Source organism: Erithacus rubecula, assembly GCF_903797595.1.
Source record: "Erithacus rubecula genome assembly, chromosome: 10".
In the NCBI taxonomy this organism is placed as follows: Eukaryota; Metazoa; Chordata; class Aves; order Passeriformes; family Muscicapidae; genus Erithacus; species Erithacus rubecula.
In genome coordinates, this window is record NC_136662.1 from 9119255 (window position 1) to 9407612 (window position 288358).

At 38.0% G+C, this 288358-nt stretch overlaps 11 protein-coding genes across 30 annotated transcripts in view; 4 read left to right on the plus strand and 7 right to left on the minus strand.

Moving 5' to 3' along the window:
* Positions 1–19082: 19082 nt before the first annotated feature.
* On the minus strand, positions 19083–27359 carry RTCA (RNA 3'-terminal phosphate cyclase). Of its 4 annotated transcripts, none has more exons than XM_079314080.1 (12): positions 27226–27359; positions 26243–26343; positions 25273–25416; positions 24390–24513; positions 23851–23909; positions 23202–23343; positions 21954–22078; positions 21757–21815; positions 21059–21153; positions 20168–20272; positions 19706–19800; positions 19083–19581 (listed from the first exon to the last, which is right to left on the minus strand). In XM_079314080.1, exons 3-12 carry the CDS (start codon positions 25389–25391, stop codon positions 19476–19478), a joined length of 1029 nt encoding a protein of 342 aa, XP_079170206.1. In that variant the 5' UTR covers positions 25392–25416; positions 26243–26343; positions 27226–27359; the 3' UTR covers positions 19083–19475. The 4 variants fall into 4 exon arrangements, with proteins under 4 accessions (XP_079170206.1, XP_079170203.1, XP_079170204.1 ...); XM_079314077.1 differs by lacking the exon at positions 27226–27359 and adding an exon at positions 26450–26663; XM_079314078.1 differs by lacking the exon at positions 27226–27359 and adding an exon at positions 26450–26663 and having other exon boundaries at positions 19083–19586.
* Positions 27251–39252, plus strand: DBT (dihydrolipoamide branched chain transacylase E2). Of its 2 annotated transcripts, none has more exons than XM_079314074.1 (11): positions 27251–27610; positions 31583–31706; positions 31876–31951; positions 32845–33026; positions 33383–33510; positions 34248–34491; positions 35224–35390; positions 35967–36044; positions 37066–37257; positions 37418–37489; positions 38306–39252. In XM_079314074.1, exons 1-11 carry the CDS (start codon positions 27284–27286, stop codon positions 38471–38473), a joined length of 1758 nt encoding a protein of 585 aa, XP_079170200.1. In that variant the 5' UTR covers positions 27251–27283; the 3' UTR covers positions 38474–39252. The 2 variants fall into 2 exon arrangements, with proteins under 2 accessions (XP_079170200.1, XP_079170201.1); XM_079314075.1 differs by lacking the exon at positions 27251–27610 and adding an exon at positions 29756–29858.
* A 1809-nt stretch (positions 39253–41061) lies between these two features.
* LRRC39 (leucine rich repeat containing 39) lies at positions 41062–50936 on the plus strand. Of its 4 annotated transcripts, XM_079314084.1 has the most exons (9): positions 41065–41211; positions 43371–43557; positions 44335–44440; positions 45769–45925; positions 46399–46535; positions 47950–48095; positions 48458–48610; positions 49602–49741; positions 50690–50936. In XM_079314084.1, the coding sequence occupies exons 2-9, from the start codon at positions 43433–43435 to the stop codon at positions 50743–50745; spliced, it is 1020 nt and encodes a 339-aa protein (XP_079170210.1). In that variant the 5' UTR covers positions 41065–41211; positions 43371–43432; the 3' UTR covers positions 50746–50936. The 4 variants fall into 4 exon arrangements, with proteins under 4 accessions (XP_079170208.1, XP_079170210.1, XP_079170209.1 ...); XM_079314082.1 differs by lacking the exon at positions 50690–50936 and having other exon boundaries at positions 41062–41211; positions 43395–43557; positions 49602–50488; XM_079314083.1 differs by lacking the exon at positions 49602–49741.
* A 48-nt stretch (positions 50937–50984) lies between these two features.
* TRMT13 (tRNA methyltransferase 13 homolog) lies at positions 50985–56651 on the minus strand (the record flags this gene model as incomplete). The annotated part of the gene is made up of 11 exons (XM_079314076.1): positions 50985–51245; positions 51557–51971; positions 52780–52854; positions 53553–53625; positions 53938–54105; positions 54402–54508; positions 54933–55002; positions 55124–55186; positions 55947–56013; positions 56092–56138; positions 56436–56651. The coding sequence occupies 11 exons, from the start codon at positions 56649–56651 to the stop codon at positions 51050–51052; spliced, it is 1497 nt and encodes a 498-aa protein (XP_079170202.1). The 3' UTR covers positions 50985–51049.
* SASS6 (SAS-6 centriolar assembly protein) lies at positions 56602–68383 on the plus strand (the record flags this gene model as incomplete). 4 transcript variants are annotated; one of them, XM_079314068.1, is made up of 18 exons in its annotated part: positions 56602–56702; positions 57601–57661; positions 58726–58805; positions 60035–60139; positions 60442–60613; positions 61585–61662; positions 62625–62744; positions 62833–63024; positions 63230–63424; positions 63753–63842; positions 63933–64112; positions 64720–64801; positions 65174–65283; positions 66072–66194; positions 66509–66576; positions 67030–67121; positions 67213–67310; positions 67423–68383. In XM_079314068.1, the coding sequence occupies 17 exons, from the start codon at positions 56602–56604 to the stop codon at positions 67299–67301; spliced, it is 1938 nt and encodes a 645-aa protein (XP_079170194.1). In that variant the 3' UTR covers positions 67302–67310; positions 67423–68383. The 4 variants fall into 4 exon arrangements, with proteins under 4 accessions (XP_079170194.1, XP_079170195.1, XP_079170193.1 ...); XM_079314069.1 differs by having other exon boundaries at positions 67600–68383; XM_079314067.1 differs by having other exon boundaries at positions 67213–68383.
* A 523-nt stretch (positions 68384–68906) lies between these two features.
* MFSD14A (major facilitator superfamily domain containing 14A) lies at positions 68907–82731 on the minus strand. Its single transcript, XM_079314210.1, has 12 exons — positions 82504–82731; positions 77330–77425; positions 76187–76249; positions 75533–75660; positions 74365–74479; positions 73053–73271; positions 72651–72764; positions 72128–72199; positions 71561–71673; positions 71311–71408; positions 70635–70798; positions 68907–70241 (listed from the first exon to the last, which is right to left on the minus strand). Exons 1-12 carry the CDS (start codon positions 82588–82590, stop codon positions 70035–70037), a joined length of 1476 nt encoding a protein of 491 aa, XP_079170336.1. The 5' UTR covers positions 82591–82731; the 3' UTR covers positions 68907–70034.
* A 1960-nt stretch (positions 82732–84691) lies between these two features.
* SLC35A3 (solute carrier family 35 member A3) lies at positions 84692–108100 on the minus strand. 2 transcript variants are annotated; one of them, XM_079313658.1, is made up of 8 exons: positions 107980–108100; positions 97714–97918; positions 96713–96867; positions 96502–96624; positions 95230–95401; positions 93799–93917; positions 93147–93280; positions 84692–90173 (listed from the first exon to the last, which is right to left on the minus strand). In XM_079313658.1, exons 2-8 carry the CDS (start codon positions 97898–97900, stop codon positions 90083–90085), a joined length of 981 nt encoding a protein of 326 aa, XP_079169784.1. In that variant the 5' UTR covers positions 97901–97918; positions 107980–108100; the 3' UTR covers positions 84692–90082. The 2 variants fall into 2 exon arrangements, with proteins under 2 accessions (XP_079169784.1, XP_079169783.1); XM_079313657.1 differs by lacking the exon at positions 107980–108100 and adding an exon at positions 104042–104298.
* A 1227-nt stretch (positions 108101–109327) lies between these two features.
* LOC306805840 (uncharacterized protein) lies at positions 109328–159547 on the minus strand. The gene is made up of 71 exons (XM_079314052.1): positions 159375–159547; positions 156466–156661; positions 154188–154324; positions 153802–153893; positions 152644–152752; positions 152018–152044; positions 151620–151655; positions 150799–150843; positions 150020–150061; positions 149820–149861; positions 149275–149313; positions 148426–148461; positions 147747–147785; positions 147103–147120; positions 146527–146562; positions 145453–145494; positions 144496–144525; positions 144207–144242; positions 143479–143514; positions 143116–143157; positions 142785–142814; positions 141400–141435; positions 141031–141078; positions 140700–140729; positions 140389–140430; positions 139221–139253; positions 137678–137716; positions 137523–137558; positions 137309–137344; positions 137149–137184; positions 136773–136820; positions 136151–136180; positions 134889–134924; positions 134208–134249; positions 133939–133980; positions 133015–133053; positions 132450–132491; positions 130042–130083; positions 129894–129932; positions 129463–129504; positions 129323–129361; positions 128940–128981; positions 128799–128837; positions 128337–128378; positions 128197–128235; positions 125824–125868; positions 125306–125347; positions 124647–124685; positions 123608–123646; positions 122889–122927; positions 122601–122639; positions 122290–122328; positions 121986–122024; positions 121238–121267; positions 119775–119816; positions 119234–119272; positions 118456–118494; positions 118161–118199; positions 117759–117797; positions 117362–117400; positions 116746–116784; positions 116261–116299; positions 115891–115926; positions 115168–115197; positions 114207–114242; positions 113708–113743; positions 112618–112656; positions 112153–112191; positions 110389–110427; positions 110185–110214; positions 109328–109804 (listed from the first exon to the last, which is right to left on the minus strand). Exons 1-71 carry the CDS (start codon positions 159402–159404, stop codon positions 109706–109708), a joined length of 3129 nt encoding a protein of 1042 aa, XP_079170178.1. The 5' UTR covers positions 159405–159547; the 3' UTR covers positions 109328–109705.
* Positions 159548–184794: 25247 nt separating this feature from the next.
* AGL (amylo-alpha-1,6-glucosidase and 4-alpha-glucanotransferase) lies at positions 184795–220001 on the minus strand. 4 transcript variants are annotated; one of them, XM_079314280.1, is made up of 34 exons: positions 219941–220001; positions 218659–218808; positions 215617–215827; positions 214573–214739; positions 213949–214152; positions 210624–210805; positions 210292–210403; positions 209885–210005; positions 209588–209690; positions 209401–209498; positions 208687–208826; positions 206838–207025; positions 205620–205743; positions 204382–204545; positions 203753–203854; positions 203359–203511; positions 203128–203278; positions 201876–202000; positions 201644–201756; positions 201399–201533; positions 200795–200925; positions 200088–200224; positions 198471–198604; positions 197132–197307; positions 195367–195469; positions 193901–194126; positions 193401–193512; positions 192901–193036; positions 191621–191733; positions 190687–190898; positions 190048–190145; positions 189429–189516; positions 189205–189338; positions 184795–187842 (listed from the first exon to the last, which is right to left on the minus strand). In XM_079314280.1, exons 2-34 carry the CDS (start codon positions 218738–218740, stop codon positions 187725–187727), a joined length of 4593 nt encoding a protein of 1530 aa, XP_079170406.1. In that variant the 5' UTR covers positions 218741–218808; positions 219941–220001; the 3' UTR covers positions 184795–187724. The 4 variants fall into 4 exon arrangements, with proteins under 4 accessions (XP_079170406.1, XP_079170407.1, XP_079170404.1 ...); XM_079314281.1 differs by lacking the exons at positions 205620–205743; positions 219941–220001 and adding exons at positions 205132–205255; positions 218905–219100; XM_079314278.1 differs by lacking the exon at positions 219941–220001 and adding an exon at positions 218905–219099.
* Positions 220002–220184: 183 nt separating this feature from the next.
* On the plus strand, positions 220185–244403 carry FRRS1 (ferric chelate reductase 1). Of its 6 annotated transcripts, XM_079314285.1 has the most exons (18): positions 229312–229431; positions 230229–230294; positions 232612–232807; positions 233038–233174; positions 233795–233889; positions 234251–234401; positions 235217–235396; positions 236256–236354; positions 236870–237017; positions 237384–237500; positions 238272–238387; positions 238675–238761; positions 239673–239770; positions 239941–239999; positions 240690–240833; positions 241906–241967; positions 242066–242152; positions 242257–244403. In XM_079314285.1, exons 1-18 carry the CDS (start codon positions 229357–229359, stop codon positions 242260–242262), a joined length of 1923 nt encoding a protein of 640 aa, XP_079170411.1. In that variant the 5' UTR covers positions 229312–229356; the 3' UTR covers positions 242263–244403. The 6 variants fall into 6 exon arrangements, with proteins under 6 accessions (XP_079170414.1, XP_079170415.1, XP_079170416.1 ...); XM_079314288.1 differs by lacking the exons at positions 229312–229431; positions 230229–230294 and adding exons at positions 220185–220302; positions 220407–220493 and having other exon boundaries at positions 242066–244403; XM_079314286.1 differs by having other exon boundaries at positions 229174–229552; positions 230229–230380; positions 242066–244403.
* Positions 244404–246347: 1944 nt separating this feature from the next.
* PALMD (palmdelphin) overlaps positions 246348–288358 on the minus strand; it is a 45103-nt gene continuing 3092 nt past the window's right edge. Inside the window, exons 2-9 of the mRNA XM_079314291.1 lie at positions 270579–270624; positions 265366–265446; positions 259786–259916; positions 254542–254656; positions 253652–253685; positions 253443–253553; positions 251653–252747; positions 246348–247903 (exon numbers count right to left, since the gene is read on the minus strand). Coding sequence (XP_079170417.1) covers positions 247860–247903; positions 251653–252747; positions 253443–253553; positions 253652–253685; positions 254542–254656; positions 259786–259916; positions 265366–265446; positions 270579–270624 — 1657 coding nt within the window. The 3' untranslated portion in view covers positions 246348–247859. The remainder of the gene's footprint in view (positions 247904–251652; positions 252748–253442; positions 253554–253651; positions 253686–254541; positions 254657–259785; positions 259917–265365; positions 265447–270578; positions 270625–288358) is intronic.

A 288358-nucleotide genomic window follows, 5' to 3' on the forward strand; every position in this document is an offset into this window, starting at 1 on the left:
CTGTCCAGTGTTGGCAAAACAGTTGGGAAAATAATGGATGTCCTGTGCAGAAGCAAAGATGGAGGAAAGAGAGGTGGAATTTGATAGTGTTCCTTTTTCCTTCCCTTATCCTGACTAGCAGTGGTGCCTTGATTGTTTTGGGTGATGATGTTCAGCACCAAAGGCAAAGTAGTGGGAGGTGCAGGCTCTGTGGCTGAGCAATAGAAATGCATCCTGATGCACTGTGGCCTGACCCACTGTGCTAAGCTGGGCCTGGCCCCTCCAAACTTGCACACAAGAAGCTCAAGCAGAGATATGGGAAAAGAATATTTCTTTACATGATACACATGGTAGCTGCCAACAGCAATGCAAATCTGGGTGCTAGCTCTGGGATGAGGCTAGCTCTAGGTTGAGGCAGTGGTGCACATCTCCCATATTTTTGCAGTGTTTTCAGCAGTGTTTTGTGCACAGTAAATCAGTTCATGCAGAATGTCTATCTAGATTGGAAAGGGAGGTTTGGGGGTGTAGCAGAAAAATGGGAGATCAGTGTGGACTTGGCTTGGAGGAATGTGAGCATGCAGTAGGAGGGTGAAGAAAAGATTGAAGACAGAGGAGGAGGAGAGCTTTGACAGGCCCATGACATAAATTTCTTGGAGGTGGTGCCAGGCATATTTATTCAGAATAATGTCAGGCCTGTCTCAGTGCTGTCTTGTGAATAAACCAGAAAGCATGATTTTTTTTCTACTGTGCAAAACTTTGGTGCACACACATTTTGCCTTATCAGTGAGGTTCTGGTGTCTGTATTGCAGGAAGAATAGCTAGGAAAGATACAGAGAAGGAGGACTGGAAAACAGGACAAAACAAAATGCCTGGGACTTTCCAGTTTGGAGAAAGAATGCTGAAGGAGGAGGGGTTCTGACTGATGTTTTCCAAATTGTGAAGGCAGTTGATAGCAAGTAACAGATGCAAAACTGTTTGCTAAATCATGCAATTCCAGAGCTACAGCATATGCAAACTAAGGAGAAAGTGGTTGAACAAAAATAATACAACAGTACTTTTTTACAGAGTGAATGTTAATCTACTGGAAGCTGCTGCAGAAGGATCAGGGGGATAACAGTATCAATTGTTTCAAAAGCAGAATGAAAAAAATAATGGGCTAAAGGTCCAAAAAAAAAAAGAAGAAAGGGAGTAGACAGAAATGTACTGTACAACATCCCTAATTCAATGGCCATTGATGCTAAGCAATCCTCAGGGTATATACCAGAGAAAGTGGGCAGGGTATGGTATCCTGAAAGTGTCTTTCACTGCTGGAGACATCCTGGGATGGGTGGGTTACTGGTGAGACCCACCAAGGTGTGTCTTGTCTTCTTACTCCTCCTCTGAGCAGCCTTGGGCCAGACCTTGCAGAAGGGCCATGAAAGTTTCTGTGCTGTTTTATCCTCACCTGTAGACTGAAAAGATGAAAGATGGGTGGGAGAGAAACAGGAGCCATCTTGCAACAGTGCTGTGGTGATTGAGCAGTCTTTACTGAAAATTCCTCCACGAGTTTCTAGCATTCTTTCAGCTGTTAGTTTTGTCAGTATTTCTGATTCAGATACAGATGTTAATGTTCACATGGCTTGTCTGCCTTCTTAGGACCTGAATTAAGGTATTAAGTGACTTAAGTCAATAGGAATTGCCCTTTGATTTCAACAGAGCCAGTTTTTTCCCCTGAAACATTAAGTGAATAGCTAGAACTTCTAGTTCCCATTTTAGGAGAGGCTGCTCTTGTGTGGGCAGTGAGCTTCCTAGCAGTGAAATCACAAAGAAAGGTCTTGCCAGGGGATTTCCTGCCCTACTGTTTGACTCTCGGTATTTTCCAGGGAACTTAAGGATATCAGTAAAAGCTTGTTCTATGAAGATTGAAAGTTCACAGCCAAATAACTTCTCTTTTTATTCAAAATTACAGAAGGAATATTGCTTCTCCTTATACAGTTTCTCACCAAGAAATCTGCAGAGCCTCTGCCTTGGCAAAAAAGTTATGAACAGCAGCTCCAGCTCAGCAAGTGGTTTCTGAGCTGCCTGGAGGTCTAGGTAAGAATCCCTGACACAGGACCTATCTTTATGATCAGGAAAGTGGTCTGTGAAGCAAAGAGCTGTGACAGATCCCCTCAGGTTTTCTCTATAAAGTCATTTCACAAGTTATAAATCTGCATTTTCCCCTGTCTGATCTGTGTTCAATCATAGCTTTGTTGTTTTGTCTTCAGTTTGGCCCAAAAATACCATTGGGCAATACTCATGAGAGTCTGGTGATTGCAAATCTCACTCCCTAAAGTCAGTTCAGGATGCATTCTTTCATGTAAAGCTCAAACAGGAAAACATACATATTTTAAATGTCTACAAGAATGCTTTCAAATAATTTTTTAGGTATACTGACAGGAACAGTTAATATATCCCATGAGAGAGGTGCTGTTATCAGCTGGAGATAACACTGCTGGCCGGGTATTTGAGGGGGCAGGCTCCTCCTCTTTTCAGGGACTTACAGGGTCTGATTAGGATATTTAAGGCCAAATGATGATCAGTTGTCTCTGAATGGGGCAGCCATTCAGCTTCATGGACTTGCTGCTGTGTCAGACCATGTAATTTCTTAGTGTGTTCCCCTGTAAGGGATCTCATCTGAAAATTCCTCACAAACAGAGAATATGCAATTGTCCTTGGTTATTAGTAGTGACCTTCCTGTCATATATACATGGTCTACTCTATAATCCAAATTTTCTGTCCTTTTTCACCATTCTACCCAAATGATAATTGCATGCTGTAATCAAGTCATCTCTTATTTCTTTGATAAACTAAAGACATAAGGCTGTTGGTAGCCTACATTTATCAGGCCTTTTCTACAGCACTAAATAATTCCTGTAGTTTCTTCTAAATACCCTCCCAGCACTACACATACCTTTTAACATGAGGCAAAAAACTTTGTCAAACCAACCAGTCTGAATTTTACTTAGACTATTCAACTGAGTAATCAAAACTTGACAGTTTTTGACACTACAATCAGTTTGAAGGCCACTTCTCATTTAAGAAAGAAGTGGTTATATCAGGGAAACTCCCTCTATTGTTCCACTGTCTTTTATGCAGCTCAACAGTTTTAATCCTCACAGTCTTTTGGGATCCACATGCTACATATCCTGCCACAAAAGTGGTGCAAATTATGTTAGCAGAAATATGGAAATGCTTGTGAAAAGATTGATGTGCTTTACTCTTAGCTACTGAGCATCTTAGTAGTTCTTGTTCCAAGAACCTGGGTACCCAGCAGGTACAAAAGCAGGAAAATCTCCTGTCCATTCTTCTGCCCTTCTCACCTGAGGAGTTCTGGTGCCGTTGAAGTACAAGGAAAGGCCAAATATGTGGCTGTGAGATACAGGGCTGGGAAGTTCCCTTTGTTCTCAAGGTCCTTGGTTCCTCTCAGTGGTTCTGCTATGTTTAAGGTTCATTGCAAATGAAACAAGAGAAACAGTTTTTTGACAGGTTGAAAAATTACCCTTTAAGGGTGCCTTTTACTTTTTGCAATGTGAAGAAATCAGGCCATTTAAATACGAAGGTTTATTTTTTCAAAAGGCAAATATGTATTTTTTAAATAAATGTGATCCGGGGGTCTGGGACTCTGTGACTTGAAGGAGGACAACAATTACTTTCCTTTCCTTTTTCTTTTTTAATTGCAGTAACAACCACTATGTCCATATGTGTTAAAAGAGAGAGAAGCAGATGAGGAAAGTAAGATCATTTGACTTTAATCCTTTTTGCTGTGTGTGATTGTAAAACCGAGAATGTTCTGCCCTAATGCTGCTTGTTTTTTCCCTTAAATATTTTTCCTTTCCTTTTGAATGAGAGGCAGATATGGGACATCTGCTCTCAGCAGCTGAAAGAAATGGTGGCATATGATGTTCCAACACAGATGTCATGTCTTGAACACTCCCACATATTTCCAACTGTTCTATTTCATGTTGTTATTGTTTCATATTTATTGGAGATTTCCAGTGATGGAGACTATCAGTTTTTACAGTGATGTAACTTTGAGATTCTGCTACCAGTTGAGCCACAGAGCCTCTTTGCTAGTCAAACCTGGTAGATTAAAGTAGTTTTTTCATTCCCAGGCACTTGGTGTACTGGGCAGAGAACAGCACTTGACCCTTCAGCACCATTGCTAACATGCAGCTGAATAGAGAACTTCAGGGCATAGGGCTGTGATATTTACTTGACTTTCAACTAATAGGCTCAAACACAAGATATTACCACAAATTGTGCATTCATTTGCTTGTTTCTATATCAGGAATACATACAAAATAGAGTTTAAACACAGCTGCATTCCTTTTTTAAAATGACATTTAAAATACATCTACTATTTTTTCTGTTGATTCCCACTCAACTAAAATTGAATATTTTGTCCCTTCATTTATATCCAAGCATCAAAACAGTTGAGTGAGGTAAGACAGCATGATTCTTCACTGTTGAATAATCATTCAGGCACTTCTTGTATCTGACAACCATGCAGAAATAAATATTTTGGTGAACTAATTTAGGTTTTGTAGATAAGCTCTGGGAAAAAGGAAAGAAAATTTCCTTCTTACAAACAAAATTAAGTTGCAGCACCACATTGTTGTTGAGGCTTTTGTTCTAGTTCATATTCACAAAGGAGTTGGTGCTGATAACAGAGCAGGCATAGAGCAGATAGCAAGATTTTGTTTGTATTGATTAAAAATCATTTCTTTTGAGAAATCATGACAATGTTGGCATAAGTGGTTTTTCCCAAGTAGTCTGAGAGGAAATAAAAAGCAAGAACACGGCAGAGTCAGGCTCTGCTTTCTTTGTCTGACAGCCAAAAAAGTGGTACATCTGTAGAAACAGATAAAGAAATTAATAGAATGCAAGAGAATGTATTTCACATCTAAAGATAAATTCCTAGGCTGAAATTCTATGTTCAAACACAAATGTACTGAAATATCCCATTTATTTTATTGTATGTATAAACTTGTTGTCAGAACTTAATGATTCTCTTGTTATTTGTTTAGTAGTGTCTGTGGTAGCAAGCAGTTGAAGAGCACACTTTGCCTGTAGTCTGTATGTGTGATTGTTCCTGTTTTCCTTCTGTGTCTAGGTCCCTGTTAATTCACTAAAATGAGAAGGTACAAATGTCCAATATTCACTTCTTCAAACATGAAAATCTACATTATAAAAGCTGTTGTGCTTTTTAATTAGCAAAGTCCTCTTGCTGCAAAAATGAGAGACAGGTGAGTGGATGTGAATTATGATCAAGGCACCTGTTTAGCCTTGGGATTGATTTAATAGGGAAGAGCAGTTAAATTCTGTGTGAGATTGCTGCTGAATCACCCACAAGATTTCTGCAGTCTTTTATGGATGCATATGCATGATTTTTGAATGAGACCAAATTAAGAAGGTAACAAGATAATTGTAGAAAGATTCAGTGAAAGGAAAATGATGTTCTTTATGATGTAGAGAATAAGAATGACCACAGCTTTTTAACCAGCAGCAGGTGAAACTGAATCCCTAAAAAAAGCTGTAAAATCAACAAACATGGTAATATACTCTCTAAATGCACTCCCAACCTCCAGTTGCTTTGAAGCTCAGTAGTTTCCTGAGTCAGAGTTTTTTTCACTGCATTTAATAATTTGCAGGGGGCTTGTTTGCTGTTCATCCTGTCACTTGAAATTATGTAAATCCATAGCATGCACAATATCTTTGTTTCCAAGAGAAGAGGCATTGCTTCGCTGAGTTTGAGATCTTATGCTAGTATGTTTAGGAGCTTTTGAAAGTTTTCTGCCTTACACTGTTTTGGTTTGTGTTCTTTTCAAAATGGGAGAAAGCTTGAGCCATCTTTCAACGCTGAGCTATCTAGATTTCTAGATAATGTCTGGGACACAAGAGAATGTAGTGTGAAGAACTCTGCACAGCATTGCCACAAGCTGTCAACAGCAGAAGAGAGGGATTTGGCAGTGATCCCACAACCTAGCTGGAGAGCTGAATGTTCAAGGCTTATTAAGGAGTAATTCTGCATACAATTTATATTGCCAGTTACTGTGTTTAACATGGTACAGGTGAGTAATCAATTACTTTCACATTTGAAGAACTCTCACTTAGATATTTAATATTCAAGTACACCAAAGCTGAAGATGGCTGTGAGAGTCATGTTCAGGACTAGATACCACACCTGCTCTTGTTCTTTGCAAAAAAATTGAAAGCCTTCCTGATCCTTTGCACAAAAACCTGGGGAAAAAAATTGAGGTAGGTTACTTGGATTATGGGAGAATAAATAATGTTTTTGATAAGTAGAAATTTGGACCAGAGAGTATTAATGAATTACTAATGCATTGTTAAATGTCATAATTTTAATAAGAGTAATAATAAAACATGGTAAAGACTATAAAACAGGTAAGAGTGAAATATTTAGAATCTTACAGAATTGGTAGAACAGTTTTTAAAACTTACAGAATTTTGTAAAAGATTGTTTGCATAGGTACTGTTGCCATTGTTAATGACAAAAATTTAATTTCAAGGTAGCATTTTGTATGATTTATCAAAATGAATATGTGAAACAATAGACCAATAGCATGAAGCACAGATGAAACAAGAGCTTCTTTTGTTGGAGCCTCTGAAGAGTGTGTAATCAGAGCTCAAGTCTATGACACTTGAAAAGAAAAACTGTCAGTTCTGAACCACCAGATTAACATCCTTGCCTGTACTTAAAAGATGAATACCTCTTTTCAGTTATCTTCCCTGCAGTTGAACTGTCAAGAACAGACATCTTGAAAGCATATTTTTTGAGTGTCTTAAAAGAGCCATCCTCAGATTGGAAAGAGACAGAAGTCTGCAGTCTAAAGGAATGTAGTGCAGTGCACCTTCTAGGTCACCCTAAGATTATGACCCAAACACAAATTGCACAAAGAAGTACCTTAAATTTCATTTAATATGCTTGGCCAACCTAATTCTTGATAATTTGATTTCCAAACATTCAAGAGGTCACAAATAGACTGAGTTAAAAGCATGACTTTTTCAAAAATACACTGATGGCAGGTTTAAAAAGCAAAGTATGAGAAATTTTGTGGCAAATGCAGGCCTACTTTTCCATGTCATTTAATTTTTTTTGCAATTTGAAGTTTTTAAGATGCAGATATGTGTAAGTACTGATGCTAGGTAGAAGAAGGGAGAAGTGTGTTTCTGGACTGATTGAAGCCTTTTAATATTCCTCCAGTAATCAAAAATTAGAGAGAACACAGAGCCAGTCCCTTCTCAGAGGTGAAAGTAAAAAGACAAGGGGATGTGGCCAGAACATGTGATAAGGGAAGTTCCAGTTGTACGTGAGCAATGAACACATGGTGAGGGTGCCTCAGCACCTGTAGGAGCTCTGCCCTTGGGGTTTTCTACAATCCACCTGGAAAAGACCATGATCAATCTAATCTAACTGTCAGGTTTGCCCTGCTTTCAGTGAAACACTGCATTTGATAATCTCCTGTGATCATCTTGCCTAATTTTTTCTGTAACTATGCATGACAGAGGCTTCCATGAGATACCATAGTTTTTTGATTAGGGACAATGTAATTGCCATAGAAGATCAGATGAAAGATATTCACAGACACTGATTTTTGATTTTTGGCAATAAGCAGCAACCAGAGTTTCACAGGAGGATGTAAGAAGCATCCCTGAAGAGAGATTTAGGGCCACCTGCTTCTACAGGATTAAGGGGGGTTTATTCCATCTGATATATATTGCCTAAATGGAGGCATAAGACTCAGTCTATCTTCCAAATCCGTGGCATAGTCATAAGTGTAAAAGTCCAGTGATTTCATGACTCCTTTTTGAGTGCTGTCCCAATTACTTCCTGTGGAAAAGACTTGCACAGTTTAATAAGACACTTTGTGAAGAGTATTTCCTTTGATCTGATTCAAATACTTCTCCTTTTTGTCCTCTTTGTTTCTGATAATCTGTCACCCTCTAAAACCTCAAGTGCGGTGTCACCTTTTATAAGCACTTATCAGTGTGGTATGTTCTATTCCAAATGAAGCTTCATCATTTACTTACCTTAAAGGAACTATAATGTTTCCTGGATTATTCTGCCTCTTGTTCCTTTCATTGGAATATTTTTGGGATATTGTTGTTTAAGATGACATGGTCTGGCTGATATCCATAGTTTCCAATCCAAATCACCCATAGTATGCTAAAAAGAGGGTCTGCACCTTACAGAAAACTATTTTCTCATCCACCCCTCCCTTTCTTCTTTTCTTCTGGGTTCATTTCTAACTGGATCAGGTCCTGAATTGAAGTTGCTATAGGATCTTGCACTTATTTAGGCTAGTGCAACCAAGGCAGAGGTGGTGACCATCAGGATGAAGACACTCTTGCATCAGTTGAAAGTGTCTGTGACCAGTTACCCCTGCCAGCTGACCATCTTTTAACCACAGAAGCACACTCAGCAGAGGCCTTTATTGCACCTAGAACAGTGATTTTTAATTGCCTACTTATTAATAACTTCATCTAAATGGTCATTGTTCAACATGTCAGCAAAAATTTCCTGTGGAAAGGAAGCGGAAAGTAGTTGGCTGCTCTCTGGAAGTCTTTGATATTTATAAAGCCTGACCTGGATTTTCCAACTGAGTTGACTGAAAAATATTTTCCATTTCCTAGAACAGTTTCAGTGTATTTGATAACCACTTTTAAGACTTCCCAGAAAGAGTTTAAGATTACCTTAACATTCTTTTAAGTGTGAAGACCTGTATTGTAAAGATTAACGAGGCTGTCAGAGATCACACAGGATACAGAATTCAGCCCCTGCACAGGAAGATGTGATGATGGACTCTCCTACAATTGTCCTGCAGTGCTTTGCAGCCATATGCCTTCCCAGTTTGTTGCAAATGGCATTTAGGATCAGCCATCCATAGATCAGTAATGTAATCAAAAAAGCTCATGAAAACATAAACTCCTTGCCATGAAAAATTTTAAGAAGCTTTGCTGTAGAGCAAGGTCAGAATATTCTGGTTTTAATAGAAAAGCATTGAGTAAATGAGAAGTTTTCACTTCTTGTTCAGTATTAGTCACGGAAAACACCCTTTCTGCTCCTTTCCAGTCTGAAAATTCTCACTTGTACATCCCCTCTGGATTAGAGTTGAGTGACCATTTCAGTCACATCCCATGAATTCCAGTGCTTCCCTCTGTTACTGGTATAAACCTCTTCAGTGGCTTCCATCTCAGCAACTGTATTATCCAAGAGCCCAGCTGGGTGGAACCACAGGACACCAACACAACCCCAGGGCTGTGAGCTGCACCACGGTGGCTCCTCAGTGTCCACTGCCCCTGGAGAAATCCTGCAGTCTGGAACCAGGACCTTTTGCTAAGGACCCCAGGGAGCAGAGGCAGTGCTGTAGATGAATGGGTGCTCTGAGTTGCTTTCAGCAATTTTGCTGTACAAGTGATACATATTGGTATGTCAGCATCTTCCCATCATTGTTTTGAAACAGCAAATTGGTTAAGAACACATTTTGTTCCTGTTGTCTTGTAGTATCACTCACTTGCTCAACAACAAAAAATGCCAAAACCCCCAAAACTTTATGTCAAAATCCATGAGTCAAGCATATAAATCTGCAAATAATTGCTATTTGTCTTCCTATTCCCTTCTCACAAAAAAAATTGCTTAGGAAATAACTTTCCACAATGTTCTAGAGTCATCTGCTTTACACACATATCTGTGTAATATCAAAATTCATGTCAACCAAAAGCAGTGCCTTTTTAAAGGAGCATAACTACAGTGTGATCTGCAGCTATTTCATTCCCTGACCTAAATTTGGGTGTTTGTCACTACCACCAACACCACTACTATTTGCTTCTAAGATTAAAGGGGGAAGAAATGTCCCTATCTGCATGCAGTAGTAAAACTATGCCAGAGTAGTTTTTACTCTGTTTGTTACCTCTGCTGAGGCAGAAGGTGCTCTTCCTCACATGGTGGTAATTTTAGTGCAGGGTAGATAAAGCATATGTAGAAGCAAAATGCTGGGAAAGAGATTATTCTAAAATTTGAACACTTTTTAAAAAATCTCTTATTTCTGGACTTTTTGTGGATATTGCCTGTCTTGGTTTCACTGAAGGTCAGTCTCGCATTTACATGAGAAAATTCAGTCTTGTTCTTTTCCTGGATGAAGTTGGGAAACCTCAGGAATCTCATGCAAGTAATTTTGTGAAATTTCCATCCCAACTTCCCAGCAGTTTAGATGCAGTCTTAGTCATACTCTGAAGAATATTCTGCCACCTAAACAAGGAGTACTAAAAAAAACCCCACCCTTCTTTCAAAGATGTGTGTTGTCTTTGGGCCAATAACTTATTTTGCTAAGGACTGAAAGGTAACTGCAAGCCCTCACAAATCTCCATGTATACAATGGGGATTAGTTTTTGCTAGAATGGTATTTGAGTGACTTTACTTTTTAGCTTCCTTGTGCCAGAACTCCCAGATAATTCATGCTGCCTACACATTAAATCTCACTTTGTCTAAGATGGATGAGCCATGAACTTGCCAGGAGGAGTGACTCAGACATGGCTACAGCCTGGTTCCCATGAAAGTCTATCCCTCCAGGCTCTGTGGATGCAGCTGGCTCCAGGAACTTGACCATAAACATAGGCTCAGCTACAGCATTATATGCTCAAACTTAATTTGCCTCAGTTTCATGTGGTTTAAGTAACAAATTATTTGATGCAGAAAACCCCAACCCAGCTCTGTAGGAAGATGTGTCTCCATTTATGCAGAATAAACGTGAATCCCAAAATCCAGTTTTCCTTCTCTTTCATAAGATGTCATGAGGCAGCGTTTGTGCAGCTGTCCCTGCAGGCAGAGCCTGGTGCTGCGTTCAGGGGAACTGAGCCTCTGCTCATTTTCACTGTAGGAGGGGCTTCCAGAGATGTCCTTGAATCTTCTCTGTGTTTCCAATTGTGGTTTTCAGGAAGCAAAGTGGTTTTACAAGGACCAAGGTCAGCTGGAGCCAGGCTGTACTTCTAATTCTGTAGTTTAACCAAACTTTGGTATTGTAATGCTTCTCTAAGTAGATGTGAACGTGAGAGGAAGGGGGGAAAGGGAAATGAGGGAACTGGAAAGCTGGAGAGAAGGTGAGAAATGCACATAAAACAGGAAAGAAATAAACTTGAAAGCAGAACATAGAAAATAAAAATAGAAGCAGAAAAGGAAATTATAAAAACCTAAGAAGTGAAAAATGACAATTAAAAAAAAAAAAGATTTTATTTGTCATAAGTACTTGGCTCTACTGCAACTGAGTCTGCAAGATGGAGACACTGATAGTCTGCAGTGCAGGAAATGGGCATTGCTCACTTCTTCACAGGCTTACATGTTACAATGAATGAAAAAAGAAAGAAAAAAGGAGAAGCTTTGTTAATTAGAGTAATTTAAACCTGCTAAGTGTCAGAAATTTTGTATTATGTCATGAGATCCTATGAAAAATTGTGTACTTTTTCCTGAGGTTTTCTTACTTTCTTCTGCTGAATTTTGTCCTTATTTCTCTTACCCATACTAGACATGCAGGGGAGTAGTGGATCTTGGAAACAGCTTGCTTATGATTTACTGGAAACTTGAATGTCATGCACTCACATGTGGGAGAAGAAGCTTTAAGTCAAAATGGTCAGATTGTGGTGGCTGGCTCTGAGACTCAAACTTCTGGACAGTGGGAGCCTCGTTTTGTGGTCCCAGGCTCACTGTGCAGCCCATGAGTAGCAGAGCAGGGAACCATCCAAACCCTTGGTGTTGCTACTGAGCCTAAGTGGTATGAGGGTAAGTTCAAAACTCAGTTCACCCTGGAGGAATATCATTCCTTCCATTTGTGATCTTGTGTTGTGGGGGACCAACAACCTTTTGATCAGAAAGCTACAGGAGACATTTAACAGTCAGAACAAGAAGTGGGTTTCCTTCTTTTCAAAATATGTGCATTAAAGCATCTCCCAGGGTGTAAAAGATCTACGTGTTAACTTCTTCCTCTGTCAGGATGGATTTAACTATCTTTCCCTCCAAACTGCAATAATCACTAGCTGTCCAATTTGCAGTGGAACAGAGCCTCTCCTTTTTTCCTGCATGATAACCAGGATGACTGGAGTGTTCATATGGAAGAAAGTTTCATTGGTTCTGTTTCAGGATCATTGATAATTGGATTAAACACCTGAATTCTGTCTAAATATGGGCTTGGGCTTGTCTCTTGACTGAATGGCAAAGCATTTGAATTACATTATTTTTGAAAATGTGCTTATTTTACAGGGCACATATTAAATAATAAACAGGATACAGGAATCTGGCTTGCTGTCAGAGGACATAAATCTTGTCCTGGAGGTCACCATCCTACGAGACGGAAGCAAACAAATCTATCTAAAAGCACAGTTTAAAAACTTTTTTTGCTGACCAACCAAACTGTCTTAAAAGGAAGTTAGTTCACCATCACATTGACCTTTTCCTCTGTGAATGTGGCTATCATTGATTCTGTTACCTTAATTTCTCACTGCAAGCACAAAGAGTTAATATAGAAAGCATTTTAGTTTAGTATATGGCTTTTGTACTATCTTAACCCATTTTAAATAGTCTATTTCATTGTTACTAATTAAATGTCTTCAGCTGTGCAGGTTTTACAACTGATGAAAAAAAAAGGCAAGAAAACCTACATATATTCTCAATTTCAGAGGAGCTGAGCACACTGCATCAATTGCAAACTTCAGTGGGAATACAAAGAGCCACTTCTGGAATCAAGACTTCATACAGGTATGTAAAGAGTCTCAACTTCACCTGGCAGTAGGCTCTGTCCTATTGAAAGAGATGAATTTCTAACCCAGTTAACTGTTTGTCTCCAGAAGTTCATCAATTTTCAGAATATTTTCCCGTTGTAATTAATAAGGTGAAATAAATCTGCACATCTGAATGTTTCCATGAAATATCTCCATAGGTCTTTTCCTTTCCCTTCAACAAAATCAGCAGCTCAGACAGATTTTTTTTTGTAGTTGGTTTTCGAAATAACTCCATTTTAGAATTGAAAAAGAGATAAAGTAAAAGATTTAAGAGTTATTTTCAAATGCTTTTGAGAGCAGAGACTTCTACACTTTGGAATGGAAAGAGGAAAAAATCCCTAGCAGTGGTAATATTAAGAATGTTTCAGCTGAGAACTCAACAGTGTGTAGCAAGATCATGGGTAAAACTGAGGAGCTCAAGTTCAAAGGCCAAAGCTATGATGTGGGGAATATGTGGGGATAAAAAGATGAAAGGTTTGTATAGATAGAAGGCCGAAGATTTGCTGGTCTTTATGAAATGTAATTAATTTTTAAGTCCCATTTTGAGTTCATACAGTTTAGCTTAGCTTGCAGAGTCTTTATAGTTTTACATCTGATAATTTGATTATGAAAATGAACTCTCTCACATAGCAGAGAATGCTAGCAATCCCCTTCTGATAAGGGGTATTTATACAGCACCACCAAATCACTTAAACATAAGGGGGCCATGTGCTTATCCTCATTTCTGATGCCAAGCCCACTGTAGCTATCTAAGATTTGTCAGCATGTGTTGATATTCCCTGTTCAGTCAGGGCCAGTGCTTTCCAGTGCTGCTTCAGAGCAATAGCTTTGACTTGGATATTCTGTGAATTTAATTGCTGTGAATTGAGACACATTCTTTGTGCTTGCAGCTTGGAATAGAGGTGCTGATAGAGGACCCAACTTTTAACCTATCCTTGATAGGTTAAAAGGGAGCAGGGGAAGAAAGAAGTAACTTTTATAAAAAGCAATGATAGGTAAATTTTCATGGCTGAAAGGCACATTGAGCAAGCATGAAACATTTGCTGCAAAGTATTTCTTAGCAAGCCATTTCAGCAAAGTAGAATAAAAAATCATAGTTGTCTGTGGAGAATTTGGAGGAGATGATGGTAGAATAAAAGTGATGGAAATTATGTTTAGACTCACTGCTTACTCTACCTTCCTTTCTTTCCAAAGTATGTAATCTAATAATGATTTTAATTTATGTGTATAGCCCAAGTTCCATCTTCAGTTAAACAAATGTAAATCCCCATAGTCATGGTTTCATCATATTAAAAGCAAATGTGTGCTATTATATTAGAATGAAGCCTTGACTGCTGTTTCTAAAACACAATGTAATGGAATTTGTCTTAGTCTGCACAGACTCTTTGTAGAAGACCCATCCTATTAACAAGTAAATGCTTTATTCATCACTTTTTTTAAAAGAATGCAATACCAATATAAGAAAGAAGTAAGAGAAACCTGACTATGTTCTGATGATACAAACATTAATAGCTGAGAAAATACATGAACTACTAAAATATTTCTGGATTGCAACAGTTGGATAAACTTCAAGACAGCAGGCGTATAAACTAGGAAAGTGCAATGCATGTAAAATTCTGTTTATAGAGAGGTTTTCATATTAAAAAAAAATCAAACCCTTTCAAAAAATTGTCTTTTTATATAGGAATCATTTATCTGGTAATGAAAATCTTAAGTAGCTAGAAAAGTATCCCTAGAAGAGGAAAAAAAAATAACATTACATGCTTTCTAAGTTAATATTTGTTCTTTTTATGGATCTTTGAAAACTTGTATGGTGTGATATAAAGTGTCTAAAATTTAATCCTAAAAAAGTTTTACGCAAAGAAAAAGGTTAAGTTATTATTTGAAAGTGTGGTTGTCAAATAAGAGCTCCTTTTTCTAGCAGATGTCCTATCATTATGGGATCCCAAACACATTGGATTTGAAAAGCATTGCACAGAAAGCCTCCTGGGCACAGGAGAGACAGTTGGGTGGGACAGAAATTCAAAGTCACACAGCTTGCAGTGGGACATTCTCCATATGTGTACTCCACAAGAGCTTTTAGCTTTTAAGTACACTTATCTGTAGGCTTCCTGAGCCTTGAACTTAGGTCTTCAAGGCAGTAGAAAATCTGGGATTAAAAGAAAAAAATCTGGTTCAGCCCAAGCTTACAAAGGACTGTGTTCTCACTTGTTTTACCTGTCTTTACTGACCCTTCTGCAGCCAAATATTAGGGAAGCACTTTTCAGCTGACCTATTTTGCCTGATACTGATATTACTTCCTATTCTCTCCAATCACCAACAGATTTTATGTCTGTGTTTGCAGTCACTTCTTATGAATTCAAGATGTAGCGCTAATTCTAAAATTTCTTCATTGTTCCCATTTGAGGAATTTCTGTTGGCAATTTTTTCCTGTATGCACCTTTGTTTAGTGTACTGTTTTATTTAACCCCTGACTGGTTTCAGCATTGTCAGTTACAGATAACCTGTGCTGGAATATTTTAGAGAATTCTTTCACATTATGTTTGGATGATCATTAGTTGCTGGATTGGGACTTCAGGGTCATAGGATGAGGTGGGAAGGGATCACAAGTGGACTCTGGTCAAAACTGCTGCACAATGCAGGGTGAGCCCTGAGCTCAGGCTGGGTCAGGGCTCTGGCCAGGTTGAGCATCTCTCATTTCTGTGTCTCACCCTCTGTCACACACCATGGGTCTGACTCCATCTCCTCCCTCACCTCTGGGCTGGCCATTTGCTGGTAGCTATCCGAGCCCCTTCCCTCCTCACAGAGCCCCAGACCAACTCCACCACTGGTGCTCTCCTGGGATGGAGGGGCCCAAATCTGGATGCAGTGTTCCCAGCATGGGCTAGAAAATATTGAATGTGTCACTAACATTTCAGTGACCAGAACAAAATGCCCAGGCTCAGAAGGGGAACAGTCATCAGTGGATCTAAGGGCATGAAAGGAGAAAAGGTTAAAAAATATCCTTTTTGAGAGGAACAGAGTTCAGTCAGAACTAGGGCAAAGTATTTCCTGGAGAAAGTTTGTAAGTGGCTGCATATAATACCGTCATTATTTGTCTTGCAACTCCAGTCCCCACATACCTGAGTGCAGTGCCTCTGATTGCATTCATCCAAACACAATTCTCTCTCACACAAGTACACCAGAGACACACTGTTGGAGAGGATTTATCCCATTTCCTTGGTACATAGAACTTCTGAGTCATTGCCACTACTTGTTTGAGCAGTACTAAATGTAAGCATCTTAGTTGTATCTGTACACCCACACTGAAGTTTTTATATAAGATTCAAATGTGCCTGATTAACATAAGAAAACCCTGTGCATATTTGTGGAGCAGGTGCAAGCAATGTCTCATCTCTTCCTGAACAAAAGGTTAATACATTCTCACAAGTGACTTAATCCAACCTTATAGTTAAAAATTATGTGATTGTAAATGGATAAAAATGAAAGCTAAAAAGCTTCAATATGAAGTTTAAAAGCCCTGTAAATATCAATTAATATTCAAAAAAGGACAGGATGTTTTAAAAAAGAGAAAAAGTTACACTACTAATTACCAACAACTAATTTGCACGCACTGCATTAATTTTAAGAATTATTTATGCTGTAAAATTTAAGCTTAAGTACATACAGCATGTGCAGTGTAAGAGTGTGATGTAACAAGGACTGCAGCTCATATTTTGACTTGTAGATTTAAAATCAAGAATTGAAAGTAAATGTAAGCCTTTACAGGATTTAAGTTTTATGGTGCAGAGCCCCATTGAAAAGGGAAGGTAGGAACCTGGTAGAATATGAACTATACCAATAGTCCCAAATTAATATTATGAGTTTTATAATCTCAGTTAAAATTTGTTTAAGTACGCATGTAATGAAGAGTAATTATGATATATAGAAAAAGAAGAGGACTTACAATAAACATTTCAAGGTTACCATGATGTGACAGCATGTGAATTGGGCCTTGGTAACAAAGTCTGTGTGTGTGTGTGTGTGTCTGTTTTTATGTGTGCAACAGGGAGTAACAATTATTTGGGGAATTTAATCCATTGTGGAGTAAAACCTGTTGTGGATAACGCCCATCTAAAGATTTTTTAATGCCAAGGAGAAAAAGGCTGCATGCAAATCCTTGTTAAATCAGGTCCAGTTTTCTCTACTGCCTTAAGTTTTGGTTTTTGTATTTTCCAGATTATGTACTGCATTAGTATGTAACTCTGAACTTTGTATCAAGTGTTAGCAAGTTCTCTTCCCGGTCTAGTTAGACAAAACAATCCTTTTCTAGCCTGAGAACCAAGGATACTGTTGCAGCTTTGGGCCAAAAAAATGTAAACAGCGATGTTGAGTTGAAGAGAGCAATCTGGGAGGATGGGACTGCATAACCTGAAGTTGTAATTGGACAATTAACCCCAGAATGTAAACAGACCAGAACTTACAAAAGTGTGAAAACTCATGGCATGCTGTCCATCTTGTGTCCCTCTTGGGTGTAGCCACAGCCAGGCTCTTGTACTGCCCAAGATGACTCCTTTAAAGGCCTTTTTAATCAACACCTACTTTATTCCTTTAACACTGTCTAAGCTCTGTGTCAGGTAGCCTCTCTAGGCATCACCTCCAATGCAGGAAGGCCAGCAGGGATGGCAGCAGGGACAGCCCTCACACTGCCCAGGCAAGCAAGGGAGGGGCAGCCCTGCAGCCTCTCCCCTGCCCACTGCTGGCCCGAGGCCGGGTCACAAGGAGCCAGGGCTGGGTGCTTGAGCAGGCCTGCCAGGAAACCAGCAAGGACTGCACTTAGTAATGCCAGCTGCTCCTTGCAACACACCTGTGCAGCTCAGGGAGCAGCAGCAAGAGGTACCTGGCTGCTGAGCTGTTATTTACTGCACATTTAACAAGAAGAGGTTCATTTCTGGTAACCTAGGTGTGTTAATCTTTGTTAAATGTGCTGGCTGAGCATTTACATGCTTTTCTATGTCTGAAAGCCAAAAATTGCAATTCAGTTTTTCAATGGGATTTTTTTTTTTTTTTTTTGTTCAACTGAATTTTATTTTGTGGGTTTTTTAAAAATATTTTTTTAAACTTTCATTGGTAACAAAGTCTGCATGTTTAAAAATCAAGTAAAGTATATTAACTTTTTCAATACTGAAAACAGGTAAAGATCCATTCTAATGTGGTTTATAAGAGCTTGTTTTCTTAAGCATAGACTGCAAATTCTTTGGGATTTTCTTTCTTTTTTTTAAAAAATACATTCAGAATTCTTCAAAAAAGAAGCACTGAAAATCATTAACAGCACAGCTGAGTAACTCAGAGAGGTGCTCTTCGTCGAGTCTGTATCCCAAAAATACTTCAGTGGGTGTCTATTGCCCCCTTCAGACTATTCCCAGTACTAGAGAAAAATAATTAGTTGGAAATTAATAGAATTCCTTTGCACTAAGGGAAAAGGCTAAGAAGAAAGATATTGTTAAGTAGATAGTTGGTGAACTTTTTTGGATATTGGCAAATGTTTTTCTTGGTATTAGAAATCCACAGCAATGCACAAAGTAATTTCTTAAATTAGTACAGTAAACAATACCTCAAGTTACATCTTTAGCAGTTAGGTTCAATGGTCACAACTGAGGAAAAAAGATCTGAGAGCAATGGGCTGGGAAACTTGAAAATCAATTCAAGCTTCCAAAGTGCATTTATACAGTTTTGGTTAAGTGATTCCAACTCTGTGATTGGAGTTTTCATATGCAAAACACATTGTGCCCTATTTCTCCTTTCACCTTCCTTTTACTTCAGAAAAGGTTTTTGTAGCACTATTAACACCAGGCTGGTAGAAGGTCTTCTTTACTTAATCCCCAGATGGACTTTATATGCCTACACAAATAGTGAGTATTTACAGTGCTCCATGTCCATACACATAGATACTGTGTCTATATGTGTGTTCAACAGCACCCTAATCTCAGCTGCAACTAAGTACTCCCTTCAAAAAGAATATCACCTCAGTGGAAATGTAGCCTCAGTTAGTAGGCTAAGTGAGAAGGACAACTGTGGCTAGAAAATAAAATTGTATCATGGAGTCTGGGCTGTAATGTGGTACATTGATTTAGCTTGCCTGATAAGGCTTTATAAAATAGATGAAAAAAGAAGATTTAAAAGATTATCTTATGCATTGAGTATTCATTCTGTAGGAAGAAAAAGAAAACTATGCTGCTGAAAAGTTTTGTGTCCACCTCTCCCAAGCATAACCTGCTGAAATCACAGCACATATAAATACCAGCCTTTTATGCTTTTATGGGGTGATACTGCTTTATTATTCAGCAAATGGTTAAGGAAGAACAGCAATACAGATTTGATGGTGCATTTCATTCCATGTACTTCATAATATAAAGCTTTCCAGAGAACCAAACTTACATTTTTTTAAAAGGGAAAGAAATACTGAACTAAAAGTTATTTTCTACTTAGGTAAAATTCAAAGCTTCTAACTGAAGCTCTTGCATACATACAGTATATTCTATTTCCTGTCCTGTTGCTACTCATTTTGCTGCTAATAGTAAAAAAAAAAAAAAAAAAAAAAAATTGAGTTTTCATTTTTCACATGACAGATTCTCACCATACCAAGGAAAATCATGTCATCAACCTTCAAGTTAAATCACTCTGATGAGACAGAAGGCTCCTCCTCTTCAGGCAGATTCTACATCCAATGAAGTGTAGTGCAATACATCACTGAGGTATGTTGAGTGCTGCTTTTGGCAGCTTGCTGCCTCTTTTTCTCTTTTCTTTTCTTTTCTTTTCTTTTCTTTTCTTTTCTTTTCTTTTCTTTTCTTTTCTTTTCTTTTCTTTTCTTTTCTTTTCTTTTCTTTTCTTTTCTTTTCTTTTCTTTTCTTTTCTTTTCTTTTCTTTTCTTCACTACAAATTTGGGTTTATCATCCCCATTCCTTGGCACTCAATGATGTAGGTATCATTACCAGGGTTTTCCTCTTCTGATTTTGTCACTGTAAATTTGGCCTAAAAGAGGATTAGAAATACATCACTAATTAAGTTATCAGATACAGAAGTTTAAATATTCAATATGTGATGTCCAATAACTGCATTGCCACGTGTTCATGTACATCACAGCTTTGACAGATTTAATTCAAAAAACTATTTAAATAAAGGTGGCAAAAGTATCAAAACATTCTAAAAGCCTTTAACTCTAGAGTGTGCTCACTTTCTACAGGAAAACTCCCAGGTAAATATTGTAGCAATTATTTTTTCAGTGCTTGTCTTCCATGATCAAGTTCAGCTCACGCTGCCTGATGAACTTTGCCAAGTTACAGTGCCAAGTTACTGGAAGAAAACCGACAGGTAAAACTTCCTGAATGTTTGGACTCACCTTTGTTAGCTGCTCTGCAAAGTGTATAGCTGTTTGAGTATGAAGTGTAATTGGTCCACTTTTCACTCTAGACACTCCCTTTGCCAGTGCCATAAAAATGATAAGCTAAAAGGTAGGGAAAGGTAATTATTAAGTCATTCTTCAGATTCTAGGAATTTATTGTTTAAAAAAAAAAAAAACAACCAAAACATGCAACATGTCTGTAGATATAAAAATTTTGTTTTTCAAGTTTCATAAAAGTTAATGAACCTGAGTCTGAAGGGTGATCCAAGGCTCCAGAAGTTTGGAAATTGCTACTGTAATGCCTGTTATAGAAGGGCTATGTTCCCATCAATTGTACTTGCATGCTTTGAAAAAAGTAGGCTGAGACCAAGACCAAAATGCTTATTATACTACATAATATCCATGTGTGCCCAGGGGGTTACAGCTAAGAGGTAACATCATCCTAGCTAAACCAGCCCACAATTCTTAGCAGGCTAAGATAAGGCAATGGAGGGCCCTCATTCTTAAATGAAAGTAGGGGAGCAAGACAATCAGAAGAATGTCCTAGGTACTCTTTAATACTTTCCCTTAGTATCATTCTATATATGTAAGGAGGGAGCTATTATCACTGCACTATATGGAATCCAAAATAGAAGTGAATTCCTACGTCTTTCTTCCATATTTACTGAGAGTTAAAGAAAGTGAAAATTTGAGGGTGTTGGTGCAAAGCTAAAAGCATTTGTGTTCCTAAAAAACTGTATGTAATTTGCTAATTCTAGTGATGTTGTGAGTACACACCTCTGAGACTACTAACAAACATCTTGTTCCTTCCCTGTGCAGACCTATATTGTTTACAAGTACTGCATACACGTTCTTGCTACTTCAAGAAAACATATATAGGAACCTTACTTGGTCTTGCAGAGAATCATCAACAGTTCCACCATGTTTAAGATTCTGAAGCAGCATCTCAGCTGCTTCAATGCCAACCTTGTCAGCATTCTTTCCTAAGAAAGAAATCAGAAAGCTGAAAATTACTATTTAAAGTTTTAAAAATACAAAAAAAAACCAAACCACCAAACCAAAAAACCAACCCAAGAAATTATCAACTTTTTAAACCTTGTTTTCTTTAAACCTTATGCTCTTGCCTCAAATATTTGCTTAAAAAATATTTTCCCATCTTATGCACATATATAGTTTATACTTCCTAAGCAGTGGAAAGAAAGTACCCTCATTTAGTCAGAAAAACATTTGACTCAAATAATTTAAAACCAAGATCACTTCCATTCATTTTAATCTAGATTCACTCTTGAGCAAAAACTTCATATGTAAAACACAAAGTCTATGTTCTTAAAGTTCAGAAATATTTCCAGTGATTCTCCAGTGATTCTCCATTCTGATACAAGGTATAGTTAACAGTTTTGTAATTTTTGTAAATTTCCTTTTACTATGATTTAAATCCCATAATTTCTGTTGTCCCTTATTTCTGAAAACATACATTTAAAAATTAAATATTCAAAGCATCAGATCTTTAAAACAGATGATACTTCAGATTCCTATTTGTTATTGGTATATTCAGTTAAGTCTCAAAGAATTCACAGAATTCTTACCTCTCTTGCCAAGTGATGACCCAGCTAACAAACAACCTGTTGAAGTCTCTGCAACAATACTAAGCAGAAAAACAAATATAATTAAAATAAAGTACAAAATCACTCATATTATAGTTTTTTATCAGATATGTAATCAAGATCTAGATAATTAACCAACAAGATTAGAGGTAATAATAGAAAGATTGGAATCATCTTACATTATTCCACTTGCAGTCCCAACAGCTTGATCATCAGGTTCTCTGACAGGCTGAATGTTAATATAAAGATCTCTGATTTCTCTTCTGATGCATCTCACTGCTGCTGCTGACATGTCTTTTGCCAGCTAACAAGACAAGACACAAATCCAGTAATTCACTTATGTAATACAGCAATACTTTTTCCTCCTAAATTCAATTATTACAGTTAATCCCCAAATAAAGGGGCTACTTTATTAACTAGAAAAACAAATTATTGTTATATATCCCTACACACAAGAACTGAATGTGATTTTTTCCTGTAAGTTTTTCTACAAAATTAAGGTAACATTAAATGCTGCACAAATGACAGTTATAGAAATGTATGAAGAAACTACAATATCAATAGAAATTCAAGAACTTCATTCACAGAGAAAAAGATTTGATTTTAGGTTTCTCACAAAACATCAGATTCTCAAAATAACCCACCGCAAAACCCAGTGCAAAAACCCCACCCCCACAATTATTATGTACAGAATGTACTCTGTCAGAGGGAATACACAAAATAATTTCACATCACAAGGAAATAGGGACATATAAAGCTTATCCATTCCTGTCATCTAATCATAGTTATATTAGTAGGTTTGGAGAATTTAAGACCAAAACCAGCAGTCCACAGTTTTTCAAACAGTAACTCAGTTTCTTCTCTTCCTTCCTCTACTAATTCCTAGGCTGTATGTGAGAAGGAACCTTAAGGAGATCCCAGCACTCAGGACTGGAAGAATAGAAAGAAGGAGATATAAAGGAGCAAATTTTGCTCCTTTTTATTTTTGGCTAAACCTACACTTAACTTGTTCTAATAACCTTAGCAATGGTTGAAAAACTTGTATTGTGGCCTCCACCCATTACAGTGCTCATAAATTTATGAACAAGGGCCCTAAATTCAGACTTAATCCACATGAATATGAAGAATACATAAATCAGATATAATATATCCCTCAATATATGCTAAAGACTTCTGAATAGTCCTATGAAGGATGAGGATATTGTTCTCACTTCCTGTTTTAGCTTTACATTGCTGTGCAATGAATGAATTTTAGATATGTCAAATATAATATTCTACAGCTTGAATAATTGAAACCATTTAATAAGGTTGCTTAGCTTGTGTAAGACTGCAAAAGACAAGAGAGTAGAGGAATGTTAAGCAGACTGTATGCAATTTTATATTCTTACATAAAGCTGGATACTACCAGAGCCATGACAAGCACTTACTTTGATAGGCAGTGCTCCAGCAACAAATGCCCTTCCATAAATCTTTGTCACTGTGCCACGTTCTGTTAAGTTTATTGGGCTCAGCTCTTTGACTGGAGACATCTGGAGTACAACTTCACCACCTCCCTGAGGATAGTAGCCCCTATTTAGAGACAGTATTGGACATAATTAAATGCAATGATCACAAAGAAACCAAGAAAAGGGCCAGGAGGCTCTTAATATATTTCACTACACATTTGAATGTTCCCTGTTACTGTACATACCAACTTTCTTCATGTGTGCCTTAGAAACCCTTATAATGGAATTGGGTTCTCTAACAGTAATCCTCTGTAATGCACATCTTATTAACTTCCTAACACCAACCTAACTGGCACCTTGGAAAAAGCTCAGTAATGCACTGCCTGTTCAGCATGTGCTCCCCTCAGGGGAGCTAACAGGAATCATTACATAGCAGCTCTAGACTCAGCAAGGGAAAAAAAAGCAAAGAATTATTCATCATATGGTGACAGTATACACATGGGCAGCTAATGCAGATTAGTTCATGTATTATAAATTCACCCCTCAGTTTGATTGAGAGCCCCTTGTGTGTGCCTCTGCTCACTCACAGGTTCAGTAAGGCCCAGCTCTGCTGCACAGCTCCACAACTCACCTCCTTTTTATATCACAATTAAATGTGAAATTGAACTTTTCAACTATTGGCTTGAAAACCTGAAAAACAAACATATAAAAACACAGAGTGAATTTATTTTGCATTGATAATTCCCCATCATTTTATGCAATCTTAAAAGGAAAAAAAAAGCTCAACACAAAAATTTCAGTTGCATTATCTTAAAAAAAGATAATTGCATCCATATATCTTATTTGACATTTCTCATACTTCATTCTCAATGTCATTTTGTGTAAAAGGATTTTCTTATGGAAAAAGTAAGAGTAATTCACAGCACTTCTAGAATAAAGAATACATTTTAAGAGAAATTTTCTGTAGTAATTAAAATCAAAGAGACTGCTGCTTCAGGAAAGTCCACGTAACATTGGTTGCTCTCTACATCGAGTACACTAATAGTGTTATACTCCCATGCCAAATTCCATAATCACAAATAGACTTGCAGTAAGAGCAACAGAGGAACAGCAGTCACATTGCACACATATTCATAGAAGATGCACCAAGGCAAAGGAATTTCTCCCTACCATGACCGTGTAGTCTATCTGAGGAGCCATCTCCGCATTAGTCCCACCTTTTAAATGAAGCTCTGATGGGGAAGCAGCAAACAGCACACAGGGCATTGCTACCTGCATCAGTAGACACACACTCCTAAAAGCAAGTACAAGACACTCAAACTCATACACTTATAATCCATAGAATGCCAGAGAATCATTATATATATCAAGGGCAAATTACTTTCCAGAGCATTTACTTTTTATTTTTTAAATAAACTTATTAGTCTTAAAAGATACTAATTTAAAACTTCGTGTCCTTAACCAGCCTAAATATGATCATTTTAATCTCAAAATAATTGCACCTTTAATTGTTCTATTTGAAATAAAAGTTATGTATCTTCCTAGTGATATAGTATAGTGATGGGACCATGTAGGTTTAGGTGGCAGAAAAGGCTTAGGCAGTGGAAACATTTTAATACATGGATGGAATATGTTCCCAGTTCCAAAAGACTAATATAACATACTGGGGTACTATAAGCATAAGTAAAACATCAAAATTTACCTAATTGCACGCTAATTATTCCAGACCTCATGGATATGAGATACTTATCTAATTTAATGCATTTGGTCTGGTATGTAAAACATTAATGTGAGGAAATTACACCTAAAGTTTTAAAGACATGGGCAGCTACTTTTTTGCATTATATGAACCAAGCATTCAGCTTTTTTAATAATCATACTTTTAAACTTCATGCATATCCTGTCTATAAGACAGATTCTTTGGTCACATAAATTTGGCTCAGGCAGCATATATCCTGGGTCATTACCAAAGCATAAATGTTCTTTTTTCTTTATTGCGATAATCTATTGTGATAATTTTAAAGTTATGAGAAGCTGGTGTTCAAAGACATACCCTGCTGTTTTTGTATCAGCTATATGAGTTCCACCTTTGATCTTCCCGGGAGTGAAGGTTATTTCTGTTGAGCCAATTTCTCCACCATTCAGCTTCCCATCACACAGATCTCGAACCATCTCCAATCCAGACAGATGCTGAGGTCTTAGAGTGACAATACACAGTTAAACACACATAAAAGTAGACTACATGCTCATGTCACATTTAAACAACCACTTCACACCAACTAAAAAATGACAATTGCAAATTACAGATCAGACAAGGATCAGAAATTTACTCTGGTTTGCTACAGTACTTCTGAGTTTACAGAAGCCGAAGGAGCATCAGAGATATGCAGGATTCTGGTGTCTTTTCCACTAGAACAGGTCCAGGCAGATAGACGAGATACAAGAACAGTCATTTGTACTAATGTGATAAATGCTTGGACAGAAATTTAGTGGGATAATGATGGCAATACTGGCTGAGCCAGAACCAGTTGCAGTGCTACAAGAGAATTAACAAGTTTGCTATGTACTTCCCTTGTGTTTGCTTTTATTTGTTAGGGTAATTTAAATAGGAAATACACCAACTGTTCTCAACATTGGTGTAACAACACTAGGATATGCATTAACTGTTAACACTGTACGCTCGGTGAGTATGTTTTGCTCGGGCATTACAGGAGGTGTTCCCCGTTTCAACCCCTGTGTTCCCCTTAGCGCCCGTGGAACCATTTCCGAGGCAGCGGCCGGGCCGCGCCCTCACCTGCGGCCCGGGGCGGGACCCGCGCTGAGGCACCGGCGGCGCAACCGAGCCCCGTTCGTGCACCAGCGATCCCCCTCCCTCCTTGTGAGCCACCGACGGGATTTTCTGGTAAAAAGGCTCTTTCAAACCAATGGAAACACAAATGTTTCAGACAAGAGCAGCCGAGGCCTTGCGCGGCCGGGAGGCCCCACACTCTGTAGGTGCCGGGCTGAGCCCGGGAGGGTCTCACCTGAGGCCGGGCTGGCTCCGCCCGGCGCGGATCCGGCGCACCCGCAGCGGCAGCCCCAGCAGGCAGCTCAGCGCCGTGGACACCCGCAGGATCTGCCCGCCCTGCGCGGAGAAACGGCGATGGTCAGGCGCTACGGCACTTCCCGCCCACCCGGCCAGCTCGTACCGCAGCCCGGGGCCAGGTAAGCCGCGGCCCGCTGGCGCTCACCCCCTCCATGATCCCGCCGTCTATCTCCACCCTGTCCCCGTCCATGGCTGGCGATGAGCGCTGTCTCTCGCAGAGGCCGCGCCGATGGGATCCCGGCGGGGCCCTAAACACGGCAAGCCCTCGGCGAAGCAGCCCCGGGGCCAGGAGTGCTTGGCGGCGGCGGCGCGCCCGGGATGCCGCGGTGCCGGTACCGGGGCGGGCGGCGGTGCCGGGCAGGCGCAGAGCGCAGGCGCCTCCCTGCGCCCGCCGGGGCTGGGCCGGGGCGGCTCCGCCGCGGGGAGGAGCAGCGGGCGGGCCCGGCCCTCAGGCGGGGGCGGGGGCGGGGGCGGGGGTAGCTCCGGTGTCCCCGCGGTACTGACCGCCTCCCGGGGCCCGCTAAAGGCAATGCCTTCCCCCGGTCTCGACAGCCGGAGCGGTAACGACGGAGGTCAGAGCCGTGGGCACAGCGCTGCCAGAGGACAGCGGCGGCCCTCCTCGTTACAAGCTAGTTTTCCTCAGAATCACAGAAAGAATGAGGTTGTAAAAGACCTCTGAGATTATCATGTCCAGTCTATAAGCGAATACTACCATGTCAACTAGACCGTGGCACTAAGTACCACGTCCAGTCTTTTCCTTAAACACCTCCTGTGCTGTATCTCCACCTGGTCAGCCCGTTCCAATGCCTAATCACTCTTTCTGTGGAGAGATTCTTCCGAATGTTCAACGTAAACCTCTCCTGCGCATCTTAATACTCTGCCCTGTCGCTCGTCACCTGGGAGAAGAGTGGCTACAATCACCTTTCACGTAAAGCCACGGACACGGGCGTGTTGGTCTGGGAGGCGCGCTCGGGACTTTATGACACGTGTATTGGGAACGGCCGGGCTCTTGGCGCTGCCCGTCCCGTTCCTGCGGCCCGGGGCAGCCGCCCGCCCTGCGCCATCCCCGGGGCTCCGGTCCGGGAGCTCCCGCCCAGGGGACGCTCTCCGGCCGCTCCCGCGGGCGCGTGCGGGCCCCGAGCGCCGCTCGCCCCGCCCGGGCCGCGGCCCCGCCCGCCGCTGGTTGGCTGTGGCGGCGCGGCCGCCGCCGGTTGGCTGTGCCGGGGGTGTGTGCGGGCCGCCCTGCCGGGGTAAGATGGCGGCCGTGACCGCGCTGAGGAGCAGCTGCCGAGCCGCGGGGCGCCTGGTAAGAGGAGCGGGGACCCCGCGGGCGGCGGCGCCGCCGGCCAGCCGGGGCAGGAGGGATAACGCGCGGCGTGCCCGAGCCCGAGCCCTGCTCCCGCCGTCCGGCGGGCACGCGGCCAGCACCGCGCCTCTGCAAACGCTGCCGGGGCGGGCAGCGCCTCAGCTCCCTCCGCCTGCGCTCCCCGTGCCCCGCGCAGGTGACCGAGCCCCGGGCAGTGCCCTGTGCGCTGCACAGGGACCCCGGAGCTGGCACCCTCCGCCCCGGAGTGCCCTGCGCTTGCCCGTGTTCCCTGTGAAAGGAACGCGTGTGCCTCTCTGCAATAAGCCGGTGACACCCTCCTTTCTGTTATTTCTAAGTCATCCCATTATTGCTTTGCCTATGCGTTGCTCTGCCATCACCGCCTCTCCGCCCACGCATCAGCCCCCTTTGCATACCGCATCCGCACGGAGACGGTGCGGCCACACGTGCCGAGAAGGGAACCGGGTTCCTTTGAATCCCAGGAGCCTTGAAAAGTAGTGGAGATACCTTAGCATAAGAAGTGAATCTACTTGGTTGCCTTTTTGGGATGCTTACAGTTCGTGAACATAGGCTTAGTTCGTGCTTTTTTCTGTCTTCTTGTATTATAGTCTTGCTGTTGTGAAGAGCATCCTATTGCTCTGGTTGGTTGCCTATTATGTCACTTCTATTTTATAGAATGTCAGAGAACAAGTCACTTTTGAAACGTAGAAACAAAATTCAGGATCAGTTCCAGTTTCTAGTATACTTTTTCTCTTAATTCATATTGTAATTTTAAAGCATAGTGATGAAGAATTTTTGAATGGTAGTTTTGTAATCCATTTTTCAGCTAGTAACTTTTAAGTATTTATAAATAATTTTACTACTTAAGGGCACTAAAAGTAGCACTTTCTTTTAAATTGTATTTCTAACCATCTACTCTTAAATCCAGAGAGAGATTCTAATAAGATAAAAATGCTCATCTTCTCTATGTGCATGCTGAACTATAGAATTGGTTGGTTTATAGTGTGTGTTTCCTGCAAGCACATTTTGGATCTGAGCCAGGGAGCCTTTGTGTTAAGTGTAGAAATGGCATTACCTGGGCACTGGGATGTGTGCCACGTATTTAGATGAGGGATGACATCTGATTAAAACATGTTACTGGGGTTGTTGCTTAGTATACAGGTAGCTACATACTTGGAAATATGGAATATGGATGCAAAACACATCCAATGTGAGGAAATGTTCATTAACATGACTCAATGGGACAGAAGTCAAGAGAGCTCAGCACAGCAGTATCCTTTAATGCAAAGTCATTGCCTGTGAGCATGAGCTGTTCAATTTGACTTGGAAATTTTGTGTTACCCTGTCAGGTAGTCAGATCTCTGCAGGCTGCTTACAAACATTTTGGTCTGAGGCCAGCATACATTTTCAGGGTCAGTGATAATTTAGAAAACCGGAGTTGACTTGTTCTTAAGGAAACAACCAAAGCTGAACCCGAGGGGCAGGGCAATTCTCCCCCTGAGTGCATCAGCTCCCTCCTGGCCAAGCCACAGCTCTGTCAGCCAGGCTGGTGTGGCCTCAGTCCCAGCAGGGACTCGAGTGGGCCCTCAGGTCCTTTTTGAGAGTCCCTCCTTGCACAGGAAAGGGGTTACCTTGCTGGCATTATTGCCTTCAATTACTGTTTAGTGTAATAGTAGCCACACTAACAAGCTCAGTACTGGCAGTAGATTGGGGTTTTCTGATAGATTTTTCCAGATAATCAAAATATGTAGATGGGTACACTATGGATATTAGAGCTAGTTTTGTCTTTTTTTTGTGCCATTTTTATTTCCTTGTTTGGCATCACCACTATAATGGTGATTAAATGCTGGAACTGTAAGCACAGTCTGTTTAATGGATTTTAGTTTTTTCCTTGTTACTAAGGAGCACTGCTCTGTGAAGAGAATGTGTCCTGTATTATTACTTTAACATACTAGCACACCAGCTTTTTAATAGAAAATGTGCAAAACTGAAAACCAGAAAGATTTAGTTTTTTAAAAATGCAGTGGTTTTGAATTATTTCTACTGATATAATATGAAACAGCATGGTAACTCTTCAATAACAACACCAGTCTCTTTTTTTGGCAGTGACATTACTAATTCACTACCTGCATTGGTAACCAAAGGTTAAAAACACATGGAAATCATTGTGAAACTTCACATTTAGAAATAGTTCAGAGATTTGATGTGCTCCTTGTGATCATCCTCACAGGTAAATACTGAATGCTTTTCATTTAGGGTCATATAAAGAAAAAAGAGCTTTTGCGAGTTTGTGACAAAAGGTCTAGTTTAACGATTTTTTCAGTAACATTTTATGTAACTTTCAACTGGGAAGAAACCTAGAATTAAAACCAGGAGAAAACAGGATTGTGAAGATGTACATTTTATATGAGAGTTTTGTAATTTACTGAGAGCTTTAAATGTACTCCCAAAACACAATTTTTCATAGCTTGAAATTGCCATGTTACCTGATTGTTGAATATGGAAAGTTGTTTGGAGGACTAATGAAAATATTTTCTATTTGCTTGTTATAGGAATTAGAAAAATATTCATTCTAGATCAGTAGGTACCATCTTAGTAGCAGGCAACTGAAAGGTAAATCAAATGATATAGCTTTGTTGTGTCCATTATGATAGATTGTGTTGTATAAATGTTTGTTTAAAAGAAAGGGGGTATTAAATATAACTTGCAGTGCTAGGTTAAATAATACAGAAAATGAGTGCAGTGTCAGTTCAGAATTGTACAGTCTGCTGAAGAATGTACTTTTTAAAAAGTGAAAAGTGATAGCAAATTGTTGAACAGTTTGGGGTGTGGGGAGGGAAACAAGAAGTTTCATATGCTCTGTTATTACTGAAAGGATTTTTTAAAACAAGAAGTTAAAATGAACTTTCCCATGCAGGTGTGCTGTTTTCTGGCTCCTCTAAGAAGATAATTTCTAAATTTTACAGTTTTGAGGTACATTGTAGCACCTGAATTTTTTTCATATCTCTAAATTAGTTAGAGATAGTATCTACAGAGAAATTATTTCTATAATTTTTACAGCACTCTTAAGACAACATAACACCAGAATTACATTAAATTTAATAAGTTTTACTGGATAACAATGTGTCTGAACTAACTTGTGTTGAGATTAATAAAATACCTGTTTATGTCAATGCAAGCACTACCAGCTTTGCTTTGAATCACAATTATGACTAATTACCAGAGGTTTTAAAGCATAAACTTATGTCTGAAGAATCTTTCAGAAAATTCTGTAGACCCTTTTAAGCTAATTTCTGGATAAATATAATTGCAACCATAAAAGAAAATCATCTCATGAGCAGTTCTTGCAAAATACCATTGAAGCTGATTTGAGATGTTTACTTGGAGATGATTTCCTCCTATATGTAGGAATAAAAATGAAAGGGCAATTCCCTGGGCCCTCTGATGAGAATTCATTTTCTGATTAGTACTTCTGATCAACCTCTGATGGGATTAAGAACTGATGAAGATAAATATGCTGGTTTTCCCTGCAGTCTAGGGAAACCTTCTGGCATGGATAGGAATATTTCAGATATCTGATGTAGTTGATGTTGATAGTATGTGTGCTTTTTGTGTGCCTGATTTTTGTGTCCTGATTAAGCTAATTCCTGAGAGAAACAATAGCAATGAACCACTCATCAAATGCTGTCATGATTTTTGTTAAATGGTTGTCACTGTGGCTTTGATTTCCCCGTGTGTTGTGTTAGTGAAAGAAGTTAAAGGGCTGGCAAAGCTGTTGCTAATGTACAGGTTATTGTATATTCAAGAATGTATTCAGTGTAATTCTGTTTCCATAAGAACTTCTCTTATGTAGACTAGAATGAAGCTGTTTTAGTATGACTGTTACATCAGGAATATTAAATGAGCTCTACATCCTCAGTCCATTGTATTAACCCTTGAGACTTTTCTCCCCAGGTTTGCATTCATCGCGTTAGATCGTGCAGCAGCATTCGCTTTATAAAATCAAAATATGTGTGCGTGTTTGACAAATCTGCCCTCAAGTTTAGTCATCAACAGCGATTATTCAGAACATCTGCTGGTAATCTTTTTCATAATAAAATAATTTATTTTATTTTGCTATTTTATGAGTGCTGTGTTAGAGGTTTGCATATGACTGGTGTGTAGACTGTTTCTGATGCATTCAAATTTTTCTGTTTGATAGCTTGTATTTAGTATTAAACATACTGTATTTTCTTCTCTGTCTCAAGTTTCATGTGGCCAAATTGTCCAGTTTAAGCTTTCTGATATTGGAGAAGGAATTACAGAGGTGACAGTAAAAGAATGGTAAGTTCTGCTTTCCTGGAAATACACTAAGAAATCAGCAGATAGTTTAGCAGCTTTAGCTGCATGATCAATGAGTTGTCTGAGAATATTTTCTGGGCTGCTAGTGAAGATTTTCAGGTTTTATTTTGTACAATTTAAAACCTTGTACAAACTGAACTTTACATTTTGTTCTTTTGTAATCTGATATATTTGTGAGTGGAAAAAGTGGAAGGAATGGGATGCACATGTGTATAGGCTTTTCCTTGAGTGACTAATGTCTTTTGAGTCCAAGAGACCTGTCTTTTATTATATTTACTTAGACTGAGCTTTAGAAACAAATGACTAGTCTAGAGAATCCACATAATTTTATCCTCTACCTCTTCTCTATTGCTTTTAGTAATATATTTGAACTTCTGAATTTTTGGTAAAAAAGCAGTGATGAGTGGATTAAACAAAATACAAGTGTACAGTGAAGGAAGGCAGTATTGGAAGGCCTTGTTCTTTGTACAAATATCTCTTTGCATGGAAGACAGTGTTCCCTACTATCCATTTCATTTCTCAAACTCATAGTATATTGACGTTGAAACGAAGAACTTCCTTGCATTCAGATTAAGCTGGGTTCATTCTTATTTTTAGATGTTTCATAATCTGATAGGAAAACTCTGCTTTATCAAAGTAAATATAATATGTGTGTAATGGTATTCATAATAATTTTGTCTTTTCACCCAACAAAGAATTATGCAGCAGTCAGGCGAAATGCATGTAACAAACATATCCAGTACATAGAATTTGTCTTCTCATCTGGAAGGCACTTCCATATTGTGGGGTGCATGTTACTGAGCTTACCAAAGGAATACACAGAACAGGATTTTACACTGACTGTGTTTCCCAGTAGCCTGTGTCTTTCCTCCCAGGTACGTAAAGGAAGGTGACAGCGTGTCCCAGTTCGACAGCATCTGTGAGGTACAGAGTGATAAAGCCTCTGTCACTATCACCAGTCGTTATGATGGCATCATCAGAAAACTCCATTACAGCATAGATGATATTGCTTTTGTTGGAAAACCACTAGTGGACATTGAAATTGATGCTTCAAAAGGTATTGTAAGCCCTTTTTTCCTCATATATTTTAGGCTTGTTGTCATAAAACAATCAGTGACAGAGAAGCTTACTTTTTCCTATTGAAAATCTTCAATCAATTCAAAGATTTTTTTTTCCCTTCATAAAGGCAAGAAATTTGAGTAGGGAAAGTTGTGATATTTATTAGAGTTTAAAATCTCCTAGACATTTCCTGTTGAATATTTAGCTTAAGTAGTAGCCTTAAGAAAGTTGTGTTCCTATCCACCTTGACTCAAAGTAAATTGTTAAGGCTTCAGCTGTCATGGAATGATTGAGGTTGGAATTTAACAAATGCTTATAATGTAGTAAAGTTAAGTTTTTTCTTTTTGTTTGCAGGTGTTGCCTCAGAAGAAGATGTTGTTGAAACACCTCCTATGTCTCATGAAGAGCACACTCACCAAGAGATAAAAGGTCACAAAACATTAGCTACCCCTGCAGTTCGTCGCCTGGCCATGGAGAACAATGTAGGTTTGCTGAATTAGGTCCTGCTGCATTTTACTCAGCTTTTATATGGCAGTTTGAGTGACTAAAAGAACACTGATCTAGAGGAAACACTTGTTTTCAAATACATTTAAAATATGTGTGAAAACTGTTGTAAAAATGAGGAGGATTATGGTTTCTGATGATTGTGGTGGATAGAAAAAGAATTACTGGGCTTAAAACACAGTTAGGAGGCTTTAAGCTGAAGACAGAAGACGTTTTTAGAATAAAAATAAGAAACTGTCAGAGGAGATTCCTGAGAATCTCTACAGAGAAAATAGGAGGGAAAAATTTAAAAACCACCTTGTTTTCCTTTTCAGATTTGTATTAGAGCAGAGGATATACTAGGTGATGTTTTGCATGCCTTTCTAATGCCTTTTTTTCCCTATGAATATTCCATTGGTTTTGAAAGCTCATGATGCATTTTTAGGAGAGAATTAAGTGACAAATAGCTTTTCTCAAATTAATATTTCACTGTTGATCCTGTGAGGTAGTTAGGCAGTATTCATAGTTCTCCTTGAAGCATGCAGTCAAACAGGGACTAGTGGGACTTCTAGATTACTTGAACTATGCTGAATACCTAATAAGTTATAGAAAGGAAAAGAAAACTGCAAATATGTTGGATCAGAAATAGGAATAATTTTTAACCATAGCTCGCAATATAAACTACTTTTATGTTGCTGTAAAACTGAAGTGTCACAGCTTGTTATGTACTTTCCAGATTAAATTGAGTGAAATTGTTGGGACAGGGAAGGATAACAGAATCCTTAAAGAAGATATACTCAACTACTTGGCCAAACAAACAGGAGCTATTTTGCCCCCATCACCAAAGGCTGAAATTGTCCCACCTCTGCGGAAACCAGAGGCTGTGCCGGCTGCTCCGAAGGACAAAGCACGCAAAATCCCTGTCCCTGTTTCCAGACCCATTGCATTTTCAGGAAAAGATAGAACTGAACCTGTAACAGGTAAATCATGAAATATAAAGTCTTGAGACCGTGGTCACAGTAGACAACCAGTAACTGTTGTTCTGTGAGTAGCTGATTCCTTTTGATGGGAGTGTGTTTCGTGTTATCGTTATGCAAGTGAGCATTTAGGAAAACATTCTCTGTAAGAAGCATATCTGCTGAAATTATTTTATGAAATATTTGTTCATGTTTTGGTTGGATGGAATTGGGCTGCAAATTGTACTTGCTCATTCTTCAAGTGTATGTTGAAACAGGTAGGAATTCTAAACATGGATTTGTCATGGTAGGAATCATTATGCAATTCGTGGCAAAGTGCACTGAATTTAAGGGTTTATCAGTGCTTAATAATGGCATACTGCACTAGTATGTCACACTTGTTCTGGAGAACAGTGCCATAGAAAACACTAAGGTAACAAAAAAATCACATTAAAAGGGGAAGATAAAAGTTTTTTGGAGAGGCTGGAAAGCATAATGCAAATTATCATATTATGATTTCAAATTCATACATAGGAGAGGGATGCAGTAATATAATCTGAAGTATTACAGTCATCAAAACTGAGTTCTATGAACACAGTAAATCAGCAAGTGCTCTTTGTTCTTTTTTGGTTATAGTTTGGCTTTGGTTTGGTTTTTGTAAGTTGTATGATTTGGTTAATAGAAACAGATGAAATTTAACCGTAACTTCACGGAAGCTCCTTTTGCTGATTTAAGAAGACAATGAATATTTTCCAGGTTTTCAGAAGGCCATGGTCAAAACTATGAGTGCAGCCCTGAAGATCCCCCACTTTGGTTACTCTGACGAGGTTGATTTGACTCAACTTGTTCAGCTGCGAGAAGAGCTGAAACCTGTAGCTGAAATGCGTGGAGTCAAGCTTTCCTTTATGCCTTTCTTCATAAAGGTGAGGCACACAGCAGAGCCCTGTATGGAGTACTTACACAGGTTTTGCCAAAATCTGTTCAATAATTGTAAGTTTGGAGCATCTCTCTGTCATCTGAGTTATGGCAGATCACAGGAAAACTTTCAGCTATTTTCTTGTTTATTGAGCCACTTACCAATTTACAGTTGGGGTTGCAGTTGGAGTTGTGTAATTTCATTGAAATGTTTGGAAATATTAATGGGAAAGGATAGAGTGCTTTTAGCATTATTTAATACAGAGTTAAGCATCACCAGGTGTTGGAATTGCACAAAAACAGTTTTTGAAATTCAGTATCTTTTGAGCTCCTTTAAAATGAACCTTATATGAAATGCATCATTGCTGCTGTTGATGTTATTATTACAGTCTTTGTATTGCTAATGAATCCCTTTGGTCACTGACTATTGTCCCTTCTATTGTTGAGAAGAGCAGGCAGCTGCACTCATGTGCAGGGAATGTATAGCTTAGTCTGAAATTTGTGGTAATGCTATTGCACTCAGAGTGCTACCTAAACACTCATTCCATATTGTTTTTAATCTATTTTTTTGCTCTGTTTAACAGGCAGCCTCTCTGGGATTGCTGCAGTATCCCATTCTTAATGCTTCTTTGGATGAGAACTGTCAAAATGTCACATATAAGGTTTGTAAACTATGGAAAAATGTTGTGAGCAGAAAGTGCAAAGTAATGTCTAACAAGGGCTTTTCAAAATGCCCCAGCTGATTATAACAACCAAAATTATGGTGTGCAGGAAAATAATTTATGTGTTCAGGTCCTGAGATCTAGATTTGATTTATTGTTGGTCTTATTTCAGTAGTTTGTTAGATGAGTCACTTTGTTATTCAGACTTGCCTCAAAAATGCATATTAACATATTAGTTTCCTATTTTTCACCAGAGTATGAACCAGCCTTTTAAAAGGAGAACATTTCAAACCTACTACAACAATTTTTGAATTGTGGCATAGTGGTCTGACTGTTCCAATACTTAACCCTTATATATTTAAGTACAATCTTGATAGAAGTTTTTTAGTTTTTATATAAGATGCTTGGTTGATACTTTTGGAAAGCAAGTATCTATTTGCTGAAGTGATGTCTACTTGCTCCTTGCAGCACAAACTTTTTTTGTGTGTGCTGTTTCATAAATATCTCTCAGAATCCTTTTCCTTTCAAAAAAATGAAAAGCAAGTGATCTCAGTGATATGAGGGTTATCTAAGGTCATCTGTAATGTGAATGGAACATGAAGTCTCCCTTTGTTGCAGAGAAACTCCATAGCTCCTGATTGAAAAATTTGTGGTGTTTTTAAATGACTATGCACACACCAAATTTATTTTTCTTTAATTTTAGTATTCTCCTAAAATCTGCTATTTATGTTTTGTTATACATATGATCATCCTAAAGTGCAATGTTTTCAGTGTGAAGTTGATTCCGGGATTTTGTATTCTCTGAAGGTGAAATTGTCAATATCAATTTACAGTTTTGCAGATGTGGGGCTAATTTTTTAAAAACTACCCCCTCAAAGTTGTGTGCCGGAGTTGATTACTAAATACAGCACTTTCCAGATTAAAAGGGTAAATAAGGAAAATGATTGAAGTGGCTTTTTATGTAAAATACATTTTATGTTGACAGCTTATATTAATGTCTGATTCATGACACTTGCTGCAGGCTTCACACAACATTGGAGTTGCAATGGACACAGAGCAAGGTTTAATTGTCCCAAACGTGAAAAATGTTCAGGTGTGCAGCGTGTTTGACATTGCTGTGGAATTAAATCGCCTCCAGTCCTTGGGCTCTGCAGGCCAGCTGGGAACAAGTGACCTCACTGGGGGAACATTCACCCTTTCAAATATTGGCACAGTAAGTACAGGGAAAGTGAGGCCTTCTTCTGAAATCTGCTTCTGAAATGCAAGCTTTACTGAAGTTTAATATGCAAAGAGCAAAATCTGTAGCAATTAATTAAAGAGGCAATCTGCTTAAAAAAGTTGTTAAATAACATTCCCACCTTTTTCTTTTCTAGATTGGTGGCACTTATGCCAAACCAGTGATACTACCTCCTGAAGTAGCTATTGGAGCACTTGGAAAGATCCAGGTATATTATTAACATTATCTCAGTGATGAGAGTGGTAAGGTCATGTGCAATGAAAATGAAACATGGAGTCTGCCTTTGTTACAGAGAGAATGCATAGCTCATGGATGAAAAGTTTGTGGTGGTTTTAGATTACTGTGCACACACCAAATGTTTGATTAGAAGTCTCTTACACCAAAAGTTCATATTTATTTTCCAGAATCCTGTTGTATTTCACTCACATCTATGTAAATACAATGTAAACATGTAATGAAACAATGTAACTACAGTTTTACAAGTTTTGCAACATAGCGATTTTGCTATGGGGGAGGGTGTAGAAATTAAGTATTCTGAAAATGAAGTTTAATTTCATGAGCCAGGTAGCTCATACAGAATTTTAAATGTGAAGGCAGTTTTATATTTTCTGAATCTCAGTCTTTAATTTGAGCTCAATAGTGGAAATGAAATTAGTATTAACTGAAATTACTTCTATGTTCTTCCTCCGAGCATTTTTTTAGAGGTGCTTTAAGGAAACTGCCACTTTGAGAATTCAGTGCAATAAACTATTCAGGAAGAAACTTTTGAGTCAGGAAAAGCTTTTACTACTTCCCTATTTCCATGATGATGGAAACAGGCTATGACTGTATGTAGGCTTGCAATATATTCTAATCCACAGCACAAACAGTATTGGAAAGGTCTTGTTTTTTGGCATGGTGCTGTCTAATTCAGCAAAATGTTTTTATTCAGATCAACAAAATAGCAAGAACAAAAAAATAAAGATTTGCTAATGAAAGTATTTAGCTTAATCACTCTGTTTTTGTCTTTTCTCTGAATTTTTAGGTTCTCCCTAGGTTTAATGGCAAAGGTGAAGTATTTAAAGCACAAATAATGAATGTGAGTTGGTCTGCTGATCATCGCATCATTGATGGAGCTACAATGGCCCGGTTTTCTAACTTGTGGAAATCTTACTTGGAGAACCCTGCTTCAATGCTGCTGGACCTTAAATAAAGGAAACCATGGCTAGAATATGCCTTAAAACTCTATGGATTAGACTGAATAGTTATAAAAGCTGTCTCTGCTAACATGTGCCCTTTGCTACGTGCATTATTATATAATGTTATGTGGTTGAAAGTTCTCAACAGCTGGTATCAGTCTCAATTAACTGTTACTTCTTTCATTTAGTATTGCTATAATTTTGTTCACAGCAGACTGTCAAACTGGATAGGTCACAACTTCTGAATATGGTGGTGGAATGTCTTTATTTTGCCTTTTATAATAACAATGATTGTCAGGCTGGTGTGACTGAGTGCCACTGCTCTACACCTGCAGTATTTACAATCTGAAGGGAAATTTTGGAGGGGAATACTTCATAGTTCTTCCATTTTGGACACATAAATTTATTTTAATAAATAGTACCTGAATTTATAAAAGGGATTATGCAAAAATCATATACAAATAAAATGCCTTTAATGCTTCTGCTGTGAGATGTCCAGAGAGCTTTTTGTTGTTTAACTGAGTAAACATCTTAAGACTTTTGCTAGTTCACTTTTTCTGGCAATTACTTGCACAGTTACTCTTTATCAAACTATAAATGAAGAGGCTATATTTATTCAAATGCTTACTGACAACACTGATTGATAACTATCAAGGCCTTAATATGCTCTAGAATATCTTGTATTTTTAAAGAGTGAGAGTACTTTCAGCCCTTAATGCTTTCCAGTTATTTTTGATTCTTATAGAAAGGATCTGTCTGTTAAAACCAAAAGAGAAAGAAAAACAAAATTAAAAAGATCATTTTTTATTATTTTGTCATTTGGTAAGCCTGACAATAAGATGATCATGATCTAAAAGCTTGCATTCTGTTTTTGTTATTCATATACTAGAATCTGATAGATTAATCAGATTCAACAAAGAATGGATATTAAAAAATACTGTGAGTTAAGGACTTCTTAAACTCAGATACAAGGCACATAATGGATAGGCTCAAGTTAATGCCTTTAGAACAGAAAACTTAATTTGTTTTAAGGTAAAATAAACAGGTCATGAGGATTGCACAGCTGATTTAATGACAGATATAAGAAAATTGTTGGATATAAATACCTTTTAAACATTTAAGTTTCACACTGACATGAGGAAAGACAGCCTTAACAATGAATTTGTAACGCACAAAATGGAAATTTTCTCCTTTTTTTAGATATATCAAAAACAAGAGCATTCGTCAAAATTGTAGACCAAAGTTGTCTATTGCATTTAGCTGTGAAGATGTGAGACAGGCTACCAGAGGTAGAATCCCTGCTATCCATGATGCTGAGACTGAATAAGAGGAAAGCTGGTAATGTACAAAGGGGAGTGTGGTGCATCCATGTAAGGTGCTATTAATATTTCTATTGTGGTATAGGGGTCTTTTATATAAAGGTCATTTCTTGCAAAGTTTGACTAATATATCATGCTTATCACTTACTTCATTTTTATCAGATTTATTTATTCCTAATAAAAAAATATAAAGCCACAAATTATTGGTTTTATTTGTGAATTTTATGCAGGTAATCCTGTATGGGTGACTCAAACTCTTTCTTCTTGCCTTAGACTACATACTGTACTCAAGGCTACCAGAAGAACTCAGCCTAATGTCTACCTTCCTACAAGTATATTGTTGTGGTAAGGGCTTAGTCTAAAGGCTTAAGATATTTTTTAGTCTGATGACTATTGAGGAAATGGAAGTGTATGAAAGAAAGCAATGAAATTACTTCAAAATACTTTAGACAGAATAATTTTGCTTACAAGGAGAAGATTGAAAACTAAAGTACTTAGTGTCTTTTTAAGTAGGTATTTGTGTTGATGTATTTAGTTGGTTGTAGACTGGAGAGGGTTGGGGTTTTTTATAAAGTTTTGTGGTAGAGTTATAACCCAATTAATAATACTAAAATTTCATAGTCCTATTTTATACTCCAGTGCAATTGGTTAGAACTATCCAGTTTTATGGCTTCTGTCTCAAATAGTGACTTGTGATTATTGTTGTCTTTCTCTTCCCATTTGATTGAAGAAAAAGATTCTGACAGTCTTGTTGTAATTTTATCTTCTCCAAGGGCTATTTGAAGAAATAAAATGCTAAATAAGTTTCATGATTGGAACCATGAAAAGGGGTGAGTAATAACCCCTCTGCACATCCTGGTAAAGGTGCCTTTTGCTCATGCTGAAGAATTCTCTTGCTGAAGAATTTTACTGCAAATTATCAAACTCCAGACAGAAAAGTAATGAGTAAAATACTTAGTGATGTAATACCTTTTCTAGTCTGTTTAGTCAATGTTGCTGTTTAATAGCACTTTGAATCTCAGCTACCTTGCAGAGAAACATTGCTAAAAAAAGCAGTCATTTTTAATTCAATACTGGCCTTTTAAATTTCTAATTGTCATTTTTAATTCAAAACAAACTTATTGTGTAGCATAACAGATATTTCTTTGTTCTTCACAGTTTCTATAATGGGAGTGCAGTTTAGGGGGGCCCAGTCATACTTACTAAACTGGGGAGACTTTAACAGTGGTAAATGCTTGGGGGGGTTGCAAAAGTGCCTCATGTGATGCCTTCTATTCTCAGCATAGGTTAAAATTAGAACTAGACTGACATTGCATTGGAGTCTGAGAGTTTTAAATGGCTTTGGTAATGCAGACAAGGTTCATAATTTACCTCTGCTCTTGTCCAGAAAGCAATGAGTCACAGAAAATCCTTGAAAACATCAAATAATTGAGGTAAGTTTTGTCAAACTCTTGCTGATACTTGGAGATAAGTTGTTGGGAGATCTGATTACTTGGAAGTGAATTTGCAGTTGTTTTACAGACGTGCTTGGGAATTCACCTCTGAATTGTTGGCTGTGATAGAATTAGTATGGTTTTTATTTTCTTGATGAATAATAAGATCTAAGAATAAGACCTTTTTGATGGAAGCCTGTTAACCCATATAATGAAATCATCCTGAAAATAGTCATATACTTAGGTTCTTTGATATTTCATGGTTCTAAGGCAGTACTTGATGAATAATATCCAAAAGAAAGTTGCCCAGAGTAAGCTTTACTAGAAATAAGTATTGGTTTGAATGTATAGTATGATACTGGGTTTGGTAGTACAACTATTAACAAATGTCTCTTTTCTGCACAATTTTTATAAAAATATTAAGTTTTCTCCCTAAAAGGGCATATAGTTAAAAAAATATCTCTAAACAAGAAGATGTAATAGATTAGTTAATCACTTGATTTCAACAGAAATTTGATCTTGAAAAAACAGGCAATTTGAATTATAACCACTGACTGGAGTTAAACCTCATGCATTTGTAGCATTATGTTGCATATTGGGGTGGAGATTGGGAAGGATAGTTACTCTGATGGCCACTGAAAAAGAAGCTAATCCTTCAAATTCATAAAAGTGATCACATTTATGTGGGGGAGGGAAAAAGTATACAGTCCTCTCTTTACAGGAAAAAATCCAATCCTTCTGTAGGAACCCAAAGACCAGACTACACTGCCATGCTGGGCTTGCCATTTGTGTCACTAGTCAAATCCTGCCATTGTTCCTTGACAGAGGACACATAAGAATCATAATATATTAGACCAGATTCTTCTTTATTCAAGCTTTATCATTTGATTTTGTGCTGTCTTTAAAATGGCAGACTGTCCTCATGTTTCCATTTTATTTGCCTCCACATTCTAACTTTATTTCAGTATAAGCAGACTTTACAAATAAGTATGTTAGCAAAAGATATAGTAAACATAAAATAGAATGTTTGACAGTTTGAACACAAAAATGGCCACTAAGCAACTGTGACTTATCCAGGCCACACAAAATTATAACAGAAAAGTGTGAAAGAAAAGATTGGTTCTAAAAGAACTGCAACAATTATTGTAGGGAAATATATGTATGAAAAAACATTAAATTCCTCTTTTGTTGTTACCTACCTGCTTCTTTGGAAGAAAGTTATCCTTTTTTTTTTGTTTTTTTTTTGTTTTTTTTTGTTTTTTTTGTTTGAAACATATATAGGATATTTTTCTTACTCGCCACTACAAGTATCAGTAAAAAGTTAGAAAGGGAGCAGCATTCAGATCATCAGTGTTCAGAGTACACTGCTGCTGGCATGAAGGTTCACCCAGCAACCTTATCTTAATATCAGTATTTTGGCTCCAGTAATGGCAATAAGAATGATGTTTTAGAGGGATGCACTGATTAGTGTGAGTGAGTATCCTATTTTGCTGCTCTTCAAAACAATATGTATTAATTATCCCACTAAAGGATAAGTAATTTCAAATTTCTAAACTGAATTTAATTTTAAATGTGAATTTTGACACTCAGGAGGGATACACAAACATTCAAGGAGAAATCAGAAGGATTTAAATGCATTTTCCCAAAGGTAATGTAATGCTAAATATAAAATGCATTGTAATGAATTAAGCTATGAAGAAAATGAATGCACATAAAATATACTAATTAATCTCTGGAAACACTTCAGTTTTTGTGAAGTGCAAAACTGACAAATATAAGTGACCAGTATTTCTATCAGGTAGGTGCCAAAATGCAGCTGTCAGAATTGAAGTGCCTTAGCCTGCAGGTAACAGCTTAATTTCTAACTGGGATGGGAATGAATGCTCTGCATTTAATAGTTATTGTCAATACTTAGCCTACCTTTGGAAGGAACTGAGAGCAGCAGTTGTTAACTGAATAAGAATGCAGAGACTGCAAAAATACCATTTCTTATTATAATAACATTTAAATAGGTGCATTTATCTATTTTTATAAAGAGAAAGCAGTCAATCAAATCCTGTCAGTCCTTTATATTAACTAATTTGATAACTTTATGAAGTGGGTATTGCAGTATTTTAGTTTTCACATCACTCTCCCCCTCTGGTAACCCATACCTGAAGTGGTGGCTTGAGCCTGAAATTCAGTCAGATTCCTGCAAGCAAATCTGAACATGTAAAGGATCATGGCTGAAACTGCAGTTTGCCTGGGAACATTCACTGCTGTGAAGACACTCTGGGAAGTGAGAATACACAAGATAAATGAAGAATTACAGAGAGAAAAGGAATTTAGGCAGAGGTCTGCAGGAAGGTAGGTAAATTGTAGCTTTTGAAGTATGTGAAAAGCTAGAGCATATTTCAGAAGACTGTGATTGGTTTCTTCAAACTCACTCAGACTCTAATTTATCTAGTGTCTGTGATAAAAATATTAGTATATAGACAAATCCCTTGAACTCAGATACTGAAATCCTCTGCTCTGTAAGTGACGATTTGTTATGATTTCTTCTCCACTGAGGTATTTCTTGATCTGGCCAGCAATTTTATGAAATTTTAAGAAATGTAGGATTCTATTTTTGGTACTCCTAATTTATCAGATATGTTTGAAATGAAACAAAAAATTCAAAAGCTACTCATGGAGAATACAAGCAGAAAGAAAGAGAACTACCTTGTCAGAATTCTTGTTTAGGTCCCCTTTGGAAATCAAGCTAAAATAAGCTGCTTGACTTATTTTCTTGCATTTTTATATTGTTGTATGAAAGGCTTTCATTTTAGGTGACTGCTTCAAAATGTGCTTTGGAACTTAATTCCACATGATGTTATATTCTGTGGCCCTGCTGTAACATGTTGAAAGTGAATTATGTCCTCCTTCTGAATATAAATTTGAAGAACTGTAAAATAGAATTCCTATAAATTACCTCAGCTGAATATTAAGGGTTTGTCTTCTCTCCAGCTGATAGTATATTAACATCCAGATATAAGTAATGTTATTTGACAATAAGGGAATTGTCTCTTTCCAGAAAATAGATAAGATAGTAATTGTTGGCTGTATTCATTATGGCACCACTTGCAGATCTTCTTTCCCTTGTAGGCTATTGCTTGTCTGGGAGGAGAGAGCTGCTTTAGCAAAGCTCAAAGAAAAAGTTATTAATGAAGGTGGAAGAGCAATTTTAAGGATAGAGGAAGAAGAATGGAAGGTAGTGTTGATAGGAATAAATGCTGCTTGTGTTGAATGACTGATTAGAAAACTACTACTTACAACTTATAGTGGTACTATTTTTGTTCTGTTAACTACTCACTGTGCTTTGCTATCAGTGAATTGGGACACACTGTTGTGAGTGTAAAAGCAAGCTGGGTGGTTTTTAGTCCTGAATATTTAGCATAATCTGTAAAAACAAAGCCCAAAAGCCTTTTCTGCATTAGAAATTATTTACACTGCAAAGTATGATTTTCATTATGCAAATTCTCATATAACATTCACACACCAGAACTACTGAAATGTATCAAGGTGAAAACCCTCTGTTTGGGTGCATTAAGGTATTTCTTATTGTTTATTGTCTCTAAGAATGAAAATGAGCCAGTAGATTCCCAGAACACTATTTTTGTTGTTTCTCATGCACAGGGATAATCTGCTGTTAATATTGGCAGAGTGAAGGCCAGCAGTGTTCTGAGCCATGCAAAATGCACAGACCAGCTCCTAGAAAGTGATGAGTTTTAGTCAGTGTTGAGGCCAGTCAGAACATGACAACCAGACCCAGCCATACTCCAGTGGTCTGCAGGCCAGTGGTCCTTGTTCAGAACTCTTTGCATATGGACACTGTAGTTTTCTTTCCCTCAGCTCTTCTGCTCTCAGCTGCTCACTGTTTTTATTGACAGAATAGGAAATAGAATTTAGATCTCCCTTTATGTGCAAAAATCTAATTAAAGCAGTTTCAACTTCAGTTTACTGATTTTTTTTAAAGAAAGAAAACAAAAACAAGTCTGAAAAACAAGTTTGTCAATGACAATAGTGCAGGTATCTAAATCCTGGGAGCCAAAAGTGGGCAGGTCAAATCTGTGATCAGAACCCACACTGTGTTCACTTCAGAATCATGGAATATGCTCAGTTCATGGAGTTGAACTCCTGGTCCTGCACAGCCCATCCTCAAAGTCACACCCTGTGCCTGAGACCATTGTCCAGGCACTTCTTGAACTCTGTCAGGCTTGGTGCTGTGACCACTGTGCTGGGGAGCTGTTCCAGTGCCCAAACACCCTCTGGGGGAAGAACCTTTGCCTAATATATTGATATACCTTTAAACCTTTATAAAACATAAACCCTTTTGTCATATGTATGATATTAAAATGGTATTAGTTATGCTTGCTATTTCCAGCATATTTTAGAAAACAGTTATCAGGGTTCATTTTGTAACCTACATGTTACAGTATAGCTTAAGGACAAGGACAGACTGTTAGTATTTCAAATAAAACTTCTGCCTTAGCCTGTATTCTAAGCTGAATTTCTTCTGGTTTGTATTTCTTGTTGTAGACATTACCTTCATGCTTATTAAAACTAATCCATCTCCAGGAATGGCAGCTTCACAGAACTAGTTTGCAGAAAATTCCTCAGTTTATTGGAAGATTTCACAGCCTTGTTGTTCTGGATCTGTCCCGGAACTCAATTGAAAGTGTACCTAAAGAAATTGGTGAGCTGAGCTTTCTTTTATTTTATGCTGTTTTTCTAAGAAAATTGGTCTCACACAAACATACCATTTTTGTGCCCTTTGCCTGTCTAATAATCCTAATGGATAGTAAGAAAACAGATTATTTAAATCTAACAGTGAGATAGAGATCTCCAAACCATAGATTCCATATAAACTAAAAACGGGACTGGATGGAAGAGACGTATCTCTATGAAAACTCTCCATGATAAAAAAAGGAATAGCCTAGTTGCAATTTTTTGGTTTTGGGCTTTTCCTGGAAACACTCAACTAGATTGCAGTCCTGTACTAAGGAGTCCTGAAGTGCTGCTATTTGCAGTTTGGTGATTTTTGTTTGTTTGTTTTGTTTTGTGAGAACACAGAGTATTTTTATAACAGTAAAAAGCATAAGACAACACAAATAATACTATGCTTCAAATAGAATAAACATAAACATTTTTCATTTGTGCTCTCTGCAGGCCAGCTGACCAGCCTCCAAGAGCTGCTTCTCAGTTACAATAGAATAAAATCTGTTCCTAAGGAAATAAGTAACTGCATCAGTCTGGAAAGATTGGAACTGGCTGTCAACAGAAGTATCTGTGATCTTCCTCCTCAGGTTTTGACATACTGTTTAGTTTTGTTTAATGCATATTTTGAATTTATCCAAAGCCAATTATCATTATGCATTGGATTTCTGTTTTCAGATTTGCTGGGATACTGTGATTTCACAGTACTCCACAGAAACACTGATGTGAACAACCTTTTTATGACTGGTCAAGCTGAAGCCACATGAGAAGCACATACATACACTTGAGTAGTTGAAGGAGCCAGTGTTTGTTTTGGCCAGATAAATGACTTGGCAGTGCACAGAGGGCAGTGATGCACTCCATATCAATTTGTTTAGGCTGGATATTGTCACTGATTTACCCACTGAGAATCAGATGCCTTAGCACAGAGAAGTTCCCTTTTGTGGTGGGAGTACAGATTCATACCATATACCAGGTCACAGCTGTAAGCATCTTTACCAGAACAGTTAGATCTGAAAAGGGGTTGTGTGATTGATACAACTGCCTGTACGGAGTTGAATGATTGTTGTTCTCAAATGTTGAAAATAATTGAGAGTGAAAACAACTTCTCCTCTACTATTGAACTTTAATTTGAACAGACTGAAATGTGAGAGATTAAGTAATAGTCTCTTAGAGATGTCAAGTATGTAACCATATTTACTTGTTTTTATTTTTAAAAACCACTCATGGCAATAGTTGACAGCAATCAATACCTTGAAAAATTGAGCGAGTTCAAACAGCAATAGCCAACATAGGATGTTCAAATGGAAATACACACTATTAACCAAAATCCAAAATTTACAAAGTCTATGTGGATACAGGTTGCAGGGTGTAATGTAGAAGATCTGTAGTTCTGTCCTAGGAGACTGCAGTGATGTGAACACTGGGAAGCTTTGCTCATGTACACTCGAGCACAGTCAGTGTTTACACAATTGTACCAGATCTGCTACACAACATCTTTGTAGCACTTGAACATTGCACAAGCTCCTGAAGGCATGATTCACCTAAGGACTTAAGTGCTGTGATATTCTCTTGCACTTTTTAGAATGAATAGACTTCACAGCATGGAGTGTAGTGGTTCACTCTAAAATAGTCCATGCAATTTGATACATAAAAATCTAAATATTTTACTAACAAAAATTGGCATATTGCATGACTCAAATTCTAAGGACAATGCTGTCTTTGACATTGTTTTTCTTGAGGTTTGGGGCATTCTGCATTGTAGTGAGCAGTTATGGCACTCACTACTGGGTGGGAGGTAAAGTTCTGCTGCCTCATCAGTTTCCACCCTAGCACCTTCCAGACAAAACTGTTATTGTCAGCTACTATCAGCCATTGGAACTCAAAACCATTCTGTCTTTACTGGCTCCAAAATGTGTTGTAGTGTTTCTCAACATTATTAGAGCTCTGCTGTGCTGCTGCAGCAGCTACACAAAGTTGCATTAAATCTCCCCTTCGTTTCAGCTCAGTGATTTAAAGAAGCTGTCACACATAGATTTGTGCATGAATCAGTTCACTGCCATCCCTCCAGCTCTCCTCAACATGCCGAATCTAGAATGGTTAGATATGGGAGGAAACAAACTCCAGGAGCTTCCTGATACAATTGACAGGTAAATACAGCTCAAAGCTCAGTCTCAATTCCACTGCATTGAAATTCTAATTAGCAAATACTTCTTCGAAAGATAATTGTTATGTTAACCTCAGTCCAAAATCAAGATTTTATCAGCCCTAATGTGATGTTTTGAATAGGATGGAATAATCCATTCAATTAACAATAAATTCAGTATCAACCATAAGGTTAAATATTCATTGTCCATCATCACATTTTTGAACAGAGATTAGGTGATTATCTTGGCTATGGGGTTTCTTTTGAGACTTGTTGCATTATGAGTCCTATATGTGGCTGAAAAATTAATTTTGTAGTAATGACTGAGAAGATTAATTTTATGTTGGACAAATACCTGTTTTTCAGAATGGAAAACCTCCACACTTTATGGCTCCAAAGGAATGAAATAAACTCTTTGCCAGAAACCATTGGTAATATGAAAAATCTTAGTACTCTTGTTCTAAGCAACAACAAACTTAAAGATATTCCAGCTTGTATGAAGAACATGACAAATCTGAGGTAAGAAAAAACACCAGAAATAGAAATGAAAATACTTGAAAATACTAAGGGAGAGGAAAAGACATTACCACAGTTGTACGGATGGATACAATAAATCAGCATAATTACACAGATTCACAACAATTAAAGATTTGGTGAAGAAAGCTGTGTGTAATACAACTTAAAGCAGTCATGATAGACAGATAAATTGTGATAGCTACAGTCTCACATGAAAAGTAGACTATAATAGATTTTCTCATTTCATAGCTCTTCCCCTATAATTGCCTCTCTAAAGGCAAGAGCTTGCAGAAAAATGTGGTAGACATTGAAATGACAAAAAGTAGAACTTTGCCATTGAGCATTCAAGCATTCAGAATTAAACAAAATTTATTAGGTTTGAGGACATGGATGAGACTGTCATGTACTTGATATGAAAACTAAAAAATAATGTAAATTCTTAATTGGTAGAATTTTAACTACTCCTTACTATACCATGACAGAAATGTTCCTGCTGTTAGCATTTTCATTTTGATTACTGGATGCTGGCCATTTTAGAGACAGAATGCTAATCTGCATAAACCATGTTTAACCCAGGAAGGCAATTCCTGCTCTCAGCTCTGTTGGAAGAACCTCCTTAACTAAATATATACAAGGATGGAACAAGAATAGAGACAGGACTAGCTCCTGCCTTGCAAAGCTGGCAGGGGCCACTTGCACTGTTTTCATCCACTCACCTATTTGTGAAAGCTCAATACATCTGACAGTGAGTCAGAAACTGAAGACAAAATGATGAGGACCACAATGTTTTTTCCCACCACTATCACTTACTGTTATAAAGCATCTTCTTAGCTTAATACTTAATACTACTCATAGAGTGGTGAATTTAGTATAATAAGAACTTAATTTCCTTTTGCTTAAAATAGTGTTTGCAAAATATTAATTCAGTTTCAAAAGAATTATTTTCTCTGGACAAAACTTACTCCAAGAATAACCTTTTCTGGTGAATTCCTAGATTTGTGAACTTCAGAGACAACCCACTGGAGCTAGAGGTAACACTCCCTCCATGTGAGAACACAGAGGAGGAGGAGCAACAGGAAATGTTTGGCATTGACTTCATGCACATGTATATCCAGGAGTCACTCAAGAAAACAGGCATGGCTTTTTTATTAATTTTGATCTCTCCACAATACAGTGAGGAAGAGAGGGATAAACTGGATAAATAAAATCTAGGATATGTATAGAAATGAAATATGAATAACCTTAATAAATGAGTAACATTTTCTAAAAGAAATCTGTAAACAAGCTTTTACTGAGGGCTGGGGCACTTTTAACAAGAGTTGTCACAGGAGGTCTCCAACAAACAGCATAGATTCTGGTAGGAGCATACTGGAACCATGGAGCACTGTAATAAATGTGCCTGAGTTACCTATACATGGATAAAGAGAAGCTGATGACTATCTTTGGTATTTGTAATTTAATCAGTTTACATAGTGAAGGTATTCTAGCATTCTTTAATTCATGAAGCTCAACTTTTCCTATTTTTGGATGTGATCCAGATGGTACTTCCAGACAAAGATTAAGGGAGAAATGTCTATGTTCCCAATATTCATCTTTTAGCAATGAACTATCAACAGCTGATAAACAGATGTTCCTCAAAATCTGCTTTCCCTGATACAGTCACTTAAACACAACACTCCCAGTTTCATCCATTTCTAAAACATGCTGTTCATTGTCTCTGGGGTAACAGTTTTGTTGCAGTAAGAGACCCAAATAAGCACTTTTGAACAGATGTTCAGTTGGCAGCTGTTACTTGCAGAATGTACTTCACTGCAGATATAAAATGTTCTCTCTGATCTCCATTCTGTGTTTTAAGCCTTCACAAAACATGAATGTAATGCTCTTGATGAATAATTAAATTAGCAAAAATACATCAAGATGACACTTTAGACACAAGGTTTCTTTCTGAATAGATTCTCAAACAGCACAGGCTGATGAAAGTACTTAGGCCTACTTAAATATTTTAAGAAGAAATACAAAGCTATTCTAAACTTCAAAGTGAAAATAAAGTATATCAACTTATTTTAACCTATTGTCTTTCAGGAAACATGGAAAGTTGTACTTCTGGTTCTCCTCCTGTCATGAATCCTAATGAATAAAGAATGTAAGTGAATGGAAGAAAATATCAAGCACTCTTCTTCACAGCAAAGAAGCTACAACAGGTTTTAAATACTCTTAGGGATTTTATTTTTTCACTGATGAGAACTGGTTTGCATATTTGTATATATACAGTGAAACTGGAAAAATATAAGACCTTTTCTTGGGTACAGGAAAGATGATAAAAGGGTTAGGTTGTTTTTTTTTTTTGGTAAGAAATGAATTAGTTTTAAAAAAAAAAAAAAAAAAACCCAGATGAGTTTTCTAGGGTTTTTTCCCCCATACCAATTCCAAATCTATCTCCTGTCATATGTTTGGCTCTGGTATCAAAGAAGGATTTGGGACAGCTGTCAACAGGACATTCTCCAAGGACACAGCAGACTCTGTATAATACTGCAGTGCAGCCTTGAATCCCTGTTGCTGTAAATACTCGATCCGTCCGTGATCAATCAGCCGCTTGCAGAGGCAACCGATCTCCTTCCGTTCCTCAACACTCAGTATCCTAGCTCCAGAGAAAGGGGAGGGAATGAGCAGCTGTCACAAAATAGTTTTGGGAATTACCATTAGCAGTTAAGCTTAGAAAAAATACTGAAATAATTTAAAATTCATTTCAGTCAGGCAAGCATGACTGTTGAAATATTTTGAAATGTATGTCCACGAAAATTTTATTTTTAAAGTAAAATATTTCTATAAGTTTAGTAATTAAATGTTTCTGCAAACTGAGTCCTTTTGAGGACCCAAGTCATTTTAATGTACCACTATACAGAGTTTTTCTGTTGGAGTCCATTTGCTAGGGAAAATAAAGGTACATACCCTTGTAAAGTATCAGAGCCACCCTCTGTCCTGCTGAGTGTTTGCTCATGTTCCTCTGTGTAGTTAGTTTGATCTTCACTGTCTTCACTTGTAGAAGCTTTGCTTGTGGTTTCTCGCATGCCACAAGTGGCCCAACTACTCATTCTCTGAAAATAATGGAATTCTACTGGTCCCAGTCCTACTGATTTAAAGAACTCTCTGCCTACATAATGTGTCCAGTCACACTTATGATGGCAACACAGAGCAATAACAATTCCAGCAACAGGCTTATGGTCTTCTGTGGTGCTTTCATTACCAGCAGATTTGTGAGGAGCAACCTCTGTCTGAGCAGCCTTGCAGCGTTTTGGTGCAGGCTCTTCATCTTCTCCATCACAGCAAGTGCTGTAACTTTCAACTAAGCATCTCAAAGCAAGATCTAGGAATGAACAAATACATCCTCCCAACAAAAATATCCATAAACACCATGCCAATATTTATACAGTCTCTATCACGGTTGGGAATGTGCTTTCCACAAAGAAAAATAAAATTACATGTCACAAGCTAAGCCAAAAATCAAGTTCAATGATAACTAAAAATTACAAAAGTGCTTTGAAAAACATGAAAACCCTACTGTGGTTTCTCTAGAGCTTCTAAGAGCTTAGATATTCTCTGATATATTTGATAATATTCTCTGAAATATTTGTTCTACAAAAGTGAATTTAAAAGTTTGATATCTAGGACATAATCTATTTAGCATGCACATGTAGTTCTTAAATGCTTAATTGTATCATCTTTGTCATGCTACCTGGAGACATATTGCAGATGTCTTTCTCTACATAGTAGCCATATAACGTTAGAAAAATAGTTTCAAGTTATCAATATAGAAATATAGTCTTATTTGTGTTTGGGGCCAATAAAAATTTAGAAAGAAAAATATTTCAAAAAAGAGGCAACTGAGCTAAAAAAAGTACTCTCAACTCCATGACCTATCCCACCACACATTATTCTCTGTTCTAATCTGTTAAAGCCAAGAGAGGCTTCACTTCTGCCTAAAGTACCCTCATATCTATTATCTCTTTACTATTCCATTGGAGACAAGAGATATTTAGAATATAATTACTGTGTTCACCAAAAAGGGTTAGAGGGCAATAACAGCTTAAAAAGACAATTTGGAAGATCAGTCTATTCAGAGTGTAAGGTTTAGTATCCTGACTTTCTGCAGTTCACACATCTGTGATTCATACCCGTCGCAGCTCCACACAAATGCTTCCCAATTCCTACCACTGGTAGTCTTTTCTTCTCCAAAATAGGTACCTTACCTGGTGGGGAAAAAAAACCAAAATAAAACTCAACAAAACCCCTGTCCAATCCACAACTACCCCAGCACCTCTATGTTTTTTATGAATAATGTAATTTCAGCACACTTAGAAATAAATGTTTGCCACTACTAAAAATACACTGATTGGCACATTCAGTTACAAGCTATTCAAAGAAAGGAATCTTTTATTAGGACAAATTCAAAGAATAGGATGCTGTGGCTGGGAAACACACTTAACCATTTCAGCCTTTCTGTACTGCCTATGAAAGGCAAATATGACATTAATGCAGCTCCTGCTGACAGGTGCTCCCATAAATTCTGTAGCATTGATGGTGCATCACTTGCTTAATTCTTAATTAAACACGTAAAACAAACAATGCAAACGTTTAATTCTGAAAGTGCTAAAAACCCTTCAAAATGTATTTGTTTTGGTACTTTTCACCTATATTGATATCCTGTGAGTGCATAAAAAATAGAAAACTTTCAAACTCCATTTAATATATATGTGTAGCTATGTATGTTCACATAAATATGTATGTATATATGTGTATACACACAGCATCAACATGTCCAAGCAACCACTGAGAATAATCTTCAGAACTAAGTACATTTAAGTACACTCAAGCTGACTGGAACCCAAATTCACAATTTAAAAATAAGCTTCTATTTCAGAATGACAGAGGCCAAGTAGGAACTTACTTAAACATAAGTGCTGAATGTCTACTTGAAGCCTCTCAAATGTAGAATCTCTCCCTTTGTGTTTTCCATCCACCTGTTTAAACAGAACAAGAGATACACAGAGCTGGCCACTAATAATTTTCCTCCAGGTATTAATGTCAGACTTTTTTCTTGTCAAGTCAACACCTGTGAATTTCCAATATTAAACATCAGGATTTGTTTCTAATAAATTTTCTATTGGTGAAGTATGGAATATATAACTTGTAAAATTTAAATTTATTCAAGGATAAAAATTAAAAAATGTTTAAAAAATTAAAATTAAATTTAAAAAGGATAAAAATTAAACACAGCTTCAATGTCAACGGTTTAAAAATTATACTTTACTAATGTAACAATATACTCTTACCTTGAATCTTGTGGTTGCCCTTTCCACAAGCAAAAACTGAACATTTTGAACATTCTCTAAGGCAATATCAACCCAATGAGACAGCTTTCCTCGCCCAGCTCCAAACTCAACAAAACACCTTCCTGGACCAAGTAAGTGCAATTTTTCCATGTTACCTAAAATAGAAGCCTACAAACATCAAAAGATTATTTTTGAACCAAGAAAATATATACCTGTGTTTTGTAATGCCTTATAAAAAAATTATTCCTTCACTGAACTGCAGAAGACTTTTTTAAGCTTTCCTTTCAGTGAGGGATTAGGGAAAAGATGATGCGTGTACAGAGGAAAGGGATTATATCTTCTGTTTTACTGTATCAGATTCCCTCTTCAGGAAGCAACTGGCATTATGCACCCAGTCACTCAAATTATATCAGCACAATTCCATGTCCAAACCCCTCTATAGTTACTAGGAAATGAGACCAAACCTGTTGTTTCAGGTGTTTGAAAGCAGATTCCCCATTCTTTGGGTCATTTAAGGCTTCTTGTAAAGCCTGGTGGGACAGTATTTGTTCCTTGAGATGAAGTTCCAGGCCTGGAGGCAAATGCAAAAGTTTTAGGTATAGCTTTTGAGTTTCCAAGAATTCCTAGTTTGTAACATACATTATTACAACTATGACATGAGCTCAGTTTGTAGCACTAACAAAACAGTCTGCTGGGAGCATAAATCTATCATCATATGTTTATAACAGAGCCATATTGTTATCTGTAGTGATTCCTGAGTGAGGAAAAAAAAAAAAAGGAACGGAACACAGGATTGGAGTTTTATCATTCTTTCAATCTAGTTTACTTTTTGGGCTAAAATTTAGCTATTGGAGGTCTGCCTGATAATTATTTCAGATGTGTTTTATGGCATTTATCTCATATTTTGACAGCTACCTAAGAACAAAAATAACAATTAAATATTTAATCAATTCGACTCAAAACATCTTATTTTTAGTATTTAGTATTAAGCTTACCATTACTTGCTTTTTTCAACTTGATAATTAAGTTCTGCAGTTCTTCAATAGATAGCGAAGATAGAGGAACCTTTTAAAGGAAAAAGAAAGTGACACCAATAAATATGAGACTTTTGAAATGTTCTGTATCTTTTTAGTCCTAAATTTCAACATATAATGTAAGGACTGAACCTAAAACCAAATGTACTCACTTGTTTTTCTGGTATTTCTGCTACATCTTTTAAACCAGCATTAATATCTTGAACAAAGTAGACCTTTAAAAAATAAAAGAGTAAATTTGATTCAGTTATTTACAGGGAAGCAAATAGCTAAATTCTTCTGTGTTCTTATGGTAAGGCATATAGGAATGGTAAGGCATAAGAATCTACTGCAAAGTAAGATTTTCCAAGTAATGTTTCTTCCTATAATCCCAACTTCCGACAATTTTACAAGACTGAACATGTTCATAAGAGTTAAGCAGTCAGTGCTTACTAGGCAGATTCTAGAGACCATTTGCAGCTTTCCCAAGGAATAGTAAAGGTGCAATTCTAACAAGGTGGCAAGGCAGGCCATAAAGAAGCCATCCTCTGCTTTCTCAGAAGAGCAGTTCAAACACGTCCTGTTGCCCGAGCTGTCAGCCAAGCTTTCCATGGCTCACTGCCAGCCCGGCTGGAATACCCAGAGCCTCCCTGCAGCTTTTGATTTCCCAGGACAACATCTCACCCAGCCTCTGAAATGAACAGCATTGCGAGAGCCTCTTCCCTGGGTGGGGTCTGAGAAAAATGAATTCTATGTTTTTATTTATCATCAAGAATTGAAAATTTGTAGCAAATTACAATGAGAAGGGCAGAGACTGGAGTGTGAGTTGCACTTCAGCAAGTGCTCATAGAGCGTCCATCCTGCCTTACTGCGGTGCTCTGCTAGAACTGCTGCCTTGCAGCTCACAGCTGCTCTCAGAACAGAAAATTCTCTGCAGGACTCTAATGTTTAAGGTCTTAAATCCGAGGGGAAGTGCTGAAATTACACTGCACTTACGGGCTTTGGCTTCTCTCTTGAGTTACATTTTTTTAAATGCTTTTGTAGTTGGTCCTCATATACAGTGCTAAAAGCCAAATGGAGAGACAAGTAAGTATCATGTGAATACAAACAAAGAACGGGAAAAGCATTTACATATACTCACTGTTTTGGATCAAGAGGGCACGGAATTCTTTTTCTGTCATTTTGTTCCTAGTTAGAAAAGTTTCAGAAAACACTTCAGCATGCATTCAGAGTTGTGTTTTAAAGAATCTGTTGAGGGGCTTCATAAAACATCTATTCAGAATAACTGAGTTAACTGGAACGGAGAAACTGAGACGGGAACCTAATACTTGACTGGATCCTAAAAGACCAAACCCCTAATGCAAGGGCAGCGCTACTTGTGCTGAAGCGAATGCCCGGCACACGAAGGCTCAAGGGAAGACACCCGTGCCACCAGAGCGGGGCCACCCTCCCGCCCGCCCTCCGCCCGGACAAGGGTCCCTGCACCTCCTCGTGCCCGTGCTCCCCGCAGAAGCGCCTGCCGGGCGCTGGGATCATCCTGCAGAAGCGCTTCTTCCTCAGCACGAAGTGAGCGCAGCGCCCCGGCTCCGGCCCCGGTCCCGCTCCCGGCCCCGGCGCCGCCATCGCCGCTCCCGGCGGCCCCCGCGCCGCCATGTTGCGGCCCCTCCCCGCGGGCGGGAGCAAGATGGCGGCGGAGCGCATCTTTGACCGGTCCGTGTGGGTGCGAGTGCGGGGCTGCGGCTGCGAGGAGCGGTGAGTGCGGGAGCCTCTCTGCGCCTCAGAGGGGCTGCGAGCCACAGGTTCTTTCCTGCTGCCTGCCCTGTGCTCTGTGCGCTGCGCTTTGGGGTTGCTGCGGCCACCCTCCGTGTGAGGGAGGCACCGGCTCTGGTGAGGGCCGGGCGGTCGCCGTGGGTGCCTCGCCGAGCGAGCGGAGCCGGCGAGGCGGCGGCAGCGGAGCGGACTCGCAGTGTCGCGGCGGGAGCGCCGCTGTGCCTGCGCTGAGGGCGGCGGCCCCGGCCCCGCGCGGTGTTTGGCGCAGCCCGGGCCCAGCCGCCCGCGGGCCCTCCCGCGGCTCCTCAGGGACCGCGGGTTTGGGCCGCCTGTGTAAGGCTGCGCACGGCGCTGGTGTCTCGGAAGCCTACAAGTTCCGTACGTGAAGCGTCTTTTCAAAATATGATGAATTTTGGCACTGTGGGTCCCGTCTGGATTAGACAGCGCGTGCCCGACTAACCTGTGTGAGGGGGTGCGGAAGGGCTGATGTCTGTGGTGTGCGTTGTGAAGTGACTCGATAAGAAATCATTGAACACAAGGTAGCACTGTGTGAATGATTATCAGGAGTTCGAGCAATTGTTAATATATTTCAACTTCTAGTTTCTCGACAATTTCAAAATTTCTGCCTTGCTATTTAAAGTCTGGTAGATAACAAGCAAGCAGCAAAAAAACCCAGCTCTGACTGAGGAGCTGCAATGACTGAAACTCTTATATCTTAGGTGCAGTCATCAGTGGGAGCTTTCTTAATATTTCTGCCTAAGTTTTTTTGGTTTTGTTTTTTTTTTGAGGTGTCATTGTTTCCTGTAATGCAGCTGTGAACACATGTTATTTGGAGAATGTTTTCTTGAGTCATTACTGAGTTTTATTTTTTTGTACACAGGAGGTTAAATGTTCGAGTGAATATTGAACTACTGTCAGTTTCTAATCCTGTTCATAAAAAGGTTTGTAAATTAATCATATTTCTGTCATTCATTAGGTATTATCTGAATTTAATTTTATGAAAGGATAAGTAGAAAAAGGAAAAGTAAACTGGGATTTTCGTGTTTGCCGTTTGACCTTACTTTTTTTGTAATATAATTTTGTGAGTAATTTTGTTTGGTTTTGTGTTTTTTCCACCACTTACCCCCTCCTCAGCCTTTTTTAGCCTTCTATTTTAGTTTGGCTGTTGATGAGTCTTGACAGGCTTGCATATAGAAAGTATTTGGAGGTGCTCAGGCAAACATGAGTTAGAGCTTAAGAGTACCTTTAGTTCAAGGTTCTAAAAAGTAAAAAAAAAAAAAAAAACTTTCTCAGGGAAAATCATAATGAGACCCCTTCTGGAGACTTTGCAATCTCTTCTGTTGTATGTCTGATTTGTCACCAAAGTGTTCATCCCCCCTGCATGATGCTAAGATTGGCCACGGGTTGGTTGTGGTGTTGCTGAGTTACAATTTGTTTGTGTAGGGATACAGCAGTTTTTGGTCCCATTCTGCTGCTGGTGACAGTGATAATGGTACTTCCCCCAGAGCAGAAGCAGCTGAGCTGCAGCCTGTGTCAGGAGGAGCCTGGAAATGCAGTTGAGTCTATCAGGGAGTGCAAGCTCTGAAAGACTTCCAGTTCTGGGAGTGATGTATTAGTGAACCATGGCAGTGGACTGCTAGTGCTACACTCCATATTTCTATTTCATATTACACTTTTATTTCATTTCAGGGGGAAAAAAGAGCAAATAGCTCTTTTTTTCTGTAAAATGATGGATACACACTGAATTTTTAAATCTTTGCTGCTCAAAGTTTAAGGTTTTGACTTGGTTTGTTTTTGTGAGTTTTCCTTGTTTTCCCACTATAATATTTGAAATTGTGTTAAATGGTAATGTTTTACACATTCTGAATCAGTTGCCACAATTCTGTTGTATTTTTGACTAAACAATGAAAGCATTCAATACTGTTTGCTATTCTGCTTTAAAATATTTAAAGACTTCTGGGTCGTTTGTGATATTTTAATCTTATTTAAATGTACATCTTTTCAGGACTTAGCTGTTCGATTGACTGATGATACTGATCCTTTTTTCCTTTATAACCTTGTCATATCAGAGGAAGATTTTCAAAGGTAAGTGAAATGACATTTTCTCTGTGAAACATTTCTAAATGGTAAAAAAGAACAAGAGAATATTTTTAACTTGGAGTTGCCTATGTTAGAGTTCAGGTTTTGGCAGTTTAAGTTGTGGGGTGTGTCAGTGTTTTGTCACTATTGTTCTCTGAGCAGTCGGTAGAACAGCCGGGTTCAGGACGTGACCAGCTCAGGTTACAGAGGAGTGTTGGATCCCCTGCAGGGACACAGTGCCATGGTACCACAGCTCATATTGCTGCTGGTATCTTCTGTCTGTCCTAACTGCTTCTTGCACTCTATTGTGTGTGTGTGAACTAGTTCAGGAAATAACTACAAGAAGAAAACCTGTTTGCATAGACATGGTTTTACAGAGCTCAGCCTGTATCTTAGGGGTTTCTTGCATAATTTTACTGTTGGAACTCATTTACTTGTTCAGAATTTGAGCAAATTATCAAATTTGGATTCCAGGCATGAACAGATGAACAGTTCAGTTTTCTGCTTTCTTTGGGTATTTATTTATTTATTTTTCTTAGTTTTGTTGTGGTCTTGGTGTGTTTGTTTGTTTGTTTAGGGTTTTGGAGGTGGGGAGTGGCTTTGGTGTTGTTTTTAAAAAGGGTGGTGTGATCAGTGTGTGGCTCAAAAGGCAAAAGCAAAGCAGAGTTTGCAAGAGAGATGTACAGAAGTGTTTTGTTGCATGGAGGCACAGCTTTGTGCACTGCAGGGTGTTTCTGTCTAAGTTTGCTCTTCTGTGGAGAAGGGGGACAGGGGACAGAGGTAATGGCTGAGGCTGCCCTCCTTGTCCTGTGCTTGTTCCCTGTGCCTGTCCCATCCCTGCTCCACACTGTGCTCTGGGGGTGATGCCTACTCAAAGGAACACATTTGTTACACCACAGCAACTTCTGGTTTTTAATCAGTGCAACCCATTTGCAAGAACTCTTGTGATCCTAGAAGTATCATGTTGGGACTATTATCCAAGATGTGCTCTAGGATGGCCCTGCTCAAGCAGGAAAGTTGGACAGCTGACCCACTGTGGTCCCTTCTAGTCTGACCACTTCTGTGATTTTGTGATGTGTAGACACACTTCTGATTGAAAATAACATGCTAATAATAAACTCTCTAATGACATGATCAGAACTGGTTCTTTTTACTAGTGTGAACAAAATATTTTATAGGAAATAAATTGCAGTTCTCTATATCATAACATTTTTTTTTCTTGTCTGTTTATATAGTTTGAAATCCCAGCAAGGTCTCTTGGTAGACTTCTCTGCTTTCCCACAAAAATTTATAGATCTACTTCAGCAATGCATTCAGGAGCAGAACAAAGATATCCCAAGGTAGGTCACAAGTGTGTGCCCCATTACTCTGTGTGTACCTGTTGAGTTTTAAAATGCTTTTCAGTCACTCAGACTGAGAAAGTCAGTAGAAGAGGATAATCTGACCTACCCCAACCTGAGTATGCTGGTGGATATAACTAGCAAAACCTGAGTTTTGGGAGGAGAATTCTTTTTTCAGTAAAAACTCTGCAGCCTTTTACTGCACATATAAAAATATATTTTATTGGGAAATAGCTTAAGATCTGCAAGTAGTTTCAGAAAAAAAATATGCTAAACATTTGATTCTCTTGGTTTTTCCCTAGGTTTTTGCTGCAGTTAGTTTCTTCAGCACCTGCTCTAGATCACACACCTGTGTCTTTAAATGTAGTGGAGACCAACCCTTTCAAACACCTTACCCATCTCTCTCTAAAATTCCTGCCAGGAACTGATGCAGAAATAAAGAAGTTTTTAGCCAACTGTTTGAAGTGCCTTAAGGTAAAATAAAAGTTCATAATTGCATAAGTATCATAATTGCAGCTAAGCCTTAATGCTGTATGTTGTTTTTAACCAGCTTTTTATTCATTCTGAATAATTCAGAAGTATGTACCAAGTTGTATCCTCTGGTTTATTTTTCCTTTTAGCCCAAATATGTAATTGCATGCAGCTACTTGGTTGTATGTTGTAAAATCTGAATTGTTACTGTCACCCTGGCAGTGAAGATGCTTTCTGTATGTTCAGGCAGGCAGTGCCATTTGGAGTGGCAGGAAGGGAGGTGTTTTACACACAGAGCACGTGGTGTGCAGCTGCTGAGTGCTCTGGCTGCTGCCCTGCCCTGCTCACAGCCTGTGCTGATGGCCAGAGCAGCTGCAGGACTTACTGCAACCTCTCAGTCTCTGTTCTGCACTTGGCTGTAGGAAAGCATAGGCTGCTGCTCATGGTGAGCCTTGGTGGGCTTCCAAGGACTAGCAGCTATAAATAGCCAATTAATATTGGAATGTTTCTGCAGTTTGGTAGCATGCTAGATTTGATTTCATGAGAAGTTAAAGGTCTCACAGTTTGACTGTTGTCTGTTTCACTTTCATAGCCTGCAGTTTGTCTCTCCTATTGTGCTGTCATGTTTCTAGGCAGCTAATAAGCCATTTTAATAACATAGATTTACAGTATTTCAGTTGATCTCTTGTTTAGATAACTCCTTTGTAAACAAGTCTTGTAAATGAGATACTATTTCCTTGTAGGAATTTGGTAAGAATTTAATTTGAGGTTTTTGCATTGTGAGCTAATGCCTTTTCTTTTGAATTTACTGTGAGTTACACCTTGTTCAGTATGACACTTATTTAAGAGGGTGATCTTTTCACAAGTACAGTGATTATATGGATGCTTAGGCAGGCTGTGCTGATTTAATTGGAGCTATATGCTACTTGTATTTTGGGAGCTAAGGATTTGACTTGATGTCTATTTGTACGTAGGAGGATAAAATGATGTTGGAAGAAAAGCTTAAAAAGACTGAAGAGGATCTTACCAGGCAACTGAGCTACACTCAACAGGTAACATAAATTTTAAACTTTTGCATGTTGCACCTTTTCTGATTTATGGAAAATGTCCATTTTTTGTAGGCTGGCTGGTCAGCCAGTGCCTAGCCAAGATAATTAACTTGAGACTGAGTGAAGAGAATATAGTCTACTGTGGCTTTTCTAGAGAGTGAGTAAAGCCTGCAGCTGAAGATTTACACGGACTTCTTGCAGTACTCAAGCAGAATTTTACTTGATTTTGTGCAGAGGTCTGTGTATGCACACACAAATTGAATACTAAATGTATGGTCATGTGAACATAAATAATAAATATACTTCATATGTTCCATGAATCCTTGGAAATCCTTTTATTTGGAAAAAGTTGTGAAACTGTGGCAATTAAATTGGAAGTCTTGGACTTTACTGACTCCTTTTTGGTTTTTGCAGTCAGCATAGTAATCACTTCACTTCAGTATTTCAAGAGAATGATTTGGGTGAGATTCTGCAATTATCAAGGTCACTTTTTGAACAATAATAAAACAGAACAATTCAATTGAAACTATTAAGAATTCATTTTGGAATGGAGTATTTGTTTGCCTCATGTCTGCAGCTTCAGTCTGAGTTACTGGAATGTTTGCTGAATTGGCATGCAGTATTACAAATTGAAAAGAGGAAAAGATGCTGCTGAAGAATATTTTTTTTTTCCCCCCAATAGAGTATTCTGTGTTACAAGGGTAGGGACTATCAGCAGGTTGTTTTTTCACTTTTAAATAGTGGTTGGAAAAAAATGCAATTGGAAATTAAGATTATTTTAGCCACAGCATTAGAACAGTCCTCTTCAGCTTCTCAGTGCCTTTCCTGGTTACAAAATTAACAGATTTCAGCATCTGGTGCTGAAATTGAGACTTCTTTAATAATTCCATGTCATTTTAATAAGTAACAGTAAAGAATCACTCAGTATTGGCTGAAATGCTTACATTTTTAAATTCTATGTGCAGAGCTTGTCAGAGAAGAGCCGGGAACTTGACAAACTGAAGAATGAATGGACATCCTACACTACAGCTCTGAGCAACAAACACACACAGGAGCTGACAAGTGAAAAGGAAAGAGCTCTCCAGGTACTGTGGTTGGAAGGGATGAACAGAATTCTTGCACAGCAATAATCAGATTCATCAAATAACTGCTTCATTTCTTTGCTTCTCACAGGCACAAACTCAGTACCAACAACAGCATGAACAACAGAAAAAGGAATTGGAAAATTTGCATCAGAAAAGTATTCAGCAGTTGCAGAACAGGCTCTCAGAACTCGAGATCATCAATAAAGACCTAACAGAGAGGAGATACAAAGGAGACTCCACAGTCAGAGAACTGAAAGCAAAGCTTTCTGGATTAGAAGATGTAAGGCTTCCCAGTACCCAAAATCAAGCTTACTGCTGTTAGAGCATGAACAGTGCCTGCCTGGGCACATCATGGGAAATACAGCATATTAAGTTCATGTATTTCCTCTTCATTCCATGTTATGCTTACTATTTAAAGATGTCTGTTGAAATTACTGTTAGGGGTTTTCTTGAAGAATAAAATTCGATTCCTTCCCAACATTTAGGAATGTCAAAGAGCAAAGCAGGAGGTGCTGTCCCTGCGCCGAGAGAACACAACTCTGGATGCTGAATGTCATGAAAAAGAGAAACTCATTAATCAGCTTCAGACACGAGTTGCTGTCTTGGAACAAGAGATCAAAGACAAAGATCAGCTCGTCACCAGAACAAAAGAAGTCTTAGATGCAACACAGGAGCAAAAGGTTTCTTCATGAATTTTTTTCATCTTCCTAATTGAGGTTTCCATAGAGTAGCTGCTGACCAGTTTTTTATGAATACAGCCAGTCAGCTTTCAAGTGTAGTTAAGATTCTAAATTATGGCATCAGAAGTATACTGGGTTCAGATTTAATGTTGTGGTACTGGAGTAATAGTTCATGGTATTTTTGGTAAGAAAAAAAGCATGAATCCAGACCCTGAAAAATTTGACTGAAAAGCACTGACTGGTTTCTTGTAAGGATAGTTCTCAAAGAATAATGAACATTCTACTTGAAATCATAAACAGCCTCATCATTTGTAACATTCTGTTGAAGGTGATACTGGAAGAGAGTACAGAGGAAAAACAAAGGCATATTGAAAAACTAGAGACAACAATTAAATCGCTGTCAGCTGAACTCCTTAAGGTTTGTTTGAACATGGCACTTCCCTGTGCAACATCTCCCTTATTCTTAGGTGTTTGTTTTTGTAATACATGGTTTGGGTTTTTTTAATAGGCTAATGAAATTATCAAGAAGTTACAAGGAGATTTGAAAACTCTAATGAGTAAATTAAAATTGAAGAATACAGTAACAATTCAGCAAGAAAAACTATTGGCAGAAAAAGAAGAAAAGCTTCAAAAAGAGCAGAGGGAATCACAGGAGGTGGGACAATCCCTTCGAATGAAAGAGCAGGAGGTACTCATGGGTTATTGATGATAACCTTGTGTGCTGGAAATGCTGTTGGGTTTTGTGGGGTTTAATGTAGTTACAGCAGTAAGTTCTTAAATCTTTCCATGCAATAGAATGTACTCTTCTGCTTATTTAACATGTTTATTTAAATGTGGCATCAACTTTCAAATTTTTTTAATGTTAACCTGATGTGTAAAAGCCACCCATTGATATGGAAGGCAACTAAAATTGTTTTAAGACAACAAAGCAATGTAATGGATGAATCAGCACCCTTTAGAAGGCAAATTCATTGTTGATGAAAGAGAAACAAGAGCAGAAACAGAATGAACCTTTTTCTTCCATTAAGAACATTCCCCTGTTTAGAGTTCTTGCACTGTTTAATCATAGAAAAAATAAGGTCAGAAAGGATTGTGGCTGTCCCCTTGTCAAAATCCTAGCTGAAAGTAGGGCTTTCTTAAAAACAATTACCGTGTTGCTTTTGTGACAAACTGAGTTCAAGCTTCTTTAATTTTAGAATAACTTCATAAATGCATTTTGTTGTTGTTGTTGTTTGTAGTATAACAATGGTAGTATAGCACTCCTGATAGTGTTACCATTATTATGGGAATTGCAGGTCTGCAAGCTACAAGAGCAGCTAGAAAGTACAATACAAAAACTTGAAGAAAGCAAGCAGTTACTGAAAACCAATGAAAATGGTAGGTTTATACAGTTTGATTTCTCCTTCTGTAAAAATGACCCAGTGATCTCACTACTACTGAAATTGATTGAAGCAGCTTTGGGGGTTTTTGTGAAGAGCTGCCATTATTGTCATGTATGGAAAACGAGCCTCTGGCTGTTGTGGGCAGCAACAGCCAAGGGCTGCACATAGGGAATCCTTCCCTTGGGGCTGTGGGGTGGGTGCTCAGGGGCCTGGAGGGGGGAGGAAGCTTCAGCAAATGGCTTTGCATGGTACTAGGGAGGAAAAGCACCCAGTGAGCTGTCACTTTTTGTGAGGAAGGGCTACTGGCCATTTCAAACAGCTCATATGAGAGAGCAAATGGACTTGAGCTTTTTCTTCTTCTCTGCAGTTATCACGTGGCTGAACAGACAGCTGAGTGAAGTTCAGATGGCAAAGAAGCTGGACAGTCCTGCCAGTGTCCATGCTGCTGGGAGGGCTGCTGTTTCACCTCTCAGCATGGTAAGGTGGAGCTGTAAATAACAGCCTGGTGAGGTGGGCATCAGCTGCTAAAATGCAGGGCCATGAACAGGAAAAAAAGGAGTGCTTTCATCTTCTTCTGGCCTTACAGTTTTGGGTGGGTGTGGTTTGGCATTGTTTGTGTGTTTGTTTTTCAACAATATAAAAACGTGTTGGGTCCTTCTTGATGTCCTGGGCCTTGTAGGTGAGACTCAGAATTCTAAGCTCTTACCAAGCAATGCAGAATTAGCTTGGAAAAGATGAAGTGCAGAGTGAAGGCAAAAAAAGAAGGCCTTTTTTGTGTTGAGAGGTAAACTTACTAATTCTCTTTATAAAGGTTAAAACCCAAAGTGTACTATTTCTGTGCTCTAACTAGTGATTTTTAGTAACAGGAAAGTCAGGGGCTAAGGAACACTGCCTGCAGTCATTGTTGAATACTGTCACTTGCTGCTTCTCACCCTGTGCTGTAAAGATCTCTGCTGTCACAGCAACAACAGGAATTGATGAACTGCTTGTTCACAGTGGAAGGGCTGTTCACCCCTTGTAGCTGGATACATGAGTTACTAATCAATGACAGGGTGTGTAGCTTATTACTAGCTAAGAGTGCTCACCACATCTAACTTTTTTAAAATTATGTTTTAAAAAAGTGATACGTTCTTGCCATCAGGAAACTCACATAAGTGTTGGCTTTGTAATGGCAGTTAGTTGTTAATTTTGGAATTTTTCATGTCTACAATTACTTAATAAATTTGTGTTTCTCATTTACGGATGTGTTTCTATTTCTTTTACAGCCTGACCGACCATCCTTTCACAGCTCAGGAATCAGCCATCCCATTTCTCCTCTCTATGCCTTCCAGAACTTCCTGGAACCCACACAGAGCAAAAATGGAAATTCCCAATGTCCAGTATCAAAGGCAGGCACTTGGACTTTTTTGTTTAGTTCAGAATGTGACAATATAAAATATCAAAGCACTGTGTTTTGACTATTTCTCAAAGTGCATAAATATTTACTGTGTTTACTCTTAGGCTCCCTGCCTTGAGCATTATGACTGTTATTCGTAGCTAAATCTTGTCTTTAGGCTGTTTCTCAAAGGCTTTGCTGCACAGCTGCACACCTCTACTGAGGTGTAGAAACAGGAATTCCTGAGAATTTGGCTCTATGAATGCCCTCAGGGGAGGGGCCTCAGATATGGAGCAACTCTTAAACTGCAGCTCTTTGTCTCAGCAGGTTCAGTTGAACTCACAGCTTTCAAAACTGAGTCGATGTTCAGATGCTCACCCAGCAAACAAGGAGAAGTGAGTGTCAGCTGCTGCAATTTAGTATTTTTATTATTTCATTTATTTCAAAGCCCTTTGTCATGTTGGTGTGTTTGGAACTGACTAGTGTTCTAGTGTTAGCCTGGTTCTGTGATCTGCCTTGCTTCATTACCATGCTAATCAATTTTGTGTTGGTTTGCTGGAACCAAAGGAAGAGCTGTGCTTGCAGGAGTGGGTCCCAAGGAACAATAGTGCAATATTGCTCCTGCTGCCAGATCCAAGCCATTGTGTGCTAGGCCACTGAAAAAATTTCTTCTAGGCTGTTTTTAACCTACTCAGTGATGGTTTAACTTTACATGCTAAAGGTCATGAAATGCAGTAGTTGCACTTCTAGTGAAGGTTTTCCTGAGGAAGTCTGTAGCTGCCCTTGTTATAATACACTGATGACAAACTGCATTTGCTTTAAATTTTAATTTGCCTTTCTATTTCTAGTGGTGATCCACTGGGGCTAGAACCAAAGTATTTGAAGAAAAAAGATGACAGCATTCCTTTGAGAGGGCTTAGTCAAAACACCCTTAGCTCAGGTAAGTATTAAACAGAGCAAGGCCTTTTCTGAATGTCCCTGAAGGGCAGTGGCAGCCATGCTCCAATGCAGTGTCCTGTGCTGTTCTGCAGAGTACCTGAGACCCTACGTGCCAGCCAAAGCCCAGCCATCAGCAAAAGCTGCTGCAGCACCAACCTCGGCCTATTTCCCTGGCTCATAGACAGGGTTTGTACACTGAGTCCTTTTTGAACCACTGGGGGGATTTTTGAATGTCCTGCAATAGTGTGTTAGTAAAGTATCAATGTGAACTGATGTAATGTTATGGGCCAGTTTTCTTTGAGGAAAGGATCTTGAGTGATTTGGATGATGCTTCAGGGTGCCTGAGCCTAAGGAGAAGAAGATAAAGCCTTAAGGAGCGTTAGTGGGAACAACACTACAGGGCTGTGCAGAATTTTCTTATTATAGTGTTGACCCTGTAAATCATCCTAAAAACTGACAAAAGTGCTCTTTTATAACAGGTGAAATGTACATTCCCTGAGTAAAAACACTTACCTGAATTTCTATTTCTTGACTTCTTTCAGAGAAAGGATGAGGTGAAGGAAAAGTGCAGAACTGTGCTGTGCTGTCCCTGTTAGTAATGGTCAAGCTTATACAAGGGCATGACTGCCACACTAACAGTTTAGTTTTAAAAACTTTATTTTGCAGCCAGCTTATTTGAATTGCTTCTAGACTTACGACTAATGTCATACTAAAAATGCTAAATTATTTCACTGAAGGTACAAAATTAAAACTTAAAAGTCTCACTCTTGGCTCCCCTAATTTTTCTGTTAATTTTTCAGTATTACATTCCACAGGCTACCATGCACAGAACATTAAAAGGTGAAGTAGCAGAATACTTGACAAGTATCAACACCTAAAAGTGACTTCATTTTTATAAATCATACTTTACAACTGTAAGACTATAGAGAAATTTTGGATACTCTTACATTTATGTAGCTTGTTCTACTGTAAGGGTTCAAATGATCATGTAATAATCCCTTCTGTGACCACTTTACTTGGTGTCCCCTGCAGAATGAGCATACATGGACTTCTGCCAGGTCGAGTACCCTTACAATGACTATTCATTCCTTACTTTTAGTAAAGATATTTAATTCCTTTATTACTTAAGTGCACTCAGAGGATTGTACATTTCAGTGGTTTGTTCTGCTGTGTGAAATGTGTACATTTGTTTATGTTAATGTACAGTGTCTGTTTTTTCCATGTGTACATTTTAATGGTAATATTAAATGTTTTTTATCAAAAGCTCTGATTAGTTAGTGTTTCAGGAGTACTAAGCAAAGAGCTGTTCTGGTGCTTACCTCAGCTCTGTTTTATGGACTTGTGCAGTTTCCAGTGTTGGTCATTGTTCCCCAGGCCCAGCCCTGCAGAGCTCCTCTCTCCAGCTGTCCTTAGGTGTCAGTGCCCGAGGCTGTGTCCATCTGGCAGTGCCAGGAGCTGCTGGCACAGCATGTGGCAGCATCTCCCATTCCACTGACGTGAACCACAGGTGCTGTGTGCCTGGGCAGCCCTGGGCAGGCTGGCTGTGTGCAGTGTCTGCTTCCTTGGAGCCAGGATCCATGGCTGTCCTGGATCACCAGGAAACAAGGAGCAGCTGCAGGCAGCCTGGGCTGCTGGACAGCAGGGACCCTTCCCCTGTGCTCAGGGCTGCTCTAGCTAACACACAGGGCCAGGCTCCATTACTACTCCACATGACTTTTTGCACCTGCTAAAGTATAGCACACATGCACTACTGAACCTCATTTAAGGTTTGAAGAGACAGTCACAATTATTTAAAAATTCATTAAAATATTCAACTTTATTAACAGTATATTTACATTTTTTTCCTGCTCTTGGTCAACCATGGTGAATGTTCAAAGGTAAAAAAGCATTAAGCAATAACCACAAGATGAAAACATTTTAAACCTATACAATACTTTATACACAAATTTATACAAAGGAACACTTAAATAATACAACTGGACACAAAAATATACACTTTTAGAGAAATTCACATCAATAATTGTATAAAGCTCTCTTCTGTACTAAGGGTCCTGAAAATTTAGGACTAAAACTTTAGCTCTGTAATGCAAAAGGGTTCTTGTGACAGTCCTCAAAGGCCACTATATAGCACTTGGACAGGTTCAAGGCTATCAGCTTATAGAGTTCAGTCTGTGTATTCAAGTTTTGAGGTCCTTTATGATTACGCAAACATCAGAAATAAGAGTGGTTTAATAAACGGTACAGAGGAAAGCAGAGGTTTAGAGCCAGTATTAAAATCTGTAGGCCCAAAACACCCACTTCGTATTTCAACAAGTGTTTGATACGACCGTTTCTTCAAAAATAGAAAGAGTAAATGCACTTACATAAAAATAACTTGTACTGTTCAGCAAGCGTGCTCGTGTGATTCTTATATTAGTACAAACTTAAAAAAAAACCTGCCATGTGACTTTTAAAAGAAATGATACCAATTCACCTCCCTACTTAAGTACATTTACATTAAGGCTTTGAATCAGCTGACCCAAGATTTTACAACATTAAAACGAATGGGTCTACATGGATGCCAGTCTGTCTCATTGAGACGCAGCATGACTAGAATTAAAGCTCACCACCGTAAGGAAACAGAAGGACACATGCTCATGCCTTGACTCTATTGTTTGTCTCTGATCTAGAATGTGAAGTTTAGCAGTAACAGTATTTTATGGCAAGAGACAAGTATGTAACAGTTTATAAAAGCAAGTAAAATTTTAGTTCAATGGCAACATCTTTGGAGAAAGTTCCTGTTTCAATTCCTACAGATTTCATGCAGAAAAATGCTTCTTAAGATTACCTTAAGAAATTACATTGTGATAGAGTTGGAATGTGTATCCCAAACTGCTGATGAAAGAAGAGTCCAAACGGTGCTCCTGAATTTTTGTCATACATTTGTATCTTGCAGTAAAGGTTCTTTAGCTTCACCAGGAGCTTGTGGGCTGTGAGGATGGCCGTGGCTGCCACAGTGTTTCTTCCAGTTGCTGGATCTTACATTTAGGTTCGTGTGTTCAGGAATAAACAAGGCAACAAGTAGTGCCAACAGCACAGAGCACGCTCCAAATAAGAACGGGGGTCCAGGAATGATGGAATTCTGAAAACAATAACAAAGTGTTAATGAGCCTTTCGACACACATTAACGGCCTACAAGTGCTAATTACCCACTAGTGAATACAGTGCAGACTTTGAGAAGAAATGTGAAAGGGCATTACATCCTAAGATTTAGGACAAGGGAGCACATGATTTTTATTAATGCTTGCTTCCTTTCCTAGTGCAAGTTCTTCCTGCTGAGCTTCCCCAAAAAATTAATTAAAAAAAAGAAAAAACAGTTCAGTTAATCCTCCCCTAGAGGGACTTAGAAACCTTTTTCTGCACCGTCATTTAAAGTCAGTGTAACCCAATCACAGAACCAAACTGGAGAACTGATGACCACAGGAGCCCTTCCTACTTTCTTCCTTTGGGAGTAGTAAGTACAAAAGAAATGTACCTGTTGTAAGTGGTACTGTGCAACCACACTACCTCCTGCTGATGATTCAGGCATGGGCAGTTCATTCAATTCCACGTGAAATATATAGAATATAAAACCATAAAGCGCTGGTCCCAAACCATTACACAGTCCTCGAATTCCTGTAATCATCCCTTGAACAACACCTGGGAAAAGTAAAATACATGTTTTTATCTATCTGTAGTCATACATAGATAATTAACTATTTCTAATTGACTGTTGCCTTCAAATGATGCAAGCAGGAGAGCCCTAAATGGTGTAGGACTATGGGTAGAGTACACAAGGGGCACCAAGAGCCTGTCGTAATCAGATATTTAGTTTTTCCATCTGCCTCTAGCAGAGGGCAGTGCCTGCCATGCTGAGCTAGTTCAGAGGCCAGGATATAAACAATCCCTGCTGTGTCACACAAGAGATACTGCATGCAGCAGTGATGAACAGTGCATTCAGTTTGTGGAATGTTTTGCTACTGTAGGGCCTCGTTGAGCTTTCCCTCTGCAGCAGGAGGTACAAACACAGCACATCTTGCAAGCAACCTGCATTTAATGTGGTGCCCTAAGCTCAGGTAGCCAAGACTCAGCCTGGCTGACAAGAAGCCCAGACCCCAGTGTATCTGTCAGTATTCCTCAACTAGAATTCCAAGAGCCACAGGCAGACGTACCCTGCTGGTCGGCATCAGCACTTCGTGAGACCAGGGCGCTGACAGCGGGGAAAGTGATGCTGGACATGGCGGCCACAGCGCCGGCTGCCCACATCATCCTGCAAAACAAAAACCCTGCACTGACCGCTCTGGGCTGCAGCTCTGCCCCTGCAGCACAGGCACACGGGACTGGGTGTCCTGCACTGCTCCCTTCAGAGGAGGGGTCAAATGCAGAGAACCCTGAGCAGCAGAGCAGATGAAATGTGCCTACCATGGCTCTGAGCCAAAGCCGTACCAGGCCAGCTGCAGGATTTGGAAGCCCAGGCCCAGCAGGATCGTGTTCTTGTTTCCAATGGACCGCATCAATAAACTCAACACTATTGTCTAACAGAGAGGGCAAAAGTAAAATGTCAAAAAAATAACATCTTTTCTAAATGTAAACTGGTGAGTTAATGAATTAAATAACAAAAAAACTGAAAACATTTTATTCTCAATGTCAAATACATGCAGAAATATTATTTTAGCGTTCTTCAAAAGCAGTATTTGCCTCTAGCAAAAAAAAAAAACAACATAAAAAACAAAAGGGCAGTCATTTAGCAAGTAATATGACCAAACCATCACTCCTTCTTTAAGGCACAGAGGATGTAGTTTTCCCTTAATGAACCAAACACTTGTCAAGTGTTTTCATCTAAGAGTCTTAACCAATTTTTAGAGATTTAGAAAAAAGCAGACACAGAAAAGCTAAGTTACATTTATGGAACCCCAGTGTTCTCCATTCACCACAGTGCTTCCTTATTTTCAGCTTGCCAAATCAATGGCACACAGAGCAGTAACTCACCTGTGCAATAATGGAAAGAATCCCAAGGACTGCTATAAATGCTGCAACACTTTCAGCTGAAAATCCCATTATCTATATTAAAAAAAAAGGCAATCTGATTATTAACCATAGACCATGTGTCAAGATGTCACAAACCCTAGGGAGGGAACACACAATGCAGAAGACTTCATCTTTTTTCCATTACATCAAGCAAGAAATAAAAATAAAAGGGCATAAATAAAAAACGCTTAAATTGTTCCCTCAAAAAATAACACCAGTTTTCATACACTGAAACTTATAGCCCAAGAATAATGCAAATAATTACAAAATACAATAAATAATTTTATAACTCATTCATCACTCCCCTCTCTTTTTGCTTGTCTAAAAGAGAAAAACAGAACAACAAGGGGATTTAAATCAGTTGCTGGGAGCTTCTAAATTACATGAATTATCTGTATTTTCCATATTAGTTCAGTAATATTGAAAACTTCCTTAAATGTTGTAAATTTACTTTTGTTCAAATTCATACGAAATGTTACACTACCTGTCTGAGGTATAGGAAGAAGCTGGAATATTGGCCTGCCTCTGGGAGGTAGGAGAGAAAGACTGTTATGCAGATTAGCAGCACAATGGAGTCCTGGCCGACTTTCTTCAGGGACTACAGAAAGAAAAAAGAATTTTAAGACATTCCACCTTCATTTCCAAAAAGCATCCCTAACTGGGCTCTGAAAAGCCTGACAATGAAGTTGTTACAGAGCACCACCAAAGCATTCTCTGTATGTTTAGCAAGATTGTTGGCAAAAGCATCACCAGTGAAGCAAGGTCACACTTGAAGAAATTGAAGCTTTTGTTTCTCAAGCCTGAACTATTGCAAATTCAATCTTTTCCCTGTGTCCAAAGCTCAGTATCTCCAAGTAACAAAACATTCCCTGTTTAAGTGGCTTACTGCAAAGGGGTCAGCCTGTTCCCACGAGATGGGTGCTCCCCAGGACGCTGGCCTCATCTTCTCTGGCAGCGACTCGGGCACAGCAACGAGGATAAAGCAAATGTCCAGCAAGGCGATTGCTGTAGCCAGCACCACCACCAGGCTGTCGCCGTACGCTCGGCCGAGGTAGGCACCGATAGCAGGGCTGGTGACTAAACTTGCTGCAAAAGTCGCTGAAACCTGAAATAAGTAACAGCTGCTAAGATTTTTCACTGAGACATGACAGCACTGTTATTACCCACATTTCCTCCTTTTCAGAAGCCTAACCATTATAATCACATAGTGATTAAAAGTAACCTTTTCCCTATGCCTATGTGGTAGCAGCTGTGTATTTTAGACAATCACAGTTTATAAAAAAAAAAATTTCTTTTTCTAATAACTGGACAACAATGTGAGGCTCATAGCACTCTTGCATGTACTGACATATAATTAACTGTAGATTCTGCTGATACCTCTGGGAAGCAATGAGCTGTATTTAATCTTCAAATTAGTGAAATAGGCCATGTCTGTAAAAAAAAAAAAGCATATGTATAAAGGGTATATTAAATGTAATATGCTGGTTAATCCAACACTAGTTGTCAGCTAATCAGCTGGCCTTGTGAAAGATACTAACTTAAAAACTGAAAGAACTTTCCCAACATATCTCAATCCCTGTGTGTACAGGCACAAAGAAACTATTTAGCTCTATATCCATCACTTTCAGCTCTTCATGCTGAATGGTAATTGATTCTGTAACTTAAACACAACAAATAATTCTGCTAATCCTTAATAACATGAGGCTGTCAAGGTTCCTGGGACCTGGCAGGTTATCAGGAGATAATGGAGAAACAGACAAGTAACAGCTATGTTTGTTCTGAACTGCAGCTCAGCAGAGTGACTGCAGACACAAGCAGGGGCAGTCAAGTATCACACAATGGCAGATCCAGAACAAAAGGTGAGATTTCTGAAAAGATGACGGAGTAGTCCCAGTGTAGACAACAACAGGAGTAACTAAAGCTCCTCAAATTACATCATTAAGACTGAAAGCAACTGTTAAGATAGACGGGCACAACAGCTTTTAACATGGTCATGTTTTGTTTCATTTAGAAGCAGAATATTCAAGAGATACAAGACTGGATGACAGGAACAATTAAACAGAAAAACCTGACTCCAAATTAAAATCCACTTGCCACAGAAGGAATGAAAACACAGCTTTGAAAAGCATTTGAAAAGCATTACAAACTGAAGGGCTTAGTAATGAATACCACAAGAAAAGAGCCAAAAATATACATACCAAACCATAGGCCATGCTCCTTTCATGTTCTTGGGTTATGTCTGCTACATATGCAAAAACTACAGAAAATGTCACTGCAAAAACTCCAGACACGGAGATTACAGCGAAGTACCACCTAAGAATACAATAAAAAAAAATAACAGCTAAATAGAAACAAAAAGCCTATTCAATCCAAGTACAGTTAAACAGTAAATCACCTTGTCCAACTTACTCTGACAATTTATTGAGATAATCTTGGATAAAGCAAATGTGACTGTGTCTTGATAGAATTGTGTAACTCCTATGTGCACCAAGTACAAGTAGCATGATTTTGTAACATTTACAAAAAGCTGCTGTGATTAAGTACTGCTCAGAAACAAGGTGCTCAGCTAATAAACTTAACTGGTCTATTGCCCAAAGCAATTAGGAACCTCAGCATTTTGAGAGTCTGGTCACTGAAAGGCCTCCACATTAGCCATACCTTTATGCTATAAACACTAGCACTTGGCATTTGAAACCTTGATGTACACTTAGAAAACAAGCCCCTTCTGCAGAGGGATGAGCAGCCTGTGTGCCCAGAGAGGAAAGGCAGAGCAGCTGGCACTGGCCTGTGTCAGTGCAGGCTGTGCCACTGCTGCTCCACCCTCAGGAACAGCAGGGGCTGGGAGCAAGCCCAGGGCTCTGACTCCTGCCCTACCTGGGCAGTGTTCCAGCCAGTTAACAGGTCAGTAAGGAGCACACAGCATGAAAATCGCTCAATTTTAGAATTTGAGAAACAAAAGTGCAAAAGTGTTGCAACACTGTAGGTTACAAGTGGTTACCTCATGCACCTGCATTAGGTAAGGTTTTGGTTTCAGTGTTGCTGACTGGTATCTGAGTGAGAACTGTGGCCACAGTCCAGAGCTGCACATTTCACTGGACAGTGTTCTCCAGCTTTGGCAGATGTGCTGGACGCAGGGATTACAGCACACAGATCAAAATCAGCAGCTACTGAAATTCTGACCAAGGCCTTTGGCCTCATGGCAGCTGCTTCAAGTTGACTGCTCCCCCAGCTTTGCAAAGAAATAATACAAAAGCCTCAACCTTTCATGAAGCACAAACAGGACTTTATCAACAATGCTACACACATAAGCATTAGATAGCAACCTTAAAAAACAACAGCCAATCTGGCATGAAACAATTTACTAACCATGGGCTGATCTTCATTAGTGGTATTGGTGCACAGGTGAAAAATACTGTTAGCAGCAGGAAGGACTTTCGTCCCCACACATCAGACAGGGCACCTATGAGTGGGGCACTGAGGAATGACAATAAGCCCTAAGTGAAACAAAACATTTGAAGTCAGAACTAAGAGGTCAGACTCAAGACAGCTGGCCAAACACAGTCTGAGAGTAGCCTGGGCTCTGGTTTCATTCAAGCCAATGGCTACAGTGCAATGCTCCAAAGGCAATGTGGCCAAGCACCACGAACCTGAGATCTGTCATCTCAGAGCTACACAAAACTCCAAATGCACATGATCCACTCATACAAGCAGTTTTATGAACTGTGTTTTATAGTCTACTGGAGCAACAAACTCCAAGTGAAAAATTACTCACTTTTAAATTTGGGATTAAGCAACTACCTTTTTATTTTTTGAACTCAAACAGTAGATACAGACCAATACCTTACTAAAAACAAAAAGATGCACATTTGCACTTTCAGTAGCAATTTATTCCCATTTTATTCATACTGTGAAAGCCATATTGAAAAACCTCTTGACTGTTTCTCTCAGTTGGTATTTATTTCTATATTCCTCCCACCATTCACTTTAAATTGTACTTGTGATTAACTTCTGTCAACTTACCTTTACTCCTTGAATTAGACCATTCATTAGAAATGTATGTTTTGGGAAGGTTTCATGCAAAACCTGGAGAGGAGATATAAATACAGTCATTTACACAATATGAACTACAAATATTACTCAAGATACATCCAGTTCTATGATGCACAGCAGTTTTTTGCTGTTGTTGTTTTTTTTTTTTTTTAACTACAGAGGAAAAATAGAAGAAAAAAGGGCAAACCACAAATAATGTGACTAATCTTTAATTTGTATGGAAGGCATTTTGAGATTTCAGTGCCTGAAATATAAATAAACCACAGAGAACCTAGAAAATTATCTCTGACCAGATTATCCAAATGCTACTGTGTCATCTGTTGGGGACTGGGGAGAGAGGGAGGAGAGACATCACCACACTGAAGTGTCTCTCAGTTTGGTGAGCTGAATCCAGAAATGCAGCTGTCTCAGTCTGATTTGTGTTTAGATGAGAGGGATTCCCTTCAGTGGCATGTGCAGTTCATACCCAAGAGACTGCTGATGGGTAACATCAGCTTTCAGAGCAGCACCAACACTGCTTTTAAGGTGGAGTAGCCTTCTCTCCTTTTAATTTTTTATCATGTATCATTCACAAATTAAATCCAAATTAAAAGCAACCAACTACATGAGAAAGTACCTTGATACAAACATACTGGTATGACTGTTTCACTTATCATGGGGATGCCTTGACTGGTGTAACAGGGTCTGTGTTCTGAAGCTTCTTCTTAAAACACAGCCAGGTCAGCAAAGACATCCCTACCCACACATACTATTTGCATACTATTACCACACTTCAAGTGTATTTTTGTCCTTACATCTGTAATATATTAATATTTTAAGGCATCTTGAAAGGAAAGATAATTTCCTTATCACTTTACTGGTTTCAATCAAACTATTTACATGTAAGCTTGAATGTTAGCAGACTTGCATGTAAACAGCTATACCATTACACTGCTATAATGAAATAAATAAAATTTCTGATACCATCTAAAAAAATAGAATTTTTCACTTGCAGAACAGAGCAGCTCAGTGATATGTAATTTTCATTCCATGTAATTCAGAAGATGCTCAGTGCCTTTGCAGTCATTGCCCCACCTCCCATACAGTGAGACAAAGCTCCTGAGGATCACCTACCATCAGTGTGGGAGCTGTCAGGAGTCCCCAAGCAAAAAACTCCAAGAAGATCACAATAACAGCGTGGTAGACACTGGGTGAACCTATTCCTTGAGGCTGAAGCAGGAGAAAAGACAGGTGATTAAAACATCTGATCATCTATCAATCATGAGAAATGCATCTGAACACTATAAACAGAATGATTAATAATGAAACAGGACTCAAAACTTGGGAATAATTACCCAACTAACTGGTATAGAATGACACTTCTTTTTTTAACCCTTTAATGTCCTGAAGTGTCCTACTCTTACTCTGCAGAATCCTTCACTTCTATCTCAAAAAATAAACCACTTACACTGCCAGTCTGGGAAACAAAGATGCTACAGGAAAAACAGACTCTTCTTCAGACAGATAACTAGTTTGTTTTCCTTGACAAAAGTGCTTAAAAAAGCCACATGGAACCAAATTTCCATGGTTTCAAAACACAACAGTGCTCACACTCAGCTATCCCCAAGTTCATTACCCGGTCTAACCAGCAGCTCTTCTGTTACTAGAAGGCACCACAGTTTCATACAAAACATGGCTCTAAAACAAAAAAAAATGAACACCAGAAGGAAATCTCAGGAACAGCACTGATCACTTCCCAAATAGTGAGTGCAGGCCTATCAGTTACAGTGTGCTTCTAATGCAGGAAGACATGCAGATGAAAGACCTGACAAAAGGAACTTGAAATTCTCCAGTGATTTGGTAGAATCAGAAGTAGCTTTTGAAGAGAACAAAAAGAGAATGGGTGGGCAAACCTGCTCATCTTGTAGACTCTGTAAATGCTGTCAAACAACATGCCACAGTTCAACATTTGCAAATTAAGGATAGGGTTCACTAATTATTCTCATATGAAAGCAGTATGAATAACTCATTAGAAATCTCACATGCATTCTTTCAACTTAGAAGTGCTGCCTTAACATCTACTTTGCCTCCTTGTGCAAAGGGGAGTTTCTCAGAGTGGCCCTGATGTGATCAGACCTGGCATTTACACTGAGCACACACACAGGCTAAGGACCTCAGCTGCTTCCCAAGAAGGCTCACTAGGATTTTATCAATGTGTGTAAGAAGCTGATGGAAGAGCAAATACAAGAGCCAGACTATTCTCAGAGATGTCAGTGACAGGACTGGAGGCACATACTGAAATAAATTATACTTGAACCTCAAAAAACCAGCCCTTCCTGAAAAAGGGTTCTACTCAGTGAAGTGTAGAGTTGACATCCTCCAAACCCCACTAGACACAGCCCTGAGCAAACTGCTCCAGCTGACCCTGTCTGGGGTAAGAGACTGGGGTAGTTGGTTTAAGTGATGTTGGAGGGGCCTTCCAGCCTCAAATAGTACACAATTTTAAGTTACAGTTAGGTAATACTGGAGTCTTTCTTTTATTAGGAGGTTTATGCAAGTGATACCTAGCTTTTCTTTCCAGATTCCAGTATTTCCAACATAGAAAAGAAAAAGCTTTCTGAACAAATGCAGAAAATAAATACACAAAACCTCACTGCCTACTCACTCCTATTGCTAAAAAAGATCACTTTCAAAAGTAACCGTATCAGTGTGTAAAAGGTGAATTACAAAAGTATCCGAGCACTGTGCTATTTTTCTTTCCCAAGCCCTCTTCAGTAAATACAGACATACCATACTGATATTTCTGCTATTTTTCCAGCCTACTCTCCCAAGGATGTAAATTAACAGTCTTTGTAGGTACAGAAAGTGGCTATAATTATCCCCTCTTCCCACAGTTCCTTTCTCTTTCCACCCACAATCCTTATTTTAGCTTTGGGTTAAAAAATGTATCCAGCTCTGCACAAACTATCAATGTTAGCTGTTTGACTCATCTCTAAAATCAGGTTCATTCTGATAGCCCCCAGATTCCTGTCCCGTTGCTCGTGACCCCCTGAGGCCTGAGAGACAGTGAGGGAGGTGTCACAACCATCCCACCCCTCCCAGCAGGGGCGTCAAGAGCACCATTCACAGCAAACACGAGTGAGCTCAAAGGCCACACCCGCACAGGTGAAACAGCAGGAGAGCAGCGGCTGTTGGGAACTGGGAACTGCTGCTGACTGAGGCCTCAGGTGGTCACTGCTGCCCTCTGCCATGTCACCCACCCAGCTGTAAGCAACACCAACAGAGCTTTCCAACACACTGACAAAAACAAACAGAAGAGACATTTAGGTCACTAAGGTGCAACTTCCCTGCTTTCTTGTTGCTAGTGCTCACTTATCACAGGTACCGTTATTTGTTCGTATCTATAAAAAAACGAAGTAATTTGGTCACATTTAGATCATCACCTCTCTAGCCATTTTTAAAGGTGGTGGCAACTATTAAGTATCAAGGATGCTTCTGAGGTGAAAGAGCAAGGGAAGGATAAGCAGTTACACTGCAGTGTACTAAGATGTTACAAGCACTCAGGCCACGAGGTTTCAGTAGCAGCCTGATGCACTCTCTGAGCCCACAGGTGCAGTGCAGGTGCTGGGTGTCCAGCCCTGCTGCACCCACAAACCTGCCACCTGTGCTTTCCTAACAGGCTAACACAGTGTAATGCAATGCCATTCGAATCAGAAAGCCCTAGACCTGGAGAGGAAGGATGCTGAGTCCTTGTGTGAACAAGCTGGAACTGAGATGTGCCTGTCAGAATAACAGCAGCCCTCCTCTGTTACCAGCAGCCAGAGCAGAGCGTGTGTGCCTGGCTAAACCCACACCACAAAGAATGCCTTTTCCTCTGGTAATAGAGAAGATGCCTTTAATTTTGTACTGTCAGTCATGCCATGATAAAAAGTGTACATGCCAGGCAAACCTAAGAACACACACCTGATAAGAACAGAACAACCATCAAAGCAACAAAGGCATCGTGTGTAAGACCACAGCTGCTGCTCCTCTGCTGGAAAGGAAAAAGCACCAAATGAAGCCCTAATTTCTAATTCATTTCATGACTGCTTCAAAAATTCATCATCATACATAAGATGAATACATAAAGGAAGGAAAACTTAAAATAGTCGGGGGAAAAAAAGTATTGAAATGCAAGTTATGTGGCTACCCCACTCCTGGAAAGCTAGATGGGATTTTGAGCAACCTGGTTTATGGAAGGTGTCCCTGCCCATGGCAGGAGGGTTGAAAATAGATGATCTTTAAGGTGATGATCTCCAGCCCAAACCGTGTGTGATTCTATGGAACCACTTCACTGCGGTTACTGTCTCTCCTTTAGTGAAATCTGACAAAACACACTCCAGTACAACACACCATTACACATTTCTTCTATGATACAGCAACTAAAGCTGCAAATAGAAAACCACAAAAATACCACCACGTACCAACCCAAACTCCTGCACCACCCACTGCCTTGTCAAGGAGAACCAGCAGAAACTGCAGTGGGAGGAGAAGCTTTGGAGAAACAATGGGTGGGTTTTCCTTTCTGCTTGTTTGAGGTTCTTTTTTTTTGGTTTCTAATCAGAAACTCTCTGCCTGTGCCACTGCCCCATTAACCATCTGCACATTCTTTCTGGCTCAATCTGGCTCACAATTTTCTCTGATGTCAAACAGTTCCAAAAGAAAACAATCAAGCTGGAAAGTGCTGGAAACTGTGCACAGAGATGCTTGATTAATTACTGATTAGCCAGTGGCAGACACTGAAGACACGGGGGCCATTTTCAGTTACCTGTTTCCCACATGTCACACCCCACACCGGGTGAGGAACGAAGCAGCTGAGGACACTAAGCACTGAAGGCCAACTTAACGATAAAGCAAATATGAAAAAAAAATTCCATGCATTAGATTTCTGCTGTTGGTATAAAGAACACTCTTACATCAGACTTCATAACCTAAAAATATGTATTTAAAACAAATAAATTCCTAATTTATTTCAAGCCAGAAAGTATCACTAGCAGAAGTTTTTGTTGCCTAACAACAATCTACATGCCTTCATCTAACGTTGATGTTAGATGGCTCATTTTTTCTTGTTTTCCAAAAATCAAATTAATACAGAATTCACAGGAGCCTGCACTCAGCTTTTGAAGCTGGTGGGGGGCACTGAATGATGTACTACAAGTATCACTGAATGCAGTTCATTGCAGCATACTTTCTCCTTTCTTGGCAAAATGAAGTTAAAGTTGAGAGGTTAGAGATGCTTGGAAACACACTGTATCTTAATCAATGCTACTCCAGAGAAAAATTAGGAAGCAGCATGTCCCCTGAGTAACAACATTTATTCTGCTTGTACTGCTTAATCTAAAATACTGGCATTTAACATTCGTACAAGGTAATCCCATACATTTCTATCTTTACAAACAGCAGGAACATATCCTGTAAACGCCAACCACCATTATCAGAATTCGTTTTGCTTCCTAACACTTCAGTAATCCAGCCAGTTGGCCACTTCGATGAACAAGTACAGGGATTCTGGCACCTGTCACTTCTCCATTATTGCTCCAAAAAAACAAACTGAAGGGTCATCAGCAATTTAATCCACCAAGATGTCTCTTTGTTTGAAATAATGACACTGTGTTTAGAACAGGGCACATCGAAGCTTCAGCATTACACAGTGAAAAAAATCCAGAGGCAATGATACATTGGAAGAAATGGCACTCATCAATATAAAAAAAACCCAAATCAAACTAACTCCAAGCTCCAGCAACCAAAACGCTTAACAACTTCCTTCTATTTTTTCCCCCCCAAATTTATGTATTTACGAGGAAGGAAAACAGTGAGCAGAACTGCCAACTCTTTCTTCCAGGCGCCGTTTGCGGAACTGCCCTGCCCTGCCCGCACGGCGCCCGCAGCCGCCGCTCAGGGCGCTCGGACACGCTGCGCTCACCTCGGGCGGCCCCAAGGACCCGCCTGAGCCCGCACTCGCTTCCGCCACCCAAACCCGGCCCACACGGGGAACAAACTGCGTTCGCGGGCGGAGCGAGCAGCCTGACAGCTCACAGGTGTTCCTCGGGCCCGGACACCGGCCCGGGCTGCCCAGCGCGGCCGAGGGGCTGCGGCGGCCCTGAGGGCACCGCGATCGGCACAGGCGCGGCCGCCCGAGACCCGCGGGCTCACCGCCCCCCGCCGGGCCGGGCCCCACCCGCCCGGGGCCGGCTCCCGCAGCGCCGCCGAGCCCGGGGCCCCCGCCGCCGCCAGCCGTCCCCCGGGCCGCCCCGCACCCCCGGCCTCACCGTCCCGCCGTCCTTAATGATGATCTTCTTGGCCAGCATGATGCTGCGGTTCACGGCGCGCTTTTTCTTCTTCCCCGCCTGGGTCATTTTACCATCGCAGCCCGGGGGCGGCACCAGCGGCCCCTCCCGGCTCCCTTCGGGCCTCGGCTCCCTCCGTCCCTCCGGCGCGGCCGCCGCCACCCCTCACGCGCCCGCCGCCATCTTGCGCACCCCACCGCACGCGCAGCCGGCGCTGCGCATCACGCGATCGCGCCATTGGCCGCGCGCCGCTCACGTGTGCGGGCGCCCCCCCGGCCCGCCCGCGCCGGGAAGCGCGCGAGGGAGCGCGGCCGGGCCCCACAGCCTGACAGCGCCACGGGCACCGAGCGAGCGCGGCCCCTCAAGCATCACCCGTGCTTCCCACCCGAATCGAAACACCCGGCCCCGCTTCCTCCCCCCCGGAGCTGCTAAGGTGTCCGGGAAAAAGGAGCAAAAGAAGCCAGTTAGTAAGGGATATATCCGACATTTCTAGAGCCAGAGTACACAAACACAGATATAATCCACCCTAAAGATCCAGCTTGGAGACATATTCTTCTTTCCTACTATCAAGTTTTAAAATTAGTTTATGAAAGCTCCATCACCTTCAAGCGATCAAGTCATCCCAGGTTCTGATTTACCACAGCACCTGCAAGTTAACAAGATAACAGGGATCAGCTTCCTCATGGCAGCATGCCAATGAGCGCAGAAAATACTTTAGAAACATGTTGCTGGCATTATTAGGTTTTCTGTGATTTTATAAATTCATCCGCTGTTGATGTCTGGCATCACTAAGGAGCAACAACTGTCCATGCTGTAGCATTGCATTCACGATACAGACACAAGTTTCCATGGCTGTATCCATGCATCAGTCTGTTCTCTACGTCCTTAGCCCTCCATCTTTCAACCTCTCGCTGCTTATCTCCATCTCCCCAGCTCCTGTGACATCCCTTTTCCCTCAAAACCTCACCTACACGTGAACAGCTTTTTGTCCGCTCCACCGGTGGAACTCATACTGACCGGCACTGCAGCTCCCACCGCGTTACCAAACGGGTTCAATCACTCATCACTTAAGATCCTGTGGGCTTAAGTTAAACCCTCAGCCTTAAGATCAAGCACCTCTTATCTCATCAAAATGCACCTTTAAAGGAATTTAGAACTTGCTGAGGCACAGCCCTGCTCTGACCAATGGATCTAGACACAGACAAGACTCCAGCTCATGAAACAGAGTGCATCTAGCTGGTCTGAGATGTTTGCTATTATTACGCATTTGTTACAAGTATTAGGGTGCCACATGAAGTATTTGACAATTCTGTCCCACTTCTACTTGAAAAGGAGAGGGGTGCTAAAATGTTGGCATAGTTTCAAGTCTGTTCCTCAGAGTGCTGTTAGATTTTAGTGGGAAAGTCACATGCAGACATGTATGTGACATGTAAGGGACTCACAGTCAACACAACTACAATGTCAGCAAAGTCACTTGGTAACTAGGCTGACGATGGTTTCCTATCCACACCTTCATATTAGACCAACACCTGTAATTGGTGTCATTATCTCAAAATAAATTCATTTAAGTATCAAGTTTGCTCATGTAGACAGAGCAGATGATTCAAATAATGAGAATGTAGAATAAACTCAGATAATGAGAATGCAGAATAAACTTGCTGCTGTAATGAATTTCAGTCAGCTACATGTTTTCAAGTATTAAACTCCACCTACCTACACAAACTTACCTACTGACATAATCTGGTCTAACATTATTTAACTTATATATTAACATAACATTATTTAACACAAACTCCTGAGGAAGAGAAACAAGAATTGTCCATTACATCTAAACACCTGCAGTGTTCAACCCTCCATACTAAGTAAATGCATACTACTACCCACTAGCTGTAGAAGACATTACCATCATTTTGGAAGAGGGATGAAAAAGGACAGAGTACTTATCTCCCTAGGGGGATTCCAAGGCACAGGCAGATGATGGTTTCACTAGTTTCAGAAAAGAGTCCTCTACAAGTGCTTTTAATCTTGAAGAACACTGTCCCTTGATGATGAATAATTTATTAGTTACCTAATGGCATAAAATTTTCAGTTTAAATCATGTTGCATGTTAACATTAAGAGCAGGGCAAAATTGACAAAAGAAACTGATAGAAATTAAGTGTCCTGAAAACTGCTGGTGAAACGACTCAGTTTTATTAAATGAATCTGCAGAAAGGGCATAGAAACATGTTACCCATCATCTATAGCAATTGCTTGTGCACTCTGTTCAGGTCTTTGATATGTTGTAAATTATAGATATTCATAGCTCCTTACAGTGTTACAGTGTTGTACAACCACACCCCACACTGTAATTTGGTATTGACACCCAGGTGCTCTCTACCACCTCTGGTTTAGGGCACATCTGGGGTTTCAGACCAGAAGAGCATAGAGCATCACAAGAACACAGCCCTTGAACGTGATTCACAAGAAGTCATGACACAGTGGTCAAAAAGAAGCACGTCTCAGTCAAAATTAAATTGCTGGCAACATTCAGTTAAAAGATATCATTAACAAACATCTTATGATAGCCTTCTAGAATTTATAGAAAATTATGCTAAAATTATATTGTGAAATAATAAATGTTAGCTACAATTGTATTTATTCAAAAATACGCATAAGGCAAGCCTCTCCTTTTAACCAAGTTCTCAAAGAGTTTTTAATCATATTTTCAATAAAGACAGTGCTTAATTTCAACCAGTTTATTACTACAGTGGTATTATCTACAGGTATAAAAGAAAAAAACATACAGAATTTTACCTCAATATGGATTAAGAAAAGGATGGTGCTAGGTGCTATAAGATGCATTCTAGTGTTCAGCAGTGCTTAACAAAAAAAAATAACCTTTTCCAAACTACCTGGAAACATCATATATTAGAACTGTATTCAGTGTAATCACACACAGATATCAACATATAAAAAACTAAGACTACCTTAAAAACTTTGCTACAATGTTTGAATAAACTATTTATATTTGGGCTCATATATTTACAATAAGGACAAAGTTTAAAGAAATGTAAAAACATTATACTCATGGAAGCAAAGATATGCTTAACTTATAAGCAATTCTTACTAAGCTATAAATCACTGATGAAATGAATATGGCTAATTACAGTCAGAATGATGATGGGAGGTTGAAGACAAGTTAATGTGCCATGTCTACTCTTGGAATCAAATGTGCAGCAGACATTTAAAAACAAGAACAAGCACTGAATAGCAAGTCAGGCTATTTTTCTTCTAGATTGAGTTATAAATTCAGCTGAGAAATACTCAGGAAAAGTTAAGAATTCAGCAGAACAGAACTTTAGACAATAACTGAAGCAGAATATATGATCTAATAAATTCCATGTATTTTGCCACAAATTTTTCTTTAGTAAAATGTCTTCATTCTAGATACCTAAAAACATACAATGAGCTTACCTGGAAAGACTGGGACTCTTCCTCTGGAAAATAATCAGTATTAAAAATGAAAAGAACAATTAAAAAAAGGGCAAGGAAACTACTTGGACTGTCACAGTAATGCACCACCTTAGTTAATGACACATTACACATACATGGTATAACATCATGTTATAGATAAATGTTACCTTTCTAATATACAAAACACCCTTACTCATTCTCACAAAACAGATTTCAGATATGAAATATCTGAATGATATAATGAATAATTCTCCTCAACACAATATCCAGCAAGAAACATTGTCACCAAGAGGAAAAGGAACAACAAATTCAAATTCAGAAAATGACAATCACTTAAATACAACAGAACACGTAGAGATGATCAGGAAATAAATTCAAATATGAAAGTTATTGACAACAAAAACTAGAAGAAATGCAATGTTTCATTTATCAATTAAAAAAATTTAACAAAATCTATTACAGCATTTTAAATTACAGCCATAAAAATAAATTAGAAACACAGAATTACATACTGCTAAGTGTCTGTGAGAGGCCTGTATGAACATGGAGCATAAGCAAAATGAGACTGTTTTGCCTTTTTAAGAAAACATAAAACAATAGGTACTGAAACACTGTAGTAAAAAAACAAAGATGTTATACTGTAGAAGGTGAATCTAGAACATTAATCTACCCTTGACTGAAACAAATAAAAAGGGAAGTTTTCTTAAAGGTCATCTAAAAAAAATGAAGTTGAATAAAACCATACAATGACCTGAATTCTTTGAGAAAATACATTTTTGGGCACTTGTGGATTGCTTAAAAATACGACATTGAAAGAAAAGTTTATCTTACTTTATTAGACTCAATGTTTTTCACCACTGAACTGATCTATTTTGCTTTGAAGGTAGTTCTAAGTTCACTATTGTTTGACCATTTATCACATATCCTAGAGATTCTCAAATAAAACTACCAAATATCCAAGTATTCAATAAATACCAGTATACCCAATATATGTCTAGAAATAAAAATCACATAATTCAAGTTGTTGCAAATAAATACCTAGCTATAACTTCTATAACTTTATAAATAAAAAAACAAAATTCTGCTAAGTATAGGTTAGCCTCCTAAATATATAACCAAACTAAGAAAAAAGGTCTAAAAGTCAGAAAAGTAGTTCAGAAAGATAAAGTTTTTTTGGGAAGTTAGACTCCTACAGCATTTGCCTTTAGGGCAAACTCAAATCACATTATCCAGTGCTTCCCAAAACTCTGTGCTAGCTATTCCTCTTTGGTTAGTTAATGAGTTATAGACTTAAAGCTACTTTAAAAAAATCCAAATACAGAAGTATCTCAGTGAGAAAATGCGCATATGCTCTCCAATGCAAAGGTTACAGAAATCAGTAAGCCCTCCTCAAATCCTTTCTGTTCTCACAAAACACTTGCTACCTCTCCCTGTCCAGAGAAGAGCCAAAGGCTGAGGAAACACAGCTAAAAATGCAAATTCACTTATCCTTTTCAGCAACAAGTCTATGATGAGCTCTATCCTGCTGGAAAACAGAATTGGACCACCAAGTGAAAGCATGGAAATCATTGATTTACAGACAGGAGTTACTGTTCCTTACTACAGCAGGCAGTTTTCCAAAGGTGCATGGCATCTTATTCCAAAGCAAAGAGCACATATCCCTGGTCTTTCCTTTATACCCTTACTGGCAAATATTGACAGGTGCACCTGAAATATTAACACCAGGCTACATGTCACCGAGCTTCAGCCACGTGGTAATTATTTGGCTTTTTCGGTCCCTTCCTGTACAACCAGCTTTAAAGTGTTCTCAACCTGCTTCTTATGTTTTCTGGAGACTTTTCTTAGGAAAGTAACCAATTCTATCACTTGAAGACTCTCACTACTGTGATTCATGGAATCAAAAGTATTACTGTGTAGGGCCAAACTCCAACTGAGAGCTTCCTACCAACACCTCCCACCTCATTTCAGAGCTGTGTGGCTCCCGTTCTGCCCCCAGCACCTCCGTGAGCCGCTGCTCTACGCACGTGTCTTACCTCAGGCTGCACTGCAGGGGGAAATGGCTAAATGTGACTTTTCAAATATTGTGCCACATTGAATATTACACGCAAAAGATTTAATATTAACATAGAATGTCCATTTAGATAGTTTTGATCACCAAGTAGCAAAGCTCCTGCAATTACAACACACTGGACAGATATACAGTTTACAATGCTTAGCAAGCCCTAGACAGAGGTCTGATATTTCTTTAATGTCTTGCTCTGATAAGACAAACAAACAAAACATTGATAAAACATGTAATTGCCAAAAGAAGAAAAACACTGTTTTTACATGACTGACATAAGTGAAATTCTTCCTTTCCCATTTACAACAATTCACTAGGAAGTTTCAGAGCACTCCTACAGAATCTCTTTGTCAATCAGATGAGGTACTTTGGTAAACATTTTGAAACACCTTTCTCTTACACATTAGCTTTAGTGTAAGATAGATTTCAGAAAGAGCATGAAGGGGATGGTGGTGGGAAACAAGGGAATAAAGACATTTTTACTACTTGCCATTCTACTGGTAAGGGACTCCTGATCTGTTTCTATATAAATGCACCATCACAAGTGTCACACAAGTCACCTGGCATCAACATCCATTGTGAACAGTCTCCTGAAAGCAATGATTTTTAGACAGCTTTTTTGTTTATTAGTTCCAGATTTTTTAGTGTTTCTGACTATATGCAAATACTTCAAATTAAGTGTTCCTAACAGTATAATTGATCTAACTGCAGCAAGGTTTCTTTGCAAAGTTTTCTTCTTGTTGTTGTTTGAAACAGAATTACAGCATGCGTTATATTTACCTATTGCACAATTAATTGCTTTTTAATTATATTTCCTATTAAAGTAATTCCACTACTAGAACAAATAGATTCAGAGAACCCATTTTGGTCTGTTGGCTCAAGGAGTCCCAGAATAAAATAATAATAATTTAAAAAAACCCCACCAAAACTCTAATTAAACCATTACATAGAAATATACAGAAAAAAACCTGGAAGAGTTCATGAGTAAACAACACTTGTTTAAAAAACACCTCTGTAATAAAGTACAGTACAGTATTCAGATGCCATACTATAATAACTCCAGATGGAGCTGTTACAGACCATGATAATGCCTTTAAAATACTTATTATGGGCTCCTTGTTTCTTTAAATCGTGGTCTTAAAAAAACTTCAGAGGCTATTTAAAGCACAAAAACTACTTTTAAGGTTCTACCAAAAAGCTGATTTATAATCAATAAAACAACAAGAAAGTACATTACATCTGAGCAAGCACCATCATAACCCTACTCCTGCTCCCAGGTTAGCATGGTAACCTCCAGCCAGTGTTCCCAGAGTTATTCCATCTGCTCCAACACCACAGGCTGATGAAGACTGGAGTATTCCTCCCTTTTACTTCGGTGAGAATGTTAACATTTTTACAATAGATTTATAGAAGCAACAGAATTATAATATCATTTAATAACAGATTTCTGTTCTTAAATCAGCCTTCTAAAAAAATAAAAGTATTTGATATTGTGAAAGTGTCTTTCAATCATACTTCAATTTTCACAGTTTTAATAAGGAGTACCTAATTAGAACCATCACTTTAGAACTATGACGTTCAGCTCATTTCACGTAAATAGACAAACAGTTAAAAACATATTTACTAAGATTAAATAGAATCGAATTGCAAAAACATACAATCTGACAATGTTGTCGTGTGCTCTTTCAAAGAGTGCATAGGACATATTTCTGCAGCAGTCAATAGAGTAATTCTTTTGATGCAATCTCAGTCAAAGCTGTAAACATTCCTAATTGTAGTTTCTTGGAAACTTTTGGTTCCTTTCAAGTTTTTATTAGCAAGTTGCACTGGGCATTCCCCTGACATTCCCCCCTCCCATCAGTCACAGACAGCATCACCCTCCACCTCTAACCCCTCTGGCTGTTCAGAACTACTCATCAGCATTTCTTCAACACATTCAGGGCAGCCATCCTTCCCTTGCAGTGCACAGTGACACCTCCCACATGCCAGTGCCAGCAAGGCCCCCAGTGCATGATCTCGAGGAGCAGGTTGATGAGGAAGTCTGCTATGCCTTAATGGGATTTCCTGCAGGTTTGGGATCATAACCGTATAGAAAAGTAGCTGCTATTACAAGGATGGCTCCGAGGAAAAAGACACTGGATAGAATAGGGATGAAAAAAAAAGTTTGTTTTAGTTGATGCAAATTTATTTATGCAATACCAACAAAATAAAAGGACATTTTTTCTGTAAGGAAAACAGGAAGATAAATTGTATTTCTCCAATTTATAAAGAGCAAAATAATTTGTAGGTATGTATTTTTGAGGGATGCATAAAGTTGTTGAGGTAAGAAACTTGTAACTACAAATTAATTTATCATTATATTAACATACTCTGAAAATTAAAATTACACTTGTATGTAACAAGTGCCAACAGCAATCAGATCAATCCTTTTTTTCTTCAACTTTTACCTAAAGATGTGTGCAAAATGGAAGCAGGAGCAGAAGAAAAGCAGCTTCTGTGCTTACTCACCCATTCTCAACATACTACATACATCATGTTGTAGCTGTGTTTGCTTTAAGTCCAAAGCTTATGTCAAAACAAATTACTGCTGCCCAAGAACCAGTTTGCAAGTCAGTATAATCTAATTTTTAGCAGATACAGAAAGATTTGTCTCATGAAAACACAATATAGGCATATTTTCTATTGCAACATTTTGGCATTTCAAGTTGTTTTGATAGTTAAAATCTGACAAAAACTAACCAAAGCCAGCAGACAATCAGTACACCTTTTAGAAAAGGATCATTTCACAGATATGACGTCAACAATTTCACCTTCTGAACCAAATGCTAGAAGACCTGTGGTATATGACATGATAATCCTTCAGAGAATACATTTAACCTATTTTGGGACATGGCCCCTTGCAGTACACTCAAACATTCAAGCTCTTTATATCTATTACACCAAACAAAACTGTTTGTTGATGTGACAGGAACAATTACACAATTTCAGTTCAAATGCATTGTTAGAATAAGCAAGGTACTAAGGATTAAGTTTGATTAACTCAAGTTAATCAATTTTTATTAAATGGGATGGCTTTAAGTTCTACATACTGCTACTTGGCTCTATTTAATTTTCAAGATGTTTGCAGAAGCTGTTAAGTTACTTATTAATTTTCCACTGAGCACCCAGAAATTCTAAAACACTTTCTACATTTGTTTTAATGGGATAAATATAATCTATTGAAATTTAAGTTCAATCTCTTCCACTTCTTAAGCCTAAACAGCTACTCCATTTCCTTTTTTTGAATGGTTAAGTAAAGCCCTGATAATACAGAATCACAGAATGGGTAGGGATCAAAGGTACCACAGTATTGCAAATACGTATTTTTAGATTAAAAAAAAGTTTCTCTGTATCAGATACAAAAGTTGCAAATACTATTCATGATATTTTAATGTTATAAGTACATGCAACATATGCAAGGAGTGTTGCAAAATCCTATTCCTGTATCTGGAAGTGGGATTATTAATTCTTCACTCCACACAGAAATATACACTGCCAAGACAAAGTGTTCTCAACCTACCCATGCACAAAAACCTGGGACACACAGAACCACCACAGTCTTGGATCCCCAAAGCATCAGGACACTTAGTGGGCCTAGCAGAACTTCTCTTTCTTTCTCGGCTGTTCTCACTACTAAATGTGGCACTGCCTTTAGCAATAGCTCTGCCTTTGGAATTCTGAGTGCCCTTGGGAAACTCAGCGCTGCAGTGTCACTTCAATCAATGGGTGCGTGACTGCAGTGACCTGCGTTAGAGCCTGTGGGGCGGGGGACGAAAGGCAGCACAAAGGAGACGTCCCTGTGCTGCCCGCAGTGCGGGACACGGAGCGGCTCAGCCCCATCCCGGGGTGCAGTGTGTTACACGGAGCGGCTCAGCCCCATCCCGGGGTGCAGTGTGTTACACGGAGCGGCTCAGCCCCATCCCGGGGTGCAGTGTGTTACACGGAGCGGCTCAGCCCCTGGCCCGGGGTGCAGTGCGTTACACGGAGCGGCTCAGCCCCTGGCCCGGGGGTGCAGTGTGTTACACGGAGCGGCTCAGCCCCATCCCGGGGTGCAGTGTGTTACACGGAGCGGCTCAGCCCCATCCCGGGGGTGCAGTGTGTTACACGGAGCGGCTCAGCCCCTGGCCCGGGGGTGCAGTGTGTTACACGGAGCGGCTCAGCCCCATCCCGGGGTGCAGTGTGTTACACGGAGCGGCTCAGCCCCATCCCGGGGTGCAGTGTGTTACACGGAGCGGCTCAGCCCCTGTCCCGGGGTGCAGTGTGTTACACGGAGCGGCTCAGCCCCATGCCGGGGGTGCAGTGTGTTACACGGAGCGGCTCAGCCCCATCCCGGGGGTGCAGTGTGTTACACGGAGCGGCTCAGTCCCATCCCGGGGTGCAGTGTGTTACACGGAGCGGCTCAGCCCCATCCCGGGGGTGCAGTGTGTTACACGGAGCGGCTCAGCCCCTGGCCCGGGGGTGCAGTGTGTTACACGGAGCGGATCAGCCCCATCCCGGGGTGCAGTGTGTTACACGGAGCGGCTCAGTCCCATCCCGGGGTGCAGTGTGTTACACGGAGCGGCTCAGCCCCTGGCCCGGGGGTGCAGTGTGTTACACGGAGCGGCTCAGCCCCATCCCGGGGTGCAGTGTGTTACACGGAGCGGCTCAGCCCCATCCCGGGGTGCAGTGTGTTACACGGAGCGGCTCAGCCCCTGGCCCGGGGTGCAGTGTGTTACACGGAGCGGCTCAGCCCCATCCCGGGGTGCAGTGTGTTACACGGAGCGGCTCAGCCCCATCCCGGGGGTGCAGTGCCCGCGCGGGGCCGCAGGGGGCGCGCCCGGCCCGAACGGCAGCGGCAGCAGCCGCAGGGAGCGCGGCCGCCGCGAGACCCCGAGCCAGCGGCTCCGCACCCGCCCGAAAAACCCCCTGTTAGCTACGGGATAAGGCTAAACGGATGTGCAAGCTGGACCTAAACATTCTGAAAGTGTGGCTTGGACAGGATTTGTGTTTTTATTGATTTTCGCAGTTATATCTGGTAAGCGGTAAGTTTAAACTGGTTTTTTTTAGCATACATGGAAAGTAATTCTTACCTTGTAGGGACAAAATCTTGCAGCCAGAAATAGGAGATCAATGTTGACAGTATAATAGAGAGAGAAGTTGCAAATCCCTTTAAAATGTTGTCTGCATATTTTATAACAGCAGCAATCACCAGCCCTCCAAGTGCCTGGAAAAACAGCGAGGTTTGGATTCACAAACTGATCATTTGAATGAGAGCAGCTATTTTAACACCATGCATCTACTTAAGGAAAAGCTTTTGTCTATGTCAAGAAGTAATCCATTTCTTTTATATTAGAGATACATAGTGTTGAAAACAAATACTGGAGGAGTAGCTCTTTCCCCATTAAAGAAATTGTTGATCACATTACCACCATTAAATGAGTTGGAAATGCTTGTACCATAAATTTTTAACCACACAAAGAAGGGCATAAATATAGAGAGATAATTTTAAACATCACAAAATAAATAATGCTTTTAATTTGCACAATACTTAATCACATACACTTAATGCCTTGCTATATATTTTCCAGATTTTTATTTAGAGGTTTATACTAATAATGATAGAGCAGGCTTTGGACTATAGAATTCTCAGTAGCTTCAATGACACCCATTAATTTCCCCAGTTATTTACAAAAGAGTAAATCTCCGAGTGCCTTCATAGAAACATGCAACACAAGGTCTCACCTGTAGAACCACCACCACCCAAGTAAGTTTATTGTATCCTTGAAAAAATCCATTCTTTGACAGTTGTTCTCCATCATAAATGTAAACACCCATCAGTCCAAATATGCTACCAAAAAATCCTGAAAATACAAGATTGGTTTAAAAGCTTCAGGTAAAAAAACATGCAAATGGGTTCTTCATCCTTAAAGCCTGCTCTGTATTTCTGATTTTAAAATTGGACTGTCACTTGCAATACCATCACATCCAAATGCAATCAGTTTGCTGTTCTCTTTTAAAAGCTACTCTTCACACTTGAAAAAAGTTTTGATTTTTTTCTATTAAGCTATCCTTATATACTTAACTTCCATTGTTTTCTATTGGAATGGAGTGATTTTTATTTATGGCATATAACAAAATTCACTTAAATGTAATTTCAGTTTTCCTGAAACTAGTCATGACAGAAAGCTGAAGTCACCCTATAACTTGGAGAGAAAAACAGGGAAAATACTCAGTGGAGGAGAAGGTCTCTGGCATAGCAGGAGCAGCAATTAGCAGTTTGCCAATTCAGACAGTGATCCTTGAAATGGGATTCTCCTGAGCCAGTCTCAAACACAATGAATGTTTACTAGTAGAGACTTAATGTCCAAACCTGAATCTGAGGTGAGACTGTGGAGTTTTTAATTTGGTGAATCCAGTGTTCTTCTATCAAGTGGGAAGCTTTTCCTAATCCCTCAAGCATGACATAACATAAACAGCTACTCTGATTGATGTCTGCTCTAGTCCTGAGCAGGAAAGGGGCAACACTTTCTTCTATTTATTCTCTGTGCAAGTTTCACTCAGGAACACAGATCAACTCTGCTGCCTCTAATATCTAGGGTCTGGAAGATCCAAGACTGCTTTGGGAATAGAAGGTAGCTGCTCACTGATAGGTGCACAGTAAGTACAGCTATTTAAATAGTTAAGATGAACTGGTCTTTTGCATGTGCCTCTCCCCAGTGATTATGCACAAAATTAAAAGAAACTGACCTTTGTACTAAAATAACAGTAATTAATTACCTCAACTTTATTCACAAACAAAGCAGATTTTATAGCTTGTACTTTTAGTACAAAAAACTGCCCACCTAGGCACAAGAAAACACAACTCAAAACACTGACTTGGAAACAGATTTTAACATTCCTATATTCTCTAAAAAATAGTAAAAAAAAATTCAATTGACAGTTTCTGCACAAATATACAGATATTCTATTAACAAAGTAAATCAAGAACTAGACTGAAATCAGAAAGTAACTATTATAATTCCATCCAGCAGAGTTTGACTTTTGGTTTTAAAGTAACATATACGCAGCATACTAAAATGTTGGTGGCATTTTTTATTTATACATTTATTTTGCAAAATTATCTTAATGCTTTAGAATGCAATATCTCTAACAAATTTTTAAAATTAAACTTACCAAGCTGAATGTTCCTGATCCACACAGACTGTTTAGTTTCCTTTAAAATCTTCTCAAAATAAACCCCAGCAAATCCACTAGAAAAACACGCTATGAGAACTGCAACCAGGCCTACAAACTGTGATCCTGCTGAGTGCTCCTTAGCAGGTGTTGCTTGAGAGTCTGAAGGCCACTGGATGTAAAAACAGTCACACAAAATTCACTGATGAAATCAAGTCATGAGCAAATTTGTTTTCCACCACTTCGGTAAGTTACTAAATACAGACAATCACGTAATTGTAAAATTTTGTATTTTGCATCATAAATACTTTTAAAAGATTGCAAAGCTACAATTTTTTTTCTACATATTTATAAGGAGTAAAATTGTGCCTGAACTGGAAGAATACTCATCAATTTAAATAGCTGCAGAATTTATGTTTTATAAACAAGAACTGTTTTTGAATCCCAGTGTGACTTATCATGGTTCTTCTCTGTCACCAACTTGTGCCAACCAACAGTTGGTTACCTTACAAATGAAAGCACAGATAGAAAACTACTTACTTCAGCTGTGTTTAACGTGGGATGAATTGTCTTTTTTCATGTGCCCCTCTTTGGTGATTGTGCAGACAAGTTAAATCTTGCAATGTGTCTAAGGCTAACTGAATAAAATGTAATTTAATGGACAAAAATTTTCTGAGGAGTCTGTTAAATACTGCCAGAGTGTTTTGTTCTCATTTTTTATTATTGAATTTAATCACCAATCTTTTTCCAAATCATTAAGTTTTAAACTAAAAATGTCTAGGATATATTAAAATCTGCAAAAAATTCTTAGAATATTCTCTTATCCTATGATCCTGCGCTCTGCAAACTATGAACTCTGGTACCTGCACTATTTAGAAATGAGGCAAATTTTCCTTTTTGAAATAGTTCAAAGTAAATTTGCCATGCTGAATCCATATAACAAAGTGAACACAGCCTGTACTGGCAGAGAAGATCTGTGAACTTCTAATGCCTGAAGAAAGGTGCTAATAAAAATTGCTATCATTATTACTTGCAGGTTGCTCCAGAGGCCCTGTCACATTCTACAGTAGAGCACTGGGTTGCAAAAGAGGTGTTATCTTCTGCCTTTGAACCATTTCTGGTGTCCTCCAGACCTGGCCAGCAGTGATTCGTAGATCCTGACTATACTCTGGTGTGAAGCTGGTAGAATCAGAAAGCTGGATAATCAGTAGACAAATCCATATTTCTTGAATAAACACATTAAAACCCCACAAACCACCTGCTGATATTTACCTGTACAAATGCCACTCCTGTCATCAATATTACTAGTGACAGCCACTGGTATACACCCAGTTTCTTGCTCAACATGGACACAGAAAACAATGCTGTGGTGAGAATTTTCAGTTGATATGTAACCTAGAAGAACCAGGAACAATTACTGCTACTATGCCACAATTCATGCGGTTCTTTTTGAAACTTACAGAGAATTCCAAATGTGCAATACCTGGTATGTGGCTGCATCTAGGTTTGACAATGCTACATACAGCAAGTTGTTCTGAAGAGTGTAAATTCCTGAAGGAATAGCAAGTTTAAGAGTTTCCATGGGTTTGTTAAGGATTTCATCATGTAGCACTCTGTTCAGAGTCCGTAAATTGCATTCTACCCAAAGAAACAGTAAAAGAAACAGACATTCACTATAAGGAAAGGGGTGGAAAAAAGAGAAACAGCAGTGTTCTGTTCTTAAACTGTTGCCCCTTTTTACAGTTATCACTATGCCAAGACCTGAAAATACCATCTATGTTTCTTTGACTTCCACAGGCCTTGTATATGTAAGGAAATATGGCTGCAAGTGTCTTTCCGCAGCCTGAAATATCAGAATGAAAACAATTATTCAAAATACTTTGAGTTAAACTTATTGAAACTGTATCAAACTTTTAAGATAATATATCAAACAGTACCACCTAAAAAGCACATATTTAAAATCCTACAGTCATCAATACTTATGCATAGACAATGACATTTTTAAGCTGTTGAAAATCAAATAGAAACCAGATAAATTCAGTTTTAAATACACAAAATAAGCACTGAAGCACATGTGACAATAGTCTTCTTTTTTGTAGCTTAAAACTATGATTCTTCCCGTAACATTGAAATTGCTTCTTCCCTTCTGCATCTGCTGTTTATCACAGATTTCTAAGTTATCATTCATGCTTTGGACACACTTAAAGCTTTTCATTTTTCCTACTTCTACATATGGATTTCTTAAAATGTCCAAGCAAACACGAACTTTGAGATGTTAGCATAAAATTCATTCCTGCACTCCTCAGTACCACATTCTCTAAAGCATATATACAATATGATCATTGTCTTTCCAAGACTATTTCTTACACAAAGAGAAGAGAAATGCTTTGTTGTATGCCTGTACTCACATGGCTGCTTTGCAGTTGCCACTACAATACAGCATATTGATTAGGAAAATTACTTGGTGCAAAATTTGACACATACTGCTGTCTTTGTAGACTAATAGAACACAGGCCAAAATCTTCAGAAGTTCAGCAATAACTACTGCAGTGGAGGATAAGTAACGAGGTCCTTCTTCTTTCAGTGTCCGAGAATAGCGCATGGTCAACACTAAACTTGTGGTCTGAAAAACCAGGATGCCCAAGGAAAGGTACTTTAAATTGGCAGACATTTCTTCACTTTTTCCTTTCTGTAACACAAAAAAAAAAAGAAACAAACCCAAAGGTAATATTGCAGATGTTGGGAATTACAGGTTTCTTTATGTAGGTGAAGGCTCAGAAGGTATTTTCAAGGTGAAAGTGTTTTCTGCAGTGGTACAGCAGAATGCCCAGCACTCCTCCTGCAATGAGCTGTTCCCAGACCGAAGAGATCTTCCCACTCTTCCACCTCTCCCAAGTGTGTCACATTGCAGTCTCTCCCTTGACAGGTGGCACTGTGTCAACAAAAGAAGGGTGAGGGTTGGGCTGCTTTAAATGAGAAAGAGAGGTATGCCTGGCAATGAAGGGAAAGGAGAGTTGTGGGAAAGTAGAGCTGGAGAGGAAGATGTGGGATGGAGCTTTAGGGGAGGCAGCACTAAACCTGTCCTGCTGATTATCCTGCTCAGAAAAGAATTCATTTAATATAGATGACTAGGTGACTGCAATTGCTTTCTCAAGCTGCACTGACTACCACAAAACTTCATGTTAGTAAAGCTGTACCATCCTCATCTCTACCACGATGTTCCACCAAGTTGATGCAGTTTTCTTTGCAATCTGTCATCATTTTAAAGGATTAATTTATTGAAGAAGACTAACAGAGACAGTAATTTCATTTTGCAAGCGTAATATCTGATGAGCAAATTTAAAAAAAGCTTGCTGCTACTCAGAATATCACATAATTTTTGCTATGCTTCATATAAAGAACTTCCATACACAGAAGCTAATGCTTTCTATAAAAGATTAACTCCTACTCCCTTCATTGCCCAATTATTCAAAAACAGAGCCATTTTTTATGTCAAGATTAAATCAAATCAATAAATAGAAGTTTACAGCTATGTTTACAAGCAAAAGAAGATTAACAAGCCAAGACAATACATGTTCTCAATTTCAGAACTAGACACAGCACACTTACTGGGTGCACATGGCAGGGGTGCCTCCGTGTTTTACACCTGCAAGCACACAATTTCTGACTCGTTAATTATGCAGCTTTGTCCCCACTGCTCAAGGATGTGCTGGTACCTCTAAATATCTGTGGCTAGAACTGAAGCAGTTTCTTGCTGACTTCATTTCTTTACCTCAAGATGCATTTCATTGCTGGTTTTGTAGACATTTGGAGAACTACACTCTTCAAGTATTTCTGACTTGCCTTTATCTTGTCTCTAAGCACTTACAGATTTTCTCCAGTCAAGTATTCAAAGTCAAATTATTACCTATACAACAATGAATTAAAATACATTGCAAACAGGAGGGAATTATCAACAGCCACATAAGATATGAAGCCTACATTTGTATCCTACGCAACAAAATTGACTATCTCAAAAATCATGCCATTTTAAAAATATTTGTAAAAGCATACTGTCAAATAAGGAAGAAAAAAATGCCAGCAAGAAGAAACTGAGGAAGAAACACACAAGTTTCCATCAAGGAATCTTAACAGGAGGTACTTTCATATTAACTATAATCTCATTTAACTTCTGAAGAAACAAATACTAAAGATGCAACTGCATGGAAAAATATGAATCAGACTGTTGTAACCCAATACCAGAGGTATAAGGAATGCTTTAACCCTTCCCTCCTGTCCCTATCCTATTGGCAGAGAGGCAAATTCCCCTCCCTGACCTTTTCCTAGAAAAGACCATTATCTGAGATCCTACTCCTCTTTTGCCCTAGGACCACCATGAAATAAACTATGAACACTGAGAAAGGCAAGGAGCCTCTTTTGAACCTTTGTTTATCTCATGCAGTGCCTAGGTCCTTCCTACAGACAGATAGGAAGGAGTTACAGCATATTGCATCAGACAGAAATATAAACTATGAAGGAGAAGAAAGCTGCAGACAATACCCAAGATTTGCTGTTTTCCATTGGTTCTGGTGGAATAATCCATTACACGAGGATGTTAACTGTGGAATCAAGCCTCCTAAACAACAAAACTGAGATGATCTGTTAGTTGAAGAACAACAACTTTGAAGAATAAATTTGCTGCAGCTGAGAACAAGAAGGAGAAAAAGAACAGCTCCTGCAAAGGGATGAAGAAGGGATATGCATGTTCAGAGACCTTGTTTTCTGGAGAAGTACCAGTAACACAAAGAAGACAGAGGGAGAAAAAGGTAAAGGGGAAAAAAAGCTAGTCAGAGAAGACACAGAAATGAATTCCACTAAAAGGCTTGCCTATGATACTACAGAAAACTGACTTTTACGTGAGCCAACTCTACCTCATTTTTTAGTATTCAGACCTGAAAAACTGGTCACAAAGAGCAATATATAGTTAAGACAAAAACCACTGAATTTCATGAAAGCACACCTACAGATAAATAAGTCTTTAAAATTTTAAGTTTGAAATTTTTAAGGTTTTGTTTCTGTTTGGTTTTTAGTTTTCAAAATGCTTCTGAACAAAATACAGATAATGGGAACACACATATTCCTTCTGACTCGGACCTAAATTTCTGTGTTTTGTTAGCCTGTGAAATGACAAAGGGTTTTACAAATGTTCAAAATCATCAGATATCAATTCTGTCACCTTCCAAACAAGTCACGATATTAAAAAAAATGTTCACATTAATTTTCTTTTGCTAAAATACAACCGTCTATGGTTGTACAGCAGCTTAAAATGTAATTTTTTAAGTAAATAACTAGTATGCTGTTAATGAGCAATCAGGCAAGGCATTGCCAAAGCAATCACCTCAAAAATAAACCAACAAGCACAACACTGTGATAAGCCCAACAGCAAAGCCATAAAGAATACTTACCACACCATCATCTTTAACTTCTGTCTTGTCTTCCTCAGTAGTCATGATAAAAAGCAGAACTTTCCCCAGCCAATATATCCCAAAAATGCACCAGTAGCAGCAAGTATTTCCTTATTGCAAGTCACGAATGCATTTCAAAGTTTCAAAAGTTCACAAAGAATGGAACCTAAGTGTCCAGCATGATAGCTGAAATAAGGGCACTTGTTAAAAGTTGTCCTGTCAGTGATCAACATGACAGGCTTGTAGACAGCAAGTGTGTGAAGTCCCATGCTGTACTGGTTCACAGAGCAGGAACTAGAGTTCTGAAACATACTAATGCCAATAACCACACTCTCCTAAGCACAAAGAACACCTTATCAGCTTTCCTGGGCCCTTCTCTTTTAAAAGACCTGCTTAAATAGCTCATGGACCTCTGTGCAAACTGGGAATAATCCACAAAAGGAGCAAAATATTAAAGTTTAATATTGAACTTTAAACTTGGGCTGTCTTCAACTGCAGTCTCACAGCACTTTAAGATTTCCAGGTGACTATCAGAGGTGTAAGTGCACACTTGTAGCTGTGAACTCCTGCTGCTCTCACAGCAACAGCCTGTGCAGTTACAGAACAAATGAACTATTATCTTCAGTAACAGTCCACACCTGAATTGTCTTAAACCACAATGATATTAAGTTCCCACTAGATTTCCTATACAGAGTTACAACTTAGGTTTCTTACTGGGCTTTGGATGCACTGCTTGGTAGCCTGCAGGATGCATCTGTTTGAAAAGCCAGATTTAGGTTTGCTAATTCAAAGACTACAAGTTGAGTGGTGACATGAGCTCTGTCACTTGGACTATATCTTAGAGCAGGTTGTGCTGAGGACCTGCAGCTCCCTGACAATAAAATTAAATAACTCACCTCAGGGACTGGGCTCATTACTGTTCTCTTTTGTTAATCTATGTTAAATAAAACAATCAGCCCCTTCATGTCATTTTTTCAGAGTGCCATGGACACACCCTGCAGCCACTGAAGGCAGCCCTACACAGGAGCCAATATGCAAGAAGCCAAGGTGGGATTTACAGCCACATAACCTTTGGATTCAGTTCACACAGGCGGATAAAATACAGATGGATTCTATGTGAAGTGCTGCTCTCCTCAAAAGTAAAAAGGAGAAGGACCCTGGAAAGGTTTTCAGAACACAAACCAAAGCAAAACAATCTATACAGGAAGGAATACCTCCAGCTCAAAGTACCATACTGTGTGAGGTCTGAAGAATAACTCTTCAAAGGAAGCAGATTTTTTGAAGTGAAAAATCACATATTTCCAGCTCATAATATTAAGCCAAAAATGAATTTATTTCTGACTTGTAGATTTTCATCTCCCTTTGTAATACCTCCAACCCATGCTAAAATTTAATATTTTACATTTTATTTTTATTTCATCCCTACACTTTCCTAAAATACTGGTAAATTCTAATATTTGCAGATGAAATTAGGCTATAATCAATTTGACTTAATGAACAGCACACCAAAACTCCTTGATATTAATCAGAGTTTACTACAGAGCAATAAGATTATAGAACTTTTCTTAACCTAAAGGTTTTGTCTTTTAAAGGTCTGATGGTATAAACTTCTGAGTTTTTCAGCTGCTAAGTATCTATCATTGCAAAATCCTGTGTACAATTAAAGATTAGTTTATAAACTGATTCTATTCTTAACTTCGTAGAAGGTCTCAAAATAGGAATTACATGGAGTATCAGAGAAACTTAGATTAAAAAATCCAAGCTCCCAACATTATCTGAAGAAATAGGTGCCAGACAAAAAAAAAATTGACAGTAAATTCCAGCAAGTTGCAGAACAAAAAAAGCAGCTTAAGTTCACCAAAAGATTTGACAAAAATAACCTCTACTGGCAACTATTTCTTTACTCCTCCATACTCTATCACAAGCAAAGTTTAATTTAAAAAAAAAAAAGACAAATTAACTAGTATCACGCTCCAAATCTTCACAATGATGTCATTACATAAATTAAATTCCTTCCAGCCTAGCTGCAAAATGTTTTCACTGCTGACAGTATTTTACAGTAAAAAAGCCAAGTTACAGGAGGTATTTTTCTTAGGTCTTATTCCATTTTATGACTAAAGAGTTCAACACTGCTCAACCAAACAAAAAGGCATTTGTGTATTAGTTAAAATGCAAAGCTCAACACAGCCTCTCAAAACTGCCAGAGGCAAAGTAAATTTTCTGTGCTAGTATACCAAACTCTCCATATGGCATCTGCTGAAAAATAAAACACTGATTGAGTCTGCCTCTGTGCCATTCCAGTGGTACATGTATAGACACACTTCCTGGGCATTTGCTTTGGAATCAGGATAACAGATTAAAGAAACAGGATGGTGTCCTCATATTTCTCCAATGGAATATGAACCCAGGGCTGAGGCTACACCTATACAAATAAAATAAGCTGCCAACAAAGGACAGTTGGAAGGTGGAGTAAGCTAACTCACAAAACCTGAAGAACCTATTTTCATAAGACTTCTTTCTATGCTTTTCTTACTTTCTACATGCATTGCCCTCTTCCCTGCGCTGGATAACACACAAGCAACATTTTATTTTCTGCAACACAAGTACATTTCTCAGAGGAAAGTTCTATTCCATAATTTGTTTTGTTTTGTTTTTTTAGTGACTATAGCTTTGTATTTTTCAATAGTAGTATATAATACAACAAATACTTTAAGTATAGAAATAAATGGAAGGAAAGAACCTCATGAAGTTCAACAAGGGTAAGTGCAAGGGCCTGGCCGTGGGCTGGGTTAATTCAGGAACAGACTGCCCAAGAGAACTGGAGAAATTCCATGACTGTACATGTTCAAGGCCAGGTTGGAGGGCTTTGAGCAACCTGGTCAATGGAAGGTGCCCTTGCTCATGGCAGGGAGTTGGTAACAGATCTTTAAGGTCCATTCCAACCCAAACCATTCTATGATTTTATGACAAATGTCCCACATGGTACAGAGGGTGCATAGACCTCTCCAAATCAAGTTTAGTGCTGCTGAATTGTGTTCTGAAGTAGATTTAGCATATACACAAATAATTTAACTGCCATATTTGGACAGCTATAATTTGAAAATACATTTCTTTCTCCCCTCACCTCCACGAGATTAAATCTGTTACGTCACTGCAATTGTAGTAATGCACATCCTAAATATTTCTAATAATCCAAAACTTTGTATTTCTCACTTTAAAATGTCACTAGTATGTTCTCTTCATACTGTGAACAGATTTCTTATTTGTTCCCCCCTATAAGCTATCTATAATTGTCAGCTGTTCCTCCCCAAATACCTGGCACTTTGCAACTAAATCACTGCAAATCACTTCATCATTTTAAAACTTACCTTGCCCTTTCTTTTGTTTTCCAGTTTGTTACTCCTTTTTCTTCCTGGAGACATTATAAAGTGCACTAAGTACACTACAGAAAAACCAAAACTGTGCTTCTCTTGGAGCTTGTACACTTTTTCAGAAGCGTGGTTAAAAGCAAATCCTCTAGCAAAGTTTTTGCCTTACTCTTTGAGCAGAAACTAAAGAACAAGGATTTTTTTCACATGAAGGTTTCCTTCAGGCAGTATTTCCAATTTCTCTATTTATATTTAAAAAAAATCTTAATCCTAAAAATAATAAAAAATGCAACTGCATTCAAATGATATTTTAAAGACAAGATTAGCAAGTAGAACACAGTAGACCACTGGTGGACCTTGCTCCTTTGCTCCTGCAACGTCACCTTGCTCTATAGGCACAACCGTATCTCACGTGCTGGTTTTGGCTGGGGCAGAGTTCATTTTCTTCACAGTAGCTGGCAAAGAGATGTACTTGGGATCTGTGCTAGAAAGGGTTGATAACCCAGGGACGTTTTCACTATTGTTGAGTAGGGATTACAGTCTTCTGCCTCCCACCCCACCAGTGAGGAGGCTGGGAATGCACAAGAAGTTGGGAAGAACACAGCCAGGAGAGCTGACCTCAAGAGACCACAGGGATGTATCCCAGACCATATGGAATCATGCTTAGTACATAAAGCTGGGAAAAGAAAGAAGGAGGGGACATTCAGAGTGATGGTGTTAGTCTTCTCATGTCACTGTTCCACATGATGGAGCACTGCTTTCCTGGAGATGGCTGAGCACCTGCCTGCCCATGGAATGTGGTAAAAGAATTCTTTGGTTTGCTTTGCATGCATGTGTGGCTTTTGCTTTATCTACTAAACTGTCTAGCCCACAGATTTTCTCACTTTTACCCTTCTGCCCCATCCCACCAGGAATGAGCAAGTGTCTGTGTGGTGCTTAGTTGCCAGCTGGGGTTAAATCACAACTCTTTGCCATTTTAAAACCATGCAGATGCTTTTCAAAATTGCCAAGTGCACCCAGGTAAAGAGTAGTTACACATTAAATGGTAACTGTTAAAGATCAACCAACAATTTCTTCTCAACTTTGCTCTGAAACCTTGGCTTCTGCCAAAGATAGTGGAGGCTGTATCAGTGATTCACTAGCCATATATATATCACTCAACCAGGAAATTCCATCACTGCCAAGTTTAACAAAGGGAATGCAATTACACATTAATTATTAACTAAAGTCTCATTTCAGAAAATGATATAAATTGCTTGAGACTCACACAAGGTTTTCTTACATGCTGACAGAAAACTGAGCAGAAAGGGAACCTCGGTGAGTTGCTTTATGAGCTCCCAAAGGTTTTCTGTTTGTTTCTTTATTTTGTGGGGAAAATAAATAGCATTCTAATCTATGTATCAGGCAGGAAGAGTAAAGCATAGTGAATCTTAAAATGTGGGATCTGTTGCTAAGTGCTCTTTGAGCCCACCACCTTTATCCTTTATATCAAACCTAAGAATCCAGAGATCATATTTTTCTGACTGACTAAAATTTGGTTCAATTAATAGTATACAAATCACATATTGAGTATAAATATTCAGCATTCTGGAAATTCAGGCCCTCATTGAACCAAATGTTAACACCAGCATGTCTTGTTGAAGACTTCAACTCTGCCCAGTAGTGCAACAGTTTTATATTGACATAACAGTCATTAAGCCAAACTCTGCCTGCCAGCACAGAAATTTGATACAAGCTGCCTGAACTGCAGCTTGTTTTCACACAGTACATACACTGTGCTCATTGTATAGATCACAGTATAGATAGATCCCAGCAGCCACATTCAGACTCTGGGAGCAAGAAGCCCTTCAGTCTCAGTTTCAGTTCAAATGCCCACCCTTCCTCCAGCACACAGGAGTGCAATGCCATGAAGCAAAGGACTGCTGGAATGCAGTTCCTGCAGATGTATCAAGCCAATGAAGGAGTTGATTTAAGGTGCTGAAAGACCAAACACTGAATCCAGCTGGGGTTCAGCTGCAGCTTACACTTAGGCTATTTATGAATTACGAGTCAAGCCTGGGTGCTTGAGGCAACAGACAGTGTGTCAAACACCTCAGTCAAGGTGATCTACTTGGAGTAGAGCAACACAAACTAGATCCTACAGGGAAAATCAATCTGTAGGCACTGCAGTGTGCTAGTAAGTACAAATAAAATGAGACACTGAAGCACTGAAGGGGTATAAATGTAAGACAAGGTTCAGAAATCCAGTGGCAAAATCCTGAACTCTTAACCATCTGACATTATCATGCCAGATCCTGAGAAATATCCATGTTAAAATCTCTCCTCCCCTCTAGAGACGTCGTTCTCCATTGATGTGATCCAGCTCTGCAGCCTCCTGAGTTCCAGCAAAGGCACGCAGCCTGCACAAGCACTTGAATATGGTAGGAACTGAAGTAACTGGTGAAGAATAAGCACAGGCAGCAAGCAATTCAAGAACAATACAGGAGGAATAACTGTGTCTAGCAAGCCTGTAACAAAGATAAGTATGTGTTGTGCTTCCTTAACACTGCCAAATCCGGAACTGTTTTAAGAGGACATGTGACTTGAATTCCACAGGTATTGGCTCAGATGATCCCTGCCTTTTTCTTGTTGCAGACAGTAGCATCACCAGAATAAGGAATTAGGCTGTGTAGGCAGCCTGTAGGATTGCTGGAGGCAGAGTTGCTCCTAACAGAACATTGCTCTAAAGAAAGCAAATTTATATTTACTAGAACCAATCTTTCCCCAAACCAGTACTTCTGCTACACATACTATTCTACCAACCAGAACATCATGCATCCCAAACCAATGGATCCTCATCTCCCAGAACTGTGATTTTCAATCACGAGTTCTTTGTACAGTGCCAAACAATGTACAAGGGAATAATGAACTACAGATTCCAAAGGGAGAGATTATCGTAAATCACTTTCTCCACAACTGTCACCTCCCTCAAACTCACCCTGCAGCCTGTATCTCAACTCAGTGAGCACACTGGTAAGACAAGTGCAGAGCCTATGGAAAGAGTCAATTCCACGGATTTCAAGAAAAGCAGTCCATCACCTAATGTTCTAAGAGCCACTCTGTCATTCTGCACATATGGTCTTTGAAAAGCAAAGGTTGTCTTAGATCCCAATCCTCCTGTGTAGAGACTACCATGAAAAATAAAACATTCCACTGTGGTGCTCACTCAGTTTTAGAAAGGTTTGTTGCATACGTTCTTGATGTCCAAAATAACACATCCCTCTTGCTCAAAGCTGTGCCAGTCTTCTCCACCCAACCATTACTTTAAAATATTTTATTTGGAGACCAAGTCTTCCTTCCTCTGGTTTAAAACATAGTTTATAGGACTTAATAAAATGAAACAACTTTCGGTACCTTCTGATATTTATCTTTTACCTTTCTGTTTATTCCATAATATATATTATTTCATTTGTTAGCTCTCTATCCTCCAAGTTTCTGCTTAATTCATAAGTGCTGTACTGCCGGAGTGTTTCTCATTTCAAAAACTTGGTATAAAATCATGAGAACCATGAAAATACTTGCAAGATGTACATTTCTGCGAACTTTACATGCAGCACCAAATCACACATAGTGAGCATCTTCTCAGCAGAGCACCAGCAAGGATTCCCAACCTCAGCAGCACTGACACAGCTCTGGCCAGACCCGTGCCCCTTCCCAACTTCACACACGGCCGCTTCCTCACAGCAACTTCAACTTCACCCTCGCCTCCCTCTTGCCCAAGCCGCTCCATTGCAGACATTTCTCTCGGTGTCTCGTCAATCCCAGCCCGCTCCCACAGCCCTGCTTCCCGCCCATCCACCGACCCCGCAGGTCTCCCCCCGCCCGGGCCTCCCTGGGGCTGCCCCTCACGCGCAGCCCGCACCGCTCCCCGCGGGCGGCCCGGGGCGCTCCGCTCCCACCTGCGCGCCCGCCGGCGGCCCCGCTCGCCGCTCACCGCCGGCCCAGCTCGGCTCGCTCCGGCTCCCGGTGCTTCCGGGAGCCGCGGTCCCGTCCCGCAAAGGCTCCGGCTGCAGCCGAGCCCCGCCCGCTCCGTTCCCAGGGCCGCGGCTGCAGCGAGAGCCGGGGCGGCCGGGCGGGCCCGGGGCCAGGCCCGGGCAGGGCCTGCAGGAGCCGCCGCCTGAGGGGCAGCGGCGCGGGGCGCGGGCGGCCCCCGGAGCGCTCCCGGGGGGCTCCCCGAGGGCTCCCCGAGCCTGCAGTCCCTGCGGCACGGGCCGTGTTCCGCCCAAACCGTGAACGGGGAGCTTAGGCACGAGTTTTGTGTGAAACCCATCACAAATTTATTAGAGAATAGCAGGGCTGGTTCGAATTCAGGTACGGACCTCTCAAACAGAGCAATACTGTGTTGTCCGAAGAAAGTTGTCCACCAAAATTTGAAGATCGTATATAGGCATAGCTTTGTGCTTCAAATGCAGGTTGATTTACTGATGGTTGGCAAAGGGTAGTGCTGCACATCCAAACAGGGTGAAATCCTGGCCCCGCGGAACTTGCTAGGAGAATTTGAATGAAAACCTCTCCCACCAATTACAATTGTAAACCGTGATAGAAAAGCACGCTGCTAATAATGGTAATTGTAATAGCAGGCACATGTTCAATGACACGTTCAGAATGTGCTCTAGGTGAACGTGTTAACACCAAACAGAAGGTGGCTGTGAGAGCTCCAGAAGAGTTTGCTGCAAGGTGTGGAACTGATCCTGGACTCAAACTGGGCCGTGCTATGTCAGCGAGCACACTGATGTACCTGCTTGTAGATGTACACATCACTCATGAAATTAACCTTTCAGATAGATGAGGTATCACAGGTTAGACTACATATTTGAAAAAAAGGAGCCAAGATGGTATTGGTTTTATGAATTTAATTAATTTTCTATTCCTTCCAAGCAAAAAGGCTTTCTTTTTCAGCAGATTTTAGTTTATCAGCCTAATCTGGGGTACAATTGACTCATATGTTTCTCTGCAGAGCTCTAGGTATTTGTAGTTGTTTGAATGGAGTTTATACCTTTGATATGAGCTGTTTTATTTTTCTAATAAATAAACTTTAATTAACCCCAAAAATTGTAAATCCTCTGGAGTTTTGGGGAGTTTTTTTTGTTTTTCAATCTCCATCTTGAATTTGCATTTGATTACAAAAGACTAAAACCAATACTCTGATACTACTTCAGCATCTTTTCTTCTGTCCCGTGGAGAACTGCTTATCAGAAGTTTATATTCACCTTATCTTATGTGATGATTACTATGCACAGTGTTCAGTTTGCATATACAACAATTTATTTCACCTTGTCCACTTTGGTTAATAACCAAATATTTCCTAAGTATTAATTTGTCACACCAATTGTTTCAGGTAGGTGTTCATTATGTTCCCTATTGGAAATAAAAATAAATCATATAAGTAGGGTACAGTGTGCTCTCTTAAAATGATGCCTAAAACACTGACACAACTAATGACATCTACTAATGACTAAAACCAGAGATAAGCTAATGAGGGGCATGACATACCAGCTAGACATGCAACATAACAGGCAAGTAGCATCTGCCAATTTGACTTAATGGTATTTTTTTCTTACATTACATAATCTAATAATATGGAATACAATCTGTGTTTAGGATGTCAAGTAACATTTCAGAAGTTCATATAGACCATTTTGATACCACAGCAGAGAGAGCAAAGGCACTCAAAACACTGAATAACATCAGGAGTTGGGGAGTGGAGTGTTTCCCAGCAGAGCTCTATTAAAAAAAAAAAAAAAAAAAAAAAAAAAAAAAAAAAAAAATTAAAAAACCCATCCCTAAATTGTTCTCTTTATTGCTATTATAAAAGCATAGAAATTTTCAGAGAAATATTTTTCTATTAGTCTTGTCTATTATGTAGACACTTCTGATGTCAAAAGATCACATGCCACATTTATATCAACACGTTTTTCAGTGATAGGGTCAAAAGTGTAAAGCACCTGTGATCCCACTTCATTTTTGTTAGGACTATTTCATTAATTATGTTGCACGTGTGTTCTCAAGCATTTACTCAGATGTAGAAAATCTGACAGATTTCAGTTTTCTGTGACATTTATAGGAAGAAATCAGTAGAAACTACAAAGAGGAAAAGTTCTTACCACTTGACTGCCTCCTGAATAAGGTGATTGCTGAAAACAAACAGACAAACAAATTAATTTCTAGATGTGTTCAAGAGGAAGGTTGAACTAATACTAAGACAGAATTTTCTCTTGAGATAAATCATCCCAAAATTTCTCTACCCACCACCCTGGTTCTTTGTTTACTAAGAGAAGATTAAAGTGCTGTGATGAAAGGATTCTTACCGGTTTCCCAGAGTAAGTACTTCCTGAGCCAGAGCCACCCTGTGAAATAATTATGAACCATTTAATTTTGTCATACAGGGCTGCAGTGAACAGCACCCAAAGAGCACACAGCAATCTTGAAAATGCCCTGGATATTAGTGAGTCTGATAGTGATTTTGATTTGACCATTTTCACTGCACTTTTCCCCTGTTTTAATTGAATGGTCTCATATAAGCACAGCTATGTCCTTTTTATTGCTTGAAGAGTTTCAGAGGAATGGGTCAAAGCAATGTGTCTTGTCTGAACTACATGGTTGGAAACTGAAACTGAACCTATTACCCTGATATTTAATAGCATGACTATATCAAAACTTTGTTATGGGAGGAATAAATGCTGCCTTATCCTAAGGTTCAAGTTTAAACAAAATATTCCAATTTTTATTAGCAATTTTTCTCAGACATTTACCATTGCAACATATTTTAAAATTTCACCCTCATTATTGTTATGTATCTTAAAACCCAACATCCCCATTTCTAATTTGGTTGTGGAATACTAAAAGAAGAATATCCTTACTGGCTTTCCTTGATGACTGCCTCCTGAGGAACCCTGAAAAAAGATACCTGGTTTTGACTCTAAGACAATTTGTGCTTAATTATTCTTGCTAACTGGAATTAAACATCATGGAAGAATGAACACTGTTTTGTATCCAATTGTCCAAAAATCCCAGGCAAAACCTTATCTGAAATTCAAGTATTTATCATCTTTCTGAGTGTTCTTTCAAAGGTTGTATTGGACAATTTAATACAAAAATCTCAAGAAAAAGAAGTTTTATAGTTGACTTAAATATATGGAATGGGAAAAATAGTAAAGTCCAATTAAGCAATAATTCTCCTGGTATCAGTCTATGGTTACATTTGGAGAAAAAAAAGACACCCCAACAAAAAACCGCAAGTGTTAAGAGGCCTTTACTCTACAGCCCCTACTTAAACAAAACTCTGATAAGAAAGCTAGTTGAAAATAAAAGTGGGTACAGAAAAATTATATGTTGTGAAAGCATCTTATTCAGTTTAATTTTCTGGTGAAATGGCTCTGCTTATTTGAATGACATTGCCAACAGGAAATGGTACGAGCATTAAATCTTTAAGAAATGCCATCAAAAAGGCACAGAAAATGTCTCACCTTTAGGATTAATGTATTAGAACATGTAACACTTATGGCCATTTTTTAATAACAGGTACATGTTTTATGTAAGAGACAAGCTAAAACATTTGTATCAACTATAGTTGAATGGCAAGAGCGAGGTCCAAATTACATAGTAAAAAGAGTAATCAGAAATGGTAGAAGTTGAAAATATGCATTGTTAAATGGCAACTATTATTTCCTTTGAAAATAAAAAGTTTTTTATTCAAAGCAAGACAAATAGTTAGGACAAATGCATACAAAATCAATGAAAAACTGAGCTCTGAGCACAAAGTGTATGATTATTATGAATTTAAACAGAAATAGCTGTTCAGAAGTTTCTTACACACACACAGACACAAATCCAATTGCCTCATTCTGTGATTACTAGAAGTTCAGCTACATAGTAAAGAGCTGTCTTAAAACTGTGTCAAAATAAATACTGCTTTTACATTTGGTGAGAGTATCCCAGATAAGTAAACTGTGTGACACTCTTTGCATATAATTATCAGGAAACTATCTAGTCTATAACTAACTTGATATAGTTTTTTTTTCTAACAGGCGTATAAAAAAAGAGAAAGGTTAATTTGAATGTTTTTTACTTACTGGTTTACCAGGTTGTCTGCCTCCAGAAGGATATGAGCCCTGTAAGAAGTCAATCAAACTTGTATTAATTGAATAAAAAATCTTCTATCACTGTCTTGAAATAATTTCTGCAGTACTTGGGGGAAGCTTATTTGGGTGTTCTTACAAAAAAAAAAAGTAAATGGGCTGCCTTAAATTTATACTCTGTTCTACACACCACACCAATGGCAGTTTGAATTAAGAGAGCAGTGTTATGAAATACAGCCTGACAACTTTAGTATGTCCAAAGGAATATTTTACATAGACCAGTAACTCATTGTAACCAAATATTTTATTCACCTTACTGAAAAGACTTCTACCTGTATTACCTCCACTGTTTAAACTTAAACTTAAAATGGCCAAATTAATCTGTCAGCATCAAGTAATTGGACTGTCTAGAAAGTTAGGAAAGAGTTAGAAGTGATGGGATGGAAAGAGAATACTCACCTGCCCACCATATTGGTTGCTTCCTGAGGGATAAGATCCCTATTTAAGAAAAAACCACAGAAAATTAACATCAGTTACTTTTTGTTTTTCTGTGCAGAATCAAACATCACAGGACTTTTGACAGGAGATCTCAGTCATAATCTGGAAAGTATATTAATCTAAAAAAATTCAGTTAAAGACTTCTGACTTAATGCCTCAAAATTCTTCAGCAGCTGAAAGTAGTAAATGGAGCAGTCACAAAACACCTGCTGACATTGTTCTGTTGCATAAATAAATGGGTCCAAAGTGTCTTACATATGGCTCTATCCAAGAAAAAAAAAATCAAAATTATTTGTGATTTTCTACTATGTCAGACATGTTCAGAAAGCATCCTGTGTATTATTGTAAAAACGTAAATATTACCAAATGGGCAGTTTGGGGAAAAAAAAATTGATTTGCAGCTGTTAAGAATCCTCTCCATTCTACATAAGATTATCTTTTTATTAGAGTGACACTGAACTCTAATGCTTGCCAGTGGAGTAAAAAGAAATTAATTTTTTTAGTATGATAGAGTAAGATTGCAAACACAGTAATACTAATGAAAAATGAGCTCTATCTTATGAGTGAGTCATCCATTTAATCTGTCAGCTATTTGCACTAGTATCATTTCTGAATCAGTGGTAAACAGTCTACATAAGGTACATGCTTAACAGGAAGAGTTTTGAGTTGAAGCTGAAGAGGGAAGTAGTGTTACTGTGTGCAACACACCAGAATTTATATTTTTAAAGCAGTATCTATTGGTTTAACCAATACCAAATTTTCCAAGTATTTAATGTAAATATAAAAAGGGTTCATTAAAATAATCATTTGAGATAAGAGGCATTCTGAGGTAAAACAACTAGAATTATGACCTATGGAATTTCTTTACATAGAAATTTGTTCATGCTATTCCATTTTGAGGAGACTCCAGCTACTGACTGTCCCTGTTTTCAAATACTTATTAGGAGTACAATGATCCCAAAAAACTGTCAGTTTATGTATTGCATGATATTTTTCATTTAATAAATTGCAAGTAGAAAGAAGATCTTGAAAACAAAGAAAATTTACTTGCCTGTCCACCATACTGATTGCTTCCAGGATATGAACCCTGCAAAAATAATGTAAATTTTTTATAAATAATTTTTTAGCAGCATCAAAAAATTTTAAATGGCAAAAAAAATATCCTGGATCTAATATAAACAATACTCATGACACTGATTAACTGGAAGAACTTTACAGTTACTAATGCAGTGGCAAATGACTAATCATCCAAACATCCTATTGGTGGTTTATGCAGTGAGATGAACCTTGTGAATGATTCTTCAGTAGCTTTTTAAGGTCAGAAAGCTTCTATAACTACAAAGTAAAACCTTGGCTGTTGTATGTAGAAGGATATAACTAAAATGTCAAGAGTGATTGAATAAAAGCCCCATGCACTCTCTGGAATTATTATACCTATCTTTGTGACTAAACTGAGCTAAATATCTAATGGCTTCTGGCAAATACCACAACTAAGCCATGTTTATTCCTGAGGAACTAATCTGTGTAAATGTTACAGACAAACTGCCTACCTGTCCACCATGGTAGTTGGTTCCTGAGAAAGAGCCCTGCATTCAACAGAAACAGCAATGTTTACTCTGTGTTAGCTTCAGTGTCACAGAGAGGAAAACCAAGGGAACATACTGACCTATTGCAATGATCAAGTCATTTACACTGCTTACTATGATTCTGATTCATCTTGATTTATATGTGAAGTAATATATGCATATATATATATATATATATATAATGTGTATATAAGTGAGTATTATTATTATATAATTTCTATTTATATAAATTCTCATTTATACGTTGTTTTCAACACTTTCAATTCTCAGAATTGGCATATATGCCGTGGTTATATATTTGGGCATGTTGTTTTGCTTGATTACTTAGACCAATAAAGAGAAGTAGTGATCCAAGCAATTTTGACTGTACTGAAAAAGACAGGTAACTGATCCCTCCTTCAGAAGTAAATTAAATTGATCTCAGCAATCAATTGGTAGGGGGCATTTTGTATGACTGGGGTTTTTTGGGTTTTTTTTTCAGGAATTTACAAGGAAATAGGAAATACACTAATTAGGCAGAAGAATGGAAATAGCTTTAACTTATCCAAATGTGTTTCTCTGCTCCATTCTGAAAGCATTTGGAGCCAAGATTTTAATCTATAATCATAATGTTAATAACTATCCTAAGAGCAAAGTCCAACACCTAACAGGTACACTATGAGATATTTGGGAAACAGGTTCTTAGAAAAGTCCCTGGCCTCTTACAAACTGAATAGCTAGTTTTGAATGCAATACTATGGTTGCAAGTCACTTAATACTTCTACCTTTAGCAGGTTCAAAATTGCTTCTTTTAGCATAATGTGGAAAAAGCTTTCATCATACATAGAACTTCACAGACAGAATTATTTCAAGAAATGCAGTTCCTTGGGAATTTTCCAGTATGTGTACATACTATGAAAAGTATATAAAGACAAGAAATACTTACTGAACCTCCACCGGGGCACACACACCCACCCTGTACAAAACACAACCAAACTTACTGTCCTGGGTCTGTGATTGGAATAGGTCTCTGAATTAATAAATCAAACTCACATTCTGCTACTCTAAGAAAATGGGCTAAAACACTTCTCATCAATTTACCAAGCTCCATTTAAAAAAAGTAGTTTCTTTATCTCTCCCCTGTCCTTTTAGGCTACTGATCAATTTTTAATAGAATCTTCTAACTTCTCATTTAAAATTTACAGTAAAAACCTACTCACAAAAGGATAAGTAAAAAATTATACACAGTAAAACAGATCTGAATTTTTTTTCCCTTGAGGAGACCAGACCATCAAGCCTGTCAGAATTCAAGAAGAATTTGGACAGTGCTCTCAAGGTTATGGTGTCATTCTTGGGGTGTCCTGCACAGGAGCAGGAGTTGGATTTGATGATCCTGATGGATCCTTCCAACTCAGCACACTCTATGATCCTATGGATCCATGCAGTGCTCTTTAGATGACTGCCTGTGGAGGCCTATTAGATAACTTCTGCTCTGATAAAACTTTGTAAGAAGTGGCCAGGGTTTCACTATTCAGTGTCTCACTTTCTACATTCAATCTGGATGAAATGTGTGAAGGGAAACAGTTCTTGTGAAGGAAAGTTACACAGAGCAATTTGTGATTATATGGACAGTAGTAGAACTGAACAGTACAGAGAAAGAAAAGCATACCTGTCCACCAGACTGTCTGACTCCTGAAGAAAAGCCCTGGAAGAAATGAGTAACTTTATTACTTCTGTGGTACTAAGTAACATTCTCACCTGTTCTCAGTCTTTTGAATTGCTTCCATTTAAACACAACACAAAAAATTGGTTTCTTAAACAATGATATGTTGAAGAAAATTTCTGTGCAGTGTCACAGCCCCCTGTATCATTTGCTCTTAACATAATCTTACATAGAAGACAGACTCATCCTTACAAATTCTACTTCAGTCTGGCTTAAAGCTACTCTATCTTAAAATGTTCCTTTTTTGCATAAAACACCATCTATTTTCCTGATGAACCATGTACCCAAACTGCAAATACCATGAAAGTAGTTTTACCTGTCCACTATACTGGCTGCTTCCTGAAGAAGCTATACCCTAAAGAAATGAAAAAGCATTTATATTTGTTGCACATCCTTTAACTTATGACCTGTCACAGAAAAATACACTTTTATTTGTCTTAGATCTCTTTGGATTTAAGTGCCACACAGGCATGAACATTTACTTTATAATCATACTGAAATCCACGGTAAGTCTTTACAGTAGCTGCTGCTTAAACAGAACAACAACGTTTGAATGCAAGTCAGCTTCCAGCAGGTGTGAGTACTGCTGCTGCCCTGGACTGTGTGCTTACAGCAGCCTTCTATGCATTGCTTATGTGAGTGGGCTGACACAGCAGAGTCAGATATTTTAAACACTGTTTTGAAGTAAGACACCCCTTTAAAAATATTCTGATTTTCGGGGGTGGTGGTGGGGGGGGGGATAAAAAAAGAAAGGATGAACAATGGAAAAAAATAACCCATAAACAGAAAAATAATTCTCACCTGTCCTCCGTAATGGCTGCCACCTGGGAAATATGGACCCTGAAGCAAAGGTGCCAATTATTTCTCAAATCAAAAAGCTTCTTTAAGAGCTTTTTAAAGAAACACTATTTTTTTCCTCTGTTGGACAATGAAAATTCACAGGAAAATAAATACTCAACCTATTGCTTTATGAGTCACTTTATATTAGAGGCTATACCTCGAGGCAGCACTAGGAATTCTATCTGTCATCTTTCATTTCACAGGGGCATGAAGACTCTTAGTAACTCGTCACCTTCCTCCTCTTCCTATTTTAAACCATACTGCTTTTCAGATATCAACTCTGATACTGCATTTTTCTGAAGGAAATGAGGTAGAGGAGGGATGAATCTGCTTCCAGCCACTCCTTACTGTTAGAACTAAGAAACCTTGATGGCAACAGGACAGGTTGGATGGTAGAATAAGGCCAGAACTGCATTTAATACAACAGAAGCAGCAGATCTCCATAGCTTTTATATTGCTTCAGATCATATATCTTTAGATACCTATCTGCTACCAGATAAACAGAATTTTCACAAAATATCTTTTCATTCAGTATAAAAGTACAAAGTTTTGATGTAGAATAGGAAGAGATTCTCACCTGTCCTCCATACTGGCTGCCTGCTGAAGAAGGTGAACCCTGAACAAAAAAGAATTAAATGATTTCTATATCCATGTCACAGTACTCATTAAACCATGCTCCATATGAAAGAGAACCTCCAGAACTGTGAGTGGACTGAACTGAACCAGACTGTACCAAAATGGGTGAGCTCATCTGCATTTACCATGATGCATCAGAAATTCAGAGAAGAGTTAAAACTCTTCTGTGCATTGGTATCACAGACATTTATAATTATGATATACTCAACAACAAATTAGACAAAAAATGGACAGAAACCCCCAAACCAAACCCCAATCTCCTTAAAATGTTATTTTACCCATAGAACTACCAAATCTCTTTGGTAAAGTCGTGAACACTACAAGGGAAGCATATTCACCTGTCCACCATATTGGCTGCCTGCTGAGGAAGGTGAGCCCTGAAAATAAAGAAAAAATGGAAACTGAAACCTTTTTACACCTTTTTCATAGACTCATAGAATCCTTTCATGAGACTTTAAAAATTCTGGTTACCTTCATAAAGTACTGATTTATTTCAGAGAGACATGATATCTAGTCCTGTAAATTTTGGGAGTCAATTTAGTCAACCATGTATTTCACATTCTGTTTTTTCTTAGTCTTAGATAATGATCTTCATCTGAACTTATTTTGTTTAATTACATTAGCATCAGAACACTACAGAGAAAGATTTACTGAAAAGATTTTAAATTAAATTAAAGCTAAGACAGAGTCAGTCAGGTGGACAGTAAAAAGTTACAAAAATGGGGACTATTAATGCTTACTTGTCCACCATACTGGCTGCCTCCATAAGAAGATGACTCCTGGAAAAAATTGGTAATTAGTTATTTCTGAATATCTAATTAATGGAAATAAGTGGCATAGACACCTATGTTTTGTTATTTGAGTGTTTGTAAATTATCCCAGGCTAAACTCTGTTTTTTTGTCTTCCTTGAACTCACAATATTATTACAGAGTATACACCCCAGTCAACTTTCTTAATATATTAAGTTGAGATCTTTAATATGAGTAAAATATTTATTAAAAATATAATATAAAATATGAAAAGTAAGAGCTTACATGTCCTCCATACTGGCTAGCTCCAGAGGAATATGAATCCTGTAAAGAATACAAGATGAGTGAATTACCTGCAGTAGGATTTCATTAAATCAAAACATGACTGTCAGGACAACAGAAGCAAGAGAGCAAGGTAAGAGTGAAGACAGGTGAGCAGGACTTTCTGAATGCTTCAATAATAGAATTTGAGTAAGGTAATTTGGGAAAATACCTGAAATCCTTAGCAAAGGTGGGAGGCAAAGACATAGTGAATTGTTTGTGTGACATGTGGTGAAGGTTAAAGTGTCATTCTTTCCTGTTCTTCCTCTGCTCACTTCTGGAGAATTACTTTTTTTTTTTTTTTAATTTGGAAAGCTGAATGCTGGCCCAGAGCTAGCAGTAAAATTTTGGCTACCTAACAGGACTCTGAAAACAAAACTAAGAAAATTTACTGAAACCTCATACAACAAGAGGTCTCTTTAAAAGAGGGGAGATTTGATTTTTCTTCATAATGGAATTAGGTCAAATAGGAATAAAAAAAATAATGCATTTTGATTCATTCTTTCCCCATATATATTTTTGTTGTGAACTTAATTTTGCAAGTTACACAAAGCAAGGGCATTATTTGCTAACAAATCCATTGTTAGAATTTTTAGGATGTATCTAACTCGATGAATTTCATTTGCTGGGGTTTTGCTCTTTTTACCCAGTTCCCATATAAAACTGAATTTAACTGAGCAAATGAATTAACAGTCATTTTCAGCAGTGGCAAACTGCCTCTCCTTTTGGAATGAATGATTACCTGGCTGTTGTACTGGCTGCCTCCAGAAGAAGATGAGTCCTGGCAAAAAATGCAAACACCAAAACCACCAATTATATTGTGCTAAAAGAAGTCTTTAGAAGCAAAACTTCTTTAAAGATAGTAGTACATAAATACTAATACTAAACTTTGTTGCAGTAAATGATCTAAGAGGAATAAAATCATGTAAATCCATGTCCTTGGGGATATTTTTACAAAATTCCAAGAAAGGCAATGGAATTGACTCATAATGTAAATATTTATACTTTTATCTACCTGTGATTGTGACAACATTTTTATTGTAAGATTTCTCTTTGAATGAAAACTATTTTAAATGGAAAAAGAAACTGGGAGTGCTGCATGAATGTCCTGTGTGCAATTTTCAGTTACAATAAAAAGAAGTGTGTATTTTTAAATGTAGCCAAAGTAGGTTATTTACACAAATGTATGACTTCTATCAGGCACTGACTCTTTTTATCCTCTCTAGCCATTATACTGATAAAGCAAACAGAGGACACACTTAAAAACTGTGAACATTGCTTACATTTGCAGACGAATCACTTCTGACTAAAGTAGAGGATCCGCCCTATAAAGGAAAAAAAAAAAAAGAAAGGAGAAATTAGCCTTTCTCTTTGGTCATAAACTATAAATGAAACAAAACTTTATAATGTCTGTTCCATGGCATTTCAAAGGAGGAAAATCACAGCCTGAAATTAGTTACACTTACACTTCACTTGTTTTTATCAATTTGCCAAGAGGAAAAATAACCCTTATTTGGCCCAGAAGACCATAATTCATGAAGTATCATATTGTATCTACCTAGAATTCATTGCCTAGGAAATAAGAGTATTTCCAAAGTGCAGGAATTTTTTGCATGCTACATGTTCATTGGCCACATACAATTTGATTTGGAAAGCAGGGATTACCCGATTTCAGAGTCCTTAAATAATTTCATATGGACTTAAAAGCACAAGTGAGAAGTTACTAAGTTTTTGGATTTGTTTATGTTTTAAATTTTGTAAACACTGATTTTTGATGCAAATTTTTATGATTGGCAATTTTGTAGATTGGAAATAATTTTCGCTTTCTTTCATGATAGATCTTTTGTCAATTAACTCTGCTATTTAATGCAATCTTTTTGGGTTTTTTGAGAAGAGATACACATCTCTGTAAATACTGTATGACAATTGACATCACAGCTCAGAAATGCAAGTCACTGCCAACTGTGGAGCTTCTTGGCTTTCATCAGAAATTATGTGGCCAGCAAGGAGCATTAGGGAAGTGATTGTCCCCCTGCACTGACGGGGCATGATGAGGCTGCCACCTTGAACCCTTGCTCATTTTAGGGCCACTCATGAGGGGACTGAGGTGGGATTGTGTCCAAAAATGCCAAAGGGGCTGGTGAAGGGTCTGGAGCACAAGCTTTGTGAGGAGCAGCTGAAGGTGCTGGGGTTGTTTAGTCTGGATAAAAGAAGGCTCAGGGGGATCTTATTGCTCCTCTCAACTCTGTACAAGGAGGTTGTAGCCAGGCAGAGATTGGTCCCTTCCTTCAATTAACAAGCAACAGAACAAGAGGAAATGGCCTCAAGCTGCTCCAGGGGAGGCTTAGATTGCATTTTAGGAAACAATTTATTTACTGAAAGGATTATCAAGCACTGGAGAGGTTGCTGGGGAAAGGGCTGAGTCACCACCCCCAGAGGTATTTAAAAGACCTGCACATCTGGCACTTAGAGGCATGGTTTAGTGGTGACCTTGGCACTGCTGAGTTAAGGGATGGACCTGAGGCATTCTCCAAACTAAATGATTCAGTGGTTCTGTAACACTGAATCGTGGCATAATGAGAAATAACTCCTGCCATATCAGAACCATCTAACTCACCAAAGGAACAATGAATGTAAAATTAAGAGTATATTCAAATAAGTAAGTTGGAAATAAATAGGATCTCACATAATTTTCCAGTGAAATAGATTAGTAAAAGAAAATCTATAATGAACAAATAGCACTTACAGAACTTGCCCCAGAACAATCACATCCATCCTGTAAAAAATGCAGAATGTATTTAAGATGTCAAGAGCACAGGACTGAAACGGGTTCTTGTTACAATTCAAATTACTTCTACCATACCAGGCATGCAAACCATAAAGCTACATTTTAACTGCCCACTTCTAGAACTGAGTGTATTTCATCCTATGCAACTATTTCTGCACTTACTGAACTGATGGGGCAACAAAACGCTAATTTTTTATCTTCAAATTTTATTACCTACATTTTTTGCCTTAAAAATAATACTCAGAAAAAGGATGAGTACAAAATTCTGAGTAGTATCACAGAAAGCAATTTTCTTTTTCTAAACAGGCCAGAGCACCTGGAGTACATGCAATACTGTTTCATGTTACAGATGATACAGAAAACAGGTTATTTCTACTCTGATAAAAATAACTGAGAGGTGGCCAGGAGTTCACCATTCAGTGTCTCACTTTCCACTTTCAATATGCACGAAATTTGTTTAGCACCAAAGCAGGTACAGAAGCTGAGATACAAATGCCAAACAGTTACTGCTGGATACTCTGGCTTGCAAATCACAGGGACTCTGGATGTCCAAATCACATGGCAAAAAAACCCAATGCATTGCTGAGGCTTTGGGCAAAAAGGACAGTGGTGAAGGAAAACAGTTCTTGTGAAGGAAAGGTAAGAGAAATAAATTAGAGTTCCTAACACTAGCCACACTGAAGACTGTGGAGAAAGAAACTCATACCTGTCCACCAGACTGGCTGCCTCCTGGGGAAGGTGAACCCTGTAAACATTGCATTCTTGTTTAAAAACCTTTCTGTGACACATGCAATTAAATACAAAGTATTGTCTTTTACTCTTTTAACTATGTTTGAAAAGATCTATTTGGTTGAGAATGATATTTTATCTACAGAAAGATTAATGAGGATAAAATAAATCACAGAGTAGTCTGGAAAATTAGGTATTATCAATCTGGGAATATTTTCTTGAACTATATCTTTTGGGGGAAAAACCCCTCACAGGAACAATGAAAAAGAAAAATTTCCTACCTGCCCACCATGCTGGCTGCTTCCAGATGAGTATGAGTCCTGAAAAAAATGAAAATAATTTATTTTATATTTAAAATACATAAATTAACATTAAATATTTATTAATTTCATTTTTCCTGGTGTTAAAACATCAGTTAATACATGAAATGCATTTTGACTACTCTGTTTGCATTTGGTATTTTACATAGAGATATGTAAGGAAGAATGAATCAAACTTTTTCATTCACAGATTAAAAATTGCTGTAAGACCAGGCTTGAAACTTTTGTATGACTGATACTTTGGGTCAAAACTACAAAGATTTAATATTTACCTGTCCACTGGAGTAACTACCACTTTGAGAAGATGATCCCTGCAAAAAGAAGATCAAATTTATTTTTGTTTAAAATGGCTTCTGGAGAAAAGACTGTTGTATACACAGAATTTTAATTTTTTTTTATTTAGACAGTTTGCAATTTGATTTCACAAGACATGATTCCAGATGTCATATGAAATTCTAGGAAATAAATGGTTTGGTGTCATTTACTCATTGGGATAATTTTTTAATAGTACAGCCTTTTTGGAAGGGGAAGTGCAAATAATAAATAAAATAGATGCTTACATGTCCACCTGACTGGCTGCCTCCTGGGGAATAAAAATCCTGGAAAAATGTATTGAAATTACATGAAAAAACCAAACCCCCAAAATTGGAAATATTAGAGTGGAAGAAAAACACTCCTCTTTGCTTCTCCACATTCCTTAATTTTCTGTCATGGATTGTTCAAGAAAAACAAAAAAAATGGTCTGCTTTCTTTCTGTACAAAATAGCACATGCCCCTTAATGTTTACTAATTATTGCTCTTTTGGTGGTAGATATTCTCTAGAATACAACAATTGAAAGAGTTATGTATCCAAAAAAATACTTTCTGTGTCACTAGAATAAATACAATATATGCCATGTAAAAATGACAGGAAAATTAAGCCTTCATAAGTAACTCATCCGGCACAACAAACCAAAAGGTTGCACTTAGAATAAGTGCTGGATAAATCATGGCATTGAAGCTCTTTGCAGTCAATCAATGATTTAAAAAGCTCAAGGATCTGAACAAGTAAATTGTGCTATCACATTTGTGAGTTTGAGATTCAAGAGCACACCTCAGCATCAGCTGGCATTTCTAGCAGCACTGAAACTCTTTAACATATCCTCATTCCCACTGTGCTTGAGGGCTTTCTGTCCCACACTGGAAGTGCCTCAGGGTTTCCACAGGAGATGTAATTAAGGTGCTGCAGTGCCAGCACTGGGGCTGGCACCTGGCAATAGGGAAGGGAAGGATTGCTTACCCGTTCACTCTGGCGGCTACCAGACGGTGAGGAGGAATCCTAAAAAACACCAGAACCCAGTCATTGCCATGGCAAATTTACTATTGCTTTCTAAGAAGCATGGGAAACAAAGGAAGGTACTGCTTTTGGGAAGGTTGAAGATTTAGGCTGTAGGATAAGCAGTCTATAAATTATTTCTCTGCTCATTTCTTTATTTTTAAAGCTGAATCCTGATGTAGTGAAATAAAGGAATGAGGTCACATCTCAATCTATTTTATTTCTTCCAGAATGTTTCAAGGGAAAACATCAGCATTTGCAAAGCGGTCTTCATTCTTTAAAGACCAAGGTGTGGTACACATCTGTTGTTATAGAGTTAGAGAAACACATCTGTTTCAGAGAGCTTTTTGGACCCTCTGTAGTATCATATTTTAGCTTTCTTGAATACCCATAAGAAAATTTGGTACAGAAACTGCATTGAAGCTATCAACACAGTATACTTGTGACTAAAGTGTACGGCTGAATTTATAATTATTTGCAGAGAGCAACTTTCTACTAACTTGGACCCTGGAAAACACTTAAAAATTGTAGTTTTATAAATGGTTTCAGCAGAGTTAATAGAATATATACTTTAGTCAGGAGAAAAGGCGTCTTCTTAAGAAAAGCAGGCAGTTTTCACCATATTACATGAAAACAGACTGTTCCTATGCAATACATAGAGGAAGGAAATTGAATTTCATATGTCTGGCATTGGAAAAACAAATGAAATGTAGTGTGAATTAGGGATAGAAAGGGAGAAGTAGTCTTATACAAATACTGAGTTTTGATGGAAATTGTGAAATAAAAAGAACTTTCTTTGCAATTGCTACTTCTAACAACAAATTAAAATAATGTTTGATTGTTAGAAGTTGGAACTGCTTTAACTGCAATTTTAATTTGTGAAGTTCTTATAATGTATAGCACAATCACATGACATCAAATAAGATAAAGGTCCATGTAAGCATCTAGATACTTTAAAAGGTAGTGAATTATGATATTGATATTGTTGAGAAGAAATGCTTACACTATCTTCAGTTTCACTGACTCCCATGGAAGCTGAATCCTGTAAAATAATGGAAAAAGCATTTATTTTCATGTAAAAAAGGACTCTCACATGTTCTTGATTATGGGGAATATAAAACAGAAGAATGAAACTAACTAAGTACTTAGAGTCTCCTATTTTACTTTAACTAGGGAATGTGCAAGAAAAGAAAAAAATATGTCACTTTACCTGTTGTTTAAGCAGAAGAGGCTGGAAAAAAATCCCCTCCTTGCAAACATTTTTATAGGGGAAAACTTTTCAATGAACTTAATTTGCAAAGTTATTGTTCCTTATATACAAAAATCCCATTATTTAAACTGTTAATAGCTTCTGCTTAAGTAAGGTGTGTAAAGTAAATGCACAAAATCTTTTCCTTTTGAATGAGCTAATGCATGAACAATGAAGTATTTAAAGCATTGAGTAGTCACAGGACTCAGTTAAAAACAGCATACATAGTGCCTCATGTTCTCTACATTATGGAAACATTTCGAGTTGTTACAAAGGTAAAGAGAAACAAAAGTTGAAATGGCATTTTTGTGGTCATGGTCACTTAAAAATAACTGAAACATAGAACCCAATATAACACATAAGAACCAACACTGCAAGCTTAAACTTTTGATGTAGGACAGAAATATATTTACCTGGCCATAAGTGTCAGAACCACTATATGCAGAAGATCCACCCTGTTCAGAAAACAATTTTCATACTGAAAACAGACTTTTTTTTTTTTTTAGATGCTTACTCTAGGGATCTTCTTCTGGCACATTTAAAAAATACGATCATTTACTTATTAGAACTGCTAAACAACTCAGAGTTATGTCCCATAAAATACTAAAGCAGCATATTTTTAAACTCAAATTCTAATTCCACTTTTGAAGAGACCTTAATCGTGCAGGTAATTCAAAGTTAACACTGTTGAGAAGAATAAGCCTTAAAAGTTGCAGGCACCTCTACTTTTACTCTCCAAAAAAGTTTCAGGCTACTTAGTTAAAAGCATATACAAATTTACTCATTCCTCAAATAAAGGATCACTGTAATTAGAGTGAAAGCCAAAAAATAGATATAGCTGTATATATACTCCACCCAGCTGTATACATACAACACCTAGGGTGTTGGCCCTCAGCCACATTTAGACTAAGAGGAGAAAAAGACTATTTACCTGACCATAGGATTCACTGCTGCCATCATAAGATGACGACCCTCCCTGCATAAAAAATAAAAAAGGACATTTAATTTAATTCTCCCAAGAAAGTGTTTTCCATTTTTCAAGAACAGAATAGGAGTGAAGATATTTACAAACAAGAAAAAACACCTACCGGTCCATAGGATCCACCAGGATAGTAGGAAGGCCCTCCCTGCAGAGAAAACATAGAAATTTACTGTTTTGTACTTGAATACTCTCTCAAAGAATATTTTAAGGCTACTTCTGTGCAGGCACAGTGACCAGGATATTTACCTGGTTACCAGAGTAAGAGCTGTGGGAAGAACTTGGGCCACCCTGAAAGAAAAACACAGACCAGTTATTTTCTTGCAGATGAGAGTTGGAATATCTGCACACCTGGTTCTCACTTTGCCCTTTCTCCCAGTTTTGAGCTAATTTTTGTGAGCCTATGTAAAACTCAAGATCATTGTTGCTAAAATGGAAGAAATATTCTGACAGCAGTTTTCTTATCTTCTGGCAGTTTTCTTAGCCTGCTGAAACTTGAGTTCTGCAAAGAAACTGCAGAGATCATTCTATACTGTTCTCTGTTGAGCTTCACACCATCAGGTTACATCAGGATTAATTTAAATTTTCTGCTCTGAGGGACAACAGTCAGGTCTCTAATTTTAATATGTCATAGCACCCACAATATTGGGAGTTAAGGAATCAGGAGGATGGGAGTCTGTATTATCCTGTTGAGGGAGGAAGAACTACTACCTGTCCATAGGATCCTCCAGGATAGAAGTAATGCCCTCCCTGTGCAGAAGACAGAATGGGTTACTGGTTCATATCTGGCTACTACTTCAGGGAAGTTTTTAGATGGAGATTCTGAATAGGGCATTTTATCTGAATGTTTACCTGGCTACCAGAATATGTGCTGTGTGAAGAGCCTGGGGCTCCCTGAAATGAAAACACAGACTAGCTATTTTCTTGCAAACAGGATAGCATAAACACTAATGTATCTGAATCTCACTCTGGGCCAGTACTGTTAAAAAACAAGGGTCTTCTTATCACTAATTTTTTAGTTAAATCAAAGATGATTTCAAGGAAGTTATAAGCAAAATTTAGGCTTTTTCTCTGACAGATTTAATATTGTAAAGTACAAAGAGATGATACAAATATTAGGTGTTATGATAGACTAAACTCTTGGGTGTTATATTTCACTCCTGCCACTACATGGGGAGTATAGGAATTAATGTTAAAAAAGTCTGTTATCTCTATAAACAAGAAAAGACACCTACCGGTCCATAGGATCCACCAGAATAGTAGGAAGGCCCTCCCTGCAGAGAAAACATAGAAATTTACTGTTTTGTACTTGAATACTCTCTCAAAGAATACTTTAGGGCTGCTCCTGTGCAGGCACAGTGACCAGGATATTTACCTGGTTACCAGAGTAAGAGCTGTGGGAAGAACTTGGGCCACCCTGAAAGAAAAACACAGACCAGTTATTTTCTTGCAGATGAGAGTTGGAATATCTGCACACCTGGTTCTCACTTTGCCCTTTCTCCCACTTTTGAGCTAATTTTTGTGTGCCTAAGGAAAACTCAAGGCCATTGTTGCTAAAGTGGAAGAAATATTCTGACAGCAGTTTTCTTAACCTCCTGAACTTGAATTCTGCAGAGATCATTGTGTACTGTTCTCTGTTGAGCTTCACACCATCAGATTACATCAGGATTAATTCAAATTTTCTGCTCTTAGGGATAACAGTCAGGTCTCTAATTTTAATATGTAATAGCACCCACAATATTGGGAGTTAAGGAATCAGGAGGATGGGAGTCTGTATTACCCTGTTGAGGGAGGAAGAACTACTACCTGTCCATAGGATCCTCCAGGATAAAAGAAATGCCCTCCCTGTGCAGAAGACAGACTGGGTTACTGGTTCATATCTGGCTACTACTTCAGGGAAGTTTTTAGATGGAGATTCTGAATAGGGCATTTTATCTGAATGTTTACCTGGCTACCAGAATATGTGCTGTGTGAAGAGCCTGGGGCTCCCTGAAAACACAGACTAGCTATTTTCTTGCAAACAGGACAGCATAAACACTAATGTATCTGAATTTCACTCTGGGCCAGTACTGTTACAAAAGAAGGGTCTTCTTATCACTAATTTTTTAGTTAAATCAAAGATAATTTCTTGGAAATTATAAGTAAAATTTGGGCTTTTTCTCTGACAGATTTATTATTGTAAAGTACAGTAAGATGATACAAATATTAGGTATTATGATAGCCTAAACTCTTGGGTTTTATATTTCACTCCTGCCACTACATGGGGAGTATAGGAATTAATATTTAAAAAGTCTGTTATCTCTACAAACAAGAAAAAACACCTACCGGTCCATAAGATCCACCAGGATAGTAGGAAGGCCCTCCCTGCAGATAAAACATAGAAATTTACTGTTTTGTACTTGAATACTCTCTCAAAGAATATTTTAAGGCTACTTCTGTGCAGGCACAGTGACCAGGATATTTACCTGGTTACCAGAGTAAGAGCTGTGGGAAGAACTTGGGCCACCCTGAAAGAAAAACACAGACCAGTTATTTTCTTGCAGATGAGAGTTGGAATATCTGCACACCTGGTTCTCACTTTGCCCTTTCTCCCAGTTTTGAGCTAATTTTTGTGAGCCTATGTAAAACTCAAGACCATTGCTGGTAAAATGGAAGAAATATTCTGACAGCAGTTTTCTTATCTTCTGGCAGTTTTCTTAGCCTGCTGAAACTTGAGTTCTGCAAAGAAACTGCAGAGATCATTGTGTACTGTTCTCTGTTGAGCTTCACACCATCAGATTACATCATGGTTAATTTAAATTTTCTGCTCTGAGGGACAACAGTCAGGTCTCTAATTTTAATATGTCATAGCACATACAATACTGGGAGTAAAAGAGTCAGGAGGATGGGAGTCTGTATTATCCTGTTGAGGGAGGAAGAACTACTACCTGTCCATAGGATCCTCCAGGATAAAAGAAATGCCCTCCCTGTGCAGAAGACAGAATGGGTTACTGGTTCATATCTGGCTACTACTTCAGGGAAGTTTTTAGATGGAGATTCTGAATAGGGCATTTTATCTGAATGTTTACCTGGCTACCAGAATATGTGCTGTGTGAAGAGCCTGGGGCTCCCTGAAATGAAAACACAGACTAGCTATTTTCTTGCAAACAGGACAGCATAAACACTAATGTATCTGAATTTCACTCTGGGCCAGTACTGTTACAAAAGAAGGGTCTTCTTATCACTAATTTTTTAGTTAAATCAAAGATAATTTCTTGGAAATTATAAGTAAAATTTGGGCTTTTTCTCTGACACATTTAATATTGTAAAGTACAAAGAGATGATACAAATATTAGGTGTTATGATAGACTAAACTCTTGGGTGTTATATTTCACTCCTGCCACTACATGGGGAGTATAGGAATTAATGTTAAAAAAGTCTGTTATCTCTATAAACAAGAAAAGACACCTACCGGTCCATAGGATCCACCAGGATAGTAGGAAGGCCCTCCCTGCAGATAAAACATAGAAATTTACTGTTTTGTACTTGAATACTCTCTCAAAGAATACTTTAGGGCTGCTCCTGTGCAGGCACAGTGACCAGGATATTTACCTGGTTACCAGAGTAAGAGCTGTGGGAAGAACTTGGGCCACCCTGAAAGAAAAACACAGACCAGTTATTTTCTTGCAGATGAGAGTTGGAATATCTGCACACCTGGTTCTCACTTTGCCCTTTCTCCCACTTTTGAGCTAATTTTTGTGAGCCTATGTAAAACTCAAGGCCATTGTTGCTAAAGTGGAAGAAATATTCTGACAGCAGTTTTCTTAACCTCCTGAACTTGAATTCTGCAGAGATCATTCTATACTGTTCTCTGTTGAGCTTCACACCATCAGATTACATAATGGTTAATTTAAATTTTCTGCTCTGAGGGACAACAGTCAGGTCTCAAATTTTAATATGTTATAGTACCTACAATACTGGGAGTAAAAGAATCCGGAGGATGGGAGTCTGTATTATCCTTTTGAAGGAGGAAGAACTACTACCTGTCCATAGGATCCTCCAGGATAGAAGTAATGCCCTCCCTGTGCAGAAGACAGAATGGGTTACTGGTTGATATCTGATATCTGATATCTACTTCAGGGAAGTTTTTAGATGGAGATTCTGAATAGGGCATTTTATCTGAATGTTTACCTGGTTACCAGAATATGTGCTGTATGAAGAGCCTGGGGCTCCCTGAAATGAAAACACAGACTAGCTATTTTCTTGCAATCAGGCATGAATTTCTATGTTTTAAATAAATCTTTACAGCAACCATTAAAAGAGAATTCTGGTTCGTACTTGTTTTAGAGATAAGGAAGTCTGTAGCAGGTTCTGTTATTTCCTGTTCAGGTTAAATTATCTGAGAGTAGTAGTAATATTTAGTTTTACTCATTGTAATCACAGAATTCTATGTGATACCTTGTAGACTCTATGTTTCATTGATGATCATGACCTTGATGGTCTTTAAAAAAACTGCCAGACTACTGGCAGTTTTTAAAGTGCAGAGAGTATTTAGGAGAGCATATTTTTCAGCGCACCACTTAAAGGAGATGACTATTTACAAGTTCCTGACATTATAACTGTCACTTCTCCCGAATACACAAATCAGGGGAAGTATTGTTCTATGGTTAGACTGCTTCCTCTGAGACTCTTTGTAGAATAAGATCTTGTCTTTAAATGAAACTCAGAGAAAAAGCAGAATAGTTTAAGTGTGAGGAATTTGGGGATTCACATAAGTAAACCCATTTTTTCCTTTGAAACAAGATGGTTTAAATATGTTTAGCTCCAACCCTTAATTTATAATGTTCTCCAGGTTTGATGAGACTTTTGTGTAACTCATATTTTTTAAATCTAAAAGAAAGCCTTTTGCAAGAATTTTCTGCTCTTTTGAAGGACCTTTAAGGAATCACAGAATAAACTGAATAAACTGAATTGGAAGGGATCCAGAAGGATTATCAGGTCAAACTCCTCATCCTGCACAGGACCAGCTCCAAGAGTCACATCACATCCCTTTGGGCATTGTCCAAACACTTCTTGAACTCTGCCAGGCTTGGTGCTGTGACCATTTGCCTAGGAAATAGACAACTCTCTCTTTAATGAGAGATCTATGAATAGTAGTTTATTTGTACATATACATCTATCTGTACCTTGCTTTTTTTATTATTATTATAATGTAACATATCATGGCCAATCTGTTTACATGCTACTGTAAGCACTGTAGCTGCCATGTGTAAAGGGCTCTGGACAGAAAATAAAGATAAGACCATGAAAGGAAAGATCAAGTCTACTGCTGCATAATTAATAATTAATTAATTTGATCAGCTGATAAAAATGCAAATTGGAAGATCTCTTGTGTATCAAAGTTGACACATTTGCACTGAGAACTGGTTTTCTAATGTGTGCAATTTTGATGTCTTATTTTCTTTATGTCAAAAAATGTTGTTGATAGCAACTAAATACTCTCTCTCCTCAACCAAGCTGTGCTAGATTTCTGTTAAGAACTTTTTTTGCAACAATTAAAGCATGCAAAGAAAAATGTTTATTAGAATGAAAAAAACTTGCATAAAAATCTCCACCTTTTTTCTCACAAATGAATTTTTTCTACAATCATGTAACATATAAAAAGGTTTTTCCTCAATGAAGTTTCAGTATTATTTATTTTAATATACTAGTTTATATTTCAAAGCATGTAGGCCATGGTTACTACTTAGCTTCAATTAGATGAAAGAGGAGGTATTGTACCTGACCAAAATTGCTGTTGCTATATTTTAAGTTAGGTTCAGAAAGCAGTAATTTCTTTATACAATTAGTTTGTTTGAATAGCATCAAGGTTTTTACAGAAAGAATTATTTACAAAATGCTTCTTGTTGAAATTGAAAACTAAAAAAATACTGCACCATTCATATGGGTTTATGTGAACACAACTGCAATAAAAGATTCAGAAATATGTTTCCTGGTGGAAGACAGGTTACTTTAAAATCCAAGGTGACTTTAAAAGCCAGAAGTTTGGTACAGCTAGTCTGTAACGCCCACATATTCACACTCCTGGGCCTTTTTCCTGGCCCAGAGGCATTGCCTAAGAGAAAAGTTTGTCCAGTGCAACTGACATTGAAATTTTAGTGATTCTCTTTAGGAGAAAGAACATTTTAAGAGTTGATTTAAGAGATTATATTTTGAAATATTTATCAAATTTTGATATCATTAGTTACAGTATTTTATTGCAGCAGTGAGAAAGACAAGGAAACTAAGCTGGATGAAATTAAGTACTGCGATTACTACAAGGTCTATTGACTGGTTTTTGAAAACAATGAATAATTGGCACATAATAGTCAAGTGACAGAGCATGTGGATCACCAAGGACAGTTACAGACAATTAGAGGCCAAATGGTAATTATGCAGTTAAGTGGAACTCATTCTTTCATTTAATTGTATATAGTTCTACCCATACTAAGGAAATCACCACTAATGTTTAGTGTTAACCAAATGTCCGTATTTATGAGGTGATTAAATCAAAATACTCCATTACATAGAAGGAAGTATGAACTTAGAAAAATAATTACCTGTCTGTGACCACTGCTTCCATCAGGACAAATGCAACCACCCTACAGATATTTTTAAAAAATTAACAACTATTACTTTGTGAAAATTTAAAATAAAATCATGTTTCAGATGCAAAACTGTTTAGGGGAAGAAAATCTGTGGGACTATAGAGAAGGTGTGATCTTTGCTGTACCTAGAATGAGGGGACAGCACAGATGTGTACAGTTAACTTTTGCTTTGGAATTCAGACTGATCATGCAGCTCTCAGTGTGATGTCTCAATGACATGCCTCAGCAAGAGAGAATTATGAGGGTAGTCAGGACTACCCCATTGTGCCATCACCAGTAAAACACGATTGAAACATTACATATTGTTATATTGAAAACAGTGCTAAAAAGTGATTTCAGAGGGCCATTTCTGATAAATTTGATATGAATAGGGTCACTTCATTATTTTAAAAAATTAGTGGATAACATCACCATTCTTCCATGTAAAACTACTTTAACTCTGATTTCTGAATGCAATTAGTTTAATTACTAGGAAGCTATCTGAACAAGACTAGCTAAAAATAAAGAAAATCCTGACCTGATTACTTGATCCACTGGTTGCAATAAATGATCCACCCTGTGAAGAAAACAATTATATTTTATTAAAGCCTTCTTTTAGAATCTAAAGTATAAAACTATGTAGTGAGAGAAACTATTACAAACGCTACTAATTCCCTGCACCAATGAACATATAACGTGTTGAATTATTGTGAAAACATAAGTATGAAACCTAATTAAGTGACTTGGTAGAATTCACAGGAAATGGGCATTAGGGAAACTAATTAAGAAAACTGTTATCTTCCAGAGCTCAGAGATCTGTTTGCAATATTGAATTAAACTTCGAACTCTCTTGAGACAGAGGAGTCTGCTACTGTTGAACCTACATAGTGCTGGGTGTAGCTTGATTTCAGACCCCTGGGAAGCTGATAGGTACCAATCCAAGATATTAAGAAAAACAAAACAAGGTGCCATTCTGGATCAGTTAAATTTCACATAATTCTCTAATAAAAACACTGCTGCAGCTGTACATAATCCTACAGAATATGAAAGTTGCACCTACTTTCGTAACGGTAGCATGCAATCCCTAAAATGCACCTTCTTACCAAATGCAAAATGAAACAATTATATATTTGGACATTGCAATCAAGAGTGCAAGAATGTTTCTAAAATAAGAATCTGAAGCTATATAATTTGTGTTTTTCAAATGAATTTTACAAAATGTTATATAAAGAAACACCTGCAATTCCTACCTGCTTAGTGGGGTGAAGGAACAGAAGAAGCTATATTCTGAGCCCAATATCACTATTTACAGGTGTGCAAAATTATAATATTATAGGGAAAATGGTGTCAAATCAAAATAGCATCCTTCAGCACAGAAAAGTTACTGGAACCTAACTTTCAAAATTAAATACAATTTAGCAGAAAGCTCCTTGATATCATGCAGTTGACAGTACAATATTACCTGTGTGTCAGAATGGCTGCTATTTGAAGGAGAAGATGCATTCTGTGAAGAAACAAAAAATGACACATATCTGTAAAAGTAATAAAATAAAATATGTAGTTCTATTAGGAAAGAATTCCAATAGAAAGAATGAAAAAAATGCCTAATCCTAAAGAGAAATAGTTCTTTTTTGTGGACACTAGATCTTTCTGTTTTGTAGGTAATACACAAGGAGCTATAAGCTTACTGCTACCAGCAGTAGTTCAGAAAAAGGGAAAGGAATGGTTTACCTGTACATCATAGGCTCTTCTGCTTAAAACATGTGATGTGTCCTATTAAAAAAACCAAAACACTTACAGTTATGACATGAAAATTATATGATCAGTGATCTTTTTCTTTCCATATTATTTGTTTATTTGAGCTCCAGACTCATTATTGTGTACATTGAGAAGGAATGCATTATTATAAAATAAAAGACTATTTGCACATAATTTTCATAGGCTACTACTGAGTCTGACTTGCAACTATGCAAGACAGATATCACTGTCTCCTACACAACCATTGAGCTAGGAAACATTATTATTCCTTACTTATTATGCTATCTTTCTTCAGCTAAAGTGTTAGCTGTCCTTTGTATGATACTCATTTAATTTTAGCTGTAGCTTGGACCAATTCCATATGTGTTTAATGAAGAACAGGAATTTGAGGTGCCCTATACTTCAAATCATGATTTTGATGTTTTGTTGTTTTTTGGGTTTTTTTCTTTTTCCATATATATACTTTCTTTAAAGAGATTCGTCCCAAGAGCAAATACCCAAGTAATTCTATTTTACTTTTTCTTTATGTAGCAGGATGTTAACTGCTACAAACATGATTAGGGACAATTTAGGTATAATTAAAAGAGATTAGGTATAGTTAGGACTAAAATGCTACAAGCAGGCAAAAAGTAGAAGAAAAAAAGTGTTACTTACTCGGACAACAACTTTCTTCTTTGCACAACCAGAACGCTGCAAAGGAGCCACAAGCCTGTTAGTACTTTATAGTTGTAGTTGTCAACATGAAATACTTTAGCCAAAAACTAGTACTTGTCACGGTCATGTTTGGAAAAGGAAAATGTCCAGAGATCTCATTTTATTTGTAGGAAGAGTTTCAAAAAGCATATTCTTTGTCTGTTTTCAGTTTATCTCTTTCAACAGAAGTTCCTGCTTAAAGGATTCTCCCTCAGCTGAACCACTGTGGTTTAGTGTACAATCTGAATAAGGATCCTTTCTCTACCTACTTTTTTTTTGGTTTTTGTTTTTTTTTTTTTTTTTTTTTTAAATTTAGCATTTCCCATCCTTTTTCTTCAGGAAGTTTAGAAGCAAACTCTTTTACGACACAGTCCAGCCACACGGACTGGATAGAGATTACCAAGGGAATACTAACATCTTTTGTGACTAAAGGAGGAAGTGAGTATGCTCCTAAACAGGGCTTCCTGATGAAGGATTTTATTTTTCAGAACATTTTGAATTGAAACTAGTGCAATGCATTCAAGATAAACACAAGCCAAAACAAACAATGTTTACAGAGGCCTCTCTGCTTTCTAGAATACATTTGATACAGTACTTAAGTACTACAGAAGAAAACTAAGGAAAACAATGAAGAAGAATAGTGAATGGCTGAAACTGGAAATGCAAGTAGCTGATGACAGAAGCATACTCTAGATGGCAGTAAAACAAAAGGAGGCTCTGACAGATGGAAGAATCTTTTCTATGAACAGAAACAAGTAGAGAAAATACACAACAGTGTATTTGCTTGGTCTCAATCTATTCATGTTAATCACAATTTCTGCTTGTAGGACAGATGGAAAGTCTTGACAGAGGGAGTAACACTGTGTCATACCAGGCATAAATGTTACTTTACAATAACAACAACAGTAGTAAATGAAATTAAATCTGAATGAGTGAGAAAAGAGATGGCTACGTGCCCCATGTATACAGGTGATTAATTCCCAAATTATCCAGTCAAAGTGGATATATTATAAAGAAAATATATTAGTATATATTCTTAGAAATATTGTGCCATTTGAAGTAATTGTGCAGCAGCCTTGAGTGCAGAGAAATAATTAACTTTTTGAAGGGCATTATAAAGCAATCATATGCTAAAAGTCCACAGGTCTAATGTAAAAGGGTTCAGTTACTAACAGTCATTAATCATTAGCATTTGAACACTACAGAACAAACAAAGTACTTACCTGGCTATTGGCATTGTAGGTACTGTCATTCTGGAATAGAATACATTATTTCCATTTTAAAAGAATTATTTAAATAAAGTAAGCTTAAAGAAAACTAGTTGTTTCTGATACTGCCTACAGACATAACAAAAATCACTTATTGCTCCCATTCACCACATCTTTGTCTAAAATAGTTTGAATTTCTACCATTCCAGTCTGAAAAACATTGCAATAGCAACCTTAGATTGGTACAAATGTAACGTGAAAAGCAGTGGAATATCTGACATTTCTTGCATTCCTTGTATGTACCTGAAGATTTTCTTGCAGGTTTTTTTAATTAATGTAAAATGTACCCTTAAATTTTGAGGAAAATATCTGTTACTGCAAAGCCATTGAAATCGTCATTTTTACTCACATTTCATTTCATCAAGTTGAATGCATTTAAAAGCACTAACTGTTTCTTTAAACATATATATGACAATTTTCAGCAAGAGAAGAGGCAGTTGCTGAAACAGCCATTAATGTGAAAACTCAGCACTCTTTCTGGATCATTCTGCTCCAAAGACTGCAACTAGCAGAGCCATATTTTCTCATCCACGTGAAAAATGTTGTGATGAAAATATTTCAGAGAAAGCATACTCACATCATCACAAGCGTTGGGATTATTATCATATGAAGAATCTTGTGACTCCTGGAAAGACATGAGATACCAGTTATTTTCTCACAACAATGAATTGCTAAAAGTACACTTTTATGTTTATTCTATGAGACAGAAGAGATATTTGTGTGAAGAAGCTGAGTTAAATTAAATTAGGATCTTTATAAGACAAAAAGGAGCCAAGTCCATAGCTGCAATAGTGGCTGACATGGAATGTTCCAATCTTCAGAAAAAAAAAATCTAACAAAACAAACCCAAACCATGAAGAGCACAGACACAATTATGTTTTATTAGATCTTTGAGAAAGTTGATGCAGGGAGTACAAATAATATGTAACTAGGAGAAAGAAAGAACTACTTACCTGATTATCATAATAGGTGTCTGATGATGATCCACCCTTTAAAACAAATAAAATACCCAATCAAAATCAGAGAAAGTTCGAATATAGAAAATCTGATTTTGAGCAGAGGCTAAAGTTTATATGAAGTGATGTATAAGCAGTGAAATAAAGTATTACTTACTTGGCCACCACCATAGTTTTGTGAGTAGGATCCATCCTATAAAACAAACAAATATAAAATCTACTTCACAAGAAACTGTGATTTGGTTCAAGACTCTAAAGCTGGAATAAGCAATTGCCTAGAATTCCTTTGAACAAATACAATTTTCAAGATATTTGGACAAATTATAAACATTATACAGATTCTTAACAGGAGAGAATTAAGGTCTACCTACCTGATTGTCACCATAATTTTGGGAGGATCCACTCTGCTAAGAAACAACAACAACAAAATAATTTGAATTTACATTATCATATTGCAAATTAGATATTTTTCGGTCATCATGGAAGTTAAAACCATCATAAAACCTCAGTGAGAGGCAATACTTACTTGGCTGCCACCATAGTTTTGTGAGGAGTATGAACCACCCTGTGAAAACAAAACAGCAACAGTCATAATGCTGGAGAGCTGAATTTTATCTGAGTGCAGCTATCCTAGGTTGCTGAGTCGTATGGAAATTCTAAGCAACTTCCACTTTTATGCAAGTGGAATTTCAGGGCTGATGAAAAGTATGTCTGCAGAGAATGAGTTACAGTCTGGACATGGAGAGACTCTGCAAGAGTTTATATCCCCATGAGCATGAAAACTGTACTGTGGATTAGAATTGCTTTAAAAAATTTTACCAATGGATAATAAAGATCTACCTACCTGACCACCCTGTGATCCACCCTGTAAATCAGACAAAATGCTTTAGACACTGTTTGGCCATGGAATATTTTTGATGAAAGCTATGATAGTTGCATATCAAGAGTAAGAAGCAGAGGCAGATATGCAATATGAATATAATTTCTAATGTAATGAGCACAGATTGCCAGGAGTGCAATGGTAAACACTAGATGAGACATAAACCAAGGAACCTCAGAGATTTAATTAATGTCTAGTGAGCAGATGAGTTCCAATCTGAACACTTTCTAGATAATGTATAATTTTTTCTTCATTTATACAAATGGAATTAATTTAAAGTCTCCTGGAAGGATTATTATACAGGAAGCTGTGACCTGTGAGATACAGTGGTCTTGAGGAAAAGGTGTTAAATAAAACAATCAGTATGTTTCAGTGTGCTCTCATTAGAAGAGGAATGTAACTACTTCCAGTGAAACCAGAAGAGGCATTTGTAGAAGTGTCAAAAGTGCACAATAAGAATAGTGAAATACTGAACTATTGAAGTGAGTGGGATATTTGCCATTCACTAAAATGAAACTGAGGCTTCGTTCAAAACAGTCAAAGAAAAATGAAATAAAAAGTATTATCTTTCAATGTTCTAGAAGATTTTAGAGCAAAATTTAAGAATTTTCTTTAGTCTTAAAAAGAAATAAGTCCTCTTTAAAAAAAAAAGCTGTTATAAAATGTATACCTACCACATATGTAATTCTATCAAGTTACCATAATATATTACATACAATGCATTGTATATACTGTACCACATTATAATAATACATAGTAGCAACATCTATGTTGTTTGCATATTTATAAATATAGTATATATTTATATTTCTAAAACACAGTATTTGTTGAAGCAAGCTATCCAATTTTTCTGTTTCTTGTGAAAACTCAGTAAGAACCAAAAGAAGTATAGTGAATAAAAAAGAAATCATCTGTTGCCGTGTTTCATTTTTCTTAATTTTTAACATCATAAAGATAACTTCTTTAAACACAGCTGATATTGTTTTAGGATAATGGTTTGTAGAGCTCCAACACTTGACCTTGTAACAAATATACATGTAGCTATCTATATTTCACTGCACAAAGTTTTTTCAGGGACTTCAATAAGAATACATGGATCTGTGCAATATGAATCTGAATTTGGGACTAATTGTGTTAATGGCAAAAGTAATTTTGGATGCATCTTAATAAGAGAAGAAAGCCCATTTACCTGGTGACAGGGATTGCTGTCATAGGAGGTACCCTGTCAAAAACCAACCAAACAAAAAGGTAAATGCCATTTATCTTGCAAAGTAATTAGTTTCCTTAAAATTTCCGATGTGAGAATTAATGTAACAAAATTCAGTCTATACATTACAGAGGGTGAGTTTAATTTTGCTTAACCTTTTAAGTGTGTGGCTTTACCCTCTCTCACTCTCATGCCCCCATACAAACATCAAGACACTTGCACATAGATGATCAAAGGCATACTTGTGGGCCACATGGAAAGAGGTAGGTTGGCAATTGATGCCTCTCTGTATCATCCCTATTCCTCTTGGCTGGTGATGAACTGTTGGTGGGGTTTTTTTGGAAGTAACTGCTATTGTTGGGTGACCATCTATCTAAATGTGGCCATCAATCTCTTGCTAGATTCACCACCATGGATTTTTGGCAAGGCTTCTCCTCAGACCCCTTCATTCCCCTGTTTTGGGTATATTTTGTGATAACAGGATGAGGAACAGTACACCCAAAGAGTTCTATCCTTGTTACCACCCTCCCATTATTACAGCACAAGTCTTATCTTGATAAATGAACCTGTGACACAGCTTAGTGGAAATAACACATTCCTCAGTGCTTATCACTTTCACTGCTGGTACTGTGTCCTTGTACTGCTCCTTATGATGGTTCTGGCCACTTTGCTCAATATATTTGTTTAAACATAGGTTTATTACTGGCCTCATCCATGATCCTTTCCCCTGGGATCTCATCATCAAACACATTGTTTTACACCATTGTAGACATACACAAATTGAAATGGAAGCAGGTTGTAAACTACTAATTTAATTCTTGCTCCATTTGAGCCACTGTCTATTACTGTTTGCTATAGAAAATAAATGGAGCAACATCCAAAAATTCGCAAACAAAACCTTTATATACTTAATGAGCAGGCAGATTAATCATTTGTCTTCTCTGTGTAACTCCGAATGGGAGCAGCCACTTAATATTGGTTACAATGGCCAAAAATGTCAGCCATTCTTGACCTCTGTGATAGATAAGTTCATGTAACAATGAAAACAATTTATTTCAAACTAAAAACATAATAAAAATTAATTAAAACATGCTAGTATTTCAAAGAAAGCTGGGTTCATTTTTCATATAGTTTGGAGAAAAAGTCTTACTTGTCCACAGCCACTGCTACCAAAATAAGCAGCAGATCCACCCTGCTGGGGAAGAGAAAAAACCAGGTCATGATCAAAATATTGCCCTTCTCCATTTCAGACACAGACAGAAATTTTCAATGGCTTTAGCTCACAGGCTAAAGGTTCCTCTCAAAAATGTTTTTGCCCCTCATGGTATTTCAGTGGTGCAAACTAAATCAAGAACCAAATCAGAAAAACCAAGAAGAAAAAGAACCACCCATGCCTCAAAGCCCATTTACAGGACAGGCTTCTACAGAAAAGCCCAACACATTTCAGCAACAAAGTCTCACCTGGCCATAGGACTGGCTGCCTTGGGAACCCTTCAAATAAAGAGAAGATAATTACCACCTTGACAAGGAGGCTTCTTCATAGAGCATGATATTTATGGAAATAACAGCTGCATGTGGGATTCCCTAAAAGGCTCTTCCTGTGCCAGAGGACACAGAACAGAGTGCTAACAGCTGTGCATCTGTGCAGCACATTGTCTTACTCTCAGCAGAAGGCACAACCCAAATCGAGGCACAGACTGCCAAGGGAAACATCACTCTCAAAAGTCTGCCAGTCATGCCAGTCACAGAGAGATGAGTGAAGAACTTTCTAGAGAGCAGCCAGTTTGCTTACCTGGCCATAGGAGCTGCTGCTGCTGCTGCCTGAGTAACTTGGTCCACCCTGTGACAAGGACACCATTTGGTTACTTCCCTTTCAGTAAGGGATCCAGCCTGCGTTAGCAACAGCAAGCAACTACACCCTAAAGCCATGCAGGGCCATATGCAGAGCCAGCCATCTCCTGACTCTCTCAGGGATGCTGAGTGTGATGATTCCACACACTGGGATTCCAGATCAATAAGCAGTACATGCATAAATGTGGAGTGAGAATGGACACTTTCAGAGAAAATGTCCTTGAAAGTTCAAATTCTGAGGGACTGCCAGGTGCCTTTACAGTGCCATTTCTGACATGCTCTATTCTGACTGTCATTGACTAATGCTTACCTGGCCATAGGAGCTGCCACCTTGAGGCTGGTACCCCTGTATGAAATGAATGATTGATTCATAGTTACTGTATTTGTGAAGCAGATGCCTCTCTAATGTCTAGTTTTGGGGTAAGAAAACATAATAAGAGAATGTACAGACTCTACTGCTTAATTAGACTTATTTGATCTTTCTTATTCGAGAGAAATAGGTGGTCATGCTGTGTATATTTGTATTTTCCATTGGCCTTAGTTGCATAATTCCCTTCCTCTGAGGGAAAATCGGGGTGAAAATAATTTTAAAAATTAAGACAGAATCTTGGATAAAATACAGCTTCATAAAATGGAAACAAAACTATGCAATTCAAAGTAGTTGGTCAAATAAATTAGCCAAGAATGACTGTATTTAAAAAAAAAAATAAAAATTTCTCAGTAATATTAAGTTACTGTGGTTCTAATTTGCTGCTGTAATCTGCCTCTAATATAATCTCAAAAAAGTGCAGTTGTTTCATGTACATGTAGACCAAAGTCACAGCTGCCTGAGAGCATTATGAAGAAAGGGATTACAGAAAAGTATTTGAAGTTTGCTGTCTATTTTTGCTATCTGACATAAACATCCTAGCAAAACTCATAGATATCTTAGGGCTGCTTTAATATAGGTATAAACTGTGAAGGGAGGTAGACATCCATAGGTTGAAGGCTCCAAGATAAATTCTTAATTCAGCTGAGAATCTGACCCAAGGTTCTTTAATTTCTCAACTTCTCTGCTGACAGCAAAGGAGGCAGCAAAGAACTGACTATGAATTTGTATTATACCATCAACTGGAATGAGAAAAACATCAAACAGACTGTTTCTACCATAAATTTATGAAGATCCACATGGGTGGAAAAGATAAAATATCAGCAGAAGTCTATGATTCCTGTACATATCTATGAAAAACACAATGGTCATGTTCACAACAAAACATATTAAATTGATTCAGAGATACAATGGTTAGGAATTCAACATGAATTGAAGAAAGAATATTTTAAAATTTGTTAACTTTTCAGGGTAATGGCACTCCACTTTCTCAAATGTTTTATTCCAACTAACATTTACCTGTCCATAGGAGATGCCACCTTGAGGCTGGGAGCCCTGTAAGAAGGGCACAGAGTAATTTGGAAGCAGCTGCATAAGTGTAGTGCCAGCCCAGACAAAATAGAATCACAGAATATGAGAGAAAAACCCATTTCCATTAGAGGTTCCTCTCTACTATGGTTTTTTTCCCCTCATGGTATTTCAGTGGTAAACTAGATAAAAACCACTCAGAAAAACCAAGAAGGAAAAGAACCACCCATGCCCCAAGGCCCATTTACAGGACAGGCTTCTACAGAAAAGCCCAACACATTTCAGCAACAAAGTCTCACCTGGCCATAGGACTGGCTGCCTTGGGAACCCTTCAAATAAAGAGAAGATAATTACCACCTTGACAAGGAGGCTTCTTCATAGAGCATGATATTTATGGAAATAACAGCTGCATGTGGGATTCCCTAAAAGGCTCTTCCTGTGCCAGAGGACACAGAACAGAGTGCTAACAGCTGTGCATCTGTGCAGCACATTGTCTTACTCTCAGCAGAAGGCACAACCCAAATCGAGGCACAGACTGCCAAGGGAAACATCACTCTCAAAAGTCTGCCAGTCATGCCAGTCACAGAGAGATGAGTGAAGAACTTTCTAGAGAGCAGCCAGTTTGCTTACCTGGCCATAGGAGCTGCTGCTGCCTGAGTAACTTGGTCCACCCTGTGACAAGGACACCATTTGGTTACTTCCCTTTCAGTAAGGGATCCAGCCTGCATTAGCAACAGCAAGCAACTACACCCTAAAGCCATGCAGAGCCATATGCAGAGCCAGCCATCTCCTGACTCTCTCAGGGATGCTGAGTGTGATGATTCCACACACTGGGATTCCAGATCAATAAGCAGTACATGCATAAATGTGGAGTGAGAATGGACACTTTCAGAGAAAATGTCCTTGAAAGTTCAAATTCTGAGGGACTGCCAGGTGCCTTTACAGTGCCATTTCTGACATGCTCTATTCTGACTGTCATTGACTAATGCTTACCTGGCCATAGGAGCTGCCACCTTGAGGCTGGTACCCCTGTATGAAATGAATGATTGATTCATAGTTACTGTATTTGTGAAGCAGATGCCTCTCTAATGTCTAGTTTTGGGGTAAGAAAACATAATAAGAGAATGTACAGACTCTACTGCTTAATTAGATTTATTTGATCTTTCTTATTCAAGAGAAATAGGTGGTCATGCTGTGTTTATTGAATGGTAATCATAGAGCAGTTTTGCATCTGTCTCAGACAGTTCTCCAATCTTAGGAGAGTTTTCCAGGAAGAGACACAAGATTTTCATATTACGTTTCTTTTTCCTTCTTTTTTTCAGACACTGGTCTCAGATAGCTAATGCTGAATACCAGGCGAATATTGATTTTATATATTTATATTTTCCATTGGCCTCAGTTGCATAATTCCCTTCTTCTGAGGGAAAATCAGGGGGAAAATAATTTTTAAAAATTAAGACATTTAATCTTTATTTTATCTTGGATAAAATACAGCTTCATAAAATGGAAACAAAACAATGCAATTCAAAGTAGTGGGTCAAGTAAATTAGCTGAGAATGAGTGTACTTTTAAAAATAATTCCAGATCAATAAGTAGCACGTGCATAATTGTTGAGTGAGAATAAACACTTTCTGAGAAAGTGTTCTTGAGGGACTGCCATGTGCCTTTGTCATGCCATTTCTGGATTGCTCTATTCTGACTGGTCATTGACTGATGCTTACCTGTCCATAGGAACTGCCACCTTGAGGTCTGTACACCTGTAAGGAAGGTAAGATTATATTTATAAACAAAGCTGATTGTCTCAGTATAGTAGCAACAGAAAGGTCCATTTCTTCTTAATGTCCCTCTGTACCATGTTCTTTTTCCCTTCGTGGTATTTTAGTGGTACAAACCAAAATCAAGGATCCCTCAGAAACATCAAAATGGTAAAAAAATTTCCCATGCCCTAAAGACCATTTACAAGACAGTGTCCTATAGAAAAGCTTAATACACTTCAGCAAAAAGTCTCACCTGACCATAGGACTGGCTGCCTTGGGAACCCTTCAAATAAAGAGAAGATAATTACCACCTTGACAAGGAGGCTTCTTTATAGAGCATGATATCTATAGAAATACAGCTGCATGAGGATTTCTCAAAAAGCACAAAGGAGACAGAGCAGTATGCTAAGAGCCCTGCAATAGATTGTCTTATTCTCATCAGAAGCCATGACTGCCAGCCTTGTGCATACTGAGTATTTATGATGTTCAGTAGTGATCAGCTCTGTGGCCCTAAAATCCATACTTACCTTTTGAAACAGTTTTCTGGTTGCATTTAGTGCTGTAGAGATTATTGACACACTTTTGCATCCCTCCTACTCCTAGCCCTCAAGAGGAGGAAGACCTAAAGAGCCTTCATACTTTAGTTCATACAATTAATATTTTCAAGTTTTAGTTTGCACTAATTTATGATGCTACTGTGTATTTTCTAAAATTCCCTTGCTTTTTTTTTTTTTTTTTTCCCACACAAGTAGCTTTATCTTCATGGCTTTAAGCAATGCTGGAAGACATTTAACACACAGTTCCACAATTATAATTTGTCATCATTCTTGATATGGCTCAGCAACTACCCTTTACACCTTTTGGAATTTGAGGTCTAATATGCATGGGCTATGAATCTATCAGTATGGTGCTGATGGTGATGAGCCTAGAATTGCTTCCCCTCAGGGCCATGACCTTTGTGCTGTGAGTGGAATACACTCATTTCATGTCAACCCATCACACATGGAAATGAATTTGTGAGCATCATGAACAAAATCATTTAAACAGCAATATCAGGTGGTATTTTTATGAACAAAGCCCATGGAAATAGAAATACCTGCACCTGCAAAAGCCATTTTTAAATGCAGAAAATAATTTGGTCCTAAATTGTGCTTGTCCTGTTTTAGTGAAGTCTATAGGAATATTTATAATATTTTTTAAGTTTACTTACCTGGATATAAGTATTGCTGCTGGTTTGCTGTTTTTGTCCAGTCTACACAGGAACAAAAAAAAAGGTTATTTATTTTTAAGAGGAATTGCTTATGCACTAAGCCATTTCAAGAAGCAACTCTGTCCTTCTATCTACTAGACAGTTTAAAACCCACAGAGTTCATTACAACTTTTCTTACTTTATGCCATCTCTATACATCTTTGTGTCATATTGTGGTATTTGAAGTGAGTTAAAATAATTCTGCCTTTAAAATTACCTCACAAATTGCCTTAAACTCATATCCATTTATATTCACATTATGACTGATTTTTTCATTAATAAGCACAACAAACTTTTAATAAAGGCTTGGCCAAAACAAAAATTCAAAAATCCACAGTTACAATTTAATGTAAGGAAAAGACACTAAAAAAAAAAAAAAAAAAAAAAAAGATTACCACAAAATACATGGATTATGAGAGGAATAAAATATTTTTTATATTTACACATTGAGAACAGAAAAATATCTGATTGATATTCATAGTACTTTATAAGCATGCTCTTAATGAGATTAGATTGCAAGCAATTTTCCAAGTGCCTGGTTATCAAGAAGCAACGTTACAAATACTGCAGTTCACCAAAGCACTAATGGCAGGATTTAAAAAATGTAGTTTTGAACTGGGTGTTTCCATTAAAAAATGGACTGTTTAAATGAAAATGAAACTGTGCAGGTTGCAATTTATATTTGATGCTGAGTAACAGTCAAGATTTAGTTGTAGAATTCCAAACTTCCTCCTGAGCAGACCAAGACAGTAAAATTTTGGCAGTTTTGAGAGCACGATGAAATTAGCATACAGAAGTTTTCAAAATTTTTTAAGTGCAGAAAACAGCTGCAATACTCTTTATCCAGCAATCAGATAAGATATCCCCTTTGCTGTAGTCACAGAAATGCCCTACTCTGCCACTGTAGTTTGTGGACATCTAAGACATCTCTAAGTTCTCCACACTTATTTATTCCCTAAGAGAGGAATTATTACTCAGTTTACTAAGACAAATTTTCATTTAAAATTCAAGTATAATTGATAAGAAGATGCCTACCTGTACTATGATCCTTGTAGCAGAGCTTCCCAAACTCTAAAAAAAAAATAAATCCAGAAACAAAGAAATGTGAAACATTTAACTGATTTGTTTAATGCAATGCACTTAAACAAAAAATACCAAGTTGAGCTATTTTATTTCAGAGAATGAAGGGAAAGATCATATGTGTGATGTACTGTGTATCAGTTCTTAACACCCAGCATTAATCTAGTTTATTATCAGTTCTGAAGGTCTGGGGAGGCAGACTGACCCTACTAAGGAATCTTCTACTGTTACATCTTCTGTGGAGAGTAGCAGAGCATAGGTTATATGCACCACCTTTCTGCACTATCAATCTGCTTGGCTTTTCCAAACGTGGGGAGGGAAACTGAGACACCATCACCTCTCCAGCCTGTCTCACTGTCACCTGCACTGCACATACATCAACACACACAAATCCACTGCCTCGTCCAGGCATTTTTTTGCTGAATTCTGGGACAGATGTAAAAGAGTAGCACACACCATCCTGAGATAACTGGTTTGATCCCATAAGAACTATAATGACACTATAGGAATCACAAGAAAAAGTTTGCCTACCTGAGGGAAGGTGTGACGCTGCAAAGAAACAGAAAAAATTTTCATTATTTTGCCCAAATAGAATATTGCAGTAGAGAAAGAGAAAAAGAGCCCTTATATTTCAGATGCAATACATAGAGGAATGTGAAAGAATGATACAGAAAGGATGGCATAGAATAAATGTATCTTATAATTTATTCAAATTAGAACAACTTGCTCTATTAGAAATTAAACATACATAAAATATTACACTATAAAATCTCACTTCAAGCACCTGAAGGCTAAGCTTAATTTTAGTTCCAAGGAAGCAATGTGGAAGTGTAATAATTGAAAAATGAGAATGGAAGTGAACTTACAGAAGAAAATTGCAATAGAAACAGAAAATCAAAACTATTCAGGAACACAAAAACTGCATGCATGGAGAGACCTGGTGTCTGCAGATAATCCATTGTCTCTGCAAGTTTTAACTTCAATCACAGGACAATGAGGTTTGTACCTATCTCATAACACCTTCCCTGAAGATAACTACACACAGGGTAAATCCTGCCTGCCAAAAAATTATCTCCTGGAATATTTCAGAAAAATTAAAAATGTAGATATCTGAAAGTTTTTTGGGTCAAAATTATTTGTAGAGAAAATGTGTACCATAGAGAAAAACAGCTTACCACAGGTGGAAAAGGTTCACTGTTGGCAACGACCACTACCTATGAAGAAACCAGAAGGAGCTGTTTACTTGCCATAGAGACTATTTAAATTATTAAATATGTCAGAAAAATGAAGAATAGTAAAATTTGTAAATTTACAAACTCTGATAATAATGCTATGGAAGATCTCTTCTATAAAATAACATTCTTATTAAAAAGTTCATGCATATTACCAAGAAAAGAGTGATATATATTTATAAATAGTTTACACAAGAGTATAAGCAGATAAAATATTTGCTCCAAACCAAATAATGACTCATCTGTAGAAGCAGGAGCAGAATTTCATGTCTTGTACCATATCTACTGGTCTGTACTGTGTGCCCTTTTTGATTCTCAGCTTTCCACCCCAAACTAAAACATCAATTTATTTTGTCTTTATTCAGTATTATGATAAAAATAAAAAAGACCTGATACTGAGTTCATTTTAAAAAAAACCCCAAAATAAGCCAAGTGCAATAATTGTATCTTTTGCTGTGTTAATGTTTTCACATTAGAAGCTCTCCTTGCCTCTAAGAACCAAACCAAATCAAATCATATGAATCAGTCTGGATTAAAACCTTTAAAAATCTTGACTGAAATAACAGGAGTCATGCTAGGTTATAACTGTAAAAATTTTTTCCCTTTGAAGAGGAGTGCTTACCTTCTTACTGGAATCTGAACTGCTTGATGGGACAGACTGTAAAGAATACAGAATTCGTTTGTTGCTTAAGTAAATGTATGACAAATTAACTACAGTGCTATTCTCCACAAGAATATTATACTAACATGACAATCCTGAAGTACCAAACAAGAGTCCAAAGAAAATGAATGTATTGGCAATTAATAAATGAACAATTGCAATAAAGTTAATTCTTTTCTAAAAGCCAAATTATTTTGCTAGTTTTACAGAGGACTGTATAAAATCTGCAAATGTTTCATCTAACATCAAATTGGAAGTTTGTTTGCAGTAAAAATAATCTATTGGTTGGGGAAAAAAACAAGCCCTTCTTCCTTAATAAAAAAACCTTATCTAAACTACAGAATCATCTCCTCATAACTAGAAAAGCTACCATTGCAATAGAAACTGGAAAAAATGGCATATGTCATAACAAAGTAAAGTATTTAAATGAAGCATAAAAGAATGAGCAGTGATGTTTTGCATTTCATCCATCAATAAGGAAAAACTGCATAAGCAAAAGCCACAAAAATACTTTCAATTCTTAGAAAGCACTGACTTTTGGAAAAGCATTATAAAGTAACTGGTGTCCATTTATAGAGTAAATATAATTGATTTTTGGTCCAAAATAGATGTAGGAATATAGCAACAAACACCAAATATGTAATTCATCTGATGAAGTTTTTTCCATATAGGTCATAACCAAATCCTTTGAAGAGAGTTTGCCTTCATCCCCTTCCACAAATGTAATTATTGTGTGGTAAATTTGAGCATAACTGCTCAAGGTTTTTGAACACCTTAGGAAGCTAAAAACATGTTGGAAAACACAGTTACCTGGCCGTAAGTAAGACCACTACTGGATAAGGATGCGCTCTGAAATAAAATATAAATCAGGTCTTTATTTAGACAATAATTGGTTAATTATTAACCTGTTTTCAAGTGAAAATGAAATAAAGGAGATGGCCAATAAAAATTTCTTTACTAATTAAAGAATTAATATGCAAAGATTGTAAAAAAATCCTAATAATATTTTACAATATGCAATATACAAAGACAATAATTTTATCTGATAAAAAGCATTATGCAGTAAGAATTCTGAAATTTTAGTAGGGTAACAAGAGTTTCTAATAGGTGATATTATGTATCACCTATGTGTACTTATACACCTTAAAACATAAATTATTAGGCTTTGAGGAACTGCCAATGTTGCACCTTTTAATTTTGGGTTTTAATCTCAGCATAACGTATCAATCTAACACTATTTTCCTGAATATATTTAGGAAGACCTCAACAGCTCTACAGAATCAATGGCAATTTGCAATAAGGAGATGAGTTAAGAAGCATAGTAGGAGACATAAAAACATCTATAACCAGCTTACATCTCTGCAGGCATGGGAGCCATATGCACCAGCAGCACCTCCCTAAGACAAAAAAGAAACCAGTTATTTCTCATCAGTATTTCCTAGTTGGAGCAAAGGCTCCCACATGAACATTCATTAAATAATGCCATTGAAAGCTAGGAGTTACTATGAGTGTAGTTATGCTGGGGACAAAAAGAAAATATAAAAATAGTGCTTACAGGGCCACATCCACTCTTGCTTATTGTGTAGACAACTCCACCCTGAAATAAAGAGAGAAGTCAACTATTTCCACATAAAAACCCAAATGGGGCAGACTGAAAAAAATACAAGGAAGAGAAACAGTTTTTAGCATATATACCAAAATAATTTATGTTTCTCTTTATCTGGTACTTCCATTACAAGCAGTAAAGATTGAAGAAATGGAAAATTACCAGATAATTCACTGATAAATATAGCAAGTAACTATAGTTAGTTACTAGTAAGTACTAAGAAATATATCCTTGAGAAGCTCAGTTAAAGAAAGAGAGATACCTGAAGGTATCTGGAGAGATACCAGAAGGTATCTAAGAGATAAGGAGAGAGTGGGTGTATTAATGTTAGTGGAGATAATCAACTTAAAACCAAATATACACTGATGTGGTTAATGAAGTGAAAGTGGTGACAATGCAGACATACACACCCCAGCAGTTTTAAAAGGTTAACCAGATAATGATATCCCCAAATTTTCAACTGCAAATATAGTCTGGGGTTAAAAGCAAAACAGACATTAAACTGGAGGAAGCTATTGAGTTTAACAAGGTGGAGGTAGTTGAATTTAGTCCAGGTACTAGGCTGGATTGCTGTTTGCTGGATGAATAACTCTGCTATTCTGGGTTAACTAGCAGAGAAGATATTTCAGTACAGTATTAAATCACCTCACTACTCTAAAGTTACAGAATTTTAGTCATTCAAGGTTACTGAAGGAATATATACAAATGCTGGAATTTAGGACTCATACCTGATTGCTTGAATAGCTGTTCTGAGAGGAACTGGAAGGTCCAACCTGTAGAAAAACCAAACTGGTATTTATTATCTCGTTGAAAAATTATTTTTATATAAGTGATTTTCAGGAAAGGAAGTTCTACTTGGTGGGAAAAGGGAGAGCCCACAGAGTTTTTTTCTATGACGTCATTTCACCAACTGATACTATTAAAATTATTTCAGAGATCTTTCAAGACAATAAAAACTGCCAATCCAGCTGTTATAAATAACAATTCTGCTTCCTGCATCCTTTTTTATCTGACCTCATGCACTTCATGTCCATCATTAAGGAATTCTACACCATCACAAACATTAAAAAGAAGAGGAAAGCTTTTTACTGATATGACTATATAATCATTAGGATATTTGCTGCAAAAAAGCAAAGAAGGGAAAGAGGCTTCTTCACTGAGCTGCCAGGAATAGTTTTCAAAGCAAAAAAATCAAATAACTGTATTTCATATCTAGATCGTGATTTGCAAAAGGCAAGGTTTCAGAGCTGTTGAAATAAGTGATCTTGAACAACAAGAAAACACGAAGAATAAAGAGTGAAAAAAGACAAAAGAAAACTTCTATTATATAGCTACTTCAGATTAGCTAGAGAGAATCTTCAGCAGGAAATGGTAACAAGGCTGACAACCCTTTAGACAGTTCTGGATTTTTAATCAACAAAGATAAACTGACAATAAGAAAATCAAACTGAGTAAGAAGGGGGATAAAGAAATGTCTAGAAGCAACTAACTAGGCCTTGAGATCTTGGGCAGTTAGCAGCATGTCAGTCTTAGGAAAAAGAATATTTACCATGATGCATCGGCCTGTTGTGTATGTCCCTCCACGCTGCAAGAGAATACAATAATTCCAGTTACTGTTTATTGACTGGTGTAAAAATATCACATTACTTTAAACAGGAAATCAACTGAGCTCACATTGACAGTCTGACAAAGAAATCAAGTTTCATTGCTGACAGTATATTATATATTTTAACAATATCATCTGAGAACTCATGTTAACTAATTTAAAATAAAAATACCTTCAAAACTGAATACAAAATTGAAAGCATAAATGATATCTTGCTAGGAAAGTAATTTGAATGGTGCAATAAAAACTTCATGCTACAAGCATGAAACAAGTGGACCAGTAGAAGAAGTCTAAAACTGACATAACTGAAAATTGAGAAATTGAAGAAATATTGTTCTTACCTTGTTACATTCTAATTCTATCATAAACTGTGGGAAAAATAAAAGAGAAAGCATTACCAAATTATTTATTTAAAAAAAGGGGGCAGCTTATTATAGGAAACAGGAAATACACTTGGTGAAGTGAGAAACTTAAGACAAGTGTTCACTTTTGGTTAGATCACTTGTTCACATAAATCAGCACTGCTACAGTCCAATACAGTAGATTTGAAGAGATTTTCTTTACTTGTCCTGCCAATCATGCTTAATATGTTTTATATAAGCATAATTCTTGGCAAAATTTTTACCAACTCCTTTCAAGAATATGCTGCAGTTACAGTTACCGGGGCTGGGGCAGTATGTACAGCTTGCCTTATATGCAATTTTATTTTCTTTTTTTTTCTTTGATATTTGGATCATTTTGACAACTAGAATATTACTTCCCTCATTTATGTGGAAGAGAAGTTATATTTACTTTATTTTTTCATCATTTTAATAAGAGGATTAGGCGCTTAAAATTATTGAAAACATCTAATGATTTTGGCCATCATAGTTAATGAATAAATGAAGTCTATGTCTTGTATCAAGCTGAATATTTAACTTTATAACTGTATTAATTTATATCATGCAAATACACAAAAAACACATACCTTCCTTTTACTTTTTCCTGTTGCATTAACTGACTCAGAATGTGTAGGTGTGAGAGTTTTGCTTTGAATTCCAACCCAAAAGTTCTCTAGATTTTGAACAACAGTTGCACTAGAAAAAAGAAAAACAAAATTATTTATTTTCTAGCAATGTATTTGAATATAAAATGCCAATAAACTCTCATCCCCCTTTGCCCCAGCCAAGAAGGGCTCTCTTCTGGTTTTAAGTGCATACAGTACAAGTTTCACAGAATACTTTTCCTTATAGTGACTTGTATTATCATCCAGCATAATTCTGAAGATAACTAAAACAGATGCTGAGACCAAGCAGAAGAGGAACATACACTGAAGAAGCACTGACTCCAGTGAGGAGCACTGGCTCAGATGTTCATCAGAATTATCCCACATGCTCTGACAATCTGTATCTATGATGGTGAACTGATTTTCATGGCAAAGAGTGGAAGCAATTTTTCCATTCTTTTGTGGTTTTGCATTCTTTTGCCTGTTCTTGGTATTCCTCAAGACTTAATGAAACAAGGCAAAGATGGCCCTATCATAAATCTGCAGTTCAAGCAATACAAGCTATCAAATATTTAGGTAGTTTCCAATGTACTTCAAGCATGCATTTGTTAAAGTATTTGGTGTTTTTACAAGCTTCACATCTGCAAGAAATGTAGCATTAAAAGCAAGCTAAATACATCTTCTCCTGTTTTCAGAAGTTAGTTCATTGGTCATACACTTAATTTAGAATTTATATTAGACGAATTTACATCATATTACTATTCTGCCATTGCTCAAAATGAAGAAAGGTATAGCTGAACGAAGCCTGAATTTCATTTATTCAGAGGAGTTACATTCGTATTTTGTTGCTGTTGTAATTTAAGAATTCAAAGTGTAAAAAATGGCTACACAAAGATACATTAATAACATTATGCTTAATGGAATTAGTTACATATATTAAGATCTTTAAGACATTAAATTTGACAATTACATCTTGAAATGGAAATCATATTTTTTAATGAACATAGCGTGAAGTTATGGCAAACTATGGAAAAAAAACTATGATGGGCAAGAATATCTAAAAGATACACATGTGTATCTCAACATAGAAATAAAATTTCAAGGCAAAAAACCCCCCAAACAAACAAAACAACTATTTACATAAATTGAAGCTCTTTAACATCATGTGGAGCAATCCATGTTGTTGTAACCTTCTGTTTCACATCTGAATTGGCATTACTTACTGCTGAATTCTGCAATTAAAAAGAAATACATGTAATTATATAAGATGCAAGAGTGACTTTTAGCTATATTATTAGAGAAACTGTCTCTACTACAACAGATAACACTGATGTTCTCCTACAAAGAGCCAGGGAATTTCTACATCAAGTTCATACCACATATAAAGGATAGATGGAAATCTTGAGAAAACCTAACTTTTCAAACTCTACTGATGAAATAGCATTGCTGTATAAAGAATGATCCCTACTTCTGTTATTTAAAGGAAACCCAAGCTTCAGTAGGTATTCCAAAGACTGCACACATACCGTCATGTTATGACATTCCAAGCCTTTGGTGTTTGGATCTGTAATTTTAAAAGTACCAACAGGAACATCTCCATCTATTTCTCGAGCTTGTAGATTAAATCCTTTAAACCCAGCATCTCCAAGTGCTTCTAGAGTTACTGTGAAAAGAGGCATTTTGAGAAAGGTAAATTTCATACACCACTAAAATTGCCTAAATGTTTACCATGTTATATTTGCTTCACTCCAAGGTAGAAAATTTCATTGTGCAGAATTCTGCACAGTGTAGAAACTACTTTAAGCCCTGTACAATTCTAAAATAACATTTAAAACACTTTTCTAAATTATAAGAAGAATGACAACAAAGGTAAAGGAAAAATGGAAAGGTGCTTCTCTGTAAAGTAACATGAAATTTATGATTTGCTGAAAATTTCAAAAGGAATTCTGCTCTACCAAACGACCAGTGACCTTGCTCACCAAAAAGGTATTTATTTTCTGTCTAATTAGGCCTACAAAGTCAAAATTGCTACAGGAAAAAGGGAATTGCATTTCTTTCTACCTCTGTTTTAAAATAAATGATTAGCTTTTGAATAAGGATGAAATGCAGAAACTTTTTTTTATGTTTGGCTTCCATGTTCTACATTAAATATGAAAAATTTAATAATTATATGAGCTAATCAATATTACTCAAATTTTGTTACTGAAGGAGCTCAGAAAAATATGATAGAGAGCAGTTTCATGCTTTGCATGTATCAAAACTGAAATTAGATTTCAAAAGACATAACTAAATTTGCTATTATCTATTAGAACTTTTCTCTGCTAATTCCATTATTAGGGACTTTGGCAAACAAAATCAGAATAATAGTTTATGAACAGAGATATCTCTCATCATTAAAAACAAGGGAAGATGAACTGGGACTGACACAAAATTTGAGGCAAAGACCAATCGTAATAATGATTAATAATTCAGTATTTCCAAACACCTGCATAATTAGCCTTTCAATTTGTCATCAACTTTCAGTCACTGATTTTCCCCAGGTGTCCTGAAAGCAATGACATGGAGCCCTTGAGTGCAGGGTTAAATGCAGCAGGGATGATGTAGGAGTGGCACAAGGTATGTTACAGTGAAACTGCAACAGACTCAGAGGAAAGGGACCTAGTGAGGCTCCCTGAGACCACATGCTGGGTGCTTACATGTGGGAGCACCAAAAAAGTACTGCTAAACCCCCCATGATTAGGGGGAAAAAAGGACCAAAAAGACAAGGTTAGTAGCATCTGGGATTCAATATCTGTGTCATGATAAATCTCATGTGACTTGCTGAACAGTCTGCATATACTTCAATCCGTCCACCATTTTTCTGTCAATAGTATTTTAAATATTTGAAGAGTATTTAAAAAGCCTTCCCATCCTTGAAGGAGTTCTTCACACATTTTCCCAGAAAGGGCAGCAGTAACAGGACTCTAAGGCTTCCTCATTCTTCTCCCTGTACATCATTCTCCATGGAAGTATATCCATGCTTCTAGGGTAAAGTAAATCAGAATCCCAGCTAGAGAGTAACTACTTGTGAAAAATGCTTTTTTTCAGCTACTGAGATCCAACAGACATGTGACAGGTCACAACTCTCTTCCATGCTTCTGGCATGAATGACTAGAATAAGAAGCATTCACAAGTTATTTGAAGTGTAACAGCACCATGAGATGGCATCATACTGTGGCAAAACAGGGCTAAGGTGCTCCATCCAGAGAGCAATTTGGGATTAGGAATATACAAAGGTGGTTTAAGCCACAATAGCTCCACCTCTTGCAATGTGATAAAATCTGGGATGCAGCTCTTAGAAGGGTGACTCAAAATGTATCATTCTTAAGTTGTCTCATACTGCGTCCTGAATTTTTATTTTCCTGTAGGATGACAGCATGTGAAGAACTGATGAGTAAGATCCCTTTGTATTGCAGAGGCCTGATTCAACAGCAAATACTCAAATACAAAGTTAAAGAACAACTAATAATTAGTCCAGTTTGGCCAGCTGTCACACTTAATTTAAATTTTGTTACAAAAATTACAGTATAAAGTTAAATATATTTATTAGACAAAGAAAAAAGAAAGAAAGACTGCATTTTCAGTTATACAAGTATATACATACAGATATAAAACATAAAAAATAATAATATCTCAGGTATATGTGAACAAGATTGAAGTTAAAGAGTAAATTGTCTAGACTGAGAAGGAAATCAGGGGATTTTTATGAAGATAGGTAATTCTGAAAGGCATGGACAAAGATTTTATGTCATTCATATTGTTTACCTTGTACTTCATTTCCTGGTTCAAAGTTATCAAAAGATACAGCAATAATATATGGTGGTGCAGATGTCTGTGGTTCAGCTTCATAGTTCGGTAACAGAGAATCACAATCAATTGAGGTATTTGTCTGTGGAAAACCAAGGATTCCAGGCAAAAATATCCCACAGAACAAAAAAATAAAGCAGGAGTGTCTCCTCATCTGTGGAACAAAAAGACAATACAGTTCATAGTAACTTTTTTTAAGTTGTTGCCATATTTGGCAAATATCTGCTTTTCTTCAGGACAGGAAACAAAGCAAGCCTAGAAAAATGCTCTTACTTTGCATTCATGTATTTTGAAGAAAATAATTAAAACAAAATACTTATATATAGTGGCAGAAAAGTACAATAAGAGACATAAATATTAGAATTTTAAAATACTGAATTATTAATGGAAGTGTCAATTTTCAGATTGCATGTCAGCAATCTACTAACAGCCATGTCTGCTGCATTACACCTTGGAACTAGAAAAGTCCTTAAAACAAAGTTCCTCACTGTTGCACTGGCCAATTTAGCTCAGTTCCTCAGCTATGCAAGAACTTGCTCTTTCATATTGTAGATATAACCATGATTAGCACGCTCTCCTTTGGCTTTCCCTACTCTCACTCCCAAGGGGTGGGTCGAGAAATCTAGTTAAATGCCCTGGAGTACTCTTAAAGATTTTCAAAGTACTTGTTTTCTGAAGGACTTGACAAAAGATTTCTGCAAAATCCTCTGGAATTTCTAAACACTTTAAAAATACTATATTACTACTGCACATTTTCTATCAGTAAAAAATAAACTACAAACAGTACAGAAATTCACAAAAAATAATTAAGAGGCAAGACTGAAGTCAAATCTTCCCTGACTGCCTATGAAAAAAAAAGATATTTTCTTTATAGTTCACTTGCAGCACAGACAGTGATGATAAACTGTTTCCAAGAAAGAAAGGAAACATTTCTCAACAGTACTCTCAGGTGCTTAATACCAGAATTTCCAGCCTATGTTCAAAGTCTAAACATTCAACTATGGCATTACATAATTTAAAAGGCCATTACATCTTATGAACAACTCACTCTTCCAGCTGCAAAATTGCTGATACAACTGTTAAATCTCCAGAGGTATTTAATAATGCTATTTTACATTCTGTTTGCTACAGGATTGCCTCGTGTGACACAACAGGCATAAGAGAATGGAGAGATTTACCTGAGATTTTTCAAACATAATGTAAGAAATATGTTTAATTTGTGCCATCTACCTGTGTATCTTAATTCATGCAAGACTGTGTAAGGTCATTTGGTTTGTATGTGCTAATGAAGTAAGTAACAGAAGCATCTGGAAGCAGGGAAAAAAAAGACAACTCTGAACATTCATGCACTTCACTCTGAACTTCAACAACTTTTAAAAAAGCCACTGAGTCAACAATAAAATAATAAAACAGGTGGCTGTGAAATGTTGAAAGATTTCCAAGTAGGATGATGAAGGTCTGCATAGTGTCACAACTACTCAGAGCAGCAACCAGGAAAGTGATAGACGCCAGTTATCGTGTCTTTAAAGCAGATGAAAACTGTGCCCCTCCAAAGCCTCATCAAAGTGTCACTTTAATGGGATCCTGGTAAGCATCATGTTTTGGTATCAGCACGCTGGGTGTGGTTATCCAATCTCTTGTGACGATTTTGACGTGGCCCACCTCTAATTAGGATTTAAATACAGCATGTGGGTGCTATTATATCAACAGATGCGGTAAACAGTGATTTAATATGAACCACTCTGTGTGTTGTTGAAATCTCTGTCTGACTCATGGAGAGATGGAAAAAAAAAAAAGTCTAATTAGATGTTCCATTTCAAAGCACAAAGTCCTAGTTCAGCTAGGATTGGAAAATTGTCTGGAACTGCACTCTGCCATGAAAGAAAGACAGTCTGAAACCTTTCCTCTTTTTCTCGCTAGAAAAGAGCCAGAAATACAAGTAAAACAAGTTGAAACAAGGCTGCAACCCCTTCTCTTTGCATGAGTTCTCTGATTTAACAGTTCAAGAGGTATTCTAACAGTCTCATCATGTCATCTTTTGGAAGTAGCTTTTAGATGAGAAAGAGAGATATTAGCATCTTAAAAAATTCAAAGTCCAGACTTGAGGCAGAAAACTTCAATGGGCTCCGAGTTCCAATACATACTCAATGCAAACATGTTACCTTGCATCACATATTTTACATTTTCACTATGAAAAATGTAAAGAAACAAAAATTAAATATTTATAAAATAGAAGCATAGGGAATTCTGGCAAATAAATGTTTTTTGCAAACTTCTAATTGGATATAATTTTGAAAAAATAACTATATCCTCAATTCCTTCATCTGATGGAAAAATTCTAATTTTTTTTTTTTAAAATCACAGATTCAAACCTTTCTCCCTATGAGTCTACATGGCCCTCACCTTTCCAACACCTGAGCTGCTACCTTAAGTATCCTCTTCCATATTTAGTCTAATAGGACTTCAGGCCAACAATTAAAGCCCTTAGTGCTAGTTAGCTACTGCGTTCAAAGTCTACTGGACTCATGAAGAGACACTTTGGTGGTTTGCTCCTCCAAAGCCTTGGGCAAACTTCTGAATAGAGACAAAAGTGGCTTTAAAAGCTGTTAAACATAGAACATTTAATTAATATGATAAACACCTTTCCATAATTTGAAAAACACAGTCCTTGCAAGTCCACCCTGCCAACAGTTTAAGACTGCCTCCTGTACACACTTGCTTATTCCCATTTCTATTTCTACTCCCATTCTTTATTTTTTCTCCTTCTCCTAGATGCTCGTGACGAGCCACGGTCTTATTCTTTAGCCTTTGAGAATAAGCATCACCAGTTAGTGTGCACCCTGTCCACCACATCCCCACCAACACACCTTATCGACCGAGTGCTGGTGCGTGGGCATCCTCCGGTCCCTCTGTGGTCAGTGTGGAGGAGCTGCAGCCGGGCAGTGCCGGTGTCCCAGCAAGATGAGACGGAGGAGGAGGAAGGCTGGGCCAATCCGGGCCAAGGAGGGAGCGAGCGCGGCCAATCCGGGCCAGCTGTGCCTCTGCCCTGGAAATTGGGACACCACAGGTGGGACTGTCCTGCCCAAAGCTGGCGGTGACAACACACTCCTCATAGGTGAGTCACGCCCCTCTGACCTTTATCGAGGCATCTAGCACAGGTAGGGCTTCTGAGGGCTGCTAGCCTAAACCAGCATGTTGACTAAAATCAAAAGAATTATGCTATACAAAAACTCCTAATATTTAATAAACAAGTTCAGTAAAATATTTTGTATTAGTCTTATTAATCTGTTACCACAGACTATTCTGCTGCTGCTTTCTCACTTTTTTGCAGTTGGAAAAGACTTGGAAAATTCTAATGATTACCATACTTCCAAGCATTTTCGCAAAGCAAAAAATTAATGACACCGTTTCTTTTCATTCACCTTTTGCCTTGTGGGAAGAATCTGAAGTTATTGCAACTGACCTGCACACAAAACTAACCTTTTTTTCTTTTTTTTTTCTCTCTTCAGAAGCATTTTCACAATGTTTCTAGTGGAGATTGGGAGGAGTCCAAAAGCTGGATGGTATATGAAATAGAATAGAATATTTTCAGTTGGATGCGATCTACAATTATTTGTCAAGTTCATGCTTGTTCAAAAGCCTCTAAAACACTGACAGGCCTGGGGCTTTGACCACCTCCCTAGGAAACCTGTTACAGGGCATTAACAACGTCTCAATAAAGAAATGCTTCCTGATGTCCACTCTGAACCTCCCCCAGAACAGCTGTGAACCATTCCCACAAGTCCTATACTAGACATCAGGCAGAAGACATCAGCACCTCCCTCTCCACTTCTCTTTCTCAGAAAGTTGTGGAGGTCAATGAGGTCACCCCTCAGCCTCCTTTTCTCCAAACTAAACAAGCCCCAAATCCTTTGGTGCTCCTCACAGGATGTTCTTTTCAGCCCTTTCACCAGCTTTGTTGCCCTCCTCTGGACACTTTCAAAGACCTTAACAATATGATAGGCATTCCTATTTAACCAGGGAATTCTGTGAATCTGTGAGTCTGTGGTTAATGGTTAATTTATGAGTCTTTGGTTAATGGAAATCCTTTAACCAAAGACTGTTCACAAGAACCTTCTTCAATTCCTTGATGTTCATGCATTTAAAATGTATTTAAATTCAAAATGCTCACAGCATTTTAAGAATATTAGATATTTTTAAGATTCAGTGCATTTAACTAACTGTATTCTCTTTCAGTTAATTACCTTTAATTAATGAGCAGATTTTATTTACATTGTTCCATTATGAAATACATTATTTCCTATCTGCTGCTACCCATTGGGGAAGAGATCATAATCGTTCTTCTCTTACTATACCACCAAATTCACCATTAAAACCAATGTTATAAATAGCAATGCAAAATCATGCTGCACACCACAAATGCAATAGCATACCAGTAACACCATCAAATAAATTATACAGTAAAGGAATGACAAGTGCTCACACCAGAAACACATAACCAAAGAGATGGGATCTTGCAAATGCATATTGCAAGATCTACCTCACAATCAACTAGGTGGTACTGAGAGGTAACCAGAGGGATCAGAACTATTTCTCCAGGCTACTTTGAGCAGCAGTGAGCACTCCATGAACATTTGATTTGACAGTCAGATAGATAAATGTCAGGCAATGAATTGCTGTAATCTCGGTAATATGGTTATAAAGAAGCATAGATAACACAAGCAGTATGCTTTTGTTGGCTGTAGCACTAATAAAATACTACTGTGAATAAGCTGGTAAAGACTCAAACCATTAGTTTACAATGTGAGAGTTATAAACCTGCGTCCCTCTTACACAACACTCTGCTTGTGGTTTATTTCAAAGGAACAGTATTCCCACTGAATCAAACATAGCAGACTGATTCAGTATTAATTTACCTGTACTCCAAAATGCCAGTTTAAAAAAAAAAAAGTCTTTTTCAGATCTACACACCTGAAAGGACAATTTTGAGATCATAATTTAAATACCAATTGAACAAGTGGTAAATTCCCGACTCCAGTGAAACCATGATTACAAAGTTTGCTATGTACTGAAACTCCTGTGCAGAACAACACTGTGCTGTGTGCACATGGAATTCCCTGCTGCTTGGAATGCCTTCAATGCAAATTCCCGTGGGAATATTAGCCCTTTTTTTTTAGATCTCTGATTGTGTGCATCCCAAATGGAGCTGGCTGATCTTTCTTTAAAATAATCACGCTAGATTTGTGCCACTGACAGTGGGCCAATTCATTTTATGAAGAAGCCAGGGAACATGACACAGAGTCCAGAGTCCAGAACACTGTAAGGAAGGGGATACCTACTGGGCAGTGAGGTAGTGGGTGAAAATTTTAAAGGGCACATGATGGACACAGGGGAAGACAGCTACTCACATGAGCAAAAGACTGTCTTCTTGAATAAAGAACTGCAAACCTTGTCAGAGTTTCCAGTACTACTTTGTTTCTACTAAAAGCTGTTTAAAAGAAATCAGAATAAGCAGCCCACTTCCTTCTTCCTCACTGACATCAGGACCTCTAACCGCCTTCATGGCCCTTAACAACTTTCTGCTTGCTCTCTGCAGCAACTGAGCCAAAATTATTTTTAATCTGGCAGTTTACATGGCAACTGGAGACGTTAGAAAGCCTAAGGAACCTTCAGCTAAAGCCAACATACATATATAAATAACATGGTAAAATAGGTGGTGTTATTTTCATCAGGGTCTGGTATCCTTGTCAAACTGCTGTGATGTTTCCCGTAGGCAATCGATACACACCTGAGTCTTGGCTTGAGCAGGAGATTTGGCAAACTCTTCACTCAGACACCTCACATGTGCTGGACACAATGATAGTAGCCATTCCTAAATGATTTCAGAGAAAATGTACTTAACAAGTGCTCTCACAGATACAAAGAGCTGAGTTTATAACAGTCTATGTCTTTCATTAAGTAGTCCAAACTGAATCTATGGAACAGTAAACGTGAGTGGGAAGGGAGGGAAAGAAACTTCATTTCTTCCAAGCACTATTTTTCATAGTTCTGAAAAAAAAAAATCACAATTATTTCTGAACATCTCTGACTCCTCTTAGGGGCCAGGTGCCTTCCCAAGCTCTTCCAGTCTTTTTCTTTGTTTCATCCTTGCTTAAACAGGAAAGGTCAAGAATGACCTTCAATGACCTACAAATGACAGAAGAAATTTCTGTAATATCCCACATTTCACCTCCAAATGAAAGTGGCTTTCTCAGTGCACAGTATTAGTGTCATAAGAGGATGTTATCATTGCATACTTTTTATGTATAACTCCAGAGAACTCAACATAAGTTATTTTCAAAATCATTCTAGTCTAAATTTAGTTATAAGGATTTTTAACAGTTATGTGAATTGTATAATAAGGATTAAAGGAAAAGACAGATTTATTTAGTCTTCCTTCAGAACCAGCATGTCTCCTGCCTTATACTGGCATGTCAATATTTACACCTGTTTCCAAGGATCTAAAGTATTGCCACATTTTGTATTTATATAGGAACATTTTGTTTCCTATGCTCAATAAATAGATTCCCTTCTTGAAAATGCACCAATACATCCTACAGTAATATTACAAATTGCCCAAAATAACTCTCAATATAAATATGGTGTTATTTTTCAGAAAAAAATGATATTAAAAAATTGTAAACCAACTAAAATTTACATAGTATATTTTGCACTCCCAAGGAATCTTAACTGTCTTCTTCATAAACACTCAACTCTCTGATATGTGAGCAAACAACATTTTTCTAGGGAAAAAAAGATATGAAAATTATCCCTTCCAACATATTACAAAAATTCAACTCCTTATTGCCTTTAATTTCTTGTCTTTGCTCATGTTTTCCTGCCTGATTTAAACCCTGCCAAAATTCGTGTAAAAAATAAGCAACTCTATAAATAACAAAATGGTTCACACCCCAAAAGTCCTGGATAGATGATGTCACTGGGAGCCTTACATGAGAATTAATGAGCAAAAAAATGGGTTTGCCTTGACTTAACATAAGAGTAGAAAGGGAGTGATCAAATGGATTATTTCTACCAAACCTTTTGTGTCCCAGTGGAGATGAGGGTGAACAAGACTGTGCAGAGCTGATGGGTGCAAGGCACTTACGTGCTGTCAGGAGAAACACCTGACATGAACAGCACATACAAGAGCAGTGACATATGAACATTGCATCACGTTATCTCATGCATTGTGCAAGCTAACAAGTGGTATTGTCCCTATGTGCTTTTAAGGTGAGTGCCTGGGTGTGGCTGCAAACATATGCAATACTTCATATAAGCCACAGTGACTACCATTTGTTAGTGATTTACTAGACACTAAATTCAGATTTAAGTAAACCTAAACATGTTAATGGAATGGAAGAAATGATAGCAGAGGGATCCTGCAACCAAGATATGCAGTCCACAAGAAAACTGGAGCCATAATACTAACAATGAAAATTCACTATTTTCCCAGTCACAGAGAAGATAAATGGTCTCACTTACATGTATCACCTACTGGTGATGAAAAATACTCTTTGACTGTAATTTTGTATTTATAGATCCAGAATACTTCAAATACCACTGAAATCTGTTTACAGGCTATTTCTAAGTTCCAGTGGCCTAGAGATTTCTGTGCTTAGTGGGGTTAAGGCAGTGCACATCTATGGATGTATGGTCCACTTGTGAGTGAGCAGCTGGGATCCAGACATGTAAATTCAGCTTTAGAGTTTCTGCCAATCCATCAGTACTGCTCAAAACCAGCACAGATACAGGATAAAAAACTGGATTGTATCTACTCCCTTTGCTGATGTACATCCAGTCACTGAAGAATTTTGGCTGCTTAGGCTAACTGAATTTTGGTCAATTTGGGGAATACATCATTGCATGTCTGTAATGGATACCCATGAGACCTACACCACTGTGTGACCAAAAAAGGCATGGATCTGTTATTAATAAACACAGAGCTGCGGCCTCTAAAAGTTTCTTTCAATCTCTCAGGTCAAGAGGGAGAGGTCCTTACTAGTGGACATTCCTTTGGAATTCAAAATCGACTTTAAACACTTCCTATTCACTCCTTCAAAAGTGTGACCAGAGGAAGCAGATTACTTATCTTTATGCCAATCCATACAGGTTGTTCCTAGGTAAGAGAATGTGACTGTAAATTTGGGTAGTCCCAGGTTCACCATTTACAGATGCCAAAAAGCTGTCATCCTAGAAAGAGGCATACTCTTTATGGGAAGACAGGTTGTCTAATTTTGCCTAACTACGTGTGCACAACTACTGGAGAACAGAAAGGAAGCAGAGCAAAGAGGGAAGGTATGAAGGGCTCCTGTGGTTTCCAATAATATAGGATTCCTAAGGAATAGCTAGTTAATAATATGTTTTCCAGGACATGATCAACAAGGCATTTGATATTGTACAGGTTTCCAGCAACAAACAGTAACACTTCCACTGCATTTTTCCTGTTTGTCTCTGAACATGTCTTGCAAACAGTAATGAAGTAATCCCCTCAGCTCCCTGTGAGGCAGGGAAGTATTACTGTTTATACCTTATTCTGCAGATGAGGAAACCAAGTCATGGAGGGATTAAGTGACTCGGCCAAGGTCATATAGAAAGTCTGCTGCCACTCATTGTATGCGTCAGTCCTTGTCAGCACTCAGTGACACTCCCTGAAAAGTTCACTCAACCCCTTTCTCTGCGTAGGCCAGCATCTTTAAGATTTCATAAGTATCATCTTCCACCCTAACCTTGACTGGAAGAAGAAGCTTCATCAGTCCAGGTCAGTCAGCCTGAGCATGATCCCCAGCTTTCTTCCTTTTTGATTAGGACTCTTGATTATCTACAGGATTCTACTTTGCTTTCATCTCTGCCAGAAATGTCTCCTAAGGGACTCCTCTAATTTAAACCTAAGCAGGGCAGGATAATACCCAGACAATAAATACATGCAGTAACTATTTTCAAAGATTCACATGTATTTCTCTCAGGACACAAACCTTCCTATTTCTACTCCTGCATTTAAAGCCTTGCACCATCCTTTCCTACAGACACCCACACATATACAGAGAGCATAATCCCTCCTGTATAGACAGTGTTACACTATAGATGGGACTATCTAAGTATATATAGCAAAAAATAGCAAGAACGATATAAAAAAACCCAACAAAACAACACGTATCCTAAAGTATTTCATTTTTACAGTAACTTTCCAAACAAAATCTCTGATGTATTTTATTTGTAAGCACTAGTGTCATGAAACTCACATCTTATTTCCTTGTGTTTGTGTATCAGAACAGTTAGTGGACTTAATTGGAGTTTCTTTAGGTGTGAGAAACTTAAATGAACCTCATGTGTGACCCATACAGTGAACACTTCTTTTTGCTCAGTTTAAACAGAAATACTGAGATTCAGCCACAGACAAATCAAAAAGCCCAGTGACAAATCAACACATTTAAGGCATAATAGCAGAGCAGCCAGAACCATTTCTTCTGTGCTTCTCAGCATGTTTCTGGTGCTGTATCAAACTTCTGAGGTCCTTCTTCCCTCTCTCATCTTCTTCAAATTGAGATCTTGGATTCTTGCATTCTAATGTATTTCTACTTAGAACCAATCCTATGCCAAAAATAGCACAGTTCTTCCATTATATCTCTAGAAAAGTAGCAGAGATGTTCTTGGTACTTTTATTTATTCAATAATTGAGCCTTTCAGTTAATTAATTTACAGTGCTGTTCCAAAACCAGGAGTGCCTGTCATTTGAGGAAAAAAAGAATAATTTTGAAACTGAAAAAATAGGCAGGAGAGCTGAAAGAGTTGCCATCTCTTCCTTGCTCTGTCACAAATTTCCTGTATGACTCTAACAAGTCATTAATTTCTATATGCCTCATCTAGAAAATGAGATAATGACATTTAACTATTTCATTGGGAGGCTTAATGGTTGTGAAATTTGCTGAGCTTCTTGGATGGAAAGAAGCTGCTGTCAGAGTCAACAGTAATGGCATGATTATGTTTGTTGGGAAGGTTGTAGGAGAGTCACTTTGTAACAATATGACAATTCTGCATTACACAGACAAGATTGGCCAAGCAAGTGAGTCAGTTAGTGAGAAATGTGTGTTTTCCTTCATTTGTGGTATCTGTGCATACTGTCTGGATCCCAAAATCAAGATGAATTTTTCATGCTCTGTAAGTCTGTGGAAAGAGATAGTATCTTTAGAAAACAAAACATCCTTTCTCTACTGTTAGAATCTAACTGCAAACACCTATGAAAGCCTATGAAAGATTTAGAAAAATTCCTATGGGCTTTGAAATCTGCTGTGGATAAGGACAACCCACCATGTGACAGATCAGTTATGGACAGTAGCACATATATTGATTCTTTGTTGATTTTCCCTCTGTTTTTCTAGAAAGCAAAGGGACTTGAACTAATGTATCTGGCATTCACATACTCTTTGATGGGAATGAATATGTGGAGTCTGAACATATTTGTAAAAAAAATAGCTAATTCATACAGTCAGTGGAAACCACAGCATCTTAGGATCTCTAAATACCCCCACATAACCTTCTTGGAATATTCCTGTGGATGTAGGTATCTAACTCAGCAGTTCTAATTTCCCAAAGCTTCACCTCTCCCCAGTGTCCCAGCATCTCTCTTCTTCTCATCTATATTTGCTGGGATTTGGATTTTTTTGGGGGGGGGTTATATTCCTTTAACTGAGAAGATGATGGGATATCAAATATGCTTCTTGGATATCAAAATTACTTTTTGCCATGAAAAATATGGTGACTATTTCCTACAACCTTAAACAATTAATGCTGACAAAATCATTGGTAACATATTTTTGGGCAACAACTTGAAACTAATGTTTCTGCTTCCACCATAGCAATCCTCATTTCATTTATGATAAGGGATTATACTGTCATCTTACCTCACTGTGATATTTTAATGTTGGTAAAACATCAATAGCCATGTGTTGTTTTTTCCTTCAAATTGAAATGTTGGCTGAAGGAAATATATCTGTTTATATACAGTGTTTGTAAATAGTCAATACCTCACTAATGAAAAATCTTGATATCTACAGCAAGTGCCTTGAGTACAGGAAATAACAAAGAAACTTAATCAAGCATTCCCTTTCACCAAATACATATTACCAAACACCAAGGAAGAACAGCAGTATCATATAATTGAGAACATAGTATGTGAGAGATATAGAAAACTACTCTTGTATCGTTGTCTACAGAAGATATTCTAAAAGGTGCTAAAAGCATGGTTTTCACAGGATTATAGGTATGTATTACAATCATAGCAGAAATAAAGTCTTCCAGTCATAGTGGCACTACAAACTGTAGCACTGGTCCATTGAACTTAGAATGCTTTAGAAATCCAACTGAATTTTCTCTAGGAAACATTATCTGTGTTCAAGAGAGCAACAGTTCAGAAAAAAAATATGAGATCTTGGAACGATTGTGATGTTCACATATTGTCAAACACAGGGCAGCTAGCTAGATAAAGAGCATTTAGGATTTCAGAAGGCCATTTTGCAATGGTGTACTGACACCTGCCCACAGCAACACAGCCAAATAAGGATCTTTTCTCACCTGTCACATTTCATGGTGCCATATTTTAAAGATCAGGACATTCCACAACATCACACTGGTTCCTATTGAACTACTGTATCATTGGAAAGTGAATAATTCTGAGTAGAGTCAAAAGGTGTAATTTAAATAAATTTGTAGCTAGTTGTACTTTTCAGTTCTATCACCAAAGGAGCTGATTCACATTAATAAAAGCAAAACAGAAGGCAAATTATGATATATATGTGCCCAGAGCTATTACAGTGAGTGAGCACGTTAAAATATTCATTCTGCAACTAGTATATTAGTAAACATACATGATCTAATTAGTCAAAATCCCTAAAGGAACAAAAAATTACCATCTACTACAGCGAATTTTAAAAACTCAATCATAAATGGGTTGAAATACAAATGTGTAGCACATATCTAAATTCAGTGTTTCTGCTTGGCAGTGTCTGAATAATGCCAACTCTGTTAGTATCAGTCCTTTCATTCAATGACAAATCGTTAACTATTATATTAAGATTAGAAATTACATGCAGGAGTACCTGAACAGACTGCTCCCTTTCTCTTACTGTTTTCCTGGTTCTGTGCTCAGTAAACCCTTTGCAACAAGAATAATCTCAATACATATTTCTACTAAGATGTTCAATTCAGACTCTTGAAAGACAAATGATAGAAGATATGAAGACTGAATAAAACCTCTGAAAACTTTCAGGTTAATTTACTTTAAATTTTAAAACAAGAAGATTCACCTGTTTTGCAGATAGCTGAGAAACAGATGAACAGGAGCAAGACCTATACTACACCTAATCCTAATCATCCACTAAACTAAGATTTTCTAGCACGTTTTTTTACTCTGGAATCTCTAGTTTTAAAGTTACATCAGGGCATCTAAGTTCTGAATACCTGCTTTCAGCAAAAGGAATGCAGTCACTACTCTAAGTGATCAGTCTAAGCTGATCTCGCTGAAAGGTCTGGACAGGTCTACACTTGCTTAGAACAACACAGAGATTTATAGCTGAGAATGAGCCCTACTTTTAACTGACAAGGCAGTGACTGCCAGCAGGACCTAACACTCAGTGGAGAAAAATGTGAGCTTGGCATGACTAAGGTAGGCATTAGAAGATCTACAGCTGGGAGTGGATGAACTGGAATGGGCAAGGTCGAGATTATTAAAATTTGGCCTATTTCTTCTAATGAAATGCTTACAGAAGGATTGTAGAGGGACAAACTACCATACAGTTGATATGTAAAAACCAGCAGAAGCAAACCACTCTTCAAAAAAAGTGTTAGGAAGAAGGTTTATGTAAATTTCATGCAAGTTAGGAACCAAAAAATACAAAAATGGGGGAGGCATTTAAAAGATTGAAGGAAGAAATTACAGTTTACTTATTTTCTCCCTGAATCTTGCTTTTGAAATCTGTTTGTCTAGATGAATGGAGAAAGATACAATACTCTGTATCAAGCCCAGCCAGCTCATTCTCAAACTCCCCAGGTGATTATCTTTCCATCTAATTTGAACTGTGTGAAATCATAAAGGACATACCATACCATGCAGCTACAGAAACTACCATATCAAGATTGCAGAGCTCTTACATTGGACAAGCTCTTGTGCCTTGCTAAGAAGGCAGAAGCATACAAACATTGAAACGAGAAAAATGAAAGAGGAGAAAAGGAGCCAACAAAGTCAAGTATTAGACTGGACTGGATTGAGTTCCCAAAGCAAGAGCTACAAACAATATTCAATTTCCACCTTAACATTGTCAAAGCTTCAAGTCTGAGTGACCCTAAAGTAGCTCTAAAGGACTGAGAATACTACCTTCATATGCAGCAATTTCCCCATCAGCTCTTTGTAAGAGCAATTAGAGGTCTTTGAAAGTCAGAAGCTTTCTATTTCCTCCCCACATAAATCCCCATGCAGAGAGTTACAAGAGCAAGTCAGAGATGACCAACAAAATGATCAGTGCCCTAGCTAGCCTCTGAATTAAATTTGCCCTTTTTTCCTATCTCAGTATTAAATGTTTAATGGGCAACAACAGCAAGTTTGTAATTTCAGAACATAAAAATTAACTTCCATTATAATTCATGTTTTTAATATATGATGTTAGTAAGTAGGGAGTAGAGAAATTAATTGTTTATTATTCATAAATATAATAAACCTCAAATGTAATGTTTAGGTGCTTAGCCTTAAGGTACCTGAAGTTTCATACATTTTTGGACCAAAACCTAATGATTCTCACAGCTTTGGCATAGGATGTCAGCCAAGCTGCTGCTATTGACCTGCAATGACACTTGTGGAAATTACAAACTGAAATTCCTGCAAGCAGTTGAGAGAGAGACATTTCACACCATAAAACAACAATGCATTAGAACTGCTCATGTATTCTAAAAATGTGTATAATAATAAATTAGAAGAGTGCATTCCACTTATTGCTAGAACAGGAGAAGTGTGTTCCAATGCCTTCAAGACACAAACTTCTAGGTGTGTTCAGTTTAGTCAGACCCTTTTGACCATTGTCTCGTATATCAGAAACCTTGTGAAATTGTTTCTTTAATTTTTGCAATACAAGACTGAGAAACACAGGTTGCAGCATTACTAAACTAGACACCTCTCACTATGGTGGATAAATTTATTACTGCATCATAGGAGCAGGTTTAATCCACATGGTCCTACAGAAACAGAGGTCCACTAAGGCCCTGAATTTCTGTCTAAACAAACACACACATGGTGGATAACTGAGACAACCAGGATAAAAGGAAAAAAATGGGAGATTCTGAAAATTGTACCTGTTACACCTCAGTCTCCAGTATCTAACAAACACAAAAACCCAGAAACTAAAATGGAAAGTGTAGCATTAGTGGTACTCTGATTTCAACCCAGTCACAGCTACTTATTTTGAGAGAAAATATAGAAAGAGGAGGGAGGGTTTTGTGAGGGAGCCAAAGGAGTGCTTCATGTTTCATCATATCCTGTTTTCAACAGTTTCATTTGACTTACCCTACAATTAATTTTTGGAACAGATCTTGCAGCACCCTAAGGATATCTGCTCTTTCCTGGCTTTGTGCTGCAGAATCTCACACTGAACTGATGATAATTCTAAGCCATAAACTATTTTCAAGTTCATCAACAGTCTGTAAAGCAAATAATTCGCTGCATTCCAAAGTTGTAGATGACGCATTGGTCTTTACTTGGAATGTTGGGGAGTTTGTAACACATCTCAGCAACCTGATCTACTTCCTACTTGATCAACTATAACTTACTGATATTATTTTGTAGCTTAGAAGGAGAAAAAATTGAATTTTTCAATAATTGTTTACTTGACATGCAGAAATCCAGTGGATCATACAAAACTGAAATGCTAATGAAGAATAAAAATTAAAAGCATAGCATACACCATACGAGGACCTAATGTAATTTTCATTTACAAGGCTAAAACTATCTGTGGAGCATGTTCAGTGTATTGAAAAGACTAGAAGAAAATTAATAAGTACAGAATCAGCTATTTCTTAGACTATTTTTCCAAACAAAAATGTTTATTAATAAAAGTATTTAATAATAAAAGGTTGAATTTAATGTTAGAGAAAATGGAAAAAGTATCATTATCTGAGCTGAAGTTTAAAGTAGCTTTTTGTTTTGCTTTGTTTTGGTTTTTTTGTTTTTGTTTTTGTTTTTGTTTTGTGGTATTGGATAAAAAGAGGTTCCTAAAAATGAAGCTTTGGAACCAGTGGCAGCAATGTCACTTATAGTACCTGAGAATAATGGTAATTATATTCTCCACTTGCAAGCATAGCAAAATTATACTGAGTGTTATGAAAATAGGAGGGTGTCTGCTTCAATCTATTTGCTAATCTAGATGAAGGACCCTTCTTTGCTCAGAAATGGTGTGACAGGAGAGGTGTGGATACACAAAGAAAACTATTTATTTATATGGCTTGGGAAACATGAAGTTAGGTGTGCCAGGCTTGAGCAACACCTATTATCATTTCTGCAGATAGCTTACTGCACTGAAATCAGTCTTGTGATAATTATTTCAGGACTTGATTAGGTGGCATTGCATCAGAACTCCATCTTCTACTTTATATCCAAATCATTTTCACAGTTCCAAAAGAAGATTCATCCCAAAGCACTTGACACTAGTAGGCTGAGAGAAAATGTACTTTCAGAAAATGATAAGGAAGAACACAAATGGCTCAGGAAGAGGCAGCTGACACTGATCAGCGACACTGCTCATGGTGGGCTTACTCTTTAATAATAACACATGAGAGATTTGTAACTAGAAATAAAAATAACTGTTTTGTCTCCATTTATTCATCTTTTTTTTCCAAGCATCAGAAAAAAAAAAACTTGCTTGGGAGGCTCAGCTAGCTAATTTATATAAACAAAGATTTCTCAATGACTTGGAACAAGAACCATTTCTTGGATGTGAGCTACCTGCATGTATTAGGCATAAGCACTGTGTAGTACAGCTAAATTTACTGCTGCTGATGGTCAATAACTTCCTTGTATCTTAATTTGGTGAGCTACTTCTAGACTATCCAAAAGAACATTATTCTGCAAGAAATCATATACTCACATTAACTTGACATGTTTTCAAAACTGATTCATAAAATGGGTTTTCAGGAATTAAAATTTCTATCTACTCTTCAACAAGCTTTCATAAGCCAAACATAATTATACAAACTTTTTTTTTTTTACAGTAATTACTACTAGGTTACTTCTAGAACTTTTGATGCTTAAAACTATGTATAAGACTAAAAAATGTGGCTTAGCATTTTTAAGGACAACAACTTAAGTGATCTAGTCTACAAAAAAGAAATTTTATCATACAGATAAAGCAGTTGCAACCACTGAGAAAGGAATAACTGAAAAAATGCTTTTATTATGGCCTCCTTTCTCAGAGAATAATCTGATTCTCACCACAATAACTATGACTTCTTTGAAAAAATATAGAAACAAAATAACAATTACAACACATTAGTTCTTGAAAGACAGCATCCAGAAAAGGTCTGCTCCCCCATTACAGATTTTGGAAAAAATACTGCCATTGTTACCTGGTTACTTCTGATAAACTACTTGTGCTAGCTTCATTGTTGGTTAAAAAATAAAATCAACCTGTAGAATATTTAGCCTTATAGATCAAGAAGATTGGTAAAGGTGTACCTACTCTACTCCACTAAGCAACAGTATCTTAAGCTTATTTAAATAAGAATTTAGTAAAGAGTAATTTATAAATGAAGTAGAAAAATGTGAATATGATCACATAAGAGGACACTCCCTTTCCCTCCAACCTGAAAACTCTCTAAAGGTGAAGAAATTACCCAAAAATGTAGAAGTCTCCCTTATGGCCTAGTCACCCTGCCTTGGATAGGATGTAGGAAATTTGTTTTGTAAATTTGACTGTAGATTAAAAGTCTAAATACTAAAGACTGAGCAAAAAGATTTTGAAAACTTGGTCCAACAAACCAAACAAATACGTCACTGTCAACTAATACTTCTAACAAAAATTCAAGGAGGAGATTTTAATGATCCAAGATGGAATCTGAGAATGTAAACTGTAATCCAGAGTAGGTGACTGATTAGGACAGCTCCATCTCAGGCAGCTCTCCTGATTCTAAGCAAGGTCTGTCTGCACCTATGTTAATGCTATAGCTCAGACCAGGAGTACATTTCACATCGCTTCGGAAGCACTTGTATTCATGAATTTTCAACTGTTCCTCCATTTTTTAAGGTACTTTGCAGATGTCATTCTAGTGCATCTGGCCTTGGCAATAACTGTACTGTGCCCAGTTCTGCCTGATCCACCAGGTCCTTATTGATGCCAAGTCAGCATGTCTCACGAGCTGTTCACACTCTTCTAATTGTCATACAGTATCAAGGACTCTTCTATGTGTAAGTTAAATGGATTCCTGGTGGCAATCTATTTTTACATTTTTGTGTAAATGCAAATGACTTTTAAAATATTTTAGTGTCTGGAAGTTGCTTCACTCATTCCTCTAAAATACCTTGACTTTGGTGACCTGAATACAAAGATTTAGTGAAAGATACTTAGTGAAAGATTTATCTTGTGTTTCTTTGCAGCAGCTACTGATGAGCTACAGTGAGTGGGTAACATGGAGATGCTACATGCATCTGTTGAATTAAATTCCTACTAGACAGACTAATTGATTTCATTTCATAATGAATTACCATTTCCATCACTTAGACTCCTTAAATTTGTAAAAATAAAAACCCACTTATTAGATAAGTAGAAAAATGTTTGCAAGAACATTTAGTAAGCTTATTAGAACAAGGGTTATGATTGTTTATGGCATCATGATCAACACAAGAACACCTTACTGGGGCTTCCAGAGAAAGCCTTAATACAAATTTTCTGATGGACACTTGGAAGGCCCAAGAGAAGCCCACAAAGAAACAGTTAAACCGTGGCCTTTCTCAGTAGAAGGAGCTGATGTTTATTGTTAAGTATTTACAGGTCTCCTCCAGCTGTGCCAGAACTGGGACATGCATCTTGGCACTGAGCACTTGTCAGTCAATCAGAGTCTAGATAGTTCCAGAGGTATTCCCTGACTGTTTCCCAAGCCCTTCCTTTCACTCTGCATAGCAGTGAGAAGTCAAAGCAGGATGTGTTCTCATGTCACCTGGCTTGCACAGAGTTTTCCCTTTCAAATGCAGAAGCAGGTGAATTCCCATTACTTCAGCAGTTAACTCTGTAAGGAATAGTCAGGTAACAATTTTTGTTCAATATTCATAACATTTTTTCATGGTGAATTTGAAATCTACTACGAGTTAAAAACCAACTCTCTATAAGTCGTCTGTTCCTAGCAGATGGAAGAATGTCTTCCTTTTAGTATATAGCAAACATTCCTGGAATCATATCTGAAATACTTTATTAGAAGTGCCATATATTTCGAATATATACATTTTCAGGCCCTTCTCTACTCACCAGTCTGAAATTGTTTGACTGGGATAGAGTTTAATAATGCCTCCCAACATAATCCCCACAAATTCATTACCAAAACAAAAGCACCTGGCTTCTGTTTGGGATTCCCATCGCATGGCAATAGTATTAATAGAAGTACAGTAATAGAATTTGTAACAGACAAAGACTCAGAGCAACTAACGTCATACATGATTTAGTAGTGCAAGTAACTAGTTTGCAAAGACTGCACACTACAGTTAGCAGAGTAAGAGACAATGGATCTAGAAGCTGAAGACAAAACATGTCTACAGAGACCTTTTGACCTATGTGTTTTTTATTAATTCCTAATCCATTTCCTACAATACCACTGACTCTTCCATCAGAGAGAACATGGTTTTCCTGTGTGAGCTGTAGCTTGTACCAGCTTCCTATTGGTAAAGTCAATTTGTAAACCTTCATACTCTTCTGGCAAGACAGTCCTTGATTTACCAGGCCAAAATTTTCCATGCCATAGACTAAGCCAGAGATGACATTTTAACTAGGCTACAAAATCCATTTTTTTTTTCCTCAGGTATTGTAGAATCAGGTTCTTTAGATTCCCTTTTTCAATATAAGGCAAAATGTTAACAATGTCAACAAAGACATATGACTTCCTAGATGAAGTAATAACATGAGAATACACACAACTCCTAATATTTTGAAGAGGAAAATCTGTTTTGGAGGACAATGGGAATGGAATATACAAAGTCCTGTCATTGTTCAGTATCACATAACCCTGGATATAAAGTGCACACAAAATCCTGAATATAGAAGAAAATGCAGAAATTAACTGAAAAGAACATAACAACAAAGAGCTGCAAACAGATGAGGGACTGGGATCTAAAAACGCCTGTTTACAGGGAATCATGACTCATTGGGTACCTTTTTGTGCAATGGAAAAAGGGAGTCCCTGGTGTATAAGCAAGCCAAGCAATTTACAGCACCAGTGAAGTGCTCATCTATACAGATAAATATTTCTGCCTTCAAGACTAGACATTTTTTCTGAAATAAATAAATAAATAAATAAATAAATAAGCTTCACACCAGTACTATTCCCTTCCATATACTAGTCATGAAAATGCTTTGAACTTAGACTTTACTAAATGACAGATAACTAGCTCGTTAACTAAGGAAAAGATCATGTGTTTTTGAAGTGGTTGCTCTTGTCCTTGCGTTTGATTGTCCCCTTGTCTCTCGTGTTACTCATGATGTTAAGCCTAAATGCAAGATTATCACCTTTTAGAGGCAAAGACCAAGTATTAAATCTTTGAAGCACAATGAATCGTAATTAGGTATAATCAATAATAATTATAGTTGCGTAATGGAAAATAGGAAGGTGAGGAAAAGGAAATGGCTGAGATCATAATAATTACTTTCTTTTAGGACTGGCACGGAAAACTAGAGAAAAACTATTTTCTCACCTGAGAAAATAGATACCTATTTATTTGGGTTTTCCTTGGAGTTGAAATAACTAGGTTAAAGTATATCAAGTATACACTAAAGATGATTTATAACTTTAACAAACTCTGGAAGTGGAGTGCAGGAAGTACGTGTGTCTGAGGGGGTTGCTGCGGTAACCTCTTTGGAACGCAGCAATTACCGCCTACCTGGCAAATTGGAAGTGTTACATTCCTCCGCTAATAATCCACTCCTTCATTTCGCCAGAGGTCAGGGAGGAGAAGGAGGTGACTCTCACGGAGTGAGCAGTCAGAGCCACAGAGCTTTCTACCAGAAGGGCAAAAATGCACTAGGTATTAACCTCACAATATAAAAGCCCCTCCACATGGAATGTGAAAACCCTGTTATACCCATGAGATATAAAATAATTTGGACAAAACCAGAAACTGAGCTCCATGACACTTCTGATCTAACTTTTTATGCTCCTAGGAAGTGCAGTCTAGGCCATTCCTGGCCTTCAGTGTGATTTTTTTTGTTAGGATGGCTCCACAGAGAAGCTGCTGGCAATCAAGGCTGTTGTGGGTACAGAGCCCCTCACTGCTGTGCTGGACCTGTAGCAAGTGACTGGGCATACAGAGAGCCAAGGTAATCAGCTACCATGTAAAATGTCTAGAAAGCCAAATTGTAAATCTTCTAATTTTTGCTCTGCATCAAGAATCTACTACCCTGGCTTCTTAGGGCCACCACATCACTGCAGTCAGAGGACTTCTGTTCATGAGGACTGACAAATTAGTTTTCTTGGGTTCCTCCAATCTGATGTTCCACCTACTAAATAAACTCCTTCAGAATGCATTATTTTTTATGATACATTTGAACACAATTATGAGATATAAACTTCCTTATGGAGAAGTATTAATTTACTACAATCCACTTTATAAAGACTTTCAAGCTTAGTATGATGTTATCCACAGTATGAAAGACAGGCTATTTATTAACATCTTATCACCCTTTCTCAAAAGAATAGCATCCTTATAGCAACTGTAATTATAGAGGTACAGCAATATAAATATCCTTAATGCATCTTTTAATTAGGTTTAGTAAGTGAAAATATTTGGAAGAGTCAACTCAAGGTCAGTTGTCTAAGGACCACTTTGCAGTGATTCAGCACTCTGTAGTGATTCACGAAGCACTGAGAATTTCCACAGCCACTCAAAAAAATGCATTATCACAGGTGCTCCAGCCACAATCACAGTGCCATGTGCACTGCTGAGCACAAATGTGCCTTTGCAGCTCTGCTGTAAAAGGGTTGAATATCCACATCCATGAAGGTACTAGAAATAATTCCCAACATTATTTCAAATAATTTCAAGAAGTAATACAACTGACAACAAAGAGAGGGCTGCAAAACAGCACAGGAAAGGGTAAAAAGGAAAATGAAAACCTATCTCAAGCCAGAAATACCTGAGGAAGAAAATACATCTCATAGATATTTAGTCCACACAATTTAGCTGTGGAGATAGATACTTTCAACTTCAAATATAAGCTTTGCAGAAACAAGAGTTTCATCTTTAGGTTATTTTTTATTATTTCCAATGCTTTCTCTATCAATGAGGAAGTAAAGCAAAGTTAGGGGTGTGTGGCTTCCAGTAACAGTAACAGAAATGTGTTTTTTCAGTGTAGTAGATAAACCTGTGGGCTACATATCCAAAGATCTAAATTATGGAATAATTTTTCAAAAATCAACATTTGTAGAAGAAATACATAGACACAACATGCATGAATTAGCTCCTCATACGCCATGTAATTTTCTGCAGAATGTGGCATGGTGAATAATATCTCTAAAGGCATAAGATGAATATTTGAGCTGTTCCATTGTATAAAACCATATGATGAACCAAAGAAAGAACTAGAAACTCTTGTGACACATTTCAGAACTCAGTCTGCAGACCTTGCTTGAAACAGAGCCCAGAAAGCTGTTGTGTCAGCTAGGTCAGACATAAGCACAGGCTGTGAGGTCTCCTGAAGACTAAACATGTGATTTGACAGATGTGAGAACAAAGGAACTGTAAATTGTAAGAAATAATTTAATTTTTAATGTATTTATTTTATTATGTATTTAATTTTTCTAAACTAGCTATTTAACTACCAGTAGTGCAATCTAAAGGCACATGCACCTGCAGACCTGCAGGCCTGCTGCAAAGCATGGTGAGATCTGGCATGGTGTGAAGCACTGAATAACCCCTAGCACATGTACAGTGGGATTACAGATCAAGCACATACAGGTGGATCCTGACTACAGGGCAGGCAGAAGCAGCTGGTGAGGAGGGCAGTGCACAGACAAAACTGATTTTTGTTACTGCATTACAGGGGCAGTGACCTAAGCAGGCAGAATTAACATTGTACAGATGGGAAACTAACTCTGGACTTCCTGTGTTTAAATGTCTGTGTTCTGCTGAACTTGCTGCTGTCTACAATTATGACCCACTACCAGTCACTCCTCATCCATATATTAACAACAGTATGGTTTGTTCTTTTAACAGTACTCCCAGCAATGGAAGCAGCATTTAGAAATCACACAAAACAGTGGCAGCAAAATCAATGGTTCTTAGCTTAGAAGACAGATTCAGCTAATTAGGGTTTGAGTTAGCAGAATTCTTATTTTCAGCAGAAAATAGTTACTGCTTAACTATGTGGGACAGTGAAAAGAACTAAGCAAGAAACAAAAATCAAAACTTTCCAAAAAGAAGTATGCCCACCAGCTAGTACTACCTGCCATCCACTTTCCACATTCTGAAGCTACCAAGAATTCTCAGAGTACAGCAATCCCAATTTTCCAAGAAAGATAAGAGCACTACATACTGTGCCAATGGCCCTTCAGTTAATTTAGGGCAATCCTTAAATTTTTAGCACTGGAAACATACAAGTGTGAGTGGTGTGTAGCAATCACTGTCACAAATATTTAGTATTTCAAAGCATCCTCATGTCAGTTTCCTGAAAAGAAATTTAATGTAACACGATATTTAACAAAGAATTAAAAGTGAAATATGCTAAAGATGTAGTATCCTTGACTTCTACTGCTTCCCCCATGTTTTAAAATACATATACATTAAACAGATACATGTTGAAAGAGTTTTATTATTTGCTATTTATTAGCAGTACATTGAGTATATAATTATAGCAAATTGAGTACGCTGAGAATTAAATTTATGAGGTAAAAGATACTGTTACAGCAATTATTATTCTGTGTGACCTTTTGCATATGACATCAAAAGACTTTAAAATACTACATTCAAGCACATAAAACCTTTGAGTCTGATGTAGTACTTACATTTCCAGGGATTTTGATGACTTCTGGGTGAAGTTCACAGTAGTATTGTATCTATGCTGAAGAAGGGTGGAAAATGGAGACATTGAGTTCACTTTAAGACACCATAGTGAACTGGCTGAAGAGGTAAAAATAGGATTGACAAAATAATGCCAGATTTTCACTTCAGCAAAGTGGAAAATGTTTTTTCAGCCTCTATAGGAGTTCTCCTTCCATGAGATTTCAATATTTAAGGAGTTTCTAGGATTCTAGTTTCTAGTGAAAACCAGGTGATAATTGAAATAAGTTTGGAAATTCATCTGTGGTTACAACCAGTTCCTCAAGCTGTTCTTCCCTTCAGTGGTCCAGAACTCTTGGTCAGGAGTGTTGCATTTTGTTGTAACAGCAGTAGAGCCGTGTGGCTATGCTGTTACAATATTCAATATTCAGTTCAGATGAATTACTTTATAACCAATAAAAAGTATCTCCTGAAATTTGGAAGAAATACATAATTACCTTACTGAAGGCTTCTTACCTCAGCTACTAAACTAATAAATATTCACTTTTAAAATATAGTAATTTTAGGACTTCTCTGCTCAGTCTTCCAGCACAGACAAAACAAGACACAGGTATAAATTTCCAAATCCTAACACTTTTAAGGAATTTTTGTAAGGTCATCTTTGAAAACATGATGGATATAACCAGAGGAACACCTGTCTACTACTACTACCACCCTTCCCCACCTGATCCTCAACTAGGTTTTATTTGCTTTTAATATTCCTGAAGAGAATGCTTCCTCCAATTTGATAAATCCAAAGTACAAAATTTTATCAGATTTTTGGGACTACAGCAGAACCTAAGTATGTTCAGTTAGACTCCAGCAAAGGTTCTGACAAGAAAGGTGAAAACTGCATGAGTGCTTTAAGGAAACTATTGTGAGAATGAACCCCAGCACAGCACAGACTCCCTAGACTGGAACAAACTACTGTATCACATTGCTACATCTAATTTATACTTTTAACTGCTCTTTGCAAAAGTGTAAACTGTCTAAAGACAAAATTACACAAAAAAACCCCTGCAATTATTCAAGGCATGGAAATTAAATGACTCTGTATTTACTCTGATCCGGGTGATAGCAGCATCTGGTTCTTAAATTTAACTAAATGGTGCCTGGAGGCCTTGGAAAAGCTCTGCAGTCACCTAGCTGTTCCAAACACATGAATGTGGCCCTCCAGAGGCCTGCAGGGAGACCTCCAGCAGTCCAAGACAGCCAGCCATTAGAAGAAAACAAAACCAGCTCTTGAACACCCCAGTAGGTCTGATTATAGGCTTTACAAATTACAAAATTACCTTGAAAATGTGGGTGTTCCTATCCAGCTTCCAACAAGTGGAATAACTGCTAGAAAAAGCAACCCGTTAAACACACAATGAATGCCAATAAAAAATATCCATGTAACAACATATCTAAGTTAAAATAGCCACAGTTATAGTGAAAAATTGCCCTTGCAATTGTTTTCAGTTTCCACATTAAATTTTTTTGTGCATAAACAAAGCACTTCAGGAAAGAGAAAAAAAAAATCGTGAATAATTACAGAAGCATTAGATGAACTATGATGCAAATAATAAATAAATACCTAATGTATACCTGGTTTCATATCCTAGCATTTCCCATTCTTTAGGAGATAAATCGATTTTTGAACTTTGCAATAAAACAGAGAAATAGACGACTGGATTTTTTAATACTGAAATACTAACTAGTTCAAGCTATCCCTTCAAACAATCAAGCTGTCACTAAACCTTCAAAGATGCATTCCTTTCCCACATTTCCTACATGAGGATATATTACTGAAGCATTTCCTAAACATTTAAAAGCTTCTTCTGAAGCTGACGTGGGGAATGGAGGCTGGAGCCGCTAAAGCCAGCGCAGCGCTGAGCTGTGCAGCAATGCAGAGCCCGGGAGGGAGCGCGGGGGAGCTGCACGGCCCGGCCAGCCTGCGCAGGAGACAGCGCGGCCACAGGGACCGCCTGGCGCCACCCGCTGCTACCAGGCTGGAAATGCTCATTTTCATCTGGAATAAAGAGATACACTATTCTTATCCCATCCGTTATCCGCAGCTTTCTACTGAGGTGTTCACCTCCAGTGCACCATGCCAGGATTACCATGCATTCAAGTAAGACCCCTTCTAACGTGTCATCCCTGTCTCTTTAATCGGTCGTTCACATCCACAAAATTTATACACTAACTGCAAAATCCTATCCTAAGTTCTCCTTAGGTGTAATACTACAACACATCTTGGCAACACTTAACCTACTATTGCCCTCCAACGACTGCTCTTGCTAAGACACTCATTATTTGGCTGCTCTTCAGGGTATTGCACAAGCAGCTGTGAGCCTAACTCCTGCATTTGGAACTGATTTATCATTGCATACTATTAAAACAGGTATCCCTCCCCAGGTCTAGTCTGTATCAGATCAGAACAGATTGTTCATTTTGTAGAAACCTTTTCCTTGAGATGTCACTTGCAATGATTAATCTTTCAGCTTTCTCAAATTATGTGGTTGTGACTCTAAAAATTACCTTTAAAAAGGACTTCCACTATTATAATTTAATCCAACTCTAGAGCATCATGCTTTAAAATAATTGTACTTATAAGTCTGTAAATCATGTGACTGAAAATATCTTCCTTTAGAACTCATTAGAAGACATCATCTTATGTTTCTCACCACCACATAAAATTAAGCTCCAGTTTATTTACCAGTCTGAACTCAGAAATGCAGAAATCCACAAGAAACTTACCTCCATTAGTACCTGGAGTCCACATCATCCAATTTAAGACCCTTGCCAGACTGCAACATAATTCTCTTGTTTCATGGCCAGCTTTCATTCTCATTGCAAAAAGCACTCTATGAAGAATAATCTCTCTGAAGTTATACTGAGATATTGATGTGGCACATAAATGGAAGGGAACTGCTCCTGGATCTCACAGATTGCATAAACTTAAGTGAATTAAGATGAATAAGTTTATTATTTGTCAAATATAGTCAGTGGTACTGAACTTTGTGTAATATGCTGAGATTATTACACAGGGTGAGCAGCTACCTGTGGCTGAAAGATTGCAAACAGATACACGGCAGAAATTAAGATTTCTGAAAAAAAATACAAAACAAAACAACAGATTCAAGGAGGTAGAACACAGTGAGACAAACCAGACTGGACAAGTACTTACAGAAACACAAGAGCCTGGAAAAGCACAGACGGCTCAGACTGACACCTGACTAACCACAGTCAGCTTTCTATATTATTCTCAGGTTCACATTTGTACCACTATATGTTAAGTCTCCTTCAGAATCCGGCCCTGTAAAAACAGCTATTGCTAAAACCATTAACAGCCAACTGTGCCTTGTTCAGCCACTCGTGCTCTGAAATCAACACTTCCCATTAAAAATGGGCATTGGTGCACTTGGTCACCTGCACTTCGATGCAAAATTCAGAACTGGGAAGCCTCTGTTTTAATTTCGTCAGTAACTTCTGAGAAATACCAAACGCAAACCTTGCAGAATGTGAATAGAGCTGACCTCTCCCTTGTACCTCTCCATTAAAACAACAGGTGTACAAGCTCCCAAGTTTGCACAAATCCCCAAATGCTTACAGGCAGCACATTTTCCTTGTTACTGCTTCCAAGCACATTCAAAAAGGAAACAAGCTGTCATTCGGGGCAGGTTTCCCCAGTTTTCCCGAGGAGTGCGCGCTGAGCCGTGCGCAGCCGGCGATGTGCACAGACCCCTCCTGAGGCGCCGGCGGGCGCGCAGGGCGCACCCCGCCCGGGCCCGCGGCACCGCCCGGCCCGGCCCGAGGAGCCCCGGCAGCCCTGAGGGACCCCGGGCCCCGTCCTGCCCTGAGGGACCCCGGCAGCCCTGAGGGACCCTGGGCCCCGTCCCGCTCTGAGGAACCCCGGCAGCCCTGAGGGACCCCGGGCCCCGTCCCGCCCTGAGGGACCCCGGCAGCCCTGAGGGACCCCGGCAGGCCTGAGGGACCCCGGGCCCCGTCCTGCCCTGAGGAGCCCCGGCAGCCCTGAGGGACCCCGGGCCCCGTCCCGCCCTGAGGGACCCCGGCAGCCCTGAGGGACCCCGGCAGGCCTGAGGGACCCCGGGCCCCGTCCTGCCCTGAGGAACCCCGGCAGCCCTGAGGGACCCCGGGCCCCGTCCCGCCCTGAGGAACCCCGGCAGCCCTGAGGGACCCCGGGCCCCGTCCCGCTCTGAGGAACCCCCGCAGCCCCGGGCCCTGCCCCGCAGCTGCCATCCACAAGCTCCAGAGAAATCTACCAGTCACCATTGACGTTTCACCCATCTATCTCTCGACTGAGCTGCTTGAGGTGCCGTAAGGGCTGAGGTGGCAGCTCTGACCTGACCAACTCCCCCGAACAATTCAGCGACTTGGAATTTCTACATTTCCTTAAGTTTTCAATAGAATGTTTATTATACATACAATAGAATAATAAACTTCTTAAAGAAAATGCTTGAATAGAGAGCTAGAAAGAAAATCCCATTTTTATAAGGAATGGAATGAAATGGGGACATTGCAAAAGATACTCAGTATACCAGGCACGTGTGCTGTGAGACTGATTTTACACAGCAGAGCTGTGATAATGCCTTCTCCATTGTGATAGGAATTTTACTCCAAAAGTTAATCACTGTAGCACTTGAGTATCTGTAAATAAGTCAATCAAGACCGTTGTCTTGGTGAATTTTCAATACTAAGACTTAAATTATATAAACATGCATAGCAGAAGGTCTGCTAACCCAAAGCCTCTGAAACTCAGTTGGGACAGCTGACATTGCCACCAACAAGAATTTCAAGTTCATGCTTTTTTTCTAATAAGCTGTAGTTTTTGTAGTAAGTGTTGTTAGCACATTTTAACATTTAACCCGAGGAGTTAACAATCTCTCCTCTGTGAAATTGCAAGAAGTGAACAAGCAACACTAGCTGCAAAGTCTGACGTTTTAAAAAAAAACAAAAACCAAAACAATCACAAGAGAAGATTAACTCTGAATTAAAGAATTTTATTTTGTGCATTTCAGAAATGAATAATGACATTTTCTAAAATCAGCTGTTGCTGTGATAGACAGACATGTAAAGCTCATGTTTCCATTTTACATTACAACATGCAGTGTGAGAATGATACATTAGTTTACTTGAATTCTCAAGTTAATAATCTTTGAGTAAATCAAGAGCTATTAACTGTGTGAACATTGGTAACAGTTAAAATTATTTCAGTTGGGAGGAAAAATAATTCTTAATACAATATAGATCAAGAAGCACCAACTGGAACACAATGGATGCACAGTTCTTACTGAGTTATTTAGTTTATTTCTATTTTACCAATTATAAGTTTGTATTACTAGAAGCTTTTGAGTGTAAAAAATAAAGGATAATGGTACAACTCAGGATCAGTCAATACAAGTCAGCTATTTTTAGGGGATAATGACTGGATCTATATGGATATCAACTCATTTTATGTTGAGTTAATATTGTTTTCTTCCCTCTTCATTTTTCAACTGTCTGGCTTGACAAAGTGTTGAGTAGCTTTTTGAGGAAAAAAAGGGGAAACCCCAAAACCAATAACCCACCACCCCCCAATAAAGTTAATAATCTTAAATCTTACTTTTGTTGCTACTTAACAGCAAAGTCAACCAATACATATTTTTCCCTATTTAAAGTATTTGTCACTAAAACTATGCTCAACTAATCAGTGCAGAAGCAACATTATAAATGGGCATGTTTAGAAGTTTCATAACATATGTCTTTTTGTGTACACAGTGGTGATTTATCTTTAAAATTTTACTATTAAATTAGAAAAAACCCTAGGAGTGACAAATATGCAGTCTCTATCAGCAGTGCAGGCTGCAAAACTGGAAAGCAATCTGTACATAGCATAGGAAGGTTTGGACAAAAAATTTCTCATGTTTTTTTTTCCCCAACACTTAAAGAGTGTTATTGCCAATGAATATAATTTTGACACCTGGTGGAAATCTTCAACAGTAATAGCTCTTAAGCTTCACTTCCAATTTTAAAGTGTTTCCATGAGGTAAGAACAATTTTTTTCTGCCATTTTGTTCCTGCTTTCTAAGCCACAGGAGCCATAAAACATACCTCCAAATAAAAAACAAGAAATAAGTAATTTCAGTAGGAAACAGTAGGACATAAACCTCAATATAATTATCAAGAATTTTGGAAAGTTCAGTGCAGTATGAAAAATACTTTCTATGCCTCTTGCACATTAAAAAAATAATCTGTAGCTGACATTTCGGTAACATTTTTGATCAAATGACATTTCTTATGCATTGTGTTGAGAAAATAAAAAATTCCCAACTCAGGTACTGCAGCTCAAAAGTTCAGGTATAATATAGACATTCCCTATTCCTAACTTCTAAGGACTCAACACTTCAGCAAGGGAGTTAAAATCCTTATTAACCTTTCAAACAAATAGTATATGAGTATAGCCACTTCTTACAATTAATCTCTTGAACCTGTTAACTTGCCCTTACAGTATCTACCTGAAATACATCTCCCTGAACAAGACAGCATGTGTGCACTGTACTTAAGACAGAATACAGAAACTTTAAAATACAGACATGATAAAATCTTGATTTATGTGTTTTAGTGCATTATCATTACAATCCTGTATTTATTTTTTCAGCATATGTTGTCTAACATTAAGAAATAGTGCTTTTGCTTTTCTGTCTTGTGATGTGGGAAGTGTTGTCAACCTCACTCTCTGGCTGTTTATAGCACTAAGATGGAAAAATTGTATGAAGAGTTGAGAATTACCAACTACTCTCCTCTGTTTGTCAATCCTGAACTTAAAAAGGACATGCAGGCATCCAAATATGAAAAAACACATTTTTCATCATGTTCACTGGATTTGTTCCCAAAGGACAGAGGTAGCATGCTTATTGCTACTGGTGCAATTTCAGAAGGCCTAGAAGCCTCATAATCTCCTCTCTGATAGTAGCTATGTCTTTCCATTGTGTTAAGCATTTCCACCTGATTAACAGAGCTAGGACTTTCCCAAGAAAGAAGGGCTCAGATGACCCCATCTCTTCAATAAATTAATTTAATAAGCAGTCAAGCATGTTGGCTTTCCCTAAGACACAGGCTGTGCATTGTATGCACACTTTTTATGAATGATCCATGGTGAAAACCAGATATAAATGAAAAAACAGGTTTGCTATATGGCTCATGGTATTTAAATAAATTTAAAGACAGATTAACATAGGATGTTAGCTCATTATTACTTGAGTTAACTCTCAAAGTAAAGTTTTAAAAATTTTATATATAACTTCAAAAGTTGATTTATTACAGTATTCATATACTTTATTTCTGTGGTTGCTTAGTGGAGTGTTCAATTGAACACATACAAAAACATCCCCATTATACAGTTCAATGGAGAGATAACATATTATGCCTTCAATAATGCATGGTGCTAGAGCACAAAGCATACCAAACTCAGAAAGCTAGAGGTTAGTGTACTTCCCCTTAAGCATGCATTTGCAAAAACATCCATTTACTCTTTAAGAGACAAAGAAAAAAAAACATAAGAGCTGTGCTACTTATTTTTAGCTCAGGAAGGAGCATATTTACTTCGTTAAGATTTTGTTTGGAAAAGGCTGAAAAACCAAAGCTACTAAAAATTAAGTTTGTGCATATTCTTGAAATTGCTCCTTACTAAAAGTTTCTGCATCAAGTGTGCACTGCAGTTTTATTTTATTGTCACGCCCTGATTTTCAAAACACTTAAGCCCCACAGTTACAGGGCACAGAAGCTGCTGGCATTCAGCATCTCTGAAAGTCAGGACACAGCATAAGTGATTGTGCAGAACAGTTAATTTCCCTTGCAGTGTAAGCCAAGTGTTCATTTATGCCCAATAGTAAGACCACAGAAGTTTCATCAAATCAATCAAAATAAACTTTTACAAGTCATAAAGGACTTCAAGGATAACACCAATCGACCAGGCTTGAGTTTCACAGCTAAAAGGACAATACTGCCCATTTTCATTGGTTAGTTCTGGAAGGCCTTTCCAAGATGATCTGATAAAAGAAAACAGAAACAAGTATTGTTAGATTACAGACTGAAATAAAAAGAACATTTCCTTTTAAAGCCTTTTGGAAGATAAACTCAGTAGGAAATTGAAAATCTTGACAAAAGGTCTGCTCTCCTACAAGCACAATGTATCTTTTAATAACTGAGATCCAATATTTTTTTCACTTGCAGTTGTTAATTGTAGTGGAAGCGTCTCTTCTTCAAAGCAGACTCTCTGCTGCTAATAATAACTAAACTTACACAACTGGTATGCTGCTCCTGTTTATCATTCTGGTAGTTTTGCATTTGGAGGATTAGAGAACAATGGTATTCAAATTACACTTGAAATTGATTATGGTGCTAAAAAGTGACAAGGGCTAGAAGACAGCATGATTAAATAAACCTTTTCCTCCTTAGGAATAAAATCCTCTCACAAACTAGCACTCTTTCAAAAATAAAGTCTACTGCTACATTAATTATTCTGTACAGAAAAAGTATCAAGGCAGAGTAAAAGTACACTACTTTAAGACAGAAAATGGGAAGAGTGTTACCAAACGGCAAATTATTTCTGGTACCACTGAACAAGAGACTTGGTCAAGACACTACATAAGGCAAAATGTTGCGTCACAAATTCTTTTTTCTTCCTTGTGTAGTCAGACAAATTCTTTTGTCTTGAGTCCTGAATTGTTCTTTTGGGTAAAAATAAATAATTGTTTCATGTGCTGCAGAGCAGATTACATGGAAGAGATATCAAGGGCAAGGTTTTTTGTTTATTTTAGTTTGTCTCAAATCCCAATTAATTAATTAGACAGCAAAAGAAGAAAAATAGTGTGTGGGTTTGGTGGTTTGGGTTGATTAAAAACTCAAAATACAAGTTCCTCTGTCTCCTTAGAAAATCAATATCAGTATGACAGCTTCAGAATCTTAATTTCCTCACTTAGAATACAAAAAATTGTAACAATATTTTGCATCGTTTTATTTGCTGCAATTTTAATCTGTCACTACTTACCCTTCCATTAAGTTAAGTTTTTTTTAAATACTCTGATTTTTTAAAAAGACAATTCACTGATTTTTTTTCGGAAATTGATTTCTTGTATGAAATAAGATCCTAATTTTTACATAAGATTTATTCACTCAGTCTTCGCATGGATGTGTATTAGGAATTCTGTAATCTGTAAGAGATACTAGATCTCACCTGTATTTAAACCTGACTTGAGACCTGCAATTGCATATACAGCAGTCACCTTCCTATCTAGAAAAGAGATACTGTTTATACAGTAGATCTGTACTCTCACATGCAAATGTTGGATGGTGGGTACCACTAGCTTGGTATTTTGAACATTTCAAATCTGTGTCTATTGTTACCTTACCTTTCAAGATGAACATAGTGGCGAGAAAGAACATTCTTAATCATAACTACAGTTTTTGCATATATCTCTGGACCAATCAACCTAGAGAAATACAGTTTGGCACGAAGAAAATATCCAATTGGCCACACCCATTCCTAAACAAATAAAAGAAGAGATGATTATCAAAGCAGGTGGCTTGAAAAGATAACTACACTTTTTCTAAAATTGAAGGAAGTAGCTCTTACAGGTCCTTGGTGATAATTAAACCCTCTGGATATATTGTAGTTGTCATTGTCAAGAGCATTGTCATAGACTCCACAGTACACCATATCACTGCAAGAAATAAAATGCATTATGCAAACAAAGTCTTAATTAAAACTGATACACAGAAAAGGAAATCAGAAATTAACAAAAAACTTGTAATTTACATTTATTGATGGCTGGGTTAGGGAGGTCTCCATCAGGTTCTACATTTTACATGACAGTAGAATTCCAAATTAAGTTTAAATTTGGTAGGAAAATGGTAAAGGTCTTGAAAGGACTTAAGAGTCATAATTTTACCCTTTTACTCAAACTGTAGTGCTGTATAATGTATAAAACACTGTATGTCCCAAGATGTAAATTCAACATTTTTAGTATGATACCAAATTTGACTTGCTTACTGTAAGACATCCAAAGACACCCAGCCATTACCTTTATAAAGAAATCAATCATATGGACTTCTAGAATGGCAAAACAATTCTTCTGGAAGTACTTCCTGCAGCCTTAGTTCATTGGTATAAATGAAGATTTCACAACTGCCCTATATTAAATAATTTATCTTCTTTAGGAATTACCACTTCATCTGATCTCAACTGTACTTACTCTGGGTCCAAGGTTTTCATGCCTAATGGACCAAGAAGCTTTTCCTCTGCTATCTGCAGAGCTTTCCAAGCTCTTTCAGGTGTAAACAACTCGGGGGCCTAATAAAATAATAAAGATTTAATGAATAACTGCTGTGCTTATACATACATAAGGCTGTGTTTATACAAATGCAGAAGATAACAAAAAGCCTGAGTTTTGCATTCCTGAATCAATTTCTGAAAGGCAGAAAACAGAAGGTATTTAATGCTTTTTTCAATTTTGATTTTATTTTATATACTCTTTATATATCCTTAGCCAAATACTATTAATGAAGCTCTCTACAAATCCAATCAAGACAAAGAATCCATCCTTTTAGCCAGTTTGATGGGAAAAGCAGCCTCCCACATCTAGCCATAAAATATATTCTGAATAGAGCGAACACAGCAAATTGGCAGGTCCTGTCTTGATATATTTTTTAGGAGATAGCCCAAGATGCACAAATATTAAAAGCATGGAAAAAACCCACTGCTTTCAGAAAGTTATTCTGAGCAATGTATGCTCCTGATAGAATGCCATGCAGATGGACCTTAAAATTTTCTTTATAATTGAACTAAGCTTGCATTTAAGTGCAAAGCCCCCCTCCTACTCCCCCACACTTACCACAACCATTGCTATTGGAAAATTTGGCCTGAGTTGGTAATCACACCATGGACTTGAAGCTCCATAGCTGTCCTTATAAATTCCACGTTTGTGTACAAGATCTGGGTGTTTTTCATTAGGATCTGCTGGATTCTCAGAGACAAAGAACAGCCTTTCAAAGTTTCCTTGAATTTTCCTGTCCCACTCATCATATGTGATCATCTCCTCCTTTCCTGCAAGATGTTAAACAGTTTTAATTTTCTGCAATCAACCACAGAGACAACAGCAGAAATATGCCTCTTGAATTCCTGACACTTTATATAACAGAAGCAGGCCTAGGATCACCTCTCTCAGTTTTTGACTGCCTACATTTAGGCCAATTGTACAGATCACAAGAACAACAGCACACTGAAATTTCTAGTGAGACTAACATAATATTGGAGTCTCCAGAGGGCACATATTCACTTGGGCTGGCTAAGCTTAAAGTAACTTTGTGATTAGAAGAGTATTGCCTCTAAAACATAAGGGACTTCCAATGATACTTATGCAAATATTCCCAGTAAGGGGCTTTATGTATTATGAATATTGGAGAGGGACAAAAAAAAGAGAAAATAAAGAACAAGTATCCTGCATAATTTTATTCTGCATTCTTGTAATGAATGATACAATCATCATAATACACAGTAACCTTATCACTTATATACATTTTGATGAAAGGTGTTCAGGCTCTGAAATTCCTTTGGAATCCACAGAATAAGCTATTTGAAATATTGAGAAGACAGTATAAACTTCTAATAATTTTTTGCAGTAAGAAAAGGATTTTGATCATACAAGATACTTTCTCAAGTTTTTGCCCTTCTATACCTAAACCGTCTGAGGTTATAGGGTGACTGTTTCATTGTTTTAACTATTTTTATACCCCAGCAATACAATTATGAGATGTGCCTGTTTTTACCATGTCTTTTTACAGTGACTCCACGGAATGGAAATATGTTTTTCCCAGATAAATCCATCAACCAGTGAACAGCCGACTTGCACAGGCCAACCATTTCCACAGCAGAGCCATCTCTAAAATAATAATGATAAAAAAAGCTCATTATTTACTTAAGAAGGCTATTAAAGTTCAATGAGTAACTGAAACATTTAGACTAATAAGTATCTTATTTAGACAATTTCTTTTTTTCTTATTTTCCTACTCTTCCCCTCTTAGTCAGGGAATGAACTTGATTGTAAACTGGGTAGCCAATACCTTTTTCTGTCTAACCACCACTTTAAATAAGGCTGCATCATACCCAGCTAACTAGCAAAAATGGAGGATAATTTTATACCAGTGATTAAGAACATGAAAAAAGGATCAACCCCAAATGTGGTCCTCTGATGTTAAAACTGTGTTCAATACAAAGTTTCCATACTGCATACACTTCTGAAACTTGGTAATAGTTCTGCCATAAGAGATTACGCAAGTCAAAAGCGAAGATTAAAATAAGCACTAAATGCACTTCTTGGACTTGCTTCTTTTTTCATGTAATATTCATGCAATCAATATATGCAAATATTTCATATTGTATCATACTCAGCTTTACTGTCTACTTAATGGAATTTTCTCTTTCATATCACCAACTCAGCCTCTTTTGGAAAGTACTTCAAGCTCTCTTGGCTCCCAATTAAAATGCTTGTCTTGTCAAGTAAGATAACGTTTTCCTCAATTCTCACCCATGGATGGCAATTAATTTGAGACTGATACTGTACCAAATTCAAACAAGGATGCCTGCAGCAGTTTGCTGCACATAATAAAGAGCCTGCTTCAAAATGCTTCATGTCAACTCTAAACTTGTTGACGTTGTAAATATTTTTGAATACAAACTAAGAAATATTCAAACACCACAATTATCAATATATAACTTATATGAGAAGTCTGAATAACAAAGTACTGCTAGTACAGCAAGTATACAGTATTTCCTAAATTACATTTTACTACCTGAATTCAGAAGTCAACTCTTGGCATGAAGCTAAGACTGACAGAAGCCATGGGCTTCACCTGCTCAAAACCACAGCTTTTTACTTCAAATCAGCACAAGGAAAAAAAAATTCCATTAACATTTTAGCAGACAGAAACATTTAGAACATTTGAGAGATAACCTCTCAGATGTGTGAATAGAACTCATAGTGGTTCTGCAGAAGAATTTAAATGAAAGAAAGAATATAAAACCCCTTGCCTAAGCCCAGCTTTCATACCTCGGAGTAGCTGGAATTCCTTTGTTGCGAGCTTTGTCGCCCTCTCCCATTTTATCCATCCAAGTGCCACAGTTGAAGCGGTTGCCACCAAAGACAAAGCCAGTTTCATGGTCAATGCCTGCAGTTATGTTAAAACCTGGCAAGAAAGAATATCAGGTGTTAAGTTCATTTTTTAGACAAAACAAAACCCCAAGTACCCACATTGCCAACATCCTAATAAACAAGAAGACTTTCCAACAAGAGATGAGGTAGGTTTCTGAAGGCAACTGTACTTTAAGTGAAATTTTAAAGAGAACTTGCACCTTAACATATGAGCAGCTGCTGACAATAAACTATTATTTTGGCATTTCAAAAGTATTATGTGCATAAAAAGTAATATAGTTTTAGTGACAATAAATATAAGTTTATTTCAATATAGAAAGAGGAAATAAGAAAAAAAGTAAATACAAAATATACTTATCAACTTCTGTTTTGCACAGCAGGCGTTCTGTGTATGTTACCTTCATCTCTCATGTTTTGATCAATCTGAGGACCAGCATTCCTTTCTCGGAAATTTATGCCTTCCATATGTCGCTGCATTGCTTCCTGTATTACTTCATAAAGTGGCTGATCCTAGATTCATTACATGTTTGGAAGATATGTGAAAGGCAAGATGAAAAACGAGTAGAAAGCATTTCTTAAACCTCTTGTTTATATGATATGCCAAAAAACCTCCCAAACCATCAAACATTTTCAATCAGCATCCTTGGCAATGGCAATACATTGTACACAACTTCTCATATAAACATTTTTAAGACAAAAACCAACAAAAATATTTAGAAGCTGATGGAATGTTTTTTCCTCCTTGCACTTGATCTAATCAGGTGATGCAAGAAGTTCCTAAAATATGGAATTCTTGTGCTATAATCAAATTTCAACAGGTTCTTGTAGCTACGAGAATTACACCCTTTCATTAAAACATTATAGTTTTGTTAAATAGTTAAATTAGAAGAATTTTTACCACAGTGCCTGCAGGCTGAGGAGAAGAATCATCTCTTGGGTACATTCTAGAAACAGGACACCTGAGAATGTCTAATCCATTAGGAACAATTTTACTGTAGTCTTGGATACACTGAAGCCACCACCACACAGCATCCCGACAGTTGTATCTGGCGTGTGTGCCCCCGCCGAGCAGATTGGGAATGAGACCATGTCTTAAAGTCCCACCAAATGCTAAAATGATGTTTCTAGAACAAAAGAAAATCACAGTCTTGACTAAGTAGTCTTCAAGGTCATTATTGGACCAAGTATCAAGTACAAAGCATACAGGCTTACATTAATAGCAAGAAGACAGACAGGATTTTAAAGACAGATGCCAAAAGTTTGCTGCTGAAAGCTACAAATTTCTCAGTTTTTCAAATCTCTCTTTTTACAGTAAAAAGACCCACCCATTGCCTAACAAATTCCTCAATATGAATACATTTAAATCACTTTGTACAAAACATACATCATCTATTCATATGGAAAAGATAATTTGCTTTTTAATGGGTAGTGATAAAGACCCTAAATCCAAATCCCACTGAGGTCACAGGGAAGGTTTTTATTGACCTTGTATATGATTACCCTGGTATCCATTCTGATGGGTGGGGTGGAATGGGGACGGAGGGCAGGAGTAGATGGGAATTTCCTATTAAAATAGAGAGGTGACAGCAACTGAGGTTATGAGAAGTTTCATTTGAGAACCGTTGCGCATACCTTGCAGAAAACATGGATTCCAACTAGCTGTTAAAGGCAAAATAAACATCCTACTTGACTGCAGATCTCTCTGCATGACAAAACTAACAGTTGGCCAAATGTACAACAGCATAAATACATGCTGATTTACACCAACTCATTTTTATATTTCTATGATGTGTCAAGCTCCCTTCAAATTCATATTAATCAAAATATCAAATTCATCTGGCTTATGCATGACTCATTTGTCAGGTTAAATATTTATAGCTACCAGACTTGTGCACAACAATGCACAATTGGCTGATTTCTAGTATCAATACAAAAATACTAGCAGTTACAAAAAAAAAAAAAAAAAAAGACAGAGCTGCATTCATGCCTTTCTGATTAAAACAGTATTCTCTTTTGCTATGTGAAATTTTTATGTAGATAATTCTGAAATTATTGCTCAACAATGATGCAAGTACTAGTGAAACAATCACTTTGTCCAAGGACAAACAGTAGTGTTGATGGGGTTAAAACTACCTTATCTCTACAGAACATTAGCTTTGTAACAGTGCTAAGAAGGCAAAAGAGTATTTGAGTAATATTTTAATTCCACTTAGAGGGAGCTCCCAAATATGTCTAGTACCATTAAAATTTTATATTGCACATCAACTGTTTCTAACAGCTTGTGCATCAGCTCAGGTTTTGAGAGCATTGCTTTTTTCCTAACTGCCTACAAAGCCAACAAGAACCAAGCTAGGCCAGTCTTACCTTGCATCTAGATAGCGCCCAGTAACTAACAGCAGACCTCTTAGTGCAATAAAAGTGTCCCTTCCCCACGAACGAAAAATTCCAGAAGAAAAGTGAGGTAAACCTGAAAAGAAGTGTCATTATTCATCTAATTAATTGATGTGTCAGAAATCATCAAGCACATATGTATAAAATAACCAGAAGCAAAAAATATATCCTTATTTATAACTTTTTCCTAGCTTAAGATATTTCAAATAAACAATCTCCTAGGAGGAGTTCTTGAGAGAATTAAATACACCCTTTTCTAGAACAATGTCATCTAGAATTTCAAGATCACAGAAACGTATTTCTCATACCATTAGCAGTGGCATTTTAATTTTTATTAAATCACCTGGGACTTGAACCAAAAGTTAAAGAAAACTAACCCAAAAAATCAGAACTATGACAAGATTGCAACACTTTGTTGGCAAGATTTTATGTATGAGATTTGTGGCATCTCAGCAGCATAACAAGGATGAGATTGTTCTTAGACACTGTGAAACATCCTGCTTCTCTTTTCCAGCAGCTTATAGAACTATTTTACTGCAGATATTATAACATATAGCTTTAAGAATGATTCTAACTGACAAGGCATAATCACAACAGTAAGGTCCATACTTGTCTTTTCTTCCATTTATTTCCTTTAATGTTCTATTAAACAGAAATTCCACATGGTAGAGTTTCAAACCAGCAGTCTCTTGTGCATGCCCAGTAGAACAGTATTTCACTTCTATCACTTATTTTAACAAAGTATTTACTAATTCTCAAACATGGCCTCCACATCTCTGCAAATTTTAGCACGTGGCAGCAGCACTGGAGAATGACAATCTGTGTGCAATTTAAAAATCTCAGGCACAACTACCAGAGAGTATGCAAAAGGAGTATTTAAAAGCAAACCTTTCAGTATAATTAATCTTTATGACCAGTTTAAGGGAACACTGTGCCTCTGTGCTTCTAGGTAACACTAAAGAAGGCAAATGGAATGTTATTAAAATACAGAAACTAAAAGCAATAAAGCTACACAAGAATGATGGCAAAAAGAAAAGCACTCCACTGAGAGAGATGCCACTGCATCTGTAGATGTTTTAAAGTTTCCAAGGCTTCAGAAAAGAAATGAGCCAACTTGGAACCAAAATAAATTCATTCTAAGCCACAGAAGATAATACTTTGGACATAGGCAAATGCCCACAGGAATACTGCCAGATGCTGGCAGAACATTTGGAGGTATAAATACTACTTGCTGACTGCTTTTATGCTCTTTCCTTTTGGAGACAGTTTCATACAAGGAGTTCTTCTGCTAATAGTTCTCTCTGAGAAATTGTAAACCGTAAAGTCACTCTTGTTACTCCATTAAAATTCACTTCTAAAATTCACATTTATGAAATATAAACCAAAACCCCTTATGATAAATACACTCATCTCAAGCAAGTCTTCTGGAAAGGAAAAAAATATTTTTGTAGATCTCTATATATGGTAACAACAAATATAGCAAAAAGTTCCCTAAGTAAAGCATTAGAAGATAAAGCTCTCCCTCCCAACATCCATGAGCACTTCTAGAGAAAACTCACATACTTTTAACATGGGCAAATCTTTACCTTCAACACAAGACAAAAGTGAGTGAAACTACTACATTTTATTCAATTTCTGACATCTGGTCTCAAACATGATGCTGAAAATTTTAATATAGTTACTAAAACTAGTTTAACTGTTTTAGAAGACTTCTTTTTTAAAGGCTGTTCTCACTTACCAGCTGCCATGGAAACACAACATTGTTCTTTCTGATTTGTAATCTCATTCAGCCTATAGGGAACATCATGTAAGGAAGGAGACAGATCTGGCAGACAAGAGTATTTTCCTATCCCACATAACTGGATTGAACCCAAGGAAAGGTGTTTAACAAACGTTGATCCATTCTGCACAAAGCTGTAATTCAACATAATTAAATTAACTTTGTATTCAACTATAGCAGTCTATAAAATGCTATTTAATTTACAGACAGCAATGAAAAATGCTTTTATTAAAAATGCTTTTTATTTAAAAATGTTTCATTTACATATGGCTATGACAAGCATTACTCATAAGAAATATAAAAAACTAGGAATTGATTATTACTAGCATTTTTTTATTAACTGATTTTTAACCTAAGATTTAATTAGTAAATCACTCATTTTCCTAAAACAGGTGCCCAATGTTAAGAGTAAAATCTTAGTTGATTAATGCCAGTTGAAGTGTTTATAATATGTGCTTCTAGAAAACAGTTTAAAAAAAAAGGTTGTTTTGGTTTAGTTAATGCCTATACACAGACCCAAGACTTCAAAAAATGATAAAAAATATTTTGCTATGAACAAAATTTTTTCAAAACTAGTTCAGAATTTTTAGAGAACATATTTTTACATATATATACAAAAACTGCAACTCAAAAAAATCTGTTAAGGTATTGCTTGAAATAGGTGATCTCCATTCCTGACTAGCTGATCTCCAAGCATTTCTTCATAAAATATATTACATTCCATGATTTCACAGCCATACCAAATTTTATTCCCATTTTAACGTCCCTGTTTCTACAAAACAATGTTGACTTGTCCAGCATATTCATAGAATAGTCTCCATGAAATCAATCTCCCTTTTGCAAGAAAAATGGAGCAGATTCTGGAAATAAAACAGTTATTTCAAAAGTAAGCCGAGTTCTCAGATAATGGGAGTAATAATGGAGAAGTGTTGAACAAATTATCAGCATCAAACACAATCCAGTATTTTCTTAGTAACCTGAACTTTAATAATACTAAAATAATAGTATTTTAAAAAAAGCTTCCAAAGCCTGGCAAAAAAGATGCTGGCTTAGAGTTTCTTCCTCCTATTGCACAGTGCCAACAGTAGTTATAACTTGAAACCCTGGATAGGTATCTGAACTCTCAGTCTTTCAAACCACCACTTTTATAAGATGGATTTGATAATTCTCTACCAATTTTACCCTTTTATATTACAGGAGTATGAAAATATTCCAATTACATTCTCCAGCAGATAAAACTTAAAAGCTTCCATTATATACAGATGCCCTTATAGCTCTGATAAAAGGCCAAGCATACCTGGACATCTGATGCCATCCCACATCCAGAAGTGTTGTGTATGCTCCCACTAAAATGGCATCAAAGTAACATGGGATGAGGTAACGTGGAATTCTCTTCAGGTAGACAAACATGGCCTTCAACCATTTACCAACCTATTAAAATACAACAGAATTAGAACTTGATCCATCACAGTTCAAAATCCAGTGCTTTCAGTTACAGGTTTTGTACATGCATAACACTCCAGTTACACTGCATCCTTCTGCTCCAAACTTTCACTAAAAGACATGACCTCTAAGAAAAGTAGTAGAGAAAAATGTATATTGCATCTATACTATCAAGAATAAATGGGTCAAAATGAAGTTCAGAAGGAGACTATATATATAATCTTATAGTCAAAAAATGAACTATCATGAAGTTGTTATTAAAATTAAGTAGCAAAAGGCATCAGTATAATCCAAACGTGGGAAGGAATTTTTGCATTGGTAAAAAGACAGGACTGGAGAGATGAAGCTGAAGACCAGGCACAAAAAGTTATCAGAGCTAAATTATGTAGAGCCACTAGAGAATATGACTGAAGATCTGAGTCTTGGACTTGGGATTCTAGAGTTTCCCATCCTTACTGCACAACATTTGACATCTGGAAAGTATTTTTCATTCCTTCTAGTCCTGCTAAATAATATTATGACTGCTTTCTAGTAAGTCACTAAAGATTTAAGCCTTGCAGATAAAGAATGCACCTGTCAAAATATCACATGATGAGACTACGCTAACAGCAAATTTGTAGTTTGACATGACTTAAGTCTTTGAAACAGAATGAGACACTACAAATTAAGAACTCAAATACACAGAAAAAAACCCCCAGTAGTCTTTGAAGAGCAGTAAACGTGGCAAGTATCAGTCTAACTTGTTTTCTAGAAAAGCTCTGTTTCTCAGGTCAAATTTAGCATTAGCTTCAGTACATTAGACTGCTTTATCCATTCTTCTGCTTTGTATTACTGGACTTGACTCCGGGAATAAAATGAAACAAGAATGTTAAAGCCTTTCTTACTGTATTTGTTAGATAATTTATAAAAATCAGGTCTTGTGAAATAAAGAAAGAAGCAGTTTCCATGTAGGAAAACAAACTATGATAAAGAAAAGGACTGAACTGTAATGCAGCTATAAGAGAACCTTGAATCTCAGTAATTCCTGTCTTCCCAGTGCTTGGCTGACTTGGGCTGTATCATACTCACGTATGCAGTACTATTTAGGCACTCCCTTGAAAGTACTTTTTTTAAAAAACACAAACAAACCCTCAGCCCCCCCAAAAAAAACCACAAGGAAAAAAACTATCGGTAATTTAATTTTTTATTTGAGGAGAAGTAAACTGAGGAATCCCTCAAGCCTTCATTCAAGAGCTAATAATACCTTCATGCCCTATATGTTTTTCATTTCCCTTTTGCAGTCTATTCTTAAATAGGACTGAAAGGAAGGAAGAAAAACCTATTAATGGTTTAATGTAATAGAAGAAATTGCCTGGACAGGAAAGATTATAGATAGTCTGAATTAAAAAAAAATAAATATCAGTAATTGAAAATTAAAAATTTAGAGCCCCATTTAGAGCCCCAAAGTCACCCAATAAGTATTTTTACTTACCTCTGCACAGGCTCCAGCACGTGAAATCAGACGATTACTGACATAATCAATCATCCAGTCCCCAGATCTTAAATTATCACAAAATGGATGACCCAAATCATTCTTTGGTCTAATGTCTGCCATCACTGACATTAACCCTGAAGATACAAACCCAACTCCGTATTAAAAGACACATTATTATCACAAACAGCAATTACAATTCAGGAGGAAAAGGCACATAGCAACAGATGCTTTAACTGGATTGCTTCTTTCCGTCCTGCATAACAAGTCCTACAACCCAATTCTAGTTTCCTCAGCAAAAATCCTAGAAACTTATGAAAATCATTGCAAATAACCAGCATGATGGAATTTTTTATTTTTGATAAATGGCACTCCTCAATAATCTAGTAATGCCTCAGGTTAGATTAATACAACTTTTCCCTGGAAGTAGATTTGTTTTCTTTTTACTTTAAAAGTCAAGGCAGTGGTGTTAAAACACACACTGGGCTGCAGTGTTAAGTTTCAAAACATCGAGAGAGAGGGGTTTTGTTCTAGTATGAGATTTCCTGGGTACAAAACCAATTAGTAGCAAGGTCAAGCAGAAAAAAAATCACCTTTTTTACCACACAACGGCAGCAGCAATACATCAGCATTATGATGTGATCTAGATTGAGCAGCTCTCATTTACTTTCTTTACATGACAGAAAAAATAGTGCTGAAACTATTACCTTGGAGGCCTGCATACTTTAGGGGCGACCAGTTTGGTATATTGTAACAGCCTCCACCATCTTCCTGCTCTTCTGCCTCACATCTATACAGCACTTGATTTAGTTCTGCCAAAGTTAGTTTAGATGCAATTCTAAAAAGATAGTGGAGAAAATAAAAATAATCAAACTCAAAATAACATCAATAGGGAAACAGGGAAAGGATTTCACAAACAATACTCATTTCCAACTTAAATTAAAACACTAAAATATATACAATTCTGTCAATACTCCATCTTGTAAATTAGGAGCCTGATTTTTTTGGTGTTCCAAGATACTCTCAGATGTTTCAGTGTTGATTTAGAAACCCAAACAATCGCACCCCAACACGGACCATGACAGAAAGTCTGCTTTAGGCAGCAATTACACAAACTGAGAAGCTTTTCAGTATTAGCCTCATTAATATTATACCCATGAGAAGATCTGAGTTTTCATTGCACACTGACAATTCAAACTCATCTGTATCACCACCACCAGAACTCAACAACCCCTCCATAAGTTTACATAATACTCTCTGCTGTCCTAGTAGCTCTCTTGGTTCTACATCAGCAACTTAAAGAATACTCACGAAGCAAATGGTGTTTTTAATATTGGTGCTGAGTGATCATCAGGAAGACTTCCAGATTTGAAATGAGAGCTGAACTGGATCAAATGATTGCGGAGTATCCCCACAGCCTCTTGTGCTTTTGGGTCCAGACTAACTCTGCAGGTAAGAATGCACATCTTGTAGAAATGCAGCACTTAGAAATAGTCTCCAGTCTCCTGTCACTTCTTCTTAACTCCCACAGCCATATGGCAATTACAATAACGTACCTGAATACTATTATACTTCCTGGTGTTAATCTTTCAAATTCTATTTCTTGTACAAACTCATTTGGCCCTTTTATAGCAGTTCCAGCTTGCTTTATGATTTTACTGTCTTTTATCTTAAAAAAGAAAAGAAATTTGCAACTGAAATTCACTGTCTTTTTTTTTTTTTTTCTAATATAAAGTAACAGAAATTAAAAAATATTACATCAGAACATGGGTGAAGGAGGCTGATTACCTGGATATGCTCTCTGAGTTCCATTGTGAAATTAGGCAATCCATTTATAAAATGTGGATCCTTTTTGTAAGGACTAGCACTTCTCTCAATAGTCCTTGCCTCAAGTACTACTTCATCTATTTTGCCTAGAAAAAGTTAAACCATGTTGCAGCTCTTAGGATATTTGAAATGAAAAAAGTGATTCTTTAGAAATTCTGAAACAAAAACTAAAATGAAAAAGCTGAATATTCAATATGCAATTCTCTGTCATATAGCAGAAGAAGAACAGAATATATGCAAGTGTTTTCAATATCCTATAAATATTCCTTACACACTCACATGCTGTATTGTATTTAAAAAGGCAATTTTTGTTATTTTATAATAAATCAATCATAAAAATCAGATGACAAGAGAATAACAACCCATCTTTTAACTGGTCATCAGCTTTCTTAGTTTCCCTATTATCTTTTAAGAGGCTATGCTAGATTGCTTTCCAAACTGTAGCTACAGATGGTTTATCTTTAAAGGGCAACAATTTATTATCAATATACAAATTCTAATTTTCTCTATCCTTTAAGTAATTTCCAGACATAAGGTATACCATTCTTGTAAACATCTTAAAATATAATGTGACTGATTTTAAAACAAGCACACACATGCACTCAAAGAACTGAGTATATTTAAAATGCCAGTTTGGAAAGCTTCTCTTCAGAAATATTTCCAGGTAATGTATAGAAGTCATTATACTTTGCTACTTTTAAGTATAGTAAATATTCTGTATAATTAATTAGTATTATGTATGTACTGCATACGTATTGTCCTCACACTGACTTATTCAATACAGAGTTCTCACAAAGATTTATTTTCAAGCTACAAAATAGCTACATATATTTGAAAGCTGAACAGCAATATAATCAAAGAGGATAAAATTTTAGCCTTTTTCCCCAGTATAACAAAATAAAAAGTATTTCCCCCAACTCTGTACCATTAACCATCTCACTACTATTACTAGCTCACAAACAGGACCATAAACCCTCCCCACCCTCAAGGGGAGCTTGCAGCAGGAATATATTTAAATATTAATGTTTCTGAAAACTCTAAGCATTGCAAGTCTGTTACTGGTTTTTTAATCACTTTTGAGAGATACATGTTGGCACATATAAAAGGAGTGTTGTATACTGAGAGTTCTCATATGGATTTCATTTGCATGTGTTTGAAGTTAAAAAGCATGAATAACTTGAAATTTTTGCATATGACAAAGAAATCTGTTTACCTGGGATACACATTTCAGGTACTTCTTTACTGTAGAAAGAAGTTTTAGGATCCCTGAAGGCAGTTCGACACACAGCCACAACAGACTGGTGTGTGGTAGGGCAGTGTCTTGTCACTGCAACTATATCTTCATCAACTTGATCTACATACACCTAGAAAAGACATAACATTGCAGCTGTGCTCACTCAGAGCACACATATGAAGAAATTGCAGTGTTACCCTCACTTCTTGCCTGATTAAAGCCTTTAGCCCCCAGCTCCTGATGCAGCCTGTTTATGGCCAGCCTTCCTGCTAGAATTCCTGTTTGGAAATTAACTTCACCAGAAGTCAGATGTGCTGCTGGATTCCACTTTGCATAAAACCTCTCTTCAGATACTACCGAGATCTGTAAATAAAAAACAAATTTAAGCAAATATGAACTACTCTGGGAAATAAAAACTACCACACCTTGAAGTCTGAACTGCTCAAATTCAAGTTCAAATTTCATATGAAGCTGGACAATCTGAAGTAATGCCAGATAGAAAACTGCTTGGAATTTTAAACCAACTACATTAAAACACATGTTCTAGAATGAGAATAAGAAGTATTTTTAAAGGTAGCTTAGGACTTAAACTGGAGACACATACCTGATGTGGTACTAATTCATCATAGCCTTTGGTACTTCCTGTAGCACAGCATGCCATGGAAACAATCATTGCACTAGGAAGAGCATCATATGCAGATCGGTGCTGCATTAAAAAATATATAGCTAATTAATAGTGAAACCAAGAAAATTCAATCCTCCCAATTCAGCATACAGAAGATACACTCAATTTGACAAAGGAAGTGCTTATCTCATGGTCATCATTTCCTCAATTACAATACAATTACTGGAGAAAATTTCCACAAATTAACTAAGAAAAGCGACTTCAGAAAAATCATCAAAATAAGCACTCCCTGCCCACCATTCTCTCTCATTCCTGCCTGTAAACAAGCTCAGGAGAAGAGGTCAACAAACAGAAGCAGAACCACTTACAGAAGCTGGATGAAAGACTCAAACCAGCTTATTTAGTAACTTTGTATACTTCTCCCCTTCAAAGACAAAATCTTGAATGTCAGACTTTTTTTCTCTGCATTAAAGCTTGAACTGAACTGCATTTGTTCTAAACATTGTTCAGGATACCCAGATTGCATCAAGCCCTCCCACAGTTCAGAAATATCACTTCCAAAAGCATTAAAGGTATAATATTTTTTTTGTTTTGGTTTAGGTGCTCACCTGAATGGGACATTCATTATCATGTGTAATGTCCATGAACAGTGCATGAGCAATAGCAGGCATCAAAGGCCTCAAACGTGGCTGAACAAAAGATCCGACAGGCTCACCTCCAAAGCGATAAACCAACCTCCCCTCTTCATGGCTATTGTAGGCAGTCATGGCCTCTAAAGAACAGAATACTTAAGTGTTTGCATAACAGGAACTACCACCCAGGACACCACACACAAAGATGTTAATGTGGCATTTAGAAGCTGTTATTTTGATGTGTTCAATCATTAAAAAAAAAGAAAAAAAAAAAAATCAAACACATATAGCTATATTTTCCAGTGGGGAAACACAGCCTTAGAATATTCAATTCACTACAACGTATTAAGGAAGAGAAAGCTAATGGAAAACAAAGGATAAAGCAGAGATCAAACTATTTCTCACAGGCTTTAAAAAACTCATGCAACAAAAATCAGACACGATGCATGACTTACATAGCAGAACTGTGCTACAACTCCTTTTTCTTTCACTAGACCAAGAGTGAAATATTTAGCCTTCTATAAATTAACAAAGGTCTTCCCTTACTTTATGGCAAGTACTGTATTTTTTGCCAAGTATCAAAAAAGTCACAATACACAACCTGTACTTCTGATTATATGGAATATGAAATTTCAAGTGCATATTCCGGTAGAAGACTTTTTCTTGGATAAAGCATGTAATCTATAATCTCTCGTTGGAAAGAGACCACACACGCAGCAAGCCTACCTCTTATTAAGGAGGTAATGCCCAGCCTATTCACAAAGATATTGTCCAGCTCCTCATTTCCTGTGAACAGTTCAGCCACTACATACAAATCGGCTCGCAATTTTCTAGCTGTGTCCAGCATGTACTGCAAAAAGCACAGCCAAAAAAGCCACAGAAAGGGGAAAGGTAGATACAAAAAAGGACAAGTTTCAAAGCTAGGCAGGGATTGGACAATAGGAAAATGCCATGCAGCAAAGACAAACAGAAAGCCAAAATTAAGGAACAAAACAAGTTGTTACATAGAAGAGGACACACAAACATAAGCAAAACCAAGAATTAGCATACAACACAGGAGAAGTTAAACAGAACATGAAGAAGAAAAGGTAATTGCATAAGCAAAGAACACGAATATGTAAGAAAAATAAAAAAAGCAAACCAATGTTAGTTTCACATTTAAAACTCCAAACCATACATGACAATCCTACATAATTTTCAACTGCTTATTGTACCTCTAATCAGGCTGGTAATTCCCAGGCGGTTGACAAAAACATTGTCAATGTACTCACTGCCCGTGAAGAGTTCAGCTATCACATAAAGATTAGGTCTGACTGATCTGGCTGTTGCTAGCATCTCCTATAGATCATAATACATTTTTAATGCAAGACATCCATTGTCAGCTACATATACACAAACATCAACATGAATGTTAACAGAACATAAATGAATCATTCATATATGCAGCACATTAAAAAGATCTGTAACATGGAAGTTTCAGAAAACCACAGTTATATTTTACAGATACTACTTATGGATTGATTAATTCTAGGAAATTTTCTGTAGACTCTGGGCTAACTACTACTTTGTTTTAAAACAAAATCTTTGCTCAAAATACAAGAGCAAAGGTTGGATAAAAGAGATACCTATTGAACTAAGAAATCTGAGCAGCACTCTAGTGTAAGCCTTTGCAGTTACTGTTCCAAAAATAGTAACACTAAACAAAAGAATGGCAGAAGTTTTGAAATGGCTGCATTTAGGAGCTACTTAAAAACTTGTGTGGGCAAATAAACATGTTTTAGAGAGATCTTCACAGATTTAAATAAACTGTGTTACAAAATTGAAACTAAGCACTAACAAGCTGCACTACTCCAAACCTATTTAGAACTAATTTACTAGCAAGTAAAACTTCTGGATGTGGTCAGCTCCCTGGGAAACAAGCACCACTAGCCTTAGCAATACACCTGCCTAAACTTTTTCAGGAGTCCATTACCAGCTTTTAAATTCTGTGAAGTGAAAGCACTTCCTATTTAATTTAGCAATAGCAAAATATATATGGCAAAAAAAACCAAAAAAACAAAAAAACAAAAAACAGTTAGACTTTGAATCAAATATGGCAATCACTCCAGCTCAAACTGACATACTGGATACTGGCAGTCATTGCACTACATCCACAGCTCAGTGAGGGAAAAGTTAGCCAGGCATGTCCACATCCACAGTATTTCAGCTAAAGTAGATAAGTAAAAGATGCAATAGCTCCACCACTCTTCTGTTTAACGTAGCTGAAACCATCTCTGAACACTACCAGACAAGAAACCTTGCTTTTATGCTACAAGGAAGATTCACTCCCACCTAAACTTTGCCACAAGTCCTGCACTGTTGCTGTGAAATCTGCAGGATCCATTTCACAGACAGGAAGCTGCTTTATAATAAACATGCTTAATTTTGCGTACCTCAGCTACATGAATAGGTGTTGAGTGACAGTTGTCCAGACGAACACCATGAAAATACTTGGCAGTGATTTCAGTGTATTTTTTCATATGTGCCCAGAGGTATGGGCAGTCTTCAGGTTTATTACCATAACGCAGTTTCACACTGTCTCCCCAACAAATGAGCTCTCTTCTCAAGTACACGTTTGAACCTGTAAAGGAAATAAATTACATTAGTGGATACATGTAATATACAATGTGCACCAAAAATGCGGCATTTTATTTTCTACTCCTGGAGAGCAGAAAAACACTGTACTGAACAGTAAAAATTATAACAAAAACCATAACAACTCAAAAATCTATATACACTACACTGCTGTACAATTTCAACCTCGTCCATGGGAATATTTAGCTTCTATAGTGATACTGAAATAATCCTTCAGATTGAAATAAAATTCCTTTTAATTCTTTAAAGTAGTATAAAAAATGTACTTCAGAAAAAGAAAAAAACATCGAACAAATGAAGAAAATTAGTAGTTTTGTTTCTCACACTGGCCAAATTCAAAAAAAGAATATCACTGTGTTATCATAATCTGTCACAGCCACAATTTACAATTTTATCTTCTATTAACAGCAGAATGTGATGGATTTCCAAAGCCAGTAAGTAAAACAACAGGAACTTTGAATAACCACAAATTCCCAAAACATTCACGTAAGCACAGCCAAACCTTTTCTTCACTAATAGCAGCAGAGCCAGACGGACAGAAAAACTGTCTTTCTTTGGATGTGCACTGTGATTTTTTCAAAGGGTCATTTAGAGAACTGGCTGCCTTTGTGTATCACATTTTCACATTGTGTTCTCAGTTGAAATAATGTGTGGTATAAAACAAAGGCATAACACAAATATAAAGCACTCAAAAACCTGTAGCTGAGTTACAAGAGAAACCTCAGCAATGGAAATTAAGAATGCCAACTAAAGCTGAGTGACTGAGTGGGAAAAAAATACAAAAGTCTGCCTAGAAGAGAGGGCAATAATCAGAAAGCAACTGACCAAAACCACTTTTGAAACACATTATTTCAATCCTTGAGAAGGAGAACAAAAGTAAATAAAAATGACTGAAAGGGTGTAGATTACTTTGCAGAAATCAAATATTTGCTAACTGCATATCACTCTGCAGTATCATCAGATTAGCTTGTAAAGCAGACTCAAACTTTCAGATGGTTTTTAATTACAATTAAACTGGCCTTTGTTTCATTTATTTTGCCAAATGAACGGCTACTCTGAACACAAGCTTTTTTTTACTTCTTTTGGATATTAACACTGTCCCCAAAGGAATCAGAATGCAGTATTTTATTGCATGGGGATTTCATGCTCTATTTTACCTTCGCAAGTAATCTGCATACTTAATTTGGATTAACTGGGTCATCTCTTGACTGCCTGACTGCCACTCAGTGGACTTTTCAAGGATCCAGTTTTTGCTCACTAATGCAGTAAAATACTATTCACCTTTTCATTGCATTAGTTTTTCTGCCACACTGTCATTGTCTCATGGAAATGCCAACAAGCACTGGTGTTGGAACAAAGTACAAAGTAAGCAACAAAGACAATGACAAAAGTGGGGAGGCAGGACATCCCCATTTCAGTGGCAGAAAGCTGGTAATTTCCCTCTCAAATCTTGTAAAACTACCTCAAATTCCAGTTCTTACAGTTCATCTGCATGCTGAATGGGAAATTAAAGTGCTATAAGTTTAATGTCTGCTATTCTGCAGCTTCATAAGAATATATCTGGAAAAAAGACAAATTAAATAAAGCCCTTTTTGCTTTGGCTAGAATATCAAATGGTTTGTAAGAATTCAAATTTCTTTTACAAACCCGGTTCTGCAAAGTTTCTAAGAGGATCATCTCCCATAACCCAGCCATTGTGAGCCATGAAATAACAAGCTTTATCTGGCTGATTTATCATAGTTTCTTCTTCCTCCACAGTCAGCTCTTTGAATGGATATGTAAAATACCTATGGAATAGACAGGCAATTAAAAGAGAAAACAGACACAAGCACCAAACACATACGGTAACCTAAGCTGCAATTCATTGTCTTTGAAATCAAAGTATCTGATACGAACTGACTTGTACATAATACAGATAAAAAAGAGAGCAACTTGCATAAATGATGGAGAGTTTTCTATTTTGAAGGAAGCTTTGAAGGAGCAAGAACAGATGGTGCCAGCTGGTAATGTAAGATTAAAGCCGTAGCTCTTTAGATATGAGTGGCATCAAGTACATAAAACGTGAAAGGTGTAAACTTTCCTAGTTCCACTCCTCTTCCACCTACAACAGCAATTTGCACTATGTAAGGTTTTGATGTGCTCCGAGTATTGTCTCATGCTTTCTCATCACATTCATTTATGAAATAGCTATTGCTGTTGCTTAAAAAAGCTGTCAGTTTGCTAAGTGGATTTTGCATTTGTCCATGTGAAAAAAAACCCATATATTTCTATATATATATGTATACTTCCATTGAGCTTTGAACTTGCTTTCTCTGCATAGATTCTAATAGTTTCCAAACAAACAATAAAACACGTATGTACCTGGTAACCAAGGGATGTTTTCTAGTGATAGGTCCCAGCTTGGGACCATGACAAGCAATTCGTTCATAAACCACAGTCCCCACAAGGCAATTGACAGCCTGGAAATAATTGAGTTATGCATTATCGAAATGCCTGCATTTGTTTTGCAATTTTAAACAATTCAGCATTAAAACAGTAATTTCAACACCTGTTCTTGATGGTGAGTAGTTTGTCTGTATTGCTCAGCATTTAGTTCCTCAATCCTCTTGCGAAACCAATTACAACATTCTTCTATTGCAGCTGGTCCATTGCTTATCAGGACAATAAAAGCGGAGAACAATTAGGAAAAAAAAGTATTAAAAAAAAGTATTTAAAAAACATTCAGGCTAAATTACTAAAAAGAATACAAAAATTAATTTTTCCTTATTTCTGTAAAGAATGTCTTTTTTTGGCTTCATAGGTTTAGCTTCACTTAGATTTTAACTTGTAATCAGTAACACAGTACCTGTGTGGTATGAACGTTGCCAGTGCTATATTCATATCTACAGTACAGCCAAGTCGTCTATAATCAGGGTCCTGAATTATTTGAAGATGATGATTTGGATCAGGTTTAGTGCCCATTTTACCTGAGAACAAAATAAAAATGAAGTAAACAGGAATTACATTTAACAGACATACAACTTCTATAATTCTAGCATAACCAAGATGTGGGTGGATGAAGGCATTGAATGGGTCTTTGAAGATTTTTCCTAGCCCTCAAAGCATTCTTGTATGCTTAAATCAGCACAATGGATGTCTCACATAGCAAAAAAAAAGCATTTTCTTGTTTTCTGTCTGACTGTTAAGTTTACCTATGTCTCTTGAATCATAAACATGTATCTCACATGCTTCAGCAACATACTCTTCCTTTACCTTGAGTTAGAAGGGTTTTAAATTGCTGCACGGCTTTGTTAACATCCACTTGGAAAAATTCCCATAATTTAATTTTTGGATATATATCTTCATAAATTATTTTACGTAAACACTGCAAAAAATAAAAATTGCATTAGTTACTAACGTTGATTGTTAATATAATTAAGTTTAAAAAAAAGAGGGGAATAAGGGCTTATTTCACTAAACATACAGTATGAGCATAACATGAGTATACACTCATTTTTGTGCATTTATACAGCCCTAGGAATTTTAAAGGTTTATTCAGCTATTTATGCAGTTCATTAGCTTATACTTAGCTCTCATACACTTACATTCAAGTGCTGATCATTTTCAATCAAGGGAGGGACCCCTTTGGCAATACACTTCCCATCAGCCACCATACCAGTCAAATGCCACAGAGCTCTGTCCAGGACCCAAGCTGGCTTCAGGTGAGGAGAATTTACAAGGTTATAGCCACATTCTGGATGCATCCTGAGCCACTCGCTGTTAGTAGCTTAGTGAAGAAAGGGAGGGGGAAAAAAAAACCAAACAAAAATGTAAATCTATGAGCTCAACCCTCAAATTTTTGTTGCAAGAAATACATCAAATACAAGAATGTAAGATACTGATATTCTTTGAGTGTTGAAAGCCAAACATACATCAGAAACTTGCATTATAAAGTTGCTTATTTTTTAATATCCTTCATCCTATGAAGATGCCACATGCAGCCAGAGAGGAAGAGTGCACATTTACAAAAAAGTAATTAATGAAAAATATACTTAAAAGGGCATTTAAGAAAGGATTAGCTGTGACACTTGTGTCCAAAGAAAGAAGCTGAGTCGTAGGAAGCAACGTTACTGAGTCTTACAAAGCAAGATGAGTGCACTGTCTGGTGCATGCAAATGGAACACTCATTCAGGCCAAACACTACACTCTGTGTCCATTTGCCAAGCTTCCCCTGCAGCACCAACAAGCACCAGAAGATATGCTGAACATTAAAAATTAACTCAGAGAAGGTAAGGAGCCTTCACTAGAACACAGGTATAGTATTCTAATACTGCTGCACGCATGCAGCAGTACAGGTGAATACACACATAGCCCAGAACTTTGATTTTGAAAGTGTAACAACGAAGAAAAAGCCACAAAATTTCTTTATTTTTGTAACTCTTTTGCAATACTGTTTAATTGAAAATAAATTTCTTATCTTCCTCTGAATATTTCAAACGGATGAATTAGATTATAAAACTAAAAATAATAAGAAAACGTCATAGAATGTCTAAATTCTAGTTCTAAAAAGACAACACATAATTTAAGCCTAAAGGGTCAACATTAAAAAAAATAAAGTCAACAGGCCTTCCATTAGTTCTGGTATAGAACAGAGGATGCTTCCTTATCAGAAGGTAAGCTCCAGTGATTCACATTGTAACACCAAGAGAAATCTAACTCTGCAGAAGAAAAGTTATCCAAAAACATCACTGGTGATTACACTTGCTACAGCTAAGGAAAAAATAAGTATAGTAAAGACTATGTGTACAGAATAAATTAAGTATAGGAATATGGAAATACCAAGATAAGGCATTACAGAAAACTTTCTGAAATTAATTACATTCTTCTTAGAAAAAGCTGAAATTATTTTCTTAAGTGACTAACTCATTTTTACATAAATTCAACACAAACCTATTATCTAGCTGTGATGCTCATGGCCCAAGATTTCTTTTTCTGATCCTTTATAAAGCTGGGAAAAGGGGGTGTTTGATATGACTAAGCACTTGAAAGTAAGTTTTATTCAAGTGCTATATTGAAGTTGTACAATAGTATCCTCTTGTGAAAGAAAAGTAATATGTCATTTACTTCACTTTATTTTTACTACTTCATACAATTTATTACAGCCCTGGAAAGCACAGAAAAAAACCCCTCCAACTGTCTTTTTTCTGGCTCCTGGTAAAAAGCAAACATATTTCTTATTTGAATATACCAGAGAGGGTTTGCAAGTTTATCTGAGATACTCCTGCAAAGATGCCAAAGGCTTGAGGACATTTCACATCAGCTCATGACTTGACTTTTCCAGTTGGGCCACAGATGCTGCCTTTCATTAGAGTCTCCCAGAGACATCCAGAGCCAATTCCCACTGCTCCCTGCTGTGCCCACAGTGTGGGCTCCACTCCAGAGTGAACACCAAACATCTCAGCTGAATGCCTGATCCAGCAGCTGATGCTGCCTGGCTCCCACAGGGGCAGAGGGGAAGCAGTGCAATTTTTATACAATGGTCTCCACTAGAAAGGAAAAACTACCAACAGATAGAACCACTGTAAGCTGAGGGGTCATGACGGGCAACAAAGCCATCAAGGATACCTTGCTTAATGATCTAATAACTGCAATCATCTGAGTATTTTTATCCTCTTAGAAGACACTTCTGAACATCTTTTCACCATAGTACAAATGTTGAGCCATTCATCTCAATGGAGATTACTAACTCTGAATGTAACCTGAAAAAGTCCTTCTACAAATGTTGCCAAATAACAAATATATTCTGGTGTGTAATTATTATAGTTAAATCTTTCTGTCCATCAAACAACCTTCTCTTTAGTAGCATGCAAATATACACTGTTAAAAAATGAGAGGACCTCAAGTATCTGTAAAAGAAACTGGGCTTCTTCTAGTTGAAATGTACAAGAAATTTTTTACCCAGAACTGGAAGGATGTTTAAAAGCCTGATTCCCTCAAACTCAGAGCCAACAAGTATAATTAGTAACTTCTCAACAAACAGACAGGGAAAGCACTGTGCTGCAGACTGACTGGACAGGAACGTTTGGCAGCAGTCAACACCAAAGAACTAAAGCAAATAAACTTGAAACTCACAAATTATTTATGTTTAGGCATTTCTGTATGTCCAAAGACATCAATCTACATAACCCCTCATAGTGTCTGCTATGAGAATGGTAATTATGATCTTTAGGATTAAAGTACGCAGTAAGTGCATTGCAAAATGCATTGTAAATGAAGAAAACTCATTATCCAAATAATCAACAAAATCACAAATTAAGTACTACAATTTCAATTGCACCAGAGCACACACAAGAAAATCCACTGTCCTTCAGCAATTAAGAACAGTAACATCTTTGATGTATTAACATATCTGTGCTTCAAAAAAAGCCTACTCAAAACACAAAGCTCTCTTTCTTTCCCTACAGACTGAACTGTAACAACTTAATTCTACCTTCTTGTCCCAACCCAGCTTCTAGTCTGTATGTCAGACTCAAATTAGAGCAGTTACTTTTAAGTAGCTACAAGCGTAATACCCTATTTAACAAGAAAGTACTCAGTTTATGTTCAACAAACAATTCACAATACAGACTCTGTTCATATATATGGGAACTGTACACCACCCATTGTCTATATAAATACAGATACATAACTTATTAATTATTTTTAAGAAGGGCACTCCTCACTCTTTCAATAGCAATATTAAGTTCTTGTATACCTGTTACAGAGATGTATCAGTTCTAATTGCAAGGAGTTGTCCTGGATTTGAGAGACTCAAAGACAGACACAACTACAATGTTTAAAACAGTTACTAGAAATGGGCTGAAGAGGGAGAAGGCAAATAATGAAATAAAATTACAGGACAATCTGGTCATTAACACATGAAAATCATACCAGTATGATTGTAGACTACATCTGTGATGCAAAGCATATTCCATTCATTTTTCATTTTTTCCACAAGCGCTCCTATATCACTCCAAGTGCACTTTTTATTATGGTCTGAAAATTCAGGATTTACTTCTAACTGGTCTGCCAATGAATAACATGATCTAGACAATCCAAGCTTCTGTAGTGGCGTAAAATGAATCATGTTGTAACCTATGTAATATAAAACCATTTATTGAGAAAAAAAATTAGTCAAAGTTAATTAAAAGAAGCATAATAAATTACACTTACATATTTAGAGCTAGTGTTTGGAATAAGCAATGTACATAAATCTGAATCTTCCTCTTTAAATTCTAAAACAAGCTTTCAAAATTACCCTGTCGGTTCTACAGGCTTCCAAGTCTATCTGAAATGAAAACAAATAAGTGGTTTCCCATATTAGGAAATCCCACAATTCTTGCACCTCTGCCAATACTTTAATCAATTCACTGACTTAATCTGTTAAGAAAATTGAATGTAGTAGAAAAATATATAATTGACAAAGAATTGTTTACACTGAAGCTCTCCCGTGTAACTTTGGGTTTTGATCATAAATCAAAAACTTCTACTCTTGAATATGTTTATTAGCATTACCTGTTTCTTTTGCCACTTTAAGCCTATCTTCCCACTCGTGAAATGGTCCCAGACACTTAGCGAGGTACGTCTGGAGCGTAACACAATCCAAAGGCAGCACATGATTATCAGCTCCAACATGCAAAATGGGATCCACAACTATGTAACCTCCGCCACTTTTTTCATTTCTAGGAGAAAATTTTCATTGGTATAGTTAACACCCATTGTACCAGCCAGTTTCAGAGAGAGAATTCAAATAGCACAGGTATTCAGAAACAGAGTAATCCAGTACAGTGGCTGGAGAGAGAGGGGGAACAGGACCCCATGACACAGGAAGAAAATAGTAAACGCTGAAATGTTCACCTCTCAGGCATCATCTCTCTACTAGACTTAAAGAATCCAAATGGGATACAGAGCTTAAAACTCTGGAGAAGTAAGATATCTTTGTTATTTTCTGAGATGGAGTACTGGTTCCTCATTTTGGCATATGGCAACACAGAAAGCATGACTGCCCACCTATTACACATAGATCTACATTTTGAGCTCCCATCCTCAGGAACATATCTGATCTAAAAGCCTGGAAGAATCTAATCATCCATCTTCCAGAAACACAAAATACCAGACTACAATTATTACAGATAATGGCATTCTCTTCTGCAGCTGTCCCACTAAAACAAAAGATGAAGTAAAAGATCCAAGTGAATGCCAGAACCTCCGTGCTAGATAGAAAACAACCCTCAAAGTCAATGAAGAAAGCACAAAATAATCACTGAGATACTCAGAATTTGAAAACTGATGAAACTGATGAATTTGAAAACTTGTAAAAATAGATTGCTTCTCCAGCCTTCACAGAAAATTGATCAGCTTGTTTCTGTACATTCTCCAGAATACCTCTGCATCACAAAGTACTATAACCACCAGTTACTGTCTTTCATTGGTGGATTCTAAATGGTCCCATGGTCACAATTTGAAAAATGCATAGAAAAAGAAAGGGGGTTTTTCAGTTCAAGATGTAGACCAAGGCAGCAAACTGCATTTGGCTGCAGGTATACAAATTTCACTTACCCAAGACTAAAATAGTACTGGTATGACCCAGAAATTTGGAGATCCAACTTGCAGTATTTGTCAGAGTCATCTTCTTTCCCTGTGGGATTGTGCCATGATAGTGTCCTGAACTTGTGGCGATCAAATACCTCTCCAGAAGCTGGATAATTTGTGTACACAGTAACAGCCTTGCCCTGAAGAGTTGGGCCCAATCGGAATTGTAGCTCAAAACCTCAAGAAAAAAAGAAAAAAAAAAAAAAAAAGGTAAAATCACTTGATCAGGAGGACTAGGTATTTCTAGCCTCTTATCACAATTCCTGTTTTGCTACTATGTTAATAACATCATCATATCTGCCAAGAATTCCAGCAGAATTACTATTTTTACAGCATAGAATCACAGAATACCTAGATCTGGAGGGCACTCACAAAGATCACTCAAGTCCAACTCCTGGCCTTGCACAGAACTCCCCAGGAATCACACCATGTGCCTGAGAGCGTTCTCCAAATGCTTCTTGAACTCTGTCAGGCTTGGTTGTGACCACTTCCCTGGGCAGCTGTTCCAGTGGCCAAACATGCTCTGGGTGAAGAACCTTTTCCTAATATCCAACCTAAGCCTCCCCTGGCACAGCTCCATGTCATTCCCTTGGGTCCTGTCACTGTCACCAAAGAGCAGAGATCAATGCCTGCCCCACACAAGGAAGCTGCAGACTGGAATGAACTCTCCCCTCAGGCTCCTCCAGGCTGAACAGGCCAAATGACCACAGCTACACCTCAGACAGCTTCCCCTCAAGGCCCTTCACCATCTTTACTGCTCTTCTTTGGACATCCTCTAATAGGTTTAAACCTTTCTTAAATTGCAGCACTCAAAACTGCATCATCTCTCCCTTCTTTCCTAACATTGTTCTTTGCATACTTTACACATATCCTTTTTACTTACATGGCACCATTCATCTTCTTTTCAATTTATTTGTCTTTGTTACACAAAGTTTAAAAAAAAAGCACAGCAAAACATCTCAACTATCACAATGCACACAATTTTATGCAGATTTTGGATTATGTAGTCTTTAAGTACTTAGGTTTACCAAGTCCATATAGTAGGCTGACCCTTTAAAACATCTGAAAAAAATTATGAACACATTTAAAAACAGAAAATATTTCAAATACCTTCATTATTCATTAAGGATTCATTAAATAAATTCCTTATGCTTTTAACGGAAGAATTATATATACTTGTGTGTGATCAATATACAAATTGTTAAACTTTCAGAGAGCTCAGCAAACCAAAGGCAGTATATGTGTTTAAGCTTAAGATACCTGTGATAATGAGATGAAATTAAATAAAAAAAAATAGAACCTAAAAGCCGATGAGTTTTACTCATACTTTACTGAGTTCGAAACAAAAAATTCTGTTTAGTCAGGAGGTTTTAGAAAGGTTTCCACTTGCAGGTATGAGAATTACCACCAAAAGGGGCTAATACAGGGTTCATTCAAGTGAATGAAACATACATAAGTTCTTACACAGTACACACCAGTCACAATGTTAAGTGTGGTAAATCACTTATTAGCCCTAGCAGTCTACAAAACTGGGAGTAAAAGACACCTGAGTACTTGAAAAGGAGGAAATAACTAATACACAGATAATGAATCAGATAAGAAACAAAAAAAAAATTCCGAACACTAAGTTCCAATACCTTAAGTTGAAAAAAAACCACTTGTTTATTAAGTAGAATCATGGGGACTTCCATACCAGAATTCAATGTCTGAATAAATTTAAATATGTTATCCAGTTTTTTGTTTCTCTTATTAGCAAAATCACCACTGCACCAAAATCCACCAGGCAAAGCAGTTTTCTTCTGCTCTGAATGTCTGTCAGGTAAAATAAAGCTCATTTGAATGCAAAACATATAAAACCACTTTTAGAAGGTTCAGTACCCTCTCTTCTGTACTGGCCTGACATTTTGTTACAGGGATTACTAAAATTAGAGCACAGGGATATATGCCATTGATATCTTATTTCCTCTAAGAGTTATACTGATATCAGGAATGCTGTGCTCAAAATTAGCTATGTCCTCTCAGAGACTGCTACCAGCAGGGGCACTTTGAATGTCTGACAGCCATGCACTTCTGCTTCCCTCCTTTCAAGAAAATTTACACAACTACATGGATAAGTTCGAAATGGAAGTTAGGATGAACTTCTTCACTACTGACATTTCCTTACATTAGGCCAGTCAAAAGATTTTGGAATCAATATAGCTGAAGAGAATTTTTAATCTCAAGAACCAAAATCTTGCCCCTCTATGTTCCTAAATTAGTAACACTGTAATAAAATCCACAAAAATTCTTAGTAAAAATTGTTTTACTGTTAAAAATGTTTTTAAAGACAAGGGCTTTAGTTTTACAGTCTAAATTTGCTGACCAGCACAATAGTGGACCAATTACTAGATGGGTTTTGGAGGTTTTTTAACAAATAGACTTAAAACACTGTCAGGGAAAAATAACATCAAATTCTTAGAAGTATGCAGTAGGACACATAGCTCTGATATACAACAAATCTGATAAGAAGATTTAGGAGTTACTAAAGAGCTTATATTCTGAAACACTACCTCAAACCTGCAGACTTGGCAAAATGTTAATATTACTGATAGCTTTCAAATTTATAATATTAAAACATGGGGTGCTGCATAACAAGATGAACACTGGAGACCTTGACTTATGAGGAATTTTTCAGGTCACTGAAGTACTGGCTATAAAAGGAGAAGGACAAGGCCTATCTAAAAAAACACTTTGCACTTCAGTCCCATGAAGACTGACGCCTCTTGGCCAATCTGCTCTCCTTTTCTCAAGAGTTTAACGAGTCAGATTAAACTGTGTATGGAGCCTATAGAGCTCTGCAGTGGAAACAAGTCAAAACAAAATAAACCAATCCAACCCACAACCAACTCACCCCCTGCACTCCCCCAAAACTCCATCACTTCAGGCTGAGATCTCTTTCCACTGCCATCTAAAGACGATGACAATGCCCCAGCTGTTTCCTTCTCACCCGGCCCCGGCACCCCGACCTACCCTGCTCCAGCCTGAAGAGGGTCTTGTCCAGCTTCTCCATCTCGGCGAGGTGCAGCAGCCGCGTCTCCTTACCGCCCGGCATGGCTGCGGCCGCGCGTCCGGCGCTCCCGCCGCGCCGGGACTCTCAGTGCGGGGAGGGAGAGGCGAGCCCTGCCGTGAGGGAACACAGACAAAACCCGGCGGGTCAGCCGAGACCCCCGGCACGACGCGGCCGCCCAGGAGCGCCTCGCCGCCGGCCGCGCTTACATGTTCCCCGGCGCCGGGGGAGCGCGGAGACACGGCACCGCAGGGCAGGGCGGAGGAGAGGCGGCTGCGGGACGAGCTGTCAGGCAGCGCCCAGACCTGCCCCGGCCGGGGACCGCCGCCGGAGCACCCCGCAGCAACTCCTGTCCCACAGCGCGGCCCGGCCCGCAGCCAGAGCTGCAGGGGTGCCCCCGGGGAGGGGAAGCCTGACACCTGTCACTCTTCGCGCCCGCCCCGGCGCTGCCGGAGTGCCCCGCCAGGCCCCTCACGGCCGCCCCGCCGCCCTCCGCGGGGCGCGCTGCCCACCGCAGCCGTTCCACCATACTCACGAGCGGAGGCGCCGCTCTCCGCGGGGGGCGAAGGCTGCCCAGGCCGAGCGGAGCCGGGGCTGGAGCTGCCCGCAGCGGCCGCCCCGCGCTGGTTCGGCGGTCACTGACGCACTTGCCCGCAGCCGCCGCGGCACCGCTCCTTTCCTGCCCTTTTCTTGCCTTTTTTTTTTTTTTTTAAACAAAGTTTATTGGTTCCGCGGCGGCCGCGCTCGGAGACGGGCGGCGCCGGCGCAGCTCCCGCGAGAGCCCAGGACCCGCCCCGGCGGCGCTGCGGGACGGCCGGGCCGGGGCTCCCCCTCCCCTCCGCTCTCGTTCTCTCCCCTCAGGTCCCGCCCCTCCATTCGAGGCCCCACCCGGCCTCGCCCCTCCGGCCTTGTCCCGCCCGCCGATCCCGCCCCTCCGCTCCAGGCCCGGCCCTGCCCGGCCCCGTTCTTCCGCTCTCAGCCCCGCCGAGCCGAGCCGAGCCCGCCCCTTAGTTCCCGCCCCTCCGCTGCCTGCCCCGCGAAGCGCGCCCTGAAGGCAGAGGGTACCTCCGGGATACCCCCGGGGTACCTCAATGGTACCCTGGGCTTCTCCCTGAGATACCTCAGCGGTACCTCAGCCTCCCTCCCCCGTGCCCCGCGCTGTTGCGACAGCGAGCGGGCTGATCTCCCCTTGAGCCTGGGCCCTGCATCCCGGCAGGGCTGTCGGAGAGCGCAGCGTGGCGGTACCTGTGTGTCCTGTCTCAGCCTCTACAGCCACAGCCACAGCCCCAGCAGCGCCTTTACACTCCGCTGGCCCGGGCACCTGAGTGCGGAGCTCTGTGCGGTTTATTGGGCGCTCCGCTGAGGGCGAGGTGGCTGTACAGGCTGGCCGGAGTGTCCTGGCTGGTGGTCTGGAGCCAGCCGCTCCTTGCCGTGACGGGAACGCCGCTCCGCCGAGTTCACTCCGCGCTCCCGCCCCGCTGCCTCAGGGCCGGCGCCATCCTGATAGGCTGCGCTGCTATAAAAACATGATGTCAGCCAGAGTTTAAGTGCTATATATAGTGTGTAGACAAGACTACAAACTCCGTGGGTCAGTCTTTGACTGCATGGTTTTTAAAAAAATCCCAAACAGCAGAACCAACTCCCAACCCCCCCCGACCCCGCGCCTTGTACTGCAGCACCAGCCAGCCCTTACCATTGCTTTGTATTGCAGAACACCTGGGACTTCTGCTCCAGGCCTCTCACGACCGAAGTCATTAACTGCACCCCAGTGTAAAGGTCAGCCCTGCAGCTTTGGAAGGTCAGTCTATTTTATTGCCTAGAAATATGTTAAAGAAAAAAAAGTGCTTCTCAATTTACAGTGACTGTGTTATACTGAGTTTGTTTTTTCTTTTCTTCTTCTTCTTCCAATTTTGTGGAATTGGAAGGAGTTTGCAAAACAATTTAGGCTTAAGCATTTACTTTTAGCCATCCCATGCATACCCCTATAAGTGTATTTTACTGGAAGGCATAGGAACAAAACCAATAGAGGTAATTGAAAGAGATCTGGACCATCTTTTTTTCTAGGGCTCTCTGCAAGTTTTAGAAGCTTGAAGTGACTGCAGTTTGTCTGCCTCACAGCCTTGCACAAGTCTTTCCTTCAGGCTTTCTGTTGTCCTGTCACATCCTGCAAATGGGCTGGGATTTAAATATTTAATGAGCTGCTTACACAGAGAGCAGCTGTAAGAGGGGGAGAGCAAAAAATGCCTATGTAGCCAAGTCCTTTGCATAAATAGTTATCCTAAAGTGCTTGTTGAATACTTTGTGAAAAGCAAGATAGGAACCAAAAGGGAGTTAGGGAGAATTGAAGGCGATTTCTTTCCTGTTACTCTGTTCTAAAACATGGCTCTTTTGATTTTCTTGCTCCATACAGAAACTCACTCTGCCCTTACTAGGTTTGCACTGGCACATCTCCTCTATACTACACATTGAGACAGATTTTGAAATGTACTCAGGCTTATGAAAAATAATTTTTTTTAGTGTCTTGGACAAAAATCATTAGGAAACCAATCCTGAGCCAGTTATTTTGACATCATTTGTGGCTAAAACAGATGTCAACAGTGTAAATAAAGGACTTGATTCACTACACAACAGAAAAGTTTCATAAGTTCAGTGAAATCACTTATTAATTGGCACTGTATAATTTCATTGTCCTTCAATTCAATATAAAAAAAAAATACTGTTTCAAAGATAATGGAGGTTGCAGGTCTCTTGATAAAGTGTAATCAGGAACAGAGCAGACTTCTGTAGTCCTGTCTCCATCAGCATCATCTCTTTTGCTGACCCATACCTTACAGACTTTGGGTCTATGTTCATTTAGCACATGTAAATTGAGCAGTTTTTCTCAGTATGGAAACCACACCAGCAAAACACAAATACACAGGTGCTACCTTTGAGCATTGCACTTGTGTCTAGAACACAGCCAACACCAACTGAGCATTTGCTACACTGGCATCTAAGGGGTGGTTTTCACAGTGTCATTTTATCTTCAGTTTGCAGTTTCTCTGTGTGTGATTATGATATACCACAGCAGGAAATGATCAATAGTTGCTTCAAAGTAAGAGTACATACCATATCAATGGTAATCATCAGGAAATAATTTTGCAGCATTTTCTAGTGTACTCATACTGGAATTCTTCAGTCCTTTTATATACACCTTCCTAGTGGTCCTCTTTACTTGCCTCCTGCTTTGCACTATTACAGAATCCTTATTCTAGTAGTAGTATCAATATACTTTGGGGAGCTTTTCACTAGGTGTCACATCTCACTAATGTCATAATGCTTATGCCTGTTTTAAAGAGTAAAAAGTAAATTACTTACATGGTGGCAGTAGTTTTTTATTTTTAATAACATAAAAATAGTTCCAAATAACAACTAGCACAGAGAGTACTTAACTGAACATCTAACTAAAATTAAAAACAGATTCTTTTGGCCTACATACAGGAAATATGAGACTTGATAAAATTTAAAGTGAGCACATTTTTTCTCAATGCTCTGTAAATTAATGAATTAAGAGTGTTATTGTTCAAACAATAAGAAGCTTAAGAGGTGTTGAGTCTTCTGTCTGTCTAGCTTTTGTTTTCTAATGTTTGCAGAAATGCAAGCTTGAAAGAAGGTTTCTTTTCTTTAAAACTGGATCTTTGCAATTTGGTTAAGCTGCAGTCTTTTCTGAGTTAGATCTCTGCTATGTAGTGATTGAAAACAAGCACTTTTTAGACAGTTACATGCTCAGCAGAAATTTGGATATATTCTTGGGCATTAAAATCTAGTATTGAGTGGAAACATTAACAAGAACATTGACATAATCACCTATAGCTTTTTTAAGAGTCCCTTCTAAAGGGCCAAACAGATTGCAATAGCCTGATGGGCAGTGAATAAAAATGTCTATTTAAATTAAAAATCATATGAGAAGGAGAGGCTTGGACACAAACCTATTTAGTTTGTCCCTACTGGCCTTTCATATAAGGCAGTGTTGGTTTGACCTTTCAAAGATTAACATTTTGGGTTTGTTTTCAATTCCAGTTTGGCCATTCTTTCACTGTGTGGCCTCAAACAATCAATACTCAAACATCCATAGAAAGTTAATTTTTAATAGAGTTTAATTTTTAATAGAAAATTGTAAAATTCAATGCAAATATCTTTAAAGAGGACCATATAAAATGTCATTAAAGGTAGCTTTTCACATAAGTTCTAAAGATACATTTGACTATGCTTTAGCTGACAGTATCACATTCATTTGGTAATAATAATCTGCAAACATGGGGACTTGGAAAACGAAACAAACAAAACAAAAAAATCTGAATTATGTTCTTGTACCATTTTACTTAGTTAAGTGTAAAATTGATTTACAAATACTGGGCCAATTTTTGTTGTAGAAGAACATATCATATCAGTGTCCTGAATCACTACCAGAACTAGTATCTTCCTGTGAATTGTTCCCTGTAACACAAGTGAGATATGCTGAGATTTAAGATTTCAGTGGATCTATTCTTAAATGAACTGTAGCAATGTCTTATCAAGCAGATCTATTTCCTCCTCAAAATTAAATATTCAAAGTGTCTCTTGCACACCCCATCCCCTTTATGATGTTCCTTCCTGATATATCAAGCTATACTGAGAATACCATGAATATTTTCATGGTCCGTTAGCATAATAATCCTTAAATCTTACCAAGATAGGTCCTTTAGTTAAAATGATAACCAACTGATTTTGCTTTTCTGTTCTATATATCTGGCATCTGATTTTTAAGCAAAGAAAAAATTACATTATCTATAAGCTAATATTATGAACTGTAGTCTACTCTGGGATCTTTCAGTACAGGCAGAATTCAAGCCAGCATAATTTGAACAGGCTAACATGGTATATTGCAGAAGGTAAATATTTAACCAAATGTATTAATACCACAAGCATTTGTTTTTAAATATATTAAGCATGAGCAGGAAGAACAAGGCAGATGATATGAGTGGTTTGTGCTAGAATGCTACGAAGCTGGAATTCAGACTGGCAAATCTTTTGCTATACAGCATTTAGACCACAACAACGTTTACAGTTGAACCATCTCCAAATGCTGCTACCAGAATATAAAAGTCTTTAGTGTTTGTCTCATTGATATCATCAGATCTTTTTGTTATCCACAAATTTAAGTTTAGGATTACTGATGAGAAGTAGTTGGCCCATAACTGGTCAGTGGATCCTACATGAACATCCAGACCTCAGGAATTACTGTTGTATTTTGGGACAAACTGCTGCTGCTGTCCAGTTTTCTTGAGTATTCTACCTCTGCATTAAGCACAGGTCTCCATTTCAGCTGGGGGAATTAGTCTCATACAATAGAACAGCTTCGATATTTTGCTTCTGAGAAAGTCTGGAACTTCCAGATTACTTACTTACTGGCTCCCAAAGTGTCCATGTACTAACCTGACTGTGCAGGAGGCAGCTTTTCATAGCCTGTCTGGACTGGGCTCCTTTGCACTTTGCTTGATGTTGCCCTGTGCTCCTCATTTGAGGATCGCTGCTTACAGGACTTGAAGACTGGTACAAAACAATCTTCTCTCTCTTATTCTTCTCACAGCTCACAATGTTGGATATGCCTTTTAGCAGCCCTGTTATGATCTAACCAGCTTATTAGCTCTTGAAAGTCTCTGTAAACCTTTAGGTGAGTCTTGCTAAAGTATGAGCTAAAATCTCTGCAGCCCTTCAGAAGGAGAGTACTCAAACATCACCACATGGCTCCCCCACAGGGGCACTGGGCATCTACTGACTACAATTGAAGTGCTGTGCATTATCCCTCCTGCAGGACTGCTTGTGCTTGAACCCAGAGCAACTGCAAAACCCACAGACATGCTGCACAAAGAACACATTTAAAGCCATGAAGGAGTCAAATTAGGAGCTACTGAGAAAAGGTGAAGAAATCGAAATGGGTTGTCTGTGAAAAGATTTCTGAGATGAAATGAGATTTAAAAGGTTAGGAAAATTAGTTCCTAATCCAAGTGAAAAGGCAGAGGAAAATTCTAGGGAGGCAAAGGTGAAATTGAGATTGGCTGGCAAAGAAACTGATTGTGTGAGAGAACATTGTACAAGATTTCAGTTAATCTTAGCTTGACATTATGAATTCTGTAGTCAGGTCTAAAGTGCCTTACACTCAAGCACTTACAGGTCAATGCCTTTGCTAGCAAGCTGTTTGCCCCTTGTAAAGCAGAACAATAAAAACTTATCACATCTTGCTGCTATAATGAAATCAATAATTTAAAAAGTCATCACAGCAATGGTCAGAAAATACAGAAAACTCAATGAAGTTAATAATGCAATACTTTTATCAGATAAAACTTGATAGTGTGTATCAGATAAAGCACTGGCCCACAGCACTCCAACGGGATCAAATGATTTTACTGAAGTCCTTTATCAATTTATGTGTGTTGGGCACTAAGGAAGTGGAGACTCTCAGAAAAGTGACAGGTTGTGTGTAGTTTTCTCATAACGCTTGTACAAACCTGTCTCAAATTGATATCAGGGGACCAATCTTAAATATTTCAATTCAGATAAGCAAGGAAGTACTTTTTAAAAAAATCTACTAAAGTCAAAGTGGATAGATATTTTGGTAGAAAGCTGTGAGGTAGGGACTTCAGCTATTGTGTCAGAATAGAGATGCAAAACCAAAGCAGGTTTCTGTCGACTGGCAAACCTTATTTGACTGATTGGCTGCTGCCACCAGGTGGCTTGTTACAGTCATTGACTGAAAACTTAAAAACGCGTTTTACCTCTAGGTAAACAAGTATTTTCGTAGAAATAAGGTTCCAAGTCTGAATTTCACATAAAAAATTAAAAATTAATATGATTAGTAGAGAACCAAAAACTGCATACAAGAGGGAAATTTCTGAAATATAAGGGGACTGCTTTAATCTAGTTTGTAAATTAACAGTACATACAGCTTAGAATGAAACAGTGCCAAAGCTCAAGAGAAAAGAAATTATTAACCATGGGGGAAAATATCTCATCCTATCTTGTGACTTTATCATAATTTATTTCCTTTTATATGGTAAAGATTGTTTCAATGACTCAACATTCCACTCTCATTGTGACAAACTCCCTCCACCATATACAAATTGGTTTGATAGGAAGAATTCTTCATATCTGAGATAACAATATTGTTATTAATTCTCTAATATGCCTTTAACTAAGACAATAATGCTGAAAAGATTGAAAAATGAGGAAAGCTTGAAAAATCTTGAAATGCATGGTCTTGTATGTGTAGTTTATGCAAGAGAGAGGTGAGTAAATATTGGTGCCAGGACTGTTATCTTCAGAGAAAGCCTAGTATCCAGCACGTATTCAGCCAAATCCAAATGCACTTTTCCAAACACATTCCAGAATTCAAAAGAGGCAACAAAAAATTATTTGATCCAATTATCCATCATCAAAACAATCTGGTAGGGATGCAGCCTTTTTGCCCATCACTCGATTTGAAATCCTGTGATGTTTTATGTTGAAAACTGAGCCAGTAACATAGAGCTCAATGCACATATATGAAACTTGAGCAAGGTCTGACCTAAAATGCCACAGCTTTGCTGAATAATTAGCTTAATATCTAAAAGAAAAGTTGATTAAAAGGGATCACATAGTAACATGGGTTCTCTTCAATGGCTTATTGTTCTCCATATAGCTTTGGGCTTAAAAAATAGAATAGCTATCAGTATAAACCTTGGGCTGCACAATAGTTAATTTCCAAAATTATATGTATTTACTTAATTGCTTTCTTGGTTCTTAAGCAAGAGAAATTTCCCTTTATATACTTGGAATGAAATCTCCCCCATGAAATTCCCACTGCTTTCAAAATTATAAGCTTTCACTTACTTCATTAAGTGCCTATAATAAACTGTGCAAAAAACCTCATCAGTTTCTTTTCATGTTAGATGTTGTGTCTTTTGTTTGCCACTTGACGTCCTCATCCTCTGCATAGGTCAATAGCAGGTTACACAGCTTTAACTCTCTTCAGGCTTGCAGGGAGATTGAAATCCACCCCCCCCTCAGCTCTCCATGTCTCTATCTCATTTAGTTAAGCTAGAACATCTGTTTTGTAATAAATACAGAATTGTTATGAACACACTAACAGCAGTTGCACTACACCTTACAAAGAAGATGGACTTTTTATAGTTCATATACCCTAATGCATTCTATTTACTTTATACTGGATATGACACTTAACAAATTAGCATGCAGTACCCTTTCATGGAAACATCTTCATTAAGGCTGCAGAACTATTGATTTAATTAATTTTTTTAAGGAGACTGGTATGCTTGAGAAGAGCCCTTCCAATGGGCTGCTGATTGCCCATGCAGTAGTATAGGGACTTGTACTCAGTAGTTACAGACTTGATTTTTCTTCTCACTGGTTCTCTTGGTGTTTTCTTGGTTTTCTTGCTTTATAGCTCTTTAGCAACAGCTAACATCTTTTGAAATAAGAGATGATAAGAGAATGATAAGCAAAACAACATTCCCTCCCTTACCCTCTTTACTTTTCACAGAAAGATTTTTTCTTCTTAAACACTGATTACCATTTCCAACAGAATTGAAGCTTGCATTTTCATGGGTCTTAATGAGGAAATTACTTCCATATATACTTACATATGTTATAATGTTTCAGACATATATACCCCATCCTGTCCATGAGCCAAGACTCTAAAATAATATCTTAAAATATTTACATATTAATTCCACTATACTCTGTGAAAGTTATGAACCTAAATATTGTCAAGAATATTGGTCTCTCTGGTCACCAGTTTTGTTACTGTATGTTATTATTTGCCTTACTAATAATGTATCTGTATTAGTTAAAAACATACATGCACATGCTAAAGCACTTATGTGCATATGTACTGAAGTATGTATGTATGTATGTATGTGCCCAATTTTATCAAACTCTGTCATATATGGGAACTTTATAAATGTAGTTGTAAACAGAATTCTTTTTTTTTTTCCCTAGCTAGGGAGAAATAGCCATATTTGACTTCTAGCTATTGCTTATGCATTATGTTTCTTCAGTTACTGAACACTGAGTGAGATCTCAGTTTTCCAGTGACTTGCATGGACAAGATAATACAAGTGTACAGTCAAGTAATTTTTCTGATTAGGCAAATTAATCCCTTATTGTTTTACACATTAAATACATTTTCAAAATATCTTGTCACAGAGTACTTCTAAAGGTTAATGCTGCTTTTATAGAAACTGAGAAAAGAGTGAACACTAACAGAACATTTCCTAGTCCGTTACGTTTTAGTAGATAATCAATTATTTTAGAAAATATTACTGAATTAATAGTACTAAGATCTCTAGAACTGCTCTGAGCTACTGGTAAGCAACGGAATCACTGCAGCTCTCCAGTAAAGGTGCTTTCAAGCACAAACACAATATTTGTATGCTGTGGGAAGGCAAAATTCCCCTGGGATTTTTAAGTAATTTTCTTTTTGTGCTACTTCGTGAGCAATTGACAACTTGGATTTAAACAATACAGAAGTCCAAGAAGCCTGTGTAAGCAATTGCAGTTTCTGCCAGCAAAGCCCCAGTTACAACCAGTATTTATTTGCTTTCTTGATAAGTAAGCCCTGATTTTGCAAGCCTGTGTATGTGACCACCTTTCGGCCCACGAATAGCAGCTCTAATGAGCTCTGTGAGCTTCGACAAGGCCGATCTCAGTAAAACTCTAGCTGTTAACCCAGGACAGCCATCCACACCTGCAGCGTTGGGAGCCAGGGCGGTTCTGCGGGCTCCCGGCGGGCAGCACCTGGGGCGGGCACACGGAGCGATCGCGGCTCCGCGGTTCTGGGGGTTCCCGGCGGGCACACGGAGCGATCGCGGCTCCGCTGCTCTGGGGTTCCCGGCGGGCACACGGAGCGATCGCGGCTCCGCTGCTCTGGGGTTCCCGGCGGGCACACGGAGCGATCGCGGCTCCGCTGTTCGGGGGTTCCCGGTGGGCACACGGAGCGATCGCGGCTCCCCGGTTCTGGGGTTCCCGGCGGGCACACGGAGCGATCGCGGCTCCGCTGTTCGGGGGTTCCCGGTGGGCACACGGAGCGATCGCGGCTCCGCGGTTCTGGGGGTTCCCGGCGGGCACACGGAGCGATCGCGGCTCCGCTGTTCGGGGGTTCCCGGTGGGCGCACGGAGCGATCGCGGCTCCGCTGCTCTGGGGTTCCCGGCGGGCACACGGAGCGATCGCGGCTCCGCGGTTGGCGGTTCCCGGTGGGCACACGGAGCGATCGCGGCTCCGCTGCTCTGGGGGTTCCCGGCGGGCACACGGAGCGATCGCGGCTCCGCGGTTGGCGGTTCCCGGCGGGCACACGGAGCGATCGCGGCTCCGCTGCTCTGGGGGTTCCTGGCGGGCACACGGAGCGATCGCGGTTCGAGGTTCCCGGCGCGGCCCCGCGCCCGCCCCGCCCGCCCGGCTCTCCGCCCCTCGGGCGCCGCGCGCGGCCGCTCCCGCAGCCAGAAAAGCGCCGCGGCCGCGGGGGAGCCCGAAGCAGCCCGAGGGGCCGCCTGGCCCAGCTGCACCTTCCCCTCGCCCTTTTCCGCCGCAGCGGAGAGCGGGGCCGAGGAGCCGCTGTAGCCTTTGTAGTAGTGCTTTGGTTAAAGTGATGCCAGGGAGTGCTCAAAGTGGATACTGCAAGCTCTTCGGAAAGTTTGTTTGCTTAATAGAACATCTGCAGCAGGTATGAAGCAAAGCAAAATCTGGTGGAGTTTTTAAAGCACCTTGTAGCTGCTGCCTTTCATGCAAGATTTCTAAATTGCTTTAGGAAAAGTTCCTAAACCTGTGTGCCTCAATGAGTACAGGTAAGTTATGGCTTATTTTGTCTGGAAGCCATGCCAACCATCTTCCTCTGGTATCTTTATTGCTTCCTGTTATGTGAATATTAGTTTCCTATTTTGTTTCTTTGTTAACATGCATAGGAGATGGCTCTATGATAAATGTGCTGTAGTTGAAGTTACTTGTTGGGGTAACAAACTATGTCTCTTTAGATCAGTCTCCAACTTTGGGTTCTTCATATTCAAGTTTGCAAGGTTAGGGCATTGAAGATTCTATGCAAAGCAGCTACCCAAGTAAAAATCATTAAAGCAAACAAGTGATCAAGGCAAAATCCTTGCCTCCTGTTCATTCTCAGTGAGATACATGGAAAGAAGGTAAAGCTACCATATTTTTAAAATTGCTTGTTCTTCTTCTGAAATAAAGTGTCTCTGCTTGGGAGTAAATGCATAATTAGCTTTAAAATCATGCTGTGAATTTGTGTCAACTAACTGCACCAGAAGATAATTAAGTAATTACTTAGTATGAAACACTTTGAGGTCTGGGGAAGTGTCTGACAAAGCAAAGGAAGCTGCAGGGTCAGTGTTTCATTACTGCTTCATACATTTCAGCTGAAGTGTGGGGAAGCTGCATAAAACATGTGCCTGAAGTAAAGATGCTCTTATAAACCTTACTTTTTTGTGTATGTACTGTTTCTTTTTTCAGACAAGTTTCCTGGATACAATAAAGGATCATACAGTTAGATGCAAACCAAATAGAAGAGACTACAAAGTAATATAACTTGTTTTACTACAAGTTGAGAGTCAATGACAGTTTTACTCAGACTTTGTCACTGTAACAGAAGGACTGGCTGTAAGGTAAGTACCTACACAGAAACTCTTACAAAAAATAACTTTGAAACACATGCCCTTGAAATTCCCTTTCCTAGAAAGAACAAGGTGCTGAGGTGTGTATGCTTTGTATGCTTGAATGAGTGTGTGTGTGTATTTTGAAAGTAGTGAATTATTATGAATATGGGTTTTGTCCTTGCTCAATCCAGCTGTCATGATATGATTACCTTTAACTAAGCAGAAGAGGCCAGCCCAAGCTCTTTTTATGAATTCAGAGGGAGGGTGACTCTTGGGCAGCAAGACTGATTGCTTTCCATTTGTAGGGGTTTATTTCTAAAGGGGTGTGTCATAAAACGTTTATATTAATATAACTTATTCCCCTTCAGGTGGTTCTTTCCTTTTCTGTTCACCCTTTCATCTGACAGTCAGGAGAAATTTCTGTCAATAGTAGTTTTTGTACCTTTGAGCTGACAATATGCTTGATTGCCTGTTGCCTCATGTCTTCTTCCTCTCTGAAGTTAGTTTTCGATTTCACACTATGTAGCTAATGAAGTTAAACAGCTGGAAGAAGATAAGCACTATGAAGACAACCTGAGTTGGAGTGTGAGCATTGTGCTCATGATTTATCAGGCTACCAGGGCTTTCTTAGCTGTTGATAATTGCAGGGACTGTAGGATTTGTTTTCAACACAGGAAGAAGTAACTTGCTGTTCTCCATTTACCTAAATATTTATTAGATTTTTGGTGGGTTGTTTTTGTTTTTAGAATTCTATTAATCTCTGCTGAATTTTTTTTTTTCCTGACAACTTTTGAGTCAGTCAGTTGAATCTGACAAGAATATTTTTTGTTTCATTTTACATCCCTACCACATCCTCTGCTACTTAGAGCAGGATATTACTCTACTCTTTTTCTTGTCTCTGTGATATGCAGCCTTATCTCTTCTTGTTTTGAAAACTTCTCTGGTACATATAATTGTAATGAACCTTAGTCTTTAGCTTTCTATAAGTATCTTTAACTTATGTATAAAATCAATTAGATGGAAACTTTTGACAATTTGGAGAAGTATTGGGACTAGAAGGAAATACTTTAAAGCTTAAAGATATGATCATAATGTTATCTTGAATATTTAGGAGGAGTTGAGCGTTGGGTTTTTATTTTCTAGTTCTTGAAATTTAACTGTTTAACACACTCTTACTTCTGAGTTCCTTCTATTATTTAGTGGTGTAAAGTTGCTGAGAAACTTATGTTGAAGTACAAATATAGCATTGCCTTGGGAATTGTGGATTTCCATGTATGAGAACTTTGGAAGAGTTCATGTTGATGACTCCTATTGTGTAAGATTAATGATGTGCCTTGTCTTTATTTGACTGCTTTTTAGGTATCAAGAGTTCAGTCTGAAATGGCTCTGTGTGTTTCTTATCTTCATGTCCATCCATACTGCCAGAGAACTTCTTAGCCTGATACTTCTTATCACTTGCTGCAAAATGGGCATGGCCTTTTCAGAAGGCTGCCTGGTCTATGTTCCACCAGAGCTGATAACTCACTTCTTGTGCCTAAGGATTGAAAGGAAGTTTCTCTGTTCTCCTGGCCTTTTGGATGTGGAAACACTTTCTTTTGTTGGCTAAGGTGTTCTGTGAACCACAGTACAGCTGGAGGCCCTGCATACTGCTAAGCAGCAAAACAATTGCCACAACTTTTATCAAGGCAGTATTGTGGTGGGGCAAAACATTGTGTGATGAAAGCTGAGGTTAGGGGTTCACAAAACTGTTTAGGACCTGGGGTCCTACTATCCCATGTCTTTCATTCATGCTGTTCCCTTGACAAGAGTGTGACAAACAATCTGTTGTTTGATTAATTGTCTAGAGGCCCAATATCCAAAAGGACGAGTGCAAAGGAGAAGTCTTGTGCTTGTCAGCAGCCCAAATACGTATTTTTTTGTCTAAATCTTTGTACCAAATTCTCACTCCTGCATGTATAAAATCTATTTCTGACATTTGGCAACTTTAGTTTCCTTGCAGAAAAAAGAACTTGTTACTGAGGAATTATTTGTCATATGTGAAGAAGTAGACATGGGTTGTGGAAACAAAAGGCAGTCTGTAATGATTTGAAGGCTATGATTAATAAAAGTGGGTCTGATACTATCTGTGTAGTTCCTCAATACTGTTGACCTTTATATATCTGTGAAGCCTGTTTTAAGATCCATCTTAAATATGTAAATATTTCTTGTGTTTAATTGCCTGTAAACTTTATTTTATACAGATGGAGCTGCCTGGTATTGCTGTTGCTGTTTGGATGTTTGTTTGCCTCTGTACATCTGTAGTTGGCTATCCAAATGGAAAAGTAAGAGAAGCCTGTACTAACATGATACCCTGTCATGGTGGGTCTCCTCAGCTGTCACCTGAGCACAGCATTACAGTGAATGGGACTGAATTTAAACCAGGGGACAGCATAGAAGGTATTGTGTTAGTTACAGCTGAAGAGTTTAATTTATTGTATCTTTGTATTATAGTATGTCTTTCCTCAGTTTGCTATGCTGGATTTATCTAAGCAGTTGAATCTTGTTTAGGTAATCCATTAGCCACCATTCAATACTTGTGAAATGAATGTCTGGAAGTCATTGTTGAAATCCTTCCTTCTTCCTCTGGAGTAGAGTTAAACTTTCTTTTATTTTTCTTCTTGCTTTAGTTCACCTGTCTGGACCAGATTTTGAAGGATTTTTCATACAAGCCCGGGATGCAGAGCACCTGGACAGCCCTGCAGTTGGTTCTTTTGTGTTAGCTGACCACCGACATTCTCAGCTGCTGACATGTGGTCATACCAAGGTAGAGTCCAGTGCCTTAAAATCATTCATTGGGCACTGAGGGGCTTGTACCAGAATGTCTGGAACAGGATAGATAATCCATGTTATCTTATTTGAGTTCAGTAAGTTTCTGGGGAAATTGGTCCAACTTGGAGAATAGAGACGTGACTCACTGCAGCTCTGGACTATTCTTATGAGCAGTTTAAACTATCCTGGTGACAGAAAGCTGTTATCTGCTGCAGGAAGATGCAGCATTTGTAACAGAAGCTTTACTTTTACACAATGAACTTAGTGTATTCCTAATATTCCTAATAAAAGAAGGAGCCATTGCATTGTCTCTTCATCCTCTTATTGTCAAAAAGTGGAGCATTTCCTTAAGATAAATGCTGCAGGGACCTGTACCTCATTGCTGGAGTCTTCAGGATTGAAAGGAATTACTTTTAATCCAGAAGTTTGTCAGTATGAGTAATTGGCAGTGCTACACTTCACCTGAGTTGATCATGACTGACTGGGGAAAAGCCAATTGCCCTGGGTTTGTAACAGTGCAGTGTCTCTGTAGGATTTAGTTGCAGCCTCCGCTGACTGTGTGAAGTAACAAAATGTGTATCCACTATGTAACTCTTGATTTGTGTGTGTTCTCAGAATTCAGCTGTCAGTCACACAAGTAAAGCTAAAAAGAAAGACATAAAAGTTTATTGGATTGCTCCTGGGAATGCTCCAAAACATGTACAGTTTCTGTAAGTATACCTAGTATAAATTCTAATTTATTAGAATGCATACAAGGTAAACCTGTATCATTGTCTGTGTCAAATATTGTCCAGCAACTGAAAAGCCTTTGGTCCAGTGGCCTGAAAAGTCAATACAAGAAACATAAATGTTTCTTGTATCCACTGCAACATGTGGTATTATGTTTTAAAATTCTTCTGAGATTTAAGATATTTTTCTAGCTCAATCCCTAAAATGTAGAGGCCTCCATAAAGATAAGGGCTTCACAAATAATTTGTGTGACTTGTAGATTACTTTCCTTTTTTATTTCTTTTTTAAAGTAGCAGCCAACTATAAATGTGTACAGTAATTACTCTGTGTGTTGTGTTTAAGATCCACAGTTGTGAAGAAATACAGGATTTTCTGGGTAAAAATTCCAGGTCCCATTGTTTCTCAGCCTGATGTCCTGTCCCCGACACCACCTTTGCATGCAACATCAGAGGCTATGTCAACTTCACACCCAGTTTCCTACATATCAAAGCCAGTAAGTAATGATAAAACTAAATGAGGCTATCTTCAATGCTTGTGATGAGTGGAATTTAATGAGATGATGTTGATACAGCCTATCAACAGAAAAGGAGAGATGATGGATGAATAAGTTTGATATCTAAGGCTAAGAACGTGGCAGCTACCCTTAGCTGAGCTGCTTGAACTTCGCAGGGTCAAATGTTCTCATGCTGCACACAGGACTGAAGATTAACAGAATATTTAGAAATTAATCACCAGGAAATACTGTGCATGCTTGTCATGAGAGATGGGAAAGGACTTAATCTGGTCCTGACTAATAATTTCCTATTTAGGAACTGCAGGTCAGAAGCTATATTCTGAGTGTGTCTGTGTTACTGACTTCCCTTACTGATCTTGAATGGACCAAGCAAGTGCTGCTATTTGCTTCAGGATAACTGTGACTTATTAGCAATGTATTTTCTCAATGTGTATTGTGGAGTTTCTACTTTAAAAAGCAAGCATAAAGCTGTAGTATCCTTCTTTTCTTTCTCATATTAAAGCTGATATTACCTCTCCAGATATTAAACCAGAGGAAGTTTTTTTCAGAAATTTTTGCTGACTTTTCAAAGTTATTCTACTGTAATGTCTTTAAAAGGAAAACTCAACTCAAATTTAGCTTGGAATTCACCATCATTTCGCTCTGTAGTCCTAGAGTAGTTGTAGACATAGTTTAAGAGATTGGTGTGTACACATAGATGTTACTCCTTGTATGCCTTTTTTTTTACCTTGAGTAGGAAGGAGCAAGAGAATGGAAACTCCCATTGCTCACAATTTATTTGCTTAATTGTTTAGTTTAATGCTTCAGGTTGTGGGATTACGAAGTTCTGCATTAGGAACCCTACAAACTGTGATCCTGGAAGTGTTTCCTGTTTTTTTCTATCCTTCCAACAAGAGGAGAGTTCAGTTTTTATTGAAATGAGTGGTCCAAGCGAAGGATATTTAGCATTTGCATTTTCCCATGACCAGTGGATGGTGAGTGTTGTTTTATTTTCTGTAGCTTCTTTTGTGATGTTAGTAAAGTTTGAATGGAAATGCACATGGAAAATAGAAGTACTGTCAGATGTCACACAAAATATGACTCTCCCGTAGTGCTAAAACCCAGGTTGTTTCTTATAGGCAGATATTCACTTTTAGCTCAGGACTGAATAACTGCAATAGAATTTCCCTGTGGATATCTCTTATGGCAGAATTCAGCCTGTCTGACTGAAATTCCTGGTTAAATCAGTCTCTATTTACCCATCCAAAAAATCTTAACTCTCAGAAGCTGAGTGGTTATTCTTAAAACCATTTGTATTTGATCCTTGAATATTACTCCTATACAAACAGTCTTAATGTTGAAAGATACTTCTTTCTGACTTATGTCAAAGTGAAGGGATGATGCTGTTGACATGCATAATCCATAAGATACTTCTTGCACAAAGAAGTGATGTTTATATTCATATCCCTAGTGCAGGAACACTTGGTTCTTAGCAACACTTTTTTACAGGAGGAAAAAAACCTTGTAACTGAAGTGGATTTTTAAATAGCTCCAACATCCATCTCTGTCTTGTCTAGTTTAATTATTTTGAATTTACTAAATTAAGAAACTTCTGATTGTGTGGTTGTTACTCTGGGAGGGGAGAGTGAATCATAATGCATGTCTCTGTGTGTCATCTCTTTGCCTTAATGTGGTCCCTCAGTAATTATATGATTTGTTTGAAAAATGGGAAATAAAAGCTTGGTAACTACAGAAATCTGAAATCTTGCTGTCTTTATTAAATCAAAGACCTTTTGAAGATTGCCAGTATATTTTTTTATTGGGCTATAGATATTTTCTTTTTCAACTCTGCAGGGTGGTGATGATGCTTATCTGTGTGTTAATGAGGATCACCGTGTTCATGTCAGCACTGCCCATCTGAAGGAGAGAAGTCATCCTCTCTTGGATTCAGAGGTATGTTTTAAAACAACTCAGACACTTTCACAGATGTAGCTTTGAAGTAAGGTATGCTGCTGCTTTGTGCTTTTGTTTTGCACAGCATGTGTGAATACTGAGGTGGGTCCATAATTCTCTAAGGTGAGATTGGCTGGGCTCTTATTTCCTGTGAATATTAACTTTGGAAGTCTAAATTTAATTTGTAAAGGTAATAATGTGATGGGAGCTTAGTCTATTTAGAACCTTTGTCCTTATTATTAGTCTGTCCCTTTGCTAGAACTGCAGCTGCAAGTGGTATGTCATGGATTAAACATTGTTATGGACTGTAAAAATTAGTGATAGTAAGTTCAAACCACAAGTTGCTATATTGACTTACTGACATACCTCTTGCATACCAATTTAGAAGAAGATCCCTTCCCTGGATCATTCACATTCTTTCTTTATACATCAGTGACAGTCTTGTCTTTTGCAGGGCTACTTTTAAGCCAATTACTCTTCCAGTCTGAAAGTATTAATTGTCTCCTGTTTCACAGAATGCACTTGAAGATGTGTCGTGGAGGCTTGCAGATGGTGTTCTTCAATGTTCTTTCAGGAGGAGCATTCATCTCCCTGCCTATACAGGGAGATTTAATCTGAATTCCAGTTACTACATCTTTCTGGCAGATGGGGAAGCTAGTGAAGGTAAACTTAACTTCCATATAACTGCTTTTCTACAGCTCCAAATGAGTTAGTAACCCTTCTGTAAGAAGATGTGGCTTAGGTGAGAGTAGTTAGCTTTGTGGTCTTTGGGTATTTCAATAAACAGACAGTAGTGACAACAAAATGGATTTATTTGTGGCTGCCAGAATCAGAATAACTGCCAACCTCAGAATAACTGGATTTAACCATTCAGAGCCCTTGGTGAAATAGCTCGGTTTAGATTAGGGTCTCAGAACGGATGCAGAGGGTTTAAATCTTTAATTAATAAACATCTGAATGAGGAATGGGTGCACTTATAAGGGCAGTGGCATTCATTAGTAAGAAATAAACCCCTTTGTCACTGCTCAGGTGGACTGATACACAAACATCATCATCAGCCCCTGGTCACTGACGGGCTGTACAATGTCACAGACCTTCCTCGGGATATCGGAGGTTCCCGCGCCCCACGCCTTGTCAAGGCTCATGGTAAGCTGCAGTTTCTAGTTTTGTCTCCCAGTTCTAGAGTTATTGAGACTGGAGGTTATTGCAGAGTTGGTATTTCCTCTTGTCTTTCTGGCATTTGTGTTGCATATTCTGTTGGCTAGTGAGATTTGATACTCTGGTGGCAGAGTGAAGTTATTAACTTTTCATTCCAAGAACAGTGTTGGAAGATTATTTTTGCCCAGGAAAATGATCCCATCCTTGCTTTTCCCCTTAAATTTATAATTGAGACTTATCACTTTTTCAAGTTTGTTGTACTTGCATTTTTGGTCTAGCTCTATTTGAAATGAGAAACCATTCAACTGGAAGTCTGGAGTCATTGAAGTTAATGGGAATTTTTTCTCCCACCCTACTGGACTTGAATGCAGGTCCATGATAGAACTACTGCTCATTTTTTGTCACGCATGTTGTAGCAATGTCATCTTTCATTCTCTGATGCCTGAGTTGGTGATGGAATGTTTTCTCTCACCAGTATGTACAAAGTCTATTTAGCATGTGTGAAGTGGGCAGTAGCCAGAGCTGCTCTGTTGTGTGGGCTAAGTATGATTATCTTTTGCATGGATATTTCTGTTCTCTAGCAAGATAAAGGCTATGAAGCTGTGGCCTGAACCAAGTGATATGTTTTTAATCATTAGTAAATTCTGACCATGTGCATATGGGCTAAACTATTATATAGTTTTGGAAGTTGTAATTGTGTGCATTTAAGTTACCTACCACTTACCTTGTTGGGTTGTTTGGTTTTTTTCCTATTTTCAGGAGCACTCATGTTTGTTGCTTGGATTACCACAGTTAGTATTGGTGTTATTGTTGCACGATTCTTCAAACCTGTCTGGTCTCATTCATTCCTACTTGGAAAGGAGTTGTGGTTTCAGGTGGGCAAAATCTCTGCTTATCTCCAGCTGTATTTTCTAGCATTATTGCAAGCAGAATTATAAACCTACTAGATCCTAGAAATAGACTAAACATGGTATGATTTACATCATTCTTTAATCTTATTAAGTGGAACAATTAAAAATCAGAAGTTCACCTACTTTACTACTAAAGGTAAAGTCTTAAATTGGGATTAAGAATATCTTTTAACTGTAGGTCTATTTAATGTCTTTTAATGATGTATTTAAGAAAGCTGTAGAGTTTCTAAAAGCAAACTGAACTTTTCTAGGTGCATCGTATGCTTATGTTGACCACAGTCATGCTTACAAGCATTTCTTTTGTGTTGCCTTTTGTGTACCGAGGAGGCTGGAGCCATGTAAGTGTGTTTTGTCTTGTTTGTTAACTCAAAGGTACAGGTGGGACTAAATGAATGAGCAAGTCCACTGCCAGCTGTTATGACTATTTCTAAGTAAATTCCTGTGAAAGCTGTTCTGATTTCATATTCTAGCAACACAGAAGAGGAATTTTGTCTCCTTTAAACTACAGCTTTAAACTACACTGAAAAATTTTGGTGTTTTTCTTTCTTCCTCTTTCTCCCAAATAAATTCTTTGCTCACAGTTTCTTTATATGCTATTTTGGTTTTTACTGTTTCCTTAGAGAATATAATCTTGGGAGGGGAGTAAGGATTTGATGGCTGGCATGAGCATGGTAAACCTGCTTGGAATAAGTGTTTTGTGAACTTAGACATAACAGTAAGTGATAAGCTTAGTCTGGAGCAGTAGCTAGATAGAGATTGTATACCTGTTGCTTTCACCTGTATCCTGTTTGATTCAAGGTGACATCAAAAGGTGGAAAGTCTAGAGAGTATTTGAATTCAAGGTGGGAGAATGTGGTCACAGAGAAATTGAGTAAAACATTTTTGGGTGAAAGATAAGACCCATACTGGGTTGAGTTATAAAATAGGCCTATCCCGGAGATGTAGAATTGAGGCTGGAGAGCTTGGACTATGTTTTCTAGAGTCATGTTAGACTGCTCTTCAGCTGGTGGAATTTCTCAATATAGCCAAAAGGTGGACAAACCCTGAGCAGAGAAATACCAGTGTGTCTGCTACCCAGGCAAACAATCTCCATCTGCCTGCAGGGCAGCTTATTGTGTCCTATTGCCTCTGCCAGTGCTGCTTCATTGTAAGTTACTAGTACAGGAATAAATAAAATTTGCAACTTTTTTGGTGTCTTTTCTCTCTGTTTGTATAGATATGATATTTAAGAAAAATGTCCTCTCTTTAGCAAGCAGGTTTTCATCCTTATCTTGGCTGTGCTGTGATGGCTTTGACAATCTTTCAACCACTTATGGCAGGTTTCAGACCATCTCGTCATGCACCAAGGTACAACTGACTCATTAAATTACAGCCACAGGAATTAAATGTGACTGTTTATTTAAACATTCTTTTTACAATGAGAAGTTTTTACAGCTTGATAGTAGGCAAAAATGTTCTTTGATTTCTACTCCCTTCCCCCAACTGTGTAATCAATAAAATGTTTAATTGTTTTGTAGGAGGCAATTATTTAACTGGTTTCACTGGAGTACTGGTACAACAGCTAGAATATTAGCTGGTGAGTAGAAAGTAACTCCCATTTAACTGATTTAAAGGAACTTTGCCCTTTGTCTGGGCTGTTGTTCATTTAAAACATCTATTACATCTAGTCCAGGCTTGTCTGAAGATCCTTTTTCATGGCTATCTTTTGTGTGAGTTTTAAGGGGCCATTGGGTACAACTCAAAGAAGAAGTGACTTTAAAACCAAACTCTGTAATGAGTACCTGTCCTTATCTTCATAATTTCTTGTCTTGGAAGATACAAGAATAGTGTTTTCCCAGTAGCATTGTTCAGTATTACTGAATGCAAGACAGGAATTTCACTCATGGATCCAGAAGCTGGGTTTAATTCTAGTAAAGAGGAAAGCTTCCACAGAAATCTTAAGCACTAATATTGTGGTGACTGGTCTTGTAGGTAGTTATAAATGTGTGGCTGGAGTGTGATAGGGCACTAAGCAGGTTAAAAACCATCTTGGCCTTTTCTTCTTGTCATGGTGCTCAAACTACCAAAAAAGCCTCAAAAAACTACCACTTAACGCCCTACCCCCCCCAAACCCCTCAACTTTCAGTTGTATGAGCTCCTTTAACCTTGTTCCTCAAGCAGTTTTAGTTAATTCATGGGAATTCTATTTACAAAAGCATTTGAGAGCATTTTTAAAGCACATTGATGCAATGTTCTGGTAATTTTTTATCTTGTTTTTACTGATTAGTTGTGACTATGTTCTTGGGAATGGATCTGCCAGCACTTGACCTGCCAGACCCATGGGACACCTATGCAATGATTGGCTTTGTAGCTTGGCATGTTGGTACTGATGTTCTTCTGGAAATCCACAGCTACTGTCTCATTCGTAAAGGTACAAACCCAGCACAACACCTGTTGTCCCCTTGGTTACTGAGCATTAAACCAGTGTGGATTGAATTTCAGAAGGTGTTCTTTGGCTTCTATCTTGGAAGCTGAAAGGAATAATTCTTGAGTAATAGTGTCCTATCTTCTGTAGAAAAATGAATATGGAAGTAAACCAGTTTAAGACAAAAGCATTCTAGAAGAGTGGGGATTGTGCTTTAAATAAAAGCTTCTCATTTCTCAAATCACAGTTCATAGACTGAACCATGTAAATATGTTATGAAACTCTATTTTTTGCCATAATTTTGATCCCTGGTGGGTATGTTAAGTCCAGATTAATTCATGCAGATTTAATATGCATTTAACTGTTTACAAATTGCTGATATTGCAGGAGCAAGTTTGAATGCTTGCAATTTGACTGACTGGGGAAGGAATATAAAATCCTGACTTCAATATGGCTAGGGAAGAGATGGGTAGTAACTTCATTAGAAATTATCTTCACTGGCTAGTGTGACAGAGAGGAGGTGACTGCACATGTGAATGACCTGGTCTAGGGCTGAGATGAGACAGCTGCAGAATTGAAGAAGTGTGATTAATTAAGAGTCTGTGTAAGGTGTCATGTGGAGAAGGAGTGATTACAAAAGATGTGAATTTAAATTTAACTGCAGTAATTACTTTCTAGAAATAGGGAAATTACCCTGAAATGTTTGGACAATGAGTGTTCTCATGTTGGCTAATGAAAATACTTTTCAATGAAATCCACTTATCTTAAAATATAAAAGGAAAAGGTGTGAGCTCAAAACTCAGTGTTTTGATTATTCAGTCTAGCAAAAGAGACAGAATGCTTTTTGACTTCAATGTTCAGAATTTACTTTTTGTAGGTCAACTCCAGAATAATTTTTCATTTGTTTTGTGAGCATGGTAACAACAGGTCATGAAATGTCAAATGAAACTCCCAAGTCCTTTTAAGATTTGATGCTGTGTAAGACTTTAGTCATAGGATCAAGACTTCTGCAGTATAAAAATGAAACTCCCTTCCTCTTAAGGGCAGACTTGATTTCTGTTTTTTTTCCCGTGAACAGTTGAAGTGATAGAGGATGACAGAGTACAGATACTGCAGTCACTCACATCTGCAGAAGCAGAGGTGAGTCACAATTTGGTAACTAACTGCTGTGAAATGGGAGGATTCTTTGCTTAAATGAATAAAAAGACTGACTGACATTTCTTGTCCTTCTCTTGCAGGGTCATCTCTTTAAACAGATGGTGTTGACCATCTATATCTGTGGAAATATAGTATTCCTGGTTGCCTTCCTGATAGCAATCAACCAAGTATGAAATAAGTATCTGAGAATTTAATGACAAAATACTATGCAGTTGAAAAATCTGCAAGGAATACTTTTTATTACAACTTTTTTCTCAACGTGTTTCTGAAGATGTAATTGAAGAATAACAGCAATAAGAATGCACGTTATGCTCAGTGTTGGGGAGATCTGGAATTCAGATCTAGAGGGGAATTGTCCTACAGTCAATTGCAGTCCTACAAAAGCTGTCTTCTGATGGGACTTTTAATGGGAACCTTTGCCTGAGTAAGGAATGAAATCTGTTTTTGAAGCACACTAGTTAACTTGACTGAAGCTTATAGGTGAGAGGAAGAGTGAGACATGCTGCAAGTGTTACTTGGATAGTTCCCTAAATCTTTGGTGAATATTATTGGGGAGCTGGTAAGATATGACTGATCTGTCCACTTTACTGTTTTAATGTGTGATATGCCAGCTTCCTGCTCTTGACAGTCTTGTTCATAATGAAACCCCCAACCAGACAAACCATGAAACTTAGTGAAAGATTGTCACAAATGCAGGTTGATGCATGAGATAAATATATAGCAGTAAAATGCAAAAAGCACTGTCTGCTCTTAGAACAGTGTACTTACACAACAAGCACAGGAGTTTAGGAACTTCAGTCCTTTAGTAAAACCACCACTTGCCTCACTCAAAATACTGCTGTCTCATTCCTCTTGGTGCTTCTAAATCATAAAGAGAAAACACGTTTGCAATATAAATGCATTAAAACCTATGGTAACTTATCTAAAACCCAAACCAGGAAGAACCTGTGTGTTTATGGATTTGTTTTACATGTTTTTGGTTGCTGGTGGCTTCTGAATTACTTGTGTGAACAAGATGGATTTATGTCAACTGATGCTTTAATGGAAGTCAAAATACTTGCTCTGGAATGGTGCAGTTGTATTTGTGTTATTGAGCAAATATTGGGAGTTAGGTTGACTTCAGGAAAAGCAGCTTCTGTTAGTGTTTAGTGGAAGTCCTTTGAGCTGGTATATCTAGAAGACAGAACTTTAAGAATTCTATGACAAGTCTATTCTGAAAGAATTTTGGAGGGCAATTTTTTTAGTCAAAAATTTTTTCTCCAAATATTTGAACTAGTTACAGACTCTAGAAAGAGACTATATTGTTTCACATTTTTTGTTCATGGTTTGCCCAAGTATGGATCAATATTCTTGAAATGGCATTTTAGAAATGAAATCTTAATATGCTGTACAGTTACAGTTCTTTGCAGTTGTGTTTTGTGGCTCTGAACAGCTTGTTCCCACACTTTTCATTTTTCTTACTGAAAAGTATCGATTTTTAGTTATAACAATTCAAGATAATTTTTTTTTTCCCCCCCATCCAGGCTAAGCTAGCTGGGAATGAAGCTGTTTGGGAGTATTGGATAGAATAGTGGGTAGTGAGGCCTGACTCTGTATAGACTTTTATAGCAACACCTCTACAAGTGTGGCCAGCTCCAAAATCCTTGTAGGTGTGGGTCAGGTGGTGGTTCTCTGCAGCTACCAAAGCTGTCTGCTCTGTCTCTTCCTCCACCTTCCCAATTCCATGCTGCAGCCTGTTGCATGGACAGGCAATATTCAGGGAGCTACACATTTGCTGGTAGTCAGTGATCTTTTTTTGGCTGCTCAGAGATCTGATTTAGCTATAAGGGTGTTTATGGAGCTGGGATTAATCCCTTTGTCAGCAGCAGCTGACTGAGAGTGAGTCCAAGTTGAATCATCTCCCTTAGAAAAGTCATGTGCAGATTGGGAAGGGGGGAGCACAAAGAAATGAGTCACAACCCAGGCTGAAGGACAAGCATGGGGCCAACTGTGTGGGTGTGAGTGTTTTGTTTTGTTGGTTTTTTTTTTTTTTTTTTTTTTTTTTGTGAGAACTCTGGTCTCAAAAGCCTGGCAATCTCAGGCTCATCTTCTGCTAAAGTTTTGTGGGACTCTTTCATCTACTGTGAGTTTATAGAAGAAAAATCACTCAACCTAGGCATGATTGATGGCTTTTTAAATTAAGATTAATGCCAAATTCTTTCTGTAATACAATAGCTGTACTGAGGGTTGTTTCATTTACATGTGACAATGAACATGGGTTTTAAAATATGAATGTAAATATCTCAATAAAAGTTCTTGTCCCTTTTAGTAATGTGAAAATACTATTAAAAGGAAACTAGAAAAGTCTTGCCTAGGAGCAAAATGGATTGTCTGTTTTCTGTAGATGTTATTTTATAAATTAAAGCTATGTAAGTCCTTCCTGGAGAAACTATTATTGAAATTGAATATTAAAATAATTTTACTTTTAAACAGTTTCTTTTCCTGAAGAAGAAAAAAATTTCCTTGTTCCACATCTAATACAACTTTAAAATTGATAACATTTTCAGCTCTTCTGGATAACTTTTTTCTTTCTACTGTTTGCAGTACTGTCAGGTTTCCTATGGGAGCCTTTATGTACAGTTTTGTAACTTAATTGATTGAAAGTCTACCTAATTTTACGTAATTTCTGTTCACACAACCACTCCTGCCCTTTTCCTGCAAAGTTTTTGTAGGAAGGGTTGGATATTGGCAGAAAAATAGATGACAGGTAGAAATTTGTGATTAGTCTCACAAGTAGTTGTTTTGATTTTTAGGTGCAGCCTCCAAATACTGTTCATATCTCTTGGCTTAGCCACAAGTCATGTTCTTTATCTGTGCTTTGAACAAAAATTACTTGGTGCAAATGTAAATGGAGTTCACAGCTAATTTGTTTTGCTTTCAATAGTTTTTAGCTAGTTGACATTTTAAACTGCAGCACGAACTAGGGGAAGGTGTATTTAATTTGTCCTTCTTGCACTGAGTGCTACACTGCCTTTTGTCAAAAGTCACAAGATGGGGAGATGTCCATTTGTAATAATGGCCCTGTTTTTCCTCTACCCAGGGGAGGCTGAGGAGAGTTGCCTGCTCTGTGTGCCCTCAGTTTGTGACACTGCGTGGCGCCCTTGCTCAGGGAACAGCGCTTCTGTTTCGCTTGATTTCTGTAAACTGTCACAAGTTGACATGAACAGGTCTTCTGAAACAGGAAGTGTTCCCAAATGAACTAATTGGAACATTCTTGAGGTTTATTAGAAATCTTTTAATCCAAGTTAACTCATACAGAGAGACATTTTGGAATGGGTGTGTGCTTGATATCCATACCTGTTTGAGCAGGTATGGATGTTGTTCCTTTTTGAGTAAATCCTTTTCAAGACAACTGAAGATGAACAGCAATCACTAAGGAAAAAGTGCAGTATTCTGCATTTCTGTGCAGGAGTTAATACCTCAGTGGTTTCAGACCTCTGGTTCAGGCTGAAGTAAGAAGTGTCCAAGTGAATAGAAGGATGGTTAACAGGGATGATCTGCTAGTAGGTCTGAGAAATTCTTTGCTCAAATAAATCTGATTCCAACTTCTCTAAGGGGCTTGTATGAAGGGGGAAACTGTTGCACATACCTGAGTAAGTGGCACAGCAGCACTGGCACAGGATAAATTCTTCAGAACATGCTTGGAAACACCTGTTTTAGTTCATACCTGACCTAGTTCAACCACTGTCTAGCTTCTGCTGGTTTCCCTGTGCTGTGCAAAAGTGACTTTATGTAAACTGCAAAACTGCATCACTCTGAACCAGCTATTTATGACAGTCATCCCACACAAATGATACTGCACTTAAGAAGGGCTGCAGCTTCAGCTTTGATTCATTTTTGTCTTGTGGGGCCTTAGGAATCACATGGCTTTGATGAATTAGAGTTTTGCATGGCATCTCTACTGACACTTGACAAGATGATTTGCCACCTTGTATTTCAGCTCTTACTGAGAGAAGATGCAGGAAAGCTCTGGGGTTGTAGCACTCAGATGGTGATCATTCCTACTTTTCAGGAGCACAAAACTTTTCAGTCTTTCCTTTAAACTACTTTGACTAGTATTGTGATGGTAGTTGCTCCCTTTTCCATATTATTTAAGTTTAATAATACAGGTTTGTTGGGGGAGCAGAAGATGAATGTCCATAGCCATCTGCTGCTGTTTGTGGCTACTTCATATCACTCACCTTCTCTCATTTTTTGGTGTATCCTTAAGAGTTGAGGCTGAAGCTGCCTGCTCTCACAACCAGCAAATAAAAAAAGCATAAGGGAAAAAAACCCACTATAAAACAACAACAATAAAAAACAAGAGGAGAGACATAGAGGAAGTGTACTATAGTAAAATTTATTTGTTCTTATTTACTGTTCCACTCTCCAGGTAAGCATTTCTGGCAAGTCTTAAAATTTGGGAATATTACCCACATCAGACTGGGAGCCACCAAGTGTTTAGAGGCTACAAATCAGTCAATTACTACCATCGTGCCTCAGTATGAGGTAGTAACTTCAGTTTCCTGCTTTGAAAAGAATACCAGCAAAAAATTAGAGGTTTTTTGTTTTGTTTTTTGTTTGTTTTTGCTGGTGCATAATTTGAGTCGGCTATACCAGAATAACACAACCTGAACTTTATCTGTTTGGTGTTACAAATGAGGCTAAGACCTAGTGAATTAAAGCTGTTGTACTCATTTGAGTATAATGGTGTAGTGTGCTATGAGGCACTTTTTCTCCTGGAAGATCTGACCTGGATGTGATTTTTCTAGGTGTGGTTGAACCTGGTTTTAGGGCCCCTACCTGTTTAAGGTTAAGAATTAACCTGTTCTTTGGTGGAAGCTTGAAACTTGCTGCAGAACTGTGCCCAGCAGTGGCTGCACCTGTAACAGATCTTTGTTTTCAGCTGCAGGACAAGCTCCTGGCAACTCAGCATTTCTGGTGGGAGGCTTGCTGATTTTTGCTCCTCAGTCAACTGAAACCTAAACACTATGGTTGCTGGGGTATTTTGTTTGTTTGTTTATTTTTTAAATGGACTGGCACTGCCTGTCTGGCAACCAATTTCTTGGAAAAGTAGGGCTTTCTCAGCAAGCTGGGAGGTGAAACCATGCTCAGAAGGTCAGGCTGTTCATATTATTATGCACAGGATTGATCTGTGAGGTTGTGAGTGGGCAGCATGTTTGTGGGATGGTGAAGAGAGCAGGATGTGATGATGGCTACACTGTCATATGTAACATAGAAGGGTGAATGGAGTGTGGAGCTCCAGAAGGTGGCTAAATATTTTAATATGGTGGTTTAATTATATTTGGTTTGATCTGCTATCACTTAAAAAGGAATGCTTTACATTTAATCCAAGGTAGTATAACTGGCTAGGACTTTTTATATTTACATTTCTTCCTGCTCCTCTCTCATATTTAACTTTTTATTCAGCAATGCTTTTGCAGAAAGAATGCTGGAACAGCAAAATCAGATAGATTGGCACACTTTAATGTGAAACAATGTCCCGTGAAGTTCCATGGAGATAGGTGTTTATCTGCTCTGTGTATATAGCAACAGCATATTTCTGATTGTGAGAACAGGTATGCACATGTCTTCATACTTGTATATACACTGCATTTATGGCCTTAGGTAACTTCCCACTACTTTTAACAAAATCCAGGATGTGATTTGTGTGTATGTGGCAGTTGGTCAAATCTGAAAGTCTGTTAAAGTCCATTGCATTATACAGAGGGCAAAATAGCCCACGAAACAGAGTAGCAAAACAAATATTATGATCCAGAAAAAGTATGTGGAAGAAAGTCTTCTTATCTTTATCTGCTTTGAGTGATAAATTTTACTTCCACGTCATTACAGCTGTTAAAGCACCTTTTTCCCCAGCTTTGCCATCCTCATCCTCAGAGCTGCAAAAATAAAGAAACAAGGCCATTGATTTTTAAGTTTTTCTTTCTATTTCTGAAGCAAAATCTCCTTATTTAGAAAAAATGAAGAATACACATACCTCCAGTGGTTAATCCAGCAGAATAAGCATTGTTTTAGTGTTACAGAAAGAAATCAGTAAAAGGTGTTAGTTCTGGTAATTTTGCAATAAAGTGAGTATATTAAGAAATTACTCCATAACTGCTACTTTAAAATTACCACAGCTATATACTTTTTGGCTCTGTACCCTTCACTAACACGTTACACAGAGTTGCTTTTGCCCTTGACTGGATGTTGACAGATTAAAAGGACACATGAATAATTAAACAAACTCTTTGTTTAAACTAAACTCCTCAGTAGGAGCTGTAACTATTTGGAAACCTTTTCCTTTTCTGTGATGCTCAGAGAAAACTTTCCTCTCTTCCCGGTGCTGTGAGTCAGAGTGGGAGTTAGTCATGTTCCTGATTTCACTGGGTGCAGTATCAGTACCTGTATAAACACTGGTACAGCTATTGTCTGTAACTGGGTATAATGTGGGTAAGTTGCAAAGGGACAGAGCAAGGCCAATGACTTCATGTTAGGGTTATTTTTAGAACAGCAATATAATGCTGTTTTTTGATATGTAAAAGCCTCCCCCCAGCACATTGTTGATCTGAGAATGCAATGGGAATAATCTCCATTACTCTGACCTGTTAGTTTGAAGAGTCACCAAAAATAGCATGTCTCATTCCTGCACCCTGCATGTGCCTCTCTGCTGAGACACAAGGGGTCAAAGCAGCTGTTTACTTGATTTACACATGTCAGCAAGTGTCCAAATCAAGTTATGTTTTTAATGCTAAAGTTGATGCAAATTATAGAAGCATCTGAGTGTAACTTTATATCATAGAGCCACTGATGTTAACCTTAGCTCTTCCAAAGGCACTGTGTACTTTTTACAGGCTGAGGAATTCTGAAGGATTCAAGCCCTGGTCATGGTTTGAGAACAGTCAGTTTGATACCTCACAGCTCATAGTTTGTTTTTGTCTTGCTCTATACATTATAGAAAACAGATGGTGTGCATGAATCTTCATTAGAAATGATTTTTGTATTTTATGTTCTTCAACACAGATGGAGCTGTCTCCATTGTGTTTTTTGAAGGTTGCAAAGCTTCCAGTGGTAGGAAAAAATAGCCCATCTAGACTAGCTAGCTGCCAAAAGCCTTGGACCTTTGTATCCCGTGAGAGCCTGTTCCACACTGTCAGTAGGTTTTGCTGCTTATTCAGCTTTAGTTTTGCATTTCCTTATTCATTTCACTATGCCTAGCTTTTGTTCCCTCCCAAGGACTTTTCATTTCCCTAATGAGTATTGCATCTTCAAAACATTTGCACTTGCATTAATTTGCCTGAAATTTAAAGAAGAAAATAAGCTCTAATAATGCAAATAGGGGTGTACCAATTATAGCACTGCCATGCTTTTCTCTGTATGGTTTTTCCCAGGGCACATACTTTGAGATATTGGTGGGGGAAGGAAAATTGCTGCTATATGGAAAGAGGTATGTTCTACATCTTTGTAAGATTGTGGGCATGAAAAGTTCCCAATTTAATCTCAGGAGTTTCCATATAGTTTGGCACATGGAACAATGCCTCTGCTTCCTTGTCCTTGGCCATCACGAGCTGATTCAGTGGCTTGTTCTGAAGGTTCATTTCTTTCCTAAAGAAAAGCTGTTACATGAGAAGCCTCCATGCTGACCTGTCCTGTGCTTCTTTGCTTTCCATTGTCTTTCAAAGTCCTCAGTGCTTAATGTTTAAATGCTGTAAGTGCTTCCAAAGCTTTAGTTTCTGAGAGGATTAGTTTTTGTGTTTTACTGTTTGTTGTTTTAGCAACAAATGATGAGCTATCAAAAGTAATTGACTCCACTCTTTCTCTAGTGGCTTTTAGGGTGAACCTGCTAGGGTGGGCATCAATGGTTGCTTTGAAAACAATCTATTTCTCTAAGAAATAGCTCTGTGTAATACATTGTTCTAGATTGAGAGGCTTTCCTGGTTTTGTTTCCCTTTTAGAAGTCTCCATAGGACTATAGGGTTGCTTGGGAAAGATTGAGTCACTTCCTGGCTTTTTCAACTGATCAAAAATGTCCCAGGGAGTGGCAATAAATAAATGGAGAGCTAAAGAAGAATATGGCTTCGTTCCAAGTTCTACTAGGCATGAAGATACTCATTTGGAGGCAGTGCTGAGTGGGGGAATTTTTGAGGCAGTTGCCAAACTGCTTGTAATTTAGCTGGGATCCATTTTTTTCCAACTGTGAGTGTCCCTTGTCCATTCTCCTATACTTATATGATGAGGGAATTAATCTGGGGATTTATTTGGGGAATTAATCCCCAAAATATACTGGGCTGGGAGCAGCTTCTGGAGTGGTTTATCTTGCCTGTACTAACTACTTCTGCTACCAGTTGCTGGCAGAAGAGCTGCTGGCAGAGCCCTTGGTGCTGGAGAACACAGGGAAGTACACAGATGGCAGGATGGGTGCTTGGGGAAAGTCCTCTCAAGTAATAGGAAAGTATAGTGGCTTTATTGATCAGAAAGGATGGGCAGCACTGCTGGAGTATTTCTGGCTGTTGTGTGCATGACTCCATGATGTTCATACTTGTAAAAGCTGAGACCATTTCTTGCTGAACAGTTCTTCCCAATCACTGCCTACTGATGCAAAAATACTTGAAAGTTCTTACATGATCCAAAGATGATCCTCTCTCCTGGCTTTACATGTAGTGTAAGGAATTCCTGGGCTGTCAGTACAACTTTAGGCAGGGTCTAAACTTAGATTTTTTGCCCCAAATTGTCTGGAGGGAGGCAATGTGGCATCAGGCTCATCATCTTCCTGTAATCCAACCAGTGGTTCTTTTCCTCAAGTGGAAAATGACTACTGTCTGAAATCTGCTGCTGTGTAAGTATACTTAATTGGAGTTTAATTGTATGTGTTAAAATGCAACATAATCATAAAGAAGAGTTTTCTACATTTCTGGAAGATTTTGCTATTGCTTTCAAACTTTCATTATAAAATTTTATAATAAGAAATAGATACTGTATGTATCAATAGAATATAAAAAGTATTCAAAAATAACTGTGGACTACTGGATTGACAGTGTGTAGTGATGAAAAGTGTTTCATTATCTTTCAGAAGCTATAAAAATGTCTAACTCAGGTTAAGGAAAGAATGTTGAACCTTGCATAAACACTATTAAGACAATATTGGCAATATTGATTCCTCAAAAATACAAAGTAAAGCTGATTATTAAGCAGTCCTCATTATTTAAGGAGTAACTTGGGTGATCTAGGAAGTAGTTGGAATGCAGACAGGCAGAAAAACATGCCAGTGAGGGAGGAGGAATTGTTAAATAGCAAAGCTGTTAGTTACCTGCAAGAAATGAAAACCGATTCTGCTAATTTTGGGAGCATTAATGGAACTTGAAAGAGAGCTGCTTTCAATCTTTGAAGGTTACAGGAATGGTATTTCTGTGATAATTTATTTTCCAAATTTTGATATGGTAACTAGTGCATTGCTAAAGACAAAATAATTCAACAGATCCAAAATGTAGATTATTTGCTAACAAACAAGAGCAAAAAAATTATTAATAATAGCATGTTAGTCTGAAACAATCCAAACAATAGAAGAAGTGACACAGTTGCCAGCAGATAAGAGCAGCATCAACTGGCTACATGAGCAAACAGCAGTGACATGATTTTCCTTTTCTGTTACCTGTTAGGGAGGGATCTTCTGTACCATCTCCAGTCATCTGGCTGTGAAGATGAGCATGTTGTGTTGGTGAGCTTAAGCATTCCTCTTGTTCTTGCAGGGAGATGGAATTTTTGTGAGGTACCTTGCTCAGGCTTTCAGCTAGACTGCTCACAGGGTTTGCCTGTTGGGCTTCTGTGCTTTTCCTGTTTGGTGGCTGATAAACTTGACTGTAATGGCCTATGGGATGATATGCTGGTTTCTCAGATTTGCTGTCATCTTCCTCCTCATCATCAATGATGACTAGTTCTGCACGGATAACCCCGTCGTACTGGGACAGCTTCTGGTTCGCTTCCGCGTCCTCGTCAAGGCGCTGGTAGCCCATGAACACCATGGTGACAGGCTCAGACTCATCCACGTAACAGGGCACAGCCTGCACAACGCTGTACCGAACGTCCTCCTCTTCCTGAGGCACAGGGGATGCCTCATTAGGATGGCAGGGATTTAGAAACCTTGTCTCACTGTGTCTTTCCATGGTATTCTGGTAAGGTTTGAATTCCTCATGTGCAGCATTTCTTTCTTCATTATGAATCATCCTGTTCTCAGGATTAGTGTGCACTTTCTTCTCTGTATGAGAAATTACTGGAGAGGGAGACTTTGGTTGTATTACCTTTGGAAGATGAAGGCCATTCTCTTTATTTTGCTGCATAAAGGGCTCTGTTTTGGAGGAGAGCGCTGTCTGATGATTGCTAAATCCATTCATCTCTCTTTTGTCAGTGCCTTCCGGTTTTGGTCCAGGTTCTAATTTGTCTTTCTGAGGAGTAACTGGCCTGCAGAATTTGTTTGCAAAGACAGGCTCATGGTACTCTGTGGGAGACTGAGAATTTTTTTCAGTTGCCTGCCGTAGTAGGTCTTCCACTTCAACAGGAGCAAGTTCATCCATTCCATTCTGTGTTGTGCTTCCATTTGAGGACACTGCATAGACTGACTTCCTGCCATCATCATAGACTTTAATTCCTGTCTCTTTAAACTCCTTTGAGGGAAGAGGTATTGTTGATAACACTGTGTTTTCACCTGTCTTCATGTCTTTTTCAACCTTGATTTCCATGGCAAACAATGCTGTTGAAAGAAACAAGTGCTTAAACTGGTAATGCAGTAGCTGCAAGAGATAGAGGAGTTCTGACAGTGATAGAGAACAACTGTCAGAATGAATTATTAAATATGTGAAATTATCACATATGCAACCAATGTATTAGATTCTCATTTTGAATTTCCCCTTGTAACCTGTGGAAAAACCTTATATTTCTGTGAGGAAAAATCAGCTGTTAAGGAGACAGTTTCCATTACATGATAGACTGAGAAATCCAGATTTAACTTTGGCCCCTGGTGTTATGCTAGGCAATAGCAGCTGGAAGAGCTCAATGTACTGTGATGCCAGAGAGTCTTGGGCCCTCTGAAGGGTTAGGAGTCTTTGTAGTAGTTGGGAAATAACCAGACTACTGCTGGCTACTCAACAGGTGTAAGTGCAGACAGAAAATGTGAAATGAATGATATGGAGTCTGTACTTAGTTATGACAGGCAGAGGAATGAAGTGCTGGAAAGAAGTGTCAGTGGTGAAGAGAGTTATTCTCAGTGGCACACACTTTACATCACTGTCTCACCTCTCAGTTTTGATGACCTAACTGGTAATACAGCTTAGATGAGAACAAATGTCTCATCTGTAATGTCTATTCTTTGCTTAAATTGTATTAGATTCAATATATAGGAAGCTTTTGTACATATTGACACCTTCTGGAGTTGCTAATAAGCAGTACCTTTTCTCTTTTCTTCATCATCCATATCAGCATGTGCTGTACTTTTCAGTGCAGAAGGTCTGAAATACTTGGGAAGGTCAGGGATGCTGGCATATATGTAGTCTGCTGCCTCTGAGTAAAGAAGATCCACAGATCCACAAAGCATTAGAGTATGTTTTAACTTACTTCTGCAAGGACCTTTTAAAAAATATTCTTTTGACTAAACGTACCTTTTTCAAATCCAGCTTTTTCAGTCTTCACAGACTAGGTGGGAAAGAGAACCATTAACAATAAATGTGATAGTGACTTTTAAGATGTTAACTAGACAGTGCTTTGGTTTCCCTGATAATTTTAACCTTTTGTGTGCAAAGCTTCATACAGAGAAGGGGCTAAAAGTGAAATGTGTTCAGTTGGAGCATGGCAAGTGAGAAAGTAAAATTTCTGTGGTCTTTTGCCAATGTGATTCCAAGTCACACAGGGAAGGACAAAAATATTATGAAGAGTTAAACAGTGACCTAACCTCCCACTGTGACGCCACCTGGTCGGCATCAAAGATTTTTTTAAAAGCTTCTACTTTAGTTTTCCAGTTTTATTTATCTCCCTGTATATCTTCAGAGAATGTGTGTGTTTGTAGGTAAGAACAGACAAGAACTGAAGTTTAGTTTCATCCTGTACTTTCTGAGACAGTTTAAGATGATTTAAAAATATTAAAATTACCTTTCAGCAAGGACTAATGGCTGATAACATTAAAATACATAATAATGTCTGTCAGGGACTTGGTAGAGAGCATGATGCAGTTTAGCTGGGCACTGAAGGAGCATGAATGGACCAGCCTCTGTACCTGGTCTGTCTCTGGCTGAGATGCAAAGTTGCTGGGTGTCAATTTTTAGAGACATGCTGTAGATGAGTGAAGACAGGAATTGCTCCCCCACCCCCATAAATAAGCAAATGGAACTTATGGGCACTTTAAAAATGTAACATCTTGATCCCTCTCATGTTTGAATTGCTGTCACTTCAAAAAAAGCTCATGACCACTCATGGGATCCAGCTAGTTCCCCTTTCTCTGGATATGATGATGATTGAGTAATAAATAATATTTCTGGAATAATATAGCACTAACCTTTATTATGTCTTCTGTTGTTTTCTCAACAGACTTTAGTTTCTTTAAAATTGCTTCTTCTTTAGCAGAGACTTCCATTTCTTGTCTTTCCAGAGCCTCAATTTCCTTCTCTAGTCTGCAATCACAGTTGTGTTTGATTTAATACCAGGCAGAGAACAGCACTGTAGAGTTGATACTTTGGGAATATGGACATTAGTAGATCTGGTTCTACTTGACAAACTTTGCTCTCATATGAGATCAACTTATAATTTCACACACAGTGGGAAAGAAGTGTGAAATAGTATTTTCATTTAAAAAGAAAAAAGCCTAAACCCAACAACAAACAAAGCTTTCCACATGTAAACATGAACTATTTTGCCAGTTAGGACTTGTCTGATGGGTTAACTGTTTTCTTTCAAAAACCTTTATTATGTGAAAGGAATATTGAGGCTCAGGAGCCTTGGGCTATTGACACTTGCTTTAAGTTTCTATTTACAGCTCCCTTCCCTGCCCTTCTTATGTGTTAAGTCTATGTTGTATGTTTTCTTAAATGTTAAAGCTGTACAATGATTAAGGTATCTTTTTTCCTGATCAGATTTTTTATTTTCTTAGTGTATGGCAAGCACTTCTAGACAGAAAGGTCCAAGATAAAAAATTGAATCTCTGTGTCAGAGAGGGAGAAAACTATTCCTGGTTGTCTGGGTATAAAGCACACCACTAAAGTCAAATCTCTTGGTCAAATAAGGCAATTAAGCAGGTGTTCTGCTTCCTAGTTTTTAGTCTTTCTAGTCAAGACTACTCTTTTCTGCATAAGTGCATATTTGTTGGGTTTTAGATGGGGTTTGCCTTATTAGCTAAGTAGCTGGGAAGTCAATTTTCCATGAAGATCTAGAATCAGACTCCAGATTTAACTCTGACGTGGGACTTAAACTGAATGTCTTATGATATAGGTTAATGCTGTATAACTTTAGTCTCCTGGCTCTTTTTAAAAGAACTTCCTTTAACTTTAGGAAAAAAAAGGAATTTCAAAGGCCTCCATATTTGAGTGAAATATGCCTTCTATTTTTAATTAAATCCATGCTGGAAATCAATGATTGCAGACCTAAGGCAGCTGTAACTGATGCGTTTTGCTGAGAGTAGTCAGAATAGTTACAACTAGATGATCTGAGACAAAGTTCCAGACAGGGTTATAGAAGTGTTGGCTGGTAACCCTGAGGGAAAGAAGCATTAGATTTTTAGTATTTTGACTTCTTTACTGTGTGCTAGGACTCACAATATTACACAGTCACCATGAATGATTAAAGCCTGCCATCCCTTTAAAGTAATCAGACCAGAAAAGCTGAATGCTGGTCGACAGATAAGCATTATTGATTTCTTTTCTGTGTGGCTGAGGAATCTGAATTACTATTGTGGCTCTTGCCCTATTTGAAGTCAGATATGTAGAGCTACAGGGTGCTGCATGGACTTTTATCTGTTGGTGACAACGTGTCTCTATTGATTTACAAAGGTATTACAGACCTCAGAACAGATACATGAAAAAAAACCCTTCAGGATAAAAGTAAACCTGAAAAAAATGTAAAACCTGCTCACATTTTGGACCTGAGTTCTAGAAGATGGCCTTAGAACCCTGATTAAAGGTACTGATTACAGTGCTAAAATTTAAGAACTTGAGGATGAATATTTTTGGACAGCTATAAAAGAAAGTAATGACCATGTGCCATATTTCTGCACTTCTCATAAAAGTCTTTGTTTAATATATTGGTATGTTTTATTTTTACATGAGACTTGATTGCAATATTATCATAATTTGAAAATCGTGAACTCACAGAAGCATAATGAGCTGTAAATCATTAAGTTATACTGTGGATTTATTTCAGTCTTGGCTCTAAACACTCCTAGACAAATAGGTGTAAGAAAAGGAGGAAAAATCTTGGAGATACTTGAAAAAAGAGAGGTAGGGAAAAAGAGAAAACAAAACCCCAAATAAATCAAAGATTATAAACACCATGAATTTACCCAGGTGATCAAGAAACAAAGTTTATATATGCTCTTATACCCATACCAACACCACTTTTTAAGGTGATTAAGAGACCTGATTCAATGCTCTGTGGGTTTAGAGAGAAATTTTCATACCCATGTAATGGAAATTGCATCTAGACTCTAAGTATCTCTTTTGCACTTACTCTTGCAGAAACAGATTTTATGGTTCAATTTCAGAGGTGTTGTGAGTGTGCACACTGAAAATTGTGGAAAGAAAATGTCTAAGAGATGCAATTTGTGTAGTTTAAAGAAATTGAAGCCCTTATAACATCATGCATTTGAAAAGTTAGGCCTGGACATTTCTGGTGTGTTTAAATGTTTAGAAACACTTAAATCAGTGACATTTTTAAGAAGTTACATCACAGTTTGTCTTGAAAGGTCTAGCAACTATTAAAGCAATTATATATAAAGGCAAGAAACTACCTTTTGTACAGTGCTGCGTTTTTTGGAGAGAAATGGAAGAATGACCTGCCACTGTATTAAATCAATCCTTTAAATATTTGTCCTCTTTTCAAGTACCACTGGTTATTTGATAGGAGAAAATAAGCGGTACAGAGGTGTGGATAAGAGAAGAAACCTTAGAAGTCAAGACATTAAATAAAAGGTTTCTCTGCCAAAGTAGCAGCTAAATTAGTAAAATCTATGGAGATTGCCTGGATGCTGCTGGCCATCAGCTGATCTGCTGGAGCTGGCATCACTACCAGCCCAGGAAAAAAAAGTATGTGGCTTGAGAATGAAAAGCAGATAGTAAGATACCACCTTGAAGGATTCCAGACTGAGGGGAAAAGGCAGTTAAGCAAGTCCTCACATGTTTTGAGGTGAGTCAAATGCTTTAGCAGCTCTGTAGTACAGCCTGAGTCTGCTTTCATGCATTATAAGCAATTGAATAGACCTTAGTTGTTTTGCATTTTTAAATATGTTGTTTAGCAACTAATTCCATAAAGAATGAGTGTTATTAGTTGAAGATTGAGAAAGCAGGACTCTTAATTCTTCATTCAGCTTGTACTCTGACCAAGGATGGGCTCACTTAGTTTACTGACATTTCTAACATGCAAAGAGGGTAAATAGGACAATTAATGAAAATGCAATTTTTTGTCTGTAACCAAAGCATTCAGCCATTTGTCTCCAAGCTGTCTCAGGCTGCTTGCTATTCACTGTTTTGTCATTGATGCAAAGAATGGAACTCTTTCCTTTTAGTAAAAAAAATGCTCAAATCTGAACTGATTAGCAGATATGAACCAGCTCAATTTGACACTCAAGTAAAGAATGCTTCAAAACAGAGGCCCCATTTAGTAAGGTGATGGTAAGCCCCATATCACTACTGTAAATAATCTGCCAACAATTGCAATTGTCCTCTCAGCTGAAAGAAAAAAAAAACTTGTCTAAAGGAATCAAGAAGTCTTTAAAGTGACTAATAATTTTAACTGAAGATGAAACACACACAGAATAATCAACAGACTGAAGTGAATATCTCCAAATCAAGGGAGTTTTAATAGTTAGATACTTAGAAGAAAGAATTCTACTGAGCCTCTCAGTTTTTTATTTCTGCTGTATGACGTGTCTACATGATCAGTTTAGCTATGTTTGATTTACAGGGCAGGTCAAAGGTCAGACAGGCTTTTGTTAGCTTTGGTGCTATCTATGGTATAGCAAAAGCACTGTGCAAGAACTGTATGATGCATATTTTATATTTATTAGTGGACTTTATTCCTAGGATTCTCTATTGCTGCTGGCTGGTTTGAAACTGGCCTGGGTGTGTATAAACAAGATGTAATGCTATTTGGAAGGCTGTGTATATGTTTTTCTAGGTGCCCTTGCTAAATAGCTATTAGGGAGTGGTAGGAAATTTAATTTATAGCAAAAGACATGTGAATAAACATGCCTAAATTCTTAGCTCAGGCTTTGTTCATGGTCAACAGGGCTTTGAATCTGATCTTTCACTGCTTAGAGAAGGGCTGAACTTCCAGTGGTCTGATGGGGAAATGCTTGCTCAGCACCATTTCCTTGTTGCTCCTTAGCTGTTTTAACTGTTCTAGATGCTGTTCTCTTCTGGCACTCACACTGCCATATGAACCCCTCTTGCATGCCTTCAAAATGACAGCCTCCTGGGATGTTTTCAGGGCATGCTGTCTGCCTCCTACCACTGCAACAATGAATCCTACAGAGGAGTGTAAAAAGGTGTTCTGTAGAGAAAAGTGCTTTTGAGCAAGAAGTCAGCATAATTATAGGACAAACTAGAACTAGGCTGCTACCTGTCAGCCAAGAGAATTATTATCTGTGTCAGAGATGGAGTAAGGAGGGAAGAGGATGGGAGATCACCAGAGAAGGTAATCTTGATGACAGCTTTGCCAAGAGTGTGTGTAGGAGGACAGTGGAAGAAAAGTAGAGAGGAAAATGCTGTTGAATTGAAATAGCAGAAAAAGCATTGAAAAAAGATGATGAAACTTTCCTGAATCTAAAGGAACAGCAATATTTCATCCTTTCTGTGCATGCTAAGGGATAGTACCAGTCAGTATGCCTGGACCCAGGGAAGGAGTTGACTGTGTGCACAGCTCTGTGGTATTTGAGAAGGGCTAACTGGAGCTAAAAAGCACCTGGAACCATGACCAGAGTAAATAAGACTCTTTCAAAAGACTGTCTCTGCAGTTAAATGTTAGTCCTGTGTGATGGAGAAGCACTAGGCATGAGGTTTGTAGAAACATCTCTAATGAAAGGTAAAAAAAGACCTTTGCTATAGCAGGTTTCTGGGACTGAACTGAGTACAAAACACATAGAAAACTGAAGTATTGCTAATGGGGTTAGGGAGCCTGTACTGTTCTGAAGAGCTGTTACAGTGAAAGTCAGGTAGTAAAGGCTATGCCAGGGCCTAGAGAAACTGAAGAACTTCATAAATTTGTTATTTTGAAGTTCTGGTTCAACAATTGCTATCCCAGAGCAAGCCCTGTATGTTGTAGCTTCCACCTAAGAATACAGCATGGAAAGGATATCTGGAAGTAGAGAAACAAATACTCCACAATGTAGTTATTCTGCAGTTTGTTGAAATTTACAGTATGGAAAATTGCCTTCTTTATTCTCTGATTCTGACTGACTAGAAAACATGACAAGAATTGCTTTACTCTGCATGTGTTTAGCACTTGTTGACGTTTTCATCTTTTACATAATAAGGTAGGAATTTTAAGATGTGACCATTTTAACCCAGACACAAGGACAGATATTCTTCCTTACCTGAAAATATCTTGTTCCAGCTCGTGAGTTCGTTGTTGGTCCTCTTGATTCTGCTTTTGCATTTCTTCTTCTTCTTTTGGAGTCATGGAACTAAAGCCGTCCAAGAGCCATTTTTCTCGCAAGGCCTTTTTCTGATGGGGAAAAATAGACAAGTGAGTGAATGCTGAAAGTTAGAGTATTTAACCATTTGCTGTGTTTATCTTGATGCCACAGATGTAATCCACAACATTGTAATCCATCCAGCATAAGGCAACCTGGAGTCAGTGGGTGCCACTGAGAAATACTAAACAACTTTCGTGTTTTGAGATTGACTTAAAAGCAAAGTCTTCAGGAACAATGCCCCATTTCATTAGTTCATCCAACAGAAATGTAGAGTATGCCAGCTGCTATCCCTAACAGATTCATATGGGTAAGTGGATCCAGTGGTTTGTGTGTCTTCAATAAAGCAAACCAGCTGTGCAACAATGCACATAACACTTGTGAAGGGCTCCAGAAGCACAACAGTTTTATTTCAGTAATCCTAATTTTTGGAGTCCTGGCATTGCATAGCTTCTGGAAGGAGATGTAAAAGATGAGAAGTTCCTGTAAATAAGACTGTATAACAGTAAGAAATATCTAGTGAGTTAGAGATGCAATGCTGCCCCTGGGACTTAAAAGGATCTTGTATAGTTTTGATAGTGAACTCACATCCATGTGTGAATGAATTTGTGTGGGATGAGAGGGTCAGTGGAAAGGTGGAGCATGGGCAGCAGGTGCCTGGTTAGTGTTTCAGCAGACCTGCTGTGCATTTAGAGCTGCTGTTGCAGGGGCAATCCAGAGCTTAGGTATTTAGGTCCTGACCTGGTGAGTGCCTGTGGAGTTCTTTCTGTGCAGTGGTGCCTTACAAGTGGGTGTATTGCATGTGCACAGGAAAGGGTATCTCTCTCAGCTGTGTTTTCAAATTCTGAAAAATATAGTTGTATGCAGTGATTGCTTCCTACAGCTGCTTCTTACAGCTGCACTAGGAAAGGTGGTACCTGAAAGTTATCAGAGCTCTCAAAAATACTCCTGGTATAAAAAAAATAAGTATTTGAGATACGTTCATATTTGCAGGCTAAAACTTGTAAACCATGCCAACTTTTTCACACTTTTTACTCCTTGCAGTCTAACTCAGGGGCATAAATGCAGTTGCTGCCTTGGGGAAGGAATTGGGACTCTTTAGAAATACTCTTTCAACAGCCAAAAAAGGAGCACACATATAAAGTCTTTAATTAACTGTAAATGTCCCAGTTATAATTTAGATACCCTGAGCTGTCTAATTTCCATGTTAACTTTTTGGGTTTTTTCCCCCCTATACAGTTTTGTTAATTGCAGGATGTGGATGAAGATTACATTGAATTTTGACTACAGCTGCTTGAGGCAGAGTGTGCCCAGCACTGGTGAGAAGGCTGCATGAACCTCAGTGCTGCTTGCAGGGGCTGTTGGAATCCCTGCCTGCATCCTGTGTTGAGTCACTTAAACTGTTGCTTCCTACACTTTTCTATTTATTGTGTACTTTCCATGAGGTTATTACTGAGGCCCAGCTGGCAGAGGGATATATATGTAGGACCTTACTGCAGTTAAAAGCAGTTTTCCACTTGATGTATAATGTCATAGAAAGTGTGTCTAAAACAGGCTTGCTGAGAAGTCTGTGCACTCCATGATGCTTTTAGTTTTGACTTGTGGGATTTAAGAGCAATGTTTACAGTTGCCTCAGCCTGCAGGACAGTGTTCTGTCTCTCAGCACTGGATCCTAGGAAATCTTGGTAAACAGTTTGATCAAAACTGGTGTTTTGAGCAAAAGCCTTGACTTTATCTGTAAAATCACTTTGGCAGCACTTCCTGGTGGTTGTGTTTCAGGCTGTAATGAAATAAATGCAGATTTTAATAGGATATTTTTACGTGATCTGGTAGATGCAGGTGGCCTGGTGTTGGCACAATTCTTATGGAGCACAAAATACTGTGCTATCAAGCTGGAGGGTGTATAGTTATTAATTCCCTTTCTATTAAGCTGTTTAGATTTTAATGATAAGTCGGGCTTCTAGAAAAGTGAGGTTTTCATCTTGGCCAGAATTAGTCTAGCACTTATGTCTCAAAAAATAAATTTATAATTCCTTGTAAGACTTCAAGTGGGGCTGGCACTGTAGACCTCAGAAATCAATACCATCTATTGAGATCAACAAAAGCTTCTGTATGTATAGGGTTAGGCCCAAGAAAACAAACTCCCTAAATACAAGCATAACACAATAGTGTTATTTTTGCATGTTTCTAGAGTAGTTTGCTGGTACTCCCAACTAAATGCCATGTAGTCTTGTCCATTTAATTAGCCATTTTTGAAAGAATGGCACATTGTGTAGTTTGGAAACAACCTTTGAATAAAAGGTCTGGTCTGTCCAGGCAGTGACACAAACCACTGCAGGAGCAGCTGCCTTGGATCTGACAGGTTTTTTTCTGCTGTCTAACATTTTCTTCCATGGCAAAGTGTCTCTAGCTCAGGATTAGGTTGTGCATGTGTTATAGCACCGACATGAAAGCACCCTCATTTTGTGTTTGTGTGTTAAGGGAAAGGATGTGATAAAACCCTGGCAGGGGCCAGAGTGCTGGAAAGTAATCACTTTGTTTTGTGGTTCATGGTCACAGCAAAAGTACTATGACATTATCCTGCAGATTCTGTGAATAATTTACAGTGTGTGCTCCAGGTATAACTCCACTGCCATCCTTAACAAGGCTGGAGCAGCACTGAAAGATTCATCTTTCATTGGAAAGTAAAGATGTTTTGAGTTTGTGGGTATTGCTCTCCCAGGGGTATGGCAGTTTACCTTACAACATTTTGGGGAAGGCACAAATGATTTTCACATTTTTTTCACAAAAAAATGTGATTCAACACTGTGAGCTACTGGAAGGAGGAGGTGTGTGATGAGCACCTACAAGGTAGCACTAATGGAGTTCAGGCATGACAGAAGACTGAAAATTAATAACCTAAACTGTAAAAGCTCTTATAAAGTACATGCAAATCAGTGCTGACTGCACTTTTCAAATAATTCTATCTAGTCCTTTCCCTTGTTGCTTCAGTGAGAAGGATTCCAGGCAAAAGGAAGGATTAGTTGTTGGTGCATCTAGAAATACTGGATAAAATTTCCCCTGTACCCAAACTATCAGCCCCCAATTACCCCTTGCAGTTCTGTGAAGCCCTGTCCATACAGGTTTCTTGCACACTCTCTACTTCATCTGAGAGCAGTGCACATGTAGGGAATAAATGTTCTTTCTCCACTTCTACCAGATAACTAAGATCTGTCATGATGCCTCATCTGTCTTTCTAGTAAGAAGCTTGCTTGAGGACAGCAAACAAGATCATTGGAAAGCCAGAGCAAGGATTCCTATTTGCAAATAGGAAGTTAAAAATCTTCTTTTTAATGCAACAAACAAAAAACATACCAAAGAAAAGCTCCAATAAAAAAAAATAAAAAACAACAAAAAAAAAACCCACAAACCAAACTAACAATCTTTTAATAAACCTGTTGCTAAGGGTTATAAATAGGAAGGACAAAATGAGGAACAGGATAGTGATATCCATCTAACAAGAACATCTCCATGGTAGTGAGTTTACTAACCTGCAATAGCTTCCTAGGGGACAGGTAAGTTATGTTAATAGAAGGTGGATATCTGGATTTCACCATGTACATAACTGGTATGTATATAAATAAGTGGAATCAGCTTGAATTGCTAGGGAAACCATCCCTACATACAATTTACTGCAGTCTTTAAATGTTTTAGTAGTCTAAATCTGTTTAAAGCAATTTATGCCCTGGATCCTTTTGTTGTTTTACTCTGTTGAAATATCTGAATTAGGCTGAAGCAAGAATGTCCATTAAGGGACAAAACTTTTGGGGTATAAAGAAAAAGATGTTAATGTAGTAATGTTGTGTTTGATATTAGGTGCCTGTCTTAGCCCTGAGCTGGAAAATGTAGGCTACATTTTGTGTGCTCCAAATAACTCATGATATGTATGTATTTGTACAGTATACATGTGTATGTCACATGTATATATAAATATATACTTCTTTTCCAAGTGAATAATTTCTTGAACAGATGCCTGCTTTAGCTTATTTATGTAATAGGACAGATTTAATTTAAAAGCTTTTCTGTGTCATATCTATATGATTTCTCATGCAATTGGCAGAGAAGTCACATCCTCTGTTCTCTTCCAAAGTAAAACCATTTCAGTAGTATTTTTCCAGGAGTGTTTTAGCCTCTCCAAAAACTCCATAAAACTGATTAACTTTAGCTGTGAACATGCACTAAGTCTGTAAGGAAACTGCCCTTGGGCTCTGTCTGCACACAGCAGTGGTGAGGATTAGCTGGTTGTCTACAACAGATCAGTTTATCCCTCTATAAAGGAGGGCAAAAAAGAGTCATCTGGATTTACAGACATGGAAACTTGAAATATAACTTTCAGTACTCAATGTAGCCACGTACCATGATGGAGGAGTCACATGTTTGCTACTCAGAGGTTTCAGGGCTTGGAAAAGATATTCCCCTCCCTTTTAGACAAGATGTTACACAAATGGTCAAGCCAGTCCTTGGAGTAACTACCTTCCAATAAAACCTGGGCATGGCTGTGTGCTGGCTTGCCTGGCCCAGTGAGCTAGTTTATCGTGGCTTTTCATTTTTTTGGCTTGACACAAAAGGAAAGGGTGGAGGAGACTCAGGATCTGGTGTCTGTTTTGAAGAGGAGTCTGTTTTAAATACGCTTTTCTCACATTTGCTGGAGGAGACACGCCACACTCCTGGTGTTAGATTCAATATATCCTTCTTGAGACTGTTTATCTGCTCACATAATGAAAAGAGTATGTAAAATACCATATTTCTTGAAGCAAAGATTTTTATCACATCTCCCTAAATGACATGTACTTCCAAACTGCTATAAACATTTTAAGAATAGTGGTGTTGGGAAGAAATCACTCCAATTTCTGTTCTCTACAGAGGTGGATATTTAGGTTTCTTATAACTTTGGAGTTTATAATCCTGCGTTTACCAGGCCATATTTGAGAACAATATTTGTAACACTTATACTTTTTTTTTTTTTTTTTTTTTTTAATATACAAGGATACAGCATTATTTTACTAAAGAATACTTGAACAAGCTGACAAAAGCCTACAACCAAATAAAAAGGTTGTTTTTTTCCTAGGAAAAAATACAATCAGACCTCATGATTGTGCTGCACCCTGTACCAAGTGAGGTTGCTGTTGTGAGATTAGGGAGTGAACACACCCAGTCTGAAATGTGAGGCTTAATTTTCATCTGTGAGTTTTTCCTGGTTATGATCTCATTTTATGCCATGAAAGTGATCAAGTAACATTAGCTCCCCCGTGTAATTTTTTCAAAGAGTGATGCTTATTAAAGTCAAGTGGAGTCCTGGCAAGCCTCCACAAAGCTGTGAAAATTTGACAGTAAAAGCTCGAGTTAAATGCTTGAAGATTTGCATTCTGAGATCCCCAACCTTTATTCATGCTGTATGGCTTGAGGCTATCTTTAGTTACATAAATCTAACACTTTACTTACCTTTAAATGTTGGTGTTTCATTTTTTCCTCTTCTACTTTTAGACGTTTCTGTGTAATTTCTTCTTGCAGTTTTCTTTTGTCCTACAAATTAAGACCAATAAAACTTTGTTTAGAGAAATGACTTGTTAATAAAATCATTATGTAAGTGTTATTCAGTAGGGTGAAATCAATCCATGCAAATAAAGCTTTGTTTTAAAGCTTATGTGGTGCTTAGGCAGTGCAGAGTTCTTTGCAGCAATAACTTGAACCTACACAGGTAAGGTTTCCACTGCTCTTTCTCCAAAGTACATTTAAATGTGTTAATGACCACAAAGGAAGGATGGTGCAAAATAAAATTTTTTAGTCTTGGGAAGGCTAGGGGGCAAAAACAGGAACAAAGTACAATTGTGCAGAATTGTACATGCAGAGTGAGACTAAAAATGGGTCCTGACCAAAATTCCTAAGGCAGCCCACACATGGTTTAGGAGAGGAAGGAGTCTGCATGGCCTACACTGAGCAGCTGTGATACATCACTAGATGAAATGGGCTGTCACTGAATCCAGTACTGAGTTTATGTATCCTGTGGCTAATAGCTGAAATAAACAGGAATAAACAAAGACTTAGAAATCTGTTTTGTTAGTCAAATAATGGTAAAGATGAGAAAAGAGAACTTTAATACACTTCATATATGTTGTTGTTACCTGTCAATTAAAAAAAAAAAAAAAAGTCTTTTTGCTTGAGCACAGGCTCTTTTCATGGCTGCTGATCTTTAGAAGGAAAAACCTTGTGTAATGCTGGTCTATCCTAGTGCCACCTTAATCCTTTTCATTACAGATTAGAGAAAAAAGGAAATTAAGGGGAAAAGGAAAGGGTGAACAATGTCTGAATGCTGACAGTGCTTAATCCTCTTCTGTTTTGGATAGCACTGTCACATGGAGTAACCTTGTGGCTCCTCTGTGTGAGGCCAAACACTGATTTAGTACCTTGTGTCCTCAGCAGCCAGGGGGAAAGAAATCATGCCAAAGGAAAGTAACTTTAATAAGGTGTATTAATAGGCTATTGTCTTGGTCAGCCTTGATGCTATAAAATTCTTTTATTCGGCATGGCACCTTGCCATGTGCCAATCAAACATTTGTTTCTGATACGTTTTAGGCAAGTAAATGGAATCTTTTGTTGTCCTGTGCAGAAACATTTGTTGACTGTAGGCTAATCCCTCTTCCCTTTCCATTAGAACATCTTGGCTCTGTTTAAAAAGTGGTAGCTTTCTTATAGAGTCTGGTTTTAGACAAGTATAGTTTAGGAAGGAGTTAACTTCTTCACAAACAGAGGAAGGGCCTTGCCCTTTCAGCCCACCTGAGGAACCAGCTGTGTGTAAGGACTGGAGAAAGTCAGTAAGGAAGTGCTGGACATAAGGCTGGGAGTTGTTCTCCACTGTTTCCCTAGGATCTGGGATTTGGAAACAGGAAGAGATGTGGTGTACTTGGCTAAATCACTTCACTGTTACTGGAAATTAGAAATTAGCAGTGGGGCCACAGGCTCTGAGGACACTTTTCTGAAGGATAGGATAGGAAATGGAAGAAGCCACCAAGCTTTATCAAGGCAGAGGGCAGGATACAGGCTGGCCAGGCACTACTGATACTGTGCTGGGATTTAGGAGGTGAACATCAGTGTCACTGATCTCTCACAGTCTGCAAAGTATAGGAGTTATTTAGAAACCCTTTACAATTTTTTCTTGATGATGGTGTTAGTCTGCCATTTTAAATACTCCAAACAGAACAGGTGGGGCTCTTTCCTCAAAATGCATGCTATTTTTATCTCTGCAGTGGTTTTGTGATTTGCCAATGCTCTTTAATGTAATTAACAAAGTTACTGATTTAGCATCGCTACAATTTGTAATTTTTCTGCACAGATCCTTGTGTGAGACTTTATCCAAAAGTTGCAATGCTGGATTTTTCTTAGCCAGTCTTGATTTTGAAGACAGAGTATCTGATCTCTGATCTTCACACTTTTCCTTACTTAGGAAATGTTCCTGATCTCATGGTATAAATGGCTTTTAAATAATCTATTATTAGATCAGTGACAAGAGCTCGTGTTTACAGATGAATATGATTCTTAAGAAAAATTCTTTTTATCTTTACTAAAGTTCTGGATAAGATTCTTAGCCAGAGAATGCTATTAAAAATATTTTAAGTCAATATAAATGTTCTTTTTGTACCAGTGGAGATGTAATAAGAGTTTGGACAGATTGAAATGAGTATTTGTACATAAAATACTGTGCAGAAAGAAATCTGAGGATAAATGCATAAATTAGTATATTTTAAACTAACTGTATAACAAGGAACCTATTCAGTAAATAAACTTTTCCCTGATTTTTTTAAAGGTCCATGTTTCTTTTATGTCCAATACTTTTTTTTTCTGAAAGCTTTCTTCTTGTATCCTTTCGTGTTCCAGTATGTTTTGATTTCACAGGTTGGTATTCTACAGTCATCCAGAATAAATTAGCTGAAATAGGTTGTCTTTTATAAGTCTAGTCTATATACCCATATAGTTTAGTCTTATTCCAGAAACCAAGAAGTATGAGGAATCTTTTTGAACTGAACTTTAGTTATTTCTAAGTAACATTAGAAACCTGTTAGAACATTTTCTAGACTTCATTCTGCTATGCTTTGCCTGCACATTGTGTCTTGCTTTTTGAAGCTTTGACTGTATGTCTAATGGAATAAATGTTTATTCCTGGGTAGCTAAGGAGCCATGATTCTATTAAACCTCATGCTCTGCCCCTGTAGATACTCATGTTGCTGGCAGAAGATCTTGAACCCTCTTTTACTGTACTCTTGTTAATGTGAGCAGGATTTGCTTTTTATGACAGAGCATCTTCAGCCATTGCTTTCTGTTGTGCATCAATGCAAGGTAAGACTTGGTGTTAATTTTCATTCCTACTGAAATATGTGGGACTCTTTCCTGACTTTTGTGCACAGAAATGAATTGTGTTCTAGACTAGATCTGTCTCTCATCCACAGAGCAATGTCTTGTGAGATATCTTGTCTGCCAAGTCCATTAGTTTGTGTCAGTGTTCTACAGTGATGCCAAAGACTGTTGTCTTGGTCCCCTGGCAAGTGTCACGTACTGTCAAATTCCATCATGGAGCAGCTAATGTTTTAGCTAATTTATTTTTTTAAATTTAGTTTTCCAAATATTAAAACCCATTAAGCATAAAAAATATTGAAGCCTCCACATTTTAAAGTATGAAAGTCTTGCTAACAAAATGAAGGCATTTGATCTTTTACTTTTTACTATCTATATACACAAGCAGCAGGTGGTAGCTACATAACAAAGGAAAAAATTTCCTTTTCAGAGCCGTGGGAGCATCAAAATATTTAATAATAACAACTTCATGAACAAAAACAATAATTGTGTTTTCCTTTTTGTTTGCTATATGGAAAAATATTTGCAGAAGACTTTGAAAACTCCTACTGGCTCTGTTGCTGTTGAGGAGACAGGTATTTAACAACAGAAACCAACAAGGCTTAGTGCAGGTGCAGTTGTTGACTGCTCGGAGTGCCCCTTGTTAGATCCTTTACAGCAAACATCTGGAAGGTAGCACTTGGAATTCCCAGGTGTGTTACTTGAGCCAAACCTGCCCAGAGCCAGGAAGGAGCTTGTTATTGTACCTGCAGTGTGTTGGTTTCCTGGACAGCTCTTACTGCAGGCTGTGAAGGCTGGTAACTTCACCTTGTTTAGGCTACTTCATTTCTGCAGTCAGAACACTCCAGGTGTTTCAACTGAATGCTCCACTGATGAAAGTGGAGAGCAAATAGCTCCTTTACACATCAAGTGTATTATTTACAGAATAAATAAAGTCATAGGCAAAACCCAAATATGATTTCCTACTTCTTCTAATGCAAGACACTGGAAGCTTCTCCAGTTTCTTAAGAAAAACCTGCTTCTGTATTCATTTGGAAGCAAAGCTGCATCTGGAGGATGCCAACCTTAGTATGTTCATAGGAGCCCTCATCAGCCCAGAGTGCTGCCCCATTCCTGCTCCAGGATCTCAGGAGCATAAAACATTACAAGGCCTGGACTGCTCTGGAGTGCCAAAACAGGTGTTATCTTTTGAGTCCATACACTAGAGACAAAGTCCAGGTTATGACCCTGGTTCAGGCAGCATTGCAGTTAAACAAACAAATGTACTCTAAACCCTCTAAAACATTTCAAGTTCTCTTATTGTGTCATGTCTCAAGTAAATACAATAAATGGTCCTGTGGCTTTTATCAAGCACCATAATTAAAACTGAATTGAAACTCAGTCTATTAGATTCCCATAGATTTCCAGTTATGCCTTCTTACATTTATTTTGATTCCAAGAAGGTATTTTTTAATTCTGCCCACCATTTATTTTGCTAGTAGTATTTCACAACTAATCTATAATGTTAGGAGTGTGACAAAGACCCTTGTTTTCATTATTTGTTATTAAATAAGAGAGTGAGTGGTTCTTTTGGAGGTTTCCTTTCATGCCAGAAGGCCAAATTTTGTTGCAGTTTAAGTTTTGTAACTGAATAAGTTCAGATCAAATCAGAGGAGGATTTGGCTTCAGCCAAATTTTATAACATCAGGTTGTATTACTTTAAAAAATAGTTTAGTTGTTCCTTTTACACACTAGAACTCATTACTCAGATTTCCTTTTAGAATAGAAACTGAAAATGTTTTCTAATGTCTCCAGCATGAACTTCACTGAGTCCCTCCTCTGAAAACTGACAGGCAGAAATTTGCTTAATCCAAGCTTGTCCTTTTTTACTTTTCAGACAGCAATACTTATGACAGGTCATTAATAATTCAGAAATTTTATTTAATTTCACAGTGCAAATGAAAAATCTCTAATCTCACATTGTGAAATGTGAAAATTGATTTGTTCTGGAATTCTCTAGCTGCCTTTTGACCTTCAGGCAAACATTCAGTATGATGACAGTAATGTGTGATTTGCACACATACTTTCACTGCTTTGAATTTAATTTTAAAGTGCAGTACAACCAACACAACCCATAATAAAGTCAGTACAGTCAACTTAGCTGTCTTAAAGCAACATCTTATAAGCTAGAATTATGAAGCAACAATTTCAAGCAGACAAAGTCTTTCTGTCCTGGGATAAATCATTACTCAGCAAACACACAGCAGCTCATTAACAATATTACTTCTAAGCTTTTTTTTTAATAGTGAATTATAACCATGAGCACTTACTGTTATGGCCTGGAATCTTTCTTTCAGCAATTCAGCTTCCTCCATTCTACAAATCAAAAACAGACAGGTAGTGAAGGCAAACAGAATGAAACCATAAGCAAAAAAACCTCCTGGTGGGGCTACCAAAAAACAAAAAACAAAACAAAACAAAACAAAAAGCTGAGGTGATTTGATCCAATTCCAGAGCAGAAAGAGGCAGAATTTTTGACTTGTCAGAAGAGTCCCTGAGCAGATGAGCAGATCATTCCAGACAGACACATGTAATGAGGGTGTGGAGAAGAGGCAGACAGGGAGAGTGCTGGCATGAGCTGACTGACAAGTTGGAACAGTGGAGCACAGGCTCTTTTCCTTCAGGAGCTGCCAACTCTTTGTTTTAATGTGCTCAGTTAGCGTGCCACTGCTTCTTTAACTGTTAAATGCCCAAAACACTCTTACAGGACCATGGCTGAAGCAAACTTTTATTATGTTCCTATTTCTCCTTCCTTTCTTTTTCTATGCTTCTGGTGACAAACAGATATTTAAAATTTGTTAAATTTATTTCATCTGATAAAGTTTATTATTGAAGTTATTTATCTTATTTCACCAGTATGTTTTAACCTGTTGTAATATTAGCATTGTAGATGGCATGAAGTTTTTCTGAGATGGCTGTTTCAATGTAGCTTTTTAGATGAAATTTTTAGAAAAGCTGTATTCATAGCTGGAAGAGTTTTAGAACTGTTAACCTGAAGTAAGATAAACTTTAAGCAGCCAGGTCTTTCATTAAATGTATGTGTTAATCTGTGCAATTACTGGTCAGCTATCTGGGACTCAGGGGAAGCTTTGTCTAAGTAAGGATTTCAGGATCATCACTGCAGTGTTACCAAGATGAATCTACAATGTTGGTGGCTCTCAGGCTGGATTTTTATTTAGCTAACTTGCTGCAGACTTCTGCTGAAAACAGCATTCTGTGCCTTAAGGGACAGTGCACATTTTGACCTTTCCATTTACCTGAGTGAGAGTCAGCCGTCCAAAATCAATCCAGGAAACTTGCAGAACAAGTGGAACTGCCTTAGTAAAATCCAGTTGTGGAAAAAATTCTAAGCAAATCAAACAGTATAAAGGTGTAGTATGAATCTGGAATCCCTTTGTTACCTTCTGTGTGATGTGAGTTAAGTCTCTGTAAGGACACCAGCAGGAATGTCAGTCAGCATGTTTGGGTTTTTCCGGCTAATTCACTGACGTGACTCAACTCAGCAGGATTTGGTGACGGGGTTTATTTTACATGTTGGTACAGTGACCTGAAGCTTAGTGGCAAATCAAGCTCATTATTAACAAATTCTAAGATGCTACAGAATTGAAGACTTGATGGTGAAATTACAGCCATATAATTCAATAGAAACCAATATTTAATTTCAATTTCCTCCTTTCTAGTATGTCATCCCTTCTCTGAATACATGAACAGATTTTCCCCCTCAGCACTGGGGATTAAGGATTAATTAATGTTTTCTGTATACTGTGATCCACCCTGAGGTTTTGCTCAAACTTGCAAAGACCCCATTTCTATTCTCCAGTGAAGGGTTCATTTCTATTATTTTAAATATGCTTTGTTTGGTGAGCACCTGAAATTTTAAAAATTATAATATTAAAGCAAATGCAAAGTTTAAAGGCAAGTATATTGAAGTGCATCAAGAGACATATATACATGGGAGTTTAAATAAGTTTGGTTTATGGATAAAACAATAAATTCAACCACCATGTGAAAAGAAATATATTGTTGCTGCAGAAGCCAATAGAGAGACAGCCTTTCTGTTTAAGCTTTCATACTTAAATAGCCTTCCTTACCAAACATTAAAAAAAAAAACAAAGAAAACATATTTTACCTTTGTCCTCTGTGAAATTCATCTTAAATTTTAAGTGTGTATGTGGACTTCAGGGTGTTTAAAAAATATTTAAAGCAGGAAAATATTACATCAGAAGTAACAATGTCTGTTTTGGGCCATAATCTGTACTCTGAAATAAATGGGATCTACACTCAATGGGTGGAGGAGTTAGATCTGTATTTCAAGATCAAATTAAAATCAATGGATTTGCATTGCTTAGAATTTTTATGGTCTAAAATATTGTCCTAAATTTATGCTTGAAAATTATTTGAGTGTTTTTAAAAAACCTACTTGTGGATGTTATATAGTTACAGACTGGAGAAGTATTTAACATGTCTTTCCCTAATCTAAACCACTAAATTAAGGTAATCTGAAGAAGATTTCTAGAATGTTGCTTCTGTTTCTAGATGACCATTATTAAGAAGGTATTTGAAACCCACTTTAAATATTTTAAATTGTTTGAATCATATATGTCCCCTTGCTAGGCAGGATTTGTTGTTCAGTCAATAGGCTGTTTTTCAGTTTTCTTAATCCTATTCTAACTGGGATTTATGTGCAAGAGAAGAAATGGACCAGCTGTCATTTTGTCTGCCTGGTAAGCCTGCCTTACCAGAAGGAGTATCCATGGAGTAAAGGTTAGAGCAGTGACTCTGAACAGCTGTGTTTTCAGTCTGTAGCATTCTTGGAACAAAGATTCTCAGAACCTGACTGCCAGGAACATATCCAGAGGAAACTATCTACCTGTTCTGCAACTTTAAGAAAAAGTTTATTTTTCTTTTGGTAGAATAGATTCTGTGAGTGATGCAGAGAAAGTTTGTGTATCTTATTATGAGTCATACAGGTTGGATTTTTTGGCTTCACTTACTTCTTTGTTCATTTCCCTTTTGCACTGTGTACCTAATTTAGGAATAATAATGAAAATCTACAGCACAAGGTGAGAGAATTCCATGATGAAGTCTTACAGAAAAGGGAGTGGTAATTTAGAAGAATGCAATATCATGAACCAAAATCTAGAAGGGCCATAGAAACACTTTCACAGCTGAAAATACATGTTCTTTTGTTCATTTCTGGAGTGATGTCTGAATCCTGGAATGGTCTTCAGAAATGTAGTGGCTTTCCCTGCCATGCTCTACATACAGTATCAACCTCAGTTCTACCCTTGCTCATTGTACTGGGATTTCTTTTTAGACACAATTAGCCTAAGGTACAGTGAGATATAGATTATTGTAGTAGCAAACAATTGCCTCTGAGAAAAAACAATGCAATAAAGGTAAGCAGAAAAAAGCTTTCACTTTTTGAAAAAATGAGTTTGACATGAATGGAGTTGATAAGATTGTTATCAGCTGAAAACACAGCCTCTACTTTCTGGAAACAGTGGTTACTGAGTTAATGAATTCACATTTTGTTCATCATAACTAGTTTGAGATTTTTTTCTTTGTGATGAGCTGTCTTTGGTAAATGTATTTGAAACACAAAAAGGGTGGTTTGGACCCAGTATAAAAAGGAATTCTATATTCTTACAGTGAGCAAATGTACTGCCCCTATGCATTTGTCTGCATGTAGCCTTGACTCTGACAGCAGGAATGGAGAGGAGATACATTTCCTTGAAGATGTCTCAATACAAATGTTTAGTGCAGCCATCCTGTCAGCTGGCTGAAAAGTCTGTTATTGGGGGTGCCTCAATTGATTGAGAGACAATCTCCAGCTAAAAACAAGGATTTTCATTTTGTAGGTGGAAAACAAATAAAGAAATAGAAATTTGAAAATCTAAATAAGGCTCATGTCCCTCTATCAAATTATACATTTGAAATTAAAAAATGTATACATTTTAGGATCTTAGAGGAAGATTGTAACAAAACATCTGCCAGCTCTCAGGAAGGATTAAATTTTGCTTTGAAGGCAAATTTTGGAGCAGTAATGCCCTACTAGGCAGGTCTTTTAACATAATTAATTTCTTGGATCGTCTCACTGAAGCAAAACAATAACTGAATATGTTAGATTTATACAGTTTCATGAAGCTAAATTCTACCTTATTTGCTTGTTTGAGTAGATACACATCCTGAAACTCTGGAAGGAAAAGCCTTGGACTATTATGTTTCAGTTGGTACAACTCCCTTCCTGTTGCTACTCATAACTATAAATATATTAATTCCTTAAACTCAAACTAAAGAAACAGCTGTTTGTCATTATTTTCAGGGTTTTTTCATTGATTTTTAAAATAGTAGTGTATGGTGCATCTGCTGCTCAGACATTGTCAATGCTATGGAGAGGTTTTAGAATGCAGCATTGGCTTAAGACTCTCTTCTGTGTAGGGCCTGTCTTATGTGCACAGTTAAACCCAGCTAAAAGTTCTATTGTGCTAAATATGGACTATCCTGACCTTATTTTCTAAAATTATACAGTGAACTTTGTTGAAGTATACAGATTATTTCTTTATCAGTTAACCATGTTTTGTGTAGCCTTTTTCATGTTTCCAGACTTGTCAGTTCTTAGTCTTGTGCATTATATGAACCTCTGGATATGGGAGGCTTTCCAAAGCACCTTTAACACTCTGTGTCTCATCTAAAAATCTTACTTCAGTGAATAGTTTAAGCATAATTACTGTGGTGATGTAAAATGTGAGACTCTTAATAGAATGTGTTCAGGCGCCCAGATAAGTGGTAGGACTGTGTTTGTTTGGTGGTGGTTTGGGAGGTTTTTTTTGGGTTATTTTTGTTTGTTTGTTTTGTTTTAAAATGTAAACTGAAACAAGCAAACCCACAAATAATCTGAAATACTCAGGATGGGTGCATTAAACATGTTGTGAATTCATTGCTTGCAACCTAGCATTTTCCAACTGCTGCAGATATGCACTTCTAAGAATAGGGCAGAGTTTTAAATCCTACCCAGCCAACTGTGTGGAAATTTTTAGCAGGGCTCTGAGAACCAGCTTTAGTTATTGCATAGTTTGGTTATGTTTAATTAAGTGAAAACAAACACTCACAACCAGAGCCAAATCCTGGGGAAAGTAGCAAAACTCATACAAATACCATGCTGTCCATTGTAAGGAAACTACACCTCATATTCCTCTGATTCTTATTTTATGAGGCACTTGGAGAGCATGACGAGAACAATTGAGGTGTTTGGATCTAAGAGACTTCAGTAAGATGGCAGAGCACAATTAGGGCCTTGCAGACACATTTTTGTTAACACTTAGTGCCAGGTGTACCAGTGTCACTGTACCAAGTGCTGCTGGTGAAAGCCTAAAAAGTACAGATAATTTGTTCTAGAAGATGAGCTGGAGTAAGAATTCCTTATGAGAAAAGTGGCAGGGATAAGACTGGAGGTGGTGCAGCCATTTAGCAGGCTGTGTGGGTTATGTCAGCTGGCTCCCTTCTCCTGAGGCATGGGCAGAGCTCTCACACTGCTCCTTGGGGAAGCTGCCTAACCAGTCTGTGCCTGTAACACTGCAGCTCAGACATTCTGCAAGATGAGATGAACCTTATCTGATAGCTCCCAGCACAGTAAAGAGGAATTACTGCTTTCTCCTCCCACACTTCCAGCCACATTTTCCTGTCACTTCCCTTCGTCTGATTAATCTGTGAAGCAATTATATTTGCTTATCTGTCAGGAAAGTAATTTAAAAGAAAACTTGAAAACAAACCTAAACCCCCACATCCATGAGTACCCACTATGCCAGTGAGCTGAATAGGCTCAATAGGAGATGACAGGAACAGTGGTATTAGGAAGTAAGAAGAGCTCTAATTTTGATCAGGAGACAAGCAGCAAGAGGAGAAAGACATCGGAAATGTGACTTGTGGCAGCAGAGAGATGAACTTGGCCACCCTGCAGGCCTCAGGCTTACCTTACTGAGTGGTCCAGGGACCACCAGAGACCTCAGTGACATGTATGATAAGCATGTATGCTTAGCTATTTATCTGAAGCTTGAAACTGCTGTGAAAACACGATGACTTCAGACTCTGGCAATCCTTCCTGTGCTTCCAGATACTCACTATCCTCCGCTGTGGGTGGGCAAAAAATATCCCACATACAATTTGTTTTGCGTAAGCCTTTCCAAGTATTAATGGAAAAAAAAAACTAAACATGATAAGATTATGCAAAACTTTATTGTTAGCAGAGGTGATAAGATTGTTTATGTCAGATGATGCAGGTTGTAAATACAGGCCTAGTTTCTCCAGTGAAGACCTGCTTTTTTATACTGAGGAGTTTGTTTTTTGGAAGCAGCGGCTGAGGAAAACCTCTCAGCTTGTCAGTCACTCCAACTGTTAATATCAGCTGTCCCCTGCCCGTTCCCAGTGGCAGGAGGTCACCTCAATGACACGGGGCTCTGGCCAGCTGACGCCGGCTGTGCGAGTGCCAGGCGATGCAGCGCGAGCAGCTGAGCCTCAGGAGTCATCGAATGCCTGGGACAGTGTGTCACCAACTCTTATTTTTCAACAGATCCAAATATTGCACTACTGCTTCACACAGCACTGTACATTTACTTAACCCTTTACCTTAGAGTGGTGATTATTAACTAGGAGCAAAATACTCGGTGTAATACAGATTCCTTATTTTTCATGTAAGATTTGTTGTGATTGTCAGGATTATCAGACCTGTTTCATATCTACATTCTCTAATCAGAAAGATGTTACTGTCCTAATTTTCACCTGAGTCTGAAGTGGATCCTCTTAGTGATATTCTGCTGTTTGCTTGGTATTTACTTATGGTGAAATTTTGGAAGGAGTTTGAACTGATATACTGGCTCTGTGGAGCTGAGAGGAGCCATCCTGCTTCTGCCTCTATATCCCATATTCCCACAGTTAACGTGGCTGCCTGCTGATTGAATCTGCTCACTGAGCTGGCTGAGGTCTAACCAAGCTAAAAGGTGGCTGTTGCTATCCTGACGAGTCAGACCACTGCCCAGGGAAGCCTGATGAGTGCCAAAATGTGGTGAAGAGAGAGGATAGAAGGTGAAACTGTGGCTACTGGAAAATGCAAAGGAGGAGCAAAGAGCAGTGGAAGAGGAGGGACAAGTAGGAAGAAAGGGAAAGTAATGGTAAACTATTACATAAACTAAGCTGTTAAATGCAAATTTACCTTTATAGACTATGTAACACAATGTGTGGAAACTTTCTTTTTTTCCTTCCCCCCTGGAGGCTGAATAGGCCTCTGAAACACTTTTTGCAGATCAAAGCTTACTATCTTATTAATATTCATGAATGCAAAGAATAATCTGGTTGTATGAAAGAAATATTTTGGGGACTGTAAAAGTTCTTTTCTAGTTCATCTTTTTAAGATGTGAATGGGCTCTTTACCCAGTGACTTAAGGAGAGCCAAGCTCATCTGCATGTGATGGCACTGTTTCATTAGATATAATTTCTGAAGAGTGTCTTTGCAAATTTCTCTGCAGCCTGGCAAGTAAGACCTGTAGTTGGTTTGGAATCCATTATGGTCTTTATAGATTTCTCACTGTCCAAATGCACCTGGAGACTGATGGCCTGCAAAGGCTGGAGTTAAATACTATTTTAATAGCCTATTTCAACAAAATCTCTGAAAATTTGGAAATGCCACAGTGTATAGCCTGTAGGTGAAATGACCATTTTCAAAGGGTTTGATGCATTGTGTTAATCTGGAAAAGGGGCTTGTCAGGTAATTTCTCATTTCACTGAGTGTTATAATAGCCTGCTGCCAAATGGATCTAGCTGTATTGTCAGACATATAGCTGATGCAGTAAAAAGACATTAAGAAACCTGTTCTTGGGGTCTGAATTAGAAATTTAATTCACATTTCTTGCTTATAGTCACATTGAGTTGGACACAATGTTGGTGTTTGAAAGAAAGATCAGGAACACTCCAACCACTCTAGTTAACACCTATCATCCTCTAATTTTGTTGGTCTGTTGTCTTATTTTGACTAATGCAGTTCAGGATTGTAATCAAAAGTTGCCATTATGTCGTGACTGCTCAGTGCTTGTATGACAAGTTTTATATTCTCAGTTTCCTGTGAGCTGTCATTAATGGGAGAAGGACCAAAATGTGAGTAGCAGGCACAGCAATATGTCCTGTCAGTGAAGGAACACCACATATTAGTGTAAGTAGTAGCAATATCTTCTCACATAGCCTACATTTCAAGAACCAGTAGAAGTTAATAATGAATTTATTTGTATGTGTATATTCTTTTCTGCTGAGATTCAGGAACATTCTTTATGTTCCAGTTTGTATGAAGTAATTGGTATATTCATATTAATACTTGAGTCTCTAAGGAGACAGCTATCTAGATTTGTATTGCTCAGAATTTTTACCATAAATCTCAATGATTGTTTCAGTGGTTTGTTTTTGATTTGCTTAACGCCCTAGCTCAGAAATGGAAAAGCTGAAGCTAAATGGATCAAAAACTTTAATAATAACAATTTAGACCTCTAGCTGGAAGAGGGAGGCACTTTGGGGGAACCTAATGACCTGTCTGAAAGAAATGGGACCTTAAGCACAGCTGAGGGATCTTAGCTCTCTTTAGTTCTAAGAAATGTTCTGCATCAATGTTGTATCATTCTGAAGTGATTCTTTTTACCAGTTTAAGTGCATGGAATGTATTTCATGATTGACACAATTTCACTTATGTGTCAGACTGCTTAATGTCTTTTAAACAAATAGGCATATTTCTCATATTCTCTTTTAGCCTCTCATTAATTTTATAATTCTGTAAATATTTCAGTAAAATACTGACAGGCTATAGTTTCAGATTTCTATTTTCCATACTTCTTGTATCATGGTTGGTTAAAAAATTTAATGAATTTGCATTTTTAAGTGTATCCCACTTCTACCACAAATTGAACAACTTCTGCAAATAAGATCTCTTGGGAGATGGTTGTTCTTGGTAAAGGCAATAAGTGATTTTTTTGTAACTGTTTGACTTCAGGGAACTTTGTTAAAAAACTTCTTTTATTGGGAGATCTGATCACTGGCTTTCTGCAGCTAACTGAAACAATTCCATAAAATATATGCTTGAACTCTCAAAAAGTGAAAAACAGATTAAAAAAGGAGACATTTCCACACGTGATGACCACAACTCCTATCTATGATTAAGTTAGTTTCTCTGTGTTCAGATAGTGACTTGAGGACTTGACCCAACAAATAGTTATGTTGGGGATTTTCAGAGCTGGGTCAATGTCCTGTACTGGTGCTAAAGGGGTTTTCCAGAGGTGATCTAACACTGCAGCTGTGTTACCATATGCAAATTAGCAATTAGAATTGGCAATGCTGTCCGTAGAATGGGTCTCTTTGGTGGCTCCCACTAGGGGCTTCGAAGTAACTCTTCTTCCAAATCCTTATTCCTTTGACTGCAACCTTTTTTCTTAATTGCCTTACTATATATCTTCAGCAGAGCTGACTGCAATACCTCAAGTCCTGGCTTGTACCTTCTGCAAACTGATAACACCTGCTTTCCAAAAAAGCCTTGTGAGAGCCTCAACCCCTTCTACCTCCTCCTACTTCAGCTAGACATTATCCTAATCCTCAGTCTCTCTCCTTTCCTATATTAATCCCATAAACCCCGAGCAAATCTGCCTACCTCTGTCAGCATTTGATGAAGAAGGTCCAGGGTGACCGTTCCCAGTGTGTACTGTCTGCACTGACAGGCTGTATAAAAACTGACCACAGCTTGAATCTCCCCATTTAATTGTCCCTAACAAGCAGTTATGAAATCCACACAGCAGTTCTAAGTGCTCATAAAATGGTCTGAAAATGGTTTTTATATACTGGCCCTTTTGGTTTTGTTGTGTATAATGCTTGTATGGGGCTGCCTTTGAGTTAGTGAAATTTAAATGTGGGAAAACAACATGAATAATACAAGTGGTGTATAGGTGAGACTTTGAAAGATCATGAGAATGACTCAAGCAAGTGGGATTCTATCCTGGTTATAAAGAGATTTCTATCAGAAAAACATCCTGACTGTTGATTCTTCTTGTTTCTCTGGCAGAAAATTACTTTAAATTCTTTAATTCACTTTTTATTGAATGTATTTATTCACTTGTGATTTTCCAATTCTTGGAGGTAAAAGATACCTGTAGAAGAGCTTATCAAAATCATTTAATATAAAAGACTAGAAGCTGACACAAAACCTCCTATGCTAAAACATCTTGGAATTCCTTTTCTGTTCCATTTCCCTTCTCTTTAATGCTATTTGCATCCTGTCAATGAATCCTCAAATAGTTAGATCTTACAATCTATTTTCCTACATACTCATTTTAGTTGTGTTTTCTAAATCTAGTTTTGACATTAATTTCCTTATTTTTCCTGAACATTTGAGTTCTTAGCCAACAAACTTTTGCCTGATTTACAGGAATGATCCTAGCTATTGTGAACAGTGACTAGTCTCTCTAATTTTCAGTTTACCTCTAGATACAGTTTCAGAAACAAAAGTGGGATGGCAATTAGTTTAATGCTTTGGTTTGTACAACGCTGATTATTTAATTATTTTTTATTTAATTAATTATTATTTATTTAATTTAATTACTTTATCATTTGAAATAATTGGATCCTCCTAGGCTATAAAGAGGTTTACAATAATTTATGAACAAGGTGCTCTCTCCACGTGTATGTGGGATGATTAATAAAGTTTCAGATCTGTCACACATTCTGGAACTATAGGCTAAATTAATAGTATGCCCAGGTAAATTTCAGCACTTCAGAAGTTTACAGAGAATCTCTGATGGCTTCTGCCTTCAATCTGTTTAATGACAAAACAATTAGATTTGCTGAAAAAGGTTTTTGGACTTTTTTCTTTAAAACTCTGGTTCACAAGGCTCATATCAATAACAAAGCCTTATGCAGGAATAGCTGAAGATTTATATTTTCCTTCTCACTTCTGGGTATCATGAAGGTTGTTCCTTAGCAGTGTTTCATATTTTTTTTTCACTGATAATAATGCCTGAACATCACAAATAGACCTTTGCTGTGGCACTCTGCAACACAGAAATAACAAACTGCTCCATATATGTTTTGTAGTTCTAAGAAAGTGAATATTATTTCTTTTTGTTAAGACTCACATGGGTAAGAATACTATCAAAAGCAGGGCTTTTTTTGTGTGTTTAGGAAGGATGAAATTCCTCAGATTAAGGCACGCCCTGACATGTCAAGATTCTGAGGCGAGTTTGGGAGTCATACTGAATCATCAGATTAATATTAACTCTGATAGCAAACCTGTAGCTAGAATGGCTAATGTTCTAAAGAGTTTGAGAGTTCCTCAAAGTTTTGAGAGTGCCTGAGCTGGGGATGAGTGCAACTGTTGTGGGGGACAGATTATCCAATTTTACTGGAAATATTTCAAGAGGGATGCTGAAATCTGACTGGAATGTTATGAGAAGAATAATAGAAGAATTTAATAGAAAGTATGTTCTACAAAATGAGTATAACTCATTAAATAGAAAGTTAATTGGTTCTTCAGGAGGCACAGTTTCTAACTGATGGAAATTTGACAGTAAAAGGCAAAATGATAACAAAATTCAGTGACCGGATGTTGAAAGGTGAAATTATTGCATGCAAGAAGAGATTTTCAGAAGGGACAATAATTCCAGAGCAGTGACAAAAGCAAAGTGATGAAACCTATCAGAAAACCTGACAACATTCTTAGCATGGTCAGGAAAGTGACTAATTAGAAGACACAAAAATGGCTTAATCAAGGGCAATTTTAAAAGATCTCTTATTAATATTTTTTCAATTTTCTTTTCACTTTTCGCATTTCCTGAAAAAATTCTTGACATTTTTAACAGTTCAGAGTTTGCTATTTGTCTTGGGTAGATGGTTATTTTGGCTGTCAGTATTATAATGTCATCTACAGTCCTCCTGTACCAGTTATAGAATGTACTTCCAAGACATGTGACAGTTGCTGCTGGACCCACTTGCTTGTAGCCTTCCTTTTGGAACTTTGTACATTTTAAGCAGTAACCTTTTATAACCTAGAACCAGTGATTTTCAAATACGAACTGAATTTGCCATTCTTTTTGGTGTCGTGAATCAACAAATGGGAGTATCTGATGGTGTCTTTTCACTGTCTTTTCATGAGTCAAGGCAAATTGTGAATGAATGTGTGTAAGTGAGGAAAATCAGCCCTTGCTTCTCTGTGTATTTGCTGCTTCCCATCTGACAGATGGGCAGAATGGTACTTTCCTAGCTCACAGAGAAGGATGCTATTGTTGAATATGAACTGCTCCTTGCACAGCCATTTAGATGATGTTTGAATTTGGAATGTACCTAAAATGATGGTTGGTCATTTGGTAAAATAAATGCTGAGGAAAAAAAAAAATCACTTTGAAAAGCGTTTTGATTTATAGATATCCATGCAAAATAGCAATTGCAACCAGCCATAGTAATAATGGAATACTGCCAAAACTATGCTACCAAAATTCAGGCCAGGCCAGCCCAGAGGAGAACGGAAGCATCTGCTTGATTTTTGTTGAAAACCCTGGAAGTCATAAGCAAGTGCTCACCATGAAGTATAAGCTGCTTGTTTCAAAGGATGTCTCTGTTCCAATTTGTTTCTGTTGCAATAGGCCTCTGTGCCTTGCTGGTCTCCAGAACTTTACCTTTCAACAAATTATTTTGGATGGCATGGACCCAGCAGCAGGCTAATGTACTATAGTCATCATTAGCAAATGTGCTTTGCCCTTGAACAGTCTCCTATGCTAATCATTTTACGTCATTACCATCCTTTTTCAGGAGTAGCTGCCCTTGCTAAAAGCAGCCTGTCGATTTGCCAGGGGGAGGTCCTGTCATGTGATTTAGTCCCTCTAAAAAAGGTCTCTGTGTGTGGCTTGGCTGACTTCTCAGTTCACTGCATGCTGACACTGAGTGTAGCAGGCTGGCTATCCTCACAGAGGGCTATAGTTCAGCTGATCTTAGAGGTATTTCCAGCCCTTAATGACTCTATGATCTCATCATCTGCCCTTTCTAAATGAGCAACTAGGCTGATGTCATGTGTTAACAGATGATGGTGCTGGGTTTGGAGATGAGGCCTGCATATTGCTAAAATGTGTATCTAGGAATGTAAAATACATAAATATTCTTCTTACAAGTGTACCTCTACAAATTAACTGCTCCTTCATTCAGAGATCTGACCACTGACAGAGCACAGTCTGTGCAGTCTTTCACCACTGGTGTTCATATCGTGGTCTAGTCACATTGAGGGTTTTACAAACATTTGGGGAGAAAGTTGTGCCAGTGGTAAGTTTATATACTAAGAAAGTGAAAGGTGTCTTCATAAAAGTCTTGGCTTTGAATCTGTGATGCCTTGTACGTGCTACCTTTTCTGATAATGTCAGAGACTTTATCAATACCAGGCAGAGTGTTCTGTTAGAAAGCATGTTAATGTACTTTAAATAACATAATATGATTTGATGTTTACTGTGACCAAATCTCATGTAAAACTAGCTGTAATTACTTAGCCTTCTACTTCATTGACTTTAGCTGTAACTAAATAATTCCTTTTCTAACGTAGCTGCCTGTATTTATTCTAGGTAATAGCCTAGCTTAGGATTTTATGGTGTTTTTTTCCTAACAATCTTTCACAATGTTTATCCCTTCCAGTTTGGGATAGATGTAGAATATTTCACTACATGCAAGGTTAAAAAATTTAACGGGAGGGGGAGAGCATAGTGTGTCATGGTCCCAAACAAAAAATGTGAGAGTAAACTGATGCTTCTGATTAATGGTCATTGGTAGCAGAACATTTCTCTGGGCTGTAGCACTAAAAATGAACAAGATGAGGGGAGAATTAACTCCAGAAAGTATTTAAGACCAGAAAAAGAAAAAAATTAGGAAAGCACACAGGAAGGCCGCTACTTGCTTTTGATTTGGTTTCATTTTATATATTTGCAGTACTGTTTCATGTCAATGACTAACTTATAGATGTACCTTAGCACCTCTGGAAACATTCAAATAGATCATGTTTGAACTTCTGGAAGACATCTAATTGTAACTGGAACCTCAGGAACACATAAACCAGGGAAGATATCATGAGGTTCAGAGATCATGATGAACACTAGGAAAAAGTTTACTGATACATGAGAAACGAAGTTGCTGAAGAAGCAGTTTCGTGATCTAAAGTTTGGCCTTTTGTCTGGCCTTCATCAGGTATATAATAACAAAGCTTGAAAGCTCTTTGATCAGCAGTTCAGCCCTCACACTGGGAATGAGGCAGGGCTTGCTCAGCTGGTACCTCATTCTGACAAAGAAACTGAGTTACAGGAGGGACATAGAGCAGGAGTTGGTGAGCCATCAGTAAAAACAGTAGTAAACTTCTATCAACCACTGTTTGCAGGAGAAGTAAGAGCATGGACAGGTTAACCAACAGCACATCTGGTATTACTTGTTCAGCTGCAGCGAGGGAAGCACTTGCAAAAAAGGAAACACAGAAACTGGCATTCCTCCCAGGATAAACCTGCTAGGGCTTGTAGAGCTTGGCTGTCTGTGGTGGGTGGGGAGATCCTAGACATGTTCTGTCATACCCTGGCATCTTCACTGCCTATGAAAGAGGTCTGCGTTGTGTTCTGACAGGTAAATATGGGATGACACAGTAGCTGTGTGGAAACAACATAGTGACACAATCATCAGACCACATGAAACTCATGGAGAGCAGAAAGACACTGCTTGAGATAGCATCTAATGTAAGAGAGAGTTCTTCCTCTTTTGAAGGCCTGATGTGATAATGGCTGTCTCTGAGGGTACCAGCAGCCCCCTTTGCTTTCCATACTGGATTAAACTAATGTTGCCAAGGAAGTGTCTGTAGGTGCTTTACACAATGAGTCTGAGCCACGTGTGTACTAGCACACACTTCATAGTGACTGATTGTGATCCTTCCAGCCTGCAGCATGGGGAAATTGTTATTAACAACTAGGACTAGGACTTAAATATATGGAAACAGAAATTTATGAAACTTCAATTTATAGAGTCTGACCCTCTGTGTGTGTTCACCAGTTCCCATCTAGTCCCCTAAAACTCTTGTGAAACCTTCATTTTTCTGTCAACAATGCACAGAATTGGGTCTGTTTGTGAGCAGTTTTGAGGACTGTCAAGCAGCACGAGGTTTCAAAGAGCTTCAGTCCTCTGAGGTACAGCATAAAGTTTGCTCCTGAGGTTTGGGATGGGGTGGGGATTAGCTTAATTATTTGTAGACATAAAATGTATTAAAGAAGGTTCTGGCTGTGCAGTGTAATTTCTTTATAGCATCCATTGGGATATTGCAAGCTTGGACTGATGGAGGGGCCAGCCAAAGGGTTTAGCACCTCATCTGTACTGAGATAGTGAGTCAGAGGAACATTCCTCTTGCAGTGCTCAAAATTGCCTGAAAAGCTAGATGTAATTTTCAGTGGTATGCTTAAGGTAGTTTTTGGCTTATTCATAGACTACTGAGGGTAGTTTTCTAAAACAATGTTTCTTGTGAGAGTGTCTTTGTAAAGACACATACAAATACAATTACAATCTTTACTCCCCTAGTGCTGACTTGGTAAGGAACATTATCATTGTCTTTTATTTTGGGAGATGTTCTAGAGTTATGCTGAGTGTAATAACCTGGATTTAGCCTCTACTTGGAAGCCCTTGAAAAGCACTGGGTAGATAGGAATTAATCTTCTTTCTGCAATTCTTACTTCAATAAGATAATTTCTGTGTACTTTGTGAATGTCTTGAAAAGAAAGTGTTTATTCTGAAAAACATGTTCTTGAGCTTCAAGCAAAAATACCACTTAGAGAATGGACTCTCTCCATCTTTATGCTCAGTTTTGCATGGATCACAATGCAAGTAACAAAACAGTAATCTATTACTAGTTTAAGCATCTCTGAATTCTAATTCTTAAATAGAGTAAAATGTTGATAGAGTTTAGTTATGTTTCACTATGCAAAACAATGTATTGAATACAAGGATTAAATAGAAAAAAGTTTCATCTTGTTTTAAGGAATTTGCTGACTCTTTTTGGAATCAGTTGAGCAATCCCAGGGCATGGTAATCTCTTCAATGCAGGAGCTGAGGTAAAGAGCACCATAAATTAAGCATTTGTTGTTCAAAACATATAATTACAAAATCTGTCTGGGCAGATTCAAGTTCATGCTTGTTGCCTGGAGATAGAGAATATGGGAAATGACAGCTAAATATTAAGTCTGTAGAGGACTATTTGGGCAGGGGGCAAATACACAAAACAAACTTCACTGATGTGCTTCAGTGTATTGAATTACCCTGCAGCGCAATTGTGAGTTTCTGCCAAAAAGCTCTTTTGAGAACATAAATCTTTGATTTCTAGCAGCAGCAGCATTGACAAATGACAGTCAAGACACAAATCATCCAGGGTATCATGTAATCAGCTGGGACCTCTCTACTTGCTGTATGAGGGGGAAAGGAAATAAGATTACCCTGACATTTCCCGAGCCTTTTGGGCTTTGTTTTTGGCTAGTCAGCCATTGCTAAAATAAACAGCGCCAAATTCATTCTTTGGGTATCTTTGAAGTCAGAGGAGTTATAACTGTACTAAGTCCCAAGCTTCTTAGACTAAAGACTGTACTGAATCTCACAGGACAATCCCCTTTTCAGAGTTTTGCTCTCATGATTGCAGTGTTTAGCATGGCTTTTCATTATTCATGATGAGTCATGCTGCTACCTGTTCAAAAGCCGCATTTGCAAAGATGTGGTTTTGCCTTTTCTCAGTTTTCAGTGAAACATGAAAAAAAAAATCTCATGAAACAATTGTGCCTAAGCCCATCAGTGTCCTGTGGGAAAATAAGGAGATGGGTCAGCTAGGGTAAAAGGCATTTCTGTGACAATGTTTTGTTTCTACCATTGCATTTAAAGGTCTCCTGATGCCCAAAAGACTTCATAGGGTTCCTTTTACTATTTGGTTGCTGTGTCTGTACCTCACCCTCTCTGCTGTGTTTAAAAAGTAATATGTAAAATGGTAGGCCTGGTGCCTTTACAATCTTTAATCCAGGTTGCAGTCAAGGTTACTGGCATGGAAAAATATTTGTTCTCCTTTCCCCTAACTCTTAATGTAGGGACTTATTTTATCTATATCTTAAGCAAAGTACAGAAAGTAGTGGAAGTTGTTTGCATAAATGTTGGAATGACCCCACTAGGAAGAGCATAATCCATGTTCACATTTTTTTCCACTAGCTGTCTTGTATTCCTTGATATGGCTTTTTTCTTGGGCAATTGATTTTTCTGTACCTGATAATCCCCATGGCAGTTTTCCCAATATCCTAACTTTAGCATCAAGTTATAATGATTTCAACAGGACTGATTCATATCTCTTGCAACCTAGAGCAAGTTGCAAATACTTGGCATTCCAGTTTATGTAGCAGACAAGCCTTCAAGTACTTGCTTCTGGGAGCCCATCACAGTGAAACTAACTGATGGACAAGCCCAGGCTTGGAGACAAAGGTTTGTTAATTTTCCTACTTTATTCTCTCTCATGTAACATCTGCTATATTTTCCAGTTTACGTTTGCTCAGCTAGCACTGCCAACCTTGGCTGTTTCCAGACTAATGGAAACTTTTTTCTAAGTGAAGCAAATTGCAATGCAATCTATTTGAAAATGGAAAACATCTGTAATCTTTACATACAGAGATCTTACCATAAATATAGAAACAAAGCACTGTTTGTGCCCAGACCCCAATTACATCTTTGAAATAGCTGTGTGCTGGAAAAATGTTTGGTGATGTGAAGGAAGATGAGTGCTTTAAACATCTCATTATGAAATACAAAAGGTTAATATTTTATTTTTCTTTTGAACTCTTTATTCTCACAGGATGGCCTTTTAAAAGAGGAAATGTGGCAAACAGGAAAAGAAGGCATTTAAGTATAAGCACAACTGTAGCCTGAATGGCTGGCTTGCTCTTATCACATTCTGGATAGAGGAATTGAAGGTGAATGGATTCACACCCAAATTCCAATGTAGTCATCA

Coding starts and splice junctions, on each gene's coding strand:
- LRRC39 (XM_079314082.1), top strand. CDS start 43,433: ATGGCTGAAACTGCAGTTTGCCTGGGAACATTCACTGCTGTGAAGACA. Junction 44,441..45,768: donor TAGAGGAAGAAGAATGGAAG/GTAGTGTTGATA, acceptor TTCTTGTTGTAG/ACATTACCTTCATGCTTATT. Junction 45,926..46,398: donor AAGTGTACCTAAAGAAATTG/GTGAGCTGAGCT, acceptor TGCTCTCTGCAG/GCCAGCTGACCAGCCTCCAA.
- AGL (XM_079314280.1), bottom strand. CDS start 218,740: ATGCCGGGCGGTAAGGAGACGCGGCTGCTGCACCTCGCCGAGATGGAG. Junction 203,279..203,358: donor GGGCTAAAGGCTTTAATCAG/GCAAGAAGTGAG, acceptor TGTCTTTTCTAG/GTGTATGTAGATCAAGTTGA. Junction 191,734..192,900: donor GGAATTCCAGCTACTCCGAG/GTATGAAAGCTG, acceptor TTATTATTTTAG/AGATGGCTCTGCTGTGGAAA.
- DBT (XM_079314074.1), top strand. CDS start 27,284: ATGACACGTGTATTGGGAACGGCCGGGCTCTTGGCGCTGCCCGTCCCG. Junction 33,511..34,247: donor GCCTGGCCATGGAGAACAAT/GTAGGTTTGCTG, acceptor TGTACTTTCCAG/ATTAAATTGAGTGAAATTGT. Junction 35,391..35,966: donor TTATGCCTTTCTTCATAAAG/GTGAGGCACACA, acceptor TCTGTTTAACAG/GCAGCCTCTCTGGGATTGCT.
- RTCA (XM_079314077.1), bottom strand. CDS start 26,494: ATGGACGGGGACAGGGTGGAGATAGACGGCGGGATCATGGAGGGG. Junction 23,344..23,850: donor AATTGTGATATAAAAAGGAG/GTGAGTTGTGGA, acceptor GTCTCTAAATAG/GGGCTACTATCCTCAGGGAG. Junction 19,582..19,705: donor GGGATGATAAACCCAAATTT/GTAGTGAAGAAA, acceptor AGAAAAGAAAAG/AAAAGAAAAGAAAAGAGAAA.
- SLC35A3 (XM_079313657.1), bottom strand. CDS start 104,095: ATGTCTCCAGGAAGAAAAAGGAGTAACAAACTGGAAAACAAAAGAAAG. Junction 95,402..96,501: donor CAGGAGTGGCATTTGTACAG/GTAAATATCAGC, acceptor TTTTACATCCAG/TGGCCTTCAGACTCTCAAGC. Junction 93,918..95,229: donor GATCAGGAACATTCAGCTTG/GTAAGTTTAATT, acceptor TTGTATTTTCAG/GATTTTTTGGTAGCATATTT.
- FRRS1 (XM_079314285.1), top strand. CDS start 229,357: ATGCCAGGGAGTGCTCAAAGTGGATACTGCAAGCTCTTCGGAAAGTTT. Junction 230,295..232,611: donor CAAATAGAAGAGACTACAAA/GTAATATAACTT, acceptor TATTTTATACAG/ATGGAGCTGCCTGGTATTGC. Junction 232,808..233,037: donor ACCAGGGGACAGCATAGAAG/GTATTGTGTTAG, acceptor TTCTTGCTTTAG/TTCACCTGTCTGGACCAGAT.
- LOC306805840 (XM_079314052.1), bottom strand. CDS start 159,404: ATGCCCACGCACCAGCACTCGGTCGATAAG. Junction 149,862..150,019: donor GCAAGAGTGGATGTGGCCCT/GTAAGCACTATT, acceptor TTTTTGTCTTAG/GGAGGTGCTGCTGGTGCATA. Junction 117,401..117,758: donor GCAGCCAATATGGTGGACAG/GTGAATATGCTT, acceptor TTTTTTGTTCAG/GGTTCACCTTCTTCAGCAGG.
- MFSD14A (XM_079314210.1), bottom strand. CDS start 82,590: ATGACCCAGGCGGGGAAGAAGAAAAAGCGCGCCGTGAACCGCAGCATC. Junction 75,661..76,186: donor GTCTAATTCAAGGAGTAAAG/GTAAGTTGACAG, acceptor TGTTTCACTTAG/GGCTTATTGTCATTCCTCAG. Junction 70,242..70,634: donor CACAGTACCACTTACAACAG/GTACATTTCTTT, acceptor TATTGTTTTCAG/AATTCCATCATTCCTGGACC.